At 46.3% G+C, this 213,809-nt stretch overlaps 23 protein-coding genes across 46 annotated transcripts; 10 read left to right on the top strand and 13 right to left on the bottom strand.

The window, feature by feature from the left end:
- The first annotated feature begins 44,292 nt into the window (after window positions 1-44,292).
- LOC108153265 (protein trachealess) lies at window positions 44,293-74,008 on the top strand. The gene is made up of 12 exons (XM_017283128.2): window positions 44,293-44,860; window positions 55,097-55,129; window positions 55,322-55,369; window positions 66,770-67,005; window positions 69,610-69,677; window positions 69,793-70,114; window positions 70,259-70,380; window positions 70,739-70,834; window positions 71,457-71,650; window positions 71,715-71,821; window positions 71,907-72,054; window positions 72,127-74,008. Exons 1-12 carry the CDS (start codon window positions 44,523-44,525, stop codon window positions 73,562-73,564), a joined length of 3,150 nt encoding a protein of 1,049 aa, XP_017138617.1. The 5' UTR covers window positions 44,293-44,522; the 3' UTR covers window positions 73,565-74,008.
- On the top strand, window positions 73,563-74,008 carry LOC108153266 (protein trachealess-like). The gene has a single exon (XM_017283135.2). The coding sequence runs from the start codon at window positions 73,568-73,570 to the stop codon at window positions 73,781-73,783; it is 216 nt and encodes a 71-aa protein (XP_017138624.1). The 5' UTR covers window positions 73,563-73,567; the 3' UTR covers window positions 73,784-74,008.
- Window positions 74,009-74,916: 908 nt separating this feature from the next.
- On the top strand, window positions 74,917-75,462 carry LOC108165447 (protein TonB-like). The gene is made up of 2 exons (XM_017301485.1): window positions 74,917-75,129; window positions 75,208-75,462. Exons 1-2 carry the CDS (start codon window positions 74,917-74,919, stop codon window positions 75,460-75,462), a joined length of 468 nt encoding a protein of 155 aa, XP_017156974.1.
- Window positions 75,463-76,664: 1,202 nt separating this feature from the next.
- Window positions 76,665-80,867, bottom strand: LOC108153190. Of its 2 annotated transcripts, none has more exons than XM_033387379.1 (4): window positions 80,635-80,867; window positions 80,017-80,558; window positions 77,476-79,958; window positions 76,665-77,418 (listed from the first exon to the last, which is right to left on the bottom strand). In XM_033387379.1, exons 1-4 carry the CDS (start codon window positions 80,706-80,708, stop codon window positions 77,056-77,058), a joined length of 3,462 nt encoding a protein of 1,153 aa, XP_033243270.1. In that variant the 5' UTR covers window positions 80,709-80,867; the 3' UTR covers window positions 76,665-77,055. The 2 variants fall into 2 exon arrangements, with proteins under 2 accessions (XP_033243270.1, XP_017138496.1); XM_017283007.2 differs by having other exon boundaries at window positions 80,017-80,596; window positions 80,661-80,860.
- Window positions 80,868-82,179: 1,312 nt separating this feature from the next.
- Window positions 82,180-88,502, bottom strand: LOC108151321 (protein cueball). Its single transcript, XM_017279874.2, has 4 exons — window positions 88,111-88,502; window positions 83,342-84,758; window positions 82,942-83,275; window positions 82,180-82,869 (listed from the first exon to the last, which is right to left on the bottom strand). Exons 1-4 carry the CDS (start codon window positions 88,196-88,198, stop codon window positions 82,765-82,767), a joined length of 1,944 nt encoding a protein of 647 aa, XP_017135363.1. The 5' UTR covers window positions 88,199-88,502; the 3' UTR covers window positions 82,180-82,764.
- Window positions 88,503-90,123: 1,621 nt separating this feature from the next.
- Window positions 90,124-95,796, top strand: LOC108151320 (puromycin-sensitive aminopeptidase). Of its 5 annotated transcripts, XM_017279873.2 has the most exons (7): window positions 90,294-90,372; window positions 91,102-91,167; window positions 91,362-91,984; window positions 92,755-93,571; window positions 93,633-94,957; window positions 95,023-95,145; window positions 95,208-95,796. In XM_017279873.2, the coding sequence occupies exons 1-7, from the start codon at window positions 90,309-90,311 to the stop codon at window positions 95,415-95,417; spliced, it is 3,228 nt and encodes a 1,075-aa protein (XP_017135362.1). In that variant the 5' UTR covers window positions 90,294-90,308; the 3' UTR covers window positions 95,418-95,796. The 5 variants fall into 5 exon arrangements, with proteins under 5 accessions (XP_017135360.1, XP_017135357.1, XP_017135362.1 ...); XM_017279871.2 differs by lacking the exons at window positions 90,294-90,372; window positions 91,102-91,167 and adding an exon at window positions 90,124-90,222; XM_017279868.2 differs by lacking the exon at window positions 91,102-91,167 and having other exon boundaries at window positions 90,274-90,372.
- A 588-nt stretch (window positions 95,797-96,384) lies between these two features.
- On the bottom strand, window positions 96,385-108,197 carry LOC108151318 (GATOR complex protein Iml1). 10 transcript variants are annotated; one of them, XM_017279858.2, is made up of 21 exons: window positions 108,002-108,192; window positions 107,620-107,927; window positions 106,473-107,554; window positions 106,237-106,408; window positions 105,750-106,173; window positions 105,541-105,672; window positions 103,148-103,297; window positions 101,193-101,625; window positions 100,954-101,128; window positions 100,691-100,882; window positions 100,217-100,291; window positions 99,818-99,882; window positions 98,910-99,017; window positions 98,631-98,837; window positions 97,856-97,953; window positions 97,622-97,789; window positions 97,399-97,559; window positions 97,166-97,328; window positions 96,992-97,104; window positions 96,877-96,932; window positions 96,385-96,811 (listed from the first exon to the last, which is right to left on the bottom strand). In XM_017279858.2, the coding sequence occupies exons 1-21, from the start codon at window positions 108,051-108,053 to the stop codon at window positions 96,457-96,459; spliced, it is 4,689 nt and encodes a 1,562-aa protein (XP_017135347.1). In that variant the 5' UTR covers window positions 108,054-108,192; the 3' UTR covers window positions 96,385-96,456. The 10 variants fall into 10 exon arrangements, with proteins under 10 accessions (XP_017135347.1, XP_017135348.1, XP_017135349.1 ...); XM_017279859.2 differs by lacking the exon at window positions 99,818-99,882 and adding an exon at window positions 99,296-99,357; XM_017279860.2 differs by lacking the exon at window positions 99,818-99,882 and adding an exon at window positions 99,296-99,354.
- On the bottom strand, window positions 103,306-105,533 carry LOC108151323. The gene has a single exon (XM_017279875.2). The coding sequence runs from the start codon at window positions 105,426-105,428 to the stop codon at window positions 103,614-103,616; it is 1,815 nt and encodes a 604-aa protein (XP_017135364.1). The 5' UTR covers window positions 105,429-105,533; the 3' UTR covers window positions 103,306-103,613.
- Window positions 108,198-109,271: 1,074 nt separating the features above from the next.
- Window positions 109,272-111,271, bottom strand: LOC108153229 (protein phosphatase PTC7 homolog). The gene has a single exon (XM_017283062.2). The coding sequence runs from the start codon at window positions 110,988-110,990 to the stop codon at window positions 110,049-110,051; it is 942 nt and encodes a 313-aa protein (XP_017138551.1). The 5' UTR covers window positions 110,991-111,271; the 3' UTR covers window positions 109,272-110,048.
- Window positions 111,272-111,905: 634 nt separating this feature from the next.
- LOC108152565 (DENN domain-containing protein 5B) lies at window positions 111,906-119,658 on the top strand. Of its 5 annotated transcripts, none has more exons than XM_033386525.1 (15): window positions 111,906-111,921; window positions 112,628-113,119; window positions 113,182-113,291; window positions 113,642-114,054; window positions 114,125-114,414; window positions 114,482-115,553; window positions 115,623-115,829; window positions 116,455-116,635; window positions 116,714-117,053; window positions 117,120-117,249; window positions 117,323-117,573; window positions 117,648-117,793; window positions 117,866-117,984; window positions 118,053-118,429; window positions 118,489-119,658. In XM_033386525.1, the coding sequence occupies exons 2-15, from the start codon at window positions 112,723-112,725 to the stop codon at window positions 118,905-118,907; spliced, it is 4,452 nt and encodes a 1,483-aa protein (XP_033242416.1). In that variant the 5' UTR covers window positions 111,906-111,921; window positions 112,628-112,722; the 3' UTR covers window positions 118,908-119,658. The 5 variants fall into 5 exon arrangements, with proteins under 5 accessions (XP_033242416.1, XP_017137489.1, XP_017137487.1 ...); XM_017282000.2 differs by lacking the exon at window positions 111,906-111,921 and adding an exon at window positions 112,245-112,320; XM_017281998.2 differs by lacking the exon at window positions 111,906-111,921 and adding an exon at window positions 112,248-112,378.
- Window positions 119,659-124,182: 4,524 nt separating this feature from the next.
- On the top strand, window positions 124,183-128,457 carry LOC108152389 (transcription factor 25). Its single transcript, XM_017281687.2, has 6 exons — window positions 124,183-124,457; window positions 124,541-124,926; window positions 124,989-125,858; window positions 125,943-126,269; window positions 127,573-127,787; window positions 127,850-128,457. The coding sequence occupies exons 1-6, from the start codon at window positions 124,302-124,304 to the stop codon at window positions 128,008-128,010; spliced, it is 2,115 nt and encodes a 704-aa protein (XP_017137176.1). The 5' UTR covers window positions 124,183-124,301; the 3' UTR covers window positions 128,011-128,457.
- An 82-nt stretch (window positions 128,458-128,539) lies between these two features.
- LOC108152390 (actin-related protein 3) lies at window positions 128,540-130,727 on the bottom strand. The gene is made up of 6 exons (XM_017281688.2): window positions 130,528-130,727; window positions 130,261-130,441; window positions 129,886-130,200; window positions 129,188-129,724; window positions 129,043-129,126; window positions 128,540-128,972 (listed from the first exon to the last, which is right to left on the bottom strand). The coding sequence occupies exons 1-6, from the start codon at window positions 130,569-130,571 to the stop codon at window positions 128,877-128,879; spliced, it is 1,257 nt and encodes a 418-aa protein (XP_017137177.1). The 5' UTR covers window positions 130,572-130,727; the 3' UTR covers window positions 128,540-128,876.
- A 1,412-nt stretch (window positions 130,728-132,139) lies between these two features.
- LOC108151984 (importin-7) lies at window positions 132,140-137,609 on the top strand. Its single transcript, XM_017280949.2, has 10 exons — window positions 132,140-132,472; window positions 133,507-133,742; window positions 133,821-134,318; window positions 134,386-134,562; window positions 134,618-134,763; window positions 134,822-135,619; window positions 135,690-135,913; window positions 136,013-136,323; window positions 136,391-136,860; window positions 136,948-137,609. Exons 1-10 carry the CDS (start codon window positions 132,383-132,385, stop codon window positions 137,142-137,144), a joined length of 3,147 nt encoding a protein of 1,048 aa, XP_017136438.1. The 5' UTR covers window positions 132,140-132,382; the 3' UTR covers window positions 137,145-137,609.
- A 211-nt stretch (window positions 137,610-137,820) lies between these two features.
- LOC108151985 (lariat debranching enzyme) lies at window positions 137,821-139,695 on the top strand. The gene is made up of 2 exons (XM_017280950.2): window positions 137,821-138,095; window positions 138,158-139,695. The coding sequence occupies exons 1-2, from the start codon at window positions 137,899-137,901 to the stop codon at window positions 139,623-139,625; spliced, it is 1,665 nt and encodes a 554-aa protein (XP_017136439.1). The 5' UTR covers window positions 137,821-137,898; the 3' UTR covers window positions 139,626-139,695.
- On the bottom strand, window positions 139,681-140,675 carry LOC108151986 (2-aminoethanethiol dioxygenase). Its single transcript, XM_017280951.2, has one exon. The coding sequence runs from the start codon at window positions 140,557-140,559 to the stop codon at window positions 139,813-139,815; it is 747 nt and encodes a 248-aa protein (XP_017136440.1). The 5' UTR covers window positions 140,560-140,675; the 3' UTR covers window positions 139,681-139,812.
- Window positions 140,676-140,768: 93 nt separating this feature from the next.
- Window positions 140,769-141,381, bottom strand: LOC108151987. Its single transcript, XM_017280952.2, has 2 exons — window positions 141,277-141,381; window positions 140,769-141,223 (listed from the first exon to the last, which is right to left on the bottom strand). The coding sequence occupies exon 2, from the start codon at window positions 141,221-141,223 to the stop codon at window positions 140,837-140,839; it is 387 nt and encodes a 128-aa protein (XP_017136441.1). The 5' UTR covers window positions 141,277-141,381; the 3' UTR covers window positions 140,769-140,836.
- A 387-nt stretch (window positions 141,382-141,768) lies between these two features.
- On the bottom strand, window positions 141,769-144,351 carry LOC108152900 (SUMO-activating enzyme subunit 2). The gene is made up of 4 exons (XM_017282546.2): window positions 144,103-144,351; window positions 143,895-144,049; window positions 143,539-143,826; window positions 141,769-143,475 (listed from the first exon to the last, which is right to left on the bottom strand). Exons 1-4 carry the CDS (start codon window positions 144,244-144,246, stop codon window positions 141,960-141,962), a joined length of 2,103 nt encoding a protein of 700 aa, XP_017138035.1. The 5' UTR covers window positions 144,247-144,351; the 3' UTR covers window positions 141,769-141,959.
- A 3,533-nt stretch (window positions 144,352-147,884) lies between these two features.
- LOC108151751 (phosphatidate cytidylyltransferase, photoreceptor-specific) lies at window positions 147,885-151,364 on the top strand. Its single transcript, XM_017280589.2, has 7 exons — window positions 147,885-147,983; window positions 148,928-149,052; window positions 149,184-149,280; window positions 149,348-149,524; window positions 149,587-150,075; window positions 150,142-150,273; window positions 150,339-151,364. Exons 1-7 carry the CDS (start codon window positions 147,885-147,887, stop codon window positions 150,549-150,551), a joined length of 1,332 nt encoding a protein of 443 aa, XP_017136078.1. The 3' UTR covers window positions 150,552-151,364.
- Window positions 151,365-151,595: 231 nt separating this feature from the next.
- LOC108151749 (titin homolog) lies at window positions 151,596-159,368 on the bottom strand. 2 transcript variants are annotated; one of them, XM_033386271.1, is made up of 8 exons: window positions 158,892-159,368; window positions 157,723-158,830; window positions 157,328-157,665; window positions 154,818-156,664; window positions 154,597-154,733; window positions 154,441-154,542; window positions 151,965-153,595; window positions 151,596-151,897 (listed from the first exon to the last, which is right to left on the bottom strand). In XM_033386271.1, the coding sequence occupies exons 1-8, from the start codon at window positions 159,063-159,065 to the stop codon at window positions 151,745-151,747; spliced, it is 5,490 nt and encodes a 1,829-aa protein (XP_033242162.1). In that variant the 5' UTR covers window positions 159,066-159,368; the 3' UTR covers window positions 151,596-151,744. The 2 variants fall into 2 exon arrangements, with proteins under 2 accessions (XP_033242162.1, XP_017136075.2); XM_017280586.2 differs by having other exon boundaries at window positions 154,818-157,665.
- An 887-nt stretch (window positions 159,369-160,255) lies between these two features.
- On the top strand, window positions 160,256-213,459 carry LOC108151057 (helicase POLQ-like). 2 transcript variants are annotated; one of them, XR_004471386.1, is made up of 10 exons: window positions 160,256-161,098; window positions 161,164-161,616; window positions 161,679-161,884; window positions 161,938-162,540; window positions 162,627-163,508; window positions 163,578-163,712; window positions 163,771-163,860; window positions 171,049-171,198; window positions 194,815-194,903; window positions 212,996-213,459. XR_004471386.1 is itself a non-coding variant. In XM_017279432.2 (7 exons), exons 1-7 carry the CDS (start codon window positions 160,297-160,299, stop codon window positions 163,846-163,848), a joined length of 3,159 nt encoding a protein of 1,052 aa, XP_017134921.1. In that variant the 5' UTR covers window positions 160,256-160,296; the 3' UTR covers window positions 163,849-164,005. The 2 variants fall into 2 exon arrangements, 1 of the variants encoding a protein (XP_017134921.1); XM_017279432.2 differs by lacking the exons at window positions 171,049-171,198; window positions 194,815-194,903; window positions 212,996-213,459 and having other exon boundaries at window positions 163,771-164,005.
- Window positions 163,862-174,543, bottom strand: LOC108151059 (nucleolar protein dao-5). 3 transcript variants are annotated; one of them, XM_017279434.2, is made up of 9 exons: window positions 174,449-174,495; window positions 173,832-173,927; window positions 167,953-168,042; window positions 167,634-167,824; window positions 167,457-167,557; window positions 167,287-167,401; window positions 166,797-166,930; window positions 164,443-166,727; window positions 163,862-164,376 (listed from the first exon to the last, which is right to left on the bottom strand). In XM_017279434.2, the coding sequence occupies exons 3-8, from the start codon at window positions 167,990-167,992 to the stop codon at window positions 164,489-164,491; spliced, it is 2,820 nt and encodes a 939-aa protein (XP_017134923.1). In that variant the 5' UTR covers window positions 167,993-168,042; window positions 173,832-173,927; window positions 174,449-174,495; the 3' UTR covers window positions 163,862-164,376; window positions 164,443-164,488. The 3 variants fall into 3 exon arrangements, with proteins under 3 accessions (XP_017134923.1, XP_017134924.1, XP_017134925.1); XM_017279436.2 differs by lacking the exon at window positions 163,862-164,376 and having other exon boundaries at window positions 164,457-164,667; window positions 165,398-166,727; window positions 174,449-174,494; XM_017279435.2 differs by lacking the exon at window positions 173,832-173,927 and having other exon boundaries at window positions 174,449-174,543.
- LOC108151070 lies at window positions 178,532-183,102 on the bottom strand. 2 transcript variants are annotated; one of them, XM_017279449.2, is made up of 2 exons: window positions 182,976-183,102; window positions 178,532-179,545 (listed from the first exon to the last, which is right to left on the bottom strand). In XM_017279449.2, exon 2 carries the CDS (start codon window positions 179,088-179,090, stop codon window positions 178,827-178,829), a length of 264 nt encoding a protein of 87 aa, XP_017134938.1. In that variant the 5' UTR covers window positions 179,091-179,545; window positions 182,976-183,102; the 3' UTR covers window positions 178,532-178,826. The 2 variants fall into 2 exon arrangements, with proteins under 2 accessions (XP_017134938.1, XP_017134939.1); XM_017279450.2 differs by lacking the exon at window positions 182,976-183,102 and adding an exon at window positions 182,757-182,943.
- On the bottom strand, window positions 184,585-185,132 carry LOC108165446 (U-scoloptoxin(01)-Cw1a). Its single transcript, XM_033387315.1, has 2 exons — window positions 184,983-185,132; window positions 184,585-184,914 (listed from the first exon to the last, which is right to left on the bottom strand). The coding sequence occupies exons 1-2, from the start codon at window positions 185,130-185,132 to the stop codon at window positions 184,702-184,704; spliced, it is 363 nt and encodes a 120-aa protein (XP_033243206.1). The 3' UTR covers window positions 184,585-184,701.
- Window positions 213,460-213,809: the final 350 nt, after the last annotated feature.

Below are 213,809 nucleotides of genomic sequence, written 5' to 3'. Positions count from 1 at the left end.
GTTACAGAATTAGAAGAGGCATTTATTTGCATGTTGTCATCGGATTTTACAGGCAATTTTCATGTGAGTCAGTAAATCAGTTCTCCTCCTTGGAGAAATGGGACTCTCATTTTATATTTGAAGTCTTGTATCGAAAGACACTATTGGATGTCATATGATCTGATCCAAAGACACGTTACGGGGAAAAGTCTCTTTCCCTCTTCTTATGGATATCTTTTGTATTTCTTAAAGACACTTTCCCCGAATGGAAATGGGCAAGGACTCTTTAAGATTTTTCTCTCCGCAAAATGGCCTTCAATCGACGCTGTTACCCCCCGTCCCCCCACGATGACATTAGCCTTTACTTTTGGGGCTCTTTCGCCTTCCTCCACATTCGGAAAACTCATTTCTTGTGGTGTTGCTGCTGCTGCTGCTGGTGGTGGTGCTGCTGGAAAATTCACCTTCTTATGGCCTGTCAATAAAATTCGATTTCTCTTTGGGGGTCAGGTTCGGTGCGAGAGGCCGAAAGGCCAGACCCAGAGCCAAGGGCAGCGGCAGAGTGGGAGGCGGAAAAGGTCGTGCCATTAAATGTAACTGCACTGTAATTTGCATAATTTTCTATTCATTACATAATTCTGTCAATTTCCAATACATTATAATTTGTTAGAGCCCCGAAACACACACACACACCAGGAACCAGGAACCTGGAGCATAAGGAGCATAAGGAGCAGGAAAAATATGCAAAGCAGCGGGAAAAAATTGAACAAATTATATATTGTATAGAGGGTATTCCACTCGTCGCTCTGCTGCCCTCTCCCCTTCTATCCTGCCATCCTTCCGTCCTGCCAGCCTGTTCTGCCTGTCCTGCCTTTGTTCTGCCATCGTATTCTCGTATTTGTAATTTGTTTTCGGCTTAAAAAGATTATTTTATGGTGAAAACAACCCGAGGGCCAGGGCCGAGAGGTTGTTCAATTTTTTATGCGCAATATGCTTGAATCGAGGCCGAAGAAGAAGGTCCTGAATGAGAGCAAGGGGCGTAGCGGAGGGTAGAGAAATTAACACATTTTTCCCAAAGATGCAATCTTTCAGATAGGATGAAAGTGGCACTGAAAACAGGAGCAGCGACCGTAACCCCAGTCCTGGATGGAAAAGCAAAAAGAAAACCGCACAGGAGACAACTTTCTAATCCTCAAACAGAACCGAAAACCGAATCGAATCGAATCGAAAACCGAAAATCACGTAGCCATTATAAATGCAAATCAAGTGTCAATATTGCAGATTTGAATATTTTCGCCTTTGCCATTCGCAGGCCGACAGGCAGGCACAAGGATTTTCATTTTCATTTGCAAAATGAATGCGAATTTTCCGTGTTTTTCCTCTTTGGAAAATCAGCAGAGCAAACATCGGAGCATCGGAACAGCAGAGTGCCGAGTGCCGAGTGCGAAATCAATTGGAATCCCAAATGTCAACTGAGTGAATGAACCGAGAGTTTCCAGGACATTTGCCGCCCACATGCTGACATCTGGCCAGGCATACTGATGAGGTGCCTGCCGCTTGCCCCTTGCCCCTTGCCGCCTGCCTTCACAAAGGCTGATGAGTTGATGGGTGGAGACGGTCTATCCCTTCGGACTGTCCAGACACCCGATTGTGGCCCATCTTTGAAGGAGTTCCAGTTCCAGTTCCAGTTGAAAGGTTCCTAAGATTATGATTTCCGCAGAATCCGTGATGGGGCTGCCCAAATGAAGAACTAATCATCGGAAGACTGTCCAGAAATTCTCTCTATTGGGGCTATAGACGGATAACCTTGGATTGGGTTATCTTTCATAGTAGAAAACAGAGTCTGTGTAGGTTTACAGGACTTTCTCATGCAACCAGTACCCTGCAAAGCTTAACAGATAATTCCTGCATTAAAGTAGCTATTTTCGCAGTCGTTTTCTTGGTTTCCACTTCCCATTCCGAGTTGGATAGCCCCCTCCCGTGGCTGCCCGGAAAGTGTGAGCCTGCTAACGTTACGTGCCAAGTGGCTGTCAACTTCTGTAGCCATGATCTCCCGGCTCCCGGCTCCCAGCTCTCAGCTCTCGGCTCTCCACTCCCTACACGGCCCTGCATCCCTTACATCCTTGCCTCCTCTTCCCCTATTTTCCCTACTAATTAGCATTTGAGCTGCGGGCAAACTTTCAACTTTTGTCAACTCGGCGAAGTTTCCACCGCAGCGCACCGCAGCGCACCGCAGCGCACCGCAGCGGAGCGCCCCACAGCACAGCAGGTCGAAAGCCCAGAGGCCAAGTCATGGATACAGCCTCTGGGCTCTGGTCGCTCCTCCTCGCCCTCTGCCCCTACCCTTTGAGCCAAGTTAAATAAGTTGTCATGATAATTTGGCACGGGGCCAGAGACAGGCACAGGCAGAGGCACAGGGACAGGCACAGGAAGAGAGGTGGAGCTGCAGGAGGCAGAAATTATAAATATTTGATGCCCGTAACATGAGATTCAATATTTCCCAAGTCTCGGATCGCAGATCGGGATCCCCTATCCCCCGCCTCTGCCCCCCCCTACGACCCACACATTCATTTGCATTCGTGACTCAAAACAATGACAGAGGATTCGATAGCTCTGGGGGCCAAGAGATACAAAAACAAAAGAAACCAAACCAGAAAGGAAGGCAGGCCGTGGCTGCCGAGGCATTCGATACCCTAGCCAATGGATCGTACCCAAGGAATCACAGGCAAAGGACTAGGACTAGGACTATAACTAGTGTTTCTCTGCAAATACTGGGTGTTTAGATGACATTTCCCAAGGAAACTATGCTATCTTGGGTGTTCTTCCTGGTGTACTATATCTATAGCCAAAGCTGTGGAAATTGTTTGATTACAGAGTGCTTTGTGCTTGTCAGCATCTGCTCAAAATCGTTATACCCTCTGTGGAGGGTGCACTACTCGCAAAATGCAGCAAGACACGCGAGTCACGCGAATTAAACAAACCCAAACCCCAAAACAAACCCAACGAAGAGGTTAAGCTGAAACTTAAGTTAAGGCCGGGACGGCATGGCGATGGGGATGGGGATGGGGACTGGGAGATCCCCAACGGGTGCCTCAACAGCTCATAACTCTGTCATGTCTCTGTCTCCGCCATGGATGGGTTTTATGGGGGATCCTACATTAGATGACATCTTATGAAAGCGGGGAATCCACTCTCAAAAGAGTGCCTCAAAGAGGGGCACTCTCCCTCTCTCTAAAGTGCCACCAAGTAGTCTCTCCCTCTCTTTGTAAAGAGCTGTCGGAGTGGAGCAGAGCTCCACTGTCGTAACATTCTCTGGTCTAATGGAAGACAAACATTTTATGGCCTTCTAGATGACCTTCTTCGTTCTCTTCGTGGTACGCTTACGCTTACGCTTACGTATTCGGTATTCATTCAATTACATTTTTGCGCACACTCAGCACTAAAGGGACCGCTCATAAAGCGTCAAAATTTTCGTCCAAATGAGCAGAAGGCCTCCTTCGTCCTGCCTCCTGCTGCACTGCACTGCCCGCTTCTGTTGTCCTTCATTAGAAACTGCTCCCCGGGGCATTCGATTCGTATATGGCCACACACATGCGACCTCCCTGTCCGGCGCCAGGTCGAAGTCCAATATTGAGGGACATTCAACGTCAACGCCATCAAAGTGTTCGGCCTCTATTAAAACTGACAGCTGAATGACCTCCAACCCCCGTACAAAGGCACTGGTCACCCCCTCTCATCAGCCTCATCATCACCCAGGAGCAGGACAAGGACCAGTTCTTCGAGGAGTACCATCATCAGAGAACCGCAGCGTAAACATTGCGGCTGCCTCAATGGCCGCCTTGCAACGCTTTCCGTGTCGTGTCTTGTGTCTTGTGTCTTGTGTCCTGTGTCCTGTGTCCTGTGGCCCCTTGCTGACCAATGGATTTCCCCTGAGGACATGCCAAACACTTTGCCACACTCAGCACTCTCCCTGCTCCCTGCTCCCCCTCAGACTCTTCTCTGGAGAAGGAGTCCCATTGAACGTTCCACTTGATTCTGTGACACTCATCTGCGGGAGAAACAAACGCAGTTTCAGTCCGAAAATCGAGCGAAAGATTTACAAGAAACTGAAGGTAGAGCACAAGCTCACCTTCGGGTCAAAGTTGAAGCCAAAAATATCATCACGTTTCTGCGATTCGGAGCAGCGATTAACTAATTCCTTTTGGCACCTTTTAAGCCTTTGAAACGAAGAATCTTCTTTGGGGAAACTTTCCTAATCTGTCTCTGGCCCCAAAGTCTTTCTTACAAAGTTTCCACATCCTTCTCCCACTTCCAGAGCGTCCTTCTCCCTGCTGGAAAGAGGTAAGACGCAACTCCCACTCACGCCCCTCGTCACGCCTCCAAATTGCACTTTCCAAAGGCACCAACAAAAAAAACACAACACCAGAAATTTTTATGATTTTCCTATGCAAATTTTGTCCAACTTTTCCAAGGGGTTCGAGCATTTTCAAAGGTTTTTTTCACTCTTTTTTCCCATCATTTTTTTTGGGGGGGAGCGGAGCTCTTCTTTCCTCACAGGTGACTGATTTTACGATTGTATTTTATGGACTGAGAAATGGTTTCGCCCTCCTTTTTGTGTCCAAATTGCAGCGCCATAAATTAGAGGGAAAACTCAATTAGAATTCGCCACACAAATGCGGTCCTGTGCGGCCAGATGGAGAGCCAGAAACCCGAAGATATAGTACTCTGATTCTTGTCTTTGTGGGGGAAAAGTATGGCCCATTGCAGGTGGATAATCTTGAGATTAGAAATGATAACACTTCGATGTCATTCGGGAAGTTTCTGCACAGCAAATCTTCCACAAATTCATCAATTCTCAACCTTTTCTCTTTCTATTTCTCATATTCATTTCTTATGATAGAAAGGTCTGGCCATTTTTGGCCTCCACATCCTGCCCGCCTCTACTCCCCATTCCTTCTTTTTCTGCTAATTTTCTCTCTGTTTTCCTGGCCCTTTTTCACATCTCCGAGCCATGCTAATTCTGAGAGTCTCAAAGAGATAATCGCTCTGCGAGTCATAAAATATGTCATATATTTTGGGCCAAATTACAATAAACCCATTAAGGGCGTGGCACTCACTCCCATGTGGGGGCTTTCGGGCGGCAGATACCTTCGAGAAGGTGCCTTCAGGCTCGAGAAGGAAGCGAATCACAGTTACACCCCAAGGAAGGGGGTGGAAATCGTGTAATTAACCCGTTAGGCAGGGGCTTTATCCGAGAAATCTGAATCTGGCGTGAAAACATTTGCCGCACTTGCAAGCACATGTGTAATTATCCTTCCAGGAAAGGAAGGAAGGACGTAGACCCCCCCTCTCTTTTCTTTTCCGTTGAGTAAACAATAAAAAACGGAGAGCCAATTCCCCGACCCAGCCCCCTATAATGCCTTGCAAATTGACACTTGTCCTCCTCCTCCTCCTCCTCCAGCCACTCGTTTCTCTGGAGAGAAGTCCTTCCGCTCCTCCTTCGTGCGAAATGCGAAAGAAGGACAGGCAGGACTCAAGTCCATCAGGAAAGTGATGAATGTGCAAGTTCCTGTGTGTCCAGTGTTCAGTGTCCTGTTCCATCCATCCGGCAGTAAATTGGATTGCATATCATTACTTTGCACTTGTCTGCCCAACGAATTTTCACACTTTTCCTCTGTGCGGGAAAGCGGCGAAAAGCACCGAAAGCACCAAAAGAACCAAAAGGAAAAGGATAATTTATGCGTCTTGCAGGAAGTCTCTTTGATGGACATTCCTTTCAACTCCTGGGGGTTTGGGTATCCTTCGGATTGGGTATACAGTCTCTCCCGCCCCCTGACCATTACGATTGCCAAGCAAATCCAATAAACCAACTCGCAACGCACTCCTCATGTGTGGTGCGATAATATTTGCCTGACTTCCATCGCTATATCCCCGATGTCCTTGCGACTCGGACGGTGGATGGTGCGAGGGTCTGCAGAGCAATACAAATCAGCATAGGAAAGCAATTTGTTGGCTAACAATGATTAATGTTTTGCTATAGGTAAAGGAAAACGCTACGAACGGCTACTTTTCTGAGAAGCCCTGCAGAGTGTTTCCAGGGAATGAAAGATCAAGTCGGAAACATAGTTGGAATCAGTCCCATTCTAGACGATCTTCTACTATGCATCTCCAACCCAAAGAAAAGGCCAATAATGTGTGCTTTTATCAGGGATTTTCCTTCTCTAAAGAACCTGTGAACTCAGAGACTTTATACCCTGAGATACCTAACGAGTTCCGTTGAAATTTCACTTCCAATAAAAGCTTTAAGGCGTGTTTTTTTTATTCAAAGACTTTCTTTCCTTTCTTTCTTTGCTTAGTTTTCTTGGAAGTTCCTCCACGTTTTTTTACAAAATTGTCCCCCAAGTTCTGTTTTCTTTGCAGTTTTTAAACTTTCCTTCCCTTTGTTTTGTTCAATGTCATTTATTTGTACAACCCCTGATAAAACTCCTTCCTTAGGTTCCTTAAAAAAGTCTTTCCTTAGTTATAATAGACCTACTGTTAGTTCTATGCCCTCCATTATTTCTCCTCAAAGTTATTCCAGTTGAACTCTTCAAAACGGATGTCCCTTTATTGGTCTTGTCAACTGGTTGTCACAGGCCTCTTGACTTACGATTATGAATGCCCAAATGACAGTCGAACAAGTTCTGGCTGTCATAAGGGGAATTCCCACCCCCCACGGGCAGGATTCTACATACCCCTCCCCCTGCAGGAGGGGGATTCTCTTCTGCTCCTGACATTCAAAAAAATGTCAAAAATTCAAATTGTGCTCCGCAAAGAATGTGTGTAAATCATGCTCTAGGGTTTTTTGGTTTTTTTGGGTTCTGTTATTGGGATCCTTGAGCTCTGGTCTGTCGGATTATAAGCTCTCCAAACAAGTGTGTTCCTCGCTCTCTCGCTCTGCGAGACTCCTCTCTGTACTCCCCTTACTGTGCACACTCTCCCACCCCCTCTCGTCATGTATTCGCCGCCTTCCTGCCCCTCCCTTTCCGCCGTGCCACACTGCTGGCTTAATTCGAAATTAAATTTATCATCAATGCAATTAGTGGCCATAAATTAAGGATTCCCGTTCACGTCCTTCATCCTACTCCCTGGCTCCCACCGCCCACCGCCCATTGCTCTCTGCTCACTCCTCTTACATTATCCCTCTGTCTCTCTCTCTCTCTCTCTCTCTCTTGTGCTGTCTCTCTCTGTCGTTTTGTGGTCACAAGTGTGAATTATGGCCAATGCCGCATAACCTTTTCTGCATATCTGTGGGGATATCCCTCATGTGTGTTGTGTTCTGTGTGCTGTGTGTCCTTTTCCGTGGCTGCGGTCAAATTAAATTAAATTGTCCTTTTTCATTTCGATACACTTTCGAATCCTCCAGAGAGAGAGAGAGAGGGAGGTGGCTGGGGGCTGGGGGCCACTGTGCCGCATCCTCGTCAGCTCCATTAAGCCAATAAAGCATTCGTTTCATTGGATTACGTATGCTGATGTCAGAGGCAGGAGCAGGAGGAGGAGGAGGATGTGTGGATCCGGTTACACACATGTGGATGGACAGTGGGGAACGCAGCTCTCTCTCTGGCTCAATTTGGGCGCTGATGAATTGGCCAAACAGGCCCAAAGGAATCCCAGCAGTCACAGAGATGGCGACAAGCGCTGAGCACACAGAGAGAAACTGGGCAAGGGACAGGAGAGGGGAACATAGAACAATATTTCCACTAATTTAGAAACGTGAAAGAATCCCCAAGGAATCGACGAGAAGTGACACCATTCTGGAGCCCAGGAAATGTGGGATGGAGAGCGGAGAAAGATGGAGAAAGAGAGCTCTAATTCTGAAACTGGAGGCAGGAAAAGAGAGGGAAAGGAACCCTTTCTCAACGCGAGAAAACTAGGGAAAGAAATAGAGGAAATGGAGGGAAAAGGTAAAGGAAAAGCGAGCTCTAATTCGGAAATTCTTCGGGGATTCTTGGCTGAAGAAACCAAATCAGATATCATTTTGGAAGACCCCCGTCGATGGTACTACCACCCCACCCCGCCCCGTGGGTAACTGGTCAGGGTAATTGCTCGGACGCCCCTCCACCTCCACCCCCACTCTCCCGTCTCCCGTCTCCCCTCCTGCCGGTCAAGTTTCACCATTGATTAAATGCCTCTGATAATCATTTAATCCTCGAGAGCGAATCGCGCAGGGCAGGCGTTGAAATGAAGTTGTTTCATGTATTATTCATCATTTGGCTTTCATTACTTTCTCCGCTTTAATTTCTTTGCCTCACCCGCTCCTGCACTGGACTTTCCCCTCTTGTTGCTGCTGGAAATCTAGATTTAATAAGAGAAATGCAGCGAACCTAATGAACATCCTGTTTGCCCTCTGCTTGTGTATTGTGTGGTGTTTCCTTTCCGCCTTCCTTCATTTCTGGCCTCTATCCAAGCAGAAGAGATTTCTCTAGTTCTCTGATTCTCTCTGGCCCCTGCCCCTTTCCCTTGCCCCTGCCTGGTGCTCCTGCTGTTCCTGCTGATGATTGTGATGGATAAACTATTGAGGAAAGAAAATTGCCTCGAAAGATGGAAAAATCTCTCGTTCGATTGAATGGGTTTCAATTGAAATTCACTTTTTGGATGCTTTTGGCATTGATGTTTCCGACTCGATTGCACTGCGCCACGCCCCACAAGACGCCCCGCCCCCTCTAACCAGAGACAGTTGCCAAAATCAGGAACTTCAATCGAGTGCCACACGAGAGAATGGCAACTGAAATATCATTCAAAGTGCTTTTTCCAGCTCTGAAAAGTGACTGGAATACACGTGTTTCTGTCATTCAGGAACAGCGGAATGGAACAGAGAACAGAAGATCCGTCCATCATTCAACTTGAACTTCTGAACACCACTTGAAATATACCAATTTATCCCACTTTTCAATACCTACCAAAGGGAACACTCTCGTTGCTATCATTGTTTCATTCTGTAGTTCATTTTCCAAAAGTTTTACCTGGATGAAACGAAGAAGTTTCTTTATAAATAGAGTACCCATAGACGATTCCTAACATTCAAAAGGGACAGGAAACCTCTTGTTTTTTTTTTTTTGTCATTGCGGAATGTTGTAAGCAATTAAATATTAAATGAAATGATAGTCAATACTTCAAAGTGCACTTTTTGGCACTTTCCAGTACTCAAATGTGCACTAGGGGCAGTGCCTTTTCCAACACTAGACCCTAAAGCCACAACAACCTAAGAGAGTCGGGAATCATTGCAGTAGTCCTTGGTATATTAAAAAAGTGCTCCTAACACTATGAAATGATACCAGAATTCCACACTTTTCCCTTTTCAAGCATATGCGAGCATGTATGACCCAATGACGTGAACACTTGTTTGGCTGTCACTGGAAAGCTTAGAGCATTGGAGCCTTGGTCTTGGCTTAGACAAGATTTATGAGGCATAATTTATTGATTTGCAGACATTATGTCAGCGAAAGGGGTTTCCAAAGGGTCTCCTGCCATAAATCTTTCACAAAAAGAAATCTGAAATTTGTCATGTGCCCAAGAAAAAGTTATGACCCCCGAATCGAAGGAGGTTCGGGGAAATACTCGAACATCTCCACTACGAATGTTGCCAGATTTTACACCCCCATCCCTCTCCGACCCGTTCTCACAACCCCTTCCTATGCCTCTGCCCCTGCCACCGCCTCCGCCTCCGCCAATACGCGTATAAGTTCGTTAGCAAAAGGCCACACAATCAGCCCACAAATTTGCAGCATTAGTGCGAAATTAAATTATTGTTTACATGCACGTAATTATGTTTTGAGAACAGTGTCTCCCCCCTCCCCACCCCTATGCGGCCATCGAAAAACCCCTATGGCAGGACGTCGACTGGTGGTGCCAACCCTCGAAACTTGCCGCAGAATTGTTGCATGACAATAAAAAGCCAAAACGAACCGAGGCACAAGGACTCCCCGACCCTGTTCCACCCCTTTTTTTGTGTGTGTGTGCGGCTGAAAATTCGATTTTAAAATGCTGTAGCAACAACACAGGGAACACACAGGGAACAAGGGAACACAGACAACACGAACGGACCACGGGACAGGGAAAAGGACAATTGGTTTGCCGGCTACGGCTACGGGTGTCCTGGGCCATGACTTTCACAGCTCGATTAAATGAACGGAGGAGGAGGGAGAAGGGTGGAGTAGGCTGGGGATCTGCTGTTGCTTCTGGGATTATTGGGCATTTGCATACGGTCCGAGCCAGAGGTCAATTTCGTATTTAATCGTATTCAATTTCGAGTGGATTTCTTTTTAATCCTCCAGGAGAGCGAGTCCTTTTTGAGAGATAAAAAGTCAAGAGCGAGAAGGGAGCACAGATGACAATGGCTTAAAGCATGGCTAAGAGTCAGGGAGTGGCTTTACCCTCAGCTTAAAGTCAAGCTTCAAGGAAGGGAAACCCTCCCCGAAAGAAGAAAGAGAAAATGCCTCTGGGATCGATTATTACCAATCAAAATGGAATGAAACGTGCCTGAGGCCCCAGGGTTGCTTTCCATTTCAAAGAAAAATCTGTCAAAGCCCGCGTTCCACTTCCATTTGGTCCCACTCCCAGCTGTCTCCCATGCTTCTGGTTAATATTTGGGGGAATTATTGCATTTAAAGGTCAGGTCAGGAATGTCTGCACTTGAACTTCCAACAATGAATGGGATTTCCCCTTTGTGTCAGCAGGTGACTGCTCGTCCTTTTTCATTCACCAACGAACTCAAGAAAAAGTCTTCTTGGAGGCAAAGGAAAGTGTTCTTTGAGGCTTCGAGAAGATGAGGTCAGAGTGCGAGGAATGCCGGCGCCCCACTCTGGAAAGAGTGGAGACTGTTTGGCGCTTTCATTACAAAATATTTGGCGTACTAAAAGTTCTGTTTGCTCTAATGAAGTCATTTATATGAGGAATCATGCTTTAATATCAAGAGAACGACATTAATGAAAGGGTGGACTGAAGGACTGATGACATCACATAAAACTGTCGCCAGTTGTCTGACCCACAAAACGGAGACCACTTTCCATGCAAGAGGAGTCCAAAGATAGTGCATATATCTTGGCTTATATAGCATAATCTACAGACCAGATCTTGCGTTCAGTAATTAAAATATACGCAAAAGTTTCCTCTGGTTTTCAGGAGGGGGTTTCCCATCGCCCATCTCCTGTTTCCCATTTTCCGCTTTCCGTTTCAGCTTCGATGAGCAAACATTGTTCAGACACTTAAATTTGCATAATCAAAATCAAAAACATCATTTCCATTCCGATTTCCAGCCACCCCTCGCCCCCGCATCCTTCCTTTTACTTGTAGTCCTGTGCGTCCTGTCAATATGCCACTTGGAAGCCGCAGAAGCAGCATTTGAAGCTTTTAAAATTATGCAAATTCAATTTTGGAGACACTTTTGCCACTGCCACTGCCACTTCGACTCCAGGTCCTGTTTCTGGCTTCTGGCTGCTGGCTGCTGGCTGCTGCTCCTGTTTCTGTTTCTGTGTTCCGCATTTCCTGCCCGCCTCTGCCCCTGCCCTGCCCCTTTGCTCCACTCAAAATTTGAGACATAAATTCGAGTAACTGTATTAATATAATTGGCCAGGGGCGGTTCTTACGGTTCGAGGGGTCGAGGGTTCTTAAAATTAGATTTAGATTTGTCCTCCTGCCACCAGTGTCATTGCCATTGCCATTGCCATTGGCAGTGACTGTGGCAAACACCTCCTTCCTCCTGCCTCCTGCCTCCTGCCTTGTGACTCTGTTGCAACTCCTCCTCCTGGCAAAGAGCTTCCTTCTCTGATTATCCTCTTTGTTGTTGTCTTAGGGAAAGTGGCGTAAGATCTCAAGAGCCATTCATTCTGGGAGGCAGGCAGGTATCAGGCAGTCAGTGGCCCCGTAAGTTGTGGCTCCATTTAACTTTCTTTTGGCCATAATTTAAACTCCGTGGCCCTCTCTCGCTCTCTCTCTCTCTCTGTCTCTGTATCTGCTTGGCCATATTTCGTGGCTGCAATCCTTCCGCATGAATCATGTTTAGTTTCGGGACGCAGTGCAAATCGTTTTATTATTCAAACCCAATTGCTCTGCGACTATAAATAATTAATTTAGATGGTTTCTCGGGGAGGCGCTCGGCTGTGTTGTCCTTTATTTATGTACTGTATCCGTATCTGCAGCTGTATCCCCAAGTCCGAGTCCGAGCTTAACTGTTGCTTGCTTTTGCCAGAGATTTGTGGTCTGGCCATGAGTTAGGGCCATTTAGATATGAGATTACCTTTTATGGGACCTTGTGTGTCCCCCAAAAAAGCCAAGAAGTCAACTGGTGGAATGTTCCATGGAACGGGCTACTGTTCCTCTTTCTCTCTCTCTCGAACAGTGGAAGGGAAGCCTGAAGTAGGAAGTAGTTCCCTTTGAAATACGTTTCACCTTCAAAAACTTATAATTTGCGTTTTCCTCTTACTTTTCATGTTTGGTCTTGCGAAAGGCTTATCCTTCAATCCGTAACATCACATATTCTTATGTTTGATTATTCGGAATCCATTCCATATTCAATTTATCAAATTTTAATGTTCCATTCTACTCATTCTCTACTTCCTTCATTCTTTCGTTCATTCAGTTGTAAAAGGCATCGTCTTAGGCTTCATTAGTGAATACAGCCACACTGTAGTCCATTTAGGATTGAATCATCAGATAGGGATACCATTTACCACAAATCATCAGATTGGATCCACTTGTTCTAACATTGACATTGTCCATGGATCTCTTTCTAGCAGTCAGTGTTGTACAAGACATCGTCTTAGGCTTTATTAGTAAATAAAGCCACACTGTATTCCATTTAGCATTCATTAATCCGATAGAGATACCAATTACCATTCAAATCATCAGATAGACACAGAAGCAGATCACATTCCATTCATTCCCCTATTCAGGGAGTAAGTGTTGTAAAAGGCTTTCCAAACTCTTAGACATTACCATTGCTAAGCTTTTTAATTGCATTTCTCATTAGGAGCATCAGATTGGTAGATTGGTAAGGATTGGTATCCTGCACTCATTCTCCCAGTAAATCTCTCCTTGCTCTGTTCTCTTCTCATTCTTTGCCCCCATTTAGTGTTGAGAAATATTTGCTCCATCATGCATGACTGTACTCCGTAACAGCCTCTTAAGCAGCCATCGATAGCAGCCATCGAATTCCATATCTTCACACCTTCATGGGGAGGGAGGACATTTTTGGGATTCCAGTGATGTCCTTTGGCATCGTACGGATCGTAGGGATTTGCCGTAATGCGTTTATGGCAGCTGCAGCCGTTAACTGTCCATAAAAGTGCACATTATTGTAATGTTGCATTGTCCTGTGGCATGGCACTAACGGCAGGACACCGACGACGCGTCGTTCGCTGCTAATCCAGCCGGAGCTCCGGCTCCAGGCTTGGCACTTTGCCCGGCAGGACATCTTTCGTCTCCTGTGAGTGCTGCTCCTTGGCACTCTCCTGTGTGTGTGTGTGTGTGGGTGTGTGTGGAGAAGTGTAAATGTTTTAGTGGATTATCGCTTGGCACGATTTTTATCATCGAATGGCATTCGATTGGAATGTCTTTTGGCAGTCGAAACTGCTGCCATTCCATTGCTGCAATGAGAATTGCTTGGCCGCCAAGTGAATTGTCCTCCCGTGAACGCTGACCCCAATCCATATCCTGAACCGAAAGGTGACCGGGGGCTGTGGCCGGACATTAGTTGGAAGACCATCATCCATTAGAGCAAAGCCCCGCAAACCGTTTCAAATCTCGTTATGCAGCAGTCGATGGTGGCTCTTGCTTGCCCGCCCACCCCACTTTAAGGACATTCCTCTCTCTCTCTCACTCTGCGACTCGCGACTCTGCGGCAGAGGGTGGTCCTGGAGTTCATATAAAGGCCCCCGACCCCCACAAATGTCAGCAATAAAAAGATAATCATGATTTACAGCCAACTTCAATATGTGGTCTGTGGAATGCTGCTCCTTCGGCTGCGCACATTCCACGGAAAGTTTATTCCCGCAGCAGGGGGTCGGAGGAGGACTCTGTCTCTGTCTCTGGAGCTGTCAAAAGTCCTTGTTCAACTGTCATTCAGGCATTTTATTAGCATATTAATTATAGGCTCACAGGCACAGGACTCACACTCTGCCACGCCGTCTCCCAGCAATTAAATGGCAGCCAGGAACCATTTAAACTTTGACACCTGCCTGTCGGAATGCCTCCCTGGGATCTGGGCTCTGGGCTCTGGGATTTGGGATTTGGGCTTCGGTTTTCGGTGTTCCGGGACTTCGACGGGGGCACACAACTTTTATTGGCCTTTCAGGCTCAGGGAAATCTCATTAATCTTTTGTTTCGAGGTCTTTCATGGTCTTCCGAGGTGTGTAAACCGTAAACAAATCTCTTTTTTATGGTAATTGGACGACTTTTTATTGTTTTTCGTTTGTGCTTTTTTTTGTTTTTTCGACTTTTTCGACTTTTGATTTACTTTTCGTTTGCGTTTCCATTTGTATTGTTCTGTTCGATCGATTTCATTTAATTAGTAAGTCAAATCCAATTCAATTCCCATTCCAAGTGCTGCCTCCCCTCCCCCTCTGCCCTTGGGGACTGGACTTTCAGTAGAACTCCCCGACGGGCGGTAAACTAATTTGTATAAACTAATTGAGAGATTTGCGCACTCTGGTCAGCACAGCATAGCAGAGCGACTGGCCCTGGCACTAGAACTTTATGACGTGTTCTCTCATTAGCAATAAAAACCAAATGGAAATGGCCTGATTAGCCTCTGGATTGCATTGCAATTGTGTCCAGGGCGGACGGGAGGACAGGACGAGAGGACGAGAGGAGGACACACATTATCCCGTGGGACTAGCAGGATTACTCGGTACATACCAGGGAGGAGGGGAGGGCGATTGGGAGTGTGCAACTAATTGCAGAACTGTATTTGAGCTGTATTCAAAGTATTCCGGCGCGTCATGCGGCAGCGCCTCTCGGTCGGTTGGGCTGGGCTTGGGCCGGAATTTCTTTCTATTCCTCCCGAAATGAAATACTTACTTTGAATCATTGGGCATCTAATCCACTACCAAGCACTCATTTATGTATTTTTCATAGTTTTTCATGCATTCCCCAAAGCTAAAACATCTCTCTATTTATAGTTGTTCCTTCATAGGTCCAGTGCCTAGTAATCCGTTTCCCGTTTTCTAGAGCACAACTTTAATCCTTTTTCACTTACAAAATTCATTCTAAAGGCGTACCCTCCACATCTCCATGCGGGACTCCATCCAGAATCCTTTGGGTTACCTTTGCTATCTCCCATTTATGGACTAATAGATAATGACGGCAACTTTTGCAATTGTTTCCACGCAGGCAGCCCAGGACATTGCTCCTTGCCGTTGCCGTTGCCATTGCCGTTGCCGTTGCCCTTGCCTTTTCGGTGGAGCAAGGACTCATTACGGGCGTCGTTATCTGTCCCATATGAGAATATCAGAACCCAGCGAAAGGGGCATGCCGCTTGCCGCTTGCCGCATGCCGCATGCCGAATGGGTTTATTGTAATTGTGTTGCAACATTTTGTTAAAATATGACATATTTTATGGCTCACAGTGGGAGCAGTGGGAGGAGTGGGTGCTCTGAGAGCTTTTATCTGCCAGCCGCATGTGTAATTTGCATTCGGAGATCCTTGGGCGGGAGCCGGGACTCCACTCCGCATGTGCGCCAAATGAATTCGAATTGGTCCCATTTGTACTTTATTAGGGTTAAGTTTTGTTATTATCGCAGATAATGAGACCAGAGACCACAAACCAGAGACCAGAGATTGCAAACGAGATGGTAGATGCGAGATGGGTGACTCCATTCGGAGAAGAGCAGAGCAGGAGAACATTCCTTCGTTTGGTGGCCAGAGAAGCGAGAGGAGTCCTCCTCTGCTTTGGAGCTGCTCAGGTACAAAGAGAACTCTCCTCTGCTCTGCTCTGCTCTGTTCTGCTCTCTGCTCAGCTCTCTTGAGTAGAAGACGATGATGAAGCAGGGAACGGGAACAGGGTCTCCCTGTTTTTGTGTCTCATTTCTCAAATTGCAAAATATGCGTGGAATTTCTTGTACTCGTGGATGACCGAAAAACTCACAGAAAAACCGAAATATATTTAGCCCTGTCTTTCGTTGGGGTTTTTGTCTGAAGGTTTCGTCTGGCTCTGGCTCTGGCTCTGGCTCTGGCTCATTGCTCCTGGCTCCTTTGTTTCTTTGGCGTTCGAGGTCTCTCCAATGCAATCCTTTGATTGAGAGCAGTCCCTCAATGTTTGAGCCTAAATGGTTCATATATCGGAGGAGCAGAGGACAGTCGCGCATCCATGGCGGGGATATCCACAGGGAGGCCAGTGGCGAAGGGAGTATCGAAAGAGTGGCCTCTGCGGAAGGGTGTATCGCTAGAGGCTCTTCTCAGCGACAGATATTTCGATAAATTAAATCAAATTGTTCGAATTGTTTGAATTTTTCTCATTTTTGTGCATGTTTAACGCGTGCACGGAGTGAGGACAGCAAATATAATTGGGCCCACGGTAAAAAAAAATGTCAGAGTGCCAAAGAAATGGACAACTAAAGACGAAATTAGAACAGGGTTCTCTCTCTCTCTCTCCAGACGGGGACGGGGACGGGGTCTGGGACTGGGGCTGGGAAATTCAATAAAAATGCCACAAAATGTCATAAGTAAATTATTCAGAATAGAAATCCAATTGATTGACACCCACACGCGTCGTGCAGTTCCGGGGGCAAATTTGGCAGAGAAATCCACCCAAAAATTATATACAGCAGGGAAATGGTTGCCGTGAGGCGACGGCTGTGGCTGTGGCAGTGGCAGACACGTGTCAAATCCGTGGCAGGAGGCAGGAGGCAGGAGGCAGGGGGCAGGCGGCTGGGAGTTCCATTCCATTAGTTTTTGCAGACGGAATGAATATATATTTTAATAACTCGACTAAAAGTCCTCGACATTAAGTTGACAAATGTCTTAATATGCAACATTGAGGCAGAGGCACGACAACCTCCCACCCCCTCCCCCTCCCCCTGGGCCCTTTTCTGATTCCCAGAGGAGTCTCTCAAGACATGCAAATCGAGTGGGAGATGAAGAGACGTGGGGGTTCTCCTTCAAGTTCTCTCATCGCGATGGCGCTGAAGATGACGATGACGATGATGCGGCCAAGTGTAAGACTATGAATAATAAAAAGGGTTAAATTAGCATTTTCACATTTATTTTGAGCGATGACATGGCCCGATACCACAACCAGAGCGACAAGACAGCCAGAGAGAGAGAGAGAGAGAGAGAGCGAGGGGGAGAGGGAGGCGAAGGACCCCCGGCCTTGGCTGGGCCTGTCTTGGGCCTCGACGGGCTACGCTTTTTATCGCCCTGGCTTGGGGGTAGCTTATAGGGTTAAAGCGGTCTGTGGGCGGTTGGGGGCGTTTGGGGGCGGGGGTTTATTAGCGGGCGCGTGCACTGGCAATCATGAGGCGTGTTAGCGATGAGCGCAATTTCCGATGACATACATGAAAAAGTATCCTTGTCGTTGTCCTGGTCCTGGTCCCGGTCCTGGTCCTGGTCCTGTCCCTTCGGGATAATCACTAATGATATGGCGGCTATCCCGTCCCGGAAGTCCAAAGACATTTCTGACATTGAAAGAAGGCGTTTAGGCGTAGTGCGAAGAGATTAGTTTTTCTCCTTTTTTTTGTGGGGGGCAAAAGGATTGCGGCGATGGTCGGGGGATAGGCAGATTCCAATCTCTTTGATAGATATGCAGCTGATTAGCAAGATTGGGAGGATGGAGGACAAAATACTGGGAAGAGATGTGTAGAACTGGGCAGAAGAAGCGAAAGAAGTCGGGATCGGTATAAAGTCCTCAAAAACTGTCCCACTTTGAAGGTATGCGGAACAGGATCATCTTTCAGGGGAACTGCACTTCAGATCTAGGAAAAGCCCCTAGAAATGCTTGAAATCAATCTCTGCCATTCATCAAACACACCTCCTGCTGCAGCAAATCGTCGCCTCTAATGCCCCCCTGCCCCCTGCCCACTGCCCCCTGCCCGCTGCCCCCTGCCCCCTGCCGTTTAATTGCTGTGTAAATCAAATCCATCCACCGTCAAAACACGGATCCATTTCATTTTTGTGTGCCACAGAGAGAGAGCCTACTACAAGGATTACCCATTAAAAATGTTAATTAGTTGCACAAACAGTGAGCATCGGTGATTGCAACAGAGAGGAGAGAACGAGAGCACCAACAGAGGCAGAGGCAGTGCCACAGGAGGACTCTCTGTGCCGCTGTGCCTCTGCGCCCTGGTGCCTCCAAACAGACATCGCGTGTATGCAAATTGAATCCACGGCCTGCCTGTCGTTGGTGTCTCCTCAATTGAATGGCAATTAAGATAAATGTTCGCAGCATGTCCGCACTTAAGCGCGCAACATGCCACAGAAAGAGGCCCAGAGGGGGGGCAAGCGGCAGACAGACGGACCTGAAACCTGGGACTTGAGGCGGTGTCTGTGAGGCGGCTCTTAAAGCGCCCAATAATTATTAACTAATTTCTTTGACACTTTGAACCTTAAACGAAGGCAAATGCGAAAGCGAAAATACAGGAAGGGAGTCTTTGCTCTTTAAAGGACCTTTTGCTGCAGGTTCTCTTCGTTTCAATTACAGATTCGCGTCACGTCTCGAGGCGTCTGGCAAAAATCGATACGCCCGCAAGGCTATGCAGGCGAGAGCCGGACAAAGGCCAATAGCCAAAGGCACTGCAATGGCAACAAATCAGCAGAAGGACCAGATAAACCGCTGAATGAGAGGGTATAAGCCGCACTCCCAGAAGAACGGGACTCTCTCTCTCTCTGAAGAATATGACACTATAGACGCCTCTCTATAGAGAACAGACCCCTCCTCCCTCCTTGCCTCCCTGCCTCTCCATCTCCCTGAAGAACAAGTGCAATGAACCGCTTGATGGAATTCCCTGCTTTCGAGCAGAGTTTGCCTTCCGAATCCATATCCATTAATCCGAAGCCAGGGAAAATGAGAAAAATATTTTTATAATTTCGAGTTCGTTTTTTGATAAATCACAGACGAAGTGGCATCATTTGTCAAGGAACATCCCCGGGCAGAGCCCTGCTCCTTCCACATATGTCACTCGGGTCAAATATGCGACACTTTCGTCATGCAACAAAGCGGGGCACGAGTGCAGGAGGCAGGAGGCAGGAGGCTGGAGGCAGAAGGCAGAAGGCAGGCCAGACGCATGGGTGGTGGACACATAACAAATGACCTTCTTCTGCCCAAAGGGGGCCAGTCCAAGGATGAGTTATGGTCCACTATTCCGATTCCCATTCCGATTCCGATCTAATAATATGCCACGACATGGACTCTAAAACCCTTTCGACTTGCTCCAGATTCCATCATCGCTTGATGGAGTTGCGCCGTCTTTAAGCTTCAGTTCTCTGTCATTTCTTCTTTGGGGAATTCTTAAAGAAACAATTGCCGAACAATCTCGCATATCCTTGGATCCGGCCTCCTGCTAATTGTGCCGACAGGACATCTGAAATATTGGAAAATTATGCGGAATTAATGGAGGCATCTGCTTCCAGTGCGAAGCTCTCGGTTGGGGATGGGATGGGATGGCTTTTATCAAAAAATTAGAGCGTGAAATAAAAGTCCCAGTCCCGGTCCCAGTCCCAGTCCAGGGAATGTGTGTGCTCTCTCTCTCTCTCGATTTATTAAAGGCCATAAATCATGGGAACATTACTCTGATACGGAGACCAAGAGGCGGAGTGGGGCAGGAGTTAGAGGAAAACTTAGAGCAGGAAAGCATCTAAAGTCGAAGCTCCATTGATAGTTAAAACTCCAGGAATCGGTGGCCCCATTTCATTCGGGGTTTCATTCATAAAAAACCAAGGAACTTAAAATTTCAATCACGTTCGAATCTTTTCAGAATGAAACAGAATTTAGGATAGAAATAGAATTATTGTGGAAGAACCCACAAGATAAACAGCAGGAGATATAGCGCCCCCAAAAAAAAGGCAACAGTGCCATACTGAATGAAAAATGCACAGATACATAGATACACAGATACTCAGATACTAGATACCAGAGGGGTTCTCGTATGCACAGCGCGTGCTGGGGATCCACAGAGAGAGCGAGAGATTGCTCTCCACACCAATGATGTCTTCATTCATGAGAAATTTCGACAGGTAAAAACATTGAGTCGCCTCCCCCGCCGCCGTGGCAGTGGCCGTGTGGCAGTGGCAGCGGAAATGGAACATTGAGGAAACGTCTATCTCCAGGCCAGATCTCGGGATCTCGGGATCATCATGTGCCTCGGGAGGAGATCACAGATCACAAATCACAGATCACAGATCTCTGTGGCTGTGGCTTTTTCTGTTTATGTTTCTGTTTCTGTACTGCCATAATGAAATTTAACCAAATTTGGGTCTGAAATTGCGAGACGTCTGCAAGACGTTTCCATAAATCAAGCTTCCATCAACAAATTCCGCGTACGATCGCATTGGCATCCTTATGGAGCGACGCCAGAGCGTGGCGACTCCATCTAGGGATCGGGAGCGGGATCGGGCTGCGGGTTGCGGGTCGCGGGTGGGGGCTGGGGGACTTCTAAATCTGGCAGTGGATCGGTGGATGGACACGTGCCTCCTCTAGTGCCACATAGGGGTCTGGCTCGGTCTCTGTTCATTTGTTCAATTTACATTTTGATTTCCTTTTTAATTGCCATTCAATTAGCGGATGGATCGATGGATCGATCGCTGATCGGTGATCGGTGGCTGGTTGGCTTTTCCTGGGACTCTGCTGCGATGTCAATCATTGGACGAAAAGGAAGAGATCTCGTCTCTCGTTTGCTTAAGCTTTTCATCGGTTTCTGCTCTCTCGTTGGGGGGCTCTCAATTATCTGCTCTCCAGGAAACCTGCAAACCTGGAGCCTCTCTCCGGCTGCCTTTTGCCATTTCCATTTATGGCCAAAAGAGCATGTTTCCCCCCTCTCTCTTCGTCCCGTGTAATGTGACTAATTGGAAGGCTTTTTCGTTCATTCTGCGGGTTAATTGCTTCCCAATCAGAGCTGTGCCGACTGCATCACTCCCCCATCCTTGAAGCTCCCTGCCATTCCTCGAGGAATCCTCCTTGCACTCCTTATCGATCCTCCGTCCTGCTCTACAGGTAGATCCTCTGGGTGCAGGTGTCTGTATGAGTGTTCCGCTGACAGTTTATGAAATTTATGACATTATTTTCTCCCAGACCTTTCTCTGGAAAGTGGCCAGCACTAACTGTTCTCCCCTCGCCCTCTCTTGTCTGTTGAGGATCAGCAGGGGGCAGCAGATAGTCCCGGGCTCTGGCTCTGGATCTGGCTGTGGCTGTGGCTCTGGCGCTGTTCCCATCATAAATGTCAAAATATCAACCCGCACACAAAAGGCTATGTGATTATTATTACAAGTACTACGTACTTGCAATGATCGTATCATTCGTTAGATCATCATCGTGGAGGAGTGCCAAAGCAGATCTCAATTCCCATTGGAAACCCTTGCCCCATCCTTTATCCTTTTTCCTTTTTCCTTTATCCTTGGCCATATGCTGCCCAAAATTTGTTTGCAAATTAACCATTTGAATAATTTTCCCCAAAGCAAAAAAAAAGGAAAGGAAAAACTCTCTGAATTTATGAGGAGGCTGCCTGGCGGCCCGGCTGCCACACATTCCCTAGAAGTTCGGCCTCAGCTGTGTGCCGCAGAGTTACGAGCAAATTGCGTGCCACATGGAGTCGCAGCAATTGCCGAAAATGAACTTGGAGGATTGGATGGCAATCGGGGGACACTGCCACTCGCAGTGGCACTCGCAAGTCCTTTGTCAACATTTTAAATGCATTTTTATTGAGATTCATATCGCGAGTTCGCACAAAGAACTTGAATGCTGCCTTCGATTGACTTCAAATTCCTTAAATTATTGCCTTAACCTCCCGCACCCACACCGCCCGATTGGGTATCGAATCGAATCGAATCCAAAAACAAGGCCCAAATGCCATCTACCACCCCATATGGGAATCGTTCGTATTCGTATTCCAATTCCCCTTCTCGGGCGCCCATCCCCATCCCGAAAAGATTGTCAAACTCTCGTTTCTCGCATTTTAAAATCGTTCTCCTGGCATCTTGCACGTTTTATGCGAATTTGAACGGTAATAATCGATCCCTGCGGCATTTTAAAAAATAAATCCGTTTCGCAAATGGAAATGGAAATGGGAATGAAAAGCGCCCAAGGGGGTGGGCAACCTGCCTCTCTCTCTCTCTCTGGAAAGAGTTTCTCTCTGCCTTTGAATTATGGCAGTTGCTAAGCTCTGGCACATATGGAACGGAACAATGAATGGCTGGAGCAGAGGAAGGAGCAGGAGAGGGGGACTTTAAGGATCCCTGTGCCGAGGGATTTTTATGCGTTTCTTATCTGATTTTGATTTGGCATCCGAATTGCAGTAAATTAAAAAGTGCAAACAAAACACTTTGGCAGCCCCGAACGCTTCAAGTTTATGGCCAAGAGGACGACGCGTTGCCAAGGCTTCTTGGGGTGGGTGGGGCTTAATTATGGTAAATGGGGGAGAAGGTGCTTCGAAGAGTACTTCAATTCGAATGGTGGAAGCTCCAGAGTTACTTTCTTCATTCAATAATTACGGAGGTGGAGGTCTGGAGGTCTGGAGGCCTTCCCGTTTCCAATAAGTATTGGTGAAAGGAAAGGGGGGGAACAGTTTCCCTCACTCAATGATTTTTCAATCACAATCCACAAACAAAGTCAAAGCTAATGAATGTTTTCCCTGTCTCTACCCACGGGGTACCCCCCTTCCCCCCCTCAGAGTCTGTGGCATGCAAATTCCCTTTGTTCACATATTGACACCAACAGAACCCAAAGCCAATCCCCTTCAAACAACCCTTTTTTACTGGTACGAATTAAGAGCATTAGGGTTGCCTTTCAATGAAAAGTGTTGCCAAATATTTACAAAAAGGAGAGGGGGGATGCCCTCTCCCTGTACGACGTAGATTTTTGCATAATTACTCGCCCAGCGAGAGCATAAACAATAATTAAATCTACGAAAAGCTAGTCTTCTGCAAATTAGAGGTTTCATGGGGAGCCATTCCATCCCCCAATCGTTTCTTAATGTTAATTCAATCAAAGGGGCATTCCACGCTTTCGGTTCTGTCCATAAATTAAGTCCATAAGTCCTTCTGTCATTAATGTCCTTCGGCTCTCGGCAATTATGGGCAAATTATGAATATTTCCTTTTGCGAAAAACTAAAGAATTGATCACGTTCAGGCTCTCCGTTCGGGGCACAAAGAATTCCAGATGATTATGGGAGATTGTAAATCATGATTATCATTTTATTGCCGACACATGTTTTCATTAACATTTCGAAGGATATTCTCCTCTCCTTGTGCTGCTGCTGCTGCTGCCATGCATCGAGCCACCACCGAAGCAACTGCTCGTCTGCATGGTTCCATAGTTTCCAGGACATTACCGCCCGAATATCCGAGTATACGAATACCCGAATATCCGAATATACGAATATATGATGACAAATGACGTCCTGCGATTGCCATTTTCCATAATTCTGCAATTCTGCACACTTGCTGTCCTGTCCGGCGTGTCCTCTGCGTTCTGCCCAGACCCGAGAGCCGAGAGGTCAACGGGGATTTACATAATTGAAGGGAGTTCACTCCTCCGTTCCTCCACTCGCTTCAATCTGCCACTCGCTCCATCAATCAAACATCACAATTGGCTCCTGGAGATGTGGATGGATATGGATATGGGTGCATGGGTGTATGGGTTCATGGATTATAGATATAGCACGGTTAAATAAACTCAGTTGCCATCTCTGGAGGGTTGCGAATGGAAGCGGAACGACGGATGGCAACTACTCCATGCAATGCACTGTTTCATTCCACTATTCATAACCCTATTCTTTTGGGACAAGCAAAACACATGATTTTTACTGATCGAAAGGGTTAGAGCAACCTTTCAACCTCACTTTTCATATAATTCGCATTCCATTCCTCTATTCCCAACCTCATTCATTGAGAAAATGTCTGTTTTTGCATTGTAATATACGGAAAGGAGATAGATTTCGAAACGATTTGTGATTTATAACAGATCAAAATCGAATTAAGACAGAGAAAGATGTTTCATTTCACTAGTCCTAACCTAATCCTAATTATTTCTTTCGAGAGACAGAGAACATAAGTGTATCTGTAAGGATCACCGCCTCAAATCTATATGGCCACTCAATCATCTGAAATACACCTGAGATTGCCCGCAAGGACTCATTTCCCACTTGAGCGGTTATCAACCATTTAGCCCCATTCCTCGCTCCTTTTTCGGCCACTTTCCGGATGATTCCTATTGGCACTTGGTCACACTTTGTGCATTTTGATAAGCTGCACTTTGGGGATGTGTGCCTCTGTGTGTGTGTCCTTCCAGAAGGAGCTGCTCCTCCTTCCCGATGCGATTTCTATCGAGAGAAGGAAAAACAATTTTCGCAACAAAGAAAATAAAAGAAAAGAAAAGCCAGCCAAGTGTCGAATGATGTCGCAAATGGAAACACGTGCAGGAAGGACACACACACAGAAAGTATCCTTAGCTGTACCTCCCTCCCCTTCCTCCCCCCTGCCTTTCCTTTCCTTTGCTTTCGTTTCGTTTTTCCCTCTTCCCTTCCGTCCGATGTCCTTTCAGGGTTCAGCATTTCGAGGCACAGAAGAGAAATTTGTTGGGTGCCAAACATTAATTTTATGTTTGTTAATTTCTTTTATTTTTTCCAACATTTTTTCTACCAATTTCCCGACAATTTCATGGACATTTGCATATTTTGTACACCGTGCACCGTACACCTCTCTCCCCCTCTGAAATCCTTCGAAATTCCAAGGCGTTTCGGAGGACAAAAAATGAGTCTAACAATTGTTTGAGAAATTAAAACGCGGGGAAAAAGAATTGCGTTAAATTTATCGTCTGTAAACTGCTCCGAAAAAAAAGGACTCGAAATTAGTTCAACTAGAGGTTATATTAAAAGGAAATGCAGAGCGGGAGGACATAGAGGCAGGCCAAGGGGGAAGGAGTGACCAGAATAGAGCAACCCTTTTTTGAGGAGAGCGGGGAGAGGCCCAGGACCCGCACATATGTTGCATTCAAGCCACTTGAGAGAGCGAGAGAGAGAAAAGGGAGAGGGAGAGGGAAAGGGAACGGGCACGGGAAAGGGGTATACATGATAGGGGTTTCACAGGAATCCAGGCAAGGCTTGAGGACTGAGGCTGGAGGATTGAGGGTTACGATTCGCACTTGTGGCTGGCCAATAAATCTTCCATTTCGATTTAAAGTGTAGCAGAGGGAGCAGAGACAGAGACAGAGGCAGGACACAAGATTTATGACCCCATTGTCGATCTGTTCGATTACAAGACCATATAATCGAAAACCCAACCCCACAATCGAATCCTGCATCGCATCCATGGCATCCATGGCATCCTTCGCATCTCATAGCCCTCGCAGATGATGTGGCCCATAAATCCTGGCCAATGCCATCAATATTATGACTTGTCAAATTATGTTGTACTTGTGTCTCATCTTAAAGCCTTTTGTTTTCCCATTTTCCTGGCTGCCACACTTTCTCTGCTTTCTCCTTTGCTTTGTGTTGCTTGTTGTGTGGCTTTTCGTTTGTTGGCCTTATTTAAGAGGTCCTGGAAGAGCTCCCTGGAGGACCATTCAGCGTTTCGGTTTCAGGTCTTTTCGGTGGGGTCGAGTGGCGGCCAATGGCCAATTAATGCTAATTTCAACAAGGCTCTCCGCCTAACCCTTTCGCCAGTCACAAACCATTTAACATTTGACACGGCTGATACCCCTTACTCCTCCTTCCGCGACTCCTTTTACTCCCTTTGGCCATTTCCCCCGTTTAATTAGCGAATCTCAACGCTTTTTTATGGGGACATCTTGCAGTGGGAGGCGGAGGCGAAGGCGAAGGCAGCTGCTGTTTGAGATATTTGCATTCAAATTGCTTTTCCAAGATGCAAAAGGACCATTCGGAATAATGGTAATGGAACAGAGCTTATGCAGGGCATAATGGAACAATGAAATGGGAACTTGGAAGAAGATATCGCAATGAAAACAGGTCTAAATATGACTGGAGAGTGTTTCAAACGATTGACTTCCCCCACCATCCAAAAGGATATACATACATGCTCCGAGGATTGGCCTGCCCCATGGAAAATTCTCTATAAATAAGCCCCATAATCATCTGCTGGTCAGAAGCTCATTTCGAATGCATTTAATTGCCGTCTCAGGGACAGAAAGACTGAAAGGCTGAAAGTAGAATTACTCGTCAAATCAGACTCTGATTCCCCTCTAATTCTTTCTCTGTTTCTCTCAAAACCAAACAGGAAGTTCGTTAGCAAGAGAAAACCCCGAAAGACAAGACAAAAGCCAAGGAAATTTCTCTTTATTAAATTTTCACTTGCTGCTGTGGCAATTTTTCGGATAGAAGGAAAACACACAGCATAGAAACAGCAGAAACAACAGCAGGAAAAATGAGGAAAAATGCGTGAGAGGCCGTGCAATGAATAATGCATGAGAGCAACGTCTCTCTCTATCTCTCTCTCTCTCTATCCTTTACATGATGCACGGGGGGAGTGGCGGGAGGCAGTGATTATCTGCGCGTGTGTGGGTGGGTGTTGTGTGTGTATGTCATTAAGTTCCTCATACGAGGGACTTTCCCCCCCACGAAATACTCGTATGTTTGTCCTTTGAATGGCAACAATTACCCAAACCACAAAACCCGTCGTCCGTCGCCCGTCGACTGTCGACTGTCGACAGTCGTCGTCAGCAAATTGCTGCCAAATATGGGAGGAATTTCGGTAGATTGTTTGCTCGGTCAGAAATGCGGTGCAAAACGCTAGTGCAAATAAATGTGGAATATAGAATTAATAGGTGCACATGTATCTGGGGGTCAGCTGAGGTCATCGGCAAATTATCGGACCCAAAAAGGCAATGGTGGAATGATGGAAAGTCCTCGAAATTTCAGATGTTATATGTGGGAAATAAGGGAAGCTCTGCGGGTTCCCTATGAAACTCCAGCTCTTGTTGATCTTCACACCGCCCCTGTTGCATTTACCACTCTGTTCCGCTTACCTATGCCGTTCATTCCACGGTTTCTTGATACTCCTTCTGTCTTCGGCACCTGTTCCATCATATCACTGTTCCATTTAAGCTTGTTCCTTCTACCACTCTGTTCCTATTCCTTCTGCTGTTCCTACTCCTTCTGCTGTTCCTTCTACACCAGATCCTTCGATTACTGCTGTTCTTTTTAGTGTCGTTCCCTCTACTCCAAAGGTCCTCCCGCCCCTCTGCTATTCCTCGTCCTGTATCTCCCCCTTCTTTTCCTCTTCCTGTTGCTATCTTCCTCAATTAGTCGCTGGTGCAGGTTTCCGCTCATCAACATCATCCAAAGGCCATTGCTGTTTGCACAAATTGATTGACACTGATGTTTCCTTCTGCCTGGGAGAAGGGGGCTCCCCATCCCCACCCTCTCTCTCTATCTCTCTTCAGTCCTCGCTCATCAGAGACCATCCGCCTTCTCTTTCGGCTGTGTCGACTGACAGCCAACATGACACCAGTCGAACTTCACGGACACACACGCATGTGGCACGGCCCACCCACCCACATGTCTTTCCAGCTCCCTCTCTCGTTACACAACACACACACACAGACACACATATGCGACGTCCTTCTGGCACTCATCCCTGCCCTGCCCCTTCTACATGTCCATCCATATGCTTTATTAGTTCATTCGTTCCACCGGGGGGTGGCTGTGCCTCTTGTGGTCCACACGCTAATATTAATTTATTGTCACTGCCACCCACTCCCACTCCCCCTCCTTCTGCCTGCCACACACTGATATGCATCAAAATGAAAAAGGACAATTTAATTTCATTTACCGCAGGAGCAGCGGCAGTGGCAGTGGCAGAGGCAGGAAGATTATTCCGGGAGTCCTCTCGTGTTCTCGGGCTCTCGTCCTCTCCTCGAAATGCCATTATTAACACTTGCTACCACAGAAATGCGGTCAAAAAGCGGCAACTTCTTCCCCTCATATGATGGGGCTCCACATGAGAGCGGGGGCGGGGGCGGAGGCAGGACCTCGTCCAGAGAACAGATTGGACTCTAATTAGAAAATGATGGATCTCCTTGTGAGCGCCACGAGGAGGTGCCTTCGGGGGATGAGAAGCGACTCCCTTCCGTCCAAGAGAGCGCGAGAGAAGGAGAGAGAGAGAGCATTTTGGGGGGTTTAATAATTCATTTTTGAATATTTTCCGCTTATCGCAAAAGATGAGGCACAAAGATTTATGTTGCAGGCGATGTAACCCGATACTCCATGCCCCCCCGTCCCTCCGTCCCACCGTGCCCTTCTGTGCGGCTCAGAATGGTCTCCAGGCTCCTGCCCGCCTTATCCGCTCTTCTGCCCAAAATGATTTAATGCTCACTTACAGGTTACGCGACGCAGAGACGCAGCTCCTGGACCTCCAGTGAATGGCTTTGTGTCCTTCTTGCCTCCCAGTGGCGCCATTAAATCTCATTAAAAAGTTCAACTTCTCTCCACAGAGTGGGGGGTGGGCGGTGGCGTGGGGCAGATGCAAATTACAAATGTTTTCGCATTTCTCTTACTCTCTCTCGAGTGCGGAAAATGCAGCAACAAAGCGGCAAAGTCCAATGAAAAGTCACCTGAAAACTTATCAGAGTTAAATTTCATTTCATTTCATTTCGGGAATACATTTTCACTGAAGGACTCTTCAGGGTATCCCCCTTTCTGGTGTATGCAAAGTGATTCTTCATTGGGAACGATAGGGAAAAGAGGGTGGCAGGGGAGTGAGTACCTACCCCTTTCCGTGACTTTTCCTTTGGCCTCAGTTCGATGCCAATCTTCGCTTTCCAGTGACAAATGCGAAGGCCTTCCATCTTTGGCGTCTTTGGGAAAATTGATTCGGAAAATGCAAATTTCGAAAGCTACAAAACAGCAAAAAGGTCACTCATTTATAAAGTATTCCAAAATTGATTCGAAAGGTAGGATTAATGGCAGTATTTTTGGACTGTCGACTGTTTTTGGGGGTATACTAGGAGACACTTGATAGATTTTATACTGATTTACTATACCGATTCTGTTTTAAGTGTCTTTATCTCTCTATTATATCAAAAAGTATTGGGTCGTCGTCGTCGTCCGATATTTTACCCGTATCGGCGCGAGTGGACAAAGCGAGTGAGCAGGGGCTTGCCTCCTAGTACTTTATACGTGATAAGATAAGAAATATATTCTAAGAAAAAGGTATCAGATCGTATCAAACTCTAGTTGGCTGGAAATTACTCTTAGAAGGGTCTATAGATGCACATCTGTAAAACCGAGGGCTTAGTAGACACACAAACCGAGTCATGGATACATCTAATGGAATATTAATCCTGCCTCTTAATATTTCATATTAAACTATTAAATCCATATCCAGATTATCGGGCAATACGGATTTATACTAAAGCTCTGTATGAATCGACAGAATATATGCGATTCTTAACCAAAAAGATGTTGTATGCCTTAGCCCTTTTTGGTGTCTCGGAAGGGGGAGTGCGTCACTCTCTGACGCTACGATATCCATCCGCAGGCACTTCCCCTTCCCATATTCCCATATATGTATGATACATGTCCAGTCCATTCCTCCATTCCAATATTCTGATTCACAGAATGACGTTGATTCTACAGATACGAGTATATTCTTTATTCTTTGTTTATTAATCATTAAGAAATATTTCGTTGTTTATTATTAAAAGCGACAACAAATAAAATCAGCATAATAAATCCACATATGCCTCCCTGCCGCTGCTGCTGCACCTACTCCTCCTACCTCACTCCCTGTTTCTACCACACCCACTTTTTCGCCCCCCGCCCCCTTTTGCAGTACTACGAAAAGAGATAGCCATAGCCATAGCGATAGGGAAGGAGAAAAGCAGAGAGAGAGAAAAGCAAACAAAAATTTTGGCATTAAAATTTCAGTCACATTTCAAATCGAGAAAAAAAACCAACGATTCACAGTCACACAAGCAGAAAGAGAAGGAGAGAGAGAGAGAGAGAGAGAGAGAGATGGAAGACAGACAAAAGTAAATAAGTAAACAGAGCTAGAGAGAGAGGCAGATAGAGTGTGCAAAAGATACAGAGAGAGAGAGCGAGTAAGAGGAGTTTTGTGGGAGCTCTTCGTTTTACATAAGCAAATAGAATACAAATGCTTTCGGGCTGACAGAAAGGGACAGAGCTACAGCCTCCCCCTCCTGCTCTTATGTACACGTACTCCTTATATACAGACACTACCATTATATATAGCATATGTACTCCCGCCCGGACACCAGTCACGTCCCGCCCATTCACTTGGAAAGTCGATGCTTGGATGTGACTGATTACTGCCTTCGATGCCCGATGCCCGATGCCCGATGCTCGATGCCCGATGCTCGATGTCAATGTTTGGGGCGAATGTTGGGACTTTTACTGTTGTTGTTGTTCGTGTGGCGGAGGTCTGCTGCTTGTGGGAGGAGGGAGCTGTTAATGACAAACAACGTCTGCCATTTTGTACAAAAGCTATATACAAAATGCGCAACCCAAAAAAGAGAGAAATACATGCTCGTCGCACTTTGATCTTTAATTGGGAGTCCAAATTGTAAATAAAATGCGCAGGAAAGGCCTCCAAGCGTAGAGGAAAGGTCAGTGGCAGGTGTTGCAGCCCCAAAGAGTGTCCTTAATGGAAATTTACCCTTTAACAGTGCAATATACTGGAATCAGAGCTCTGGCGAAATATCTGCATATAAATCCTATAGATATGTACATCCTAGGTTTGCTTTAGATCTCTGCCATCCAAAAACCAAATGAGATCTTTCTCTAGGCCTAAGATCTCTATTTACCCCATATGACATCATTCTAATGGATTACCAATTCCCACTTTTCTTATTCTTTTGTCAATAACTCTGAGGACTTTCCACATGTTTTTAAATATTTTTTTTTAATGATTTTTAAATATTTTTGTTATTAAAAATTTCCACAGATTTATTTCTTTTGTTTTAAGAATTCCCATTTTTTCCAGAATTGCCTATGACTTTTTCTTTTATTTTTAACTTCCAAAAACTTATTTGATTTCTACAGAATTTCCAATGATTTGTGGTGTACTTTTTAATATGTAGACAGCGTAGCGAGCGGAGAGGTAGAGCTAGAGGTAGAGGTCTTCTTCTTTATGCAGTGAGGTCTTCATTTGAATATTTTACTTTTTAACTCCATATTGAGGTTGCTTTTCCCTCCTTGTTTTTTTTCTGCTTTTTCCATTTTTTCCTCTCTGTAATGTTTTTTTTTTTCGTGGCGGTAATTTGTCTGCGGATCAAACAGTTTTGCCGAAAAAAGGTTTATGTAAATTCCGTCCATGATTGAAGAAGGAAACGAAACGAAACCTCAGACTTCTGAACAGAGACCTGAGACCGGAGACCTGAGTTTCCTTAAAGTTCTGCTGGCTCTGGCTCCGGCTCTGCTTCTGGTGATAATTCCTTGTGTTATTTATTCATCAGTCACTCGACACTAATCAAGTAAAGTAACTCCTCAAAACAGGACGCAGAGCAGAGCCTGGCACATCCTGTGGCCACAAGGAATTATGCACTTCGGGCGAGTCCGGGACTCCTTGTGGCACATAAAACATTCCGTTGCATAATTGAAGAAGCTGCTGCTTCGAATTTATGGCAGCCCTCGCCTCATATGTCTTTGGAGACTTATTTGTTTGTTGCACAGAGAGAGAGATAGGCAACAAACCGGCACACGGTGCTGGTATCCATCCGTATCCATAGAACAATTGTCATTTGCCTCTCTGGATTTGTAGAACGGTGGAATGGTGGAATTGTGGGGCTCCATTCCATGACAATTCCTTTTGCATTAAATATTTTTATGGCCTCTATGGCTGCCTTCAACGTTTTATTGTTTTATGGCCCTCCGCACCCGCACCGTCCCACACCGTCCCACACCGTCCCGCATCGTCCCGCTCTCCTCCTTGGGGGATTCATGAATATTTCAGGCCAAGAAGCAGCAACTACTGCGATGATGGCTTCCCTCCTTTGTAGAGCCTAGAAAAAGTTAATCTCTTTAAGTAAAATCTTGCTGCTGAAATTAAAGTCCGGGGAGGAGTATCTCTCGCTCCACTCATATGTGTGTTCGCGTGTGTGTATCCACAAGATACGACTACTGCCGCTACTGCCACTGCAGTCGAGAAGTCAACGACAGCAGTGGCAGTGGCAGTGGCAGCGGCAGTGGCAGCGGCAGCGGCAGCTCCTTTGTGGCAGAGACTAACGCTCCACGCACGTGACGCGCATTTCCAATTAGATTTATGATTTTAATACTTCGTATTTTTTCATAAAGTAAAGTCTTCTCTTCTTCTGAAGTGGCAGAACGGAATGGAGACGGACGAGAGACGGGAGACGGATAGAGACGGGCGACGGGCGACGGGAGTTTTCGCTTGAAAATTATGGCATTGCAATCGGCGGCGGACTCTAAAGTTCTCCAAAGAGAAAACCTCTCCCCCAAAAGGGGGAGCAGAGAGAAAGCTAGGGGATAGAGCCAGAGATATAATCAACTTTGAATTGATTTGCCCGGAGATGTGCGCTATATGCAAGTCGGCGGCACTAAACCGCGGGGCATAAAGCCATCAAACCGGGGGATAGCATTAATCTTTCTTTGTTGTAAAGGTAATTCCACGCCGACATTGTATGCCAGACATCCCAGGCATTGTGGACATTGTGTTTGGCGGCAGATGAGCACTACTGTAGGTCCCGACAGAGCCAACGGAATGGTTCTCCTTTGGATGGGCTGTAATTCCTATAGATCGTGTGCAAATAGTATCCCCAAAGTGTATCCCGTGGCTTTAAAAGCCCCCCGCAATCCCAGGGAATCCTCAATCTCCACATCTGGGGGGAAATTTGCTTACAGCTATCGGTTGCATAAGTTATCGATAGAAAATCGATTATTACCTGGTACTGTCATAGATCTCCCTTCTCTCTCGCCCCATGGATTTCCCCACAAAATGTGAGAAATTTGTAAGTGCCCCACAAAAAAAATGCGTGTAATTATTTTGTTTGTTTTCCGTCCGTTTGTCGGTGGAAATTACGTGAAATGTTGTTAAAAATATTTGAACAACAAAAGTTGGGACATATAAAAAATGTGTCGGTGGAACGACGAAATCTCTGATTTGTCTGCCACAAAAAAGAGGCAATAAAAGAGAGGGACAGAGAGAGACAGCAGTAAAGACAGGGAGGGGGCGATAGAGTCGTAATGATTTCCCATTTGAGATAAGGTGGGGCTTCAGGTACACTCCCCCTCCCCCTCCGCCCACCCCCCTTAAGCCGTTTGCTTCTGTAAGCCATTAAAAAACTTAAAGCCAAAACTGGATCCCGATACGATCCGAAACCGAAACCGAATCCGATCGAGACTTTACAAAAACATTGCTCTCGTTTCATTTCGTTTTATTTTTCTTTTTTTTTTTTAGATTTGCCCTGATTTTGTTTTTTGTTTTTTGTGTTTTTTTCGCTGTGAAGAATTAACAAATTTTATGGCCCATTCGATGTGACGGGGGCCAACAGCAAGCAGCAAATGGGAATGGGAATGGATTTGGGAATAGATCGGAGATACAGCTGCTCGGAATGTGCAAATATCGCACGAATTGGAGGGGTTAATGGAGCCATCCAAAGGCTAAGTAGATGCTATCTCTGTGCTCGAAAAAGAACCCGCTCTACGGGTAAAGAAGTGGGGTCTCTCTCTCTCTCTCTCTCTCGCAGAGTCCTCTCATTGAACTAATCTACTTAGTGGGATAAATGTCTAATAATCATCTAACATCAAATTAACATGGCCCAAGGGGATGGACGGGGATGGACGGGGTGGACGGGGCTGGATGCAGACAAATTGCAGTTTTATTTAAATGAATTTGCGAAAAAGAAAATTCGAAACTCGAATAATTTACCGTGAAATTGTTGCCAAAAGGTGGGGCCCCGTCTGCCTTCCTCCGCAGTTCAATTCGCGATTTGATAAATCTCCGACAATTTCGCACACTCGTGTGGATTTTTGTTGGCACTCTCTAGGACTCTCTCTCTCTCTCTCTCTCTCTCTCTCTCTGCCAGGGAACAGAGTGAGAGAGAAGGACTCGTGCTCTGCAGAAAGAGCGGGAAATATAGCCAGAAAATTGGTGACAGTTGTTGTTTATTGACATTCGCCTGGAAGCCACCGTGAAAACATTTTAAAATTTTTGTAAAACATAAAAACAAATCACAGGCTGCTGCCCCTGCAGGGGGTGACTGCGGGGGTAGTGGGTGGCGGGTGGCGGGTAGCGGGGCAGCAGCAAAATTCGCATAATATTTCACACCAACTTTTCATTTCGTTGTATTTTTGTTGTTTTTGTGTTTTTGAAGAGCTCTTGTTTTTGGTGGTTTGTTCCCAGTGCTTCTGCGGGCAACGGCTGTTCGATTTGTTCCATAAAAAGCAGAAGCAAAAAAGAGATGCAGATAGAGTGGGAGATAATTCCGCAGATAAATAGATAGATGTTGATAGATAGTTTGTGTGGCATATGCTGCTGATGGGAGTGCCTCCGGTGCCTCGAATGTGTGGAATTTTGATTTATTTCTGGTATTCGATTAGAGGCTGATTTGGGAGCGCCAGAGGGCTACAATGTTTGATATATTTCTGCGTTTTATATTAGAGGCTGATTTGATGGGTTTATCGATGGATGTTCCAGGAAAACACGCTTCAAAGTGGAGAATTAAGAGATATACTCGTACATTCCATACCTCCAAAGAGGGAGACCAAGAGAACCACCTATGAGTCCGCCCTTCTTTTTCCATTAGGAAATTTCCATAACAACTTTATTTCCACCTTAGTTTCAGGCTAATGGTGGAGACAACTTGGTTGGCACTCATCTCGGGATATTCCTAATGGGGGAATAACCTTTCATGGCCACCGAACCCTTCCTTACATTCCTCGGCAGCCATTAAAAACTTTCGAGCTAATGGAGGTCGAAACTATTACTTTCTTTTGGCTAAGAAAGTGCACAAAGGACACTCCCAGACATCCCAAGCTTCAGGCTTCAGGCATCATGTGTGTGAGGTCTTTCAATTAGAAATTTCCACTCGCTCCAGCACTAAGGGGACACAGGGAGGACATCATAAAGCGTGCTTCCGACCATCTCTCAGCAACTCAGCAGCTGCGTGACGCATGCGGCAGGCAGGAGGTGCACCCAAGGGACATGCCACAAAAACTAAAACCGACTCAAACACAAACAAAACACACAAAAGAAGCCACTGGACCTCCTTCGCCCTGCCCCCAGATGACCCTCAAATGATTCGCACATTAGCATACATAATACATAAGATTTCCCCGCAGATATATAGGCATATCTGCCCCACTGATATATCCCCTCCCCCCCCACTTCCCCAACAGATCGGCGGCATCTTTTGCTGAATATTTAATTTCAATTGCCAGAATCTTTGCCTCGACTTTATTTATGTTCAAAAAGCAAACCCGAATCGAAAATCTCTGGCTGAAATCTGCCTTAATCTCTCACTCGGAGATGTGTTGGCCACTCTGCGGTTTCTCGTGAGAGGAGTTCTCTCTCCATCGCCTTCTCCGTCTCCGTCTCCGTCTCTCTCGCTGTTGGTCAAAAACAGTAGCCACAGCCGTTCGCTCGCTCGCTCATCCATGACATGGAGATTGGCCATTTAGATGGCAGATTAATTTGATTGCCTCCCTCCGAGAGCCGTTCTCTAGTCGGTTGCAAATTGTTTGCATAATATGGAAATCGTGACCAGCGAAAGGGAATCCCAGCAGAAGACATGCCCCGTGAATAGATCGGTTTCCTCTTTCATCTCAAGGCCCGTCCAATACTCCGGAATCGGGGAGCCTTATCCCCAGGGAACAAACGGGGATTTTCTATTTTTATTATTCAAGATTATCCACGATTATTGGTCGAAAATCTTGAGTTAAAGCTCGGTTTTTTTTCTCCGTGTTAAATCCCTCTTCCAATTTGATTTCCATTTCATTTGACGCTGGTCTTGACCCTTGACCCTATGCTGTGCAGAAGCCCGGGGGCAGGGCAGAGCCCTGGCGTGCAGACAAGCGGCGGTAATTCGCCTGCTTCCTTCCTGCCAATGGATGGATGTCCTGGGGCAATATCAAAGTTAATGAAGCATTGGCCAGGCCTTCAATTGTGGCAGTGGCAGTGGCAGTGGCAGGGACCTGCTATTGGCATAAATCTGAAGGAAAACAGAGGGAAACAATCAGCGAAAAGACATGACAGGGTAGAGCTTTTCCTCAGAGAAAGAGTTGCCTTCTTCCAAATTAATCAATACATTAACCCCCACAAAAGAGTGACTTAAACAGCTACTGTTCCTGTTCCCGCGACTGTTCCCGCGACTGCGACTGTGACTGTGCTACCCCTTTGAATAAATCTGTTGACAAATTGAGTTATGGCCGAGAGCTGTAGCTTCATTCAGAGCTTCAGAGATACACAGATTATTTCATTAGTATTCGTAACGCTGATTGCATTTTAATTAACAAGGCGCCACTCCCCCAGATCTCGTGCCTCATGCCCCCTCTCCGAGAGTGAGAGGGAGAGCAAGAGGGAGAGAGAAACCCGTCTTGAATCATTTTAATAACTCAATTAGGTTTTATTTCACAGAACAGCGTGTTTCCTTTAAGCACTGCCGATTGAAAATCCACTTGAATCGATTCATCACTCAATTTCTAGAGATATTCTCGGGATTCCTAGAGACATAATACCCATAATTATGGAGTGTAGTTTATTCAACATTCCCCGAATAAACGGGTATGTGTCGTATTCCTCAAATGCTTGCATATGTTCAAAGTGGCTTTTGCCCACGAAAGGGATGAAAATCCTCCACGTTTCCACGGGTTTCCGGCGGTTTCCACATCCTCACATTTGATGGCCGTACCGATGATTCGGCGGATGATTCAAATAATGATGATGATGATGACGAACCAAACCCAGCCGTGTCCAATCGATGGTCAAGCCGAAGGGAAATGTTCGATTGGGGAATTTCAGATCGATCGTAAAAGCAGAAATTGGGAACTGCCGAGGCGGTGCGGGGCAGTGCGGGGCAGTGCGGGGCGTTGCTCCGCTTATTCTGCGGCTGGACATAAAAATCTTCATGAATTATTAACAGGTAACGCGAAGGCACTCGTACAAACATTTGTTACAATCCAGAGTCCAGTCGCGACGGCTGCAACGGGGTGTGGCAGCGTGTGGTTCAATGAACCCTTCGAAAGCACAATCGATAGCTATCGATTGAATAGCATAGCGAATCGATAAGCCTTGGCCAGTCTTGGTCCTGTTTAAATTATCAAGAACCTGACAACATCTGGAATAATAGTTAACTGGACCTTTGCTCTCCTTGGATTTTCCTTTCACTGTTCGTTCTTCCACAATTCATATTTATCGATCATTGAACTCGAACAATAACTTTTCGATAGGCATAGCACTTGATCTATTACCGAACCTGATGAAACCCGACTTTTACTTTCCTTAAGGATTGCTTTTCCTTTCACTTTTCACAGGCTTGCCACAGTTTTGATTATTATGATAAAAAGACAACGGGAAAACGCCCCTATACCATCCTGTAGCATCCTATGCCATCCCATACCATCCCATACCTGTGCTGTCTTGAAAGGAAAGAGCGAGGTTCGGGTCGCTCTCCGGAGAGCATGTCCTTGAACTGCGTTTCAGGTGTTCCTTTTGACACTTTATGAAATTTATGACATTATTGGGTGCCCTTCTCTCTCTCTCCCTCATTTCGTTCCCTGGAAAGTGAGTGTCTAACTGTAAAGGACACCACGAAGGTCCCTTGTTTAAGGACCTTTCGGCAATAAGTCAACGAGCTGTCCAAATATTCCCCTCCGCAGCGCATGATATATTTCTCTATTACAACGATCGTTGGCCCTGATCTCTGCCCTGATCCTGGGCTGCCAGATCCCAAACTGCAGATTAAACGGAGAACCAAAATCTAATCTCCAGATTAAACAAGCTTTCTGCGGGGGCCATATGACAGTCCGAAATCAAAAGCGCCGTCGGCACACTCGCTCTGCTCATGCCTCGCCTCGCCTTGCCCCAAAAGGCGGCATAAATTATCTCCATCTGCGGATCTGCGAATTAAACAAAAACATTTGACATTGCCCGTAGCTCTGCGGCTCTGTGGCTCTGCGACTCTGACTCTGACTCTGGCAAATCCTTTAAAGACAAACAACCGAATGTCGCTCTCCTCTCCCCGGCACTCCCTCATCTGCGAGTCCCCTTCCTGTGCAGGTTGTGTCTTACAAGGATTCGCCATTAAAAATGTTAATTAGTTGCACAAACATTGCGATTGAGCTTCAAACTTCCACTGTGGCACTCTCTCCCTCTCTATGCGAGTGGGGCACAGCGACTGTGGAAGAAATATGTCATTTTGGGTGGTGAAAAAGAAGAAAAAGTGGCAACAATACAGGATAGTCCAGAGCCAGATGCAAATAGAGATAGATGAAGATAGATACAAATAGACGAGAATGGAGGACAGAATCAAAGAAAGAGGGATACAGAGACTCCTTAAGCCCCTGTTGGGAGAAACAGTGCCCCAATCATAGATCGCATGGGGCAAAGATTGAAGTCTCGGATATTCTGTAGAGGTATTTTGTATGGATATGCCCAGATCTGGCCCACTGTATCCCCACAATAACTTCGGGGACTGCTGTGACTGGAGACTGTGCTGTGGCTGTGGCAAAGTGGAATGTGAGAACGTGGCTACCGCGTTTCGCGGCATCGCGGCATCGCGGCACCGCGGCGGCATTGCCTTCGTTTCTGTCCGGCCGTCGCGGGGGCACCACCACCGAGAGGCATCGCGTGTGCATGCAAATCGAAGGCTGCCGCTGCCCCAAAGATTGAACGCCAATTAGGATGAATGTTTGGGGCACGCTGCTGCCTCTGCCGCTGCCTCCAGCTTCCAGCTGTAGATCCATTTCCAAGCCAGACTGCATGACGCCGCGTGCCGCATGCTGCATGGGGGCATCGAAGAAAGAGCGAGAGAGAGGGAGAGCTTCGCCCTGCTCCCCCTGCTCCTCTACTCTTTTGGGAGCCATCATCAGTTGTCAGTTAATTGCTAAAAACTGTTCACACGTTCCCAGGTGCGAGACTTTTGCATATAGCCGGACCCCTCCTTCCTGCCTTCCCCCCCGCGCTCCTTCTCCAGCCTTCCTCCTCTCCCTCTTCTCAAAGGAGAGACGGACAAGGACTGACCATTCCATTCACTCGCGGAATCCAGTCACGTTCTGGCATCGGGCGACGGCGGAAAAATCAATATCTAAGAAACTCAATCTTGAGAAACGCTTCCTTCTCTCGCTCTCTTCTCCGACTTCCGCCACATCCCTTAAAGTCGCGTTTCTCTCTCTTCCTCTCCACGTCGCCGTTTCGTTTCTTTCTCCTAAATCGGGGGCGTCGAAAGTTATTTTTTTGGTGGAAATTATACATGTAAGAGCCGTAGCCGTCGTGGCTGTCGCAGCCGTAGACCCAGTTATGCAAATCCACAAGCAGAAACCTTAGTAAAAACTCATAAATATCGATGGATTCTACGAATTGGAAGACTCCCAAGTCCCAAGTCCCAGGGTCTCTGTCTCTGGCTCTGACTGTGACTCTGGCTCTGTGCCTGTGACTGTGGCAGGTGTCCGCTTTAAATGCACGACAGCAGCTGCCAAAAAAATACAAAACTCAGATACGAAAACCCAACCGAAACCCCGAAACGGACTGTAGGCCCATGGCACTCTCTGTGGGCCATAAGCCCGGCTTCAGAGCAGAGCAGCGGCAGCGGCCCAGCCCGAGGGTCGAAATCACGCCGTGCTTTTTTACGTATGACAGGCACGTACACCCCCAACGAAACGAAACGAAACGAAACGAAACCTCAGATCGGGGGCTTGGAACGGATCACCGATCGCCGATCGCCGATCACCGATCGCCGCCTCCGTTTCATTTGTTTTAATTTCCATGCGAATCAATCAACAAATCCATCAATCCAGGAAGGGAAGGTCTCTCTCTCCCTCTGTCCCTGCCTCTCTCTCTTTCTGTCTCTGTGCCACATTCTGATCCGCAGATAAGACCGACTGTCAACCGATGGAATGGAACGCCACACGCAAGGGCATAAATCAATCGTCGCATAGTTTTCGTCGACTTTAAAGTTTCACAAATTAGAGCCACAGGGAAATTTCATTTCAACTTCTGAGGAAAAGCAGTGGCAAAGCAGGGGAAACTCCTAAGAAAATAATCAATAGTCATTGCTGTAGGTATTTGTACGATGCTGGGGATGGGGATCCTTTTTCCCGACGCAACGCTTCTGCCGCACTCGCTTTCGGATGCTCGTCACGTGCCGCAGGACGAAGCGCTGGCATCATCCCCATCTCCACTCCCATTCCCCATCCTCCTGGCCAAAGTTTTGTGTACATTTTAGCACATATTTGCAGCTCGTAGCTTCAGTCGATATCCTCCGACAACCGACAGGTATATAGCCACATACACACACAAATACACACATATCCTCGCATGATGATGTCTTTTGTAAGGCTCCAGAGAAATAGAAATAGTTGGGCGCTGGCATAGTCGGATGTTGCATATTTGATGGATTTTCTTTCTGGTGAAAACTTTCGGCTGGAATTGCAATGAACTTTCTGTACGGCGACAAGTTTTTCCAAACTAAAAACAAGCGGAAGCCGGATCGGGGTCACGAGCTGTGACAAATGCCACTTTAATGAAAATCGGGGTCACCTTTGGCGATACATTTTTATTATTTACAAATCAAAAAGAATTATTTATCTTAGCTGTTTCTTCCTGTTTAATTCTTTCTCTTGAAAATTTCCGAAATTTCGATGCATTGTCTTGCACATACAGTTCCTTGGTATGGAATCGGGGTCACCACTTGAGCCATAGGGCATACTGTGTCCTTCTGCTTTGCTTGTATCTTTGTTTAAGATAATTGTATGTGCTATTCATTGCTTCATTCTATCTAGGAAGATCTATAATTGAAGGATAATCGGGGTCACCATATGTGATATAAGTTTACACAACTGTCATTCATATCTGATAAGCATTACTTTTCGCATTAAGGACGCCATTTGTGATGAAATTTCCATTTCAAACTACTCGCATTGCCAATTCAGATCTAATCGGGGTCACCATCTAGTATTTATATATTTTGACTGAAGGAACACTAAAGTTAAATCTGTTGCTCTGCTAAGGTGCACTCCCACATCATGCCACCCCCACAATCATTACCATCACACTCGTTGTAGACCCTCATGTATCCCCCACTCGCAACCCGTTACCTACCCCACAAAGCAGCAGCACCAACTGAAATGATACGCCTGTGGGGGATATCATTCTCATTCTCATTACAGCCAAAGGTCAGCCTCATTCTGTGCCACAAGCAGCCGCAGCAGCCGCAGCAGCCGTAGCACGCTCCAAGCTCCATTTGCCATGTTTAGAATTAAGACTTCAGGCTCCGCTCGCGACTGCAGCCTCGCAGCTACAGCTACAGCTACAGCAACAGCTCCAAGATGCTCTGAAAAGCCCCGAAAACAGCAACAGAAACAGACGAAAACAGAACCAATTCCAAAGGCCGACGGACGGACGGACGGACGGACAGATGGGGCAGCCGCAGCCGCAGGCCTCAAGCCTCAAGCCTCAGTTCCAAGACTCTTTGGGTCTCCTCTCTGTCGTCTGTCGTCGAGAGCCAACTCTCATGTTACTCACGTTCCAAACGAGCTTTTGTCAACTTGTCTAAATGATTTTTGCACACTGTAAACAAGCCCGAGACAGAGAGACACTGCCACAGACAGAGACAGGGGGATAGAGAGGCGGGGGGCGGAGGGCGCAGGGCGGGGAAGCCATGAACGGGGGACTGGGGTACCGGTGGACGGATGGAACGGCGACAACATTCAGTATTGACGTTGACCCTGCACGATTACGATTCAGAAGTTGCGGCTGGACTGAGTCTCGTGAGTGTGTGCGAGTGTGTGTGAAGCTGCAAGAGTCGTGTGTGCCACAGAGTGTGGCACGTCATGGGCAGGGAGGGCTGCTGTACGGGAGGAGGCTGCTTCCCCCGTGGGAGTCTTTTGTTATTGTTGTTGCCCGGTGCCCGGTGCCTGATCTTTTGGATTTCTTCGCTTCGTTTCGTTTCGTTCCGTTTCGTTTTTGGATATTTTGTCGTGTAATCACGAATTTATTTTATTCGAAAATCACTTGACAGGTGGCGCCTTATTTTAACTAAGTTGTCAGCCGTTCGATCCACCCCCACTCCCCCAGAGCCCTCCCCGCACTCTCCTTTTGGGGCATGGTGGCATGGTAATGCTGTGTATGAGAATGGGAAATGCTAAGACTTGTGGAAGGAATGAATGTTGTGTGGGAACAGGTCAGGGTGGGGTTTGTGGTGGAAAATATGAGGAAATTTCCTCAGGAATTGAATGGAAGGGGGTTCCATAGAAGTAAGATGAGGTTAATGATCCTAGAGGATGATGAAAACGTCTGTGGGAGCTGCAGATCTCTGAGAGCCCAAGGAAGAATACTGAGCTATGGTATCGCGGCAGCGAAATCTCCGTGGAATGTCCATGGGAATCTTGAAGAAAACTCCTCCTTCAGACAAGCGGAATGGGATCGGGGTCACCATTTTTGAAAACTCTTCGATTTGGATAATACTTTGTGTCCCGCCAATAGATCCTGAACTCCCTGACTTGACAAGGAACCACTATTTGAGACACCTTTTCTGCCATAAAAGCTATTCAGTCAGATCGGGGTCACCTTTTGTGGTTTATGTATAGATTTCCTCCCGCACAACCTGGGACCCTCGAAGCCCCACATTCCTTTAGAGATTATCTCAGATACGTTGTAGATTTCTTCTTAGAGATATAGAATACATGATTTCCAGATTTCTTAGAGGTCTCTTCCTTTGGAAGAACATCACTTCCCATTAGGTTCTCCTCCTTCACGGATTCTGCAATCAATCTATCTCCATAATGGGAACAAATGACTCCCCCAGTGGAGCAGGAAGCCTCCTTATCGCGGCCTCAACAACGTCACACACAACAGACCAAAAAGTCATCTCCATCTTCAGCTCCTTCGCTGAGGCTGATGCTGGTGCTGGTGCTGATGCTGTTTCTGCTGTTGAGAGTTGCTGTTGCTCCCTCAGCGAGAATTCTCCCGAGAATGAACCACAAAAAGAGACAGAGAGAGAGAGCGAGTGGGACTCGGAGGAGCACTCTGTATAGAGCCATGAGCATGTGGCAAGTGTTGTTGTTATGCCTCCGTTGGGGAGCAACAGAGAGAGAGAGAGAGAGAGAGCCACATAACATATGATGTGTGTGTGTGTGGATGGATGCTGCGGCTGCCTCTGCTGTGCGGCTCTGCGGCTCTCTCTCTCTTTCCAAAGGCGCAAAACCTGCTCCACCACCATTTGCAGCAGTGCAAAATGCGCTCTGCTCCCCAGATGCAGGGGCAGCAGCAGCGCAGCAGCACAGCAGCACAGCAACACAGATGATGTTGATGGTAGCAGCAGCAGGAGAGGCAACAGAGGCAACAGCAGCAGCAGAGAGGAGCCGCAGCAGCCAACCAACCAGCCTCTGGTGTCTGGCGTCTGGTGTCTGGGCCATCCATGGCTCTAACTGCGAGACTCTCGGACGCACCATCAAACCGACCCAAACGACCGACCGACCAACCGACCCGACACCGATGCTATGTGGATGCGATGCGATGCCATGCCATGTTTCCTGATGCGAGGCGATAGTTTATCGCCAATTTTCGTGCCGTGCAGAGGTGAACGCGGACCAAAAGCGTGCGAAAAGGAGCAACCGAAGGCCCGCAAAGCAAACGAATCCGAATCCGATTCCGAGCCCGATTTGCGACAGAATCCGTGTGCCCCAAAGGGGAGTCTGGTCTGTCGCCCGTTCGCTTGCCTGCTCGAGGGTCGGCTGTGGTTTCCATCCTCCTTCTGCTCCGGCTCCGGCTCCGACTCCGGCTCCTGCTCCTCCTCCCTGCCGATTTTCCTGCGCGGTTTTTTTTTTGTTTTGGTGGATTTTCTTCGAGTTTCCTTCCGAGTGCGACTCGTCGCTTCGTTCGTTCGTTCGCCCGTTGGCCCGTTCGCCCGTTCGCCCGTTCGCCCGTCGGTGGTGCCTGGTGCCTGCAGAGGGGGGCGACTCCTCCTAACGGTGCCTTTTTGTGGCCATGCGCGTTAACGGTAAATAATGGCCGCCATCTTGTGTTGTGACTTTGTTTTCGGTGTATCCATGTATCCCCTGAATCTCCTGTATCCGCATCTGTATCTGTTTGTGTGTCTCGGTGCAACATAAAAATCAAAAGATAAAGGATATATACCGATATATATTGAATGATATAGTGCTCCCGTCTCCCGATTACAATATACACACAGTGGAAAGTGCCGCATAAGTCCCCGACAATGGATCATCATGGCAGCGGATTCGTGGCCTCGCCCTGGGCCGCCGTTTTGGGTCACCACTCGATGGCCTCCGCGGATGCGGGCTTTGCCGCTGCCGCTGCAGCGGCGCATGTCCAGAACCACTCGATGCATCCGCACTCGATTCACTCGCATCACCACCATCCGCACTCGCATCCGCATCCACATCCCCACCCACACCCACACTCGCACCCCGCACATCCGCACTCGCATCCACATCCGCATTCGCATCATCATTTGGCGGCCGCCGCGGCCGCCGGCGCCGCTGCCGGTGGCATGCCCATGGATCTGCATGTGCCCCAGGGATTCCCCTACTACAGGTAAATGTGCAACGCACATCTCTCCCTTGCTCTCTCTCTCTCTCTCTCTGTAGCTCTCGCTCGCTCTCTTGCGTCGGAGGTTGCATGCAAATTTATTTGGGGGCGTTGCCGAAACTCCGTTGGAAAAGTGTCATCCCATCATCCAATAAGAGGCGCCTCCAGACGCCTCCTGCCCCTAAACCGAATGCGCATTAATCTTCTTAAATGGGGCTCCACTCGGAGGTGGGAAGAAGGCAATGGATTGGTTTATCCGGACCAACAAACGAGCGAATTATCCCCCAAAAGTGGAGAGCACTCTGGCAAGGGTTTGTGCCCCGCGTAATGGAAATCTCTAAACGAGCATTAGCCCCGATTCGGAAAGCGTTTTGTGTGGCACAGAGAAGGATGGAAGGACATAAAGACAGCCTACAAATTAGTGCATTCCTAAAAGACGAACAGAGTCAGGCATTTGTAGAAAAAAACCCCCAAATGTTTCCAAGAATTTGGAGATATTTGGGCTCATTTTGGGAATAGTTCATATGAGGATTACAGCATGAATCCGATTTAAAAAGAAAGAGCACTGGGAAATAGTGGATCCGAGATTTGATCAGAGTTCCACATAGGTTTTATTCGCTCAAATCTAGGGGTTATTCTTTCAGTAATAGAACAGAGAACAGTGAATAGAGATATTTGAAGCTATTCTCGAATAGTTAGAGGACGAACTGGACAAATTTACAGGAATCAATGGATTGGCCATGTTTATGTCTCAGGAATATATCTGAGAGGAGTTATTTAAGAGGAGTATCTTGAGTTTTCCCACAAGTTTTGTGACAGTTAAAAGGCGAATAAATCGTGTAATTATCATATGATTGTTTGGATACAAAAGGACTTCAAAAAGAATCCCCTTTATCTTAAGAAATCTTTAAAAATGGAAAAAGTATCACTGGATGAGGTCTAAATACTGGACATGCAGATGTACTAGAGGGATCTATGGAATAAAATCAATCCAATCAGAAATCATTCCTTCAAAGACGTGAACAATTAAAGTCCTCCAATGGAATCGAAGATTGATCACAGTACGGTATTCTTTAGGCCTTATTGTGGATAGAAGACGAAGCCAAAGCCCACTCCCAAAGGTATTCCTTTTGCACTTTTCCCCTTACCGAAATCACCGATAAAATGGCCAAAAAACTACATTTTCTCTGTGGTAAAAAGTGGAGTGTAAAAAAAGAAAGGCGGATGGTGGTAAGGGGGGAGGGGGTAGAAGGTAGAACCAGAGGTGCCAACATCGATGAAACTCATAATTAAACTAATTGAATTTACGTGACAATAACACTTTCGACACTCAGGCACTCCGGCACTCGCCTGAGACCAAAGCCCCACCGAGCAATACACAGAGAAAACCCCAAAGCATCCAACGATGAAACGCCTCACGAATTTCAGGCGATTGTCACGAGATAAAGTCTCTCTCTCTCTCTCTCTCTCTCTCTCTCTCTCTCTCTCTCTCGCTCTCTGTTTGTCCCACACTCCCATTCGCCAATTCCCATTCTCTGACTTTGATGAGAGTTCAGAGATGAGAGGGTTCGGGTTCGGGTTCGAGTTGGAGTTGGAGCTGGAGTTGGGGCTGAGGCGAGGCTGGGGCTGGGGTTCCTCTACTCTCAACCTCTTCATAAAGCATAATCCATGGTTATTTTCAATATCGAAAAATGAAATCGGCATCAAAGAACATTTCGCCGCAATAGCCCATGAAGTTGGAGTTGCAGCAGTGGCCGCAGTTGCCGCAGTTGCCGCAGTTGCAACTGCACTGGAAGTGGTGGAAGTGCTGGAAGTGGCAGTTGTGGCAACCACTTTTGGGGCATTCCCACAACAATATGGCCATAGCGATGGCGATGGCGATGCCGATGCCGATGCCGATGTAATTCATGAACTGTGATTGGTGCCGTGCCTGTGCCTGGCCCCCAAAGACGGACTGAAGCGAAGGACTGAAAGGAGCTCCAGCAGCACATTACGAGTGCTCCGCCAATGGATTGGTTTGGGGATTGCGGATTGGGGTTTTCGGCTGCTAGAGATGACACTAGGGAGCTCCTGGGACTAACGATGTGACGGGTGACACCTTCCTTGTGGCATTGACAGGCAGGAATGGGCAGGAATGGACAGCAATGAGCTGGAATGGACTGGAATAACCCCAACAGATGAACAGATCATCACAATTGTGCATCTATCGTTTGCTAAGGCCCGATCAACCCCAAAACCTTAGGAGATCCTTCCCAGTTCATTCTTTTTCCCATTACTACGGTGCATCTGTCAGGGGTTCCTTTAGGTTCTAGCTCCTCTCGAAAGTCATTTACCGCCTCACGACTCACGAGAGCGATAGAGACTCACGTGTGAAGCACATCTCCAGCCTCCAACGAGGGAGCTGCTGTTCCTCTTTTGGCTCTTGGTCTCTGACACTGCGAGACTCAATCTCCGACTGCAGCTCCAACTCCTGCCTCCTGCCTCCTGCCTCCTGTCTCCATCTCTGACTCTGAGTTGGTCTTTAGCTTCATCTTGGACTCCGACTCCGTACGACTCCGTCTGACTTCTTGGCTCTCACACAATCAGCGTCTATCAGCATTTTTCAATTATATCGGAATAGCGTTATCCGTGGCTGGATCGCGTCAGAACGCATAATTACTATAATCACCTGAGTTATTACCTTGGCGAATATTGGCGAAGAGACCTAAAGAGAGAGAGATGGAGATGGAGATGCAGAGAGGGAGACAGCAAGACAGACAGAGGGTAAAGTAATATTAAAAGAGGGGACAGCAGGCAGACGGGGAACGGGGAACGGCGCAACGGCGGACAATACAGAAATCTAAACTGTGATTGTTGGCCCCCCCTCTCCATCCCCATCCCCCCGCTGCCCCCTTCTGAGGCTGAGGCTGCTGCTGCTGCTCCTGCTGATGGGTTCTCTTCGGATGATGACGTTCGTTGCCTCAATTTCATTTTCGTCTTTTTCCCATTATTTTCATTTTATTTTGTATTTTTTTCTTTGCTTTTTTCTGTATTTTTATGTTTTTGTTTTTTCCTCTGCTGCACAATTCGTTAAAGTAACATTTCACTGAGAGAAACGATTGAGGGGGGGGTGGGGCGGAGGCGGTGAGTACGGAACCAAAAGAGTTTTGACCTAACTGGAAAATTGCTGGGACGTTTGTTTTTCATTACAAGATGGAAAAGGAGGGTGGGAAAAGACGGGGTGGGGGGCAAGGGGTATAGGGTTTTGGCGCGCCAGAAGCACGAACCGCATTTTCATTCTACAAAGCGATCTCCACACACAATTTTCCATGGTCTCAGCGACTCAGAGGCTCAACGGCTCAACGACTACGGAGCTCCCGAGAGCTCCTTTGCGGTTTTTCGAGGCCACTCATCGACGGCTCTGGGGGTCGTCTATCCCCCCTTCTCCACCCTCTCTCTATCTCGCTCTCTCTCTCTCGCTCCTTCTCGCTCCAGACACAACGGTAACACTGCAAAATGTGCAGTGAAAAAACCATCATTTCAACAATTTATATTTCGAACGTGATTGGTGGACTGCCTCTCGACTCTCAGGCTGGAGACTGCCCGAAGAGAGACGGGGAGAGGGGTCCGACGGGGCCGATGGGGGTTAAGGGGTTAAGGGGTAGAGGGGTTAGTAGCACTGCACTGCACTGCAGCACCGACAGCCATTAAGAAATTGCTGTAAAGCATAAAGAGCAAAATGAAGCCGAACCGAAGACGAAACAAAGCGAAAAAAAAACAAACAACAAAAAAAGCTAAGAAAAAAGAAAGAAAAAAAATCAACGCGAGAAAATGAAATAAAATGCAAGAGATTATGATTGCGATTATGTTCGAGGCGGATGGGAGGGTAGGGGAGGGGATAGAGGGGGGGCACAGGCACCGGTACAGGTACAGGTACAATGTATAGAGGGGTAGAGGGGTACAGGGGTAGAGAGTGGCTGGCGACGATGATGGGAATGAACATCATACGAGCATATGGGAATGGGAATGGGAATGGAATAATGGAATGGAATGGATAATACACATGCCAAGCGGGACATAGAAGAAGAAGAGAGAAAGAGAGAGGGTCCAGCAAATGGATATTCATACGAATGAGAAGCGAGGTTAGGCAGTGATCAGGGTTCCATTTTGGAAGAGCTCTAGAGAGAGAAATATCTTCAGATATTCAATATTGTACATCAAAAGGCGTTGGAGTGCCAAAAAGAAACCCCAAAGAGCCCGAAGGGTTCCATTGGAGAAAACTCCTCCAACGAAGCCTCGAGATGGTAAAGAATGTCCCGACTGTCACAAGATGCTTCGAACACTTCGAAATCAGGACCTCAGATCAGCAGAGAAATCTATAGCTGAAAGGGGAGGCCATTGGGAGAGTGGGGAAACATCTAAAAGCGGACTGGGACACTCCGCCTGGGGCCTCTTTCGTCAAATCAATGCGCACCCTCTCGGCGTTCAATCAAAACTCTTTATCGGAACATCTGCCAATAAAGGAAAGCTTGAAGCATTCCGTTCAATCAGCGATTTCCATCAGACTCCGAGGCAACTCCTCGAGGGAGAAAATCCACCTCTGGAGGAGAGCAGCGTCCGCAAAGGTGTTGCCGGGGCTCCACCCAGAAAGCATTACGAGCTACACTTGTTCTCGCTGCACGACTCCCTGCCACTGGACCTGGAGCTGGAGCTGGAGATGGAGGTGCAACCTCCCAGATCCCAGGCGGAGTCCAGGACCAGGGCAGACCACGTCACATTCAATTAAATTATGCAAATGAGGCGCAACACTTGAGAGAAGGACGAGGCCGAGGACGAGGACGAGAAATTGGCTTCTCTCTCAACACCCACTCGGCGGAGGGGCTGCCGCTGCTGCTGCTGCTGGCCAAGGTGTGGCATCTGAAGATGCAACAGCAGTGCCGCATCAGGTTGCAGCAGGTTGCAAGAACTAAATTACAGCGTTGCTGGCATCGTCTGTCGATGAAGGTTTTTCCGATCTGCAGAGTTTGATGATGAGGCTCTTGATGTTCACACAGCCTGCGGCAGGCATAAAGCTATTACACACAGATACACAGATGCACACACGCACATACTCACAGATACAGATACTCAGCAGGCAGAAGGAGGATGAGGCGGCGGCGGCGGTTGGGATGTCCTTGCTGCCGGCGAAACTCCAAAGTGAGGCAACAATTTCATCAACGCCACAGCGGCAGGAGGCAGGGGGCAGCTCCTACTCCTTCCACGATGGGTACTCCTCCATTTCGTTGGTTCTTCTGTTGGTAGCGCGTAAAATTAATTGAAATTCATGCCGTGTTGCAATAACAATCATTAAACGGCACACACACACTGCCACTTTGCCACACACACCATGCCACACCCAAGGGCTGGCCACCGACCACCGGCCACCGGCCGCCTGCCACATGCACTTTTCCGCCTCTCCCAAAGTGCAAAAGTACAAATCCCTGAGCGGAATACCAAATGCTCCTCGAGCTGTGGATTACCTTCTGCTGCGATGATTAGCCTTTGGATTCCATCCGTCAATCGATAGATACTTGCGCTACCACATACCAGATACTACCTATACTTGCAGATACTATATCTACAGATATCGGTAGATACTTTAGCATGGCATGCCTCTCGCTCCACTCTTTCGGGGGGAACTTTCCTCCTGGCCCCGTCTGGTCGATCAAATAATTGAGATAAAAGTCAAGAACAGGGGACCCAACCCGAAAGTTCCTTCAAAACGAGTCAGGAATCAGGAATCGGGAATCCGAGAGGGACACAGGGCACCGAAGGAGCGAATACTCTTTGGAGAACAGAAACAGTCAAGGATCACCTCTGATCTACTCCAAGGGAATCCAATCTGGGGCGACTATAGGCAGAAATGAAGCATAGAAGGACTCCAATCCAAAGGAGGGGAAAGAAGGGTTTATCCATCACAAGCCCACGAAATCCCCCCCATCCTAGTACTTCTCTCCGAAAACCCTTCTTTCTCCCATGACAAACCCATGAAATGGGGGTCTTCTCTCCATCTTTTGGCTTTTGTTCATCCATGGGTGGGTGCAAAACCCAACAACTTCTATCTTTGCCAAACTGCAGCTGAGAGCCCTGCAACCCTTCAATCCCGTTGCCATTCGGCTAGGGTATTTATCGACAAAGTTGTGGGCTGTAGAGCTTTACGCTTTTTTCGCACAACTTTTGACCACAAAACTTATAAATATGTATGAGAAGTTTTTCGAAAATTGTTGGAATCCCTGCCTCTGCCTGCCTGCCTGCCTGCCTGCCTGCCTGCCTGCTGACAACAGCAACAACAACAGCCACAGAGGAGATCGAAGAGATCGAGGAGCAGGCAAGGTCGGTAAGAAGACAAGCTTCTCCAACCTCCGATCACCGCTGTCTTCGATGATGATCATCAGCGAAGAGGCCCACAGAGGTCGGTCCCAAAGAGTCGTCCCAGTCGATCATCAGTCGAACAGCAGTTCGTCAGCGAGAGAGCCTTCAGAAAGGGAGTGGGGGAGGGGAGAGGGAAGAGGGGGCTGCCACGGAAAGGGTTCGTCAAAAGGCAATCATTGATCAGTGGAATTTAGAGCGAAAATTTGATATTAAGGCCAAGCGTTGAGGCAGAAAAAAACAAAAAACAAAAAACGAAAAACGAAAACCGAAACAAAAATTACGTTAAAAGGGGAAGCAACCCAAAAAGGAAGAAAATAAAATTAACCAGAAATAAACGCCCCAAAATATGAGAAAGAGAGAGAGGGAGCGGGAGAGAGGGGCCCCAAAATATACAAGTGGCAAAGAGATACAAAATATGGAGTGGGGGGTGGGGGGAAATATCTATTAACCCCCCTCCCCCTGAAACGATGTGGAGCCATCCCCCCACCCCCTCACATAGATCCGTTCGAACATTTTGCTTTTAATATAAATAATTGTCGATGGCTACCGCAAAGTGGAGCTGGAGCTGGAGTTGGAGCTCGAGTTGCTGGAGCACCGTCGATCGGAGACCATGCTCCATCGTCCATGGATCGCATTACAGCGTCTCGTCTCTTTTGGGCACAATCAATAATGATAGATAGGCCCCCGGCTCGAGGAAGGGGGGGGTGCGTACGTACATCGGGTGGTGCCCCACAGGGGGGCGCGTGTGCGATCAGTGTCCAACCACAAATCGCTTTGGGGCCTTTGACAGCATCATTCAAAAAGTAAATACGATCTGTCGCGGGATCGGATAGGATCGGAGCACGACAGAGAGGGTTGGAGAGGAGAGGGGAGGAGAGGATTCGCTACTGTGGCAACAATCGGGTTTCGTTGATCGGATAATGATCGTGATGAAATTTCATAAACCGAACCGAGTCGCACCGAACCGAGCCGAAGACAGGAAACAATCAAATGAAATGCCATATCTCGTGGGTTGTGTGGGAAAATACGATCGTTATGGTGGCTTGATTTGATTTAAGTGAGAGATCACTGATCGGAGAATTATAACGATTAGATAATGATTAGATTGGAGGTGGGAAAACGCTAGGTTTTTATTCCGAGATACAAGTGGGACTTGGGATCATTTCTGGACAAAGATTTGGAGAGTGGAATCTACAATCTACTTCTAAGAACCTTCCTAGAGTCCCCGATCCCTCGATGACAACTTTACGAATAGCTTTTTAAGTATGTTCAAACATCGCATCGTTCTGTCCTGTCCTGTTCTGTCCCCTAATCAGAGGACAGAGGACTGTAATTGGAGGGCTTTCGATGTCTAGTTAAATGTGCAGATTACACACCTTATTATTATGAAATATGTTCCATAATTATGGCCGGCCACTGCTTGAGGGAGGACAACCTCTTAATAGTCATAGCCCTTATGTAATTTCCACTGCCACAAAAAGAGGCAGGCAGGCAGGCAGGCACAGAGGCAGGCAGCATAAGCGAACCCTAAGACCTCCTTATACGAGTCCGAGTTGGAGTCGAGTATTGACAGTGCGACGGCGGTGGCGGTGGCGACTCCACTCGGGCTCCTGGCGACAACGATGTCTCGACAGAGAGACTGCATCACAGCAGAAGGAAGAGCAGGAGAACAGGGGCTGGGGAATGGGGGGATGGAGGTCTGGGGCTCTGGCTCTGGCTCCTGTCTTCCTCATGCCAATTTATTTATGGTGCGGTACAAGTTTTTACGCACTCAAGTGCTCTGAGACTAATTGGGCACGAAACGCAATCAAAGTGACGACGACAACGATGTATTGGGGCTCCGGCAGTGCCTCTCCTGTGCCTCCTGTGCCCCATGCCACTTGCCTCTCATCTGCTGAAGAACCGGGTGACACTCCGCTTGGCATCGATGGATCGATGGATGGTTTGCTGGATGCACCAGCAGCAAACCCCCAGCAAAAACCCAGAGAGAGAGTGGTGGCTGCTGGCTGCTGGCTGCTGGCCGCTGCCTGGCCATCGATTCTTCGATCAGTTGAACTTTATATCGCGAGGCCCGCTGATGAGGCTTTGATTTGTGGCAGTGGCTGTAGCTGTGGCTGTGGCAGTGGCAGGAGTCCGCGGAAATAGTTGGCCTATGTTCTACACAATTATCTGTTATTATCGAGGCTTTACTTTTGCTCTTTTCATTGCGTTGCAATGTTGACATCTCATTGCTGCCGCTGCCACTGCTGCTGGAGCCTTTTATGCCAACACTTAAAAATAGCTGCCACAGGAGATGTTCTCGCTGCCCCCCGCGGCACCTCTGCTTCGTCGGTTGGAGCCTTGGCATTCATTCCCCCTTCGTTCGATCGTTGAGGGAGAACACGTGTCTCTCATGAGGTATGGGGCATCCGAGGGCTTAGCAGGGGGCAAGGACAAAGCAGTAGATGACATTGTTTGACAAGAGGTTGGGTTGCGTTGAAAGAGAGTAGAGGAAAAGAGAGAGAGCGTAATGAAAGTCCAGTGAAACCAAGGGACAACTGGTGACCCCGATCTCTGTGTTGTAAGTGGGGGAATTGGTGACCCCGCTTTTCACCCTGAAGGTGCTTAAACTACTCTTAGAAACCCTTAAGCCCACTGGTCACCAACTCTTAATTTATTTGAGATCAATAAAAGAACCAGGGATATTTAAGGGAATTACAAAAAATTCCCTAATTCCTTAATAAATCTGCAAGCTGAAGAAAAACTGTTTTAAAAGAGAACCAAAAGTAAATGGAGGGATTTTCAAAGCTCTAAAGGCTACTCTGTAGAAGAATTGAGCTCTTTTTATATAGAAATACGTTTGGATATTGGAATTTATATAGATACGAGTATTACTCGAAACTCAAATTATAGCTGAAAAAAGTGCTTTCCCCTGTAAAAAGTGCAATGCTTTCTTGAATAGAGATGCGATACTCTTATCCGATAATTTGCACTTCCTTGAGAGATTGGGGCTCCGCCCAGTGCTGACCTACGACCTTCGATGAACTCAATCAAAACGAAATTAAAGCACAAGAAAAATCCACGAACGAAATTACAATTTTGATAATTGCCCCAAGAGACTGAGACGGTGATCGGTGATGGGGAATGGGGAATGGGGCATGGGGGGATGGAGACCAGAAATCACTTCCTTCCCCGTTCAGTCGGCGCTGAAGCTGAACGGTTTCAATCGATCGATCCAGCAGCGAAAGCAGCGATTCGACGATCCACTGATCAAAGGGTCAGCAAATTTGCTGCGGACCCTGGCAAAATAGGGTTCTGGGGCATACATTTTTTGGGGGCAATGATTTACGGCGCTGCTCCTCGTTCGGCGGGGAGTTGTCCCGCGAGAAACAGAAACCGCGAGGACACAGCTACAGACACGGACACAGAGACAAAGACAGGAGGAAAGGTGGCTGGAAAGTGAGGAAGAAATCAATAAATTTTAGAGAATTCGGTGCCTTGCACTTGATTATAAAGTCGGAACCACATAATGTTCAGTTGTTGTATAATTTGTGGAGATTGCTGCCCTCCTGCCCGATCTGTTGTTTATTCGACGATTCAATGATTCGAATGACGACTTCCTGTTGACCTTGTAGAGAGTAGGGAGAGGGAAGGGGGATTTACCTCTCCAATAGAAATTAGATTACCATTCCATTGAGGGATTCAAAGAGAGAGATCTGACACTGCTTTCCAACGGAAAATACCGTGTATATATACTATATATTGATGCTGTTCCAGAGAGTAAGAGAGAGAGAGAGAGAGAGAGAGAGAGAGATCTTGCTGGAAGATTCCACATATATTAATGCCATTCCCATTGTTTCATTTCCATTGCAGATACCGCGAGGATGCCTTATGCTGGGGCGACAGGTGAGTCCGGAGCCGAGACATTTATCGGCTAATTTAATTTATTTGGAAAATGCCAACTTTTTCCGCCGTAACAGCTTCACGCTAATCGAATTCAACAGCCGCAGGCTTAAATGTGATTCATTTTTTCCTCTTTTCTTTTCTTCTCTTCTCTCTTTCTTTTCTCTCGTTCTTTCCATTCTGTATATTTCGCAGAAAGTCCATGGAGGAGATCGGCGCGGCCCAGTCCTCGGTGAATGCGCGGTAAGTGTTAATGTTACCGTAAATGATTCTGCCTCTGTCTCTGCATCTGCCTCTGCCTCTGCCTCTACCTCTGCCCCTGCCCCATCCCGTGTCACTCTTTCAGCGCCACTTGACGGCGGCGGCGACTCTGCGCATCGCATTTGTTAGCATAAAATTATTGAATGCCAGAGAAGTCGTCGTCTACGTCGTCGTTTCTGTCGCTGTCGCTGTCGCTGAGCGGTCGGCGACAGACGTCAAAGGCGCTCGAGTCGCATCTATGAGATACTTTGGTATCCGCAGCAGCTTAGAAGAAAGAAGAAACCGTTGTCCTCCGAAAGGGTATCTAAATGTTGGGTGGGTATCTCTGCTTCTGCATTGGATTTGTCCTCGGAGCAAGGGACATCTGTGGGGAAACTCATTCTGTTTAAATTTAAGGCCCGATACTAGTCCAACAATCTCGGAAGTTTTTAGCCGTGGATTCCCATCGATTCTATCTGTGAGCTCCTCCTAGGGTACAGCCACTTCGCCTTGGCTCTGGGGCCCCTCTTTGGGGCCGGCACTTGATGTGAGCTGTCTGCCGTTTGTTGACTTGTTGTCTTGTTCTCGTTTTGTTATGACATTTTACATTTTTAATGGGAATTCTCACATAAAAAGTACAAATATCAGACTAATTGGATTTATCTCGAGGCTGTCGCGCGTTGTCACACTCTTTTTGCCGTCGCTGCAGGCCTGAGAGTAGCTCCCGGGCCTGCCGGAAGATCAAGCGAGTAGCAGAAAGGAGGGGGAGGGGGAAAGAATGAATCCATAGACAAGTTTTCTAGTTCTCAGAGTCCAAGAGATCTTGTAGCAATTAGCCGTAACCCAGCAGTCAGTCGATCAGACGATCAGTCGATGGGTTGAAGGCCCATCCCCGAGTCCCAATTCCTTCCCGAATCTCCGTTTCCAATGAATCGATCAACTGGAAAGACCAACTGGAACCGCAGCAGTAGCAGCAGCATGCAACAAAACCAACAATGCCGCAATGAGGCAAAGAGTGGCATTGCTTAAATTGATTTCTGCAATTAATTGAACAACGCAAATGACAAACTGACAAAAACAGAGAAACGCGAGAGACAGCAGACACAGAAACAGAAACTAAAAGTATAAACAAAAGGAAAAAAATACAGATAACCTGGAGCAAATTCCTCATGTTTCTTGTGCCTCCTGCCTCCTGCCACATGCCGCATGCCCCACATCCCTTCGGACAGCAGCAACAACTTTAACCAACCTCAAGCCATTCGAGGAATGCACTTTGGCTCCTGGAACACGCTTCCAGCTCGCGAGCAGCGCGACAGCAAAAGGGAGCCTCAGCCTCCCTTCAAGAGAGAGGGTATGGGACGGGGTATATTCGGCAGATTGAATAGAGCAATATTTACGAATGGGTGGGTATGTCTCGGGTATTTTAAGGTAAACCCTCACACTGTAAAATGCATTTTCCCACTGTAATAACTCATTGAAGGGCTAAAAATATTATAATTGAACACCATTTTTTACGTATATTCTCGCTCTTAGCAGCTACCCATGTTCTCTTGATCTTCGGCAGTGTAAGCTCCCACGCTCTTTACTCGCAAACAGGAAGTAATCAGATAAATGAACTTGTCACTCACTTGTTCTCTTAAACGCCTACTATTTGATTATTGCATCATGTGGATCTCTTAATCTCTTCTTCTTAACAGTGCCGCTCTCCAAGCTGTTAAGTGACGAGTGGCTGCGGGAAAGCAAAAACCACAAGTGCTCCATTTCCTTGATATTTTGAATGTTTTTCATGAATTTCCATTACTTTGTCACTTCACTAACACTAAATTAATGTCTTTGAATAATTTAAAGCAATTTCCATGCAGACTTAGTAGTTTTTATGCAAATTGATCTCCGCGTCAGCTCTCACTACATACTGTTAACATTTCCGCTCTTTACGCTGTTAGCTGTCATGCTGCTGCTGCTCTCTTCGCAGAAGGGCGCCCTTTAAATTAGTTTTAGTGGAATGAGAAAAGAGAAAGAAGTTCACTGTAACAGGTGCGCTTTGGGAGTGTGTGGCGGTGGCGCTCCTGCTAAACACTGCTGCTCTTCTGTTAACACTAATAATTAATTGAGGGTGTCTTGAGACTAAATGTAAATGTATATATGATGCTAGTTGGTCCGCCCTCTCTCTGAGATTCTCTATGCCTGCACAGAACCAGAACACAGAAACCTCGTATGTATGGATCTTGATATCGAGACAGAGTTTTAGCAGAGTTGCGGGGGAGTAAGAGCTTTCTGCGGTTGACAGCTAGGGCGCCTCTCTTATTTTCATTTCTTACAGAAGCTCTTGTGGTCGATCACATGATTTCTGTTTACTTTTTTTGCTACTCCTTGTACTACTGCATCTGCCTCGCCGCACTGCACCTACTCGTGGGCCCCTCTGCCGTCTTCTCATTCGTTTTTTCTCCTGTGTCACGGTCATGGCTGCGGACCTGCCTGCCATATTGGACATGGACGTGGACATGGACCTGGGGACTGTCCTCGTTCGCGGTCGCGGTCGGTCCCCTACTCATCCATCGCTCATCGTACTCCCATCGATTGTGCACTAGTTTATGGCCTGATTCCCGACACAGTTTCGGAAGGTGCAAGAATATTAATTAATAATTCCGATCACAACTGAACACTTTCGTGTTTGCCGCTGACTTACGAGTAAATGCGATCTTCGTTCGACGGGGTCTGCGGTACGGTTTGGCATGCGAATTATTTAGCTAAATACCAGAAAAGTGAGCGAACAGCAGCAAAGGCAGGAACGAGCAAGGATAGAGAGAGGCGACGGCGTGATACCCTCAAAGCGGGAGGATACCATGACTTACAGACGACGTTTGCAGCGCAGCGAAGAGTCTCCCACAGAAGCTCCCCCAAGAGTATCTAACGCCGCGGTTTCTACTCTTTCCACCACTTTTGTCGTTTGTTTATTGCCTCTAGAAGCAAATGTCAACGATCGCTTTCGAACGGATCAATCAGTGGAAAAGTTGTGAAAACTTAGTACAAATAAATTATAGCAACGTCAGAATGCCACTTTCCCAATCCTTTTTCCCATTAAAAATAGTGAGAAAGAAAGTTATTCTTAAGGCAGTTAATCATTTTGTTAAGAAAAAGTTATTACCCTTCTGAAAAGTGGTAAGAGTGGGGTTGAGAGCAGAGTATTCATCAGAAGCACGCACAATTACGATAAGGATCACGCTCCCGAACTGCACTTCTCCGATTTCATTTCATTTGGTCTTTTTCCTCTGATTCTGATTCTGATTCCGATTCTGCGTCTGCTTCTGCCTCTCTCTACCTTTGTCACTCCTCCTCACTCTGCCACTCTCTTACTTGTATTTTATTGCTTAATTGTTGGCCCTCTCTTTGTGGTTTTTGAATTATGAACTGTTTCAGGCTGTTGTTTGTGGTTCGTTTTGTTTCTTGTTTTTGTTTTTGTTTTTGTGTGTGTTTGCTGTGTGGTGTAACACAATCGAGAAACAGTTAGCCAGCGGCCATAAAAACCCAAGCAGAAAGAGAGTGAGAGAGATCTTACAAGCTGATAAACGGTTATGTGAATGCATTTCTTGTGCTACTCTTTTTGGTACCCCGTAGTCGGGCAGTGAGGTGGAGCATATTGTTGCTGCTGCAGTGCTTGTTCTACAAGTGAGAAGCGATTTCCAATCTTACCCTAGCATTAACCTACCCTCCAATATTTCACTATAAAACCAGTCTTTCGTATTGAATTTTAGTTGGATTTTCTTGCCTCCCAATAGGTACAACTCAATTGGTGGGTATCCAGTAGTCGACCTCTGGTGCTTCGTAAAGGGAGAGAGAGAATGGTAAGGGATTTACAGTGGAATCATTGTGTTCTGCTATTTTATCACCTCGCGTCAGTTTTATGGAGGCTGCGCCTCGCCTCCGAAGAGAAATGCTGCAGGAGGAGGAGGAGGAGCAGGAGCAGGAGAGAGATTGTGACAGTTTTTTGATCGCAGTTAGTTTATTGCTTCCTCTCTCCTGGCTCTTTGCTGCCTCCTCGGTGGATCCTTTCTGGTTTTACCTATCTTATCGCTGGATCGCTTGTTTATCGATCATTTTCCAGGCGCCTTCAAAACGTTTCCCTTGTTTACTTTGTTTTTGCATTGGTTCTTTATATTTTGTGGCTATCACGTTCCTTCAGAGCTGCTTGGAATGGACGCCTCGTGTGTCCGAGTAAACGTGATGGCTGGAAATGAACCTGCTAAAACTTTGCTCTCTCCCGCTCCCACTCTTCCACTTGCTCTTGCTCTTGCTCTTTAGCTCTTCGGTCTCCGCTCTCTGGCCCGGCCCGGCCTGCCCTGCCTCTCTCTCGACTTCATTGTTGCGGTTCTTTCGATTTTGATGTATTGCACATGGCAATATGTACGTGCACGTGATATGCGAAAGAGAGGCGGTGCCGAAGAGAGCGCCAGACGTGCGTCAGACACTTGAAGCTTAGAAGCGTGCTTCCTTTACCACCAGCTAGCCCACTCTGAAGCCCACTGTGAACCCCTCTCCTTTTCATTCATAAAAGTCTGCTCCTGACTGGAATACCATTTTCTGTGGCGATATTTTCGAAAAAGGCAAAAACAAAACGCAACTGAAAATGAAACCAAATCCAAAACCGAAAACCGACATGAACATTCATGTCCCGCAGCACGCACTCGCAACGGCACGCACCTTTCGGACGAGCACCAGCACCAGCACCACCCACCCCCTTCCCCTCGGACGGAATCAGCCCACACGCATCGCTGCACGTCCATGTCCACGTCCATGTCCACATCCCATTGTCCTCAGGGCACAGAGTCCACAAAATCAGAGTCCACATGGAGTCCACACACGCATTACCAATTTCCGACCTACAACAGGAGTCCCGTCCCCACCCGAACGACGATGATGTCCAATGACGACGATGATGATGGTCATGTCTACTCGATGTCTGGACGCGGACGTGGACACAGCTCTCGGGGCTGCTGCTGCTACTGCTGCTGCTGCTGTCTCTGGAACCGGAAGCGCGAACGAACGCATCCCACGTCCCTTGCCCCACGTTCGATTTTTATGGCGCGGGGCATGAATTTCAGTTCCTCATTCATTGTCCACCTTCCACCCGGCTTCAGCTCTTCTTCTTCCTCCTCTGGGCAGAATCCCCCTCCCTGCGGCCCCTGCAGGGGTCTGGTCGGTGGCACTTGGCACGTTTCCTTTTTAAAATTCACAATTGCCGCCGCCGTAATTGTGGGAGAATTCGCTACACCAACTTGTCTCACTCTCTCTCTCTCTCTCTCTCTCTCTCTCTCTCTCTGTCTCTCTTTTGGCTCTTTTGTCCCTCTCCCACTCAGGCTCAAGAAATCGATCACGTTTCAGTTTCTACACATGTTCCAGTTACGTTACGTTTACGTAATGGATTGAGGGGGGCTGGCTGGATTGCAAGTCGTTTTGGCCAAGAAATACACTTTGCTTTGCTCTAGTTTAACCCAAAAAGGAAATGGGATTTTGGATTTTGGATTTGGGAAAACATGAATGAATGAAAGCAGCGATATCGATTGTAAATTAAGGATAAGAGCGATTGACGTGCTGCTGCTGATTGACATATCGATGATACACACAGGTGGATACATTATTTAGCCTCTTTTAGATAGTCTACCTCTGTTCCTTTATGAGGCAACTACCAATTCGGCCTCCAATTAATCCTATAGATACCCTGCCTATCGTTCCAAGACGGAAATCTCTCTGATCCTCAAGGCGTGATATATGGATACTTTTCACTGTTGGGCTTTTACTTTTTGCTTCAGTCCGCTTTAGAGAACTTCCTTGTGGTGTTCGTATTTCAATCATTGTCTGTTCGAGAACCCCTCCTCCAAGGAAGCACTTTTCATGTTTTCCAGCCAATCTTTTGATTGTGGCAAGCGCCATGGCTTCAAATTAAAAGGGTGTTGACTCTCCTTCTCCCATTCGCTTCATTTGTGTGGTCCTCCTTTATTCCTGCGGTGGGCTGCTGTGGAGGTGCTGCTATACCAACAGCCACATAAAAGAGACAGCTTCAGTCTGTGCGAGATTGGAATAACAAAACGCCCCCATCCTGCACATCCTGCTCCTCCTCCTCCAAGGAAATCCTAGAAGACAGAGCTTCTACCTGTCCAGGAGGTCCAGGGGCCTGCCTGCTTACAGGATGCCAGGGGAGCGGAGAGAGTGGGGCTAGCTATAGGCTGTTTTGTCGCGTTGTCATTGGCATTTCGGTCACATACACAAACACACATAAAAACCAGAAGAAGCATGCATGAGAAGGAGAAGGAGAGGGAGAGAGCGAGGCAAACGGCAACACCCACGCACCAGAAGAGCGCCGAGCCAGCGAGAGAGCGGGAGAGCGATAGAGAGGCAGCCAAAGAAATTCCCAAATGTGTAAAGAAGTAAACTAATTGCTGCGCGTGACGCCAGCCCCAAAACAAAAGCTCCACCACTCCGCCACTACCCCCCGTCGTCCACCGCTATGCTTAGCCCCCGCCGCCACTGCTCACATAAGTATATAAACGCAAGCGAGACGCAATGATGGGCCTGCCTTCGCCCACCCTATGCCAGAGCGAGACGCTGCCAACCAGTTTACAATGCGGCGTCTGCAGCATGTACGTGCCAGCCAGCTATCTCGCTCTGTCACGCACACCCATGCAGCGTGGATGTGGACAGAGGCAGTGGGATGCTCTGTCTCGCTTCGGCGGCCTCATTTCGTATGCGCGCAATGTCGATTCCGATTCGACGGCACGTCACGTCCCGCCCATTTGCACGCACACACACACACACTCACACACACACACACAGTCATGGTTTATGCTGTGCCTGTGCGACAGAGTTCGAGTGCGAATGCGAGAGCGAGAGAGAGAGAGAGAGAGCGATCTGGAGCGTGAGGCTGCTTAAAATGCTACTGGTGCCGCCGCGCACTGTACATGACCGAACGCTGTGTCAGGTGCTCACCCACACACACACACAAACACACACAGAACACACGAATGTTCGGCTGGGCTCTTCGTGTCCCAGGGCCTCGGCTTCGTGTCGAGTCAAAGATGTCACCCCCAAAATATTGTAAGCGCTCTTTCTCTGTCACTCTGCTGGTGAATGGTGGGGCCTGGGCTTCGTGGGCAGCGACGCTGACGGCTGCTGCTGGGATGTACTGTTGTTTTTTTCCCTCTTCGGATGAGAAACGTGACTCTGGATTATTCTTCGCTCCGCCAGCAACAGCAACGGACGTAGACGTGTCCGTGCCGCATCGTAACTGTAACCGTAGCCGTAATTTTTTTCCGTGCCTCGTCATTCAAGTGCAGTTTCACGTACGCCACCGCCACGGCCCCCACGCCCTCTCTCTCTCTCTCTCTCTCTCTGTGTCTCTCTCTCCGTTTCGGTGCGTGTCCAATTTCTGGGTTGCGCCTCATTCCGTTGCCAATATTCCACATCGGACGGAGACGGACCAGCGACGTGCCAAGTGCCGATTCCGGGCGATAAATTAGCCGGACGCGTCGATTGCCGCGCTCCTCATTTGAATTCAAATCGAAGAGTCGACTCCTCCGTGTCTCGTGCGTGAGTCCCCGTCCCGGTCCCCGGCCCCGGCCCCCACGGTTATCTCAAAGGATAATTGAAGACACGTACGCGCGTGTGTAGGACAACAAAAGGATGCGGCACACGTCGATGACAAGGCACCACCGCTGTTGACCTTCAAAAGTACCCACAAAATCCCCCACTCAACCCAAGCCTCAACCAAGTGCAATATATAGTGAAAAATGTGTTAAACCCAGTGCCAGAACATCCATCGATATACTCTGTCTCTAAGAAGAAGAACTAAGCACCCATAAGATCGTTATGTTGCCATATCAGGCAGCCGTGGCCATGGACTATGCCGGCTATCAGCGGCAGCCGACGCCCGGTCATCCCGGCTCCCACATGGCCGCCACCATGGGGTCCTTGGGGATGCCCACGGTGCCGTTCACCCACAGTTGGATGGTGCCCGCTCAGGACCTCTGCGGCATGGCCCCATACAACAAAATGCCCAATCAGCATCAGCCTGGGGGACCCGGAATGCATGCCCAACAGCAGCCCATCGAACCGGGGTTAGTACGAAGGGTTTACGATGATCCAGAGAAGGAAACTTAGAGGAAATTGGTAGCCATTCGAATGGGGAAAACTCTTTGAGTGATGGGAAACCTTCTTTTTAATCTAAAATCATTGGGAAACATAGAAAGTCTTACTTAATTCTTCCAATTTTATTTAAGTACAATCTGGAGAGGATTATTCCTTTAGTTTCATAGATTTCTTATCATGAGATGAAGAAATTTCAAAAATCATTAAGGATAACATAAGGTCACTTTTATTATAGAAATTCAGTTGAAACTAGTATTATCACCCCAAATTTGTTCAGAAAATAATATTTCCTGCTAAATAGACACGATTTTCGTGAATAAAAGTGATACAAAATTATAGAAACTCTATCATAGTTCTCGAAATTACTATTGAGGTGACACTCATCATATGACTGTTAGCCTATATATTTAAGATAGTTCATGAAATTTCGATTTGATATGAAAACCCGTCAACGACGGGAATATTTCAGTCAGTTCTGCAAAGGAAATTGTCTAGAAATCATCAGGAAACGTCTTGTCCATCTTCTACTTCCAATTGGAGGCGATTCTCAATACGATTCCTGTTGTAATTTCCACGAATTTCGATAGCAAAAGGACATTTCTACTGTCCCGCTGAGTTTTAACAGTATCTCAAACACAAAAACAAAGTAGAACTGATAAAGCGGTAACGGTACTCTCTGCTCCTTCAGGCCATAAACCTTGACAAAGGACCTCACCCTCTCATATTCCTTTATGTGTCGCCTGTATTTCTGTTGTGTGAACCGAAGGATAAACAAAGAGAGAGACGAAGGACTTGGGTGACTTTCTTTCTCCCTTCTGTGACCGCAGTAAGCCGCTTAGGCTACCTTAATTCCCGGCTTAAGCCGCTAATCGAATCGAATCTGAGTCTCTATAAAAATATTTGCTCACCTAAAGCAATCAAGTGGAAAAGAATTACATTACTACCCAAAAAGGGACCCTTCGAAGATGAATATCTGTGCGAAACTTTCACACAGATAGGGGACACACCACGCACACATTCCCCTGAAGAGAGGAAATTTCTTTGGAAGCAATGGAGAGCTTTCAAAGCTCTCCAATACTGAGGCAATAATGCCGATCAGCTGTTCGATTTTCAGGCAATTAAGGCTAATGACAGGCAATTTGTACGCAACGTTAGAGAGTGGCGAATTCTGTGCGAAATTAAAACGGGGCCGTGGCATCATTTGTCAAGGGAATGCAACCACCTCCCTTCTTGCAACATCTTTGTGCCTCATTTGAATGGCATTTCGATATTGATGATGTGAAGATTAATGTTTTTCCTTTTAATTTGCGAAAAGAGGGATACAATCCCACTGCTTCACATCGAGGTTTTTGAACCATATCGTTTTTATTTGGAAATCGTTTACGGCATGTACCTCTCAGGTACGAGAGTACTGTGTGGCATCTCTTTTAGTGTAATTTCCACACAACTAATTAAAATTGTTGCTCTTTAAACAAAAAGCAAGTGGCAGCAGGCAAAGGGAAAACTGGCTTGGCCCGTGGCAAAAAACCCCGCACAGACGACGGCGTTTCTTTTTAATTATCAAAAATATTTTTATGGCCCCACAACGACGGAGACGACGACGGGCCGCAGTGGAGATACAAATCTCAGACAAGACGGAGACGTAGACGGAGACCGAGACCGAGACTCTCGGCCAAAGTTGAAGCCCCAAATCCGAAGATGAAGTTTCAGAGCCAGAAGCCGACGCGGCTCAAATAAAGCCACACAAAACGAAGCTTCAAGCCCGGTGATGAGCGCATTAAAATAAATTTAAAAGACCACAAAATGTACAAAAATGAAGACAGCTGTCGTTTAGTTGTGGGCCCACACCGACTTCAGGAATGCCCTACCCAAGGGTCGGTGTTGAAATGGAAGTAAAAATCGAAGGACGAAAGAAAGGAAGTTTTAGGGGCAGACAATTGATAGGAAAGATTCAAGAAATGGATTCTTTAGGGATGAACGCAAAGAAATAAGAAGAATGTGGGGGAAATGATATGAATTATGAGAAGAGAAATGGATGTCCTGGGGTTTGATATGAGATTTAGTGCAGGGTATTTTTGCGGTATTTCTACTTAACTTATGGGTATATGAAAGGTTCATATCGAAGAATCGTACTTCAATTCAAGCAGTAAATGTCTTGTAATGCTGTTGTGTAGTCTCAAAAGGAAAAATATGAGCTTTGAGGCATTCTTAAGAATTCCAAGATAACTCCTCCTGAAATCAAGAGACGTTCATTAAGATTTCGATAAATTCTGGGTCCAAAAGGGGAGTCTTTCATTAAGCCTTCTATACCCACAATTGGCTCCTCAACTGTACCTCAACGTCAAACCGTAATACCCTGGACTTTTGTCTATAGCGCAGCAGAGATTTCACTGCAACGCAACAGTCAAAACAGCAACAATACGAGCCAACATACAACAAAGAAGTTGTCAACAAACGTAAATTATGAAGGCTTGAAGCCTGAAAGTCTCAAGTTTTCTGACGAAGATGCCTCTCTGAGAGATGGCCGCTCTCAGATAGCGAAAGCCGCCAGAAGGTTGCAGAGATCCATATCCATAACCATATCCCAGAGATCCATAACCCAAGCAGAAGCGGCACAGCGGCTCAGCACTTTGTAGCACATTCAGAGAAGAGGAGGAGGAGGAGGTGGCGGCCGGCTGTAGGACTGTTTGCAAGTTTAGTGAATGAAAAGTTTCCATGTATGCATTTAAGGAAAGAGATGGGACAGAGACAAAGATGCGGATCAGGGCGGTAGATTTCAGAGAGTTTCCAGCAGACCATAATGAAAATATCAGTTGGAAAAACTCTCACATGAAGCGAAGGGAAATCTCTTGGATAAATGGGATGCAATTTGTATAGCAGAGACAAACTGTCTGTGGAGAACAATTGCAGTCCTAAGACCTAGGAGAACCCCACACCACACCACACCATACCTCTCCTCTCTCTCCCTGAAAGGGCGCTGAAAGACTGACAAATGCGTGGCAATTAGTCAAGACCTCTCTGACACCATTCGATCACAAAGGCGTGGGTTGGCCAAACAAATGGCCGAAACCTCTGCGCTGACAGGTGTCCAAAGAGCTCTTCGTCGATCGTCGGATCTTCGAGCCTATCCTCAGCTCTAGCATTTAGCCATCTCAGTGTCAGTGCCATTCGTCAGTGTCTACTTATGTATCTTTCATATTCTTTTGAGTAAATATTGTATCTTGCGAGTATGCCTGACAATTGTCTTCTCTCTCCCTTGCACAGCATCCTGGAGTTGCGCAAGGAAAAGTCGCGGGATGCGGCACGTTCGAGACGGGGCAAGGAGAACTACGAGTTCTATGAGTTGGCCAAAATGCTGCCCCTGCCGGCGGCCATCACCAGCCAACTGGACAAGGCCTCCATCATAAGACTGACCATCAGCTATCTGAAGCTAAGGGACTTCTCCGGGCACGGGGATCCGCCATGGACGCGGGAGGCCTCCAGCAGCAGTAAGCTCAAAAGTAAGTACAAGATCGGAAAAGAGAGATCTTCCATTAGCCGTTAAGCATTAACGATCAACCATTTACCATTTACCATTAGCCGTTAACCTTCTGTGAAAGTCAGTGAAATTTTCCGCTCTGCTCATTTGCATTTGTCGGCGACTGTACCCCGAAGGGTCGCCATATTGGCAGCCATATTGGATCGCGGCTTAGAGAGGAAATCGAGTAGAGAGAGGGGCCAACAGGCCAACAAGAAGGGGAAAGGCGGGGGCAGAATGAGTGGCAATAAAAACCGAAAGCAGGAAACGCATTTGCCTACATTTCGTGTTGCAGAAGAGGCAAGAGCGTGGTGCGGGTCTTAGCCTTAAGTGAAATCAAAATTTCAGTTTATTTTTTAATTTTTTTTGTTTTCTATGACAAAAATTATGCTTGCGCACCTTAAATATTTTTGGTTTTGCAAGCAAAAAGTTTATTGTTTTTTTTGTATGTTTTGTTTTGGGCTTTTGCCGGAATTTGCATAAAAAATCGCTATTAAGCCGCAATTTATTTTTATTTGCTGCGCATGCGCGGCCATTTTGGTCAGAAATAGTGGCTTTGGAGGGGTCTCATCGTCTGAGAGGGGTCTGGGGTAGAGGGGGGTCTTTGAGCCGTGGGCGAGTGTGTCATTGTGACAGTTTGTGGAATTTCAGAAGGCCCCATTAAAGTGATTGATTTGGCTTTAACGATTTTGCTATGGAAATGTCGATGGAATGGGGTTTACTGTTCTTGAAAAGTGTACAGGTACAAGTCTCGAGAATTATGCCAAGTGGATTCGGGAATTTTCTATGGAATAGTGGACTTTTTTGTACCTCTTCTGCCTGTTATCAGTTTCAAGCTTAAATAAAGCATATATTTCAAAGTGTACCTCTGCTTATTTTGCTGCGTTTCCCCTGGCAATCTTTCTATATTTCAATGCCCCCTGACTCACTTATCAGTGCACAGAGCCATAGCCGTAGAGTTTGTCGACATTTCAACCTCCGCTTTAAAGCCTAACATTGAAAGCAAATTCATGGCGTGAATTTCCCAACACAGCAACACGGCAGCACGGCAACAGCAACAGACTTATTGTCAACCGATTCCGATTCCGAATCCATTTTCATGCCATGCCACTCCGCACTGGGAGCGCTCCACGTCATGCTCCAACGACGACAATGCATTGTCACGTCAAAAGGCATTCCACGACGACAGCCCACGACTGTTGGATGGGTCTCTGTCTCTGTCTCTCCCTCCCTCCCTCTCTCTCTCTCTCTGCATCTCAGACGCCATTCAAAGGCTGCCTCAGCGCTTTAGAGAGTGGGAGCTGATGGCAGTGGCAAAGTGGCAGAGCCAAAAACGAGACAGGGGCCATCAAAAGGCCAGAAAGGTAGTCAAGGCACTAAAAAAATAATCCAAAATCAATGGGGCGTTATGTATGGACACAAAGAGCAGAGCAGAGCAGGGGAGGGCGGAGTGGAAGCAACGCAACGCCTTCTTCTTCCATTCAATTGGATTATTATGCGAAACTAAACCCAGAAAACCCAGTGTTCGAGGGAGTGAGGTGCAACAAGCTGCGGGGCAATAAAAAGCACTTCAATTTGACCCACACAATCCACAAAAAAGGCAGAGAAAATATTTGGTAGGGCCACAGACTTGAAGGTCATTAAGGGCCCCCCCCCCTCTCTCCCACAAGAAAACCCAAAAGCCCCGGGAGCGCCACATATGGCCAAAGCCAAAGAAAAAAGGCGCAAGCGGAAGCGGAAACTGTTTGCCAACTTATCGCGTTGAGGCATTGGAAATCGCTGGGGATTTAGTCGGTATACGGCACGGGGGGGTATGGGGTATGGGGTATGGTGGGGGGGTGGGTGTGCCACACAGACAGCTAGGGCAGGGCCACGGCCACGGCCAGGGGATGGGATGGGATGGGATGGGATCGGGATGAATGTGCTTCATACGAAGCGATTTGCACTTGTGCGAATTATTACTTGGTCAAGCCCCCTCTCGTTCCCCCTCCCCCTCCCGTTCCCCTTCTCCCTACTCAAGCCATAATCGTAAAATTCTATAATTGAATTAAATAAATATGCTCCGGAATTGGGCATCGCATATCGGGCATCAGCTGAGAAAATATTGAGGGACGCCGCAATCGTACGAGTACTCTTTAGGATATTTATGATGCCATCCATGCTTTGTGGTCGCTCTATGGGATATGGTCCTTGGTCGCTGGTCCTCGGTCCTTGGTCCTTGGTCCTTGGTCCAAGTTGGAAGTGGAAGCTGTTGTCTTTGTCTGTCTGTGTGTGTGTGTGGAATGGGAGTGGAGTGGATGGGAGTTGCTCTGAAGTGTTGTGCTATGGTGTTACAGGGGAATGCATCATTTATGAGTTGGGTCAAGCTTTCAATGGGATGATGGTGGGGGGAGGGGGAGTCCCGGAGCCTCACACATGTGACCTTTGCCGAGAAGAGCGTGATATTCCACTAAAATAGTTGGATGTTCGTAGCTCCAGCTCTCCCTCTTTCACTCCTATCGAATATCCCAAGTATTTACATGTTTTTGTCTTCTATTATCTCCCTTTCGGTTTTGTTCACATATTCACGCCACTCTTTCCATTGCAGGTGCCGCCATTCGACGCAGTCCCGCTGTTGATTTGTTCGAGCAACATCAGGGCACCCACATACTGCAGGTAAGTGCGTGCGCCAGAGCGGGATGGCAGCAGTGCTGGCGGAGAGCACCTACCCGCAGCCATTTTGTGCATATCATTACGCTCACGATTCCCCTCTCCCTCTCGCACCACACAGTCCCTCGATGGCTTCGCTCTGGCCGTAGCGGCAGACGGGCGCTTCCTATACATTTCGGAGACGGTGTCCATCTACCTGGGCCTCTCGCAGGTGGAGATGACGGGCAGCAGCATATTCGACTACATCCACCAGGCGGATCACTCGGAGATTGCCGACCAGCTGGGCCTGAGCCTCACCAGCGGTGGGGGCGGAGGCGGCGGCGGCGGCGGAGGAGGCAGCACCGGCAGCGGAGGTGGCGGCAGCGGTGCCGCCGGCCTGGCCTCCCCCACATCGGGCGCCTCCGACGATGGCAGTGGCACACACGGTACGAACAATCCCGATGGTGAGTCTAGTCCGAGTCATAGATCCCATCCCTCAACAAAATGGGATGAAGGGCGGGTGCACCGATTCCTGGGGGAGAGAGAGAGAGATCTGCTGAAGTTTCGAGCATTCTATAATCATTCTGTTGTTTGCGATCTCCTTTCAGTGGCTGCCTCCATGACGCAGGCCTCTACGAGCGGCTACAAAGGCTACGACCGGAGCTTCTGTGTTCGGATGAAGTCCACACTGACAAAGCGCGGATGTCACTTCAAGTCCTCCGGCTACCGGGTGAGTTTCCCAATCCTTGCTCTCAATCCTAGCTCCACCTCGAGCTGAGATTTCTCTCTGTTGCTCTCTCTCTCTCCCAGTGAGTCTCTCTGATTCTTTCTTTCAGTTTCTTCATTTACCATTATGTAGCAGTAGAGCTAACTGTACTTCTTTTCGGTTGTATTTTGTGTATTTCCTTGGGGCTATGAGGTCTTTTATGGGCTGTTGTACGGGGAGTGTGAGCGACTGTGAAAGACTAACCCCCATAGAGAAAGCTGTTTTTGTTGTTCGGTTGTGTGTGTTTTGTGTGTTGTGTGTGTAGCATTCTTGTGCATTACCTGTTTTACGTATTACCATCCCATCCACTGCTTATCTACAGGCCAGCGATGCAACCAGCAATTGCAACAACGCTAACGCTAATAATAACGCTAACAATAACGCTAAAAACGTTAAGAATCCGGGCTCAAACTATTCGGTACGTATCAATTGAAATCAGTACAAAAACAAACAAAAAAAAAACAAAAAAAACAAAATTTAAATTTAAATTAAAACATAAATGAAATGCAAGGCAAAATCAAAACTATTTTGAGGACTGCGTTCGTTTTTAAGTTTTATTCTATTTCGGCCATATATTTTTTGTGTTTGCAAAAGAACAAACGAACCACTGACTGATTTTAGATTGATCAGTATCGAATAACTATAGTGCGGAAGCAGCCTTCAACCTTCAACCATCCATCAATCAACCATCATTCAAGCAATCACACATCTATCATTGCGACGATCGCACTGCCACCTTCAACATTCTGCACTTCCCACTCATCATATATCTAGGATCAACGCGGTATGGGATGGGAGAGCTTCTCGAACTCTCCTCTCCCAATGTGCACCGGAATATTCCCCGAAAAAATCAAAATGAAACAAATCGGAACCAGGTCTTGCAATCCTCTGTAAAGCTTCTTCCCACTCTGGCGATCCTTCTATCGCGATAAGCCTTGCATCCGCCTCCATCATGACAGATCCCGCACTCCATTGATCTCTGAGCATCGTCCGATCCAATATCTAACCCAAGGACCGCCTCCTCTTTCGTGCCTTTACAGGTCGTCCTGCTCCTCTGCAAGCTCCGGCCCCAGTACACATTCTCGCACAGCCGCAAGTCGCAGCCGCCGCTCCTGGGCATGGTGGCCCTGGCCATTGCCCTGCCACCGCCCTCCGTGCACGAGATCCGCCTGGAGTGTGATATGTTCGTGACACGCGTGAACTTTGACCTAAAAGTAGCTCACTGCGAGCCCAGGTAAGCCTTCACTTGCACGCTATTCTCTGGAAACCTCCTCTAACTGCCTCTGTTCTCTGCTTAGGGTGTCCGATCTACTGGACTATACGCCCGAGGATCTGGTGAACAAGAGCCTGTATTCCCTGTGCCATGCGGAGGACGCCAACCGACTGCGCAAGAGCCATTCGGATTGTAAGTAGCAGCTTTCCTGGACTTGGAGATGGATTCCACCACTAACCTAACCCCTTACCAATTTGCCTCCTTTTCCCTTGATCAGTGATCGAAAAGGGCCAAGTGCTGACGGGCTATTACCGACTGATGAACAAGAGTGGAGGCTACACCTGGCTCCAGACATGCGCCACCGTCGTCTGCAGCACCAAGAACGCCGATGAGCAGAACATCATTTGCGTCAACTATGTGATCAGGTAAGTGGCACATACAGGAAACCCCAGCCTGACAACCGACTAAAACCTGCTGTTTCTCTCTTTTTGTCATAGCAATCGGGAGAACGAGAACCTCATCCTGGACTGCTGCCAGCTGGAGCCGAGCATGGACAGCATCAAGAACGAGGAGGGACTGGGCAATGACAAGAGCAGCGGCTCCCCGGGAGGCGATGCCGCGGGCGATGGCAATGGCCATTTGAGTGCCGGGGAAATGAAGCTGACGGACTCGAAGTCCGACCCGGAGGGACACTCGCACCGCGGACGAGGACGCAGTGCCACAGCCTCGCATGGCAGCAGCATGAGCAGCCTGTCCCTGATCAAGGACAGCCCTACGCCACTGGGAGTGGAGATTGAAGCGGGTGTGGGCGTCCTGCCAGCCACTGTGGCCACGCCAGTTCCGGCCCCAACGCCCGTTGGCAGCACGACGAGCGGTGGGACCACAACCAAGCGAAAGAGGAAGACCAAGGCCGCACAGCAGGCGGAGGAGGAGCAGGTGAATGTCGAGCAGCCGATGGCCAAGCTACCGGCCATGGAGGAGTCTCAGCCAAGGAGTCGCCTGCCCTCCATTGTGGACGAGCCTGCAGCCGATTCGGCAGTCAAGGATCTGGAGCACGCGATGTCCAAGCACCTGCCATCGCCAGTGTCTGTGTCCGTGGCCGTGTCGCAGCCGAGCACCGACTTCAGTGCGGATTCTCTCATCAAGCAGCAGCACCAGGCGCACCAGCAGCAACAGCAGCAGCAGCAGCAACAGCAGATCGATCCCAACGAGAAGAGCAGCACGATCCAGTGGATCGGAACGCCCTACCAACAGCCACCCGCCCCCATGCCGGCCACGGCCCTGCTCCGGCAGCTGTACGCCAATCGGGAGAGCGTGATCCGGGCGACGGCCCGACAGACGCCCACTGGAGTCGGTCCCGGGGTGTTCTACGGCGAGCAGCAGACGGGTCCGCTGCCCACGCCGCCTGGCAGCGAGTCCTCATACGAGAACCAATACCTGCAGCTCCACTCAGCCGCCTCCGCCGCCGGGGTGCATCCCCAGAAGAGCTCGTCCGATGCCTTCACCAATCTGGTGTCCACCTACGGCGGCTATCACAGCTCCATTGACTACCACAACGCCATGACGCCGCCCAGCTCTGTCTCCCCGCGAGACTCCAACAACTCCGGCAAGGTGCCGCCCTCCTCCGCCCCCATCCTGGCCAGCAACGGCGGTGGCTACGAGTACGCCGATCCCCTGCGAGGACAGTACGCGGCTCCATCCGTTGACGGCGCCCCCGCCACGCTGCCCCTGAAGCCGCAGGCATACACTGCCACGATGCACCCGCACCCGCATCCGCATCCGCACGGTCATGCCACCAGCACGAGCACCACAACCACCGAGGGTGGCGTCACCTACAGCAACCTGGAGCAGGCGCAGTACTTTGCCCCGCACTCCAGCTTCCATCTGTACCACAAGGGCAGCCCGGCCACCGGCTGGTACTCCACGCCCTCCTAGGTAATGGACGACGGCTTGGGCCAGTGCCAGATGCAGATGCAGCAGCACCAGCACCAGTCCCAGTCCCAGCACTCTGCCTACCAGGAGCAGCATCATCCTCATCATCATCATCCTGCCGCTGTGGGTGGCGCTGGCAGTGGCGATCGCTGGGACTTTGTGGGGGCGTTGGGCAAGGTGGCGCGCATGTTCTTCAGCGCTCGCAAAGGGAATCCGGGATAGAAGAGTCCATAGAAGACAGCTCCACCTGGACAAGGTATTGGTTCCTCTGTCCAGAGCAGGCAGATGGATCCTTCCTCTGGCACTCCTTAGAACACGTCTAATTAGGAACTTAGGAACACTAGCAGTCCCCTGAGGACTAAGAGTTAGTCTAGAATCTAGAGCCTACACAAAAACATTCAATGTTGTTATATAGTTCTTAAGAATTGTAAATTACGAAAAACACACTCCTCTCTCTTCAGAGACAGACAGACAGACACTGAGACCCAATGAAATTAGCTGCAAAACGAAAATACTCGGCAAGAATGCAATCGATTAAAGAAACTAAACTTAACGAATCGAATACTTAGGATATGCACGAATGTAATACTAATACTAATACTAATATTAGCTACAAACTAAGCTACATATACGACTATGTAGAGTGCCAGATTAATGGAAATCGGAAAACAGATCCCCCTATACCCCGTACCCTATACCCCGTACTGGTAAATCTAAAGTAATTGAAAAGCGACTCAAAAAATTGCTTGCAAACACTCCACACTGCACTCCATATTGTTATTAATTATTTAAATCAATTTTTTTTTTTAATATACAAATAATATATTTTTTTTTATATATAAAACCATTTTTTTAATATATACAATTTTTTTAATATATAATAAACAAATAGATGATAAAATGCATGATATATTAATATACTTATATATACATATATATATAGTATATATATTTAAACATTTTTACAACATATCAAATGCTTCCTCCTTTAGAATTACGATCTACCATATAGTACCCCAGACTCGCTTTAGGATTCCATCTTTCGATTCAATGAAATACCTCTAAGAGTTCTGCTAATGTTCCACTCCTGTTTCTCCTCCTCCTACTCCTCTATTGTATATTTAACGAAAACAACCATCTATCGGGAAAAAAAAACAATGCAAAAACAATAAAAGTGTAATTAAATTTTTGTATAAAACACAAAGAAAGTTTCTCCCCATTAAAGGCTTAAAAAATATTGAATATGAATAAAAAATGTGGTTTAAATGTGTGATGCTGCGCTTTCGGGTTTATCGTATCTTCAAGATTGTGGATGGCACAGTTTTTCGTCCTTTGTGGGGGCGAAGGGAGTTATAATGGACGCAAGAAAAAGAAAATTTTCTTTACCATCGGTAACCTTTACGCTGACCGAAAAAGTCAAGAATAACCGAAATTCAGTGGAGCAACTGAGGGCCAAGCTGGCGGAAGACAAGTCCAAGGAGAAGGAGACCAAGGACAAGGCAAACAAAGAAGCCAACATAGTCCAGGCCAAGGAAAAGGCAAGAAAACTAGAACCCGACGCAAAACAAGTGAGTATAAAAAAGTAATGGTTCAAAATCGTATCTATTCAAATGCTTGCCCTCAATCTAAAAACGGTTGCTATTCAGATTGCAGAGCCGGAGAAAACGGAAATGGCACTCGATTTTTCGGCCGGATCAAAAACCAAGCCAGAGACCAAACAAAAGAGCAAACCCAAGACCAAACCCAATACCAAGCCAGAGACCAAACCAGAGACCAAACCGGAGACCAAGCAAGAGACCAAACCAAAGACAAAACCAGAGAACAAACCCCAGACCAAACCCAAGACCAATCCAGAGACCAAGCCAAAGAGCACCCTCGAGCGCAAGGAAAGGCCGGCTTAAATTTTCAATTTACTTATTTTGTTTGTTTGTTTTATAAATTATACTAAATGTTTCATTAAATTACATTATTCCTCCAACGAAGCCTAAGGTAACCTAAGATAAGTATGGAAGTTAACGTCCGGTCACGAAAGCTTGCATACCCTTGCAGGTGGACGACCCATAAATCTATTTTCACACATGACAACTACATATATAAACAAGTGGTTTCATTTCGAACAATCGTTCATATGCCTGCTATATGTGCCCGCCTTGAAAATGAATTCATTACATTTAAAAATGTTCTCCACTTCTCCACGAACCAATCTACAAAAACTTTTTCTTCTCCTCTGAAAGGAGTGTTTAGGGTGCTCAAAATTCAAATAAATCCCACAAGAAAAATTCCGCTTGACGGCCTGACTGTTCATGCAATGTTGACTGTATCTTGGTCACTCTAATTCCCAAAGATGCTTCTATCTTATGAAGATATTGCAATGGCCAATTCTGCACAGTACCCATTTTTACCGTTTAACCAGTCTATGGTGTCCATGGTGCATCATCACCAACCGTTGAACTAGGTCGATCGAAGCATGCCCTTTTCCAACCAACCCAATGATACATTTTTCCACTTCTTCTTGGGCCCAGCCATAGAGTTGATGTTCCACTGCCAGGTGGTCCATGACCAAAGAATTTGTGAAACGTATCGATGTTGTTTCCAGATTTGTTTTCCGGTCTGTTTTGTGACGGCGGATTGATTCATGTGTCGCCGTCGCCGTCGCCGTCGCCGTCGTCCAAGGACAATGATTACTGTATTTTCGGTGAAAAAATAAAGTTGCATAAATTTCCCATTTTTCGCATTTGTTGCGCTCAACCCAAAGGCCTGTTCTTTTTTATTGGTCATTTGGGGGGTAGATGTCACATTTCGGTGATGGCTTTTTAAGCAGATCCCACCCCCATATACCACGTCCCACATCCCATATCCCATATGCCTGACCCTCAACCCACAGACTGGCCATCGATTAATCATCATTGCACTGCAGTGAAAGTGGAGTTTATCTAAATTTATTGCTGGCGAACCAAAAACGAATCATTTGCTGTCCTTTTTAGCGGACAATTGTGGAAGCTTCTGCTTTGCACAAAAGATCCTGCTCGTCCAAATCCTTGGCCTCCTTCTTGGGCTTCTTCTTCTTGCCACCCTCGCCATTGAACATTGTAAGCAGAATATCGTTAGACTTTCAATATATTTTGTTGTATTTTTGTCAAGTACTTCAATCGCACTGATCTGAAGGATTTGTTTTCTTTGTTTACAGTTCACATTGCCCAGAACTTCCCAATTAACCACCTTTATATACAGTATATACAATAACAGATCCTTAAAGATATATCTATATCCCACACAGGGTGGATATGTACACATCTATCTATCTTCGAAGCATTCCGAAGCCAAAGAGAGACCTCCCCGCCAAAGGGTACGATACTAGGAAACTCCGTTCTTTGGAGAGGAGAGGCATCTCTGATTCATTCTTAGCCATAACTAACATTGGTATAATTTGGTATAAAATTGTTGTATAAGCTACACGGCACTTTGTGTGATATACAGATGGGGGATAAGGAAGATTATGAGGATTGTAGGACATCTACCAAAGGACCAACCGCCTGCGTTTTGGCGACATTTGTACTGGAATGAGCTAGCAGCAGACTGGTCTCCACCTTGATTTGTGATGGCGTTGAGACCGTTCCTGGAACTGGAACTGCCTCGGTAACAGCCACAGCAAGAGCAACTGCCTCAGGTGGTGCCACATGTAGTGAGACAGGAAATACCCCTGTAGGCGGCTGTTGGTTGGGTGATGACGCCTCGTGCTCGTGCTTGGCCTGATGAACCAGCAGCAGGCCCTGATTGATGCTGGAGAAGCTGCACAGATCGCACTTGTAAATAATGGACGAGAGCTCCTGCTCAGGATGGCGCTTCTGCAGGTGTATCTATCGGGGGAAATAAATCAATTATATGTGAAACAAAATAAGGATCCGACAACCAACCCGAAAGGCAGTGCTCTGTATCGCCCGAAAGTCGCAATGAGGACACGCATATCGCTTGCGATCCCGATGCGTAGCCAGATGGCGTCGAAAGGCATTGTGGTCACTCGCCTCGTACTCGCAGGTGTCGCACTGGAAGCGCTTGTTCGCCTGGTGGCTGCGCAGGTGCAGCTTGAGGCTGCTCTTGGAGCTGAAGACCCGCTGGCAGAGGGAACACTGCGGCTGTTCGTTCCGCTCCTTGCAGAGGTGTTCGCGCAGGGTCTTACGCTGCTTGAAAGCCGCCCCACAGTCACCGCAGCGATGCAGGATGGCAGTAGGAGGAGGAGGAGCATCAGCATCGGCTGTCGCCTGATCTTGAAGCGAAACTTTACCCATTCCAAGTCCCTGGGTACGGTGCAGCCGTCTGTGGTTCTTCAGCTGCTTGGTGTTCTTGAAACCCTTGCCGCACTGCTCGCACTTATAGTTGCGCTCCTCGGAGTGGATCTTGGCGTGGGTGTTGACCAGACGCGAGTAGATGGGCGTCTTGAAGCTGCACAGCTGGCAGCAGTAGAGCTCCATGTCGATCTGGTGTGTGCGCCACAGGTGCGTGTGCAGGCAGTTCCAGTTGCTGAACTCCGACGAACGGCACTCCGGACAGACCATCGGCTGGGATGATCCCAGTACGTCGTTGTGGCAGCGTCCGTGATACTCCAGCGTCGCCGGCGACTTGAAGCGAAACATGCAGCCTTCTACCTGGCACTTGCCTCCCTCGGCCACCTGGCTGATACCCGGCGCTGCTTTTCGTTTTCCTCCGCCGCTTCCTGCAGCCAGCTTGGTTCCATAGGGACGCCCGCGCACAGAAGTTCCACCCGGCAGCGGATCCACGGCGGCGGGCAGCAGATTGTTGGCCACATAGATGCGTCCCGGCTTCTCGCCCGCCTCCGCCGCCAGAGGAACCAGGGGAGGAAGGGGCAGACTGCTCGGGCCGGAGCCTGCGGCAGCGCCTGCAGTGCCATCTGAGGCGCTGACGGGCACCAGGGGAGGCACTGCTTCTCCTCCGCTCTGTACTGCTTCTGGCGGTGAGGGATACAACTGGGGGAAATCATCCGAGGACTGTGGAAGGGCCTCCACTTGTGTTTCGGCTGCAGCGGCAGTCTCATTTGGATCAGCCAGGGGTATGACCTCTTGAACTGCCTCCTCGATCCAGGGCCAGCACTCCAGATCCCCGGCCAGGTCGTAGCTGTCCTCGCTCGGCCAGCTGCCGCTCAGAGGAGCCTGGAACTCGCTAAGCGTCTGAGAGTTCTGCGGCTCCAGCTGCAGAGGGTCCAGCGGCTGCGGCTGCGACTGCGGCTGCGTGTGCTGCTGCTGCTGGTCCATTAGGGGCTCCATTTTTGGCATGGGTTCCAGGTTGGGTACTATCAGGCGCTCCACCTCATTGCGGGTCATAAAATTGAGCTCGTCGACGGTGCGCAGGTGGAGGGTTCCCCGCTGGGGAGCCTTCAGGATGTCCACGTTCTTAATGAAAATCTTCTGCTTCGTGGTGCTCGGAGCCGGCGGCAGGTAGTGCTGCAGTTCAACGGGCTGCTCCAGTTCCGAAAGTCCGGACTGCACTGGCGGCGGCGGCGGTGGCGGAGGGGTGGCCTCTGTGAGCAGTGGCGCTATGCCATGGTCAAAATCTACGCCAAAATCCAAGTCCAAGGCACTGAAGCGCGTGTTTTCCAGAGCGGAGGCACCACCACCTCCGCTCACACTCAGCACGGAATCAAAGGGAAATGGTTCGGAGCACATGTTGGCCAGTGGCGCCAGGCTGGGCTCGAATCCTGGCAGCGGACCAGTTGGCGTGAGTAACGTATCCGCCTGGAAGACATCGCTGGCAGCTCCTCCTGCTCCACCATTATTCTGCATCGCTATTGTTGTGGCCACGCCTCCATTGAAGCCCATGGCGGGCAGGGAGGAGGGCAGCAACATCGGCTCCTTGAGGATGTCCACGTTTCTGATATAGATCTTGGGCTGACGCGGCTTCTCCGGTTCCACCTCGCCCCCCACCACTGGCACACTCACGAGATTGCTGTCCGCCAGCAGAGGCATCTCCTGGCCGCCATTGGGCAGCTGAAAATTAAAGGTCAGCAGCGCAGGCTCCCTCAGCACGTCCACGCTCTTAATGGATATCTTCTGGCTGGGCTTCTGGCAGGGCGGCGCCGCTTGTTCAGTGCTGGACGCCAGTTCCGGTGTCTCTCCCACTTCATCGAGTAGATCGAGAATGTTGCCAGTGACTGGAGTATCGGTATTCTGCTGCAGAAGGGGTAGGAAATCCTGGAGGGGCTCCCTCAGGCAGTCCACGCTCTTGATGAAGATTCGGCTCTTGGGCAGAGGCTGCTTATTGCCGGTCGCTTCAGGGGGTGTGCCTGTGCCACCTAGCAGGGTCACAATCTCATCGTCATCCAGTTGGTGGTCCAGGCTGAGATGCACATTGAGGGCATCGCTGCTATAGAAGATGTTCGGGCAGCCTGAAAACCGATTGGATTAGGCATGAGCCTCGATTCCATTATTTTATTAGGACCTCACCTGGACACTGTCTCTGCTGCTCGGCGCTGGTTCCAAAACAATTGTTCACGTGCTGGCTGGACTTCACCTGGCAGAGGCTGAGAAACGGGCAGTTGGGACACCTGAAGAGAATCGGCGCCTCCTGCACCATGGCCTTTCCCTCGACACTGGCGCAGCTGGAGTTGCGTGTGGGTGGCGTGGGCGTGGCATTCAGGCGCTCCTTGGCCGCGGCCTCGGCCAGCTCGGATTTGATCAACTCCTCGGACTTGATCTCCGCCGTCCTGCGGCGAAAGGCATTGCGATAGCTCTTCTCCGGCTGCGCCTGCTGCTGCAGGTCCGTGGTGTGGATCTGGACAAAGGGAACCTCTGCGGCTGCCTTGTTCGCTCCATTGATGCCTCCATTGGGAACATTGCCATTACCCAGCTGTATGGGCAGCCAGACAGCGTAGGAGGATGTGGAGCCGCAGGTCACGATGTCATCGTCAAAGAAGCTGGTGAAGTTGGTGTCCGGCTCCAGGGCGTGCACGGGCGTAGACAGGGACAGCTCCTGGTGCTGGTGCTGACTCTGTTGCTGCTGCTGCTGATGGAGGGGCGGGTGCAGCTGGAAGACACACGGCATCGTTTTCTGGCGAGATGTACTCTCTCTGCCTGCGCATGGGGCTCACCTGGTTGCCAATGCCGCTGTAGAAGCCCGAGAAAGCCGCATCGTTCATATTGCTCGCATGGGGGCCTGGTCTAGAGGAGCATTCCGCAATTCCGCATTACAATTTACATTACGCAGACAAAAACTTTGTGGCAATAAAAAAAACTGATATCAATGAACAGCTGATCGCCCTTAACACCAGTTGGCAGCCCAGCCCGCGGAATAACCACTAAAAAATACTACATATTTTCCATCTTTAAGTAGCCGCGGCTTTTGAGTTTAAAAAAGTAGGATATAAAATTCCTTTTTTTAATTAGGGTGTTCGATAAAGTTACCCTCGCGTAAAATATATTACAGATGAAAAAAAAAACTTTTGACAGTTTCCCATACCGGGAATTGAACCCGAGCCGGGTGAGAGCCGGGTATTCTAAACACTTGACAATATGGGAGTTTAACTCATATTGGGCAAAGTTCCAATTTGACTCGTTGTCATGTTTTGAGATTTTGTGTAATTCCAGTAAAACAGCTATGAAAATTGACAACATAAGTAAAATTGATTACTGTTTCACGTATGTTGCTTAAAAGTGAATGAGCAAAAAGGATATAAATGCAATCCATTGGAATAAATGATAATACATTATATACCGTAAATATAACGTCGGCTCAATTTTTACCTTTAAAAAATACCGAAAATAATTTAAAACACCGTAAACGGTCACGAACAGTGCGGCTTTATCCTATACATACAGTATATGCTGTTATCGAATTTCCTTTTCAGTTTTAATACGTTTTTTCGTCGACTGGCGCACACGAGGTTTCGTTATAAGTTTATGGTCACATCAATTTTAAAAATACCAAAAATGCCCTTTAGAATATTTAAAAAGTCCCGAAATCATTGCTGTTAATCGGAATGTCACATTGGGCATTACAGTAAATAATTATTCACGAATAATTCAGGTGCAAATGTGTACAAATTAGAATAATATAATATTGAAGGGCAGTTATTAAGCGCATCAAATAAAAAAGGAAATAATGATGAATAGTGCAACGATTACCGGCAACTTATGAAAATCAGCATAGCCTGCGCAATTGGATAGCTAGGTCATAGATGCTCTTGTGATTCTTAAACAAATACATAAATATATACTATATCGTAAAGAAAAGTGACATCATTCTGTGGAAAGTAAAGTCCCGAGTAAGCACAACAAATATCATATACAACTGCATGTAGTTCATTTTTTGTTATTTATTCAACCCTTTTGCTTAAGGACTAAAACTAAAAATAAACTATTCTTTAATATTTACAACTCTCTTCGTCGCCCTGGGTTAGAGCTTCATTGCCGGTTTTTGCTGGAGAGGTTGGGAAGAGGAGAGGATCAGTGTTAGCAGGGAAAATGGGCAAGTTATGGCATATGTGGGCGGGGTGGGGGCGGGCATTGCAGTTGTCATGAGACGGCGGTAATTTTTTTTTCACAATAGAGCAGGAACTTCTTCAATGAATAATCGTATCTATTACACCATTATTTACAGCAGTTTTTAACGTTTTCATAAATCACAATGGGCCTTATCTCTGCCGCGAGAGTTGTGCGGTTCTTTGTTTTTTTTGTTTTCCGTGTGTATATTCCATGTTAAAGCTAATGTCAGTCACTCCCGACTTTCATCATTTCCAAAGCGAATTTCATTAAAAGAAAAAACCAAAAATAGTGAGAATATAATAAAACGAATCGAATTTAAAGGGATTTCTCTCTCGGCTGTAAGCTAAAAAACAAAAACAAAAAAATTAAATTGTAATAAAACCCTAGAATGAAAAATGATTCACTAAAATAAATTAACGAGAGACCAAAGCAGTCCTACGATCGGAAGATCTGCTAAGTACACATGTTGCTTTCGGTTTAAGTAAATGGTTTTGGCGAGTGTTAAGTGTTCCACCACCAGCTACTGCATCTTCTACATCTTCTCTGGGTGGCTTTTCTGGTGTTTTCTGAATGGGTGCACCTTGACGGCAAAAGGGGCCGAGAGCCGGGCGGGCAGCAGCTTTTCAAGCTCGAATACCAAACACCGCACTCGACAACGACTATCACAAGGTCCAGTTTTGATAGAGCGGCTCCTTTTTTGGGCCCCTCCCTTTAGTACAGATCATCGTCCATGTTGTGGATTAGTATCTTCTTGTCCTCCTTGCAATTGGAAGACTTGGCTAGCGTCTGCTCCACCAGCTTAGGATCGAAACAGGGCTATTGAAATGGATAGGCAATCGAATTGGTCAAAGGGTGTCTTGAATTTATCCTGAGTATATCCCCGCTTACCGTCTCGCAGATATTCATGTTGCAGCAGTTCTCTATCGTAATCTCGCACTGCTCTGTGGCCAGTGGGCGATTGGTCAGTGGCGTGTCACCGGAGGAGTTCGTGCGCGCCTGCTTTCGTACCACAAATGTCTTCCTGATGCGTGGCCTCTTCGGTTTGTACAGACGACGGAAGCCATGTACTATGACGGCCACCAGGAAGAAGCACGAGACTATGCCCAAAACGAGGACAATAATCACATTGCTGGTCCATGGACTAGGCGTCATGCACACCTCCAGATGGTGATACTGCGGTATGGCGATCTTATCGCTTGCATCCTTGGCCAGTTCCTCGCAACTAAAAGGGAGAATACCCGAAAGAATTAGTTGAGGATTGCATTGAGGACTCCATGCCTCTACTCACATATCATGACAACCAAAGGGCACATATATATCCGCCTCATGCTTTAGCAGGCGACAAAATAACGCACAGATCTCCGTGGAGTTTTGCTCGCATCGCTCTCCCGCAAAATTATGGGGGCACTCGCAGCTGGGCTTCTCAGAGATGTCCTCCAGCTTGCAGTGACCGCCGTTAAGGCACAGTCCCGAGCATTTGCTGATCTCGCAACGTTCACCCGAGAATCCCGGCTGGCAGTAGCACTTTGGATACGCTCGATCGCTGATCTCGCAGGTGCCGTGCACACAAAAGTTGTGGCACTCGCGAATCTCGCAGCGCGAGCCCTTGTAGCCTGTCGGGCAGATGCACAGCACCCGATCTGCAATGTAGGTGCCGCCATTCAGGCAATGATCGCGCTCCAGTTGGGCCGTCTTCTCGTCGACGAGGCTGCGCATTTGCTTTTTCTTGGTCATCAGATCTAGTCGCTCCTTGACCTTTCGGACAATATTGGCGCAATGTTCATCCTTCTGCAGTCGCTGATAGAACCCAGTGCGTGCCACAATGCCGCGTGCCTCCTCGCTGAGATTGGCCACGCGAAGAAGGGCGGAGACCTCTGCCACGGGCTCTGGTTCGATGTCTGGGATGGTCTCCGTGGCCTCTTCCTCCTCTGCTTTAACCGGACTCGTTGTAGTGGTGGCCTTGACAATGGGCACCTTTGGATGACTCCACACCGCCTTGGTGGTCTTGTCCGTCCAGTAGATGGCATCATTGGTCACCGCAAGATTCAGGGGTTCGTGGTGCTTGTCGTGCAGCACCAACTGGCGATCGGAGCCATCCAATCGCGCACTTTTCAATGCGAAGAACACGCCCTTCAGATCGTCGATCCAGAAGATGCGATCCGACAATTGGTCCACCACAATGCCACGCGGCATATCGATGTCCGTGTCGATAATCACCTGGCGGTTAGTGCCAGCCAAATCGATGCTCTCCACTGTGGGATGCGTGATGTTGGAGTTCGTCCAATAGAGCTTTCTGCGACAGACATCCACGGCCACGCCGTCGGGGCGTGCACCCTCCTGGCTTAGATCCACCAACACTTTGGGCGTCTCCGTTACTTTACTATCGATCGAGGCAAAGAAGATCTTTTTCTGAAGCGTGTCCGACCAGAAGAGGTTCCGATTGAGCGGATCGTAGGCCAATCCTCCCACAGATTCATTCCCCGTTCGCTGTATCGCCTGCTCGGCTATGTGGGAGGCCATCAGGGCATCTCTTCGCAGCGAGAATATGCTGCCATTCCGGTGCTGTTGATCGTTGAAGTAGATGAGCTCCTCCGTTTCGTCAAAGGTCAGGGCGGACAGTTCATCGAACTCGTGGGCCGCCGAGGCCAAAGTGCGCCAGAATTCATCGACAAACAGTATTTTCGACTTCAAGGTGATGGCGAATTCTGAAAAGTGAATTTGATATTCGTTTAGAAATGCCTCAATATGTATCCAAATCCTTGCAATTTAGATTTAGACATTGCAATCCATAAAATACCATCGTGATCAAAAGGCACACGTGATCTCAGAGATCTGCCCCCCGTGTGTTTGGGTTTGCGGAAATTAAGCTCAATCAATGCTAAGGGTACTCCCTTGCCATCCGGTCGATCCATTAAACATTGCCAAAAGTGTCTCTAAATACCAATCAAATCATTCCGCCATTTGTGGAACTCAATTCAGAATTTTGCAACAGAAATATTCTGCTTGAATTGCGCTTCAATTATTAATAGCAAATTGAATTGAATTGATGATTACTTAATGTGGCGCCAATCGATTTGATGTGATGTGATGTGTCGCCCCAAGATGGCGCAGACATTTTTTAGAGATCATTTACATACGAGTATGTGCGTCTGGGAGCGTAGATCATTCGCGTCTAGAGGTCTAGCCACTGATAAGCAAATGTAAAGCACTTCACTGGCGACAAGGATCATCTCCACTATCTGCATTTTGAGGGTTTTCCCCAGCCTACTCTCAGTGAATTGTCAACACAGACTTGTGTGACCTAAAGGGTGCCATGTACTCAGGAATTTCGCCATATACTGCCACTTCCCTGCCCCTATTGGCTCTATCTTTCACACCTCTAATCGAAGTGATGTCAATGTCGTTGTCGATGGGTGACCTTGTATCAGGCCAGGCACAAAATAAGGCTGGATGTACGGTGTGCAAAAATGTTATATGAAGAGATTTGATAAGCAATGCCTTGATTCGATTCGATTCGATTCGAAAGCGGATTAGCCGCCCCTCTAGCAAGCGAAATTGTAAACAAGAGAGAAAATAACTCCAGCTTTGTGGGGGCATGCCCGAAACTCTAAATACCCTTACAGATTACGATTCCTTCTTTTTAAGCACCACACGGTAGTGGCGGTATAAGAAACAGCTCCATGTGCATTGCAAACATCAATATACCCTACCCCCATGCTGCATATTATCCTAATAAGATCGAAAGCCAAAAAACCTGTTGTCACTTATTTAATTGGCTGTTAAGTGAATGCGAATGAATGATTAAGGCTGCGCTTGCAGCAGCAGCCACCTGTTGCCTGTGCAAACGGGTAAAGATAAAGGCACTTTTCTGGATTGGATCTCGCACGGAAGTGGAAAACCTGCAGCTGGCGGAACAGCAGTTCCGGAACGGAAAAGAACACGAGCCCGCCGAAGGCTAAAGGAGAGATTGAGAGAGAGAGAGAGAGAGAGAGAGATAGCGAGGTAGGCTTGCTTCTACTTTCACACGACTGCCGTTTCCATCGGAATCCATCGATCATCTTGTCTGAAATCAATCCATGTCGACTTGGTCATTGGCCCTAGAGCTAGAAGGTGGGGCCTCGCACTTTTGTAGGTCACTCACTGTTGCGTTGCTATAGTTTTTGCCCGAAAAACCTAAACATACTATAAATAATGGTTATTCATGGTTCATCCATATGTATGAGTGCGTGTGCTGGCCAATTATCATCGCGATGGTTTTAAAAACAATAATACAAATACAACAACAGTAGAAACACGAATGAACGCAACGGACGAGCGAATAACCTCTCACCGGCACCGCACTGTGCTGCTGCAGAACTCCAAGGCTTTTGCGTTTGAGGTCAACGTTTTTATCGATGCAGAAAAGTTTTTGAATTGCCATTTATTAGGCATTATTTCTTATTGCTAAGTGCTTTTATAGAGGAGAGGTGTCAGTTTTCTAGACTTTTCTGAGAGTTGTACCAAAATAACAGCATCGACAGCACAAATGATAGATTCGTGATCGATATACAGGATACGATATTTCATTCAGGGAAATAATGTTTGCAAGCAGTAGAGTGTTCCTCGTAGGATCTCTTTCCCCTCACTCCAATAGGGAAATTGTGCATGCCAGCACTTCCATAATAAAAATCTAGATTTCATTTTATAATTTTATAATTGACAAAGTTCTACCGTTACTTCCTCCATGGAATTTACTGGACTATCTTTATCACGCCCACTCTAATTTTATGATTCACTGGAGCTTTTTCCTATCGCATCAGATACGATTTTCAATGCCAGTGATACATAAATAGTGTATCGGAATGGGGAATGCTCGTAGTGGATTTTCCTGATGCACGTGGTGTGCCCCATCGATCTCATTTACTATACGATTACAAAAATTCAGTTTTCAGCTGTATGGGATTTTATTATGCACGATAGTTGTTTCGAATTGGACAGGAATCTAATTAAAGCTTTGATCTGATACTGATTGGGTTGAATGGTTTTAGATTCCGACTTGGAAATTCCTTCGGGTTCGGGAATCATTCTACTGTAGTGGCAAGCCGTGGAACCGAATCCCGCACCCTGCTTGCCTGCATAATTTCCCTGACACACATAACACAAACGAACCAACAACAGCTGGAACGGAAATTAATCTTATTGTAATTTTTTAAGCAGTGCCTAGAAGCATATCTAACGAAGCTACATATTCGGATGAGGTTTCGAATTGCGACTTGAAAATTCTTTGAATTTCGGGGAACACAACACTCCACTCCACATCCACACTCCAGCTGCAAACAACAGGTGGCACCAGGCTGCAAAGTGGAGTAATACAATCCCATAAACTACTTGCATGCATAATTTCCCTTCGTGGAGTGGTGGAAGAAGAGAATGGAAAAACAGTAGAGCTAGAAGCATATCTAAAAGAAGCCGAGCCGAGCCGAGCCGAGGCGACACATGATGTATGTGGCATACGTGACAAAATATCCCAAGTCCATGGCGGCAGCAGTGGTGGATAGGTGGCAAATGTCAAATTTTGTTTTTGCCGGCCACGTTGATTTCGGACCGAAACAACCAAAGAGAGTAGACTTGAAAGAGAGAGCGTAGCCGATACCCTATCGAATGGGAAGAGAAAGTTTGTCTGTTTTGTTAAACACCGACTAATAATGAATTGAATGTTTTGAATTATTTGACTCGCATGTATTTTGTTATTAGTTATCGGGGGGACGTGTGCATTGATAAGAAAAGCCCGCGCTTCGACGCATGGGACGACGAGTGATAGAAGAGAAAATAAAACCCGTTCTGCTGATAGCTAGGTCTTTCGCACGAGTACGAGCATTGCATGCTCGATAATACATAATTCTAGTGTCAAGCGATTACATAATAGCCCAAGTGGCTGGCTGGCTATCTTTCGCCTGCAACAAGGTGAACGGAACGACATTGTTGATTTTGAATTGATTTTTAGTCGAAATAAAATGAAGGTTAGGAGGTGGCATTGCCAGAGGGTCAATGAAGCCCTTTCTCCTGCTCTGTTCTTACCCCATTCGAGAGGTGTTCCAATTGCCAGGACAGGCAGACAGGCGGCAACAGCTATAAGTGGCACTAGAACTGACGGACACCATAACATTTTTGTTTCCTATTTTGAATTTCAGACTTCACTCGATTGCACAACCGTTTCCTATTTAAGGGTTAATTGCTTGGATTGGTCTGGTAATATAAGTCTTGCAGTTTATATTGTCGCGGACAAGAATTATTGGGTGGAACTGAGTCGGATTCTGGGAAACACCGCGATGTTTTCAAGTTCACCGGACTCGGATTTAAAAGGGTTAAACAGCGCGAATCAGACCCGACAAACTTCGACACTTCACTTCGACAACATTCCACTAAATAACTATAATTTATTTTAGTGTCGCCACTGTCGCAGAGTTAGTGATGTAAAAAAACATCGAGCATCGATGTTTTTCTGCCGATGTTTACTGATGTTTTTGCTGGTTCCGATTTTGAGTGATGTATCGATGCTTTGCAAAACATCGGTAGTTTAATTTCATATCATTGCGTATTTGTCTTCTGTAAGCAGGCACAGCTAAACATATTTGACTTAAAATGAATCAAATTTACTATAGATGGTATACATTTGTTTAAATATGAAACTGGGAACGCCGTTAACATCATTCGAAGGCAACCCGTTGAGTTTTTGGGAAGGTATGAAGAGTACTGTTCAGTCACAGACAAATACCTTATTAATATTACAGAATATACAGTACAATCTCATACACAAAAACTCATAAATACAATTGACCATGTCACTTCATGTGAATGAATATGACGACACGAAAATTACATTAGCAACTAAGAATAGACAATTGAACTTGTAAACTCGAACCCACCAAAAAGTATGAAGCAATAAACTATTTACTTTGTTGCTGCCAAGTACTTAAGTAAAGGCACTGAAATGTAACCCCCGCACAGAGTAAGTGCACCGTATCTAAAAATACACTCACATGGAGCCTGGCGTTCCTTCCCATACAATAAGAGTACCACTGCTAGCTATATAAGGAGATGCATTTGTTCAATAAAACTCATTATCAGAAACACACTTGAATACACTTGCGCAGGTTCGATATCATAGTTTGGTTTGGTTTGGCTCTTATAGTCGCTGAGATCTAGGAGCTAGTGTTTTGCGCTAAACAAAGCCGGCTATGTTACGTGTGTGTAAGAGAGAGACAGAGCGAGAATAAATTAAATTGTTTTCTTCATTCTGGCCATAAAATTGATACGATCCAATTCAGATTCTGCAGTCTAAAAGATATTCATTCTCTACGATTCTGCGTTTTTGGTTTTCTCGTATCTTTAAAAATGTCGATGCCACAGATTTTCGTCCTTTGTGGGGGCGGAAGTGCGCGGGGCGAAGTTTTGAAATATACTTGTAACAGTGACATATCACAGAAGTCTAGATACAAAACTTCGTTGCTCTAGCTCTTATATTCTTTGAGCACTAGGCGCTGATAGGGACGGACAGACAGACAGGGCTTAATGTACTCGGCTATTGATGCTGATCAATAATATATATACTGTATGGGGTCGGAAACGATTCCTTCTGGACGTTACTCACATCCATTTTCACCACAAATCTAATTTACCCCAAAACTCATTTTAAGTATCGGGTATAAAAACACAACAATTTCAAGTAGTTGAGAAAAAGCATGTATTGTTTATATGGAGATAAAAAGTACCGTTAAAAGCTTCTAAAAGTTTTAAAAACTTCTTCACTTAATTGGTGTGGTTGTTATTAGCAGCCAACAAATATTTAAATGCTGTAAAAGCTCTTAGTTTTTTTGCTAATGTGAATAATATAATAAGTGTCTCAAGACACTCTTACGTGTTAGATGGTTAATGAAATCAAATTTTTAACATAACCTACTGCACGAAAACCAGATTTCAAAAATATATCGATAAGTTTTCAAGTGATAAGTGAACAAGGATGCTTTTCTCTGCTATTGTGTAAAATTCAGTGTCAAACTGGTTAGCGTTTTCAAAGCAACACAAAAATTGAGTCATTTATAACATTCGGAACGTTTTCGCTACGAGCAAAATTCTTTGTTTTGTTTTATTTGAAAATATCGTGGAAGGAAACCTATTACGACAGTGCTGGTAAGTGTCGTCGTATACACCATAACATCTGATACTGCAGTTTCTCGTTGCTTTATTAATTCGCGTAACTTAAAACTCAAAGTGCAATGTACAAGAATGCACTTAGGGGAGGTGTTCGTACGGCCAAACAAGCCTGGAGGCTAAAAAATGGTGATTACACAAGTTTGCATATAACATTTAGCCGGCCAAACAGCTGGTGACTGCTTTCCCATTCCCAAAACGTTCCACTAAAAAGTGGGACACTTTAAGCGTGTGTGTGCGTGGTGTTGTTCGACAAAAGAATTTATTCATCAATGGGATAAAACTATGTGGGCAGGGCTGAGAGTTCTATCTAGCTAGTAATATTGGACGGAATATCAAAAACGAGGAATATTTATGATGGAACTTGAATAATTCGTCAGTATATTTACGGTATATTTTGAAAATGAGGCGGTATATTTCTGAGGGGGTCAGACGCTCAAAATGCGACGAAAAAATGAGTGTTAATTCTGAAAGGGGTATGGATAACAGGCAAAAACAGCCAAGGCAATTTTAAATGTTCGTACGAACCTCACCTCGCGAGTGAGGACAACATACCTTGACAAAATCGGCTTTTCGTCTTCAAGGTATATTGGGAAAAGGGGGTGGATTTCACCTTGCATGCGTTGCTTTTTCTGGCGGTGCTGCTTGTTCTCCATACCCTCTTTTTCCTCCCATTGTGTAGCAAATGTGTAGTAACTGTGTAGAGTTATTATTAATTTTTGCTCAGAATTGGACTAAAAAGAGTAAAAACGAAAACGACCGCGGAAAACGAAACAACAAAAGGCGGTTTTTCCTCCATTCAACTTTATCAAATCAAATGTACGAATAGTGCAATAAGTGCAACACTAATCTTTCCAGAAATTGGCAAACTCAACTTGGAATTAGCCAAGGCGAACACTGATTTCGAGCAACACTTGTGCGAAGGTGAGAGAGCGAGCTGAGAGAGTAGATCCCGCTCTTCCTTACCTGCCCTCCGGCCCCCTTCCAGAGCTAATCAAATAACAAGACGTGAAGAAACGCTTATCAATAATTTCTGTGTGGTGTTTGCCGTGCCGCCCCCGTTTGCCGCTGATAATACTAACCAGAACCAATTTCCCTGCCTTTTTCTGCTATTCCAGCTACCAGACCCATCCAAAGCTGTTACCCCGCAACCGAAACCCAGCCACAGTTACTAAACACCAGCGAGAATAACAGCAGAAAGTCCACCCGCAGCCAGAACACTTCCCCTTCCATATTCAACAACCAGAAAAACTGCAACGTTGCTAACCATTATCGGCTGTTTGCTAACGTCTCTCCCTCAACACTCGATAAGCATTCTAACGCCCATCTCCGCCGAACAGAGACTGCCCATCTGAACGAGCTACTTTCGTCGAAGCAGTTCGTCAAGGTTCAGAAGCAATTCTATCGCGACTACTCATCCGTCTCCCTCGGAGCTCCCCTGAAAAGCTCAGACGCACCGCTGCTCGGTGACTTGTGCAATCAGTATCGGGCCATCTTAGCGTACACATCGGCGGACGTGGTGCCAGGACAGAAACAAGGCCAACCACAGCATCAGCAGATTCGAGGGGCGCACAAGCAACAGGAGACTCGAATGCAGCAACAGGAGGAGGTCGACGGCATGGCGCAGAAGCTGGAGTTCAAACGGCTGCCCACGAATGTGGTGCCAAAGCATTACGAGTTGCTGCTGCAGCCCGATCTGGAGGCTTTCACCTTTAAGGGCAAGACAATAGTGCAAGTCCAAGTGAGTAAAGAGTCTCGTTATCTCTCTTGTCTTCCTCCTCTCTCTCTGTCTCTCTCGTGTCTTTCTTCGCTTTCACTTTCACATTCTCCTTGTTTTGTTGTTTGGCATTTCTCTTTATGCTGCAATTTGCATACGCCACGAGGAAACGGTTTCTTTGTTGCTGGGAATGCGCAGAATGACGGGGCATAACTGTAAATCAACGCCAAATATGGACATATGTATGTGTCCGTGGCCTAGTCGCACTTTTGATACTCTCATTATTGTGAGAGAGAGAGAGAGGGAAAGAAAGATAAATCAATGATGGCAGGATTCATGGCAATTATTCATAAAATACCAATCACTAATGGGAATATTGTATTGATTGGAATAATTATAGTACCGTACCTTCATATTTCATTGGAATTCTCTAATGCGACCAACAAAATTACCCTTCCTTATTCCTCATCAGAAAGTAGCTCCACAGGTAGTGCCGTTTGGTCGTTTTGTTCTATTTTTTTGTTGTGTTTTGTTTTGGGAGTGTATAAATTTGGCAAAAACGAGTTTCGGGGATTGACCGAGAGGTGGCTGGGGGGAGGAGGTTGTTGATTGCGACGGCTTAAGCCGGAAACTCGAAAATAAAGGCAACAAAGAAGCAACAGAGGCAATTTCTATGACCTTGGAATAACTGTTTATGGCCGTTGTTCTACCATCTCCCGGCTAACTGTTTTTGTTCTAACGGGTTATTGACTCATTTCTTTTGCCGTTTTACCGTTTGCCCGTACCGGTTTCAGGTTAAGAAGCCGACCAAACAGATCGTCCTCAATGCCCTGGACATAATCATCGAAGAGGCGCAGCTGGAGTTCGAGTGCACCAAGATGAAAGCAGACCGCATCGTCTACTCCACGGACGCAGAGACGGCGACTCTGGAGTTCGAGAAGGTTATTCCCGCGGAAACGGCCGGCGTACTGCAAATGTCCTTTACGGGGGAGTTGAATGACAAGATGAAAGGCTTCTATCGCAGCAAATACTTTAGCGCCAGCGGGGAGGAGCGCTATGCGGGCGTCACCCAGTTCGAAGCCACAGATGCGCGTCGCTGCTTCCCCTGCTGGGACGAGCCCGCCATCAAGGCCACCTTCGACATCACCCTGGTGGTGCCCAAGAATCGGGTGGCCCTGTCCAATATGCCCGTCAAGAAGGAGGACGACCTGGAAGGCGGCCTGCGCCGCGTGCGCTTCGATCGTACACCCATCATGTCCACCTACCTGGTGGCCTGCGTCGTCGGCGAATATGACTTTGTAGAGGGAAAATCCGAGGACGGCATCATCGTGCGCGTCTTCACTCCCGTGGGCAAGCGGGAGCAGGGCCAATTCGCCCTGGATGTGGCCACCAAGGTGCTGCCTTTTTACAAGGACTACTTCAACATTGCCTATCCACTGCCCAAAATGGATCTCATTGCAATTTCGGACTTCTCGGCCGGCGCCATGGAGAACTGGGGATTGGTAACCTACCGCGAGACCTTTGTTCTCGTTGATCCCAAGAACACATCGCTTATGCGCAAGCAGTCCATTGCCCTCACCGTTGGCCATGAGATTGCACATCAGTGGTTCGGTAAGGGCCTCATTTGTCCCCATATTCTCTTACTTTAGTAATCTTTTGTATTCTCTTTCAGGCAACCTGGTTACCATGGAATGGTGGACACATCTGTGGCTCAACGAGGGCTATGCCTCCTTTGTGGAGTTCCTTTGCGTGCACCATCTGTTCCCCGAGTACGATATTTGGACGCAGTTCGTCACGGACATGTACACGCGTGCCCTGGAGCTGGATTCGCTGAAGAACTCTCATCCCATCGAAGTGCCTGTCGGCCATCCATCGGAGATTGATGAGATCTTCGATGAGATTAGCTACAACAAGGGCGCCTCGGTGATTCGCATGCTCCACGACTACATTGGCGAAGATGACTTCCGCAAGGGTATGAATATCTACCTGACGCGTCATCAGTACGGCAATACCAGCACCGAGGATCTGTGGACGGCACTGCAGGAGGCTAGCTCCAAGAATGTGGCCGAGGTCATGTCCTCGTGGACACAGTACAAGGGATTTCCTGTGGTAAGCGTTGAGTCTGAGCAGAAAGGGAAGACACAGCGCATTTTGCGCCTTAGCCAAAGGAAATTCACGGCCGATGGCTCCCAGGCCGATGAGGATTGCCTGTGGGTGGTACCCATTTCGGTGTCCACCTCTCGCGATCCCACTGCGATAGCCAAGACTTTCCTGCTGGACAAACCATCCATGGAGGTGGTCCTCGATGGCGTTACCGACAGCGACTGGATCAAAATCAATCCCGGCACCGTGGGCTACTACCGCACGCGCTACTCAAAGGAAATGCTGGAGCAGCTGATGCCAGCGGTGAAAAATATGGAGCTTCCTCCTTTGGATCGGCTGGGACTGATCGATGATATGTTCGCCATGGTGCAGGCGGGTCATGCCAGCACTGCCGACGTCCTGGCCCTCGTGGATGGTTACAGAAATGAGACAAACTACACTGTGTGGACAGCCATCACCAATTCGCTGACCAATCTGCACATTCTGATATCCCACACGGATCTCATGGAGGAATTTCATCGCTTTGGACGAAACCTCTATGAGCCAGTGGCCCAGCGTCTTGGCTGGGAGCCACGCGAAGGCGAGAACCATTTGGATACGCTGCTGCGCAGCCTCGTCCTCACACGTCTTGTGTCCTTCCGCAGCAACGATGTCATCGAGGTGGCCCGACAGCGCTTCCGTAGTCATATAAACGGCACCCAACCGCTGCCCGCCGATCTGCGCACCACCTGCTACAAGGCGGCGCTGCAGGACGGCAATGAGCAGATTTTCGAAGAGATGCTCGCCCTGTACCGCACCACCGATCTGCATGAGGAGCAGGACCGCATCTCACGGGCCCTTGGCTGCAGTACCGATGCGAAGCTGCTGCGTCGCGTCATTGATTTCGCCATGTCGGTAAGTGTGCAAGTGTCACAAAATAATCGTGGTTCCCTGGGTATCATCCTTTATCTCCTCCTTAGGGTGAAGTGCGCGCCCAGGACTCTGTCTTTGTGATAGTTGCCGTTGCCATCAATCCCAAAGGCCGTGACATGGCCTGGGAGTTCTTCAAGAGCAGCAACAAGCAGCTCCTCGAACGCTATCAGGTAAATCTTACAGTCCGTCTTTGTTTCCAAATGGGATCTTCATTCCCTTATTCCCTTTTAAGGGCGGCTTTCTGCTCACGCGACTGATAAAGTACCTCATCGAGAACTATGCCTCCGAGGAGAAGGCCCAAGAAGTGGAGGAATTCTTCAGGGTAACGCAGATACCCGGCTGCGAGCGCACTGTGTCTCAGGCCGTGGAGACAATACGCCTGAATGCAGCCTGGCTGGAGCGCGATCGCGAGAAGCTATCCACTTACCTGAAGAGCGTCTAGACATGGTCTCGCCCTCGAGCATACCAAAGCATTTAACAAACGAATCACAAAAGAGTAACCACCAACAGCAAACACACAATTTGGCAGCAGCGATAGCAGCAGCAGAATAACCCAGAGCAAACCACAGCAGCAAGTTCAGCAGCAACCGCAACACCACCGTCGCACCGCTATCTGGCCACAACCGTCACAAACTACACACATCTCCCATTTACAAATGAGAACCATATAGTCTTTATGCAAGAATACAACCACACCACAAAGCAGCAAGACAACGATTGACTCCCCAACAGACTCCACTCCACTCCCCAACTCAAACCCACAACAAAAATGGAGCATTAAAGGCTTAAGCTTATGGAGTGTATCTCGTCGTATCACGTAACCTTCCCCTGGAAGTTTTACCATCTTCCAATTGAAACGAATATGTCGTCGGGCTTGTCAAGTTGACCGAGAGATGTGTAGTCATCATTCCAACAGATCATCACAAACATTTTCTGCTCCAGACAAGAAAGCAGCTGTGACACTGTTAGCCATTTCTCTTTGCAGAGAATTTTTGTGAGAATCTCCGTTGGTATGGTAAATCGATATCTCGCGGCCAACATGACGAGATCGACGATACATTCGTACCAGTTGGAGGATGCCAAGACTTGTGTTGAGTTTATTACTATAAATAAATGCAATTTCTAGGAAACGTTAAAGAAAACGTTAAACAAAAATCCAAAAAGGGAATATTTTGCTGGCAAAATTCGGTTCTAGTTGAGCATTTGTAGTATTCTGAGTTGTAATGTCGACCTATCCTTCTAATCATCGAGAGAGAGCGGTGAGATCAAAATTTTGCTGTACAAATTACAATACTTATACATTCTTTTGGAGAAAACCATCCACAAAATCCCCAAATTACGAATTCCGAAAGATCTATTCGTTCTCTGGGTAGGGTCCCATAGAAACCTCCGTAGACAAAACAATTTAGTATCAAAATTCAACATTCTTTTATAAATAAGGATAAACTTTTTGTACATGCAGGATACCGCGAGGGAGGATTCTATTTAATCTTCATCTCATCGTTGTTATTGTTGTTGTTGTTGTTGTTGAATTCCAATGTCTGATTCTTGCGCTTTAGCTCCTGGCAGTGCGACCAAAAGGTGACCAACCGCTGGTCACTGTTCGAGCAGAACTCGCGGAAGTCCTTAAGCATTTTCAGCTGAAAGAGCTCCCCATCGGCCGAGTTGCTGATCGTTTGGGCCTTCCACTTTTTGTTGGGTATCATATGGTTCCAGGACCACAAGAAGCCCACCTTTTTTGGCACATTCGTGTTGTTCGTGTGGCCATAGACGCAACGCGTGACATTTGCCTCCTGAAGGGTGGGCGACTCCACCTGGTAGTTGTTGGTGGCACAACTGCAAGAGATATATAAATAAAAGATTAAGGGGCATTCATAGGAGATCGAATTAATATATCCTACCGAATCAAAGCAAACATGTTGCCTGTACAGTGAACATACTGGTATTCCTTGGGCAGCTGAAAAGAAATTGTTTAAATTACACATCGCTTTCACAGGCTTTGATGGCTTCACTTACGTCCTTGCCAATGCTATACTTCTTCTCCAGCACACAGGGCAGAAATCCAAACTTGGCCAAGATGGCTTCTTGAAGGAACAGCATGCGATCGGATCTGCTTTCCTCGGGGAATTCTGCGGAAAAACATTTCATGACGATCTCATGATTTCAATAAATCTATATCCTCCTGCATACCATCGAAAAGAGCCGCTCCGTTGGGCAGGAATGTCACACAGAGTGGAATGAATATGGGTCCCCTCAATGGATCCGACTTCTTAGTGAATGGTTCGGCCATAGGATCCGCGGGCACCGAAACCAAAAAGTTGAACTGATTTGCCTTACGCATCCACCCACCAATCTGTGAAAATCGGTAAAGATAGGGTTACTGATCGAACGATGGATGTCATTTAAAGTATCAGCGTACTCACCAAATCGGATACAATCGGACCCGACGAGGTCACCCACTCGACCACGATCTCGAAGGCAAAGCCCGGCTGCAGCACAGTGTGATGCTTCACGTGTCCCCACTCCATGCGATCGCTCTTCTGGTTCACATCGATCTCCAAATGCGACTGGCGATAGACGCGCTCTATAAAATATCATTAAAGCTAGGACTCCAGCAGTAAGAGATTATATATGTATGAAACCTACTATTACTGCAATAATCCGTCCAGGACTGCGGTGCTGGCGAGTCCCTTAGGAAATTGGGGACTGGTGTGATCACTGGCTCGTCGTGCCACAGGAAGCTGCAGCCCTGGAATTCGATCTCCAACCATTCATTTACAAAAGCACAGTAATCGTTCAATGGCGGGGCATAATCTGTTCGCGGAAGGAATATTAAGATTCAAACAGATTTCCTAGCCGGAACTCAAATATCCGACCTACCTTTGGCATTCTTATCCTGCTGCACCACATAGTAGAACACGAATCCTGCCACCACAGGCTTGGTCCAGTCCCCAGAAGCATGACAGATCATGCGTTCCCTTCAAGAAAGCATTTTATGAATTGAAAATAGAAAACGAGCGGCTACGTTGTTAGCCGCGGCTCGACTTTTATACCCGGTACTCAGTGAGTACATTGCTCAAACTTTTCATTAAAGAGAATAAAAAAAAAAATATAGAAACCACGACCACTTCTGTTCTGTTCTTGCACTTGGCTTATCCAACCAATGATCTATTTGTATTCGAATTTTAAAATATTCATTTATCTGTTGCCATTTTTCACTATATCTTTCTCTCTCTCTTTCATTTCTCACACCAACACCAGCCGTTATATCTCGCTCCCCTCCATAGAGGGAGCGAAAGAGACAGAGACTGAGTAATGCAAATGGATTTCTTCATTCTGGTTATAGTAATAATCCGATCTGATCCAGATTCGAGGGTCTAGTAGATACGTGATCATTCTTTACGATTCTTTACAATTTTGGATGCCACAGATTTTCTCCAGGAGTCTGGATACAAAATTTGGTAGCCCTTAGCACTTATAGTCTCTGAGATCTAGGCGCTCATCAAGACGGACAGACAGACATGGCTATTTCAAATGGTGTCGGAAACGCTTCCTTCTGAGTGTTACACACATTCACTTGCTCCACAAAACTAATATATCCTTTAACTCTTCGAGGAGCGTGTATAAAAACGGGTTATCTATAATGAAAACCCACTTGCGCATGGCTTCCAAGAGTTCCAAAGGGTGTCTTCCATTATTGAGGCGTGTCTTCAGCCACATCAAGGCATCGTAGGACAGAAAAGTGCAGGAGGGCAGCGATTGAGTTTGAGAGAAGTAGCCAACACCATTCACAGGATGCTTCATGGCATCAAAGATCTCCAAGAGTGTGGCATTCGGACTGAACTTGATGTCCACGGGGAAGCTATCAAAGCACCACAGATCAGAGATATTAGCAATGGAAGGGATCAGTCGAAAGTCAGACTGTGGCACTCACCCATCGTCCTGATCATCTCTGGCGGCCAGTCCAGCGGCAGCGGCTGCATCCGTGGCAGGAAAGATACGCGATATCCGGCCATTGTCGAGCTTTGGACGTGCATTTATGCTATCAAATAAGAGAAAAAAGAAGGATTGAGAAGATCTGTGCGGGTTCGAGCCACTGTCTGAGGGATCTCTCTCCTCCTCCATGGTGGGGGGTCACATGTGTTTTTGTGTAGTGGTGTGTGTGGCTGGTGTTTGGTGGATTTGAGGACTCAGCATGCCAATTGCATTGTTGGTTATGGATTTCCGGGTGGTATGCGGAGGGGTAGGGGGCGTGGAGTGTTATGTTGCAACTACGAGTAATTCAAATGATGATTGGGGAGGGGTGGGTGTGTCACAAACCTTTGCTGCGGTGAATTTAATAGATTATGATGCTTTTCTGTGATTCTAGGAGTGTCATGCTGCTGGAAAGCCAAATACCAAATAATATTATATCAAAAATATACAGAATACAACAACGAAAAGTAAAAGTAAATTAAGCAACAAAGAATATTCAAACAAACAGAAAACCTATGTACAGGTGGTACGGGGGGATGCACAAAACAACAGGACTACAATATAGATACATAGCTGGCCAACAAAATATACAATATACAAAAGGAGAACACCAATCTACATGTAGTACCAACGATTATAGACAGTGTTCTTTTGTGTCCTAGATCCTTTGGTAGTACTCGTACTCGTAGAAATAATAGCCACCGAATAGCCGAATCCCTCACAGCGAATCGTGCAATTTATGCAGAGTAATACAGAGTGCGTGTGTATTTGAGTGTGTGCTTGTGTTTGTGTTTGTGTGTGTGTGTGGGTGTGTGTGAGGCAGAGAAAGGGAGTCCTTAGATATAATATTGGAATCGATATAAAAACCTGGGTCGCTTCTCCGGCAATCGATTGCTACCGACTCGCTCCCGGAACGGAGAGTTCATGAGTCCCTGCCATGACAGGCATGGATCGATTTGGGGATCGGGTCAAAGACACAAGAGAGACATTCATTGGAAAGAGAGACAAAAACATTAGGTAAAGAGCAGTACAGTAGAGCTTATAGATAATTTGAATTTCAATTGGAATTTGAAATCAAAACGTGCGCATTGATGGAAAAAATTAGAAACGAATTTGAAATTGTAACAGAAAAGTGCGCATTGCATAGCAACAGAACAGAACAGAACAATTAAGATATTTCGAAACTAAATACAAAATAACAAAAGCTTAAACATTAGATATTTTTTTGTTTGAGAATAATTTGAGTAGATTGATAAGATAGATAACCTGATTAGGCTGTGGCCTGGATATAATGCTCGTACTGTGGCGTCGCTTGGTTAGACTGTGGGCGGTGGGGCTGTCCTGTAAGAGTAAGTGATGCGAAATATGCTCGAATAACATCAAGGATAAGCATAGAATGGAACTGAGAGCGGGTTTTCCTTCTTTCAAATTGTTTTTTCTCTGCTCCATTTGTTCCCTCAGTTCACGCTCAATCTCTAATTATCATGCTTATTGGCTGCAGGCGGAAAGAACCGAACTGAACTGAACTGAAGGATCAATGGACCCATCTCTAGAAATGCTTATCGATTGACCGACATCACTAGCAGGTCGATTAGTCAATTAGAAGACACACTTGGCAGTTGGGCATTTGGGCAGTTGGGCAGTTGGGGAAAAAAACTAAGTAAAGTAACAGAACGGGTAACGCAACAGAGATTCACAGAGATGCAGAAAGCCCCAAAAGCGGAAACATTTTAATCTTACTCTAGCCTTGCGCACAAACTGTCGCTTCAGCTTGCTGACCGCCTCGATTAGCCGCACAAAGTCGTCAACCTGCTCGCTGGTATTGTCCACGGTGACATCGGGAAAGATATCACAGCGCTGGCAGCTGGCAATCTTGCTCACAATGTTCTCACGGGGCAGCAGGTACATGCGATAACGCCAGTATTTCAGACTCTGTGGGATATATGCATACAGCCAGAAGATGAATCTACCACATTAAAAATATTCAGTCATCTTGAGCACACCTCCATTAGTGGATAGTCCACATCGCCACGCGTGCAAATATACAGATCCATGTGGTTCCAGTTGAAGTTCTCCAGTTTCTCCGTGGTAAAGTTCACTCCAGAGATCTCGTACGTCTCGTGCTGTGGTGCGTGGAATCGATACCGATAGTCCACATTGATGGGAGGATAGGGGTGCCTGAAAGTATAGAATTTCTATGGGATTACTATGGCTAAAATACCCTGGAGCATCTTCCACTCACCTGGGTCTGTAGCCCGTCACTGTAATGACAGAGCCACTTAGCGAGATCTTGTGGAAGATCCTGCCGATTGACAGCAGGTACTCCTTGTTGCTCTCACTGGGCTTTACCGGCAGCACTGCAGAGGTGGCCGGAACGGCAGTTGGCCCACCGACGGAGCATGCCCCGCCAGAGCCACCCACCGATGGCCTCTCCTCCCCGACAATCAACTGGAAGCCTTGGGCCAGCCGCTGGGACACAATCTCCTTGCACACCTCTTCGGTGGACAGCGGCTTGCGGTAGATGGCCCTGCTCTGGGCGTAATCGTGGTTCACATCATCAGGCAGCAGCGTGTAGTCGGAGATCACATAGTCGTTGTGCAGCGACCGCTTGTCGGGGAAGTAGTCCGTGGTTATGGGCAGGCAGGCGGGGATCGTCAGCGATTTCCAGTCAACGCCTGCAAGCGGAGCCGCCGAAAGATTAGCGATTGTCCACAACGAGCGTTGCGGGTGTGAGAGGTGTCAAGGAGTACGCAAATAGAGAAAGCCAACGCCGCGATACAAAAGTTAACCAAAAATAATACATCGCTTAAGCTAGAAAGTAGAGAGCGAGAGCGAGAGCAGGAGCGAGAGAGAGAGAGAGAGAGAGAGACCAAGGTGCTCCCGCAGCTACGGTAATCAAAATCAAAGGAGGGTGGGGTGGAGTGGTTTGGGTTGGGTTGGGTTGGGTGGGGGATCCCATGGAACAGGATGTGGAGCTGTGGGCTGATCCGCCACCAACGGATGGGTTAGGCGTGTGTGGTACGTGCATGTGCATAAGAGATACAAGGTACAAGTGGGCAAGAGCGAGGGCGAGGGCGAGAGCGTGCGGGGCATGCTAAACTATTTTAAACTACAGAAACAGCGACAACGGGCTGTTCCGCTGTTCGCTATTCGAAAACAAAAACCACCTCCCTTTGGGTGCGTGCATGTGGTGTGTGACTTGTGGTTTTGTTTTTGTTGTTGTTTGTGGATAAGTGCGGTGGGTCTACGATTTAGGCTACAATTAATTTGTGGATGAGTACTACATGCATACGGCGTAGGAGTAGGTGCTGGCGCGCGCTGGGTTAAGCGGGGGGTGAGGTGCAAAGCAAAGGTAGTCGTAGTCGTAGTCGCAGTCTACATGCGGCATATCCTTCATATCCTTCCCCCGGGCAGGCATGTTTGCTCATCATTTGGTTCTTGATTAACATCTCTCCATCAGACAGTATAACAAATAGCTAAGCAATTATAAAGATTTCAAAACTTTAGGACCCTCCCCGAGTTTTCCTATAATTTCAACACAATTTCTTGCTGTGTGAAAAGTATCTTTATCGAAAATTTAAGAGGATAACCGGCAATTAGCGAATTAACTATCATTTAACTACAAGCTCATTCGTGAACAATTATTCTGCTTAGTGATTTTCCCCATTTAAAAGTAAACTGCTTTAGTCTTTACCATTTAAACAGGAAACACTGTACCTAATTTATTGCAAAAGCTAGGCTCTGTAAAACCTATAAAACTGTTCTAAAACTGCTTGAAAATATTATATATAACTTACTAACAGGACTCATATGTATTTGGCAAGCAAAAGGCTCTCATAAAACGGACAGTCCTTATGACATTACAAGGATTGCCATGGATGTTGGAACCACACAGAGAACACATATCGGGGTGCGGTTTCACCGAAAGAGCTCCCCATTCTCTTCGTTAGACTACAGTCTTTGATGGGATGGGACACTACTGAATAAAATAGTTCTACAAAATGTATATTCTACAGATACAAAATATACAAATACAATGCGGTTTCAAGGCGGATCTAAGGTCTACTGTGCTTTCAAAAAGTATATCTAAAATGTGTGGTGTGTGCGTTTGTGTATGTGTGTGTGTGGATGCTTTGCTAAATGCTTTTTGTACACAAAAAAAAGTACGATTACTTGTGAAATATTTGTATTCCAAACCTATGATGATTTTTCCTTTGCCAACAACCTCGGCCTCGGTTGCTGCCGCCGCCGCCACCGCCGGCTCGAGCGGAGAGTCGCCTCCAAAGTGATGCTCGGTCTCGACAATGGGCCGCAAATGTTTGCCCGCCGCCGCAGGATTCGCAATAACTAAACGAACGATCGATGTGGGTGGGTGGGGGTTTTTTTAATTGTAATTTTCATTTTGTTAGATCCAATTGGAGTTCGTTGATCGATTGATTGGTGGATCGCGGTGGATGGCGGTGGGAATATGGCGAATTATACATAAAGTTAATTAAAAATTCAGTTTCCGATCGATTTTGCTCGCGCAGTTAGGAATGGGCTACGTAAAATGCATTAGTTCGTTTCCGATTTGAATAAAATACATATATAAAATCCATAAATATATATGGAGTGGTTATGGCTTCAAGGGTTCAAGGGTTCAGTGGTTCAAGGGTTGGTGCGGTTAGTGGGAGCTACTGTTTCTACTACTCCTTCGAGCACAGGAATGCGGTCGAATCTCAACCAGAAAGACCACAAGGCTGACCAAAAGGCCGCTTATAAACAAACTAAAGGCTGGGGCCAGCAGATTGAAGGCCAACGGACGAATATCGTCCAGAAACTCCTCGGCGCTGGTGAATTCCTGAATGTAGCCGCCGAGGCGTGCACTCTGATAGCTCTCTTTCATCCACACAAACAGCAGGCCCGCCTCCTGCACATGCAGTGCAAAACGATGCAGTGGATCCTTGAAATGGGAGTCGATGCGCAGCTGGAACTGAGCCGCAAAGGTCCCATGGCACAGCGACGACAAATAGAAGCGCTTGGTCTTCAGGTAGCGCTGCTGGACGCTGTAGAAAAACCAGCGAAAGCTGCTAATCGGATAGATGTAGCCCGGATCCATGTTAATGCGACGCGTCGCGAAGGTCTGGGCATCCGTTACGCTGAACATCCGCCGGAACTCCTCCGCATGGCCAAAGGTACCCACAATGAGTTCCACATCCAAGGGTAGTGCGAGAATGGGGAATGGCAGCCGGAGAATCTCGTCCAAGCTGCTGGGCAACTTATGGCTGAGCGTCACCGTCAGGAAAGATGTCAGCTTCGTGGAATACAACTGGCAGATCAAACAGACCCCAAAGAGCACCAGGTAGCAGGTCACAGTGTTGAGTATACTATGGTGGTGAGATCTACTGAGGCGCCAGCCGGGGACTCCGATTAACGCCCACAACTGGGAGTCCGGCACGAGCCAACGGACGCCGAAAAAGTGCAGCACGAGCAGGATCAACAGGACACTCAGCCACACGGACCATTGGAAGGGCAGCAAGACGTACAGAGTTCGAGAGATCTGGTTGTCCAGGGGTATCATAAAACAACGACTCGTCAGCCGTACTGGATAGGAGTAATCCACCTCTGTGGATGCCTGCAGCGTGTCGCACAAATGGGAACTCAGCTCCATGCGATTGCTGGCTATCAAGTCGATAATGGCAGGCATATTTAGCCACCGCGACCCATTCACCAACAGGGGATGCACCTTCAGGGTGACATTCAGTTTGGCCATCAGCTCATTAATAATTTTTCCACCCGCTCCGTCCAACCGCAATTGTTGGTTGCGCGGATCTCGCCACCAGAAGCTGTTCGGAATATCCAGCTGCACGGCCAGATGCAGCTCGTAGCCGTTGAAGTTCTTGCGATTGGGTTTGGGAAAGATCTCCTCCAGATCGTACGAGGAGACTTCTTTCATGCGTTTTATTTTCATCTTGGGATAGGGATCCATCTGGTAAGCCCATCGCTGTGCCGTAACCACCAGAGCGGAGCGAAATTGCAACTGCCAGAGCAGCTTGAAGAACTCCCCCAAAACGGGAAGTGATTCGTGCTCCTTCAGCAGAAACAACGTCTTGCTGTAGCGGCGTCCTCGAGCTCGTTTCGCCTGCAATTGGATCACTGGGTCCCTCGAGTGCCTTGCAAACACCACATACAGCGTATCCTCATCCTGGAGGGCACTGAAACACACATGGGCGTCCACATCTGTGCCCGTCATTTGGGGCAGCAGTTGGAAGTGCATGCTAGCATTGGCTCTAAGCTGCCGATGAAGGCCATCCAGATAGTCGGGGCTGATGGAGTCTCTGCTATTGACAATGCTGATGGCTTGCAGGCGGTGCACGTCTCCAATCCGGTCCAGAAACAATGCAAGCTGCTCGGGCAGCGTAAAGTTTATCTCCTGCTCTCTGCTTTGATGCGGCAGAAACAGCAGAATCGCAATAAACTGGAGCCACATTACTCCCATTCGAGGCAAGAGCCAATCCCCAACTGAACTTAGACTGGTATACGCTCACCAGACAGTGGCTGTCTGTCCTTAAAGATATGATCTTTGAGCAATCAGTTCTGTGATTACTTACCCGTGGTAATTGCTGGCGTCCACTCCTGCTCGCCGGTGGCTCCCCAGAGATACGATTTGGCCTGCGTTGCCGTCAGATTTGGGACATTTGCAGGCAATGCATTCAGCAGAGAGTTCTGTCGCCTCTTGAAAACTGCAATTGGCGGAAAGATAGGGAATTGATTTTAGACGGAAATGGAAAAGGGGAATGAAATCTCTGAGCTCACTCACAGTCGATCTTTTCATCGCCCATCACAAAGCTGTGCGAGGACACCGATTTGCTTAGCATGGAGTGCGTGGATAGCTGGTCGTACTGCTCTTCCGGATCGCAGGAATACTCCGTCTCCGTCTCGTTGTTATTGGTGGTGCTGCTCTGGCTATTGTTGGGTATCTGCTGCAGCGGACGCTGTCCCGCTGGTACGATTTTTGCAGGCACTGCTTGGTAATGATGCTGCTGGATGAGCACACCCGTCGGTCCCTTGGGGAAAATGTGCGTCCAGCGGCGGCGATTCGATGTCAATTTGATCGTCACTTGAGAGGGATCAAAGGGATTGATCAGGGCACGTCCGGGACGCACAATTGGCGCAATGCTGACAATCGTTCGACGGGAGTTCTTCTCCGAAGCCAGGGATTCCGAGAGATTTGTGGTATCAGGCTGAGGGAGAGTTGAGTACAAGTTGCAGGACTTTATTGGGAGGAAATCTTTTGAGCGACATACCAGTGCCGCCAGCATGGCAGAGGTGCCATGATGTATATCCGGATCAGACATTTTGCGTCGCATGGCCGGAATCTGTGTGGGCGTGAGATTCTCCCAGTCGTTGTTACGATATGCATAGGTTTCCAGACTAGGTACCGATGTCTTCTTGGCCCTTACCACGCGCTGAAGGGAGCTGAAAGGAGAAGAGTATTTATCAGCGAGAGTGGGAGAGAGATTCAACTCAGTTGGAGGCTTACCAGGTGCTCTGTGCCGGCAATGGCTGAAAGATCTGCTCATCATACGCATCATAGTCGAAAAGAGAGTTGTGCTTGTACTCCGACTGCTTGCAGCTGAGGAAATTCCTCTCATTCTCCTCTCCTTCGTCCGCGTTGAGCGCTTGATCGGACACAAAAAGCGGCAGCTTGATGCGGGGTATGAAACTGGAGTACGCGATCTTCTTGTTTGTGGAATAGAAGCTTAGATTGATCCAATGCGGCAGGGAATAATCATCGGCGGATGTCAGGGTGGTGTCTTTGTTGTGGAACTTCAACAGCGGCACTGCATGCAGCGGCTGCTCGCCAACGCAAACCAGATCGCTGCCCACGCCGTTGTCGATGATGCGCTGCTTGGTGATGTTTGTCAGCTCCCTGTCCACCGAGAAGACACCCACGCCGGGTGTAATCACCACCGAGAGCTGTCCGGTGCGATCGAATGTGCGATCCAGGTAATGCTTCTCGAATGTATTCAACGAAATGTTGAGTACCTCAAGGAAATTGCCCTGCGTGGCCGTAGAGTTTGTGGCCGGGGGGATCTTCATGTGCTGGCGCTCATGATAGCGCAGCACTGTCTCCTGGTAGGAGGTGAAAAGCTTCCGCAGCTGCCCCAACACCGTGCACCAGTCGTCGTTGCGCTCGTTCTGAATCGCCACTCGATAGAAATCCTCGTAGAAGCGACCCTTGTAGTCCAGCTGCAGGCAGTCGCGCATGTGCTCTGGGAACTCATCCAAACTCTTGGCCGCATAGAAGGTGCGCGAAAACAGGACGATGGTTACCTCATGGTTGCAGCTCAGCTTTTTCCACTTTTGGAAGAGTTCGGTGAGAAAGCCATTAACTGCCTTCTCAAAATACAAGTCGCCATGGATGTCAAAGTCCCACATTTCCGAGGACATCTGCAGGAAGAGGTACACCATGGATGTGCTGCTGCGGAAGACGATCTTTGTGTCGTCGGTGATGACGCCGCTGGCCACGCGTTCGCCCTGGGACCACATTTCGTACACCTGGCAGCGTATCTGCATGTCGTTGTAGTCAATCTTCTTGTTCACATACACACAGGTGTCCGTCTGCAAGGGGAAAGGGAATCCTCAAGAATAGCATCCTCAAAGGATGTAGGCCTTGGCTTGCTTACCAAATACGTTTTCAGGCGCCACATCTCAGAGCGGCCCATGTACTGATCCTTGAAGGTAATCTCTATGGAGTCGAGGGCTACATCGGCCGGATTCACTATCCGCATCACCACATTGGAGTAGGGCCTCAACTTAAAGGCAACGGCAATGCCCGACTCGATGCTTATCACATCACGGCCACAGCTACCGCTGAACTCTGTGATCTGCAGTAGCAGATGCGTGCCGTTCTCGTCATCTGGGACATAAATCTCCACAACATCGCCTACATTTGCGTTGGGGTGGTCCTTCAAGTTCATCACGAGGTCCGCATCTGCACAAAAATATTCAACAGCAGTGAAATTTGCGCAATTTATGTGCTCACACTTTTCAAATGTGTTTGCTTACCGTACGACTTGTTGCAGCCACGAGTGTGTGTATTCAGCTTGTAGAGCTTCATATTTTTGATGCGCTGGCCGACGCAAACGCGATTAAAATGTTTAATTTACCGGCCAATTATTTTATTCGCATTCTGAAATCTTCTTTTTTCGTGTTTGTTTTGATGGTGCGCTCCTTCTCTGTTCTTTGGTGTTTTAGTGCTGTGCAACGTCGCAACAATCGCCGCCAAAAACTATTGAATTGAAATTTTAAATCAATTTAAACAAAGCGGTATTTTGTTGAAAATACAAATTTTCGAACGTCCTTCAATACTATTGAACTTTTTCTTTCGGGAAGATTTGCAAAATCTCGCGCTCCATAATTTTGATGTCTTTGGATGTTAGGTGGAGCTGCTTTTCGTTATTATAGGTGCTGAATTAAGCTCCGCCGCTGAATCGGGTCCAGCTCCTCCTTCTGACCCGTGCACCTGAGCAGGGACTGACTTTTTCTACCGCCCGCTTGTAGATATCTAGTACTGTCGCAATATCCTTCCGCGTCTCTCTTTGTTTAGCACGCAGTGGCGTGGGTTTGGCTGGGCGTGTCAGCCCACCCACAACTCCGACAATCCGAATGAATAATGGTATGGCATCTGGATGGCCCTGTACCATAATATAAGGATTTTTTTGTTTAGAATGTCCACCAAATTGGGAACATGTTTATTAATATCATCCACCATACACCTCTTGGGTGTTGTTATTGGCGAATTTTGGGGTAAATTCGTCAGGAAGATATGGGATAGAAAATCTTGTTTTTACTATTTCTTTAATTGAAAGAATTTCTCTTTCGATGGCCGCTGTGACGTTCGCAGCCGGAGAAAATATTTTGGGGAATTGTGCATCCTTTTTTAATCAATTTAAATGCCACGGTATATATATGGGGCTAAGAAGGCGTCCCATTTTACACGGTATTTGATGGGGTTAAGCGGCTGTTGTTTATACGAGACGGGAATTCATGAACATCCAAGCAAAACCAGTTTCCAAATTAGCACGAATAAACTGTTTAGTTAGATCGAGGAAACAGCATTTTTGTCGCATTCATTCCCAGTAGTCGTTTTCAATGGCTCTATTATGTTTTAATTTTGTATTAGACTAGTGTTAGGAAACGTTGAATTGCCCATGGTTCCATGGTTTATGCGAAACATAAATTCAAGAAAAGAACCCCTTCCATATGCTTGTGCACACGTTTGACCATGAATTTTATCAAAGCAATTAGAGACTCGAAATTAACACAGTTTGATTGGTTGTTGTTTTCAATGAATAATTTTATTGGGTCGCAAATATCAGTGAGTACATTTCGACAGTAAATTTTGTTAAAGACAGTCGCCATTTTTGCCTGGATATAATAAATCCTCAGTTCAAATAATTCGCATAGCATACCATTATGCACTTCGACTCCTCAACGCAATCCATCATCTACTCCTCCTCCTCCTCCTCCTCCGCCAGGGTTCGGGCTCGTTTCGCAATTTATTTGTTGATTAGAACGCTACTCTACTCCTCCGTCGTGAAGCCGTCGCTGACGACAAAGATCATTTCGGCCTGATAATTTTGCATTTATTATAATAATTTTTTGTTTGTTGTTTTTACTACTTATAGCGAGGGTTATGTATACATTTGAAGGCGTTGCATTCGCTTTGATTGGGGGCGTCAGGGGGTAATTTTTAACGTTTAGGTCGCTCTCCAGGATGCGCGTTATTTAGTTTTTTTGTGTTATTTTAGTATGAATGAATTTGGGGGTATGGGGAATGGGGCAAGGGGCATGGGTCATGCAATTCTGTAACAATTAAAAGTGGGGAAGGGAGGTGTTCGTGTCGTTGTTGTTATCGTTATGGCCATCGTTCGTTCTTGTCTCATTCAATATCTCAACACTAAGCTTAAACATTAGACAGAACCACGGAAACAGACTCCTAAAAGCTAACTAAATACGTACGAGCTACGATTAAACATTAATCACTAAGTTTTGGAGACATTGACGGGGGGACATTGACGTTAAGGGAACATCTCTCGACTATGAGTTTTTTTTACATTGCAACAGTGGCCAGGACGACTGTAATGTCATCTGGCTTGCCACCGCGTGCCTGTATATTGTTGCGACGAGCGCTGAGGGCAAAGGGCGAGAGGAACTCGCTGTTGAGGGACAGCGTGCGGGCCATCAGGGCCAGGCTGTTGGCGGTCATCTGTAGCTTGACGGGATCCCGTTCGCCCTCCACATCGCGCAGCACATCCAGCATGAGGTCCTCGGGCACATTGTCGAAGACGCCATCGGTGGCGATGAGTATAACATCGCCATCCTCCACGGGGAAACTCATGGTGTCCGCCGACTCGGGGCTATCGCTCAGCACGTTCGGGCCATGGCCGGGCGGGGGCAGGGATAGCTGGAAGGGCGTGTTGAAGTAGTGCTGTTGCTCCTCAGACTTGTGCACCACCTCGCCCTGCCTCACCACCATGAAGCCACTGTCTCCGATATTGGCAGTGTGCACCGTTTTCGTCTCCCGATTGAGGATTAACACGCAGGCAGTGCTGCTGCCCAGAATGGGCTTCTTCTGTTCCATCAGCTCGCAGTAGCTGTACGCCAGCAGATTGACGGGTCGCTGCGGGTTAAAGTGACTGCACTGCACCAGGCGCTCGCATGTGCGCATCAGGAAGGAGGAAAACTCGCCCGGATCGATGCCGTAGCTGCGCCAGCCTCCGACACCGTCGGCCACGCCCATAACATCGGCCTGCTCTGTGGATGCCTTGAACCAGGAGTCCTCGCCATACTTTCCAGGCTTGTACTTGTGGCGCAGGTTGTCCTTGGCGAATCCACAGACCACAGACACGAAATGTGGCCGCGGTGAGGCAGACTTGAGAGCACCTTCGCCACCCTTGCTGGCCGCAGCCCCAGTGGCAGACTCCAAGAGTGTGGAAAAGCTGCTACGCAGGGCCCGCGATATCATACGCGATGTCCAGTGAAGCGAATGCATCGCTCAGAAAACTAGTGTGATCTCGTGGTTTGGTCGGTCGCGTCAATTTGGATTTTCACTTTCGTACATATAGGTATCGATTTTACAACTTGTCGTGCATGGAAAAGGCGTCGTTTGGCATCAGTCGCATGCCCCGCTTTCGTATCAATAGCTTTTTCGGTGATTGAACTCACAATTTTTCGAATTTTCTAATTTACGTTCCAATTAAATGCGAAATGTTATGTGATACACTTTTTATCCACACCTCCGTCAAATGTCACTTTCGCAGTGTTCAGCAGCTCATAATGATTAAACGAACTTAACCCTCTAAGTCGCACACTTTTTAAACAGGTGAACAACTTGAGCTAAAACACGGCAAATATTAGTGTCCGTAAAATCTTCTTGGAGATCCATCCTAATGACCCCTAATTACCTCGATATTTTGCATCTGAACTTTGCTACAATTCTTCAAGTTTCATCACTTTCATGGAGTGTATTTTAACACCCTTTGGTCGACAATGGGTTAATCGTTCTCTGTCCATGATCGGAATTCATGTTCCTCGATTTTGATATTCGGTTTAATATTACTAGCTAGCTAGAGCTTTCAGCCCTGATCACATATTTGTATCCTATTGATGAATCAATTTTTCACTAGATATGCTAATCTTAAACTCTGCTTTTTATAGAATGTTTATGAATAAAGATTTCAACAAAAAAAGTCAAATCACAAAACGTAAGTGTGCACGGAATGTTATGTCATTGTTGCTGGTCAGCTGTAAGTATGGACATTTGTAAATTTTGTAAATAATTTTTAAAATTGTGTTTGTTCCAAGCTGCTCTGAAAAGTAATTAGTAATGAGCTTCTCTCAGTTTGAATGGTTTATTGCCTATTGACGCCTTTGATTAGTTTCCTGTATATGTATCTCAATTCCGATGCCAATTCTTGGTCTCCGTAAGAAATTTCGTTGAAATAGCTTAAATTTGTGACTGAAAAATATCTGCATTCAATAGAGCATATCTGACAAACACTTCCTCAATTCTAATATATCCTTATATCCAAGGTATGCAGAATGTTGCTATTTTTTCGGCACATGCTGCTGGCCCATAAATTCTGAACGGTAAAACCCGTTGAGAGTCATGCCGATTCAAAGAGCCAATAACCGATTCGAAGAGGGAAAAATATATACCGAAATGCACCGTCTCGTTTTCAAAATATTTCTGAGGGTAGATGGTGTATTTCACCAATACGTGCGCGGTCACACTGTGCGAAGTGGTTGGTGTTGTTTGTGTGTGTGTTGGTAAACAACGAAGTTTCGTGTCTGTGTGTGCCAATGGCACTAGCCCCCCAACTGTAATTATTGCTCTTTGTTGTTGGTAGTGGTTCTTCCCGAACACAAGAATTGTTGCTAGTAGGTTTCGACCCAGTTTTAAACGCGAAGGCTTGAAAAGAAAGCCACCTGAACAGTCACAACAAACGCGAGGTGGTTGTCGAGTGTGGTGTTGTCTGTGGTGGTGTTGGTGTGTCTTGTCTGTGTGTGCCATTGGCATAGAAAATTTTGCATATACACATACAACACAAGCACACGCACACATGTAGAAAGTAAAAATAAAATAAACCTAAAAATAATAGACATATATATAACATACATATATTGCAGATACAAATAATATTTATCGACTCACGGTTGCGTAGAAAATTGGAAAGTGCACAAAAATTGCAGAGTACATAACGGTATTACATACACATCTCTGCATGCATGTGTGCGTGTGGACGAAGAGTCTCAATGGTTGTTTGATGTTCATTTTTGGAGCACAAACAACAATATTAGAAGCGAAAGACGACGACGCCGCTGGCTCGAGCCGTAGGAGTTTTGGAGCTGAAGCTATGACGACGCGTGACAATGTCGTTTCCAGTCGCTTGTCCAAATTGATGCTCAACAATGCCACCAGCAGCAGCACCACAAGCACCGCCACCACTCAAAACGGCCAGACGCCTGCCTCCATGGTGCAATCACCCACATCGCCTGGGGAGCAATCCGAGTTGAATCAATTAAAGCGCGATGCTGATCCGCAGTTTTCGCGCTTTGCCGACTATTTTGTGATATGTGGCCTGGATCTGGACACGGGCCTTGAGCCAGATCGCTTTGCAGGTGCGACTCCATCCCAGTGATTGTTTGGGGAGAAGTACTAAAGACATTCGTTTTTTTTTTAGGGGACAATCTGCACTGTTCGCCCCTGGATCGGGCGTACAAGAGCAAACCCCTGGCCCACTATCCCGAACATGTGGCCTGGAACCCCTTTGATGCCCATGGGATATGCATGGTAGGTCCCCACTCTCCCCATCCGCTATTCTAATATTCCATATTCATATGCTCCATAATTGAACTCAATTGGCTGCCCTTTTCGATGAAAATTCATGCTTCGCTGGCGTCGTGGTCGTGCTCATTGATACGATTGTGGAGTGGGGTAAGGAGACGAGACTGAAGTAGCATTTTTAATTGATGCCACATTGCCATCAGCAAGCAGCCACGACGATGACTACGTTGTGTAGTCGACTTTTTCCCTCACTCCATAATCATCTTATCATCAAATGGATCTCTAGCCATCAATGGATTTTATTTATAACTTTGAGAAATTGTCTTATCTAACGATTCGTATTTCTGTGTCTGTAGCTCTCGTTGCCCCAGGGCCTGCGCTTTCGTACCCAAAAACACAACATTGAGCCGAGATTCCATTCGTTCGCCACCACTCGGGAAGATGGCAAGCGATGCTATGGCTTCAGTCTGGTCTTCTACGAGGAAATACGTAATCGAAATATCTGCGGGGCCATCCACACGCTGCAGTCCATGTTCATTACGGAGCTATCGAATGGCCAGCAGACGCATTCGCTGAGTCGCGTCAAACAGGATGGTCCTGTGAGTCGTTCCCTGCCGCGACACTTTAAGGTGGCGGGACAGGCACCGCAGTCCGCACAAAGCTACTACGACATCAACAAGGATAAGTTGTATGTGGCCAAGAGCATTTCGCTCATTTGTCAGGCTCCCTATGCCTTTGCAGCGCAGATATTTCTCAAGAATTTGTACAGGTACAGTGTAGGCAGGAGCAGGAGGTTTTTCTCTGGAAACAGTATTAATCTGTTAACCCGTTCTTTGTAGATGTCTTCCACGTCAGCCTGGTGCTGGCATCAGTCTCGAGTCCTATGTCTACAACATTCTCTATGAAGTGATGCTACCTCAGCCGGGCAAGTCCATTCGCGTTTATTTGCCCCCCACAGAGCCGCATATGGCGGCCATCGCATTGATCCTGCAGCGTCCGTTGCTGGCCACGGAATTACCGCTTCTCGATTTCCCTCTGCGCCTGCTCTTCAAGTATCTGGGCGTGGAGTGCGTCATACAGCTACTGACATGTGTGCTGCTGGAGAACCAGGTGCTGCTTCGATCAACAGGTAAAAAAAAGATGCCACATCGCTTTATTCCTCATTCTTGATTTCGGTTTCCTTTTCTCTTTTAAAGACTACCAAAGACTCATGATTGTGGGCGAATGCATAACGTCGCTGCTCTTTCCATTTGTTTGGCCTCATGTCTATGCCCCCATTCTGCCCGCTGCATTGCATCATTTCCTGGATGCTCCGGTTCCGTTTGTGATGGGATTACATGCCGGATGCGAGGCGGCGCATAAGATTGGCAGCGAGGCGGCCCTGTGCTTCGTGGACATTGACAAGAAGCTCATCCAGCTACCGGAGGAGATGCCTGTGTTTCCCCACAAGCAGGATTTTATGGCGGAGATCAGTTCGGTGCTGGACAAATTCGAGATTGAGCGAGATCGCGACCAGGAGCCCAGTCTGAAGAATGGGTATGCAGGGCGTGGCGGCAGTGTAGGAGGTGGCGGCGGCGTCGATGCCATGATCTCGAGCTGCACCTTGCCAACGGGCCTGCAGGCGGCACGACGCAGCAAGGAGCGCTTCCAGCAGCTGCAGGAGACGGTGTATACGCTGTCCGGACCCGGGCAATCACCGGGTGGGGGACCCGTGGACTACCAACCGCTGACGGCGCATCCCTCAAAGATCGATCATGTGCCGCGTATTGCTGATTTTCTGCGCCGCAAGGGAGGCATTAGAGGCACTCAGGGTGGGTCGCCCGTGGGCAGTCCCACTGTTTCGCTATCGTCCTCCCCCGTGGGTGTTTATCACGATGTGGATGCAGTGGATGCCACCATGCCCGTACCTAGGCGCACGGAGAAACCGAAACTCTCGGTCGTGGAGCAGTACTACCAGGATCTGCGCATCAATAACTCTGTGAGGGAGGTCTTTCTCAATCGCTTTGTGCACATGTTCCATGCGTATGAGTATTTCGTAATCTATCCGAATCAGGCCAAGGACGAGTGGCTGTCGAATCGCGAAACGTTGCAGAACTTTGATAAATCGTCGTTCCTCTCGGATCAGCCGGAGCACCATCGGGCGTTTTTGTCGCGCTTCCTTGAATCTCAGATGTTTGCCACGCTGATTGATAATAAAATACTATCCATGTGGGAATCGCTGCCGGATGAGCAGCTCCAGTTGTTCGATCATCGCGTGAAGCTCTTAAGGTAGGTGTTTTCCCTTACCCCCTTAACCCTGAGATTAATGTTTTGTTCTCCATCTCTATTACGAAACAGGCGCCGCCATGGTGAGAACATGATCTGCGCCACCAGCTATGAGCCTTGCGTTCTCAGCCAGGACTCGCAGCAGGGCTTCGAAAAGCGTCTCAATTGCATTGACATCGAGGTGACGCCTCCCAGCGAGATTCTATCCAATCGAGCGGCATATTTTCGCAGCTTTCCGCTGCTGGAGAAGGGCGTGCTGAACCAGGAGTGCGCCTCGAGGTAGTCCCCTTTATGCATTTGTTTTTATTCCACAGCAGCACGCCTACCCGCCCCCGCCCCAACCCCGAGCTAACTCTTGCACTCATTCCAATAATAATACTACCCCTCCCCCCCCCCCCCCCCAAAAAAAAAGGAAAAATGTACCTAAGCTCCCGCAAAGGCTAGCAAATTTATGATATTATCTAATGTTAGTTATACGACACCATATATAGGATAGAAACTAGAAATATAGACCATAGAATGTATGTATAGTTTGTTCGTGGGGGAACTTCACTCCATTTCCTTTTAGTAATTTATTTGATTTTTCTATCACTTAACAATAAACTCTGCATTTCTCAAAGCCTTAATCGAGACTTTGTTTTGTTTGTTTCGTCTTTTGTATCTTTCATTTGTAATCATTTCTGTTCTGTTCTGTTTTGTTCTATCGTTTTTGCATGCTTTGCACATAATAGATCACATCCCTAAACCTGATTTCTTTCGAACGTTTTCCCCACTAATCCACCTATATATCTGTTTCTGTTCTCGAATATCAAATTTCCAACTAATTCATTCGCGGCTAACCTTCATAATTCAATCAAAACAAACCAAAATCCTCCTCTCACCCGCAAACCACCGGAAAACACAGAGGCAACAGTTTGCGGCGGGTTAAGAATGGGAATAAATGGAGGGCCAGGGAGATATCGCTGGACCAGAAGGCCTCAAGCGCCAATTCCATCAATCGATTGTCTGCCAATCTGACCACAGCGGATGTGAGTCCGGCCTTGATAGCCCAAGCTAATTGGACATTTGTAGAGCGTCTTCTAAAGGTAAATACAGGAATGACAGGATCCCCTATCCCCAAAGCCCTAATACCCTAACACCATTCTGTTTTTTCCCTTTTTTAGGACATAAAATCAAAGAGCAAACGCATGCTGCTGGAGAAGATGGGCAATGAGGCAGTGGCTTTGGGCCTCAAGGGTGATGGCATCGAGGAGAACACTCTGATAGCCAGCATGTGTGATCTGCTAGAGAAGATCTGGTCGCATGGACTGCAGAATAAGCAGGGAAAGTCCGCACTTTGGGCGCATTTGCAGGCCTACATTGAAATGCAGGAGGCACGCATTGGCGGCGACAGTTCCGGTGTGGAGCAGACGGCTCCAGTATCCAGCAGTCAAAGCAATAAGATGGCCATAGCCACAGCATCGCCAGCACTGGCATGGAATGCAATGCGCAAGCGAATGGATTGTGAGTTCACAGGACATCCATTAGTTTTCTCTTTATTTACATATGTATATCCCTCTGTCCTTTCAGATCTTTCTACATTCCAAACGGACTTTGATGGGCCGCCCAGCCCCAACCGCAGTCGTTCGCGTGATCGCAATAAATTTGTGGGCCTGGAGCAGCTGTGTCCTTTGCCAGAGTCCCTAGAGTTCGATGTAAAGTAAGTAGATTGTATAAATTTCCCTTACATCATTTTATTGACTGACTGAAATTCTGCTATGAAAAACGCATAGAAACGTATTGGCCATGGCTGATATTAAGACGCACATTGGCTATACACGCGCCTGGGTGCGTCTCTCGCTGGAGAAAAAACTGCTGTCGCGACACTTTCGCACTCTGCTCTCGGATGAGAGCCTACTGAGGTCACTGTATAAGCGTTCGGCCTTTCTGCGCTGCGAGGAGGAGAAGGAGCAGTTCTTGTATCATCTGCTGACCCTCAATACCGTGGACTACTTCAGCTTCACCAACATCTATCCCACAACGAGTAGGTCCAAGCTAGCTTTAGCCCCTGTCTGCTATTGCCTTACCCTTCTCTCTCACCTTCTCTGTTGCCCCCAGAGCTGCCCTATCGCGTTGTCATCTTCCCCTCCCGAAAGTACGGCTCCTATCACACCTCCAGCAATGTTTGGATCATGGTCTCGGGCACAATGAATGAGACACAGCGGGTGCCAGTGCCCAAGGGTTCCCTGGAGTTTATTTTTCATGTAAGCATTGACTCAGAATATTCGAGTATAAATATATATATATATAAATGACCCTTTCCTTTCATTTGGCAGTACAAAAACCTTGGCCTCTTGACAACCATGCGCATTGGTCACGACAATTCGGGGCCCAGCCACAAGTGGCTCGTGGAGCAGGTGGTGATGCGCAATGAGGTCACCGGACACACCTACAAGTGAGCCAGAAACAACCCCATCCAAATAGTTGTCCCATTCTCAATTGAAATGTTTCGCACTTTTGCAGATTCCCCTGTGGCCGATGGCTGGGCCGTGGCGTGGACGATGACTCCACAGAGCGTTTGCTGGTGGGCCAACGCATCTCGACGAGTGTGAAGAATGCCGAGCTAGTGCCGGACACCCGCACGCCGCCACGCACACGCAGTCCCAGTGTGCAGCGCCAGGAATCGCTGGCGCCATCGGAGATCCAGCACCAGTTGGGCAATTGCGTAAATGTGATTGTCAAGTGGCACTACAAACCGAGCAGGGACCGGGATGTGGGCACTCTAACGAACCTCCTCTGCGGCGATGATGGCCTGGTCAAATGCCTGGAGCAGGTGTTCCTCTGTGGCTTTCGTTCAGCACGTTTCTTTGGCAGAAATCTCTACATCTGGGATTATTTCAGTAAGCGAAAGGGCCAATCCATCTGTAGATTCGTATTTGAATCCTTATTTCCATTTAAGCCAAGGTTAAAGAGCTTTTTGAGCAGAATCTGCAGCTGGAGCTGGAGGACTCTGCCTCCAGCATGGACTCCTCCTTCAGCAATAGCAGCGGCAGTGGCAATAGCCTAAAGCGTCGTGAGATCACCAGCATCTGGCGTCTGTATGTGCAGCTAATGGACGAAATCAACGGCACGGCCCTGGGCAAAGATGGAAAGTTCCAGCTGCTAATGTGCCTGAGCCTCCGAGAGCATCTGCTAACGCGCCTCATCAAGCCGATGGCCCTCACCAAAGTTACCCAGGAGATGTACGACGAGGAGAGCTTCCTGCGGCGCCGCAATCTTCTCACCTTTTTCATTCAGATTCTGGAGCCGCTCGACGACTGTCACATTGTGCTGGAGAACTCCATTACCCAGGGCATACGCATTCCATCTCAGTGCTGAGATGATTCCGATCCGACCGATCCCATCCAAATCCCCTACGACACAGCACTCACTTCAACCCACGGAAATTGTTTTGCAACCAGTGACCTAGAGAATACTCATATACATATGCTCTTAAGGAATCTCGGAAATACTCGAATTCGTTGTTAGATTTATCTAAGAAATCCTGCCCCTTAAATACTCATCCTTAACCTTATCCTTATCCTTGCCATTCAATCCATTATATGCTTGCCAAGAACCAAGTCAGACATACTATATAGAGAGCAAACCAAAATGAGAAACGGGAAACCGAAACCATGAGAAAATTTAAGCCAAAGTCGAAAGAAATTCCTTATCGAATTTTAAGAACATTTACCGTGCAATTAAGACGTTTACTATAACAAATTCTAAAATGTTGTTCAAAAATCTACATATGCATATGCATACATATGTACATGCATGTAATTGTGTGTGTATGTGTGTGTAGCTAGCAATTAAGATATTCCAATATTCTTGGTCAATTCCAAAGTACACTAATTTCAACGGTAGCTTTTGATTTAGTTTTTGTTTTTTTCTGTTTACCAAAGAACTATTGAGCTATTGTTTTATATTTTATTATTTTTTTAAGACAAGTGCATGGAAGATATACCCAAAAGGGTTTTTAATTTGTATTCCAACTGTACGTTTACACTTTTGAGCCAAAAAATGTTTGAATTTATTACCCTAAGACACTGAAAGTCAATAAATATGCAAAAGACAGCAATTATATTAATCAGCGAAGATCGAACTAAGAGCAAGCGCAAGCCTAGCGTCGCCGGATATGCGGTTCCCTTCCCGAACTTCATCGTGATGCTCGTACACAGATACGACGGCGAGAGTGAGAGCGGCACTTGATTGATGGCAATCCTGTTTAGCTGCGAAGATCTGTGTACGTAACATTTTTTATAGCATGGATTGCTTGGAGTCGAGTCAAGCAATTTGTTCATATTCGCATATGGGGGGATTACGAAAGATCGAATGCCAATGCCTTTCTCAACCTTTACCTCTAGAACATTTTCAGCAAAACTTGTTGTCATATTTTCAAACAAACAACGACGTGAAAAACAAAATGTAGAAGGAAGTTAGTTTCACTGATTGAAATTTAAAGTAAAACGTGGTTTAAACTATTGGAAAAATAAAAATAAACTTTGCAAAAATAAGGACATATACCTCTGAATTGAGAGTGCAATGATCTGAATCGCATGAATCACCCATTCCCGTTCATTTGCATTCCGTAGAACTCTCTACTAAAAGTTTAAATTTAAATGATGTTGAAATTATACACACCTTTGAAGAATGCCCTGCAATATCAGAAGAACTTTTATTTTGTATATGATTTATTTGGTAACTTTTTTCTTAATATTGTCCATAATATATTATATATTTCATACATGACTTCACATTGGTCCGTAAATTTACACGGGATCCTCCGCCTTCAAATTAAAATTAATGTATATTTGGGCTAAGTATATTTACGCTTACTATATTTTTATTTTATTATCTACTAACAGACAGATATTGCACGAAAAAGTCTATCACTAGATTTACATAGACCCAGGCACAGCATACACACGCACACATATACAAAGTAACGGTAAGCAGAACCAATGAAAAGCGGGCAGAGAGCCTGCTGCGCCTGCGCATGAGTCTGGAGCAGCGCTGCGCTGCTTCAATTTCGCGTGTCCGCAGCCTATAAAATGGAGGCAACGTGCGGTCTTCCACTCATTTGTTCAAAATTCCTCCGACCTTATCCACCTAATTTAATTTGCCCCATACCTCTTTCTGGCTCTGAACCACCAGCCGCTACCGCTTTCCGGCTCTCAGCCGCCAGCCGCTCCCGCTTCAACAAAAAAGTTAAAATTCTTAAATTAAATTAGAAGTATTTCTTATTATATTATTTAGAGATAGTTTATTGATATTATTATTCGCGGTAGTCTGATATGTTTGAGAACAACAATTTTTAGGGTTACTGCTTAATCTCGGCTGATTTCCGCTGCTGCGGCTTAATTTACGTCTGACTGCTGCGATTCTCTCTGGAGAATGCTCCCAGTCTGCCGCTCATTTGTTCAAAATTCCTCAGACCTTATATCTTGAAAAAAACCAATTGGGCGGAGGCCCAAGATTGAAATTGTTTTCGTCTTAGAAAGCCAAAGATTGCTTACAACTCGTATAAGAGCTCAATAAAATTGGGTACGTTAACTCCCCCCATTCTTAAATGTTTCGTCCCGATAAATTTTGAAGTTCTGATAGAACTCTAATTTCTTCTGATATTATTTGAAATTCTTCGCCCTGTCATCGGTTTCTTGGTTCTCGGTATCCGTTGATATTAGCATAAGAATTTCCATCGTCCCCAAGAAATCCTCTTTTTCAAATGGATGGTTCTTTTTCGCTGACTCCTGCCTCTAATTCTCTTTGTTCAATTGTTTATTTTTGCTCATTTTCGTGCTCTGCCTCGATCCCATGGCTTTCATTTGCACGAATGAGATTCTCCTCTTTATCGCTGCTATTAATTGTGTACGTTTCTTCATTTTCCGAAACGCTTGATAAAACTATATGAAAACGTTGATAATTTTCAGGTCCTTGGTCCAATTTAAGCTTATATCGATATGCACTCTGGACCCCATTAATGCAGGAGTGGCATATAAGCTGCGACATAGAGTCCCCGCGCTCCACAGAATTCTTAGGTGAGAACTGGCTTATGATGTAGCCGGGGCTATTTTCAGGCAGCTCCCAGAGATTGCAGACTTCAGCGAATATATCCACCAGTAGAACGGAATCATCCAGGCACACCTTCGCCATTCTTTGCGCTGCTGTAATATGAGTGAACTTAGATAATTTCATTTGGAGCGTCTGCTCCGCAGTGTTACTTTATTCAGAATGATTCTTATATATTCATGTTGGGTTCAGCTAACCCGAAACATGCAATGCTTATATCTATGTGCAAGTATATTGGTATATATGTATATCTATGATGCGATATGTATTTTAGAATTTTACCCTTATCATTTATGTGGATTATATTATTTATTTTAATTGTGTTGTTGAACATAATGAGATACGATCCTATCAAAGTAGTATTGTCTACGTTATTTTTGCCTGAAACTAATATGGCACCATCCTGTATGATGTCTATTTCTTTGTTGTTTTCCCTTTTTTAGTGCAGTTTGCCCTAAAGCCATTAAGTATATTGGTGAAACAGGTCTTCTTTAAATCTATTTGTGCGTAGTTGTCAAAAGTCTCACTTTTAAAATTATTCATTAAATAGTATTTCTCCTTACATTCACAAACATTTTCACTTATAACTAAAATTCCATCATCTTGTGAGATGGCTCTTGCATGGTAAAGCTTGCAAGATCGTTAATTTGAGGACATTTTATATAAATGATTATTAAATCTGCATTTCGAATCAGTTTAACCGTTGCAATATCCCGTAGATCAGACAGTTCAACAGGCTGTTTTTCATGCTTATAAATGTCCTCTATTTCATTTTTATTTAAAATTTTTGTATTGAAAATGTTTACCTTAAAGAGGGTTATGGTATCAACTAAATTTAGTAGACCAAAAGTTATTAATTTTAAACGATGCTTTCTCAGTATCGTTTCTTCATTGAAGATGACATTTTTTAATGAATTTGATAGCAATTCAATTTCATTGCAAGCTTTGGAATTTATTATAAATTGTTTATTATTATTTTCAATTGATTAATTTACTTTATTCTGTATTTTTAAAAAGTCGTCGTGATCAGGGCTGCCTGCTATCCATTTCCAAATGGTACCTAATTCATTAATTCCCCTTTTATTCCGTTTTGGCACTAACTCTGAAATCATTAATTTTAGTAGACTTAAGTCCATTGATATTTCCCACTCATCGTCTGAATTAATTGATTTGTTGACATATTTGGATTCTATGTCAATTATCTCTCTTTAAAAACTTAAATTAGTAATATGGATAAGTTCAATGTATGGATCATAAGTGTAAACGTCTCTGTCGTCTTTGAGCAATAGATAGTCACCATGCGTATAGTAAATTACTTCTGAAGTCGTCAATGTAACAAAAGTCAGTATAAGTATATTCGCATACATTTTCTGGAAGAATGGACAACATTGCCTTAATATTTAATGTTATCTTTATGTATAATTCTGTTTCTATTGTTGATTATAATATTTTATTTTGTCGATTTTCCTTAACTACCTGCTTTTTGTATCGCGATTGAAGTTTATTTCTTTTTCCGAATTTCTTTTCATAAACTTCTCCTATTTTATATTCTTTTTCTCTTTTATCTTTGCATATATATCAATTTTCATTGGAGTTGCGAAAGCGGTGTGATCCTTCACTTGCATTGACCGTCTGTCTGTTGCTGTTGGTCACCTTGATCCTTCAGCACCTTGACCAGCATCTACTGTTGCAGCATTGCTATCAATTGGCCGTTGTCCGCCACTGGCCATTCCCTCTTCAACTTTTCAACTTGTAGCTCTATTTAAGCATTCTCAAAACTGGCATAAATAGAGAAGTAATTGTATAAATAGAGAGTATTTTTACTAAACAGAGAGACTTTTTTGAACTGGGGATTTTACGTGTTGTTCCGTACACCAGCCGCTCCCGCTTCAACAAAAAGCTAAAATTCATAAATTAAATTATAATTATTCTTTAATGGTACTTCTTTGTGCTTAAACATATTGCCCCTATATGTATATATTTAGATTTATACCATATGCATATACACATATATACAATTTTCATTGGAGTTGCGGAAGCGGCTATTGTAGGACACGAAGCTGTCGAAATTCTCTCTTCAGCGTTTGGTTGATGCCACTCAGCTTCGAGTTGATCTTCAAAAGCGGGTTGACAATCACCTGTCCGTTGCACCTTCGTTCGCCGGTGGCCTGCATAATGCATTTGATCAGAATGCCATGTTCCAACTCTGCCTTTTGTTTGAGATGGTCATTATGTTAAGGGTTAATCAACATCAACATATACCGTCTCACTCACACTCACTATGCTATGTGCCCTTCACTCGCACTTATTGCTAGCATACGTTAAGGGACTAACTTTTGCCGACGAGACCACCTTGTATAATTGCATCATGCTTCGTAGTACAATGTGTGCGCCCTCTGGCGGAGAGGAAGAGACAAGCGACAGATACTAGCTCGATAGTATCACGATAGTATAGTTAGTAGCAAAACCATCGATAGTAGCGGTTAGCACCAGAACACCTGCCTTGACTGGCAAGCAAATGTACACGAAATTACACGATATATTTGATCGATAACACACAACGATAGCCACAATACACACGTATTTTGTACGAAAATTAATAAAATCTGAATAAATTTGTAAATTAAATATAATATAATATCGCGGAGCTGGTCTACAACCATGTCTGCGCGTATGCTGAAGAAGCTGCAGGGCGACGCTGACAAGCTGCCGCCGCCGCCCGACGACGAAGAGGGCGAGGAATTGAGTGACAATGACGTGCTGGAGGACTACAATACTGTCAGAGATCGCAAATCGCATTTAAATCCATTTGATCTGGTACGTAGCCCCTGTCTGAATCATCCAAACGACTGCCAGCTCAACGTCAACTGCCCATTCTCCAACGTCGCGTCCAATTCCAGTTGAATCAGCTCGGCCTGAGTCTCTCGGAGAGCGAGTTCAAGGAGGATGACAACGAAACGGAGCATCCGTCGGCTGCTTTGCCGAACGCCAGTGCCGCTGCCAAAAAGAAGAAAAAGAAGCGCAAGAAGAAAGTCAAGTCCAGCGGTAATCACATCAGCAGCGAGGACAACGAGCGGCAGGACAAGTACTTCGAGAAAGATCCATTGTTGGGCAAAGTCTACTATGCAGTGCCCAGGCAATCTGTAAAGCAGCAGGCAGCAGCTGCTGCTGCCGTTGGAGCTGCTGGCGGTTCGGCAACCAAGAAGCTGCTTAGCGTGGAGCTGCGACACCTAAATTCGCACAACGAGATGCGTCGGACCTTCGGCAAGCGGGTGGTCAAAGTGGAGTAAGTGATCCCCACCGAACTATTGTGGCTTTACGCTCTAATTGGGTACATTTTTTGTGCAGAACCAAGCGTGGCCGCCAGAAGCCCACTCTGAAGTCAACCTATATGGTGACAGCCAGGGAGTCCTGGCCACAGCTCACCAAGAACACCATCACGATGCAACTGCTCCCGACAATCGAGTTACCCGGTTCCTCAATGTCCACGAAGAGCAGCAGCAGCAACGATGCAGTACAGTGGTTTGCGTTCGAGCATAGCCAGTACTACCAGGGAGTGCAGCACATGTTCCTCTCTGCCCTGGAGCGCATCGATTCGGAGTTTCTGATCACGCTTATAAAGCGCTGCCCCTACCACGTGGACTCGCTAGTCCAGCTGAGCGAGGTCTGCAAGATGACCGAGGACTTTGCCCTGGCCGCGGAGCTGCTGGAGCGCGCCCTCCTTCTGCTGGAGTCGTCGCTGCACATTAACTTCAGCCTGACATCAGGCAACTGCCGCCTGGACTACCGTCGCCAGGAGAACCGCTCATTCTACATTGTGCTCTTCAAGCATGCCCAATATCTGGAAGAGCGTGCATGCAGCCGCACAGCGTTTGAGATCTCAAAGCTGCTGCTGAGCCTCCAGCCAGAAACGGATCCGCTGGCCATGATTCTGGTCATCGACTACTACGCCCTGAGGAGCAAACAGTTTGGCTGGCTGGTGGAGTTCTATGAGGAGTACAATGTCGCCCGGAACCTGTCGCAGCTCCCCAACATGGCCTACTCCTACGCCCTGGCCCTGTACACACTGCACGGCGCCTGTGATCGCTCCAACGATGCTCTGCAGTATGCACTCCTTATGTTTCCGGCTGTGTTGAGGCCACTCCTGGACGAGATGTCGGTGCAGACGGATAAGCGCGTGCTGGCCTCGTCATATTTCTTCTCGGATGTGTCGGGAAGGTGATTGTTCTGGCACCTGGAAGAGGGTTTTGATTATCGCTATCTAATACGTTATCGCTCTCTCTCCATTTCCCTTTCCTCCAGTCAATCGCCCGCCCTGCACCAGCTTGTGTGCTTGTATGTGTGCCGTGCTCGAGTCGTTTGGCGTTCGACCGAGGTGCTGCCGTGGCTGGAGTCCAATGTCAACATCGTACTCGATCGCATCGAAAGCAAAGACCCTGTTGTTAGTGAATACAAAGAGAAACGGTCCGTACGCTATGGCGGCACACCGCCACGACCCATTTTGCGGCATGTGATACTCTCCGACTACAAGGAGAAGGTTCCCCTGGCCGTCTTTGTGGCCAAGGAGAAGCAGGCGATTATGACCTACGATCCACTGCCACCACCAGACAGTGTCAATTGCTATCAACGGTACGACAATAGCTGGGAGACCTTAGCTTAAATGTACATATATATTCTTTGCAGAATTATTATCCCAGAATAACCTCATACCGTTCTCCCCGATTAAAACCTCCAACACCAATAAATTCAACATGACAACCATCCTTAAAGCAACCAACATCACCCTATCCAAACACGATAAAAACACCACCCCCCCAATAGTCTTCCACCAACTCTTCCACTCCATCAAATCCAACCTCCACCAACACACCTTCCTATACACAGAAGGGTCCAAAGCAGCAGGCATTACCAGCTATAGCATCTGCAATGAGACATCAACCATAAAATCCGGACTACTTCCACAGTACTCCTCAGTCCTTTCCAGCGAAATCATAGCTATCCACGAAGCCATTCTACTAAGCCGCAACAAACGCGGAAGATACGCTATCTGCACTGATTCACTCTCCTCTATATCCGCAATTACCAATCCCAACAATTCCTCGTACTACCCCACCACAATCCGTAACCTCGTCACCAAACTTTTCCCAAAAATAACAATTATATGGATACCTAGCCACATTGGCATAAAAGGGAACGAAATTGCTGACACCGCAGCCAAAACTACCTCCAAACTACCCCTCATATATACCCCCAATCATAATTCTAACGACATCTCACTATACCTTAAGAAAATCCTCATAACTAAACAAACAGACCTCCTCACTAAGACTTCCCCCTGGTACCAACAAGTTATCAACCTATCTTCCACTCATCCTCCCCCCAAAAACCTAAACAACCTTAACAGAAGACACCAAGTCATCCTAAATAGATTGAGACTAGGGCACACAAGATTCACCAATGCCCACTACATGGATAAAACATCCTCCAACGCATGCCCACTGTGCCACAACCCAACCATAGACATAAGACACATACTATACACATGCCCCGCCCTCTCTCTTCAAAGATCCTCAATATTCCATAACACCGACCCCATGCAATACATCTCCAACCCTAACACCAAAAACGCAAAAATAATCCTCAACTATCTAGACCAATCTAAAATCATTCACTACATATAACCTCATAAACAATCATCCCTGTACATATACATATACACAATTAGTATTTTAGATAATAATTCCTCCACAACATATAATAACGTATAGAACCAACCTTGTACATATGTAAATAAGTACATACATCCTCAAACGTATAATAATACTATAGTAAGCTTAAGGCCTCAGCAGCTATAGCCCCATACCCTGTTAATACCTAGTTTTAACTATTTATTAGCTTTATATAATAATACAAAAAAAATAATTCTTTGCAGAAAGTCTTCATCCAGCAGTAGTCCTACAAACAACCCCAGCAACTCCGTATCTATGTTTTTCCAATCTCTCTTGCCATCGTTCAACATTGCGGCAGTTCAACAACAGGCCCAGGTTGCAGGAGTTGGAGCAGCAGCAGCCCTAGCGCCAGCTGAGGCTGCGGCCGCAGCAGCAGTTGCAGAGCAGCTGGCCAGGCCAGCCAACGGCGAAGCCGAAGGTTTGTTCATCCCCGACCCATTTCATAATTTCTAATGTTTATAAATTCTGAAACGATTGTAGAAGTTGGCCTGCAGCAATCGCTCACTTTGATGATGGATGCCATGCGGGACTTTCTGCAGAACTTTCGTGTTGCGGAGCATCTCCGATCCCCGGAAACGGCAGCCGCTCAGTCGAACAGCAGCAACGACGAGGAGGAGGGCTCCAGCGACTATGTGGATTAGTCAATTATTCAAAAGTCATAGCTTGAAAACGTTTTTTGGAAACTCCGAACCTTTTTGCTATATTCCCATCAGCTAAATCGACACCGTCACAAAATTTATATACGATATGAAAGGATATATATATATATACATATATTAGATCAATTTAAACGAACACACACAAAAGATACACACACATATACAGAACATATGAACAATGCATTGAATAAAACTTTTCCAGTACAAGCTTCCAGATCAAAAAGGAGCCACGTTTTGAGCTTAAAGAATGTTTTATTGATTTATTTAATGCCACTTGAAATAATGCCCTATCAATATAACAAACAGGTTCCTCCACAATAATTCTTATCTTTTCTTTTTTATGGTATTTCATTTCATTTCATTCCGTTTTGTTTTCTGTAAACCTTTATCGCTTCGCAGTTGTTGCAATTATAAATATTACTATGACAAGTACAGCGTTTTTTCCGTATATATATATATATGTAAGAATGGTGAGGGCAGGGTATGCTTTTCAAGATCTTGGGTATGTTTGTTTTTTTTTTGGGTTTTGTGTGCGATATAAAATCTAGAAGTAATGCACCTTACAGATTACCAAACATTTAACTGGCAGACATCGGAATTGTTGTTTTTTTTAAGAGTTTTTAAGCTGAAATTAGAGCGAAACCGCTGGCCGTAAAGAGAGAGGGAGAGAATTAACACACTTTTTAGACAGCTTTTAAAAGCTAATACTAATACTTTAGCGCATGGAATACAACATAATCAAAGCAAATAGAATCAAATTTAAAATTGAAAATATTAATAATAACTGCACCACTGCTGCATTAGACAGGCTGGCCCCGACTGAATCGAATCAAATCGGAACATATTAATTATGTCATGGTGCCAAAGACGGGATTGTGACGGCAAATGCTCGGGCCATACTCCTCGTAGGCAGCCTTTGTGTGACACACCTGATAGAACTCGGGCTGTAAAAAGAAACAATAACTATTATCAATGAGCATCAGTTGTAAGGACTCCTTGGCGATCGTAACACACCGTTGAGGCCAACATGCTGCCGCCAAACCACACTGCATACCGCTGCATGTGGTGAGTAATCACTTGAACGTCAATTGGTTTTGGCTGTGGAATATATAAAAACCCGATTCAGATGCATGACTCATACGAGAGTGAGTGAGCTAACCTTAATGCGTCCCTCGGATAAGTTCTCGCTGATGCGTAAGCGCGTGTCCACCGATCGCTTGATGTCGCGCTGCAGACGCCTGCCAAAGTCCTTGAACATGGTGGAGCCACCGCTGAGGACAATGTTGTTGTACAGCGGACGCCTCACGTCGATAGGGCAGTTCTGGATGACGTTGTCGACAGTCTCCGAGAGGGGTATGGTAAAGTCGGGGTTCGAGAACTCGGGATGGAAGAAGATCTCCGGTCCCAGGAAGCGTTCGTAGCCGACGTCGACGTTGAACGGCGACTTGGTGACCGTGTTGACGCCCGAAAAGTTGCGTATCCATTTATTTGGCTCTGAGTCGTACTTGGCAAACTCTTTGGCAATGTCGGGGCAGATATAGCAGTGCTTCTCTTTGATCGCTTTGGCAGTTTCGAGGCTTTGTTCGGGCGGTATGCCCACCTCCCGTTCACGCAGCAAACTCTGGATAAACGATGTGATGTTGCGGCCAGCAATGGGAATGTGCTTGATGCAAGAGCCAATCACGTAGCCCTCGGCCTAAGGAAAAACAGGCTTAATTAATTATTTTTAAGAGGGAAATAATTGATTAAACTACAATGGATTGCAAATAGTCTAGTGGCTATTCCAAGCCCATTCCTACTTTACATTTTGTCAAAAAAGTATTTGCTGATAAGATATGGGAAGGGCACTCTATTTACCACGGGTATAACGTGCGTCACTCCATCGCCACTGTCCACCACAATGCCGGTGAGTGTGCGCTCTTCGGCGGATCTGGAAGCCCAACTGGCAGCCAGGGCCAGCACGGCCTGCACTGCGATATACAGGCCAGGAACATTGAATGTTTCGAACATAATTTCCGCCGTATATTCCCGGTTCTCGGGCGTATTTAGTGGCGGCTCAGTCAGCAGGAAGTAGTGATCCTCGGGCTCCGCGCGCAAGTACTTGAAAATGCACTGCTCCAGGAAGCGCTCCATTAAGTCCCAGTCCTCCACCAGACCATGACGCACCGGGTACTGCAGAGGCGATGATAAAAATTAAGGAATGTCGATAAGCTTATCAGTGTGGCGACATACTTTAATGGAGTAGCCAGTGGCATCGAAGGCTTCATCGCCAATGAAAAAGTCTAGGTCCTCTATGCCTTTCGTGATGCGCCGCGTATTGGTATCGCCAACGCGAGCCGACTCCTTGATGGCTATGGCCGAGGGGATGATGAACTGTGGCTCCTTGTTGCCAGCAAATCCCATCTTCGAGTAGCTGCAAATGTAAACATCGCTATCAGACAGACGACCTATTTTTTCCAATTGGAGACCCCCGCAGGCGGTGGCTGCGACTAAACTTACCCGGTGCCCACATCGATTACGCATGCCGGTAGCCTGCCTGTCATTGTCCTTGATGATTGTGCTTCTGTTTCTAGCAAACCGGCTGAAGTCAACTATTAGCCTCACGCTTTACACCGAGTTAAATTTAAGTTTTATATATTTTCAACCACACCTCCGTCAAACGATGTGTCACTTTAGCCTTTGGGCAGTGCTCAGCAGTTCATGATAATTTACCCATGAGCGAACTTAACCCAGTAGGCCCCACTCTTTTAACATGCAAAGAACTTGACTTAAGCTGCAGAAAATAGTACTGTATGCAAACTCTTCCTGTAGATCCATCATAATGACCGCTAATGATCCTATTTTGCATTTGAACTTTGCTACAATTCTTCAAGTTTCTTAACTTTCGTGGAGTGTATTTTAATACCTTTTGGTCGACAATGGGTTAATCGTTCTCTGTCCATGATCGACACTTACATTCCTTGATTTAGATACTCGGTATGATATCACTATCTAGCTAGGACCCTCAAACCTGAACACATAACTTTATCCGATTGATGAATCAATTTCCCAAACGAATGGCTAGCTGTTGTCGAGAAAAATTAGCTTGTATATACTTAGTTTTAAGCAAGGGCACAGATACCCTACATAAAGAAAAAAGAGAGAAGAAAAATGGCCACACTATGAAAAGACAAGAAGGTCACATTAGTTTGAGCAGTCGAAGAAAGAGCGGGGAGAAAAGACGAAGCGTGCGTAGATATATTACCTACATATAAGAATAAAATGTATTAACCTCCTTTTGCAAATAGGAAATAAAACGCAACCAACGTCTAAGTACCTATGAAGATAAGCGATTGTGTTTTATCCGCAATTCTCACGTTCCTGGACTCAACACTAGCTTTAAATCCTCTTTTTTATTTGATTGTGTCTAAAATATGGTTTAAACAAAAATGTCAACAAAAATTTCCCATTTTTACATGGTAACAACACGGTAACTACACAACCAAAAATGTATGGAGTATGTACATTTCTATACCCTATACCAGGACCGTTACGTTACTGTTATGAGTTTTAAATTACAAATCGCTGTGTACAAATTATTTCGCAATTTTAACTAAACAAATTTGAGATAACACTCATTTAAAATTTTTTTTTTTATAAAAATTGGGATGTAATAGCTGTTTTCTGATACCGCTAATTACGATTTATATATACAAAAATTTCTTTATTATTTACGTTTTAAAAACAGTTTGGAAAACAGGTTCTTCATAATAAATTAACGAAATAGGATATACACACCTGTACACCAATCATGTCTTCAAATACCAGCAACATTGCGACTGCTATTTTTGGTTGAACTATTTTGTTTAAGCCTTGTTTTAGTCAAAATACAAAAAAAGAAAGGACTAAATACTAGACAACCTTGAAGAAAATGTATTCATCAACGGCCTTAAATTATGTGGGCAGGGCTAAATGTTCTATCTAGCTAAAAATATTTCACGAAATATCAAAATCGGAACTTGAATTCGTCAGTATATTTACGGTATATTTTTAAAATGAGACGGTATATTTTGGTATATTTCTGAGGGTCGGACGGTATATTTTAACGACAAATCCGCGGTCACACTGGCGGTGTGTGTGTGCCGTCCCATAGCCTTTTCCACGTTTTTCCTTATAGCTATAGGGTGCATATATCTGCAATTAGGCCCTTGCAGTGGCGTTGTGTAGCAATTTGTGAAACAAATAGAGCAACTCGCAGGTGCTTTGTGGGCGCTTTGGTTCTGTGCAAAGTGCAAAGGAGCAGCAGCGACCGGCAAAACGTGCATTCAATAGGAAATAAGCGAGAGAGAGAGAGGCGACCAACGACTAGGCGAAAATGGAGGCACAAAAACTCACGGAACTGTTGCGCGCAACTATTGATCCAAATCCCGAGCAGCGCAAGGCCGCCGAGGATCAACTGGCCCAGGTATGTCCTTAATCGTTAATCCCCTCCCATTCCTGCGACAAACAAATGTAAAAGACCTTTGAGGTGGCGCCATCGTCAAAAACCATGTGCTTTTTTAATTGTTCGCTTTTAACCTCCCTTCCCTCTCTCTTATTCTACAATTGCATTGCCCAGTGATTTTTGTGTGGGTGTCCGTGTCCGTGTCGGTGTTGGTGTCAGTGTGGGTGTCGGTGTGGGTGTAGGAGGGGGTGTAGCGGGTGTAATGGGGCCTCTGCCCAACAGTAAACCGATATCGGCCGAGGAAGAGAAGGCAGAAGCTTTATTGGTTTTACCAATCATCTATCAATAACCTTGTGGCAGGGAGTTGTGTTCCTCCGCGCCCATTGCCTGGCACCGCAACAAGTACTTTTGTCCCCGATTTGATGTATGGGAATAGTGGTTCCTGCCTGGCACTGTGCGTGCGAAATATGTTTCTGCCATTACATTTTTTAAGTTTATTTTCTATTCTTACGCAATCCACTTTCCAGATTAAACGAGTTTCCAGTTTCCAGCGTCTCTCAGAAACAGAATCTTAATTAGAGACGTTTTCATTTGTTCATCAATTACCCAATTGCTTTCACTCCACTGTACCATGGGCATGCTCATTACGACTGAGTCAGCATCTAACGATTTGCATGCCCGTCTCCCTTCCAGGCCCCCCTCCTAATTCTATTGGTTAATTAACTTTATCAGCATTTATGGCAAATTGTCGTCGGCCACCGGCATCTGCTCACGGTTCGGTGCCATGGCTCCGCTGCCTACAGTATTCATTGGGGAATTGTGAACAGAATTTAAAGTGGTGCCGTGCCTCCTCCTCCTCTGGGTCGGGTCGGCGGGTGCCATCGATACGGCATTGTAATGCTTTGGGCAAATAATTCTCTTAACCCATTGCACACCGCCTTACTCATCCCATCCGGACAGCAGCAGCAGCTGTGTAAACAAATCGGTGGAAAATGGGGAAAATAATCTAGATCTACATTTCATTTTCATTTGACTTCGTTCTCTTTCTCCCGCAGATACACAAAATCATTGGATTTGTGCCCACCATTCTGCAAATTGTTATGCAAACGACGCTGGAGCAGCCGGTGCGTCAGGCGGGTGCCGTCTACTTGAAGAATCTGATCAACAGCAGCTGGTCGGACCACGAGGCAAAGCCGGGCGAGCCCATACCCTTCTCTATACACGAACAGGATCGGGCCATGATCCGTGGCACCGTTGTGGATGCCATTGTCCATGCCCCCGAATTGATCAGGTAAGCAATTGTTGGGTTGTAGGGTTTTTCACCTCTCATTTCGACTAATTATGGGATGTGCTGTGCTGTTCTTTGCAGGATTCAGCTCTCCGTCTGCGTTAATCACATCATCAAGAGCGACTTTCCTGGTCGCTGGCCCCAGGTGGTGGACAACATCAGCATCTATCTGCAGAACCAGGATCTGAATGGATGGAACGGAGCGCTGCTCACCATGTATCAGCTGGTAAAGACGTACGAGTACAAGCGATCCGAGGAGCGGACACCGCTCAACGAGGCCATGAATCTGCTTCTGCCTATGATCTATCAGCTGATAATTAGGCTTCTCAACGAGCAGTCGGAGCAGTCAGTTCTCCTGCAGAAACAAATACTCAAGATCTACTACGCCCTCACGCAGTACAGCCTGCCGCTGGATCTCATCACCAAGGAGATCTTTTCGCAGTGGATGGAGATCTGTCGCCAGATTGCAGATCGTGAGGTACCCGATTGCTCGCACTTGGATGAAGATGAACGCACCGAATTCCCCTACTGGAAGACCAAGAAGTGGGCCCTCCATATCATGGTCCGCATGTTCGAGCGGTTCGTTAACAGAAAAACGGCAATTCAAGGAACTCTAAATAATAGTTTGTCTTCCTTTGATTTGTAGCTATGGAAGTCCTAGCAATGTGGTTAGTGAAAAGTACCAAAAATTCGCTGAGTGGTATTTGCCGACCTTCAGCCAGGGTGTTTTAGAGGTGCTCCTTAAGATCCTCGACCAGTACCGGAATAGAGTCTATGTCTCGCCGCGTGTCCTCACCGATGTGCTAAACTATCTCAAGAATGCGTATGTATCTTGTGATGCATTTTTCCTTACATTTCCTTACACTTTCTATTTGCAGCGTAAGCCATGCGTACACCTGGAAGCTGATCAAGCCCCATATGGTGGCAGTCATACAGGACGTTATCTTTCCGATCATGTCCTTCACGGACTCCGATCAGGAGCTGTGGGAAAGCGATCCCTATGAGTACATTCGCTTAAAGTTTGGTAAGAGAAACGTTCTCTGTTCGTGATCTGCTGTTGCTAACGATCATTTCCTTTGCAGACATATTTGAGGACTATGCCACACCTGTGCCAGCTGCCCAATCGTTACTGCACTCCATCTGCAAGAAGCGCAAGGGCGTCCTGCCCAAGGCCATGGCCACAATAATGCAGATCATAACATCCCAGCAGGCAGACAACAAGCAGAAGGACGGAGCCCTGCACATGATCGGCACCCTAGCCGATGTCCTGCTAAAGAAGGCCCTGTACAGGGACCAGGTGGAGTCCATGCTGACGACATATGTGTTCCCCGAGTTCCAGAATCCCGCTGGGCATATGAGGGCACGCGCCTGCTGGGTGCTGCACTATTTCTGCGATGTACAGATCAAGAATCCCCAAGTTCTGGCAGAGATCATGCGGCTGACCACCAATGCCCTGCTGACAGACAAGGAGTTGCCCGTGAAAGTGGAGGCCGCCATTGGGCTGCAGATGTTCCTATCGTCCCAGGACGAGGCGCCGCCATATGTGGAGGCGCAGATCAAGGAGATCACCAAGGAGCTGTTAACCATCATTCGGGAGACGGAGAACGAGGATCTGACGAATGTCATGCAGAAGATTGTGTGCACCTTCACCACACAGCTGCTGCCGGTGGCCACCGAGATCTGCCAGCACTTGGCCACGACTTTCAGCCAGGTGCTCGAGTCGGAGGAGGGATCCGATGAGAAGGCCATCACCGCCATGAGTCTGCTCAACACAATCGAAACCCTTTTGAGTGTGATGGAGGAGCACCCCGAAGTGCTGCTCAATCTGCATCCCATTGTCATCAATGTGGTGGGTCACATATTCCAGCACAACATTACGGGTAAGATTTGAGAGCTTTGATCCTTCTTTTGATCATCTTTCTAATCTTTCATTTCATTTGCTCGAGACAGACTTCTACGAGGAAACGTTTTCTCTGGTGTACGATCTGACGTGCAAGGCCATTTCCCCGGAAATGTGGCAAATGCTAGAGCTGATCTATCAGGTATTCAAGAAGGATGGCATCGATTACTTCATTGACATTATGCCGGCGCTGCATAACTATGTGACGGTCGATACACCAGCCTTCCTCTCCAATCCCAACCGACTCCTGGCCATACTCGACATGTGCAAAACGGTAAAGACTCCAGACCCCAGACCAGATCAAACGTCTCCCTAATCGAACAAGCTATCCAGTTATTAATCATTATCGTATGCTCTCTGATCTTATCGACAGATGCTCACTGGTAATCCCGGCGAGGATCCAGAGTGCCATGCGGCCAAACTGATGGAGGTCATTATTCTGCAGTGCAAGGGCCAAATCGATTCAGTGATACACATGTTCGTGGAGCTGGCTCTGTCGCGCCTAACACGCGAGGTTCAGTCCTCGGAGCTGCGCACCATGTGCCTCCAGGTGGTGATTGCGGCCCTCTACTACAATCCCCAGTTGCTGCTCTCCATTCTGGACAAGATGTCGCAGCCGAATAACGAACCAATAAGCTCGCATTTCATCAAGCAATGGCTTCACGACACCGACTGTTTTCTGGGGTAAGACTGGGGCGATTACCCTTTCACTTTGTTTTTGTTTTAACCCCATACCCCATCTCGTTTTCAGCATTCACGATCGCAAACTGTGTGTCCTTGGCCTGTGTACACTCATCTCATTGGGCGATGCCAAGCCGCAGGTGCTGAGTGAGGTGGCTGCCAAGATTGTGCCCTCGCTGATCCTGCTCTTTGATGGCTTGAAGAGAGCTTACGAGTCCAGGGCCCAGGAGGACGAAGAGGAGGAGGAGGAGGAGGATGGCGATGACTGTGAGGAGGCTCTGTCCAGCGACGAGGATGACATGGACGAAATGGCACCCAACTATTTGGACAAACTGGCCGAGTTCACCAAAGCGAAAGCGGGCGAGGCTGGCTTTGAGGTCAAGGCCGAGGTCAAGGATGACGACGAGTCGAATGACGACGCTGAGGAGTCTGTGGAGGACCTCAACGAGACGGGTCTTGAAACATTCACCACGCCAATCGACGACGAGGAAAACGATAGCGCCATCGATGAATACTGGACATTTAAGGAAGTTATTACAGGTTCGTTTTGGCGATGATTCCTCCCATAGATTCCTCTTTTCTGACTCTGACTCTCACTCTGTTCCTTTCCCCTCATGCTACCTTTAGCACTTTCTGCCCAAGATCAGGCCTGGTATGCGCTGCTGACGTCAAACCTTACCCCTGAACAGGCAAGGGCGCTTCAGGATGTGGTCGTGACCGCCGATCAACGGAAGGCGGCCAAAGAATCGAAGCTAATTGAGAAGCAAGGTGGCTTCGCCTTTCCCCAGACAACAGTTCCCTCATCCTTCAAGTTCGGCTCCTAATTAACTGAAACTGAAACTGACACCACACCAGAGACTTAGTTCGATTTCTGACTTGATCGTTTCTCATATTCTTTCCAAAACGAAAAAAAACACTAAAACACTGAATAGGCATGCTGATTATAGCTTTAAGGCATTCTCTTGGTTTCTACGTACATTCTATGTACTAAAGGCATGGCATGCGCTGCCGCTGCGACAGTCCTGGGATAGTCGCATATATTTATTGTAGATGTATATTTTACTGTCTATTTCTTGGCAACTCCATGCCAACTAAATTATGATAAAACTTAAGTCGAAATGAGTCCACACTGTAAATCTTTGTATGTAAACGAAACGAAACAAAAAAAAACACAACACACTGACAAGACGAGGAAGTCTCATCAAATGAGATTGTACGAGCCCCCGCACGACCCCCAGAACTCCGAGAAAAACAAAAAACAATATGGATAAATGGTCATAGAATGAGAATTCAAAGCAGAGCATTTCACATACATTTTCTTTACACTCACATTACGCGTATATTATGTAAATGGATCGATATTTTTGAAAAATAAAATCATTTTTAACGTTTGAATTTAATGGAAATTTGACAAAATAAAATACATTTGAATTTAGCTGATTTTGCCGCCATAAATATAGGATGCACGTTCAACAACACTGGTATGAGTGCTGTAAGTCGCCAAATTCTTAGCATTTTTTTATTGCCGGGCATTATTATTGTTTACAAACCAAACCAACAATTAAAAAAGAGAGAAACATGAAAATAGCAATAGAAGGATGCGCGCACGGTGAACTGGAGCGCATATACGACACCATAGCATGCATCGAGAAGGAGAGCAATACAAAGATCGATCTCCTGCTATGCTGCGGTGACTTTCAATCCACGCGCAATCTGGAGGATCTGCAAACGATGGCTGTGCCGAAGAAGTACCTGGATATATGTACCTTTTACAAGTGAGTGGAGTGGCAAAGAGATCAGTGTATTTTACATTTAATATGGCTTTATTGTTCCACAGATATTACAGCGGGGAGTGCGTGGCCCCTGTGCTGACTATTTTCATTGGCGGCAACCACGAGGCCTCAAACTACCTGCAAGAGCTTCCATACGGCGGATGGGTGGCCCCAAATATATATTATCTGGGCTATGCTGGAGTGGTAAATGTGAACGGCGTTCGTATTGCAGGCATCAGTGGCATCTACAAGGGACACGACTTCCTGCGTGGCCATCACGAATTCCCGCCCTACACGGAATCCACATGTCGCAGTGTCTATCACGTGCGGCAGTTGGAGGTGTTCCGCCTGAAGCAGCTATCTGGTAAGATAGACATATTCTTGTCGCACGATTGGCCCACCGGCATCTATGAATACGGCAACAAGGCCCAGCTGCTCAGGAAGAAACCCTATTTTGCGGCTGACATGGAGAGCGGACAACTAGGCAGTCGACCGCTGGAGGAGCTGCTAAAGGCAGTACAGCCCTCTTACTGGTTTGCCGCACATTTGCATTGTAAATTTGCCGCCCTCGTGCCACACCAAAACGCAACCAAAGCCCCAACCCAAATGGGAGACGGCTCTTCAAGCAGCAGTAGCAGCAGCAGTAGTGAGAGCGACGATGAGGAGAGCACATCTAGGCTGCCACCCAAACCAGTGGCTGTTACAAAGTTTCTTGCTCTGGACAAATGCCTGCCTCGACGAGCATTTCTCCAAGTGCTGGACATACCCAGTGAAGCGATTGAAGGTAATCCCACGTTTGAATACGATGCCGAATGGCTTGTTATTCTGCAAAGCACCAATCATCTTATCTCGGTGAAGGAGAACTACTACTACCTGCCGGGCAAGAAGGCTGGCGCCATCGCAGAGCGCTTCAATTTCACACCCACCGAGGAGGAACTGGATTCTTTGACCACCAAATTCCAGAGCCTCAAGATCCCGGAGAACTTTCAGCGAACGGTGCCTGCCTTTGATCCGCAGGAGCAGTCCAACTATAAGCATATGGTCGTGGGTCAACCCACGGCCCATCTAAATCCCCAGAGCAATACATTCTGTTCTGTCTTGGGTGTAGATGATCCACTCTGTCTGGCGTTGCTGGCCAATGGCAAGGATCTGCCAGCAGTTGCGGTTAAAAGCATAGACCAGAAGGCAGAGGAAACCATTGTTCACGTCCAGGATCAATGTCAGGATCAAGAAACCATCGAAGGCAGTTCCTCCCCTCCTCCTGAACCACTTGTGACCCCTTCGAAAAGAAAACTCAATTTGTTCTTGCCGGCGCCGACAGTTACAGCTGATGCTACTGCAGCAGAAAAAGATGACAGCGCGATAGATCTGCCTGAGGAAGATGAGGATCCAAAGACAGCAGAGACAGCCGAGTCGGAGGCAGTGGACAAACCAAAAGTCGAGGCAGTCCCGCCAGCTCCCAGTAGTCCACCCAGCGTCAAGAAACTAAAGCGTAGAAACCAAAACATTTATCAAGCCGAAGACGATGACTAAATACTAACCATTCTGCTTGACTGAGAATAAAATAACATATTCCATGATTCCGGAATGAATTTTAAAAAAAGGAGGCAAATTTATTTAAATAACACAGAAAATGCTTGCTCGCTTGTGGGCTTGACTGGAGTCCACAAATGATGGAGTCGGCTAGGGGATGCTGCTGCTGTAAGCCCAACGCGGGGCTTCACTGCGTCTCTGGGACGTTCTCGGCATAGTCTTCGTCGGCGCATTTGAAGGCACATTGCAAAACGGTCTTGGGCGTGTCCACCACATCGCAATAGTATGTGGCTGGCGAGGGGATGCAGTGTAGCTGCGTTTGGCCCCCATCCGACTTGGGGCGATAGAAGCGACAGCTGCGTGGGCCATACATGGGCATGTCGGCGTCGTAGGGTGGACTGAGTATATCGAAGAAGGCGGCCACGCCGTTGCCCGCCTCGGTTATATGGTGATAGTTTCGCTTGCGTGGTGTGACCATGGCGCTGGGAGTGTCCGGTGACACCAGGCAGGGCTCCTCGACGTTCACCTTCACCACAATGGGATCCGTGTCGTAGTGCAGGGGCTCGTCGGGCCCCAGCTGCTGTGTGTAGCTCTGGACCAGCAGCTTCCCCCAGATACAGCGAAGCAGGCCAAACATCATGGGATGGTCATGCAGGGGAATGGAACTGGAGCCACGCACAATGAACAGGCTCATCGAGAAGCGCTCGTCTTCAAAGATGTGCATGTAGCTGCAGGGCGCACGGCCCTGGGCGTGGGACGGGGACGATGCCCCAGCGTGGGGGCGAAAGAGCTCCTCCTTGATGTGAAGATCGCGGTAGGTGAGTTCATCTGTTAGCTGCTTGAGGTGCTGCAGATTGGCATTGAAGCTGGCGTGGTTGGCACGATCGAATGTCTTGAAGGCCTGCCGCAGAACATTCATGAAATGAGCCGTCATTTTGCCCGAATTTTCGGGTTTTATCAGCAATGCACCCGTATTAGTACACTGACGTCAGACGTATTTGCTTTTTGCTTGCACGCCGGTCAAGAAAGATTTAGAAAAGCGACGGGATCGGCACCAAGCGACTAATTTTTGTGTCCAGAAATGGAGATAAACAAAAAAATTCCAGCTGAGCCACCAGTGTTGGGCAACGCCTAGTTTTCCACTATAGATAAAATTTAATGTTTTTATTTAAATTTGAAAGAAAAATGCTAGTTGTAGGGGCTACAGAAAACTAGAAGCCTCGTTCCTTGGACTGGGTGGCGTGTGTCAATATCCAAGACTTGTAGTCACGTTTCTTCATCGACATTTGCTTGTGGCGCGGATGCGTGGGGCAGATGACATAACCGCGTTCCTGGCGCACCACAATGTAGCAATCCTTGCAGCGCCTCTTTAGGCGTCCCTTGACTTTAAAGCCGGCGACATGCTGCAGCAGAGTAGAGACAGGGGTCAGCAGTCCTGCGGAAACATTTTTGTTGGCCACCAGTTGTGTTTGATTGCTGTTGTTGGTCACTCCGGCTGCGATGGCCGTGGGGCGCATTAGGACGTGAAATCCACGCGTGGAACTGAGGCCATTCCACAGGCGGGCGCTGTGTTGAAGTATTTTGCCAGCAAAGGACATCTAAAAGTCGGGTTTTTATTGAAATTCTTTCTAAACGTTGGCAAATCACTCACCTCTTGGCTAGATTAACATTAACCCACTGCCGATAACAAAAAATCAGCACTGGTTGCTATCGATGACACTTTCAAAACTCAGATTTTTATACCCGATACTCAAAATGAGTATTGGGGTATATTAGATTTGTGGTAAAAGTGGATGTGTGTAACGTCCAAAAGGAATCGTTTCCGACCCCATAAAGTATATATATTCTTGATCAGCATCAATAGCCGAGTCGATTGAGCCATGTCTGTCTGTCCGTCTGTCCGTCCCCTTCAGCGCCTAGTGCTCAAAGACTATAAGAGCGAGAGCAACAATGTTTTGGATCCAGACTTCTGTGATATGTCACTGCTACAAAAATATTTCAAAACTTCGCCCAGGCGAAGCGGCGTCTGCCGGAGGAGAGCCATACTGACTTAGTATCGGGTATAGCTGTAGAGTTGCGGTGTCCGCAGCAACTCACAACGTTCCCCCTCGTTGTAAATTGTGGATATTATTATTATTCATTATCGTATGATGTGTTGCTCTTCATATAAAAAATTTCATGAGACACAGTGTTGAGGATACATAGGAATACACTTAAAAAAAAAAACCGTCAATCACTTTAAATTATTCGCATCGTTATTCTTGAAATCTTAAAAATTCAGAAAATTCCATGGAGCTGGTTAGAGAATGTTTAAACGGAAAGATTGTACTCTGTTCAATCAATGTTTATGACTTCCATTTGATTGATCTTCAGATCGGGCAGTTCTATCTTGGAACGTTTGCATTTGGTTGGTCCGGCTGCCTCCTCGTCGGACGAGTCCAATATCTCGGTGATATCCTCATCCTCTTCGATCGCTTCGCTGGGCTTTCGCTTGGTGGCCGTTTTGGCGGGACTCTCTACGGAAAGGTTATCTGTGGCCACGACCATTACATCCTCATCGTTTTCCTCTTCGATCACAAGACAGTCATCGTCGTCGTCGTCTTCTATTTCGGTTGGACGACTACGCTTCGATGTGGAGGGGCCATCATCTGCAGCAACATCTGCACCATTGGCAGAACGTTTTCGTAATTCCTTTCCTTTGTCGGTTTCATCGTCCGGCTTCTTTTCTTCCTCCTCTTTGGGTTGCAACTTCTTTGAGTCGGCAGACACCTCGAAGAGAGAATCGTCTCGTTCTGCATCGAAATGCGATATTATTACGCTTAGCCTGTAGTTCTGATGAAAATCATCACAGTTCAGGATTGCGCCGTCTACAACGTTCATTTTGGACAGCAGCTTGTCGTCATTATCTGTCGTTTCACCCTCCTCCGAAGAGATCAAAATAGAGTTAGAGCCCATCAGTACCACATCTGGATGGAGCATGTTGAGTGTTTTAATCAGTACATCGTCGCGTAGCTCCTTAATGTGAACACGCTTGGTATCGATGCGGAGGGTAATGGCCGGATCTAGGGAGCAGACATAGCAACTGGGATTGGGTGCTGCCAAGGAGGCATCTGGGACAAGGAACTGGCCGCGTCCATTGGGGCGAAGACGGGCATAGACGGCCTTGCACTGTTCCCATTTGGCCTGAAGGACATTGAAGGCTCGCATCACAGAGATGCCAGCAGTAATCGCATTGGTGGTGGCAATTGCGGGTATAATATTCCCTGCCATCGACTTGATTTCAAATCTTGACCTTCGCTCAATGTCAAAGATGTAGGAGCGCACATTGGCGCAGGCGGCCACAAAGTCCATTGCCGGCTGATCATCCTTGTCCCAGACAAGAGTTTCATCAGCCTTTAGTTTGAGGAATGATGCGCTCAGCTCCTTGAGCGTATTGGCAAAGACATGGGCACACTCCTCCACGGTCCAGACCTTGTGATGCTGCCGTGCGAACTCTGGCTGGATATCAGTCGTCCCTTCGGGCACAAGTGTGTCCCAAGAAACGGGCACTGGGGCCTTTCGCGAGGTCCACAGATTAGACATTACCAGCAAGTAGTTGATGTCCTCATCGAAGAACTTGTTGAAGAGCTTCGCAGCATCGTAGTCGCAATCCTTGGCCCACTGGCGGGTGTTGATGCGCACAACATTGCCTTTGTTCGAGCCCTTCTCCGTTGGAGTTTTCTCTTTGCTGATCTTCGCCTCACCGTCTCCACCTGCGCCTGCATCGAATTCTTGGGGGACACTCTGGGCATCCGGATCGGCAGCGTCTGGAGAAATGTCCTCATCATCGAGAGATTCTCCAAACAGTTGACTACAATGGAAGGGGGTTAGACTTGGAATCGGTTCAATTGGATTGGCTCAGAATTCAACTCACTTGAAGAGATGCTTGGCCCACACAATGCAGTGGATGGGCTCCGAGGGCGTGTTGCGTATGGTGCAGCCGGGAAAATTGCGTTGCTTCTCCTTGGGTGGGCACTCGTAGCATTGGGTGAGGCCCCGCTTGATCAGCTCTACCTGACCATTGTAGCCCGAGGTGCCACTCTCGATCAAAGGAACATCGGCATTAAGACACATGCGATTCACATGATTGCGGGCAGCACGATTGTCCAGAGCGCTGAGGATTACATCGAACTTCTGGAAGAAGCTGACACCGTAGTCGGAGCTGGAAACAGACAGTAGATAGAACTAGAATATGGACGAGAATATGCGAGATCTTGGAACTGAACTTACGATGTGACGCTATCATGGTATGCAGTTATCTTTGCATCCGGATTGAAGCTCAAAGCAGTTTCCCGTGCCACACGGGCCTTTGATTTTCCCACGTGTTCGCGATGAAAAAGAAATTGCCGATTGAGATTACTCAGGTCAATGGTGTCCAAGTCGATCTAAATGGGATGGGAATTTTAGCCAAGCGACGCGTGGAATTCACAAAACTCACAATTTGAATGTCGTTGAAGCCGCTGAGCACAAGGTTCTTGAGGACCTCGCAGCCGATCCCGCCCGCGCCAACAACCAGCACCTTGGACTTTTTTACCAGCTCTTGCAATGTGCCTGGGAGAACACCATCGATAGCTGCAGCCATTTTCTATTTAATTAAGCTTCTTCGTTTGATAAATATCTTATTTCAATGTGAAAATTGGCGAGCCGAAAATTGCAGTGACGCCGGTGGCAAGTGTTGGAAAGTTTCTTAAGACGATTAAGGCCTGTCTAAACGGGGTAGCAGTAGGGTGCCCCTGACGACGAACTGGGTAGAAAGTTTAGACAAGGTTTCGATTTCCCGATCCATTTTAGGGTCGAATTGTGGATATGTATTTGTAATGATATAAAGAAATGAAAATGCTAAAAATTAAGAGAGTCGTCGAGACTTTCTGAGCTCACGTCCGAAACGTCGAGGGTGTCGTCCACCTTTTTTGTGCGATACTTCCGGGCATGTTGCAGCTTCAGCTTGTACAACTTCTTAAGCGTATGGTTGCTCATGCCGCAGATCCGCCCCTGAGCCTCGGGCGGTTGTTCGCCTGATTTATCTGCCATCAGCTATGGCATATATTAAATTATTTAATTCTTTGGAAACATACATGGACTTACTGTTTTTTCTTCTCGTTTTCCGCCGATATGTATCGAAAGCAGTGTTGAAGATGGCCGTTTTTAACACCACAAGTAATAATGGCCATATGAATCGGCCGGGAGCCCAAGCAATTTACTGGTCATGATGAAGTGCTTAAAGCAGCCGATACGCGCTACGCCTGCGTGCCGGAGAACACCGAAAACCTTATAGTTGACTTCTTTGTGGGGGACAAGCTGAAACAGTAGGTGCTGCTGCACCTGGTGCATCCACTCCCAATACAGGCAGGGATAGTGGAAAAATAGCTCAATTTTTAAAGAAAGTTTAATCTCTTCTACCCGTCGGTATTGTCTCCAAGACGCAGGCTGTTTTCCAGTTCAATATTATCGGTGCTGAGCAGGGAACCTGGTACGTGGGTTGGAAACAGATGATTTTTCAGTAAGCTGATCTGCTCCCTGAGACCATTAGAATGTGTATAGTATAGTATTATGAATTTGTATGTGTTTGCTATATAAAGAGAGTAAACGTATCGAGACATTATTGAATTCAATGGTTTTTTTATTATCTTAATGAGTACAAACTAGAAATCACGTTCACTCTCGCTGTGTGTCTTTGGAAATAGATCACCCGCGTGTGTCTTTTAAGTGAATATCTTGTCACAAATCCATTCGAGCAGGTGGAGCATTTTTAGGGATTTCGCCCGTGTGCGTACGGGTGTGTTTGTTAAGTTCATATTTTGTCTTAAAAACCTTCGAGCAGGTCGAGCATTTGTAGGGTCTTTCGCCCGTGTGCTTACGGGTGTGTACGGTTAGTTCATATTTTGTGTTAACTAACTTCGAGCAGGTAGAGCATTTGTAGGTTCTTTCGCCCGTGTGCGTACGGGTGTGTACGGTAAGTTCATATTTTTTTATAAATGCACTCGAGCAGACCGGTCGCAAGATATGTCTTCTTCTTCATTCTGCTCCATTCGTGAGAAATGGAGTTTTTCGTTCTGCTTACAGGTTCTCACAAGCTTAAAAGCATTCTCTGCATCGTGAAGACAGGGCGGGCATACGACTTCTGGTAGCGAGTCCCCCCGCCGAACCTGGTACCCGGTAACCTCTTCAATTATTTCAGCAATGGTAATGGCAAGTTCTTGGCGCTCCACAAAAATGTTTGTGAACGCTCCGAATGCATGGGAGCCCATGCAAACTCTGCATATTTCCTCCATGGAAACGTATCTAAAGTAAACGCAGAACCGTCCAGGAACGTAAATAGAAGTGTGAGAATTAAATAGAAAACAAATAACTCACCAAATGCGGCTTTTTTGAATTGTAAAACTACACGCGAAAAAATATTGTTCGGTCCAAGTAGGCCTGTGTTCAAAAGCAGAAAATCTTACCGATACGATTTTGTTTTACATATCTAACCGACCTATCGAAAGAACATTTGAAAAAATTCGGCTGTTAGGCCGCCACTGAAAGCGCCATTTTAATTTTGTTGCTGCATGACATGATGGATTTCTGTAATTTTGTGGAATTTTCTTTGCCATATACTAAAAATCGAATGAAAATGGATTTTTAGCTTGCTTATACTTATAAGCAATGCATGTAATACTTTGCCAAAATTAACAAAAAATATTACCGCCACAACGGTGAGAAGTCGGGCCAAGAACATGAGCAGGCCAAGAAAATTCATTTTCTTGACATCCTCCCTCTTCTCAGCAGTATCGCATAAGTCCTCATAACCAGACGCATCTTCTCAAGATTAGCAACCTTTTCATATAAAACTTCTTGTCCTTCTCTCTCTTCGCAATTTAGCAAAATCTTTGTCTTAGCACAATATTCTGCTAACCAATTAACCCCATTGTGACCCCACCCAAGGGGTGTATAAATATATATCCACGAAGGGTATAAAAGTTAAAGACCTAACCTAACCTAACCTAGGCATTCAGGTACAATGCATCAATGCATCTTTTTTTTTGTTAAGTAGAGAGAAGAAAGCATAAGAAGAATCTGCATATAAAATTATTTTGTCGCGGTTTCACTCAAGATGTTCGCATAAATAGAAGGGGGTTAAGTGGGTTAATTTCGGTCTTACATCGGTATATTTTGAAAATGAGCCGGTATCTTTTGGTATGTTTCTAAGGGTCAGGCCGTATATTGTACGTCACCATGTCTACGTCAGACACCTTGTAAGTGTTATACTTTTCATAGTATTTTCTAGTATATTTCAAGTAGCGTTATGGACTCACCCTCTTGTCCATTGAACCAATGTAGAAGCCGTGTAGAAATGCTATTTCTACAATCCAACTAAAGCAAGTGTTTACAATAAGCCAGTCAATTAGAAAATAGGTTTATTAATTGGATAAAATTATGTGGGCATGGCTAATTTTTCTATCTAGCTAATAATATTTGACGGAACATCAAAATTAAGCAATATGGTTTCCAATTCTTGATGGAGAACGATTATCGGCTTATATGCCAAGGGGTTATTTCAATTTTCAATTTATTTTTCAATTTAAATTTTTACACCGAAAATAATTAGAATTGACTAATTTTAGCGACGTTCAGTGGGAAGATATTGTGGTGTTTTTTTAACTTCAGAGGAAAGATGGCATGGATCTACAAGAAGAATTTACAATCAGTAAGATTTTCCGCCATTTACCTCAAGTCGTTGAACTGTTTAAATAAAGGGGGCTTAAGTGGGCTAACTTCGGGTTTTCATCATACGAGACGTTATATTGTTGTTGAGGAACCAAAATTGAGGCTAAAACAATCAAAGTCAAGTATTTAATAAGCCAGTCAAGTAGAAAAATGATTCATTAATTGGATGAAATTATGTGGGCAGGACTGAGGGTTCTATCTAGCTAGTAATTTTCGACGTAATATCAAAAACGAGAAATATGTAAAATATAACTTGAATTTGTCTGTACATTTACGGTATATTTTTCAAATGAGACGGTATATTTTGGTATATTTCTGAGGGTCGGACCGTATATTTTATCAATAAATCCGTCACACTGCTTCTACATTTTTTGAACGAGAAGACTCTGACTGACAACTAAAATATTTTTTTTGTGACTACGAATAGACGCGGACTGCAAGTGCAATTGAAATTGCTTGTGCGAAGTGAAGTCGATACCGAAATCAATTGCGGCATACGGTGAAAATAGAATAATGGCCGAAGTGCGACGCAGAAAGGAGGGCCTCGGTGAGGCTGCTGGTCAATCTGATTCTGTGAAACGGCACTCGTCTGCAGCTGATTCTTCAGACCATGTAAGTGTCCAATTAGCTGACTGCTACTGATGCCCAGGCAATGACTCCTATGTGGAGCAGAGCAATTCCTTGCCTCGTTCCCCATTCCATTTGCATAATTCATTGGAGCGCAAAGAAAAAAAACATAAGAAACAAATGTGTGTATACCCATACCAGTAGAAATGTATGTACACACATCTGTTGGGTGCGTTGTGTGTGTGTTTTGTTATTCTCTGACGCAAAATCAGGTGGGCGCAATTAGGGTGCATTTATGTGAGGTGGAAACTTCCCGCTCTCTTGATCTATCTATTTTTTCTGGTCTTTTGTTACTTTCTCAGCATGCAAAAAAAAATACGGTTGAAATATATTATCCCTTCAGAGAGCGCCCTCTGGCAGAGTGTCTCACTTGGTATTAATACACCTTGCTCGCAGGGGTGACAGAGAGAGAGACCGATTTAGAGCGCAGGCCAGCAGGCGAAAAACCAATAACTTTGACCCCAACCCCCTACTACCACCCCCATCCACCGCGTTGAAGCAATGTAACGCCATTATTTCGTGCAAATCCAATTATAGTGGATTCCAGCCATTACGGAAGCGCCCACCCCTTAAGAGAGAGGTCGCCCCGTTGCGCCTCGTATGCTTTCTGCAATGGTTCCGGCTTTTTTCCGTCTCTCTGATAAGCGAACCTTCTTTCCCTTCCCCCCATATGGCTTCTTATCAATGATTTGGCAACAAACAAAACACGCCACCGAAAATCCCACAATTTTTCTGTGTTTGTGCGTGTGTGTGTGTCTTGGATAAATGGCGGCATATCGTTGGCTGATATTCTGATTATGGGTATATAGCAATAGTATATATTTTGGACTTTGAACGGCACCTCGTTAAAATGTATAAGCTTCACCCCCTGCCCCGAGGGGCCATTTAGCCAGACAAATTGCAATTCTAATTGGTTTCCCGGTCCGCAGGTGGACTCTGAGGAGGAGAAAATTCCCGAGGAGAAGTTCGTCGAAGAGCTGGCCAAGAATCTACCCCAGGGCACGGACAAGACACCAGAGCTATTGGATTCGGCACTCAAGGATTTACCCGATCGGTATGTGAAGAATTTCGAATCATTTCCAAAAATACATTTGCCCCACAGCTGGCTGCAGTCGGCGGAAAGTGGGTGGGGTGGCAAATATTTTGATAATTACAAATAATAATAATAGTTTTTCCATTTGGTAGTTGGAAGAACTGGGTCATTCGCGGCATATTCACATGGATTATGATTTGTGGCTTCGCATTGATCATCTACGGCGGCCCGCTGGCCTTGATGATCACGGTGGGTTCAATGGCCTTTGCCGTGGAAGAGAATCAAACTAAATTATTATTTTCTTTCCCTTGTTCAGACTTTGCTGGTGCAGGTGAAGTGCTTTCAGGAGATCATCTCGATTGGCTACCAAGTTTATCGCATACACGGACTTCCCTGGTTCCGCAGTCTCTCTTGGTACTTTCTGCTTACATCCAATTACTTCTTCTATGGCGAGAATCTGGTTGATTACTTCGGCGTGGTCATCAATCGTGTGGTAAGAAAGGCAGCCTTTTATAATTTACAAATGGCTCATCCCAATGGTAAATCCCCTTGCAGGAATATCTCAAGTTTCTGGTGACCTACCATCGCTTCCTTTCGTTCGCCCTGTACATCATTGGCTTTGTTTGGTTTGTGCTGTCGCTTGTGAAGAAGTATTACATCAAACAGTTTAGCCTGTTTGCCTGGACACACGTCTCGCTGCTGATTGTCGTCACCCAGAGCTACCTCATAATACAGAACATATTCGAGGGGCTCATTTGGTTCATTGTGCCCGTATCGATGATTGTCTGCAATGATGTCATGGCTTATGTGTTTGGTTTCTTCTTTGGACGCACACCCCTCATCAAGCTAAGCCCCAAGAAGACCTGGGAGGGCTTCATTGGTGGTGGTTTTGCCACAGTCCTCTTCGGCATTCTGTTTTCCTATTTTCTGTGCAACTACCAGTACTTCATATGTCCCATACAATACTCTGAGGAACTGGGTCGTATGACAATGAGCTGTGTGCCCAGCTATCTGTTCACGCCGCAGGAATACAGCCTGAAGGTGGTACGTAAAGCAAACTTTATCCAGATTAATATTTTATGTTTAATGTGTTTCTCTTTTGGTTTTAAGTTTGGCATTGGCAAGTCCTTGAACGTTTATCCTTATATCTGGCACTCGATTTCTCTGAGCTTGTTCAGCTCCATTATTGGACCTTTCGGCGGGTTCTTTGCTTCCGGTTTTAAGAGAGCTTTTAAGATCAAGGTGAGGGTTTGAGCTCGCAAGAGCTGTTTCAAGCAATGAACTATGGATAACTTTTTTTTTTGCAGGACTTTGGTGACATGATTCCTGGACATGGCGGCATCATGGACCGCTTCGACTGCCAGTTTCTGATGGCCACCTTTGTCAACGTTTATATATCGAGCTTCATCAGAACCCCATCGCCGGCGAAGCTCCTGACACAGATATACAATCTAAAGCCAGATCAACAATACCAAATTTATCAATCGCTTAAGGACTCTCTGGGCGATATGCTAACCTAAATTTAACACAAAAACAACTAAAACAAAAACAAAAAGGAAAACAAGACCGGGCTCTGCGGTCATCCATTACCCATTACCCATTTAGATTCAACAGACAACAGACAAGTTTGCTTTAGTCGTACGTTCTATATGTGTAAAAGAAATATTGATATACATATATGCTATAGTATATCTAGAAGCATACGGCATGCACCTTAAGCCGCCACATAAACTAGTTTTAATTGAGAGCATAATTATTGTTATGTTTTTAGTGTTTACGTTAGATTTTGTTGCTACATTTTAGATCATTTTCCCCCCGTTCCCGTTCCCCTTCCCCGCCCTTCCCATCCCATCCCCACTAAGTTATATATATTCTGATTTGGCATTAAGTTCTGTGTGCTGCTGCTCCCCTTCTATTCTATATAGTTATATATAGATTTGTTGTTAAGCGATTCCATTATTTTAAAGCTTAAGCAGATCAGCAGATCCAATGCAAGATGCAAAATGCAAGACGCAAGACGAAGCAAAACCAACCAGCAGAACTATGAATTTAATTTAACAATCGATTGTGCGCGTGTGCATGTGTTGTTAGTGAATTTACTTACTATTACTACTACTACTACTACTATGACTTAGAGATTGACAAGGATAGGACAAGGATAGGACAAGGAGCTGCAGAGGCACCCACCCAGTGTTTAGCATAATCGAAGCGCATTTTTGAACCCATACATACATACATCCACCTGTAACCGAAGACTTCTGTAATGATGTGCAATTCCGTTATGCCTGTCATTTATAGTGCAATATACTCGTACGTATCGTAACTGAATTCCAGTCATTTTTATTTCACATTTCTTTATGTTCCTTTATTCATTCAATTTTCACAAAAAAAGCATACATATATAATATATATACATATATATATATAGAATGTTTCATATATAAATCCTGTTATATACGAAGGAGAAGGCAGGTCGGAAAATGTTTTAAGGAAATTATGTGTACAAAGAAATCGAAACTTTAAGTCCTCTATCAATGTTATGAAAAATAATGAGAATATGAATGTAAATCCAACTGAAAATGGCGTTTATTTAATTATATTATTGGGGGAAGACCGTTTCTTGCGATTTTCCTCCTGGCATTGTAATGCATAAAAAAACAAAAAAAAAATATTCATTAGCGTCACTTTTTTCTGTTCTTTTTTCTTTCTATTACTATAAATTATCTTTATTAGCCTTCTCTTGGGTCTTGACCAACAGTTTGCTCATCAAAGACTCTTTTAGATTGGCAACATCCTCACGCTTTAAGTCAAAGTAAACCCCTCTCTTACGGGCATCGCCCAGCAGGTTCTTCCACATTGGCACGCTCTGGAAGATGAGAGATAAGAGGATATCTATATGATTACAGAATCACAATGTTTTAGCAGACATTTACCTGAAGATCATTGAAATTGCCGCAGATGATTAGACAGCGCCTGGGCCTGGTTACGGCGACATTGAGCCTCTGGTAGTTGGACAGGAAACCGGTGCCGCGTGTCCTGGCATTCGAAATGACGACCACATCGCTCTCCATGCCCTGATAGGCATCCACAGTGTGTGGCGGCATGATCTTCATGTGACTGGGAATGACTTGGCTCAGGGTATGGCATTGGCTGCTGTACGGCGAGATCAAACCATAGAGGTAGACTTTGCTCGGCAAATGATTTTCCATCTCTGCCAGGAGCTTGGCCACAAAGCGAGCCTCCTCTTCGTTTCTAATGCTCCGAGTTTTCGGATCGCTGGTGTCGCTGGTGAAGCCCAAGTTGATAACAGAGTAGGGAATCAAGGGCGAATCAAGAAACATATCAAGGCCCTGTCCATTGACTAGCCGATCCTCGTAGAAGTAGCGATTCGGCCACTTACAGATCTCCGGATGCATGCGGTATTGCGTGGTAAGACTAAAGAGCTTGGTGTGGACGGACAAATGACCATTCGGCTGGACCCCCTGCTGCTTCTCCAGGCTCCGCTGGATGCGATCGAACATTGATTTAGACAAACCGAAGTCGACGGCCTTCTGGGAGAGCACGACGGCAGGCAACTGCTGCGTATCGCCCACCAACACCAGGTGCGGAATGCCGAAACGCATCGGCAGCAGGGTCCACGGCTCGGTGCATTGTGTTGCCTCGTCAATTAAACAGATATCAAAGTAGTTAATAAAACTGCCCAGCTTCACGCACGAGGAGAGTGTGGTGCACACAATGTTGGCTTCTTTTATAAGAGAGTGAGCAATATCGTACTCCTCGCGATGTGTCAATCGAGGGTTGAGCTGCTCTTCCCAGTCCAGCAGTTGCTTCGTCATCTCCTGGTACCTATCGAACAGCCAGGTGCCATCGAGATTCCTAATCTTCATCAAGTTTAGCTCCACTTGCAACGCAAGGTGGCGCTCTTTGAGAATCGCTCTGTTTTCGGGCGTCAAACGATCTCTTTTGTGAGCCCTGGCGCTCTGGTACTTATTCTCTAGCGAGTACTGGCGCGACAGAGTGTTCATCTTTTCGTACAGCCCATAACGAAGCATATGAAAACGATCCTTTTCATTGAAGTTCTCTCGCACATTGTGCAGTCGGTAGACAATTGAATCGACGGCCGTGTTGGAGTGGGCACAGATTAGTATCTTGCGGTCCCTTTTTATGACCGCCTTTCCATACAGACACTGGAAGCTGATGTTCGCAATCACCATGGATTTGCCGGTGCCTGGGGGACCCTGAATAAGCGTAATGCTTGGCTTTACATCGTCTATGACACGTTGATACGTGCTTGAGCAGACATCCTCCTGGTGAGGGTTGAGCTTGGCGAAACCCTTAAAAACAAATGGTGTTCCATAGCTGGGTATATGGGCATTCTTCAGCATTTCGGCGGGCTTGATAATCTTTCGATGGAGTGGCGAGCGTGACAACTGATCGACAGCTTGCAGGACGCCCAGCTCCACTCTCAAGCTGTCTACCACAGGGCGGGCAGTCAAGAGTTTTATCCCCTCAAATGTCTCAAGAGAAATGCCATCTTTTAAGATTTCGAAAACCAGTTCATGGCCTGTAAAGAGTAAGGAAATGGTGAGATATGAGATATGGCAGATCGGTAAAAAACTTCTAAAAGTGACCGTTCATGTCTCCACCTGGAGGAGCGGTTCTGATCGCAGTGGGCTCAAACTTCGCGTCGAAAAATTTTGCAGCCCGGGCTCAACAAGAACTAAAATTCCTGTGTGTACAACTTATTTTTTTCCCCCTTTTCTGTATTCATTACTTGATGCAGCTGCAGCACCTATGTGCAAAACCTACACCTGAAATTTCATCGATAGGGGCACTGGCCCTTGTTTGCCTCTTACGATCGATGCGGCGGTTCTTTTGATGGTGTTATATTAGATCTCAAGTTAAGGGGTGAGGTGCCCTTCCCGGAATCAGTCCGGAAATACTTGTTACCCTTTCATCTGCTCGACCTCAACTGGGACGCAAGTGTGAGATTGCCATCTAACCCCAATACTAGATTGCTTTTAATAAACAACCTTCTATCCTTAGTTAAGCGTCAAAGAATGCTTCGTGTGGTTTTTGTGCACAACTTGACGAGGGTGACGTAGCGTAGATAGTCCTGGTTTTTTGAGCTGCATAAACGACACGATTTCCATTAGATCCACTCTATACTCTATACCGTTGTCCCCTTCGTTTCGTAGATCGAATTATTTCTTGCACGAACCGGATTATGAATCCCTCTACGATATTATACTAGTCAGTTGAGTTCTAAGTGCTCTCCAATATTAGTCTAACATCTATCTTTCCTGCATGCACGCGATCGGTTCGGTTGTACGATCGTGCCACATGGGCCACTTGACGGTGCAGGCATTGCATATCAACGTAAAAAAAATTAAGAAGGAGCGTACGTACCATTTTTTGTTCCTTGCTCCCGAAGGTTAGCAAACGTCTCCTTGAGCTTGTCGCCACTCGATAGAGTGTAGAGCATATACTTTCCTGTCGGTTTAGTGAACACTATTGAAGACAGATGATTAGAAATTAGACGATCTATAGAATTCAAGCACTTGCCTCGCGTAGTCAGGCAGTAAAATGAATTCTTTTCCTCAACAGGAAACTGCAGGCAGACCTCATATGACTCCCTCCCCACTTTGTATTCCCTTTCTATTGTGGTCAACAACTCGAGTTTCATCAATGGCACAAAGATTCTGCAAAAGCACAAGGTGTTAGAGAGTGTTAGTGCCACACACTGGAACACACTAAAAGGAACTCGGACTCCGACTCAGACTCACTCCTTGTACTGCTTGACGGTCTCGAACTCGAGGGCTATGGGCTTCAGAACATCTGCATTGGCCACGGCATCCACACTCCGCAGCTTCAGCCATTGATTTGCCCACTTGAGGATGGTCTCGAAGTGGGACGTTAGATCGTTCACCTGAGTGCGCGCCCAGCGTTCACGTCTCTCGGCATACGTGCTGGAGAATAGCAGCTCAGTGTCCTTTTTTCCGTGCACTCCGTGCGTTCCGCGGCAGCCTTGTGCCGTACGCCTACCTTCGATAAATTTGATCTGAACCTTGTCGCTGAATCGCACTCGTTTCGAAATTTTCTGGAGCCTCAACTTATCCTCCATATCCTTCTCCATGCTGGCGAAGGTGACGCGATTGCATGTTCGCTGATTTCTTGCATACTCGGCCTCCTTACGCTCTGGCGGACGGCCGATTCGCCTGGGCAGAAAATCTGTAGCCTGAATCTGCTGTGAAAAACTTTCAACGTCAATAGTGGCACGTCGGCTCCTATTTGGCTTGGGCAGGTCCATGCTGGGAATCTTTGAGGGCGGCGGTCCATCGATGCCCACGGTGAGGAAAGCACCACGATTGTAATTGCTTACTTTTGGCACAGTGGTTGTGGCTTTTCTCTTTCCGTTGACCGATTGCTCGGAAGTGCTCTCGACTGGCTTCTTTTCAGACAGTTTTTTGAGCGCCTCACGACGCTTGTCCTTCGTTTCGTCATCTACCGTTTTCTTCGGTTTGGGCTTCTCCTTCCATTTGGCATTCATATCGACCTGATAGTCAAGGAATCGCTGGCGGTCCAAAACCTTATCTTTGGGCACAGCCGAAACGCCGCGCAGCTTGCCGCGACACTTTGGCAACGAAGGAGCCTCAACCACTTCTGGTCCCCTAATCAGCCTCACGTCCATGCCGTTGACAATGGTGGCCACCAAATCTGGCTCGTCTTGGGGTCTTTCGTAGTAGCACGAAGTGGCACGGCTGCGAAGTCGTGCATTGGGCTCTCTTTTCGGAGGAAATTCCTGGTGTGGCATAGGTGGTGGCTCATTTTCTTTCGACCTATTGGAAACTTCAGGCTCCACTTTGCCCTGATCTACTGAAGGAGTTTCTTTTGGTTCTTCTCCAGAAGCGGCAAGAAACTCTTCATGCTCCACCTTAGAAGCCTCCTTTCGTTTTTCCACAGAAGATCCCTTCGCCTTCGCGTCATTTTTGTTGGAAACTGCCGACTCCACTTGAACTTCGGTTTTCTCTACAGGAGTTTCTTTGGGATCCTCCCCAGAAGCGGCAAGAAACTCTTCGCGAGAGACGGCTATGGTTGATCGGCGCTGAGAAATTCTGGACTTTTTGTGTGAAACTGCAGGCTCCACTTTAGGAACTTCCTTTCGTTTGGATGGCACCTCTTTTTCCATGGATGACCCCTTCGTCTTTGCGTGATTTTCGTTTGAAACTACAGACTCCACTTTATCTTTGGTTTTCTCTATAGAAGTGCCAGCCAAGTCTTCGCGAGAGCCTGACACGGGTTTTCGTCGATGGGAGATTCTAGACTTCTTGGTATCCTTACTGGAAGCTGCAGGCTCAACTGCAGCTTTCTCCACTTCATATGGTTTAGATGGCACCTCTAACTCTACAGAAGACTCTTTTTCCTTTGTGTAGTTTTTGTTGGAAGCTTCAGGTTCCGATTTATCTTTGGTTTCATCCGTTTGAGCCAAGTCTTCGCGAGAGGCTGCTATGGTTGATCGTCTTTGGGAGATTCTGGACATTTTGGTATCTTTGTTGGCAACTGCAGGCTCCGCAGCGGCTTTCTTTACTGACGGAGTTTCCTTTAGCTCCTCCCCAGAAGTGTCTGCTTTCTCCTTCGTCTTCGCGTAATTTTTGTTGGAAACTGCCGACTCCACTTGATCTTCGGTTTTCTCTACAGGAGTTTCTTTGGGATCCTCCCCGGAAGCGGCAAGAAACTCTTCGCGAGAGACGGCTATGGTTGATCGGCGCTGAGAAATTCTGGACTTTTTGTGTGAAACTGCAGGCTCCACTTTAGGAACTTCCTTTCGTTTGAATGGCACCTCTTTTTCCATGGATGACCCCTTCGTCTTTGCGTGATTTTCGTTTGAAACTACAGACTCCACTTTATCTTTGGTTTTCTCTATAGAAGTGCCAGCCAAGACTTCGCGAGAGCCTGACACGGGTTTTCGTCGATGGGAGATTCTAGACTTCTTGGTATCCTTACTGGAAGCTGCAGGCTCAACTGCAGCTTTCTCCACTTCATATGGTTTAGATGGCACCTCTAACTCTACAGAAGACTCTTTTTCCTTTGTGTAGTTTTTGTTGGAAGCTTCAGGTTCCGATTTATCTTTGGTTTCATCCGTTTGAGCCAAGTCTTCGCGAGAGGCTGCTATGGTTGATCGTCTTTGGGAGATTCTGGACATTTTGGTATCTTTGTTGGCAACTGCAGGCTCCGCAGCGGCTTTCTTTACTGACGGAGTTTCCTTTAGCTCCTCCCCAGAAGTGTCTGCTTTCTCCATTGATACGTTTGAGTTAGCCATCAGCCCAACCTCCATAGAAACATCTAAATCTATTTCATCTCTGCCCTGGATTATGTTGGACTTCTTGGTTAGATCTTCATTGGGGGACTCGTCATTCAAGGCTCCAAAGATCACGCTATCAAAATCCCAGTCATCTAGCTTACAATCATAATCATTCTTCTGTGGAGATGTAGATGGAGAAAAGTCTGGCTCCTGAAAGATGTCGTCCGGATCTTTTCGCTGGCGCCGCGTGAACAATTGGCAATCATCTGCGGTGGAGTTGGAGCGATTCGCGCCCATGCGCATGGGAGATGGCTTTGACGATAGGCTGTCCGCTGTGAAAAAGAGTGAGATTAGAATAGAGAAGACAGAGAAAGATAGAGTGTACTTACCTTTACGGGTGGTGGGGGTGGAAGTATCACTCTCATCCGAGCTGGAATCAATGCGGAGTGGCTTGGAGCATTTGGGAAAGAGAGGGGCAAGCAGATCGGATTCCTCATCGCTGGAATCGACCATGCGAAGCGCCTTCGGTAGGTTTCGGAATTTCATTTGAGATTGAAAATCATCCTCCGCATCAGAATCGGCCATGGGATACGCCTGTGACAAGACGTCGTTTGCTTTCTGGCTGAGGAGCTTGTTGGACCAGTCGGTCACCTTGCTGCATAGGTCATCATCATCGCTGTCGGTGATCACAATGATGTCATCGTCATTAATGGAAGACAAGGGTGAACCGTGGGAGCGGCTTCCATTGTTATTTGTATCAAAAAAGTTTTCCTCGCCATCGCTCAATGCCATCTCCTCCTTCATCTCTTGCAGAACCGCCTGGGACATGGCCATGTCCTCATCGTACTCCTCAACGATTTTCTCCAATGACGGGGCAGGCGAAAAAGGCGGAGGCATGCTGCTGCTGTCCGCGTGGTCGGGCTGCTTAGGACAGGGCAGACCATCCGGGCTATCCTCCTTCTCAGCCAGCTCAATGACTTGACCATCGTGTAGCTTTGAGATTGGAACTGCTTGCTTATCTTTGGACAAATGATTGTACAAATACGGATTTATCTCCAGAACACTGTCAATAATGGCCTCATCTGCCTCTCCAAATATGTTTGTAATATCTCTTGCCGTCTGTACCAACTCTGGTTTAACGTGTGGTAACTTCGGCAAGTGAAGGATCGGATGTGAACTGGATGCAGTTGGACTCCCCTTATCCGTCTCTTTGCTAGCAGAATTTGGGGCAGCATTATCGCTTGCGACAGATTCCGCTTTGATTTCAGCAGCAGGCTTTAGAGGCGGCAAAGGAGCTGAGTCATCTGAATCGCTTAATATTACAATTTGGTCCAAATCGTCCGCTCCTTTCTTTAACCTGAAAACGGCATATGTTCTCGATACCTTCTCCGGAATTGGACAACCCAGGCAGATTGTATCCCCCTCGCGTACAGGCACGCCAACCGCGCCATCTTGTGCAATTTCCTCGGCATTCACATATACACCATTCGGAGCTTTCTGCGGGGAGAAAGGGTATATGGAAGACAGATATTACGGTTTATTTTTCACCTAAACTTACCAAGCACCTGACTAAGACTTCATTCGGACTAACTGTAATCTCGACATGCTTCCTAGATATATATGCATATGTTACGACAATCTTGCAGGTCGAGTGGCGTCCAATTGTGTTCTTTCCATTATGAAGGATCACTCGCTCCTTAGTACTTAGGTGCTCCAAGTACCAACAGGCCATTGTGGCAATTCTCTGGAATTTCGCAACCCAAGCGTATTTCCATTAAGACGCACCATAAAAACAACGCCGTTTGCAGAGATATCGAATTTCGATACTTGCCCACACCGCACGGCCCTCAATTTAAGTTGGCTAGAATCCAAGGCACAGTTCTTATAACGATACGTAATTGCACGGAACTCGTGCGACACATCTATTTAAAGGCGTTTCAATAATTTCAAACTTTTTAAATTATATTAGCGTTTTCCCTCCAACAACTGCAAGGTCATTTTTTTATATCACGAGCGCTGCCATCTTTTTGAGACATCGATAGCTTTGTTCGCCCTTCTGTGTTACCATACCACAAAAAAAAAAGACAAATTTTGAAAAAAGACACCATTTTCCTTAGGAAAAAAGGATATTATAGAATTGAGACAATGTTTGGCATTTCAGGCTCCAATATATGCAAAAACTAGTCAGTCTCTGTTTTAAAGGTATCAGGATCAGGATATACAGGAAACTAATTAAATGCATGAATACGTCTAAAACATATCAATTTGAGAAAATGTATTTATTAATTACGTTTTAAAACAGTTTGGAAAACAGTATCTTTATATAAAATTAAATAAATAGGGTATACAAATGGCCATACTCCTGTTGACAAGCAACAATTCTTCAAATGCCAGCAACAATTGACGTGACAACATTGCGACTGTTTTTTTGTTCAACTTTTTTGATTAAACCTTGTTTTAGTCAAAATACAATAAATGGAAGTACTTAAAAGTAGTTCATCCTGTAGATAATTCATTCATCAATCGGCTAAAACTATGTGGGCAGGGCTGAGTGTTTTAGTTAGCCAGCATTATTCAACGGAATCTCTAAATTGAGCAATATGAACGACTATTCTCTTTCGTTTTTTTGTGTGACCTATTTCGCTAAAACATTTTTGTTGTTTGACCATTTTCGCTCAAACCTTTTTTACGCACAATGCAATAAAAGCATGTATTTAAAATAAGCCAGTCAATTAGAAAATAGATTCATTAATCGGATAAAATTATGTAGGCATGGCTTAATGTTCTATATAGCTATTAATATTCGACGGAAGATCAAAAACGAGGAATATAGAACTTGAATTCGTCAGTATATCTACGGTAAATTTTTTAAATGAGATGGTGTGTTTCGGTATATTTCCGAGGGTCGTACGGTATATTTTATCGATAAGTCCACTAGTCACACGAGCGCGAAAAATTTACGTATGTCTGATCAACAAAAAAAGAATAATGATCGAATTGCAAACAAAAGGGCACTTGATATAACTGAAGAAAATCATAGGGATGCTGGCAATAGCAAACGCTTTTGCAGCGAGAGCCTCTTTTGGCCAGACAGTGACGAGGAGAGTTTCTTCTCTAATGCAAAGCTTGAGGATCTTCTTAGCGGCCGAAATGAGGAGCTCTTCGGAACACAGGCGCAGACGAGCAACAAACCAACGGAGTTGGAACGGAGTGAATCGGACGATGGCCTTTTTGCTGATGTATCATTTCCCAGCACCCAGAGACCCCAGCAAGAGCAAGGACACGAATGCAATGCTGCATCTAAAGAAAACCAGATTGATCTGGCGATAGAGGAGGATGCCGGCAGCCTGTTCAAGCAGATCAATCTGCTTGATCTAAGCATTGCTGAAATGGAGGATATATTCCACGGAGCCGAAGACTTCAGTGAACCAATTGCTCAGAATACACAACTTTTCCTCGATGCAGTCGCATTCAAAGTGCCCAACCCCAAGACCCCAGTGAAACCAGAGAAATCGTTGCCTCCGGCCAGCGACGAGTCCATGTCCACCATTGAGGGTATAGTGCATGGCACGCAATACGCGACCTGTGAGGAGCTTAAGAACCAATCAATACTCGACCCAATCAATTGGGAGACTCAAGCCTTTGCCGACTTTGAAGCGAAGAGCCTTTCCGAATACGACTTTCCCAGCAAGGGCGACTTCTATGGACTGCCGGATAAGGTCAAGAAAATGATACTGGAACACAAGGGCATCAAGAGCCTGTATGGTATGGAATTTTGTATTAACAAGGTCCCATACCGATACCATCACATATTTTGTTTTACTTTACAGAATGGCAAGACGAATGCCTAAATTTACCGGCAATACGGCAGCGAAAGAATCTAATCTACGCCCTTCCCACCAGCGGGGGAAAAACCCTAGTCGCGGAGATTCTCATGCTGCGCGAACTGCTGTGTCAGGAGCGCAATGTGTTGTTCATATTGCCATATGTTTCGATTGTCCAGGAGAAGGTCAGCGCCATGTCGCCGTTTGCCATTGACTTGGATTTTATTGTCGATGAATATACGGCTGGCAAGGGAAAATGCCCGCCAGAGCCTCGTCGCAAGAGGCGGAGCTTGTTTATTGCCTCCATCGAAAAAGGAGCCGTGCTGATGGACAGCTTGATAGATGTCCAACGTCCCCATGAAATAGGCCTGGTGGTGGTCGATGAGCTTCATTTGATTGGCGAACGCGGACGTGGTGCCACCCTTGAGGCGTTTCTCACCAAAGTAATGTTTTTGAATGGTAGGTGGCATGGGTTTATGAGCCGTAATTTATGTACAAGCTTCCACTGGGTCTTTCCTTAGCAAATATTCAAATTGTGGGCATGAGTGCAACGATAGGAAACCTAAGCGAGATTTCGGCCTTTCTCAATGCCGATGTCTATACGCGCGGCTTTCGCCCCGTGGAACTGAAAGAGTACATCAAATGTGGCTCCGATTTGTTGGAGATCAACTCGGCTGGCCATACCCTCGAAGAAATATTTGTCCCCAATCGCACGCTCGACTTTAATGTGAGTAAAGTTAACCAGAAATGCAACAGTTATAATATATTTTCTCTCTACAGTACAGCGAAGCTGTGAAGCGTGCGGATCCTGATCATTTGGCTGGCCTGATCAGCGAATGTGCCCCAGAGCATTGCTGTCTGGTGTTCTGCCCCAGCCGTAAGAACTGCGAGAATGTGGCCCTACTGCTGAGTCGCATTGTGCCCAAGCAGAAGTTCTTCGAGCATCGCCGCAGCGAGAAGGCTGATCTCATGGATGCCTTGGACAAGATTTGCGGCGTTCTTAGCCCTGTTCTGGCCAAAACTCTGCCCTACGGCATTGCCTATCATCACTCAGGCTTAACCACCGACGAGCGCAGGTATATAGAGACTGCCTATCGCTTTGGCGTCGTCACCGTCATCTGCTGTACCTCCACCCTGGCTGCGGGCGTGAATCTGCCAGCCAAGCGTGTCATCATCCGCGCTCCCTACGTGGGCCAGGAATTCATGACTCTGTGCAAGTACAAGCAAATGGTAGGACGAGCCGGACGTGCTGGCTTGGGCGAGGCGGGCGAGAGTATTCTGATTGCCCAGAGCAAGGACAATCTACAGGTTGGCCAAATGCTCTTCTCACCAATGGACAAGGCGCTCAGTTCGTTGTATCAGCAGGAGGCCGTGGGACTGCAGGCAAGTATATAACAATATGAATTCTAAGGCGTAATGGCTTCCTTCAAACATGCATATACTCATTAATATTAATATTACCTTTCTAGTCGCTTATTTTGAGCGTGATTGGCCTTAATCTTGCCGAATGCCGTCGCGATTTAAATCGCCTGGTGAACAGCACTCTTCTTGCGGTGCAGGCCAATGCCCTGGAGGTGGCCGTGGACGAGCTGGTTCTCCGCATACTCCGCGAAATGTTCAAGAACAAAGTGCTGCAGCTGACAGAGTCGCCGGCAGCCAAGCTAAAGATGAACTGTACGGATATTATTACCACACAGGATGTGAACCAAAGCACTCGTCCCGCTGGCGATCGCCGCCTATTCATTGGCCAGTCCACGCGCTTTAAGTTGACCAATATTGGACGGGCTGCCTTCAAGGCGGGCATTGACTACAAGCGGGCCAGCGCCATTCACCGCGAACTGAAGCAGGCCCAGAAGCAGCTGATTCTCAACAGCTACTCGCATCTCCTGTATCTGGTGGTGTGCTTTAACTCGAATGAGCGAGGTGATGAGCTGTTCCCTGCCGATGCCAGCATTCTGTTCAACGTCTACTCCGCGCTGCGCACCGAATCGCAGGCGCTGTTCAAGCAGCTCGGCTTCACCGAGGCGCATGCGGCCAGGCTCTTCAAGACGCAGTCGGTGCAGGGTCCCATGACCCAGCAACTGAATCGCCTCTACAAAGTGCTTATCCTGTCGGATATTCTGGATCTCTTGCCGCTGCCGACAGTCTCTTGCAAATACAACGTGGAGCGTGGCACTCTGCAGCACCTCATCAGCCAGTCGATTGCTGCCTCCAGTGCCCTTGTCCGGCTGTGCGACGAAATGGAAGAGTTCTGGTGTTACAAGCCATTGTTCGAACGCGTCCTTCACAAAATGGATCGCTGCGGCACGGTAGAACTAGAGCCACTCATGGAGCTGCCTGGTGTTAAAATTGTAAGACCACCGCACTACCTTTGAAATATCTGACATTTCATTCGGTTTAATCTCTGCTTGATCTTTCAGAATCGCGCCAAGCAGCTATATGCAGCGGGCCTTAGAACCATCGAGGATATAGCCAAGATACGACCCATGACTTTAGTGCAAACTGTAGAGCATATGCCTTTGAGAGTGGCTACGGAAATCGTCTCAGCAGCAAAGGTTGTATGGGCTTTTTACCCATGGCACATCTCTTATTGATACTGTATTTGTTTTGCAGATCATTTTGATGAAAAAACTTGATCATTTGGAGGAGGAAACGGAGAATCTAAAAGTCTGCCTGCGCTCAAATGATTAGGAATAGGTTTAAGTGAGTGTTTTCCATTTGTGTTTTTATTATTTAGTTGTTAAGCACTCGGACTTAAGTTCTCTCTGGACAAAGCTTACAAATATTACAGAATTTAAATTAGGAATTTAAGTAAATTGCTTTTCTCACTAAATGTACATTAAGGACATCATTGGCCGCGCCGCTGTTCTGCTGGTCTTGCTTCCTGCTGCTGAATGCTGCTTGTCTCTAGTTGATGGGAGGCTGTTGAAGGATGTTAGGATACTGACAACAGATATAGAGTTAGACAGACAAATGCGCAAACGTGTTTTGTCCCGGCTACTATCACGACAATTGAGTATTATAAAATGTATCATATAGGCATTATAAGTAAGGAGTTAAGTTCTTCTCTTAACCTTATGGGAATTACGAGTAGACTAAAGTAGGGGACACGAATCCTTCCACTCCTCTTCAATTGGGGTTGGTTGGGGTCTCTTGGGTTCTCTTGGGTTCTCTTGGGTGCTCTTGGGGTTGGGGGAAACTTATTTACAGCTTAAGAAACTGCAAGCCAAAAAGGGAGATCATATTAGATGGGAATGGAACAAGAGGGATCCCGATCCTACTCACCTTATTACACACACACACACACACAGACCTCGTTCGTATCCCGCATTCAATAGGCAAAGTCATCGTAAAAATGCTGGGCAATCCGTCCGCCCATTTGATGGTGATGACTCACTCCTGGGCCGGCGCCTGGTCCAGCTCCTCCGGCGGCTGGTCCTCTGGGAGCAGCGTATTCGTGTCGATGTGGACGCGCGGCTTGCGACGGGACAATAGCCCGCCGGCGTATATCTGTCGATGAGAAATAGGAATCACTATGGTAGCTCGCTGGCTGCGATTGCGTTTGGGATTGAGCTGATGCGGATGCTGATGCTGAAGCTGAAGCGGATGTTGATGATTGCTGCGAATGCTGCGGATGATTCGGATGCTGATACTGTTGCTGATAGGCGAATGGATTGTAGGCGGATGAGGCGGAGCTGCCACCAGTAGGAGCTGCATAGGCACTGGCATAGGGACGACCCTGCGGCTGTTGCTGTTGCTGTGGCTGATACGGAAGCGGATGCGAATGCTGAATCTGAATCTGATGCTGTGGCAATGGCGAGAGCGGCTTAAGCGTGGGATCGAGCGCATCGTTCAGCGTGACATCGTAGTCGTTCTCGTAGAGCTCGTCGAGATTCAGTTTCGGCGGCTGTTGCTGCTGCTGCTGCTTGGGCGTGGCCGGCAGGGCGCTGCGAGGCGGCAGCGTGGTACGTGGCGGACTCGGAGACGGAGGCGCCCCCTCATCGTCGTCCTCCTCCTCCTCCTCCACCTCGTCTTCGCTGCTGTCGGGCCGTCCTCGCAGCAGCGGTGCCCCGTGCTCCAGCAAACGCACCCCCGAGATGGTCGAACCCATGTCGATGGGCGTGCTGTCTGTCGTCACTGGCGGCACTGGCTTCAGGGCCACGCCCACCGGCTGAAGGCCGCGCGGCAGATAGGGGCTTCCGCCCCGGGAGGGCAGGAAGGGTCGCTTGACCACACGTACCGATGGGGGGCGCTGTGGTTTGCCAGGTGCCGTCCTTCCGCTCAGGGAATTTGCTCTCGTTCTGGGCGCAATCGCGGATGCGGGCGCCTCCTCCTCGCTGATGATGGGCTCAGCCGTGTCCTCCTCCTCGACGATGGGCTGCCGGGGTCGAGGCGCTATTGGCTTTCTTGTGGTCGTTGCCTTGGAGCGACTCCTCAGGATGCCACGTGCTGGAGCTGCTGTTGCCACTGGCGCAGGCGCTAGGCTCTCCTCGTAGTCCTCGTCATCGAAGTCCACATCGGCTGCTGGGGCGCGGGATCGGGGAGCCAGTGGACGCTTCCGCTTGCGCGGTGGCTCCGGCTGCTCGGCCGGCTCATCGTAATCCTCCTCGAGCGGCTTCTTGTCCGTCACGGGCTTCCGCAGCGTGGTTCGTGTGGGCTTTTGCTCGGCCCTGGGCGCTGCAGTGCGTCGTCGGGGAATGTTCCTGGCCGGCGGTGGCGGTGGTGGTTGCTCGTAGTCATCCTCCTGCGCCTGCTCCTGGGAGTAGTCCTCCTCCTCCTGCCCATTCCCAGACGGCGGCTGGGCGGTGGCCGTGTTTTTCTGCACCGGATAGGAGTACTTCTTTTTCTCGGTGATGGGCACTGGGCGGGCGATCTTCGGCGGAGCCCTGGGACGGGCATACACAGAGGCGGTGGCCGCTTTGGGAGTGATATATTCCGTGAGAGGTTTCGGTGTGGTCTTCACCTTCTGCGGCGTCTGCTCCTCGGCAGCCTCCTCCTGGTCCGTGCCCCCGTAGGGCTTCTCGTACTCATCGAGATCGTCGATGGCGGATGACGGCGTGGTACGCCTCTCGTTGCTGCGACGCCTGGCCAGGGGCCGGTCCTCATTGAAGCTGCGTCGCTCCTCCGCTCGACCGGGCTTGCGAGGCGGCGACACCTTCCTTCCAGCTGGTCCCGGCGTTGGTTTTCCTCTTCTGATTGCCGGCCGCTCCTCGTAGTCCTCGTCCAGGGAATCTTCCTCATCCCTGTACCGATTTCGGTTGCGTCTTGCCGGCTTTTCGGCCTCGACCCGCTTCTCCTCGTACTCGTCCTCGTAGTCCACCTCCACCTGGGGCTTGCGATGACGCGGTCTGGTCTTGTGCCTGCGCGTCGGTCGCTCGTAGTACTCGTCCTCGTACTGATCCTCCTCATCGTAGTAGTAGTCATCGATGGGTCTCCGGTTGTACGGCCGCCTCAGGGGTCGCTGTGGTCTCTGCAGACGACGACGCGGTGCTGCCGGTTGCGTGGGTGGCGGTGCAATGGTTGTGGTAGTCGTGGATGTGGTGGTGGTAGCCATATAGAGTGCATCGTTCCTGAAAATACATGAACATTTAGGATAGTTTTTTTCTTCAATGTTCTATAAAGATATATGCATGCTTTACCTGTTCCAGTACTTTTGGGATCCCTCACAGTCTACATCGGAGGCAAAGTGACAGATGAATGTCCGCTGATCGAACGCCGTGAAATTGGCGCACAGAAAATCGTGCCGTATCCCATAGACGCAATGATGGTAGATCTACAACGAGATGGTGTTGTCCAAGATGTTAGTAATGCCATTATTTGGCCATAACTAATCCCAATGTTTAGCGTTTAGCGTTTATCGCTTAGCGTCTGGCAAAACAAAATTCCGATTTTGAGGTCAAGATCGAAGCGTAAACGAGTTTTGGCGTCACGTAAACGTAAACCCGTCGTTGAACGTTGAAAAAGAGAAATTACTGGACATGCACATAGGGTTTTGTTTTTTTTTTTAGTGGCTTTTGGCAGTGGAAATCCTATTGTTTGACCAATTGGTACGTTGTGACGTTGTGTTTGTGTTACGGACAAGGTCACGCGTCCCGTGTCCCCTGTCCCCTGTCCCATCTTGGCTCTCACCTGACATTTGTACTCAATGGAGGCATAGAAACCATCGTGGAGGCCCTCGCACTTGAAGTGAATCTCATCCATGGGCGGCACCGTCGAAAGGAAGGGATAAGTCGAAAGATTGTACCTGTGGAGGGGGTACATTCTGCATTCTCTTCGCTGGCATTGCTCTAAATGCTTACCCATTCAATTCCCTGGGAAGATTCGGATCCCAGATGTAATCGATTTGTGGAATGCCCGTCAGTTTGGAGTTCTTTGTCGACGTACGAGTGTTATTTTCCGCCTGGAAGGGTAGAGTTTACACCATAAATACCCGCGTTAACCATGGGAATAGTCTTCCCCAACTTCCTATCGCTCACCTTGGGAACGTCGCTGCTGCCGCCCTCGCCACTGGGCACCGGGGTGTCCTCCTCCTCGACGGGTGTGTCCTCTGTGGTTGTACTGGTGCTGGTGGTGGTGGTGCTGCTCGTGAAGGCGGGTGTCTTGGCAATGGAGACCTTTTTGAAGGGCAGGGCAGCCTCTGAGCAGGCCAGTAGGCTCAGCAGCAGCACTGAAAAGCGGAATCGAAATCGAAATAAATTCCACAGCTTAAAAGTTGCATAATCCCCAGGACAGGAACCCGTTCGAATAACGAATAACACGATTATGTGGGTGTTTTTTACTCGGCTATCCTCTCACCTGTTGCTGTCATGAACAGCCAGCGCTTGGCGCTTTTCATCTTGAAGGTTTCGCTGATCTCTCGGGGATATATCACCACTTGTCTCTCAACTGAAATGAAGCGATAGTACCACACAAATATTACATAAGAATTTCAAAAATAACCATTAGCCATAGCCACCACACCCTCGAGGAAAGATTTATGTTCTAGACAAGTCGTTGAACGCTTAAAAAACACAAAAGAAACAAAGAATTGTCTGCTGGAGCTCTCTCTCTCGCTCCCCATTCGGCCTTTGGGCCCTAGGTTCTGCGCATTGATTGTGATTCCAGACACGTTCTCTGGATTAACGCTACTTTCTGCGGCTGTCAATCAAGTCGGTCGACGGTGGATTTTGAAGGCGGCAAAGAAATGCATTCTAGCCAAAATTGGTTGTAGAAAGTGTTCTTTGCTTGGTTTTGGGGTTTGGGTTCGGGCTTGAGTTCGAATTTTCTTTTCGATTCTACTAGCAAAAGGTTTTTGGAGAAGAAGTGAAAATGCTTGGAGGAAGGGGTTTCTTATGCGCCAAAATGCTAAAGAAAGCTAATCATTAAATATTATTTTGATCATTTATTCCTTCATTTGTTAATTTATGCATTGTAAATGGTACATGAGACTGCTCCCAATCGTCCGAGACTTTATCCCAGAGAGGCAGACGCCCAAGCCAAAGAAAATGTGAAAAAGAGAATGCCCGATAGTGCAAAAACAAAATAAATAGTGCAGATGTCTAGAGCCTATACACATATGTACTATATATGGCTTACTGAATCTTCTATACGTACAGTGATCCAATATTCTCCCTTGTTAATGTGCTGCAAACCCACTAGTTACTTTAATGGTATATCTCTGTGGATTCTCCACCAAAATTCAGTCAATTTTGGGTAATTTATTCCAACTCTTATCTTAATAAAGCAAGAAACATAACTCTACCAGTGCATTCTATAGTTCATATAAGAATTTATCCGATATCGACTAAGTGATACACGAAATTTAAGTTGAAAAGGAGATATAGCTAGATAGATGATGAAAATTCAGCGTGAAACATCCAAAGATGGTTACTGGCGCATCTCAGGCAGAAACGCAGGCCTTCTCTCGACTGAGGGGCCCTGCCGCATGACGCGTGACACCCAACAATTCGCAGCCTCCAGGCGATTACTCATCTCATTCTTCGCTAAGTGTTCCATTAACTAAATACAACATATTATGTGCTTGGTGTGTAAACACAAGCATTCATTGTGCACAAGTACTATATATACACCTTCCAATCAGCTTCACTTTCCGATTTCCGTCTCAGGTGTCGGCTATCGGCTGTCGGGGGAGAGGGGGTAATTGCATAATTAGCTTTGGCAGCAGCCTTCAATGTCACTTTGGCGGGGAACCTTACGTAAGGAGAGCGCCCCGTGCCCGTACCCGTACCCGTACCCGTACTCGTTTGGTTTCGGGCGAAATTGAAAGGGTAGCAGCCACAGCAAATAAATAAGTACTGGCGACCGAGCGACCACATAATACAAACACAATGCATAACTATAACAAATTGAAAAGCGAACGAACAGCCAGCAATCACTTTCATTTCCAATGCGTTTTTTCGAGCGAACTCTTGGGGGCTTCGCTCCGTTTTCGTCCACACAAAAATTGAATGCAAAACGCTTGGCCCCGCCATCAAGCCACCACGCCACCCCACCAGAAGATCATCATTGGAGCATTGTAATTTGGCAGTCGATAAACAGACTTGAATGCACCTTTTGGCTGCCTTTGGAAATGGATTTATTATGCATTGTTTTTATGGGGTTTCCTTGAGCACTCAAGAGGACGTTCCTCCATCTCCGCCTCCGCCTCCGAATCCGCCGCTCCTCGACTCCTCGATTCCTCGACTCCTCGGTTTATTCATGGCACAATTTTTGCTCAAATTTTATGCCTCATCGGAGGTCCAAAGATGTTGCCGCTCACACCCTGTTTTTGTGTCTGTTGTTGTTTAAACAAAATGTGTGTCGTGCATTTTAAGTGGAGATTTGATTGGATTTGATGTCTGTCCGTCCGTCAGTCGTCGGTTTGTGGCTTTTAGCTGGTTTGCACTTTTTGACATTTCGTCTCCCTGCGTGGGCTGTGACTCTGTTTGTTCAGATATACTACATATTTACATACATGTACGTACGTATGTACATATCTCCGCTCTCTGACAAAATATGATAATGGTTGTGTGGGGCTCTATGGTTATTTGCTAAGATAACAATTTCAATGGAAATAAACGTATACACGCCTGGAAATGCCAAAGGGCTCTCTGGCGCTCCGGCGAGTGCGCAATGCCAAGAATTGTACACGTTTGTCAGTATTCGTTTGAGTTAGTACCAGAGTTAGGAACCCAGCTTAGAGCTCTTTTCGAAGCCCAGTTGTGGCATACATTCTTTGATCATCAAGAGCCTCAAATTCCAGCACAATTCAAGCTTCGACTGCAACTCCCTTGGAAAGGGAGCATTTGTATTTGACTAGATTTACCCACTTGCAAAATTTATGAAGATTGGGGTCTCGTGTTTCATCTAACACGAATAAACGTCAATGAAGTATGAAGAGATCCTGTACGTGTTCGTGTCGCGCGTCTTGCGGCAGCGTCCCTCGGTCGGTTGAGTGACGTTTCTGCCTCAGATTTGCGCCTAGCAATCCTCAGCTTGGTGTCGCTTGGACCACTTGGTGCTCATTGGTGGAGTACGGAATCTAATGATTCCTTTCTGTCAAAATATACTCTTAGACCTACTTTTAAGCTTCCAAGATTTCTCCTTGTATATTCTACATCTCTGGGTTAGGCCCCCACCTCATACCTCCTCCTCCTCCTCCTCCTCCCTGAAAAGCTTCCATCAATCATTCTGGTGTCAGTTTTTGCCTTCTACTTGAAGCCGCCTCGTCTTGGCTCTAAGTTAAGGCCGGCCTTAGCCATTAGCTGTCTTCGTATATTAGTGATAAATCGCTTTCGCGCTAAACAAAGTATTATGTTTATGGCACGGCTTTTGTTCAGATTTAGTGCAGTGCATGGGCCCATAAATGAAATATTGATGTATTAATTTTTGTTGGCATCTTATCTTTTACAGCCCACAGATTCGAGATTCAGAGACTCACAGACTCCAAAAAGAGCAGACCGGAGAGCACGACAATAAATTGTCTGAGTCTCGATGAGCAGGTCCCACCCGTATTGTCTTGGCCAAGTTCAAATTCAAGGCTAAGCACGATGACAAATACCGGTAAGTTTTTTTGTTCATTTTTTTGTTATTTCTGATAGGTATTGTTGGTGGTTTTGTTTTCGGAATTAATTGATGGATCATCTTGCAGTACAATGAACGGAAATATAGTCCAATAAAATGTAGATCTATCTGGTTTAGAAATACCCAAGACCTAATAGTGCCATTTGAATGTCATATTTGTATTGTTTTATGGCCACTTCGTTGCTTGAAATGTTTTTCCTTGAAATTTTGCAAATTTTCCCAACAAAGATTCAAGATTCTCTTCTAGAATTAGTTGCCTCGAAGGTTGTTTTCGGTTGTTTTTTGACTCCCACACCCCACACCCCGCACCGCACACAAAATATACACAATGCACAATTAAATGAGTTTTTATATTTGTATTTGTATTTGATTCTGGCACCAGGCATGTACATGGCCAAAGGCAGCATCGCACCGTCTAGACCGTCTAGAGCCTCTCTACAAACTCTCGTTTTCGTTTGCATCTAATTCTCATCTGAAATTTCTTCGACGTCAGCAACGGGTTTTGTGTTTCGTTGGGGGGACAATCGTTATTATAGCTCCAGTTGCTGCCCCAATCCGGTTGCACGATAGAAACAGAAGTCGTTGACAAGTTTTTTTGTTTTCCTTCAGTCTGCAATCATCTGTCTTTCCTCTGCCCCATTCCTCTTCTCTCTTCTTTTAGCCAGTTTTGCCAGCTGGCCAAGACAGGTCGCCATGTCGCTGGTTGTCATAGGAAATTAGCATCTTTATAAGCTGTTATGAGAGCCCGAGCCAGAGTCGAGCCGAGCTTTGCTTCGCTTTTGGTACTTTCAAGGTCGCCTTTTCTGTGTGCACCACAGAGATCTCATCTCCATTCCCTGGCCCCTGATGGCACCTGATGGCACCTGATGGCACCTGATGGCACCTGATGGAATCGATGTTTTTTGTTTTATTTATTTCGGAAATTGTGTATTTTTGCATGGTTCAGTTGGCATTATATATCCCATAAATTTTGGAAGAAGCTGTTTCCTGTTTGAAGGCTTGAGCTCTTAATTGGGCAGAAAATTTGTTGGTTCACCAGACCATAACGCGTCTTGATTAGACTTTATATTAATTTGTCTAATTTGATTGCTAAAAAATTTAAATTAAAGCATTTTGCCTTGGCAAAATATTATATTTATCTCAGTTCCAAGAACTAGTGGGGTATATCCATTCAAATCTGTGCTCTTGAATAGATTTTATGGATTCCTTCTAGAAAGAAACTCTACCTTGAAGGCTTAAGGCAAGTAGGAAGATCGTTTTCGAAAGTTTTGAAAAGGAGATGCATTGGAATGGGAAACTTTGAATATAAAAATAGTCATTCTAATCCCAGCTCCCAACTGCTTCCATCGGGACTCGGTACGCACAAACGAATGCTGCCGAAGAGAATGCTCGAGAATACCAATTGAGTCCATGTGAGTCTGACATCATTCTTTCGCCACAATTTGGGCTTTTATATAGCCCCTTGTGGAAAATCATCCAATTAGACCCCATCTATCATCTAAATCTTCAGGTTAACTCAAGCATAGCCTACCAGCCGATTTGCTTTATGCATTTTCCCTGCAGCTGCTTGCATCTCGAACAGCATCTTCGTGTCGCTGACACACCGACGATGCGATGCCATGTGCCATGTGCGATGTGCGATGGCGGCAAGTGAAAACTAAGTTTCCTTTTTGCCGCCACATCCACATCGAAATCCAAGTCCAAATCCAAGTCCAAGCCCGAAACCGAATCCAAAATCAATTTGTGCTTGTTTTTTTCTATCTCAAAGTTGCTGAAGCTGTTCCACAAATAAGTTTTAATCGCCCATTCCGGTTGTCCCCGATCCGATCCGATGTTGGGATGTGGATGTGGATGTGGACTCTCTGCCTGACCCGCCGAAGAGGGTTAAGTTTCCCAAGAGAAAACCAAGAAACACTGTACGAGTACGAGTACTCGTCAGCATACTGGATGCAATTAACAAAATATTAGTGCTATATTTTCGTAATTGTGAAAAAAGTACAAAGACCAAAGAAATGGAGAGTGAAAAGCGGCCAAATAAAATGCACAAAACGTCGTTTTTCAAGACGAGACGAGGCGGGACGATACGAGACGAGACGAGAGATGGATGAAAGTAAAATTTCAAAATTTCATTTGTTGCTGCTGCCTGCTGCTGCTGCCGTTGCTGCTGTTGCTGCTATTTGTTGCCTGTTGGTCGCGATGATGAAAGTAAAATCTTGGCTCAGTTTTGTTGGCCATATTCGTGGTGTTGCTGCTGCTGTTGCTGCCTTGGTGTTTGGTGTTCGCTGAAGATGCGCAGACAACAGCCAACAAACTGTAGCACGGGGCTAACAAAGAGGAGGGCCAGCCCCCAAGTGAGGGGGGCGGCTAACAATATACTACCTAGGTATTGTACAAGGCGCAAAGAAATAATTAGCAACGCCTGAGATCATTTTTGAGTTTGCAAAACGCTAGTTGTATATTTTGGCCATGAGAGATATGCTCGGATATGGTCGATCGAGGAGGAGGCTTTGTGATGGAAAAGGTGTTGGCTCTACACGGAGGTGTTTGACTTATCTACTCGTAGGTATGTATAAATATTTTTAATCATAGGTACATGTATCTGAGGAACGTACCCTTTTCTGGGTCTCCAAAAATATCTGCCAAAATAATCCACAGAAATCTTCAATGGTTTTTCCAGTTTTTCTCTTATTAATTTTTATTTGTTTTTTCTATAAATTTGATGTAAAGAAATTTATTCCCTAAATTAACAATAAATATTGCCACTGACGCAAAAACACAGATACAAATCCACACACACACACACACACACACTAGCAATTTGTTCATTGCAATTTTCTTTGTTTTACATGTGTGTGTGTGTGTGTCTGCGTCTCTCCATCTGTGTTTGTGTCTTGTGGAAATTTTTATAGTTGTTTTTTTTTGCTCATTTTATAACTGATTTTGCATTAGTTTCTTTAAAAATGATTAAGTTTTCGAATATGTTTTGTCGCTTGGCAGCACTTTTCCGCAGGAATTCATTGACTTTGCAGCACTTTTTCCGGCACTTGGCAAAACATTTTTTGAAGCCCGATATGCACTTAATATTCCATTGGAACTCTGATTTATTATGATTTTTATATAATTTGTACATCTCTCACTGCACACACGGGCAAAAAAAAAAAAAACATAAGACACACACACACAAATGGAAATAGATAATATGCACTCGGTATTTGCCACGCCCACTTACTTTATGCGAGAGGGGCTGTGTTCGCTGCCGTTCACCTGGCTGACCGCTTGCAGTCTGAAGTCTGAAGTTGCAGATCGTATTGGCCAACTCGCGAGGTTGGCACAAAAATGGGAATTCGGTTTTGCTTTTTGCCTTTTGCCTTTGCTTTTTCTACCCCCGAAAGCTCTCTTCGTCGCTAATTTTGGTTCGTCTGCGGCCACCGCGCATGCGCATGCTCCACTCGAAACAGGTTTATTGCCGCTTCGACGGCATCGGCATCGGCAGCGGCTTTGCGCTTTGCGCATGCTCTGCACGTTGTCACCGCAAAAGCAGCAGAAGAGAGCAGCAGAGCCGCAGAGCAGTAGAGCGCAAGCGTAAGTCTCGCCTCTCTCTTGCTCTCGCTCTCTCACTTAAAGTTAGAGGTTGAGCTTTTCTTCGTGTCTTTGTATGTTGTGTCTTTGCTTCTCTTTGAGTTGGCTTTTAGGACTTTGCTTTTGTGACTTTGATGGCTTATGCTTGTATGATGATATTTGCTTTTGCACAGTAGCGTTTCTTCTGGAACTTTTGCAGAAGCACAGACCTTCTATACCTTTGATCCGTACTTTTGCTTCTGCGACTCTGCGTCTTTGCTTCTTTTGCTTTTCTGTGTGGCTTGTTGTGCCTTTTCCCTGTGACTTTGCTCTGCATTTGGAGCGAGCCTCGTGTGCGCCGCTGCTCGATAATCGTGCTTAACAGGTTTACTGATTAAGATTTTTTACCCAGACTCATTTTTCTTGCAAAATATGGTAAAAATGTAACAAAAATGAATGCCTGTCTTGTCCCCCCAAAGTGAGCAATTTGTGGCATAATTGTTACTATTTTTTTTAGGGAATTCTGATGGAAGGTTTTTTCATAGTTTTAAAATTATGTTAAAGGCATGGACACATGTGCAATGAAATATTTCATTTAAAGAGAGACAAGGAACAATTGTGATGACAATGATTTCCCCCCTATATTTTACCTCCCTTTTATTCATTGTTGGGCTCTTTTTGTTCGCCCTGTTTATAAATTACTTAACAAATTGCTCATGATCTATTATCGATTACCAACTAATATGCATGATGTATTTGTACAAGTCGTGGAATGCCTTTTCCTCCGCCTTTCCTCTGACGCTGACCGCAATGACATAATGGGAAACAATAGCAAAAAGCCATCCAAAATGACGGTTACAGTTCAATTAATGAACCGAGTCTTGGCCCAAAACCCCGACACTAAGCCATCTGCCAAGGCATTAGTCACACACACACACACACACACACACACAAGACCGAAAATAAACCAAAAATAATTTAAACGGCTCATGAATTATTGCGCATACGCCGCATGGTCCGCGGTCCGTGGTCCGCTCGAGTGGCTCGCTTCGTTTAGCAATTAAATGTTGGACGAGCAGACGCAGCCGTAGGCCATTTGGAGTGCAGTTTGGATTTCGATACGAATGCAAAATAATGCTAAGCATTAACGAGACTCTGTTCGCTCGGGGAATCAATCAGTCGATGGGGGGGGATTATGGCATATATGTATGTATCTCCGCCTCTGTCTCTCCATTGCGTCACAAAGTACTGCAGTGCACTGCACTGCCACTGCACTGTACTGCATCTGCATCTGTATCTGCGTTTCGTTCCGTGTGTGAAAGTTGAATTTGGGAAAACTAAACTCAATTCCAAAAGCAAACTCTACTCAAGCGGATTGAACTCAAGTCGGTGACTGTTTTTTTTGTTTGGTATTCAAATTGGAACAGACCCAAAACCGCTTCTCGTACGAGTATCTGTAGCATGCGGAATGGAATTGTCGAGTGCTGCCCGCTGCGGCGTGTGCCTCCGATCTAGTTACACGTTCATCCATTCCACTTACACAGATACCCCATACCCCATACCCCACACCCCATGCTCCGTACTCCCTACTCCACTCCTCTATACACTGTATCTGGTCTCTCCCCATATCTGTATGAGAATGGGAGCACTGTGTGTGTGGGTCGCCGCTCGTCGGCTGTCGCTTGTTGCTTGTTGCTGAACGGTTTGTTGAACCGGTATTCCACATTAGTGGCAGTGGCAGTTGCAGGTAGCACACACTACCACTGCGTCTGCGTCTGCGACGGTGACTGCGACGGCGACGGCGGCGGCGACAACGTCAGCGTCAGCGTCAACGTGTTGTAACTTAACTTAACTTAACTGGTCGACAAAAAAAAAAACCATCAAACCATGCAACCAACCAGCATTTCAACAACCTACTACTACCTCCTCTGCACCATTACAGATCGATCGTTCCACTAATGTTTCGCTGCTTTAGATAGTCCCCTGATAAAAAAGTAATTTTTGGGGTAATTTTTATTATAATACTTGCCTCAAATGGTAGTCGGATTAGCTCTGGTCTGTGGAGATTTTATGTGTTGGCTAATGGAACTTTTACGAAGAAATGGTGGAGCCTGGAGCTCTGGGAGAAGCTAAAGATTTGGGATTCCGATTTGCACATTTTTAAACGATAATTGAAATCTTCATTTAAGAAAAGCCTTTAATGTAAGCTCTTCTGTCGTCTCCTGATGCCGTAAAATGTGCAGTCAAATAATAACACTGTGCGACAGTGTTTTTGTATTTTGGACGAGACAAAAATTAGGTATTGTATTGGGGGCCACTCATAAACAAAATTTGCGATATAACTACCTCAACAGCCGTGATCACTCACGGAACAGTTGATGGGTTGTTAAGAGAATTTTATGACTCTTTAGGACTCTTCATTCTTTATTCGATACAATGTGTATACTAGAAAATACATAGCGCCACAGTTAAAGTTTTCTAACATTTTTAGTGTTTCTTCAGGTTTTAAATTTGTTCTTTAAATATTCAGCTGGTTGGTATGATACTCTTTTGAGACTTTAGTTCTTTCAGTTGTCCCCCAAATCAAAGTATTCCGACAAAAATGGAACACCACAAGAGCCTTTCATATCTCAAGCATCCATTGTCGTCAGTTCATTGCTTAGTTCTCCGATTTTCATGGGGTTTGCTCTTCAATACATACCTTTAAAAAAAAACATTTTTTTTCTCTCTAATTTCTCTGAAATTTAACATGAATCGTGCTCCTAAAGTCAATCAAACTGGTCAACTGTTGGCTCCAGCCCTTCAGAGCCCCAATAAAAGTGCCACCTTGCAAGAGGTTGTCGACCATGCCTTGAGCTGGGTCCCTTAATGCGAGATCCACTTAGATATCCTCAGTATCTCATACATGTAATGGTCTTTTTTTGCAGCGCGAAGTTTGGAAGACAGTAGAGCACAACCTCACTGAGTAGAGTTCGGTGGAGAATGGTGGCTCGTTTCTTTGTCTCAGAGACCGCTGAGGACGAGGCTCAGAAGATACAGGCCATGATTGAGGACATTCAAAAGCGTTAAACCCCGTCGAAGAATAAGCTGTTCAGACCATCGGCCCCTTTATATTCCGTGCACAGCTGAGGGCTTGGCGAAGATGGAGAAAAAGCCTTTACTCTTTAAGGCAATGGCGCTCTCTGTCCTGTCCTTTACTCCTAAGTAGAGGTACTGGCAGATAAGGCATGCCCAAGCCACATCTCCACAAGATCAGATAATCCAATTGTTATTTATATCAATTTTATGGGTCTTATAAGAGTACCGTTTGCGGTAGCACTCAGTGCTCAACCCCAAGTACTCCGTGGGTCTTCTACCTTTTGAACATTTCAAATTCAACAAAGGATCTCCAGCTCTGATGAATGTTGCTCACAAAGAACCCAAAGTACGCTCCAAAAAAGTACAAAATTTCAGTTTATTTTGCATTTAAATTAAGTGCACAAATACTCTGTTTTTTTTTTTGAATTTCTGGCGGTCCCGTGGTGACTGTTCTTTTGTTTTCGGTTCTTTCAACAATTGGCCCAAATTCGTGCCAGCCTCACCCTAAAATCTGTTTTGAGTCATTGTTAGTCTGTAATTCTGTTGACCAAAAGAAATCCAAATGCAATGTAAATTTTGTTGTAATTATATCAAGGAACCCTCCACCCCAGTCCCAGCCTCAGCCCCCAACCCCAACCCCTTTGTAACCACAGTCCCCAGTAAAAAGCAGTTCAACTTGTTTCTTACAGCTCCTTATTGTTATTGTTTTATTGTTTTTGTTGTTGTTGTTGTTGTTGTTGTTGTTGTTTAATGCAACTGGTTCGATTGTATCATAAGTTTTTTACATTCTCTTAACGGGGCGGAGCCTTGAGATGTTGCCTGCTGCCTGCTGAACGCTGAATCGAATTACAATTCCGCGAAAGACAGAAAACCGATTCCACTTCGTGATTGACCTTGGTTTCAGTGGATTGTTGGCTACTGGGTTCGGTTCGGTTCGATTCAGTCGATCCATCACCATCACCATCACCTGTTTATAGGATGAAAAAGTTCACCACAAATCGAAACACCTTGCCGAGAGTGCTGTTCGAGGCGGCCCGCTCGGCGGTGTCCTCCGGCAGCTCGGCGCCCTCCACCAGATGGGCATCCAGTTGGGCCTCCAGTTCGGCGCCATAGCGTATGATATACCACTCGGCCACCAGATAGACGATCAGCGTGAGGAATGCAAACTTTAAGTAGATCTTGAAGACGTCCAGCACATGGAGGCACACCTGATGTAGTATTACCCATAGATCCATAATGTTTGTTTGTATCTCTCTCTCTCTCTCTCTCTCTTTTTGACTCTCTGACTCTCTGAATCTTTGATCAACCGATTGCGATTATGGGTAAATGAGGTCGTCTATATAATGCCTCTCTATATAACGCTTCCTCCGGTGTCTGCTACCCTCAACCTCTCCTTTCTGCTGTCTTCACGGGCATACAATATTATGCAATTGTTGGCTTTAAGTTTTGCTGCTGCTGTGATGTGATGCTGCACATTTGGCTTTCGGCTCGTTGAGTGATGTCGCCTCCATGGATGGTATTTGGTATTTGGTCTCGGGCTCATTTGCATTCGATAGCGGTGTTGATTGAGGTTCGTCTTTCATTGAGCATTGAGGCACCTTAATTATGTTAATTTGTGTAGAGCATCGCGCATTGATTTCCTTTCTTTCTCTTCTTTCTCTTTTGAAAATCGCTTTATCTTCGGGGCTCCCTGTAGAAGTAAAACAAAACAAATTTCGCCTTAATTTGATTGAAAATTAATTTGAATCGAACGAACGAAGATGATCCCAAGCAGAGTAAACAAATTGGATTGCGAAAAATGGCCCGAAAACTGGAGCAAAAGGTGTGACCACAAAATGGTAAATGGTGAATAGTAAATAGTAAATGGCAGATTTGTCCAACGATGGAGTATACTATATGGAAATATAGTGTGTGCGCGGGTTTGAGGCAGGTCAAATTGCTTGATTAGCATAGAAAATGGTTGTTTGATTAAATTGACTATATGCTAATCGAGAGAAATATGTATATGTTCGGGGGCGCAAGAAGATCCAATTTTTTGGATGGGGGAAACCTTGAATCAAATGGAGATTGGGTAATGACTCGAAAGAGAGGAGCGAAGAGAAGGTCTTAATACTTTAAAGGTGATCTATGGGTAGGAGATCTATGGAGAGGATGGGGATGGGTGATTTATAGATCGGAGCTCTGTGAAAGGGAGTTCTATGGATGGGTAATCTATTGATTAGAGAATCCTTCATGCCTAGAAATGATATCGGTGTGTATTTTGGAATGTTTTTCTGTATACTTACTCTCTTAAATCATCAAATGTACGTATATTTCCATACAATACTCAACGTATCATTGACCTCTCAAGTCCCACAATAAACTCCTTAAATAAAACCCAAATTTTAACCTCTAACTATTGAACTCTGATCCAAAACGATTCAAATTAAACGTCAATCAATCAATCAAAGATCAATCAACCCTGATATTGAACTATCTCTTTATTCCACCTTCAACCTGAACCAGAGACTTTACGTTTTACCCCCTTTCGGACCACGCGACGCCACTGCCCCTCCTGTCAGCAACTGACGAATTGAAGAGACAAACCCCAGTCAAAACTGGCCAAAAAGAGTGTGCATCTTTTTGGATTTGAATACACTTGACAATCGCTTAACGAAAAGCGACTTAACCTTACCCCAAACGAGACAAGACAACCGGAGACCAGAGACCAGACTCTGAAGACCGCAGATGAGATGAGATGAGATGAGAGGCAGAGACGACTCGACTCCTCTTCAGCAATCCTCTTCGATAATCGCAGCAATTATACTAAGCACACAAATCAACTTCAACTTCACCGATGGACAGGCTGCTCGAAACCCGAGGAGTAGTCTTTTAGAGGGAAAACAAACCATAACGAAATGTTTTACATTAATTTCAAAAAACGCATGCGAACGACACACAAAAAACCCCAAGTTGCATTGCAAACAGAAAAAAGATACAAAAACCAGTTGCAAAAATTATATACAAAGTGGATTGCCTTCGTCCGTTCACTGGTGATCAAGGAGGAGGAGGAGTGCGAGTGGCAGTGGCAGTGCCAGTGCCAGTGCGTCTCTTCCTGGCCTGGCCTGGCCATCGGTCGAATGCAAAACTTTTGTAAATGCTGAAGTTGAATTGTCGCATAAAATCGGAAAACTCAGGGACCCGCTACTCGAGACCCAAAGCGAAATGGAGATAATGGATGGACAAGTTTCAATGTGACTGCTGGACAGGCAAAGGCAAGACTTTAAGAAGATTTCGTAGAAGCAGAAGCCTCCACACACACTCGTACGCGGACCCGTACGTACTCGTAGAGTGATGATGATGATCACAAGATGTCCGCTCTGGTGTCCGCTGACCGCTGGGATTGTGTGTGCGTGGATCTACCGGTTTTTCGAGACCAGATACCTTGAAAGACCTTCTGACATTTTGCCGATATTGTTACTCTTCTTCTTGGCTATGGGGTAGTGCCTACTTTTGGTTACTCTTCTGCGAAAATGATAGATCAAAGCCGTTACCGGCTATTACCTGGAAAATTCTCATAGCGGATGACAATTTTTAGAGATTGTATGAATGATCTATGGATCAGACATCATATGCGTCAAGTTTTTCCTTTTCTGATTCCCTTTCCGTACTTTCTAGAGTATTCAAAATTCTTTATGCCACCTTAAAATGCCTATCTTGTTCATAAATTGAATTTTCGCAATTTGTTGAAGACAATTTCAACATTTTCAAGTTAAGTTAATGAAATAATTTGTATTTTGTTTCTCCCTTCTCTCTTTCCATGTCCCCCTCTAGTATATATCTCTCTCTATCTCTCTTTCTGTGTGGATCATATTTCGTTAGGATATTTTGCATAAAATTCGCGTCACATTGTAAATTATTTAGTTGCATATTAATTAGTGGACACTTCCCACCAGACCAGCGGTAACAAAGAGACGAAACGAAATAAAACAAAAATATTGTTCAAGAGAAGGCTCTTACATAATGGAAATGGTGTTAACTCGACTCCAGTTACCAGTTCGTTGCAGCCATTATTATTGTCTTGTGGTTGTCTTAGCCATTAAAAAACGTGGCGTAGGGAAACAAAACCGAATGTGGGTGACCAACACCACCAATACCACCACCACCGGTGAATGGTCAAGAAAATATAACATTTGCCTGAGGCTTCAGGTAGGAGTGCTGCGGGGATAGAGGAGAGAAGAGGAGAGGTGTCTTTGGGCCACAAAATGGTACACAAAATTGTGTCAAATTTTGTTCGGCTTTCGGTTAATGACTGAAATTGGAATTGACTTTTAATTAGGATTTTTTTCTGCTTTTGTTTATTCGTTTGCTTTGATTTTGTTTCTCCGTTCATTTGCCTAAAGACCGTTCCGGGCCGGGCTGTGGCTCCGATGATATTTCCGCATCACAGTTGGAGGCTTATTTCTTATGCACGAACGAGTGGCATTGCGTAGGTGTACGATGGCGACGGGTATACAAGTATATGTGGTATATAATTACCGATATGTTTTGTATTTGATGCGGAAATGGCATGTCTCAGGTGTTGGCATACAAAACTTGAACTACTTCTTCAGCTCTACTCCGAGTATTTCCTCCTAATTTGAATTTGAATTTTGGTTATGCAGCTGGATGTCACGGGGGTTTTAGAGAGACAGAGAGGGAGAGGGAGAGGAGTGTAACTGGTTTGGTTTCGGGCTAAATACTTCTGTATTTAAGTATTTGTGGGGATTGGATACAGTTCTCTTTAGGCTAGTCATTACCACAACTTTGTGGCGTTTCGTTGCAAAGTTCTTGACTGGAGAAGGCTATCTTGGCTGTGGTATCCACATAGTATGCCACAAAATATTTTCTTAATAATTGCTGCCTTCCTTCACAGATCTTACTATATTTCCATTAAGCCAGAGCTTGAGCCAGTGAAGGGCGACCATTCCACTCGAGAGCTCCGACAGCCATTCCCCTTCCCCTTCCATTTGGGCCAGTTTTTCGTGCACTTCGCCGCAGCCTCAATTTTCAGCTGACTTGGCAATATTTCCACTCTCGTGCGTAACTCCAAAGAAAATAAACCTTTCCGATAAGACGGTTTCACTGTTTGCCATAATTACCGCATTATTTATCCACACTTCCGTAGGCATTTAATTTTTCTATCGCCGTACAAATAAATTATAAATTGTAAAACACGATCGGGCCAAGAGAGTGCAAACAAATGATTTTGACAGCTGGAAAGCTGCTCTCAGAAATCTCTCGCTCTCTCTCAAATTGTCTGTCGATGAAGCGAACTGGAACTGGATCGGAACAGCAAGAAGTTCACAGCTAGATAGGTGAATGTGTGAGGGGGATGACTATATAGCACCTCGAAAAGATTAGATGAAGCAGATGTAAAAGCTTTGTGAAATGTTTAGTAAATGGGAAAGTGTCATTAAATAAGGTAACAAGTATAAACATATCTAATTAGCAGAAGAAACGTTAGTGTTTTCTAAATAATTTTCCGTTGAATGCATCTATTTTCCGTTGGCGCTTAACTGACGTTAGTCGCTCGCTGACAATAGCTAGTAGCTAAGCAAGCTACATATCACCAAGAGCTGGCTGATATGAACCCACTGCTAACACTGCTTCGTTGCAGTGCTCACCACCAAGAGCTGGCTAATATGTATCGACTGCTTGCACTGCTCACCACCAATAGCTGGCTGCTATGCATAACTGCTTGTAACAGTTATTCGTTGCACTGCTTAAATTCATTCTTCTAAAGCCGCTATTTAGGCGTTTCAGAGGCGGTTATTCATTTTTCAAATTTTATTTCATGTGTGATTCCTTTAATGTTTCACATCACAAGCAAACGTTTTTCTTTACAAATTTAAATGAGTATGAAATGTGATTGGTATTTAACAATGATAAGGATGTATTTTTATATATGTATGTATGTATGTATGTACAAAAAAAAAAAGATTTGGGAAACATTTGAACAGAGTCCAAAGAAGAGGTCACAAAGTTGGCGCCAATTTTGGTTATCTTTTATCGTTTAATGTTTTTAAACAATGAGAACAACGCGTATCCGGCCAAATCAATTCATTCAATGGCTTCGATTATTTCATATTCTTCATCTAAAGAATGATCATAGTCGATGTTGTATTTGTTCTTGATTTTGCTCTTGTAGTCCTTGAGCTCTGCATCGTTTTCGAACTGATTCGTGTTGTAGCGTTGCATGCCACGTGGACTGCTGCTGCTACTGCTGCTGCCGCCGCTGTTGTTCTTCTTTTTCTGATTGTTGCTGCTGTTGTTCTTTTTTTTCTGATTCTTGCTGTTGCCGCTGGTGCTGCTGCTGCTGCTGCTGGTGCCGCTGCTGTTGTTGTGATGTGTGCGATTAGTGGTGCGATTCCTAGATCTAGTTTGGTTGCTCTCTACTCTACTATGGTTACCCCTATTGTTCTGCTTATTGCTACTGCTAGGCTTTGATTTCCTTTCGCTATTACCTTTACTAGAATTATGTTGCTGATGGTGCTTCTCTTTCTGCTGCTGTTTCTGCTGCTTCTGCTGCTGCTGCTGCTTCTGCTGCTGTGATGATGAGTATGTTGATTGAGGATTGGTACTGTATCTCATGCTACCTCTAAAACTATTTTTGGTCATTTTATTGTAGTCGCTGCTATCTAGGATTCTATTATTGCTGCTGCTGCTGCTGCTGCTGCTGCTGCTGGTGTTGATAGTGTTGCTGTTGCTGTTGCTGTTGCTATTGCTATTGATATTATATTGTGCTTGCTGAAATTGCCGCTGTCTGCCGCCCCGCTCTCTGGTTCCATTTGCTGTCCCAATCTTATACTCATCATCGGCCTCATATCATACATCGTTCTGCTGCTGTTGCTGCTGCTGCTGTTGCTGCTTGCGCTCTGGAATGCGGTAGAGTTCATCGTTGTTCTGGTAGAGCTGCTCGGAGCTGGCGCAGTTCACATTCGACCACCAATCGCACACACGAACGGCCTGATTGAAGACAGTGCCATTGGGGCAGAGGAAGGAGTACTGATGGCCAGAATGGAGGCACCAGTGCCAGACCTACGAGAGAACCGTAACACACAATTTAGTTGCAAGTTTCGATGAGTTTCCTCCTGCACAATCCTCACCTGACAACGCGTCTCTGTGTCCGCATAGTAGCCAGGCTGGCGTCCCTGGCAGTTGAAGGCCAGACCCTTGGGCACTGCATCGTACGCTGGATAGTCCTCGCCAGCAATGTAGCCATCGATTTGCTGGCCAAAAACGAGGACAATATTCATAAGTACTATACCGAATTGGTATTATGATTCTGTGGTGGGAATTATCTCATCGCTGGCGACCTTCAGTGGGAGTGCGAGTGGGAGTGGGGCTGTTTGTGGGACTGGATTGGGGTTGCACATTGCCCAAGCACCAACCAAATGAACTCTAAACAATCACAAAATTACAATTTGAAACAATTGCCACACAACGAAAAATCTAAAATGCAAATGCAACACCCCAAAAAAAAAACCAACAAAAGAATCAGTGAGTGTTGAAAATCTGTGCACTTGCAACAGTTGCAGCAAGCGGGGGCCGAAGGGGGCGAGGGGACCGGGGTGGGGGTGAGTATGTGACAACCAACTGTCAATCTCATGCGTACGAAACCATGAAAAGCACACCGAAAAACAAGAGAAACAATAAAGCGTGGCAGCCACCTCATCATCATGGATCACGACACACACGATGTGGCCGACCCGACCCGAGCCGACCCGACCCGACCAGTATGTGGCACTGTGGCACTGTGGCACCCTTCTCTGTCTTTCGATTCTTTTGTCTCATCATCCATCGGTTCCAGCCTCATTTGGTGGCATCTACATATGCAGATGTACACATGCTGCATCTTCATGGCCTATCTTGATCTTGCCTCAATTTCTAATATAAATGCAGCCCCCCCCATTGTAGTGCCCCTCCATTGCTGTTACGCTCAAATAAATCCACCTTTCATTTCTGCCTCTTTTGCATGTGCGATGGGGAGATGAGGAGATGAGGAGATGGGGGGTTGGGGCTTCCTTGGAGAAGATCTCTTTAAAAGGGTTAAAGTTTGCCTGTCTTTTCTGTTTGGGTTAATGCGGTGTTTATGCTAATGGACAAATGTCGGAACATTGCAAATGTTGCTTGCAGATTGGTTATGGGCAAAGATTTGATGGTCTGGGAATGGGGATGGTGCTCGGAATAATACTATGGCTGGCAATGGATTTATTTGTGGGAAATCTTGACGTGGGGGAGCCCTTATCTTTCACTTCTTTGACTCCTCTATAGTCCCTAGAGATGCCATTAGTTTCCAATCCATCTCCCCATAAATTTCTCTCAGTGCCCCTCTGCGGAATGGGATGCACCTTCTGTCTGTCTCTGTCTCTGTCTCTGCCTCTCGATTTCGATTTCGATTTCGATTTCGATGTGCTTGTTACTGCAGTGATTTTTCCCCCTTTTTTGGGCTTCAGCTTTTCCCAATCGCTGGCCAATTTTCACGCTAATAACTTTCCTGAGGTTTTTAACATTTTCCAGCTCCAGCTCCAGCTCCAGCTTCAGCTCCAACTGCAGCGAAAAAGAGCCCAAAACAGCAAACTATATAGACCGCCCATTGCCTCAGTAACCCAAAAAGGCAGACAGCTCCACACTCCACATCCGCCCTGTGCTCCCCAATTACTCCCCCACTCTGACGACTGGCAAGTCTCAACCTTTGGCCAGAGAGCGTTTTCCTTTAAATACCAACCAATTCGCTCAAAGCGGACGGAGAGGCAGATGCGCGAGATGGGGCCCGGGGGCCCGAGGGCCCGGGGGCCCTCTGGCATAAGAGTTTGGACTAACAAATGGAAAATGGTTAATTTTCCCTTGCATTTTCCTTTGTGTGCTTGTGTTTGCCAAGCGCGGTAACCAAGGGGTAACCAAGGCTAATTGATAATGTAACACGAGCTAGGAGACGAGCTGGAGATCTGATGCTGCACAACGAATGTTGTGTGCTCTTATGGAAGGGTTTTGTTTTAGGAACTTTTGTGGAATACACTGGTAATTGCTAGACTTCGGGTAGATGGGGCTCTTGAGCATTATTTGGACAGCATCCTTCAACTTTAAGAAGTAAAGATCTGATCAGAACTGATTCAGGATTCAAGAAGCGGAACTTCGGTCGCAATTCTCAGTGTAAAAACTTCTGTGTGGATTCTCTTCCTAAATCATATCAAAATCTATATCACAGTCACTCCTTGTAGTCAGGGCAGGAGTACCCTCAATGGAAAGACCCCATGACGACACCTTCTTATAGAAAGAGAGAGAGAGAGAGAGAGAGAAAGAAGAGTGAGAGGAGTCTTGAGGGAGCTTTTGGGTTACCTCTGGACGTGAGAAGATGTCTAACACTTTGGCAGACAGGTTGTCTGGTTGTCTGGTTGTCTGCTTCGTGTGCTGTCCCCACCCCCTGCTCTGCATCCTCTTCTGCAGCCTCTTTTTGTTGCACTTGCAACACCAACAAAAAGAAGACGATGGTAGATGCGGCGCGGCAGAGACTGAGACTGAGGCACCTTTTTGGTCTATTTTTTGTTTTGTGGCAACAATGTTATTTTTTGTTGATGTTGTTGCTGTTGCTGTTGCTGTGGCTGCAACTTTGCGTGGGAGTTTGCTGTTGTTGCTGTTGCAGGGTGGCTGTTGCACGGGTGGTTCGTGTAGATCCATATCAGCCAAGAGACAAATGGTGTGCGCAATCTTTTTACTCCGAATGAATGTAGGAAACTATCTCAGATGACACTTTTTTGCTGCTGCTGAGGGGGAGATCGTTCCCCAACCAATGAAGTTGTCAAATCAATGTGCCAGACATTGCAGCACCAAACAAAATTATTCAATTCAATAAGCCATTTCCCAAGCTCATAAAAACCCTTTTTACAGCCATAATTGCCAGCAATAAAAGCCTCAAAAGATCCGACAGCCGACGAACGACCACCGACGACCGACGACCGCCGACCATTGGGTCTTCTTCTGGGGAGAAAGACGACTCTTTGCGATGACTTACCCCATTGACACAGTTCCCTGCGAGCAGCATCGAGAGTACTCCGAACACGACCATTAGGAGGCCGAGGCAGTGGTACGTGGAGATGCCGCCGAGGCTCCACTGCCCCTGCTGCTGCTGCTGCTGCTGCTGCTGCTGCTGTCTGTGTTGCTGCCGCTTCTTCTGATGTTGCAGATGCTGCTGCTTCTGCTGCAGCTTCTGCTGCTGCTGCGGTGATTTGTTCGCTGCTGCTTCCATGATGTCTGTGATTTTTCGGGTTTTTATTTGGGGATTTTGTTGTTGTTTTTGTTTCTTTCGGGGTAATACGTAATTTAAATGTGATTTTTTCTGTTACTATCTAAAGATACGAAACGAAAATCGAAAGAAAACGAGTCGAGGATTTAAATTTGTTGTGTTTTTTAGAAAGGAAATCTTTTGCCGAAGCATCTTCTTCTTCTGCTGGTCTTTCTGGGATGGTTTGTGGCTGTGGCAGATACATAATTCGATTTTATATCTATATGTTTATTGTGACTCATCAGAGGCGGCATGGGAGGAAGGAGGAGGCGGTAGGGGAATCGCTAATGGATATTCAGGTACTGCTGTTTCTTCGGATGTTTTCTGGGGAGCTTGCAGCTGCCGTTTGCATTCACTTTTGTAGCGGGCGAATGGATGGCCTGGCCTGGCATGGCATGGCATGGCATGGCATGGCCTGGCATGGCCCCAAAATGAATCTTAATTGAGAATACCTCAAATTGTTTACATCGCATTTGATGGCTCATTCGGTTATGGTATTTGCTGTTTGCTGTTTGCTATTATGGCAGCTGCCACTTGGGAAATGTTGTGTTTATGACAGGAGTAATCCACTGGCGTTCTTTTGGCGATCATGGCTTTGGGGAATGGAAACCCATATCGAGTCCCTATGAGATCAGCGAAAAATGTAACCAAATAACAGTTCTCTGGAAACTATATTGATCCTGAATATGATTTCATTTTGCCCAAATGATGACCTGTTAAGATGGCATCTGATCATCTGATCTTCCTAAGAATCCATTTGATTTCTTATCATTTAACCGATGAAACCCCTCAGAATCGGGGATGACATTACATTTTAAATATCAATAATATTAGATCAAGGTTGGAGTAATACAAACTTTGATCTTCTGTTGTTGGTGAACCACAGGAGAATTTCCCAATCCAATTACCCTACTATCTCGAAGGAATCATCATTAAATGTTTGATTCAAAGTCGTACACATATTCCTCCAAAGAAAACAGCCGCTTTGATTCGCTTCCAGAGATAGGATTACTCTTGAAAAAGGGTTCCCAAGGGTTCCCTTTTCCTTTTTCTGGATATTCTAATCAGTTATTGCCACGATATTTGTGTTGGTCAGTTTATGCCGCACTTGTTGGGCTCCTCATGGGAACCAATTTGCGTAATTGTTGATTTCTCAAACTTGAGCACAAAACCAAAAAAAAAAAACTAATCTAAATGCCACGCACAAAACACACTCTCACTGCATCGAACAGATCGTATCCGTGTCTGATTGGGACTCACTTCAGAGCGAACTTCTTAACGAACACTGAGGCTGGAGTTGGAGCTGGAGTTGGAGCTGGAGCTGGAGCGTCTGGGGTGCACGTGTGGCCGCGTTTGAAGTTGATGCAAAAGTAAGACAAAAATTCGCATCAATTTTAGTTTTATACTCGAGAGCGCGTTGCTCGGGGTTGTCCGGGGTCTCCACGGACAGATAGATGAGCGCACGAGGCTGGCTCACAAAAATGCACAGCGTCATCATCGGCGCTGGAATTGCCAAAGAGCAACCTCATCGTCGCGTCGCTTCGCATCGTGGCCCAGGCCAAAGCCGACTCCGAATCCGAATCCCAATCCGAAGTTGGAAAACTAAATCATCGTGGCTATTGATGCCTCGTTGCTGCTTCGGGTGTCTCTCTCCCAGCCCCATGGCTCTCGTTCATGGCTAAGAAGAGGCCCACTCTCTGTGCGGCTGCCACCGGCTTTTGTTTGGTTTTTGCTTGGATGTTTGTTTGGCTATTTGTTTGGCAGTGTGTCGCAAAGCAAAGCAAAGCAAAGGCAAAAATTAGTGCGAATTTCAGCTTATTGATGATGGCCCGGCCACTGCCACTTGGCCAACTTAACGGCGATTCCGATTCCATTTAATTGCCGCCTGTCGATTGCCGCCTGCCGCCTGCCGCTTACCGCTTGCTGGTGCGAAATGTTCGCTCATTAGCGATGGATAAACGAAAGACTTAGGCAACGAACTCACTTCACTCTCGACTGGCATTCGCATTGGTAACTCGGAGGAGAAAGAGCGACAGGGAAAAGAGGGAAATCAGCAGACAAAAACAACAACAGAGGACCCACATAAGAGGGAAATCAAATAAAAGAAAAGTGGTTCATATCTATTAAGTTCATTGAGGAAACGTCCCATCTATTCTGTAGAAATTTTACATTGAAAGTGCACGTAATCATACATGATAAGAAGGCGATTGTGGAGTACCTAAGAACTTAAGGGGCATCGATGGCTTAATATTTAAACTGTTTGGATCATCGTTTCGTATATTTCAAAGAAGGTTAAGGAGGCAAATGATTTCTGAGATCAATGGATAAAGTTTCAGTGATACGGAAAGATTGATTCTTTTCTAGGCAGACTCATCGAATCTTTAAGAAAAATATGAATCGTAAAAAATATAATAAAGCAGTTCAGAGCAGAAAAGACAGCACAAGCATCACAGAAGGGAGTAGTCGTGGAAGTAGAATCAAGCAGTGAAAGCATCAAGCAGTACAAGGAAAAGCAGTGCGAGAAGAGCAAGGGACGACACGCCGAAAAGGGGAACGAAACCTTCATTTTTCCTTGTCAAAATTTGAACGGAAAATTGGCATCTGTAAGTAAAACCCATGACCTGTTGACCCCTAGATCCCATGGGGCTTCCCTCGCACATCGCTGCCCCGAAAACCCTTCGGGCAGGAGATTGTAATGTCACTCCCAGCGGATGTTACTTATGCAATTCCTGTGGCTGTGTGACAGCATTTAATTTCGATTTGAAAAAAATTATCATAAATTAAACTAATTAAAATAAAATGCTGCAATAAATTTGCAGAGCTGCTGCCTTTGGCAAGAGACATTCATTTGGTCTAGAATTGATGCAGTCTTTGGGGCCGCAGCCGCCGCTCACTTTCAAAAGATGTGCAGTGGCAGTGGCAGCAGTGGCAGCAGTGGCAGCAGCAGCGGCGGTGGCGGTGGCAATCCGGTTGGGAGACGGCTCCGACGGCTCATTCAATGCGCTTCAATTGCTTGAGAGATCGACACAGACCATAGAGACCTGGGACTGAATCTGAGACACTTTGACTTGGACTCCGGACTCCGGACTCCGGACTGCATTCTGGTTCACCTTCGAGAAAAGCAAAGCACTAGAGCACCAGAGCACTGGCAATAGACATTGCCAAACGAAACGAAACGAAACGAAACGTCTTTCGTGGCTCATGGCTTGGGCTTGAGAGCAAGTTTCGGCGGCGGTGGAATTGTGTGAGAAATTCCCTTAATCAGCGCAAGTTTCGAGTGCAGTTTCTTGGCTCTAAATTTGCAGAGACCAGACCAGAGACCAGACCAGGCTCTGAGTATGGGCATCAGCCCGCACTGCCTTATGGATAGCACTTATTATCATTGGGTGTTGGTCGTGTGTGTACGCTCCAGTGTACTGCTGCAAGCATGTTGGATTTCCCAATTGGCGGGGGCGGGGTGCGGGGGCTCTTCGGAGCGCTATCTAATGGCCCCCCCATCAATTTCCGAAGATTTCACACGCTGTGACCGTACTCCACACACGACCTTGACTTTTACCCATTTGAAGGTAGCGTCTGGGTAGCCTCTCCATCATGATCATCAGCGGCGGCAACACCAGCAACAACAGCAACACCAGCAACGCTTCTTCATATTTGAAAATTGGTTGAATACGTGACGAAAACAATGATCAAGTAATTGCGGGGGTCTCATAAATGTTGGCTTCCCGTTGGCTTCCACTCCACTCCATGCCTCCGTCCACCATGTGATATGACACTTGCCCCCAGCATAAACGCAATTTTTCACTCGGTTTTTCCCATTCTTTTGTCAGCTCTAATGCGACTAATGCTGTAATTTACTAAATTTGTTTAGAAATGTTTTTATAATTCGACTCTGGGAAGCGGCTGGCAGCGGATCCGAAAGAGCAGTCATTTGTGCGAAGAAGATCTTACATTCAGGGTCACCACAGAAGGGCTGACCTCTAGAGGGCTTGGTTAAGTACGGCTAAGTGCTGTAAACAAAACCGGATGGATTAACAGTATCAGGTCGGATTTCCTGCTCCTAATTACAGCCATGGAGTGCATAAAATGCAACTCAAAGTAGTCCAAGGTCCGCCCCCAAACTTCGGTCATCCTCTCGTGGGGTTCATCCATCTGCCCCCTCCCCCTGCCCCACAAATGGCTGCAGCATCATTTGTCAATTGTAGTTCTGCAACGAAATATCCACCGCCATCCATCCACTCCCACAAAAAAAACACACAAAACACTCGCAAACAGACCGCAAACATTTGATGAACGCATTTCGTTCTCATTGTTCTGGTTGTGTGTTCTCCACCCCCGCCCCCCCCCAACAACAGAAAAAACCAAAAATTCTCTGCCATTGCACAAATACAATGCACTTTGGGGATTTTTTGGGGCCCTGTTCGCTGTTTTTTCATGAGTTTGTACCGCGCGTTGATTATTGTGCAAATAAAAATTCTAATGATGATTTCGGCAACAACAATGCAATTATGCAAAAGCCTCGTTGGAAGGAAGGTAATTAAAGGCAGAACACAGGAAAAGACCAGAACGGAGGTCTTGGCGGAGGAATTATAATTATCGCGGCCCGGCAATCAACAATGAATATGCTAAACAGCACAGAGGGTCCGAGACGAGCCGAGCCGAGACGAGACCGATGCCAGTCGAAGAAGAACATCCTATGGAGCCACATGGCACATGCCACACATCACATGCCACATCCGTTAGTGGCCCCAAAAAAACGGGGAATGATCCATCATCATCATCGCCACCCCCACCCCCACCCCCACAGACCGCAGTCCCCTGTCTTTGTCTCAGTTTTGCGCAATGCCCGCGACCCGTCCGCCTCTTTTGACTTCAGACTCCCTATCATGCCACCTTCCGAAGCGGCACTCATGCCACCTTCCACCCTCCACCCTCCCACCTCCAAACTCCACCTCGCTGCATCACTCGCTCTTCTTTGGATCACAGCAAAAAATATCATACATCATCGCCAATAAAAGGCTTCGTTTTGGCCGCTCTTCTCTCTGCTTTTTGTGGCAAATTGTCGATGGGTTTTGTAATCAAAGTGAAGTGAATCCTCTGTCTAGGAAATGTGTTAAGGGGGATCTACCCACTTTAATTGTCACACTATTTTGTCACATTTGCCGAGGGACTGGGGATTACTGGAGCTCTGTTCGGGGAGCTTTTACCACTCTTTTACCAATCATTAGTTCAAGTGACTTTGTTTTGTGGAGCGTTTCTTTTGGCAGATATTTGGCAACTTTTAAGCGGCTTAAAGAGCACACGTGATGACGAGTTTGCCCTTATATATATAGAGTAGGTCATGTCCAGCATTCACATTTATTTTCCATCATTAATATTTGCAATGTTCAAACTACTCAACAGAATAATATCATCATTTATATCGGAAATTAGTCAAAGGTGCCACAAGCAAAAAGTATGCCAGGAAAATGCCAAAAAGATTTGATTGAATTGCCATTTGATGAATGTCTAGAGGTACATGCTTATAGAAGTGACAAACCAGACTCCAGCGAACCAAAGAACCCAAAACCAAAACCAATTACTAATTCAATGGAAAATACTTCGGAGATGATTGAAATTAATGGCAGATCCATTCAAAAACAGTGTAGAAGGCCAAAGGCAGCTCTGAACTCTGTCCAAAGTGCCCCCTGCCTCTGCCCCTGCCTCTGCCTTTGCCTTTGCCTCCATCGATCGGATTTCAAAGCAGAAACAGAAAAAAGCAAAAGGCTGGAGCTGCAGTTGGAGCTGGAGCTGGAGCTGGCAAGTCTTCGGAGCTCCGGCTGAGCTGAGATGATGATAGACAAACGCTTTGGGGGAAATTTCATACAGAAAATGCCATGAATAAAGCGAGAAAAGATTACATTACCCAGATACAGATACTGGTGTACTTATGAGAAGTACTCGAATCGACTCGACTCGACTCGTACCAAATGCCAAAGCGATAGGATAGCCACAGCATAACGAGGTGCGAACAGGGTCAGTGCTGGCTCTGGCCTGGCTCTTGCCATTGGACACCTTTTGGCTTGGAACCGACGACTGCAACTTCTGGCCAACAGAATGTGGTCCGAATTGAGTTGGCAGTTGGCTGCAAAATATTGTCATGTTTTGTTTTGGTTATATACTCGTTCTCGTACTCGAACTCCTACTTACATATAAATGTGCATTACCGATCAATGGAATGCTGAAGAGTCACATAAAAAGCATATATCGTACTCGTATGTAGAGAGTGTCACAGAATCGCAGAAAATGCAGCTGAAGTTCTCCACTCGACAGATGTTCTTATAGCAGACATATGTATTTCTGTACTGGGAAAGAGTAACATTGGAGAATTCGAGAATTGGCTATGGGGTATACATACGTAAGTAGTGTCGAGGGTATCTTTTATGGAAGAAAGTAGCTTACAGACACATAAATTCTCTATTTCGGACTATCCAGGAGTATTGACTGCGACTCTGCTACTCTCTTATTCTGGCTTTCTTCAAGCCCTCTTATGAGATTCCTCAAGTGTCATTGGAGTATTTACAACAAGAAGATCTTCTGTCATCCCATATTTTCTGCCTATATTCTCCCCAGATCATCCTTAAATGTATTCCTAATAAGCTTCAAAATGTTCTTTTCAGATGCAGTTCGGATCTCTATCTAACGGACATATATATCTACTTAAAATAATGATCTAACAGAGAAAGACTTCTTCTACACTTGCCTCAAGGTAAATTTCTATCTTATATGCTTAAGTAAGATTCCGTCCATATTTCATATTCCGTTCCCCCTTGATTCCACAAATATTGAGCATACGTCATGTGGTACGCTCTGGCAAGCTACCATTCAGGTTTTTCTTTTACATGATGCTTTTTTGTGCAACTTTTTCTAGTTGCTGGCTAGCATTTAAATTGATTTTGGCTTTTGTGCCTCGAAATTGGAGTACTCTTAAACGGTGGCAAGGTCAGTCGTCCGCCACGCTTGGCCATCTGCACAAATTCGATGATCATCGCGATGACTGCGATGACTACGATGACTGCGATGACTCCAGTGACTGCGATGACGATGTTGATGAGGTTGGATGATGTCTTACTACTCGCTTGTTTCGACTCAGAACAAACAACTTGTAATTGGGTCGACTTTTGTGAGTCTGGTCTCTGGCAGAGTAATCGAGCAATCATAAACATTCAGCATCAGCGGCAGCACGAGAACGCGCAAAGACCTTAACAAATGGCCAAGTATAAGGCATAAAGAAGCTTTATCAAACGCTTCACTGATCCGACTTCAACCTCAACTTCCACTTCAATGTTGTGCACTCGAGTATCTTTGTTGTTTCTTGGCTTTGTTTTCCTCTCTCTGTTCGTGTGAACCGAGTGTAAGTTAAGGACGACCTTTGGCTAGACTCTTGATCGGAAGATGACACCTTCAACCAGCCTTCGGTGATCCATCCATTCCGTGCGACTCCGCAGTGAGCAGCATGACTCAGCAGCAAGTTGCATTGATTTCTGTTTTCTGTTTTTTTGTTTTTTGTTTTTTGTTTTTTGTTTTCTGTTTTGTGTTTTCCAAACGAGTTTGGCATTTGTTTGTTTGCCTTAAATATACAGTTTTATGTGCGGGCATAAACATAAATAATATAGTTATTGTTTCATTGGCCGTGCCGTGGGATTATTTGCTTTGGTGCGAGTTAACTGCCCCCAAATTGATGGATTGTCTGCGGGGAATGTGAGCCTATAAATGTTAATCGATTGCCATTTGGCCTAAATGTTAACATTTTGTGGGGTTTATTGATATTTAATTGGTTTCTGAATGATGCTGGCCCGCGTATATGCCCTGATCTCTGACCCCGAGCACCAGATGTTCCCCGTTCATGACTCGATTCAGATTTAGCCAGATTTCTGTTTGGGGAAGCATTTATTTAGCTTGGAAATGGTGCTATTTAATGTCCTTTCGTTTTTCTTTTCGCTCTAGTATGTCCAACCAGCGCTTATATTATCCAGCCTTGCGGTTTCTCCAGCCTCTCCCAGGGAAAGACTTCCGCGATATTTCTCTTTCGAATGTGTAGCTTTTGAGCAATGTCAATCGTTGGTTGTTTTTTATTATCTTTTTACAACCCTTCTTGCTGTTCCCCTTCTGCTCTGCTGTGCTCTCCTGCTGCCGTTGCTGCTTATCTGCTGTTCATCTGCTGTTTTTCTCTCTCTACTGTTACTGCTGTTGCTCTGCTGTTGATCTACTGTTAATCTTCTGTTGATCTGCTGTTGATCTACTGTTAATCTTCTGTTGATCTGCTGTTATTCTGCTGTTGATCTGCTGTTACTGCTGTTCCTGCGGCGACGGCGAACGGCGAACATCAGCAACAGCAGAACGAGATCTACAGCAGATGATCGGAAGATAAGCAGCAACAGCAGGAGAAGAGCACAGCAGTGAAGAAGAGGAACACCGAGAAGTCGTAAGGGGAGAATCGCAGCTGCCATCCGATCGTACAAGCAATCAGCAGTACCAGCCGCATTGAGCCGAGATCGAGCCGTGCAGTTTAAAATAATTGTTCCTCTCAGTTTGAGAGTATATCTTATATATGTATGTATATCTTGATCAGCATCAATATCCGAGTCGATACTTGACGCCTAGTTGTCGGAGACTTTAAGAGCTACAGATTCTGGATATCACACGGCTACAAGTGTGTTTCTAAGCTCCGACCCCTTCCGCCCGCACAACGAATGAGCATCCAATATTTTAGAGACACGAAAAAACCGAAATTCATAGAGCAGGACCATATCTAACAGATTGCCGAATCTGGCTTCGATCTGTATTTAATTATTCTTTCCACGCGCTTGCTCATCCTCTCTCTTTCCCGCTTTCTCTCTCCCTCTTTCTCTTTCTTGCTATCTCACTCTTAATCGTGCAGTTTGCGTCCCCTATCGATGTGTTGAAGTAAGAAGTGAAAGAGAGAGAGACAGATGTAGAGGAATAAAAAGCTTAAAATTGAGTATAAGCGAAGTGCAAGATCTCTCTATGTTTTTCCATCTCTCATTAGATCGCGGAGAGATCGCAGAGAAATCCCCCACTCTCCATCTTTGTTAAAAAATTTGCCGCATCAGAAGAATGGGAATCATTCGAGTTTCGAAAAACTGACACAGAAATTGCAGGATTGAGCAATTGAGGAATTGAGCTACAATGTAGATCCCAGCTGGATCCGAAAATGCGTCCTATGCTCGTCGCTAAATGCGTCGCTTAATATACATATGTATGTATGTACCTTTCCAGCTTGTCGATGCATGCATCCTGGTAGTCATGGACATGGATCCAGCCGACGCCATCGAAGTGCGCAGCCACACTGCCACACAAATCCTCTGGCAGCTTCTGTTCATAATGGGTACAATCACTAAGCACACAACCTCTGCTCTCTTTCGAGGACCAACCTTCTGTCCGTATGCATCCAAACGTGCAGAACGTAAAACGTTTGCTATCTCTTTCTAGCGCTTGTCTCTCTCAGAGTAGAGAGAGAGAGAGTACTAAATTCATCTTGGAGGAAATACGATACATGCGGCAGTCATCGACTGCGTACCGGGTATAAAAGTAGAGCTGCGGCCCTTGCCGAAAATCGAGTTTCTATTACACAGAAGCTCGCCGGTATGAAACAAGCAGCAGTGACGACTTCCGGCAGTGCACGAACAGCAGAGGGCGCTGGCGGATCCACGCCAAGTTTGGACCCCTTGGGGATGAAAATTCATGTCCTGCGCCAAGTTCTGTTGCACTAGTAGTTCCAAAGAAAGCCGCCAGTGTGAGATGTAAAATTTGAATCTATGAACGACGTAAAATTCCTTTAAAAATGGTTGTCAAGGCCCCCTAAGAGATTAGCCCATTCCAGGGCAGATCCTCTCAATAATTCCTAAAGTTTTTTCCAGTTCTTGTGATGTAGTCCAACAATTTCTTGTGGTACAACAAAATATAAATAGATTTAAAAAAAGCACACCCACAGCTTGCTATTCATTGGAATTTTCTAAAGAAAGTCAATTTTTAAACAAAAGCTAAATGCAAACTGGCTTTTGGCCTTTTAGCCCGCTCTGCCTTCTGCTCTCTGGCTATGAAAAACAATTTGTTGCTGTCTCGGTGGTCAGGAGGGGGAGCCAGGAGCCATAAATATTCTCCTGCATCTTTCCAAAGTGATTCCAGTTTCAAAATCGATCACCCACTTTATCCGATTCTCATCCAAAGTTCGATTTACTTTGATAAACAAATAATCGTATGAATAATACACAATATCTTTTATGTATCTCGTTTTTGGGGGTGGGATATAAACCGCGGCCGCAACAAGTCGGAAATGGAGCATCTGCGAAAAGTCGAGAAAAACTTTTGCAAATATAATTGTAATGAGGGAAAGAACTTTGGCCAGTGGGCCTAGTCCCCCAGTCCCCCCAGTCCTCCCAGTCCTCCCAGTGCCTGGTCCTTCTCGTGCGTCTGGTGTCATCTTTCCTTTCGTTATTCTGTCGTTAAAGTTAAATGGTCTGTGTGATTGCCCCAGAGAGTCGGGGGGCGGAAGTCGGTTGCTAAGGAAGCCATCCCAAGGTCATAATGAAAGCAGACAAACCCAATCAGGCAGCATCGCTTACAGATTGCATTTCCCTTAGATGATTTCTTTCTTAATTTTCTCTCTCGCCTTCTTTTCTTTCTGTATGAAGAGGTATTTCCCAGGAGCAGGGAAACGGCAAAGAAAGTGAAATTATAAGTAGCTGCAATAAGTGGGAATATTGGTTGGGAATTTACATATCTGAGTGGGCTAAGGCACTTAATGGAGTTGCTGGGGATTGTGGTGATGGAAGAGGATGATAATGATAATGGCTCCCTTTATTGATTCTTCTTCTGAAAGGACCCCCGGAAAACCCTTTTAGCACTTGAATAGCGAATAGCTCTTCTTTCCTCACTGGAAAGTCCCAATTATTGGGGATTACACATGCTCGTATGTGCCAGATCAAGGATGGCTTATCTGAAACTCAATGAATCCAATGGTCTTATCAATGAACTATTAACCTTAGCCAACCCCTGACAGCCCCTGAGACCCCCCCCTCCCCGTTGCTCTCTAAGCCACACTATTCACCGAAAAAAAGCGCAAAACTTGTGTGTGCGTGAAATATGTGCAAGTGTCAGCTTTTCAATCCGAATCAATAAACTTTGAATGGTACGCAATGGCATGTGGCATGTGGCACTGGCAGGAGGATACATTGTTCCAGCACTGGCATTCCAGCAGTCACTCGATATGCCACCCCGGCCCGGCCCGCCCCGCCCCGCCCGCTCCATCCTACCCACAATATCCTTCTCGCAGTGTCACATTTTGCATGATTTTGCTGACAGAAGTTTGTTTGTTGCCTGTTGACATATGGCGGGGGTGTCGGGTCTGTTCTGCTCTGTGCGACGGGGTTTGGGCCAAGAGGTGATTGCCGTTTAAATTACGAAATCATCCATGAATAGGGGAACAGTGCGGGGCAGAGAGTGGCAGACGGCAGGGGGTAGGGGGCAGGGGGCAGGAGGCAGGAAGCTTTTTGGGTTTGCGAAATTATAGTGCATTTGTGTTTTGTAATTAGACCCCAAATACCTATTGATAGCCGAGGATAGCCGTCCCAATCCGGTCCCCTTCATGTGGCATTCAATGGATGTGTCCCCGAACGTATCCGTGTGTGTTTGCAGTGGTTTTCCCCCTACATATGTTTGTGTGCGTTCTGTGAAAAGTGGCTTAATGAGGCAACACTTTTGGCTCAATGCAAAGAGTGGCCCACAAATCCGAGTTCTCTTTCCCACCCGCAAAAAGACGATAAAACAAAAACGACAGCCGCAATGTTGACACGCCAAATTTTGTGTAAAATGATCGGCCCAAGGACCTGGCACTCGAACGTCGAATGTCTGTGTGGATTCTTCATGCGAATGTCGAATGTAATCGGAGCCAGTGAATGCACTCGATTGGTCCGCTTTGTCGGCTCTTTGAAGTGGGATTAGATTTGTGTGTGGGGATTGTGTTCAGGGCGAATTTTGGGCCAGGCTCTTCAAGGATCGACGTCTCAAGGTGTATTCTCTCTAGACAATTAGGTTAGCTCTCGCTTTCGGCTTAGCGATGACGATTATTGATCGATAGGTGCCCATCCCATAGGCAATATAGTCTACTGGAAGGAGGCCTCCTGCGAAAAAAGGACACGTAGAGTAATGAGAGCTTCGATTATAAGAGCTACCAATCTGGGAACAAGTGCCGCTTCAAGTCTCAACTCATCATCACCATCAAAATTGGGTCCTTCGAGCCGGATTCTTCATTGATCTGGAGAACAAAAGTCGCATCTACAACAGGGTTTATATATATTCTATTCCATTTTACCTTTGGATTTTTACCCATGGGTCCCATTCGATGGAAATGAATTTTAGAATCTGCAAGTTATCGTTTGGTAAATGTATCGAGAATGATTATATGCAAAAAACGATAACTTATCGCTTTCAATATGTTATCACTGATCAGTTATCATCGCGATTATCGAACTATAGAGCGAAATCTCTTCCTGAACTTTCCATCTGCCCTTCCTTCAATCTTTCTTTCTCTTCTGCATTTTTTGTTTAATTTCTTTATTTTTTGTCTGTTTTTAATCCCCTACGGACTATAAATTCCTTCCCAATCACTCTACAAACGTTGGGCCAAAAAAACGAATCGAATTTGTACATTTTATTACGCTTAAAGGCTATGGATACCCTGTCCTGTCCATCCTGTCCGTCCTGTCCCGTCCTGTCCTGTTCTCTGGCTGAGTCCTGGCCAATGCAAATTGACATTCCAGCTGACACATTGAGTGGACTGGCCGACACAACCTCCAACCTCCAACCTCCAACCCCCTGCCCCCCCCCAAACCCCCATCCCACAATCGACTTCAATTGATTTGCGAAAGAGCTGAGTCGCAGTCGAAAGTCTTTCTCTCCCTCTCTCGCTCTCGCTCTCGCTCTTCTATCTAACGGTCGTGTTGTCCTTGCGGCAAACACTCGACACAAAAAGAGGGCAAAACTTAGCCAAAAAGTGGCCCAAACACACACACACACACATAGAGATACATATATGTATATAGTTATATAAACTCTCTTTCAGGCAGCGATGATGATGCATCAATGCATGCAAATTTGTTAGCCACAAATAAGTTGGGGGCCCAAAGTGGTTTTCGGGTTTTCCACCAACACCAACACACACATTTCTGTTGCTGTTGCTGTTGCTGTTGTGTGGTGGTTGCAAGTGTTGCTAGTGTTGTGGCGGCGTCTGTCAATGGCAGTGATTTACATAATATGGCCATTCGCCCAACTCAATGCAACAATTTCCTGTGTGTGTGTGTGTGTGTGTGTGTGTTTGTGTGTGTGTGTGTGTGTGTGTGTGTACCGGCAGTTTGTCCTGTACGGGTCGTGTCGGATCGGGTCGGGTCGCTGTTGCACCCACCTATTGTTTGCCTATTTGTTGGTTTGTTTGGCCCTTTGCCTTTGCTGGTCTTCTGGTCTGTGTTTTTGCCAACGTACAAAAGTTATTAGTCAGCTCGATGAAAAATCAATCAAACGGAAGCCCCCTCCCTCCCTCCCTCCCTTCCTTCCGCCGATCAAACAAACATTTCATTATTTTTGTCGCTCCAGTCAACAACTAAACAAACAACTTGGGACTGGGTCTGGGGAAATGCTAAATTTTAACTAGAAAGGTGGGTTAGATATCCCTGCACTGGCCCAACCGATCAAGAAGATGTGTACTCTACAGATTCCATTATTCTTCGCTCTCTCCATGGCTCCTTCCAGGGTATAATGATGCCCCACACCAAACGCACACACGCTCTATCTATCGCTTCTATTCATTCAACAAATACCCAATAATTGGCCTAAAACTCTCGGTAATAGGATTTTTCCCCAGTGTCTGTCTGTCTGGCTGTGCTTTTGGGGGATGCGGAAATTGATTCGGCTAAGCACACACCACACACAACTCTACAGCTCTTAATTTTTGATTGGCTTTGTGGCAAATCAAATGAAATGTCCTACGACCGAACCACTTGGCAGCTAAATTAACTTAAACAAGTCAATAAATTTAATTACAAAAAATTAGTTTTCCCAGCTGCAGTGCCAGCCCCCCCTAAGGGCGGTGTGTGGGTGCAGCCCCCCACGCTTCTCTGTAATCCCAAATTTGTTGCATACGCATAGGCGTAGCTTAGTTATTTGATGACATTTGTACATATGTATGTATGTGCGGGTATGCACGAGTGTGTATGAATGTATGTCGCCCCTCCTCAGGCCTCGTGATGTCTTGTCAGGGCGAAATCCTGGCCAATTTTATGCATGTCCCTCGTCGGACAACAGCAGGCGAGAACTATGAATAGTCCGCATTGACAAGTGTTTTCGGGGTCAGGGGCAGGGGCAGGGGCAGGGGCAGGGGCTACAGTGCGGGGCCCAGGATGTGGGCCTGGCTTGGAATGACAGCTGATTCGGTTGTGGTCGGTTCAGGGGCTTGTGATGGACGATACGATGCATGTATAGTTCTCTTGTAATTTGCCTCTCATGAATTTGTTTACATATGTAAGTGTGGGGGAAAGATAGAGACGGCGAGAGACAGAGAGAGAAAGACAGAGTCTGTAAGGGTCTGTAAGGGTCTCTTAGTGGAAGATTATACAAATTTTATAGAATTTATTGCCTAATCCAAACCAAAACTCAGTTCATTTTTGAATTTGGTTACAAAATCATTCATCACTGCATCTATAAGCCACCGACTGAGTCGAATCACTCATTAAATCAATCATCAAATGGCCTCAAATGGAATCTTAATCATGGCTAATGGTTCACCCACTAGAACATATACCATCCCATCCATCTCTGATTTTTAAATATGATTTGCTGCTTGGACAGCTAGACTGCCTTCTACAGACGCCTGCAAAGCCAATCCAACAATTTTAGCTACCGCATTAGCAGCGACCAGGAAGCAGCGACCAAGCAGCGAGGAGCAGTGCAGGCATCCCCAGGCCCAATACATTCCATACACTGGAGGCTCTATTAGGTCTAATCACAGCTAATTTAGCTAACACACTGATACACACGCAGAGAGATACTTTCGCACACAGACACAGATACACACATTTAGAGAGCACAGAGCGAGCTCCACTCCACCACAGAGGGAATAGCATATGTCTGTGGAAACCGGCATTTGGCAGCGGGATCAACCGAATTGCAGCAGATGCAATCATAAAATCTGTTCGGAGCAACAACCAACTTACTCCAGCCCCACCCCCCTCCGGGGAACGAGCAATCCCTGCTGATGACAAATGTTGTTGCAACAAACAGGGGCTGGTGCTTTTTGGTCAGAAGTGAACAATGTTTGCTCAACAATATAACAGCTAAATATGTACTCTTAAAGGGGCCACCGATGCAGATCTTAGTTGAAGAAAGAGATACATTAATCAGGAATTATCAATGGAATAATATACAACTAGGGAGTTCTTTAGTTGTCTCGAACTGGAGGAAAATATGGGAGGATCAGCTCAAAGAACTGTTCTCATGAATATTTCATTAATCATGTCGATACCCTAGTTATGTATATACATATATTAGTTCTCCAGACCTCAATCTGGTTCAAAGCTTCTGAAATCATGAATAATGCCCAACTCCATTTACCTTCTGCTTCACTTATTCTTATCGAAATGCAAACGGGGCAGGACTAGGAGGACTCCATCCAGGGGGGGGGGGGGGGGGGCAGGACTGACACTGGCTAAACATATATTTGAAATGAAGACCCTGGCCAAGCCATACCCCCATTACGCCCCAGTCATAAATGCACGGCTATGCGGGGATCGGGGGGGAGTGTACTCCACTGCAGTGGTCGTTGCTCGTCGCTGGTCGCTGGTCGCTCTTGGACATGCGTAATTAGGTTTGTTGTTGCCACTAAATATGCGTGTCAAGTTTCCAAATGCCACTCCCCTCCACACACAGTTGGGGGCACGGGCACGGGCACGAGTATCTCAGCGTGCTCTGTCCTCTGTGCTCTGTTCTCTTCTGCGTGTGTGTGTGTGTGTGTGCGTGTGTCTGGGTTTCAGGTCCATAACGGAACTGGTAGGCAGCGCCGGCAATTGTTAATGTCCTTCATATGCACGAGTACGGTATGTGCATGCAGTCTCCATGTCTCCTGCACTGACTCCTGCGGCAGCATTTGCTGCCTACGTAAATCAGAACGAAACCTCATTTCCGTTGCAGACATTTCACACCCATCACAAGCTAATTTCGGGTTTTGTTTTAATAATCATCAACTGTCATCGGAGGAGGCTAGGCATGGACAGCACAGGGGGAACGGGGTTTGGCCTGACATGGACAGGAGATTTTCAAGGGAAATTTGTAGGGACTTCTGGGAGATCTTTCACCTTAGAATATTAAATCTTGTTTAAAAAGGTTATCAAACTTGTTATTCATCATTAATGTATGCTTTCCAGTGTTGTACACTGCTATGAATGGAGTGTTCCCCAATGTTCCTTATCCATTCTCAATCAGATGTTAAAGTGCTTCCAATTATAATATAATCTTGATTGATTGATTGATTTGATTCCAGTGTTGGACAATAGCTTTAAGAGCTTAGAACACAAAGAATAAAAGGATGAGCGGTGAAGAAACTCCAAATATTCTTCAATTTACATTAAGCGAAGTAGCAGTGCTCGTCAAGGCCAACATTCCTTACCTTTGGGGCTTCGTCCATGCCTCCCTTCCAACTGCCTTCCAGTGTTGAGCAACGAATTCATTGCGAAACAAAAGTAAAAGCTAAATCCTATTTAATTACAGCAGACTATTAGTTGTTTGCCTTAAAAGGGAAACTTTCTTCCAGTTGGTTCCCCTAAAGTTAATCTGCGAGTAATTCTCCTAAAAAGACTGTTCTTCTCTTTAAGTTTGCTTTTAAAGTTGACAATGGATTCGGGGTTTGGTTTGACTAGGCGCACTAGCAGACATGCTGTTAACGACATGAACAAACACGCACTCACTCCCCTACCCCTGCCTCTAGCCTAGTTTTAACACTTGAGCAGCACTCGGGCGCAAATCGCTTGCCGCAACTGTACTTGTTGCTTGTGAATTAAACGCCTCCGCCTGAAAGTAGGCAGAACAAATTTTGCAAATGGCAATGAATCGACACGAGACGGCTCTGGAGCTCAGGACCGTAGCCGAAGCGAAGCTGAGGCTCTGGCAAATAGCAAATGCATTTTCAATTAAACGTGCTGCCACTCCACGGTGGAAGAGGGGCGGCGAACAGGCAGGGGGTGCGTCTGATGGGAAGTCTGCAGTTTGTCATTTCATTTGTTGCTTTTTTAATTGAATCAACTTTGGGGCCAAGAGCGAGGCACAAAACTCTTTTAAGAAGAGATAAGCTTCCAGTAAGAGAGGGCTCTGGCTCAGGCTCAGTGCTTCTGTGTTTCATTTCCACTGCATTCCGCCTCCCTTAGCGAATCTCTTCATCGGTCCTGTGCGCTCTTATTTCCACACTGCTTGCATTTTTTCTCTTTTGTTCAATCTGGTTCGTTCAATCGTTCTCTTTCGTTCAATCTTCCTCGGCGTCGTTCTCTCTTAATTTAAACTTTCCCTTAAGCTCAATTGGATTGCATTCCTTCGGCTTCACGCCATGCCCTGACCCCAGACAACATAAATTTCATTGAGAACGAACCAAAAGAACGAACCTTCTTTTGTTTCCCTGTTTGTTCCTGCAATTGTTTTCATCCTGGAGGAGAGGAGAGGAGAGGAGGGGCGAGGGAATGGTCAGGAGGGTAGCAAAAACATGGCACATCGAATTAGTTAATTGCATAAAGTACTCCTCGTTGGACGACTGATAGAGCAGACACTTTGGCTGACAAAGTTGTCTGGCCGTAAACAATGCTGTCAGTGGATACGAGTAGTAGTCCAGTCCCTAACTCTAGACTAAACTAAATGGCCACTCATTTTGTTTGTTTGCTGCTCACTTTGGCAGTGCGCCCATTCCCGGATAAATGACTGGAAATTTATGTCCGCCCCGGTCCGGTCCGAGGCCCCAAAGGGTAGTAGAGGGGAAGGGTTCGGTTCTGAAAATGGTTTCCGAAACTGCTGACAAACATGATGCACCCGACTAACAAGTAAACTTGTTATTGCCAAGGCTAATCACTTGAATGTGCGCATTGTTCGAATTTCATTATTATCGTCTAGGACCTGGGGCCTGGGGGCTGGGGGCTGGCCGCTGGATCTGGTGCTCTGCGTGCCAGGATATGGACAGCACACGGACAGCCATCTATAGTTTTTGCAGACTTAAACAGCAAACAAAGTATATTTTTAATAGTTTTTGTTCAGATTTCTGCTAGACCAGAATCCGATACGAAAATGATTTAATTTGGACTTCAGCGGGGAGCCAAAAAGCAGGCTACATTTCTTGTACATGAACTCCAAGGATAAAGCAGATATTTAAAGAGGAGACATGTTTACCATATTTAATGCTTTTCTTAGATGTTTTTTTCATGTTTTCCACGACTTTTTGTGTCCCACACATAATTAACCTGCGAACACTAATTACAGTAGCTGGCTTAATTAGATAAATCTCATTTCCAATCTCCTCGGCTTAATATCTAACAAAAATATTTACACTTTCCTGCAACATTTTTTCCCACGCTCCGCATCTATTTTTTATTTTATGCCATTTTATTTTTACAAATTAATATCGTAAACATTCTCCGAGGAAAAACATGCAGGGAAAAGCGAAAAAAACGGGGAAAATTGTTTTTGACGGCGAGAAATTTTCCACATTCGTAGAACGAGTCAGCGGAGCATCAAAACAATTTGAAAGCCGCGCACAAACAAGCGCGTGTGACAGGAAAAACGATGCAAATGGAAGCGGGGAAATAAAATGCAGGGCAGAAAAAAGCGTGAAATTAACTCAAAATATAAGCAAACCATAAATTATATGTGGCATGACATGTGAAATTACTTAATCAAATTAATTTTTGCACTTCACACAGAGGCAAACACACGCTGCGGATGGGTGGGGTGCGGATCCGGCCTGTCAGAGTTGTATTTACAAAAATCCCTTAATTTATTCAGTGCCAAAGGACGGCCGAGAGTAAAGCCAATTAGTGGGGGAGAATGGAATTTCAAAGGGAATGTTCCTAGCTAAATGAAAGCCGAAAAATTTCAAGAGCTCCTATCTTACACTTGGTATTTTCTAATGGAATACCGAAACTTATCAACAATACTCGTATCGCACCTCTCTCTGTCTCTCCCTTTCTTGTCACAGTTCATCAAGCCTCCCGCCGACCCACACACATTTTGTAGCGCTTGGTTAGCCAATAATTCTCTTTGCTTTCATGCCTTCCCTCCATTCAGCCACTCTCGCTCCATTCTAACTTTCTGCCATTTATAATTTCTTTTTATTTACAATATTCCAACCCGAAACAACAAAAGAAAGAACAATCTTTTCATAAAATCACGCAAACGCCGCGCTGAATAAGCTGGCAACCCTAAACAACGAAACAACAATGCAATTTTTACTGTTTGTCGCCTACTCCTCACATCACTCTCCCCTCCACACCGCCTCTCTTTGACTCACTCTTCACTCAGAACAGTCCCCTGCCGCCCCCTCCTGCAGAGGAACATGCATGTCACAATGCGGCAGACAAGAGCAGCAACAGCAACAGCAAAACATTTAAATCAAAATGATAAAGTTGCATACTTGAGTAGAGTTATGCGAGTGGAGGGAGAGACAGAGAGAGGGAGAGAGCAGAGCAGAGGCCCAGAGAGCGGCAAATAAATATGAAAACATTTTTTCTCATTGCGGTTTACCGTTGTTGTTGCTGCTGCTGCTATGCAATGGCAACGAGCGTGCAAAATAATACGAGTATGCCAACAACAATGCAATGCTCTTTGAAACGCAAGCAGAGGCAGAGCCAGGGAGCAGAACAGGAAAGGTAGCTTCGTGTATCGAGGACTGTGATACCCTTGCAAAACCACGTTGTAGTGATCGGTTTCGATGCCTATGATCCGTGAATATATTTAGACTCCAAACCGAGGGAATATTTTCAGAGATGAGATGCAAACATTTAGTCTAAATCATCATACCCTACTGTAACGGCATAACAAGGGCAGCAGCAACAGGGAGAACAAGAACAAGAACAAAGCAGCAGAAATAATAATGGAGGAACAAGGAGAACAACAAGAACCACACAAACGTTGTCTCTGCTTCTGCTTCTGCTGCTGCTGCTGCTGCTGCTGCTATTGTTGTGTAGGTGTGTGTGTGCTTTAGCTGTTCTGTTGTTCTATCTGTGTTAAGGCAACATTCGCATGTAAAACGCACTATGACCCCGCCACTGTCTCCTTCCATCGCTTTCCATGACAGCAAGCCACAATGAGATGGCTATCCCAGTCCCTCCTCTCGCACCAAATCTAAGGCAGAGCGGCTTGCCTGCCGCTCACTCTCACGCTCTTCTACTCTCGTTAAGTTCCCTCGGCTCTCTCTCCCTCTTCTACGCTCTCCTACAGCTTCGTCTGTGGCCTGTAGCTCCTTGTGCACACTCATCTCCTCCCCAAAAAGTACTAGAAAAAAAAGCCAAAAACGGAAAAATAATTAGAGTAGTTTAATTTCGTATAACTTTGTTAATGATATAAACATAAGGCTAATGGCTGATGGGGGGTGAGGCGGGGTCTGGTCCTCGTCCTCTTGCTGGTTCTGGTCCCTCTTAAAATGCTGGACACTTGATACTTATGGATACGACGCAATTGTGCAGAAAATTGTTCGAAAATTAAGAAATATTCTAGGAAAATGTAGGAAGGGAGCAGGGACGGGACCTAACATTTGATATGAATGTGGGGAAAGTTTTAAGTTTAAAATCATTAAATATGTTCTGGAAAGGGGGGATCTGAGGGGAAGACTGTACAGTAATTGAGGAAAAGCTTGCCGCATTGAGAGAATTTCCCCAATTTGTATCAAATTTGAGCAACAAATTTATTTTCAATCAACATCCTCCAGGAATACTGTATGTTATCAAAGCAATTTCTAATCAGAGTTATTTTCCACTTCTCGTATCTCTTTTTTCCCATTTTTATTCCCATAACAGTCCCCTGTCGCCCTAGTCTCTACTCCCCCACAAAAGAGAGACAATTTCTAATGTATTCCAATCATTTTTTTTTATTTTTTATTTTTCATCCTTTTTGTTGGGAAAATATTTTTTCTCCTAGGTTTTCCGACTCTAATATTTTTTTGTTTCATTTTTGCCATTTTGGTTAACATTGTTTTGGTGACAGTTGCACCCGCATCTCATTCTCTCGCCCCTCCTACCCCATCTACATTACTCTCTGCCCCTCCATTTGACACACGGCAACATTTTGCCTTCTGTGTTGTTTCAGTAATTGTTGTTGTAGGGTTGTCATAGTTCTTTGCTTTTCTGTTGCCTCCATTGTTGTCATAACTGTTTTTGTTTACGCTGCATATTTTTCTCGTGGGGTCCTAAAACCCCCCCCTCTATATATGTGTGTGTGTGTGTGTGTTATTGTTGTTGCAACATAAATTTAAACGTGACATTTAGACACTCGACTCGACTCGACGCGACTGTGGAAGCACGGCCCATTCAGTCACCGGGTTGGGGCCTCTCAAGTGTTTGGCACGCATTGAAATGCCTTGAAAAGGGAAGAAGGTACTACTACTGTTGGGATGGTGGTACTTCATTCTTAACCTCTTCAACTTGTGAACCGAGAGTCTGTCACGGCCCCAGCCCCATCACACAGCGCATTTGTCGTCGAATGATATATGATGGGGGTCGGTCGGTCGGTCAGGAAAAGGTTGCAAGTGTTGAAGGAATTTTGTATTGTGAATGATGATGATGGATGGGGAGATCTCCTATGTCTAGAATACGGGAGTACTATCGGGAAATTTTAGGGAATTTCTAAGGTTAGTTCGATTCGTATTTCTTGTATCTCTTCAGGCTTTCAATGCTTACATAGTGTGGATAAATGGATATATATGGTTACAACACTTCCCTCAGGCACATATCTTTCTCTCTCTAAACGAAAACATATTTGAACCGTAAGTGTCCGTCCAAGAGAGCAATCTCTTTCTGTATGTATCAACAACAGACAAACTTCTTGCCTTCATTTGGGCGCAATCTTAAAGATGTTTCCTCCTTAACCTGCCCCATAACCATAAAATGCCCAAAAGTCTTATCTCTCTCCCTTTTTGGCCACACAAAAGCTAGAAATACTTTAAGCCCAAGAGAGCCAGGAAGAATCTTTAGAATGCTTTTTGACAGACTCGGGGAACTTACTTAGACGACCTTCAAGTGGAGCCGGGACGATGATGACTTGGAAACTCTTGCACTATTTCATCCCCCCCTTCATCGCCCTCCCATCCACTGCTCAGACAACACAAACATATTCTCCGGGCTCGGGTTCGGGCACGCGGCACGGGGCACGGGCGCATGGTGCGTATGATAAAGCGTAAGCGAAACCCCAACATTGCTCATACGTCACGGTGCACAAAAGCATGCAAGGGAAGTTCTGCAAAAGGACGCGGCTGGAGGGGTGCCATGAGTGGAGGCAAGGGATGACTTCAGTTCGAGTGCAAGTTGCGTGTCCTTATCGCTTGGCCTCCAAGCTTAAAGCGCTCTCAAGTGCACTTAACTACAAAAACAGCAACCAGCAACTGCAAAACAAGTAAGAAAGGCTAGTCTTTGGGCCGCAACCTTAGATACCCTCAAAGATTGATCCATTGGGAAACGAATAAGATTCCCAGCGATCTGTATACACTGCCTTCCTACTTACTTACATATATGTACATATGTATGTATACCGCGTATATAAGTCTCAAAGTTTTCTGCCTATGCTTTGCGAATTTCATCATACCCTTCTGGAAGGGTATAACAACAAGTGGCAGAGCCGTAAACAAGCTTCACATGTGGCATTTTATTAAAGTTGATGCCCGCCCAAGCAACGGCAACGGCAATGGCAGCCGCAGCGGCAGCGGCAACTTAAAATGCATTTAAGCCAGGATGGATACCGAGCTCAGGGGCGGCGCCACAGCTCCACAGCTCTACGACTCCACGGCTCAAAGAACGTGGCCAACTTTTGCAATTGTGGGACTATCAAACAAAACTTTTGCCAAAGCACAAAGCGTTAGGAAGCGGGGCAGTGGGTACAAGGGAGCTGTACAGAGGAGATGGGAGGCTGGAAGCAACAACCAAAGTGTCATCATGACCAACATCCAAGAGAGGCAGCAACAGCAGCAACAGGAGCAGCACATGAGTTATTGCATTGTCGCCGGCGTCGTCATGGTGGCTCTGGCTCTTCCCCGCCTCCCTATAGTCCATTCTAACTGTACTCTGCCGCCTTACTCCTTTAAAACTCAGTACTGCCTGCCGTTTTCCTGGCTCCTCTAACATTCTGCCAATCTCTTCTAACCTCTGCTGCTGATTTTTGCTGCTGCTGCGCTTCTGCGTCTGCTTCGGCTCTGGCATCTCTTCGCGTCCCCTTCCAACACTTGTTTCGCTGTCCTGCTCCTGCTGCTTCTTCCCTTCGCTGCTGCTGTGGCTAGCGGTTCTTCTGGATGCTGCTGCTGCCGCTGCTCTGCTGTTGGGTTTTGTCGCGACAGACGGATTTAGTGAAGCTTAGCAAAGCAAAGCAAAGCAAAGCAACATCAAAAAATTATTCGGGTGAACAGCAGCAACAACAACAGGATCAGGAGCAGAAGGCGGCAGCAGAACAGCAGCACTGTTCACAGCAAACAGGAAGGAAGGAAGGAAGGAAGCAAATCAAAGCGGAGTCGACTAATTGATGACCTGGAATATGAATATAGAGCCTTGACCCAATTTCTCAATCCAACATTAATCGTTCCTTCAGTAAGTGGGACACGTTTTCCTAGTTATTCCAACCTGAGGTCCTATATACCCCTTTTCCATTCAGGGGTATCAGAGCATGAGCGACAGAAATGCAAATAGTAGAGCTCGTGTGCTCTTGGCTTAGCCTTCAAAAAGTGCGGACACACATTGACTCTCGCTTCTCGCCTAGAAGGTCTCCCCTTCTCCCGCACTCGTGCATTCTCGCAGTCTCTCGCTTTTCACACTTCCCCTTTCCTTAACACACCACTACAGCAACTACTTTTGTCTCTCGCGTTATTTGTTTGCACTTCAAAAGGATTTTAATCAAAGTTTTTCAAGTGACGTTCTCTATGGCAATCTCTTTCGCCCAGACTCGACAGTTGTCCAAAAGTTTTCCGTTTCCCAGGAGCACAGTAAGCGAAGAGGGGATGGAGGGGATGCAAGGCGCGGGAGTGCAGTCTTCTAGAGTGAGATTTATCTGCCATCATTCACAGTGATTTAATTATCATTTCTTTTCCCCCGAAGTTCTTGTTGTGGGAACAGAACACATAAAATTTATGATTGCAATTGAGAAGAGATTTCGTCCTTCTTTCGACGCAAGGCTTGGAGCGCTTCTATTGTTTGCGGGACTAAAAGGGGGGGCTCCTCTGGCTCCTCCACCTGTCCAATTCCAATTACCGATGGGATAGCAAAACTTTTTATTTGATTTAATCAGCGGTTCGCCGAGCAGAGAGCGAAGCACCACCACAGCCGTTGAAACTTTTCCGGCCTTGTTTGGGAACACACTGCACTTGCCGCTGCACTTTACTCTGCGGTTGACACCCTATCCGGGTCGGTGTCCATGTCCATGTCCGTGTCCGCGTCCGTGTCCGTGTCCTGGTCCTGGTCTAGTGCCTCCTGTGATGCCGTCTCCCATGTCCTTTGCCCCACTTGTAGCCACTTAACAAATTTTGCCCTGCGCCGTTTTTGAAGTTGTCTCGTCTCGCCCCTCTTTCAGCACAGAGCGGGAGAGAGAGGGAAGCCTCCCCAGATTGACTGCCAACTCGGGACTGTCCAATGGTCAGTGGTGCTCCTCCATGGGCCACTGAGAGCTGAGAGAGCGTGTCCCTGACACGAGGTGAGTGCTTAGGCTGGAGGACATTAGTTTTGGTCGCCGGGCCCGAGTGCATCATCGCAGCTGCTCGACCGAGTGTCTGGTCTGTCATTGAGGCCCGGGGAATGCCCCTGACTTGAAGCTGATGGCTGATGGTTGATGGTTGATGCTTGATGGAGTTTGCTTTTAACGCTGACAAAGCCAGCAACCAAAGCTGGAACTTGTGGATTCTCATCTTAAGCGATGACTATGACTCTATTTAAATCGCTTTCACTCCCCAGCTTTTTATACCTCAACAAAAAAAAACCCCTTTGAATAATTGGCTTTTAGCATTGTAAGCGTTTATTCAGCCATAAAGAATCCGCCAATGAACCATCCGGAACGGAACCCACTCAACTACGTCCATTCCCACACTCCATTAAAAGGGAATTTATGTGAATGCCTGAAAGTATGCAGCATTTTTTTTCGCGCCACATAGTTGCCGATTTCACGAGTATCAAAAGATGGCTAATTGTTGCTGTTGGTGTGATTGTTGTAATTTGTTGATTTTTTGATTAATATAAAGCCAGAAAAATATTGATAAATATTTGCCAAATGTAAAAAAAGTACACGGCATACCATACAGATGGAGAGAGATAGAGATAGGGAAATGATTTTGCTTTTGTTTGCTGATTGTTGGTTGATTTGTTTGCCAAATTGGTAGCCCCACAGATATAGG

This window comes from Drosophila miranda, chromosome XR (genome assembly GCF_003369915.1).
Source record: "Drosophila miranda strain MSH22 chromosome XR, D.miranda_PacBio2.1, whole genome shotgun sequence".
In the NCBI taxonomy this organism is placed as follows: domain Eukaryota; kingdom Metazoa; phylum Arthropoda; class Insecta; order Diptera; family Drosophilidae; genus Drosophila; species Drosophila miranda.
Note: the sequence above shows the minus strand (reverse complement) of the source record. Positions and strands in the feature narration are given on the sequence as shown.

Bases quoted from the DNA above. Each gene is read 5' to 3' on its own strand.
- LOC108153265 (XM_017283128.2), top strand. From the start codon at position 44,523: ATGGATCATCATGGCAGCGGATTCGTGGCCTCGCCCTGGGCCGCCGTT. The intron at 55,130-55,321 runs GTGAGTCCGGAG...TATATTTCGCAG, and splicing joins GCCTTATGCTGGGGCGACAG to AAAGTCCATGGAGGAGATCG. The intron at 70,115-70,258 runs GTGAGTCTAGTC...ATCTCCTTTCAG, and splicing joins CGGTACGAACAATCCCGATG to TGGCTGCCTCCATGACGCAG.
- LOC108153266 (XM_017283135.2), top strand. From the start codon at position 73,568: ATGGACGACGGCTTGGGCCAGTGCCAGATGCAGATGCAGCAGCACCAG.
- LOC108165447 (XM_017301485.1), top strand. From the start codon at position 74,917: ATGGACGCAAGAAAAAGAAAATTTTCTTTACCATCGGTAACCTTTACG. The intron at 75,130-75,207 runs GTGAGTATAAAA...GTTGCTATTCAG, and splicing joins TAGAACCCGACGCAAAACAA to ATTGCAGAGCCGGAGAAAAC.
- LOC108153190 (XM_017283007.2), bottom strand. From the start codon at position 80,708: ATGAACGATGCGGCTTTCTCGGGCTTCTACAGCGGCATTGGCAACCAG. The intron at 80,597-80,660 runs GTGAGCCCCATG...TGTGTCTTCCAG, and splicing joins ACAGCGGCATTGGCAACCAG to CTGCACCCGCCCCTCCATCA. The intron at 77,419-77,475 runs GTTGGTTGTCGG...TTCCCCCGATAG, and splicing joins TACAGAGCACTGCCTTTCGG to ATACACCTGCAGAAGCGCCA.
- LOC108151321 (XM_017279874.2), bottom strand. From the start codon at position 88,198: ATGTTATGGTGTCCGTCAGTTCTAGTGCCACTTATAGCTGTTGCCGCC. The intron at 83,276-83,341 runs GTGAGTAGAGGC...TCTCCCTTTTAG, and splicing joins CCCTTTGGTTGTCATGATAT to TTGCGAGGAACTGGCCAAGG. The intron at 82,870-82,941 runs GTAAGCGGGGAT...CCATTTCAATAG, and splicing joins ACATGAATATCTGCGAGACG to CCCTGTTTCGATCCTAAGCT.
- LOC108151320 (XM_017279873.2), top strand. From the start codon at position 90,309: ATGTACAAGAATGCACTTAGGGGAGGTGTTCGTACGGCCAAACAAGCC. The intron at 90,373-91,101 runs GTGATTACACAA...TAATCTTTCCAG, and splicing joins AGCCTGGAGGCTAAAAAATG to AAATTGGCAAACTCAACTTG. The intron at 93,572-93,632 runs GTAAGGGCCTCA...ATTCTCTTTCAG, and splicing joins GATTGCACATCAGTGGTTCG to GCAACCTGGTTACCATGGAA.
- LOC108151323 (XM_017279875.2), bottom strand. From the start codon at position 105,428: ATGGGAGTAATGTGGCTCCAGTTTATTGCGATTCTGCTGTTTCTGCCG.
- LOC108151318 (XM_017279858.2), bottom strand. From the start codon at position 108,053: ATGAAGCTCTACAAGCTGAATACACACACTCGTGGCTGCAACAAGTCG. The intron at 101,626-103,147 runs GTTTGGAATACA...CTCCGCTTGCAG, and splicing joins CAAAGGAAAAATCATCATAG to GCGTTGACTGGAAATCGCTG. The intron at 97,790-97,855 runs GTAGGTCGGATA...TTCCGCGAACAG, and splicing joins GCAGGATAAGAATGCCAAAG to ATTATGCCCCGCCATTGAAC.
- LOC108153229 (XM_017283062.2), bottom strand. From the start codon at position 110,990: ATGCATTCGCTTCACTGGACATCGCGTATGATATCGCGGGCCCTGCGT.
- LOC108152565 (XM_033386525.1), top strand. From the start codon at position 112,723: ATGCATGTGTGCGTGTGGACGAAGAGTCTCAATGGTTGTTTGATGTTC. The intron at 115,554-115,622 runs GTAGGTGTTTTC...ATTACGAAACAG, and splicing joins CATCGCGTGAAGCTCTTAAG to GCGCCGCCATGGTGAGAACA. The intron at 116,636-116,713 runs GTAAATACAGGA...TCCCTTTTTTAG, and splicing joins TTGTAGAGCGTCTTCTAAAG to GACATAAAATCAAAGAGCAA.
- LOC108152389 (XM_017281687.2), top strand. From the start codon at position 124,302: ATGTCTGCGCGTATGCTGAAGAAGCTGCAGGGCGACGCTGACAAGCTG. The intron at 124,458-124,540 runs GTACGTAGCCCC...GTCCAATTCCAG, and splicing joins ATTTAAATCCATTTGATCTG to TTGAATCAGCTCGGCCTGAG. The intron at 125,859-125,942 runs GTGATTGTTCTG...CCTTTCCTCCAG, and splicing joins TTCTCGGATGTGTCGGGAAG to TCAATCGCCCGCCCTGCACC.
- LOC108152390 (XM_017281688.2), bottom strand. From the start codon at position 130,571: ATGACAGGCAGGCTACCGGCATGCGTAATCGATGTGGGCACCGG. The intron at 130,442-130,527 runs GTAAGTTTAGTC...TTACATTTGCAG, and splicing joins GTAATCGATGTGGGCACCGG to CTACTCGAAGATGGGATTTG. The intron at 129,725-129,885 runs GTAAATAGAGTG...GTTTTTCCTTAG, and splicing joins TGACGCACGTTATACCCGTG to GCCGAGGGCTACGTGATTGG.
- LOC108151984 (XM_017280949.2), top strand. From the start codon at position 132,383: ATGGAGGCACAAAAACTCACGGAACTGTTGCGCGCAACTATTGATCCA. The intron at 135,620-135,689 runs GTAAGATTTGAG...TGCTCGAGACAG, and splicing joins ATTCCAGCACAACATTACGG to ACTTCTACGAGGAAACGTTT. The intron at 135,914-136,012 runs GTAAAGACTCCA...TCTTATCGACAG, and splicing joins TACTCGACATGTGCAAAACG to ATGCTCACTGGTAATCCCGG.
- LOC108151985 (XM_017280950.2), top strand. From the start codon at position 137,899: ATGAAAATAGCAATAGAAGGATGCGCGCACGGTGAACTGGAGCGCATA. The intron at 138,096-138,157 runs GTGAGTGGAGTG...ATTGTTCCACAG, and splicing joins GATATATGTACCTTTTACAA to ATATTACAGCGGGGAGTGCG.
- LOC108151986 (XM_017280951.2), bottom strand. From the start codon at position 140,559: ATGACGGCTCATTTCATGAATGTTCTGCGGCAGGCCTTCAAGACATTC.
- LOC108151987 (XM_017280952.2), bottom strand. From the start codon at position 141,223: ATGTCCTTTGCTGGCAAAATACTTCAACACAGCGCCCGCCTGTGGAAT.
- LOC108152900 (XM_017282546.2), bottom strand. From the start codon at position 144,246: ATGGCTGCAGCTATCGATGGTGTTCTCCCAGGCACATTGCAAGAGCTG. The intron at 144,050-144,102 runs GTGAGTTTTGTG...CATCCCATTTAG, and splicing joins GCTTCAACGACATTCAAATT to ATCGACTTGGACACCATTGA. The intron at 143,827-143,894 runs GTAAGTTCAGTT...GTCTGTTTCCAG, and splicing joins TACCATGATAGCGTCACATC to CTCCGACTACGGTGTCAGCT.
- LOC108151751 (XM_017280589.2), top strand. From the start codon at position 147,885: ATGGCCGAAGTGCGACGCAGAAAGGAGGGCCTCGGTGAGGCTGCTGGT. The intron at 150,076-150,141 runs GTACGTAAAGCA...TTTGGTTTTAAG, and splicing joins AGGAATACAGCCTGAAGGTG to TTTGGCATTGGCAAGTCCTT. The intron at 150,274-150,338 runs GTGAGGGTTTGA...TTTTTTTTGCAG, and splicing joins AGAGAGCTTTTAAGATCAAG to GACTTTGGTGACATGATTCC.
- LOC108151749 (XM_017280586.2), bottom strand. From the start codon at position 159,065: ATGGCCTGTTGGTACTTGGAGCACCTAAGTACTAAGGAGCGAGTGATC. The intron at 154,543-154,596 runs GCAAGTGCTTGA...TGTCTTCAATAG, and splicing joins TTACTGCCTGACTACGCGAG to TGTTCACTAAACCGACAGGA. The intron at 151,898-151,964 runs GTAAATGTCTGC...CTCATCTTCCAG, and splicing joins GCAATTTCAATGATCTTCAG to AGCGTGCCAATGTGGAAGAA.
- LOC108151057 (XM_017279432.2), top strand. From the start codon at position 160,297: ATGTCTGATCAACAAAAAAAGAATAATGATCGAATTGCAAACAAAAGG. The intron at 161,885-161,937 runs GTGAGTAAAGTT...TTCTCTCTACAG, and splicing joins ATCGCACGCTCGACTTTAAT to TACAGCGAAGCTGTGAAGCG. The intron at 163,713-163,770 runs GTTGTATGGGCT...TTTGTTTTGCAG, and splicing joins AAATCGTCTCAGCAGCAAAG to ATCATTTTGATGAAAAAACT.
- LOC108151059 (XM_017279435.2), bottom strand. From the start codon at position 167,992: ATGAAAAGCGCCAAGCGCTGGCTGTTCATGACAGCAACAG. The intron at 167,402-167,456 runs GTAAGCATTTAG...CCCCCTCCACAG, and splicing joins CTTCCCAGGGAATTGAATGG to GTACAATCTTTCGACTTATC. The intron at 166,931-167,286 runs GTGAGAGCCAAG...ATCTCGTTGTAG, and splicing joins CCATTGAGTACAAATGTCAG to ATCTACCATCATTGCGTCTA.
- LOC108151070 (XM_017279449.2), bottom strand. From the start codon at position 179,090: ATGGATCTATGGGTAATACTACATCAGGTGTGCCTCCATGTGCTGGAC.
- LOC108165446 (XM_033387315.1), bottom strand. From the start codon at position 185,132: ATGAATATTGTCCTCGTTTTTGGCCAGCAAATCGATGGCTACATTGCT. The intron at 184,915-184,982 runs GTGAGGATTGTG...GTTCTCTCGTAG, and splicing joins ACACAGAGACGCGTTGTCAG to GTCTGGCACTGGTGCCTCCA.